Below are 288,358 nucleotides of genomic sequence, written 5' to 3' on the forward strand. Positions count from 1 at the left end.
TCTTGTCACTGAAGAGCATTCATGGAAGCTGAGTGCATGACTCCCCAGCAGAATGAGAGAATACACAGCAGAATCATATTTTTCTTTGAGTGTAAGAAAAGCAGGAATAGCCAAGGCATTACAAATTGCTGACATCTTCCAAGTTATAGCATATAAACGTATTCTTTAGTTTTCCTTTATAAATACAAAGCCTGCACTATTCTTGCTTGTGATCCCTGAGAAGTATGTGGTTTGTGAGATTGTCTCTCAAAAGCACTCACATAAATTCATGATATGAGCAACAGCACCATTGGTGGAGTGGTAGCTCCAACAAGTCTGTTTTGCTGGCATCAGCTTTTCCCTCCCTGAAAGTATAACCTTAAAGGCCAGTACTCCTCCTTGAAGAGGGCTGAGTGTGAGTGGGTGATGCTGCTGCCCCCAGCACCAGCTGCCTGTGCTGCCTTTGCAGCTGGGTTACACTCCCCAAGCAGCACAGCTGCTGCTTCCCTAGCATTCATGATGGAGAGGTGTGGCAATGCTGCTGGAGAGCCTCCCTTCCTGATGTGACACCAGGTGTGGCTGGCTCTCCCTTTCCTCAGGCTGCTCCACAGAGTCACCTCCTTGCTGGACCAGCACAAAAATTCTGTGCTCACACAATGCAAAGAGGCTTTCAGTCTAGCCCCTGTCCTCCTTCACAAGCCAGCCCCAAGGTCAGAGTCTGTACCAGACAGTTCCCAAGGCAGGCCAGTCAATAGAGCCTGTTGGGCTCAGGCCTTCTGCACAAGAGGGTGAAGAAGCTGCCATCCCCAATAGGTGAGGACTGTTGTGCTGGGATGTCTCTCTTCTCTCCCTCCAGCCCGTGTGCAGAGCACAGCCCCTCCTCAGCCAGCCCTTTACAACTGGTTTTTCAAAGGGCCTTTTTCTTGCTGCTGCTCTCACCCAGCAGGCACAGCAGCCTAGTGAGACCTTTCACTGCAATTTCCATGCAATGGTGTATGTTAGAAAAGCCTTAAATAGACTGCACCTACTTCAGTAAGTAGCTTGAAAGTGTAGCATACCACAGAAAAGAAAACCCTTTTTCCCATTAAATTAGATGTGAGGCATAATGCAAGCAGCTTTCTTCTTCATCTACACCCAGATTTCATCATGGAAGTCAATTGGAGCTGCACCTTAATGATTAAGAAAATAATTTGACCCAGTTAGGTGTTACAGAACAGACTTCAGTGGATTGCACAGACTGAAGAGAGAGCAGAATGTTACCCATTGAATTTACTATCATGTTTGTTTTGGGAGCTAAATTATTCTTCCTAATTCTGCTAGCAGTGTAATATGCTGTCTCAGTAATGGAAAGCATATGAAAGCAAGCAGATGGTGAAAGCAGAAAAAAATCCCAGCATGTCCTGATAATGTAGTAAGCAAGTTCATTTTTTTGGCATTAGGCTTTCATAACCAAGGCATGGTGATAACAAGTACAGACACATTTTTAGAGCACAGTTCATCAAAAAATACAGCCAGTTTCATTGCAGGGCAATGGAAGATTACTTTTTGAGACTCCTATATAGATAAAACCTAGATGTGAATGTTGTTGAATTAGACTCATCATCTATTATTGCTAGAAGAAGAGTGACAGAACAGATACTGGTCAGAGTGATTCCATCACAGCTCCTGTGTTCTCTCATATCATTGCAAATGTAGAGTCTTTTGCCCATTGATTTGCAAATATACAGCCATCCTGCATTACAGAAATACCACAGACCCTTCAATATAGGTTGTGATAACAGAAGGCACTATTAAAAATTAAAAATACTTTATTTTCTTTTAAAATTTCAACCTTCCTAGGTTGAAATTTTGAATATGAGGATGTTGCTTCTTGGATATTTGTGTATATCTGCAGTACATGAAGCTCCCAGTCTGACTCCAGCAGCCTCTTGCTTCTCCTACCCACATGTCCCATTCTTTCAGAACAGAAGGCAGAACAGCCTCAGTGGGAAAAACACCCATTTGTTTGGCAAGTCTGAGAGAAAATTGAGACAACCTTGACTCACTGGCTGAGCAAAAGGCCCTGAATGTGCTTTCTGGGAAGGACACTAACAGCCTGATGACCTTCAGACTACATTTTTAAGTCTCAGGACAAAATATGGACAGAAACAACAACAGATTCACCAATTATCATTTTAAGATTTGTCAAAGAAGGGATAAATTAATCTTTGTTATGATTTTTGTTTGAAGCAATGAGGCCACATCTTCATATAGCTGCAACCTGGACCAGTCTTCAGCTTCCAGGAATTTATTTCAGACAGAACAAGCAAGGAGGAGCATGAAAAACACTGCTGAGTTCAAATCCAGATCTGACCTCACTGATCTCTTCTGTTGGGAAAAGGGGTGAAGAGATACAGCCCCACTTCTCATTAAAGTATCTAGTTGGTTACAATCCTTTTTTTTCCCCCACCTTGCACTAGTACAGCGCATTGAGTAATGTGAATATTTAATTCTAAAAAAATATTTCATATGCACTGGTTCATTCTTGAGTTGAAGAAAAAAAGACAAGTGTGTAGTTTTGATTTTTTCATCCATCTGAGGACCCTGTGTTTTCTGCTTCCTGAGGAAAGTTTTCTCCCATTGTAATTCTAGTAATGGCTTGCTGATTTAACCTCCCAGGAGGTTTCTTCCAGATTGCTTTTAGTATCTTTGGGATGTGGTGGTGACACAAGTCAGATTACTTTGATGTCCCTATGTCCCCTTCATTTCATTACCTGGGCAGGACATGGAGCAGGGAAGAAAGTGAAATGACAATCTTGTCCTCAGGTCACAGTTGTTTTCCTGCTCCTTTGCCTGTGGCACCATTTTTCCTGATATCATGTCCCCTTTCCAGGTCTTGGAGGCATGGAAAGCAGGCAGGTGACCTTTGCTGCCAGGGTCAAGTGGCTTTGACAGCCTGAGCTATCAAGCTGAGTGTTTCTCCTGGCAGAGCCTTGGGCAGGGACTGACCTGGGGATGGGCCCAAAGCACCCACTCAGACCCCCATGCCAGGGCAGGGATGGGCTGGGCAGAGCCCCTGGCTGAAATGGCAGCAGGTCATGTCAGAGTTTCACCTTCCTCTGCTGTGCTGCCATTCTGTAATCCTGCATCTCTTACAGGACAAGAGCCTGAGGTCCCTCCTGCAGAGAATTGAGACCTTGATCCCAAATTGCTTAGGCTGAGCTCAGCAAGCCTGTTTTCAAAGCAAAGCCTGCTCTCTGTAAGTAAATTTCCCTTTCAATTTTTCCTCGAAAATCCTGCAGCAAATGGCTTTAAATGCAGTGTCTGTGTGTAACTGCTCTTTTTGGTGCGTTTCCCGTAATGAGCCATAACATATGTGTGTGTCTTTACACACCTCGGAACAATGCTATGCAAGCATTAGGGGATTTTTCTAACAACTACTGAATGTGCTGCTTTTCACAGCTCACCCAAACACTCCTGCCTGATAAGCCTGCCTGCAGAGGGACGTTATCTGTATTTCTAGGATCAGCAGAAAAGAGGAAAAAACAGTGGGAGGCATATCTGAATATTTTAAACTGCTAATTCTGATGCAAGCAAGTCACTTAGAGGACACTTCTTGGATGGGGAAGCCTGAGGAGGTATGCTTGTGGAGCTGTAACACTGTCCAGACAAGGAAGTTCAGTGAAAAGTAGAGAACCTAACTCTCTCTTGTTTCTGATCTCTGTGCATGCTTGAGTGAACTGTTCTGTTTCTCCCTCTGGCAAGCGCAATTCCAGTATATCCTCCAGGGTAGCCATCCCCAGACATTCTAATGCACAGTTAGTGAATTAAAACCACAGCAGCACCAGATGTACCTTGCACATGAGTATAACAGTGCAGGAGCACTGTTTGCCCCAGTGATGTCCTGCCTTCATTAGCACAGGGAAGTGCAGCATGTGGATGGTCAAGAGCCATCATTCACCACAGCACAAGCAGCACCTCCAGGGCTGTGCAGGCAGGGTGCTTTTCTTGAGCCTGACTTCCCTGAGCCCCTGACTCCTGAATTACCATAGTCAGAAATGTTCTAGCCCTGGGGCTCAGAAAACATCCTTCTCAAGAGTAAGAATTTTGCTGCGTTTCTGATTTTTACCTGAAGCAACCCAGCCTGTGCTAGCTAACTGGCATTTTTCAGATAGATCTTTAGGCCAAGTCCTTCATATTTCAGTATAGAGCTGCACTGTTATTCAACACATTGCATTTTTCAGGAACAGACATTTCCAGGAAAATGTAGCTGGATGTTTTTGCCCAGCGGTGGTTCTTCCATCTTTGATTACTGTCAAAAGCAAAAGATCTTGCAGTAATCCACCTTCCCGGTGAGGATGAGCCTCTGAGACAATAGTGTTCCTGCAGGAGAAGTGAGGCAGGAAGCAACACTTGAGAACAGAGGATTGCATGGCTGGAAGGCATACTTGCTGGGCAAAATATCATGTGCATCTTTTTTTTGAAAAATCATCTAAGTCCAATTCTAGCTTCAGCAGGCACACAGCACCAACCTCCTGTCCATGCCCAATGCTAGCACCAATTCCACAGCCCTGCTCCACTCTCACCCAGACCATGTTACTCTCTGGAGAGATTTTTGTCTGCACCAAAGTCAGGAAATTCAGTTATAGTTCCCACAACAACCATAAATCCAGGTATTCTGAACAAGGACTGTAAAACAAGCAGTTAGTAGCATAAGTGTTTCTCAGTAGATGCATGAGGGATCCAGTGGTACAGCAGGCTTGAAGATGCTGTCTGCAACCGCCACACCTGCCCCTGCACAACCTGAGCACAGCCGAAAGAGGGGCTTGGAGGTAAAACCTTTTGACAGCTGATGCCAGGCACCAGATGTTCTGGGGTAGCTGTGAAGTTTCTGGTGACTTGAGGCTATAATCCTGGTATTGGAGCAGGTGGCAACCACACTGAGTGTCAGAGCCAGTGAGCAGCAGGTGTCTGCTGAAATCCACAGCAATGCAGGCTCACCAGCATCCTCACACAACACAGTGTCTTCTGCTCTATATACTGCCCTTAAGTGGACTTCAGTTTGGTAGCTGAGGGTTTCACACTTGTTGACATTTATCTCTGCAGAGGCTCTGTGAAGTAAGGAAGAACTGTTATCCCCATTTCACAGGAGAAGACTGAACCAGCAGAAGCCATACATCCACCCCAGGGTCTCAGAGAGTCTGCAGCAGTCTGTGCCTCCCAAATCTGAGGGTCATAACCTCATTTTCCAGTAGTGACAGAAAAGATACAGAACCAAAATTTCACAAGTTAATAAGTGCCAGGACCTGCTGGCTGGAATCCACAGGATGTGGCCTCCTGTCTCCAGTGGCATTCATATTCTCCTCTGTTATTTCAAATATTTTATTGTAGCATTATCTTGTCTAGTCTAATCAACTGTCCCACTTGCTCTTAAGAGTTGTACTCTGTGAGGGAAAATGTTGAAAATTGTTATTATCCCCAGTGTTTGGGTACAGACACGGGGGTGGATGCTCCACAGTCAGGATCCTACCATCCCCTTGCTACCCCAGCCTCCATTCTTTCTGCAGTTGCACAGTGCAAGAACCACCAGCAGCCCCCCAGTCCCTCCCCACCTGTCCCAAGGCTGTGCTCTTTTCCCAAGCACAGGGACACTCATATCTCTGGAGTGACAAGGACGTGTGTGGCGTCAGTGGCATCAGTCCAGATATATATTAATGGCAGAAGACAGAAAAAACTGTGTCCCACATTCTGAGATGACCCACCATAGAGAAAGATCTGAGCTGTGATGTTCCTGCCTCTGGATATGCTGTCCCTTAAAGCAGGCAGGAGTTCAAATCTCCAACTCTGTTTCAGTCTTATTCAGTAATAAAAACCTCAGGTGTTACTGGAAATACTATTGATGTCTGCTTTGGCATGTGAAGTGTGCATCACTTGCCTCATTGCTTTAAAAGCAGCAAATCTCTATTTATCTTGCTGGTTACTTAGTGATGAAAAGCAGTGGCCAAGTCAGTTATCTGAAAGGGGCTAAATGACAACTTGCTCCACACCCTATGTAAGTGAGGCAGATAGATTCAAAGCCCTTCTTGGTTCCAATGACTGGGTCTATCCAGAGTGCTTGAAACAGGCCAGCACGCAGTGCTCTGCCGTCCTGGCATGTCCAAGCAATCCTGCTGCTGACCAGCCAAGGACACATGGGTATTTCTTAAGTTCCAACTGTGATGAGACACACATCCTGTGACGGTTTATGAACAAACAGCAATTGTGTTTAGTCATGCCTTAAAATTTGGTAAATGTCCTACCCAGCTATCTCAAAGCATTTCTAAACCTGGTCCCTCTCTCGACTCAGGAATTCATTGCAGTGGGTAAGAGGTCTTCATGGGAATTTTTTTGTGTTTTCCATTTTCCACCTGCAAATTGGGGAGAAAGCTATTCAGCCATTTTTGTGAAGGGATTTGGGAACTCTGCAAGGAGAGTGCTATTTAGGTATCAGATATCAGTAGCAGCCTGTCACATTGAATTCAGCAAGGGAATGGCTGGCTCTGCTGTTGCAGCACTCATGGAGGACTCAACTCCCAGATGAATTAAGACTCTCTGTGTGACTGAATCTTTTTGCATATTCCTGCCTCACCTGTAAAATGGAGACAGTAATGTTTCCCTGATTGAATGAATTTTGAGAGATAATACATTAATGGTACTGAGACCATCACCACACAACACCATGCAACAAATAATTCTGCAACAGCCACACATCCAGTATTCTCCTGCATTTGTATTCAGCAGACTATGGAAGGAACTGGACTATTAACACCTCTACTCTAGGGCAAAATGCTTGGAGACCACATCCAGACATCCAGGTATCTGCTGAACTTCATGGGGTTTGGTGTCCAAGTTTGGGCTTGAATATAGATTGCACAGCTAATTCCTACTTAATTTATAATAGCCTGGACCTCAGTGTGAACCCCAACCCCTGACTTATTAGGAACATGAATCAGCTGCCCACTTTGTGCCTTGGGTCTATGTCTTGAAATTACTCTATTGTCTGCTGCAATCTACTCTGAAGCTGGAGATTTGTTTCTACAGGAGGCAGGGAAACATTATGTTGCCAAACTACTTCCAGTCTTTTCCAGGATTACAAGTCAGGGACTGGTGGATAGATCTTGTGATTTCCATCCTACAATTTAAACCAGATGGGCTAGCCTTGCAGCATAAACATTCAAGCAAGAAAAGCAAAAAATTGGCAGAAGTTGTTCTGTTTCCTGAATAACTGTGTTATTATCACTTATATTTTTTAACAAGATGCATATAAAGTTCGTTTACAAGATTGCTTGATCACTGTCTTTGATTCATCCCAATAAAATATGGAGCTTTTGTTTTTGCTGTACAATATTCCAGCCCTACTGCTTGTAACAGGTACAGGGGCTAGTATCTGTCAGCTTTCCCTCTTGAGAAAAAACAAGGTGAAGACACAAAATGCAACAGCTGTTGCATAGCCAGAGCCATTGGGATGTGAGCAGGACAGGAATTATTGCAGGCAATGAGAGAGAGGAAGGATTTAACCTGAATCAAACCTCAAGACAAAGATTATGAACCCACAAGTCCACAGTATTTTATTGTTTGTTGCCACCATGTTTTCTTGCAGTTCCTTCATTTTGATACAGGTATCAATACCTGAAAAGTATTGAATGTGTGGCTGGCATACTGAACTATTAGAATAGTGGTGAAAATATCTTTCCTGTTCATTTACCTTTTACATACATGAAAGACAAGACAGTATCAGAAGCAGAGGCAAAAAAAAAGACCCAGATAATTAGATGCCACTCATCTCAGAACTTGAAAGACAGTGAAATAACTTAGGTGCTGTGAAAAAACATCTGCCATAATTAAAATGTCTGATTGGTGAGAGCTGCAGTGAAGGCCAGTGTATGGGGCCATGCTAAAAACATTGCTGGAAGGAGCCAGATCTACATACCTGGGGAAACTCAAAGCCAGATGAAGTTACATGGGAATTTCAAATCACAGGCTTGCAGGGTGAATGCTTAGCTTCAATGGCACACAGCAAATTAGCACAACACCAGAGCAGACTTGAAGATCCTCCTCCACAGCCCTGGGCACCAGCAGAGCTAAAATTTACATCATTTGCCCAAGCCATGTCTTGGGAAGCTGTCAGGAACAGCCATCATGGCAGGTAAAGCCCCAGGTTTTGACAAATCCCAGAGTAATAGAGATTAAGATGTTAATGGTCTGATTTTCACTCTTTTGACTATAATGCATGTGCTGTTCTACCCAGGGCTGAGGCACTGTGGCGACCCATAGCCTCTGAAGCAGATTTGGGGATGGAGTGGCTGAATTTGCTGAGCTCTGGGAGATCTGTCAGGACAGTTGCAGAAGCCACTTGGAGCAGCATCATAGCATTTTCTGACTGTTCCGCAGCCACAGCAAACTGGGATGCTCTGTATTTTTAATCCATCTCTATGTTAGATATTTGCTTGAACCACCTGAGGAAGCAGGGTTACCTTCTGCTGAAGGAGACTGGTGCTGTCACACAGGCCATGATGGTGATTCAGCAGCGTGGCCTCAGAGGCACAGCTACACCAGGGAGCAAAATCCTGAGCCCTGCCCAAGTCAGAGCCAGGAAAGTGCAGCTGCCTGTGCTCAGCAGCATGGGGCTCCCCATGAGCAGCACAGAGGGTGCCACACTGAGAAGGGTGGCAGAACCACAGGAGGAGTGGGAGAACCACAGAGAAGGGAAAAGGCCTGGGAAGAAGATGCTGATGTGAATGAGTTATAATGATCATCCCTATGTCTCAGGCTAGATCTAGAACAGCCAGAAACACTGATTGAATTTTTGTGGTTGCAACAAAAGTATCAACCTGTAACTGTTGAGTAAATTCCAGGATGACTGATCAAAGAATTGAAGTGAAAAAGTAATTTTACAAAACGTTGGAGACTACCATGCTTCCTAATGATTCCTTCAGAGAGACAGCTAGGGCTAACTTTGGAAGTAGCAGAACAACTTCTTAAATGTCTTCTGGTGGTTTTATATTATTCTAAATTCTGATTCTCAATACTTATCAGGGATTTTTTTTCCCACTAACCATAAAGCATATGCTATCTTGTATCCTGGTTACATGAGATAAACAGATAACCTTATTTTTCACAGTCAGTTTTTCAGCATTTCTGCCATTGAAGATCCTCTTCTACAGCTTCAAGCTGAAAAAATCTTTGTGGCAGATTTGGCATTGCCTGTAATAATTTATGAATGTGATGTGTTGACATGTTTATTGTGTGCATACATTGAGCTACTTCAATAGCTGGATTGTCAAGATGTGTACCCAGGAGAGAGAAGATGGATCCAGGCATACATTTTTGAGGAAACACTTGGGAAACAAAGCAAGTGCTCCTCACTGTGATGTTTTGGCTGGGCCCCTGTTAGGTTCACTGGAGAGATTTCCCTGGGAGAAATGTGGGTGCCTGCAAAGAAAGACATGAAAGACCCTGGAGAATTTACAGAGGACCATTTAAATAGACATTTTTGTGAGCAAGATTCCAAAAGGGGTTGAAAGTGCTCAGATCTGTAGATGTTTAATTTAGTAGACGTTGGCAAGACTACAAGAAAAAGTGCATGTGAAATGTTTTTTAACCAACATACTTTATTTCATGGGTTAAAGTGCTCTTCTGTTTTAAAAATGTTTCAGTCATGCAGGAAGGCTGAAGGTCTCTCTCCTCATGTATGTGCGTGAGCTTGGAAAATGCATGGGGTACATAGGCTGGAGCTTGTGTTTAGTATGGTACAGGGGAATCAGATTATCCCATGCATGGAAAGGTAAAAGCTCAAGGCCTGCTATAAGCAGAAGGCAAGCCAGAAAGATCACTGCCAACTGGGGATATAGCAGTAACCATAAGTGTGGGATCTCAGCACATCGTTCCCGATGTCCAGAGATGCCAGGAGAACCCTTGGGGGTCTCGAAAACCCTGGAATGTTGCCAAGAGTGCTTGGTGGCTTGATTTTGATCCATCCACAGAAGTAACAAGAGTCTGAGGACAAGAGAATCACTTTAGAATACAAGGTGTAAAAGAGACACATTTAGAAGGTGAGATATAGACTTTAAGGTTTTTGGTACAGGGGGGTTATGGAGACAAGATGGAGAGATCGGGGCGTGTCTTGTCCTTCTTCTTTCTTCTTCTTGTCCTCCATCTCCTGTGATGATGTTGGCACTTAGAGATTGGTTTATGGTGAAGGTGCACTTGCCAACATGGGCGAAAAGCATTGGGAAATAAAGGTAAATATTGTATACGTAGGTTTTAGTATAAAAAGACATGACCGCCCCGTGGGTGGTCAGAGAGTGCCTGTGACTGCCTGCAGATCAGACCTCTGTTGGGCAGACAGAAAATTTTTGTAGATAAGAAATAATAAACAACCTGAAGACCGAAAGCTGAAGAGTCCAGACTCGTCCTTTGCATCGCGCCCACCAAAGAACCACTCTACCCGTGTCGGGGCAGAGACAGACAGCCGGACCCGACACATAAGAAGATCATCACCTTTCATATAAGTCCTTACATATAGTTCTACTAATGGCTTTTATTAAACATTTAAGCCTTAGCATTCAAGAGACTGATATTTGTTACAGAAAAGCTGTCCTATTAACACAAAGTACAAGCTGAAACAAAGCTAATGAGCCTTCATACTTGCAGGATAATTCAAAGTTTAAAGGTGGTATTAACAAAAATAAAATAAGGAAGAGTGGAAAACTCCAGTTTCATTGTCCACTAGAGAACCTGCGTTTTTTCCTTTTGGATCATAAAATTAAATCTATTGCTCAACCCTTACACTGTTACTAAAGTAGTGCAAAAACACATATATGTGCATAATTAAGTACCCCTATGTGACCATAAAAGGTCTCACTGGCTGTTCAAGGGGAAGGTGAGTGGGATTTGATTCAGCAGCATGAAAAGGTGAATGGCATTACTGTAATCCCCCTGTATTTCTTTACTTTGATGGGGCCCAGCCTTATGTGGTAGAGTGATGGGCTGTACAGCAGTGGCAACTGTGTTCCAGTGCAGAGTCTGGGCTGTTTGCCCTGTGCATCTGAGACACAACAGCAAACTGTCCTGGAACTGCACAGGTATTTGTCCTAAGGAAATCATACCTCAAATCAGACACACAAAAACCCCGAGGCACTGGGTATATTAGATATACCTGAAAAGTTAGGTGAATTTTTTATTTATTTTTCTTCTGGTTTTGCAATGTCAGATATGAATGGTAAATGGGTAAGTGGAAAAAAGTCACTGAGTCCTGCCCTTGAAAACACAATCTATCTTAAAGCACGGGCACTTCAATCTTTGTGTTCAAATGAAGAGACCAAACAAGTTCAAGAAACAAACAGGGTAAAGAGCACAGCTATAAAATGACATTTTGGAAGTGACAAGTGAGCAGTTGTATAGTGACCAATCTCCTACCACATTTATGCTCAATTTCATGTGGCCCCCATTAGCTACACCACCTGTCCTGGGAGCTCCCCATATGTCTCAGTCTTGGTAAAAAAAATTTGGATATATAAAAAGGGAATGGGTATCAACATAACACAATGGAGTTGTGGGGCAGGGCACACACAGGAGCACTGTTCACATCTCATGCAACACCTAGGTCCACTCCTTGATAAATATTCACATCTTGCTACAGCAGGACCTTGAAGAGGCTCGAGGGGTTTTTAGAGCTACTCAGTAGATGCAGTGCAGCTCCTTTTGAGCTGCCTCCCCTGTGAGACTGGAGCCTTTCCCAGGAGGGATCCCTGTGGCAAAGGGCCTCTCATCTGTTTGACCATGGAGCAAGCACCACATTGTGCTGGCAGCAGAGAGAAGGCAGCAGAGAGATTTTTTCCTGAGGTAGGAGAAGAGTCACCTGTGCCCTGGGGCTGCTCTGGGGGCTGCAAACTTGGCCAAGAGACAGAAATAACCCAGGAGTTGTTAGCTGGAGAGCTTGGATTTACAGACTCTCCAGGAGAACAAGGCTTAATGAAAATCTCCAAGGAAAATTAGATAAAATGGACTGATGTGGACATCAGAAAAGTTCTACAGCATAAATCATAAAATCTCCCCAGTTTGGAGAGAGGTAAGAATTTCATCTCCATTAATTTAATCCGGCAGATAGAGATAACAAAGCAGCCTCTACATGGGAGAGTTAACATGGCTTGGATTGATACAGAGAGACAAGATGCACTTGCAGGCATAGGAAAAATGCATCTCTGAGAAAATTTCCACTATTAATATTTTTCCCTTGCAAATGTGGGTCTTCTAAAACACTCTTTTCTTTTGGAAGGATCTAAATGAGGAGGAGGTGGGAAGTAGAGCTACAAAGCATGTAAGAAAGCCTCAAATACATGAGTGGGAGGAAGGAGGAAGACATTAAAGAATAATGAAGCTTGCATCACTGAGAGCAAACAACAGAAGAAGGGAAATGCACGGCACTTGCGGCTCAGTTCTGAAGGAACTTAGGCTGAGGTTAGCATAGATGCAGGCACAGAGTAATTCAGATGATCTGATCAAAGAACAAAGAAATGTTAAAACTGATTTCATTAGGAAAAATACCTGCCTTAGAGTTAATGGGTAAGCACAGGAGAAGTACTTGTTTGTATTGTTGATATGAAGTAGTCCTGAGAGGATTATCAGCACCTGTAGTATCCAGGTTCATTACAAGACTTGGGCATTGCTTCAGTGGGGCCAGGATTTTACCCTTCATGGAGTCTCTGTGACATGTGTGAGATTTATGGGATGATGTTGCAAACAGGTATCTGTATTTTTAAAAACAATTAATATAAGTCTTGTTATCAACATGGTGCCCGGGGTCCACAGCTCTAGCTGCATCAATAGTTGAGCCCAAATGTTCAGCTACTCTTGGAGTGTTGTCACTAAAACAAAATCAGGCACTTCTACTTTGAGAGCCTCTCCAGTGACCATCACTCCAATAGTTATCCATCTGAACCAAGAAACAAGCCTGGAAGAGGAGCCTGGGATTGGGTTCATTTCACATCTTCCGATTTTTGTCAATGCTTTGCTGTAAGGGCATTCAGCAAGCCAGGCTGATCTATCCCAACACAGTCTTTGAAAATTTTGCAGAGCTTTTGCAGAGCAGTCAGTAGAAAACTTTCAACTGAACTGAACGAGGAACCTCTGTGTCTTACACAGGAATCCTGTGGGATGGGATTGTCTCTGTGTCACCAAAACCACCTACAAAATGAAAACTGTAACTCTTCTCAGGAAACCCCTAGGTTTTATATTCACTTTGGAATAAACTGAGCCCATCCATCCATTGAAGAGTCAAGCATCAGGGAATCAACAGGAGGTTTTGCCATCTGCACAGGTGAGCAATGCTCAGGGACATAACTAGGACCAAGATGGGGGCAGGGAGAAGTTTTATGCCAGAAAGTTTTACGAATGGAAAGGCTACGCTGCTACTCCAACCTATAGCGGCTTTTAAAATCAACTTGGAGACAGCAAGAAAAAAAGGCAGAGGAACAATTTTCCATTTCCTAGTAGAGCTGTATTTGATACAGATAGAAAACCCTATTCCTTCTCTTTTTTCAAATCTTGGCATTAAAATTCAGAGTTGATACTTTTTGTGCATTGTTGTGCAATGTGGTGGTGCAAAATCTGAGTCTCCTTGTATCATGCACACAGCAAAGCATGTTGATCTAAGGTTGGCAATCCTGTAGAGTAGTGGAGTTTGGGTAGGCAGGAAAAAGAATTGGGGGAGGATAACAGCTGTCATTTTTTCCATGTCAAAGCTTTGTGTCCAGGAAAGAATGTATCCAAGAAAGAAAAAAATCTCATCCCATCTTGAAACAGCCACCCCCACATTATGATAAAATAAATCTAAAAGGATAAGCTAGGCATTTCCTGAAATCACTACAGTAATCACATACACCTCCAGTTGTCCTTCTACAGGGCTGGTTAAAGAAAGCTCACTTAAAATTAATAATTAAATGTCCATTACAGGCTTGACAGTCTCCATGTGTGTGGCAGTGCTGATGGCACCAGCTCCCTCTGGGATCCTGCCAGCCTTTGCACTTGCAGCCAGGCCTCCGTTCAGCCCAAAGCTCCCCCTCACCTGCCTTCATGGCAGCAAGGCAGGACAAGCAGCAGGAGGAGGAGGCTGGACGAGGGGTGCAAAGGGCCAGAGGAGCGGGCAGGAGGAGGCAGGTGCACCCTTGGCATTGCAGCCTCTTCTGGCATGGGGAGGTTTCTCTGTTTCAGCCGTAAATACGATGCAAGGAGGTGTCAGGCCTCAGTGAGGTTCCCGGCGGGTAAGACGGTAAAAAATAACAGTTTCAGTTCTGCATGTGTCGTTTTCCAACGCGTAAAAGACGGGCTCCGGTGGCACGAAGGCCGTTCCCAGTCGCAACGCGACGGCCAAGGAAGGCGGCCGAGCCGTGTGGGCACCCGCCGGGGGTTGTGCCGCGACGGGCAGGCCCGGCCCCGGGGGGACAGCGGGTCCGAGAGGGGTCCCCTGAAGGCAAAGGGACAGAACGCGTGGGACCTGCATCCTCCGCTCGAACCTGCTGCATCCCCGCACAGCGGCAGGAAAACACCCCCGAGGGAGCAGCGGCTCTCAACCCGCCCCCGCCAGCTCCCCGCTCCCGAAGTTTTTCCTTCGGGGAGCCCGGCGCGGGCACTAGCCACCGGCTCTGGGGGCCGGCTCGGCGGGGCGGGGCGGGCGGGCGGCGCTAGGGCCCGGCGGGGCGCGGCGCTGCCGCCGGGGGCGGGCTGGGGGCGGCAGCGGCGGCGCGGGCTGCGGCTGCCTCCGGCTGCTCCCGCCGCGGGGCGCGGAGCGGGGCGGCCGCGGGGAGCGCCCACCACCCCGCGGCGGCGCGGGAGCCAGGACGCGGACAGAGGTAACGGCGGGGGCGTTTCGCGGTGTCATCGGGAGCGGGTGCCCGCCCGCCCGGGCTCGCCGCTATCGCCGCGCCCCGTCCCTCCCGGGCTAGGAAGCCGCGGCCAAACTTTTGGGGCCTCTGGGCCGGCGGCTGCCGCGGGCGGACAGCGGCGCCGCCCCGGGGCGTTTGTGAGGGCTGCCCCGCGTGGCTGCCGCCGTCCCGCCGCCGAGCAGCCCCGCCGGCGACGGGCGGCGGGGAAGGGAAGGGAAGGGAAGGGCGCCCTGGGGCGAGCCGGAGCGGCGTGCGGGGCGGCTGCCGGGTCGCATCCCGGGCAGGCTGTGGCCCCGACAGGGCGGCCCGAGGGCTCCGGCCCCGGCTCGGCGGGCGCTGCTGGGGCAGCGGCGCAGCCGGCGGCGGGCAGCCCCCCCACCGCTCCCTTTTGTTCCTGCGTGCCGCCGGCGCTTGGATCCCCGCCCGGGAAGGAGCCGCTCGGTACTTCCCGGGCTCCGTCTGTGCCTGCACACCCGCCTGAAGGGCATCCTCCTCCGGTAGTGTCGGCCTGTCAGAGCCGCCGGGAAAGGGATTTTCCCCTTCTCACAACAGCTCCCCGTTGCTTGTCGGTCTTCAATGCCGGCTCTTCACTTAACTGGACTTACCGTGTGTTAATTCCTTCACAATGTATGCGGGTGTCCCTGCGCCCTGGAGAAGGATTTCCTTATTGACTTGCCGATTGTGATGCGGCCAGGTATTATTTACATCATCAGAAATATGCCAGTGCAAATCTGCTCGCACGGTTACAGTGCGGCTGCTCTTAGAGCCCAGTTTGCCGAAACTTTAATTGCAGCAGGCGATGTTGTACCGTGAATCCATTTCCGTCAGGGCGGGCCGATACTCCGGTGGGATAACGGCCTCGCCGAGGCGATCGCGTGTCACGCAGGGACAGATCCTGCTGTTTCATGGGATGAATCAGAAACAGAAATCAGCCAACAATGACAATGAGTTTGTGTGGTTTCTAAAACAATCTGACATGGTAACGTCTGTTAAGGGTACAGTAAATGGGGCAGCAAGCCCCCAGTTTTCTCTGACACAGCTCATGGATCAGCCGGTAAACAGCGTAAACTGTGATCACTTTGCAGCCGAAAATATAAGGCCTTGCAGCCCTGGCTGCCGGAGCGTTACGTGTCATTAAAGTAGCTCTCTTGGAGGAGAGGGACTGTCCCAGGAGCTACAAAATCTATAAACACTTTTCTGATTGGTTTAAAAATTTAGACACAGGAAGCGGATGGTATCTAATAACAGACAAGTGGAGACACTGTTGTCATGGAAACTGAGAAGACTCCCCCCGCCCTCCCCCTCCCCCCCCCGCCCCCCTCCCCCCCATGTATTTAAAAAAAAAAATAGGCAGAAGAAAAAAGTGTGCATATCATCAGAAATGCCTGCAGACCGCCTTGGCTGCTGTTGCCTTTCCCACAGCATCTGTTGAAACCTGAGAACATGCCTGTCAAATCAAGGTCATTTTACAATAAAACCCTGCACCACCGTCTCCCTCTCTCCTCCCTGGACCTTGTCCCACACTTTCCATCCAAGGAGGAGTTGAGGAGATGCAGCCACCTGTCCCATGCCCACTGGTGTCCTGCCTCAGCCTGGCCTGCTGCTGAGAAAAGGCTCAAAGCAGAAGGATCATGCGGCTTAAAAGGCAAAAGTAACAAGGGTTGAGTTTTTTATAATTGGATGATCAGGCCATGTTTCTTTCCATGGGCATCTATGGACCTGGGAAATAAAGTTGGGATTGATTTCCTTCTGTTCCTTTGTATTATGAAGCTATATTAAGATGTAATGATTTGGACCTGCATATTAAGTCTGTTTCACAGATCTGCATCACCTATTAAAAAAAAAGCGGCGAATGACTTTTGGAAGCCCTTTGCAATGCTTTTAAGAAAAAAAGAAAACACAATTCTGTTACAGCATGCTATGAGGGGAAAAGCAGAGATATGAGAATAAAATATACTTCATTGCTGCTGAATGCAGCATGAGAAAATCAGACTATTATTGTCATAAATTGAAGTTTTACTTTGCTGGACTATTGAAAGTTTATTGTGTGTGAAAGGAGAGGCTATTTTGCTTTTGAAGCAGGAGAGCTATTTCACAGCAAACTCACAAGAAAGGTGTTAATGTTTTTGCTTATTTTCTTGGGCAGCACCCGTTGATTTCAGATGTTTGTGATAGAGAGAGATGCCTTTGAGTATTCAGTGCATTTTGTCTAAAACATTTCCTTTTGTTCCTCTCTTTAATCTTCATTTTGTAGTGACCAAGCTGAGAAATAGCGCTTCAGTGCTTCACCTGCTGTATAAATCATCATCATTTTGAAACCTTAAATGACTGGTTTGCTTGCACATTACACTTTTTGTATTGTTATTTCTTAAGAGAACCAGAGACTGATGATCAAGTCTTGCAGATCAGGAGGAAATCTTGCAGGGGACTGAGGTGAAGATGATCAGTCACCTCTTTACCCACACCCTTGGATCTTCCTGTCCAAAAAACACAAGCAAGACCTGACTTTAAAATTTGGTTGCAGGCAGAGCAGGCCGAAGGGATGATAGAGCCAGAGGGAGCAATGCCTGCTTCTGATTGAGGAGTCCCTGTTGGCAGCTGGGCTGGCACCAGGATGCAAGAGGTGGTGGGCAGAGGCTTAGGGAGTCAGGCAGTTGTTTAATCCAGCTCACTTCTGGTGAGAGAAATGCTGCTTTTAATTGCTGTGGAGTTCAGATGGAGAAAGTTTGGCTTGGTAGCAAGAGTGTGCTTTTGCTTCTAGAGGCGAATTTCCTGTTGTTGGGAGCACCCTTATCGGCAGGAAGGTTCACGGGCAGGAAACGTGTCGGTTACTTGTTTTTACACATTGAAGGAAATGAGCTGGATTAGGTATCTCCTAGGTTGACCCTTCATCACCCTCCATGTCTGTGCTACTTTATTTATCTCTAATGATTTTAGTTTGTGAAAGTTTTATGATGTCGGGCATTCCCAAGGGAAATGCAAGAAGTTAAATGCTTGTGTTGTCCTGTCAATTTTTTTACTGTTATAAGAAACCACCCCATCAGCCTCTCTGGGCTATGTTTTCAGATGTGTCCAATTTGCAACTTTTACCTTTTGAGCCTCATTGCTGATACTCAGCTGGGCTTTTCTTTTTCTTCCCCCATTAAAATGAAAGATCAAAAAATGCACCAGTTATTTTACTAATAGGAGCAGTTCTTACAGTTCTGAACTGCCTTTCATCATGGATCATAAATCACTTTACAGAAATTAATGTTCTAATATCCACAGAAGTTGTGGGAGCTTAGGAAGCTGAAACTTAGCATTTCGCATGGACTGCACAAAGTTGCAAGGCAAATTAGGAGCAGAGCTGGGAGTCAAATTAATTGCCCCTTAATTAGCAATTGCTAATGGATTAAAACTTAGAAAATATGTTCGCGTTTCCCAAGTGTACTCATGCTAATGCACCAGTGTGGTGTGTATGTGTTTGGGATGTGGGGCTGGGGGTGAGAATATAAGCAGTAGTTCCAGAAAATGCCAGTCGTTTTCTGGTCTCTGCCCAGCATGGCTGGGATGCCAGGGTGGAGGCTTGTAAGATTAGACACGGCTTTGGATGAAGGTCCAGAGCAAAGGTGAGGGCTGCAGTTTAGGTCTGTGTGTTCTCATAAGCAGGGAGGCTCAGGGAAATACACATTTCTCTGATGTCAGCTCACACCAGGGTTTTTATGGTGTTAAGCTTTGCAGAGGGTTTTGAGGGGGAAACATGGAAAAGTTATATAAATTTGTGAGAAGCTGCCTGGCATGCTGAATAGATTCAAGTGGTGGGTTTTTGTTGTAGGAGATGTCTTGGTGTGAGGAGCTGTTTCTGGCAGGAGAAGCTGCCAGGGCTGTCTGGAAGCCTAGACTGGAGTGGAATGGGACTGTTGTGGTTGATGCTGGAATTTGCCAGTTCCTGACTTCAGATGTAATACAATGCAGTGTGACTTTGGCCACAATTTTGACATATTTGTAATGAAACTGCATTTGCCTTGTTACCTTCTGTCATGACCAAGCCAAAGTAAAATTGTAACAAAATAATGAAAAAAAAAGTAGTCCAACAGAACAGTGTTTCAGTTAAGTATAAAATTACAGCTGTGTATTTTCAGAAGTGATCAGCTGATTCTGCGAAACCAGCCTGAAGATCTGCAAGGCAGGGCAGTTTTTGGGAAGTGATTCTGTCCTAGAGTTTGGGAAATTCTTCTCCATTTAAAATGCCTCGAGTTGAGCTGCGAAGCATGAGAGCAACTCAAGCCCTCTCTAAACTCACTGTAAGACTTTAGATGCCTTTGACATCCTTGGGACTTAGAGCTGTTCTGAACTGAAGCTGGTTATCTAGCCAGGCGTTTGTACCTTGGGTGTCAGTGTAGCCCAGGAAGGAGTGAGTCTCCCTGTGTCCCGTTTGTTCCCCTTGAGGATGGGTGCAGGACAGGGGGATAGCCCTGCTCTGGAGGTGGCTGGTGAAGGGGCCCTAGGGAGTGGCTGGAACTCACCACAGCTGGACACATGACTTCCAGGTGGGCTGTGTAGGACCACCTGCACATTAGTCCAGGCTCTGGTGGCCACTTGCTGGCTGGGGATCAGTTTCTGCCCACTACTCTTAGGGAGGTACATAGGGGACACTTTATGCTCTTACAAGATTCTCCATAAAATGCATCTATTCTATAATGTCTGCAGAAATTGGACAGGCTAAGTGTACTGGAGGCAAAGCTTCTACTTATGTTGGACAGTATTTTGTTGCTCTTTTATTTCTTTTGTCTGTAGTCTAAGAGTCTCTGCTGGAGATGGTTTTCTTTGTGTCCACACTGACTGCAGGACAGACAGATGGCAAGGCTGTGACCTCTGATCAGGCTTGGTAGGTGCCACTGAATGGAAAGATCTGCCTAGATGTTTGACACTGGGATTTTTTTCGCAACATTAGCAGGAATTTGTATCAATGTTAGCTGATACAATGAAATTTCCAACGCTGAATGTTTTACATTTTACTGGAAATAGATTAAAGCCAAATAAAGACAAGTATTCCAGCAGTGGGATGCATTTGGCCTACACCAGTTTCTTCCTTTGCCCGCCTCCCATGTTCTGAGTTGTGCTGGGACCCTGCACTGAACTGTTTGCTCAGGGAAAGTGTGAAATTCCCTGGTGGGATCCTAATGGCAAACTGCTTACCTGCCACCAGCTTGCTGATAGAGCCTGCTCACCATGTCTGGGCACATTTACTTTTGTTGCAAGGAGAGCACTCCAGATGTCCTAACAGACGGGACTTTATGTACAAGGCAATCCAAGCTAGACCCTGGAAAGCATTTTACAGAATGGCAGCTTTGTTGGAAATTGCTTCTTAATACTACGTGGCAAAGCCCTTGTTCTTTTCAGTGTAGTTCTCTGCCAGACCTTTGCCTGGCTCACTGAAAGCAGTGGCCTCGTGTCTCCTGTGGCCCTGCCTCTGGTTCCAGGGCTCATCAAACCTCCCCTGTCCACCCCCTGGCACCCCTGCAGGACCCTGCTGCAGAGCTGCTTTCTGGTTTAGCTCTTGGGCTTCATAGCAAGGCTGAACTTTTCCCTGGACACAACTTCTGGCATAGCACACAGACATGAACTCCCCAGACCATCCACAGAGAGCCCTGCTCACTCTTGCTTCCCTCAGTGAGATCTTCCTGTGGACAATTTAATTGCTGGCTGGGCTTGCTGTGGAGAGGAGCAGAGGCATTAGAGGGGTTATGAGAGGTTATTAGAGATGGGAGGAAGCTGTAGGTCTGACCCATCTAGATTTAACTGATTTATGTCTCATTTTATCCTCAACTCCAATTTGTTTTGAACTGGGTTTTACAGTAGATCATTTGTAAAAGCTACTCAATTAATATGTTAATTTTAACACCAGATTTTGTAAAGCTTTTATGTTGGAGGTGGTGAAAGGATCCAAATGTTTTGATCCTATTTCTATCATTATCTTCACTGTGTTTTTCTTACTCTGTGCTTTGCAGAGAGGAGTGAAATTTTAATAATTCACTAATATACTTTCACTTCATTAACATTTTATCATTTTGGCATGGTGCATATGGTGAAGTCCTTAGTACTCTCATTAAAGACATGATCTTGCCTCCACGTTCTTGCAGCCCTCCAGGTGTGGAAAACCCTAAATGCAGATATTATTCTAGTTTTTTGAAAAGTGCTTTTCTTTTTTTTTTTTTTTTTAATAGATACTAATCTGAAAAAAAAGTATATAAGGTGGTTTTTGGTGTTGGTTTTTTTTTTCTATTTTGATTTTTTTTTTAATAAACTGGAAACATTTATACAAAGATAGCTACAGTGGCTAGGTCAGATCCACTAAGTGTCAAGTCTCTAGCCATTACAAAACTTCACTGTGTGGTCCAGAGAGTGTGAAGATGCAGGGTGTTATTGTGGTATCCATTGCATCATTTTATACTGTGGCATATTTAGCTTAAGCAGAGATTTATACTGGTGTTAAAATGGTTAGGAAACTTTCAGCTCACCTAGGATAGCACAGTGCTTGGTGTTAGGGGGCACAAATAACATGTAATGCTTCATGTAATCTTGGTGATTCAGTACATACATTTGCAGATGTGCCCACCATATGTTAAACATTGCTTTTTAATTGTGCCTGAATTTGAAATTGTTGTTTAGCTTTCATGGTGGCTCTCCTTCCTTTTTAAAATTCTTTTTTTCCTCTATTTTATTATAACATAAATCTGTGAATTAGTGAATGATTTGTTACTGTTAGTTGAATATTGTGAGCATACCAGATTATTTCAGGTATATTCAGAAGGCTTAAGGAGCCAAGCACTGGCTTAGGAGTGGTCAGTGGGTAGATACACAAGGCTGGAGAGTGGAAGGGAACGTCTGGGTTGGGAACAGTGGAGAGCTAAGGGATGTGTAAGAATTTCAGGAGGAGATGTTTTGAAAAGAATGTGGCTGTTGGGAGTCCAGAGGGCAAGAGATCACAGTAATAAATATGGGAGATGTTGAGGGAACTGGGTGAAGGTTTTTACTTGTCAAATAGAATATATTTGCTTTTAGAGGCACCAGGACAGAAACTCATCTCTTGTAAATTGGTATAATGCCATTTGAGTTAGTGTAATTACACTGACTTACACCACATGATGGTGTGAAAGGTAGTATTGCAAGAAGAGTGAGGCTGTGAAGAATGGTGGAACTGGAAGAGGTTATAGGCCTGGACAACAGGGAGGGTGGAAGTTTGTTCAGGAGGGTTAGAGAGGCTGGGCAAGCAAAGGAAGTTCACAAGGTCCATTACAGCTATATTGGGTTTGATTTGATGATGAGAGGCCCAGCAAGAGATGTCAGCAAGGCAGGCTGAGAGATGGGCTTGGCTGGAGAGGAGAGTCAGTGACAGAAAGTACATTTCACAGTGGCACAGTAGGAACTGGTGTCAGAGTGAATAAGATCATGCCCAGGGTGTGGAGGGTATTCAGAATGGACCAAGACTGAGGCCACAGCAGGAGCTGGGGGAGAGGACCTGGAGGTACAGAACCATCGGCAGACAAGGATGAAGAGGGCCAGAAGACAACATCTCACAAAGCCAAGATTGGACAAATGTCTTTCTGTCTGAAAGGAGAAATAGCAGAACCATAAAATATTACTTAGGGTTAAGAATAGAAAGGGAATGACACTGACTTCTCTAAAGACATGAGCCATGAATAATCTGTACTAGTTAGTAAACTTTGAAAAGCTGAACCATAAATAAGCTACATCTTCACTGGTATGTCTAATTTTTCCCCTCCTCACTTCTGTTATTGCAAAGTAGTCTCCTGTAATGGTGCAGCAGACCTTAATGTCCTGGGGGTGGTCACAGCAGCGTCACTAATGGCGCTGCTGTGCTGTGGCGCTGCCGCAGCTGCGCTGTGCCGAGCTCTGCGCCGAGCTCTCCTGGGGTGATGTGGCCCTGTCAGCCCCACTCACCCTGGGGACCCCCAGCTGGGCACTGTGCCTGCTGCCCCTGGCATCCTAGGGCAGGCTGCAGACACGTTGCTCAGGAAATTCAAAGAGGTGCTGAGAAGTCAGAGTGTCCTGGTTAAATGCACCGGCATTGTAGCTGCAGTTGCTGCGCCCCAGATATTAGACCCCAGGTCAGGGAGTTGTGCAGTGCTGAACCACCTGTGGGTGTAGGAAAGCAGGGGAGGCAGCAGATGGGTTCCTGCTGATCTGCTGTGTCTGGCAAGAGCAGGGCTGGGTTGTGATGAGGAAGGTCTGAGAGCAACATTGCAGCTTCAGTTTGTATTGTGGCTGAACAGGAGATCTCACTCGGGATGTAGTAGCTTTATGCAAGGAGGAAGAAAACACAGACTGGAAGAAATGAAGTAAAATGTGGGGAAAATGAGATTAAAATATAGGAAAAATGTAGAAATTAGGCATATGTATTAGTATGATCACCCTTGTTCACAAGCCCATCTCATTACTGCAGCAGCTGTAAGCCATTCACAGTCCTGGGGCCCAGTGCAACAACTGCAACCAGCCTGACTGGAAATGGGACTGACCTAATTGTACCAAAGCAAGAAAAAAAGACCCAAAACAATCCAGCACGAATTGTAAAAAGTCAAGTGTTTGAAAAATCCTTTGTTTTTGCTAAGCCAGGGTACCATTTCTGACAGGTGAGGAAATCCCCATTTTCTCTTGGTGACTGGTGATCTCCCAGACCAGCACCTCAGAAGCAGCCAGCCTGGGCAGAAAAATCAGTGTCTTTAGAAACAGAAGTCAGTGTCTTTAGAAACAGAAAGCATTTTTGCTTTCCAAGTGGACTGGTTTGTTTCCTAGTTGTATGGAAAGCTGCCATTGCAGCAGTTTGAGAAAATAGGCTGAGCATCTTGAAGCCAAAATAGTTGAGAGGTGTTTCCTGGGGAAGGCAAGGAAAGATGTGGGCCTGGAGGCACAGTAACAGATGTGAAGCCTTTCACTGTGGGTCACTCGTGGGTTCTCTCCAGAAAGCAGTAGCTCCCCGGTTGCAGTGCTGGGGCTGGGAATCCGGGGGCCTGCTCCTGTTGCAGTGCAGTTTCCAGGAGGCAGAGGACTGGTGTGTGCTCCTGCAGCAGCTGTGCTCCTGTTCCTAGAGGGCTGACAAGGAGGCCATGCGCCCTCAGCTGTCACCCAGGCTGATTACAGACTGTGGCTGTAGGATCAGGTTGTCTGGTGCTTTGTGCCTGTTCCATTGAAGGAATGGAGCAGATGAGAGGGCATGAGTATGTAGCCCCCAAGCCCCTTTTTAAGGATATAATTTTACAATGCTAGTGGTAAAGGCATTTTTTTTTTTTTACCAGAAAAGCAGGGTTATCTTTCCTCAAAGAGCTGTGTGAAACAGCCTTTGCTATGCTGATGTTGGGAATAGTATTAGTCTTGCCCACTTGACCTTTCTGCCTTTGAGGGTTAGGTCCCAAGCTCTGGTGGACTCTACCCACTCCCCATAGGGTCTGCACTTGGTTTATTTGATCCAGGCCTCCTCCCATCTTGCCTTTTTTGCTCTCTCTCAAATGAGGATGCTCGATCATGGTGTGATGTGCACAGTTCAGGAAGTGCTTTGAAATCTGGAGCAGAATTTTTTGGTAGTAATTTTTATTCTGAGTTTGTGCTCAATCTTGCTTGCTACTGTTAGCTACTGCTAGTTCTGTGGGAATACCAGGTGGGACCACAGAGCAGCAGGGATTCCAGGCACCCTGCTCCCTCAAAGACACAGTATGGAAAAACAATTTTCTTTCTGACCCCAAAAACTTACAGTCGATATGAGGTATTTGGAGCAAAAAATCTCTCCAGTATAGAAGTTTCTATACCAATATAATTATTTGTCCTGCTTTCATGTTTCACATGCTTTATTTAAGCTCCTGTCACACGCTAATAACTTAGGGACATTGGGGAAATTTGGAAGGTATGCACAGTACTATAGGCATTTCTCAAGCAGCTGCTACTGGCCTGCTTATATTCAGTGGATTTCCTACTGTCAAAACCACTTTTAGCACATGAATGAATGGGCAGGGAACCACCTAAACATTGATTAATGTTGACAGAAACTTCCCTCCCACCTTTCACTCATTCAAAACAACGATGATGAAGGCAGCAGAATTCAGCTCTTGGGCTATTGGAAAGAGATGGTTTATTTCAGAAATAGAGCTCTCCTTTGATGGGGTCTCTTGAGTGCTAGTGCTGGGAATCATAGAACAGTCTGAGTCAGAAGTGAGCCACAAGGATCTTTGGAGTCCAGCTCCTGACACTGCACAGAATTAGCCTCAAGAGTCACACCATGTGCTTGAGTGTGTTGTCCAAACACTTCTTGTACTCTGTCAGGCTTGGGGTTGTGACCATTTCCCTGGGGAGTCTGTTCCAGTTCTCAGTCACCTCTGGGTGAAGAACCTTTTCTATATCCAGCCTAAACCTCCCCTGACACAACTTTGGGCCATTCCCTCAGTCCTGTCACTGTCACGGCAGAGCAGAGGTCAGTGCCAGCCCCTCCTCTTGCCTACAAGGAAGTTGTCACTGCAGGGGGGTCTCCCCTCAGTCTCCTCTTCTCCAGGCTGAACAGACCAAGTGACCTCAACTACTCCTTGTATGGCTTCCCCTCAAGGCCCTGCACCATTTTCATGGCCCTCCTTTGAAGGCTCTCTAACAGCTCTCTGGCTTTTTTACATTGTCAGACAGGAGTCAAGGTGAGGCTGCCCCAGTGCAGAGCAGAGGGGGACAATCCCCTCCCTTGCCTGGCTGGCAGTGCTATGTCTGGTGTCCCCCAGGACACGCCTGGCCCTCCTTGCTCCAGGACACTGCAAACTCAGGCTCAACTTGCCATTGACCAGGACCCCCAGGTCCCTTTTCACAGCACTGTTCTTCAGCCTCTCATTCCTCAGCCTGTCCATGCATCCAGGGTTGCCCCATCCCAGGTGCAGAATCTGACATGGATTGATTGTTTCCAAATGCAAGGGGCAAGAGGTTCAGCCTAGGTGGGACATCTGTAGGTGAGGAAGTAAGCAGGATGGCACTTTGGAAAAGCTTCCATTCTGGTGCCAGTATGGGCATGAACACTGGCAAAAATTGAAGCTTGTCCCTTCTCATGCCAAAATCTATGGTCCTAGCTGATTTCAGTGAAGATTTTGATAGTCCTGATAGTCCTAGCTGATTTCAGTGAAGATTTTGCCTCAGCAAATAGCTTGGCATTTGATCATATAAATAATTTATATTTCAATTCCACCTTTGCATATTCAGGGGGAGCTCCCTAGGGATACAGTGGCAGTGGTGTTATGGATGCAGAATTTGGTGCTCCACTGCTGTCACTGATATAGCGATGGTGATAATGGTTATCACTAACTTGTATCCCAGTGGTAGGTAAAGTGTTAGAATTTGGCTGTTCCTCAGAAATTTTTGGTCTGTCAAGTGCATCTTCCATTGATACCAAAGGTGATTTATGTGACTGTTCCCATTCTGGCAGTGTGAGTGATGCACATATGGCTCTTTGGAGCCAGTGGATGAGATGATCTTGTAATACACAGGTGTGCTGCAACACAGATTGTTGTTGTTGTAACTGTGATATCTTTATTTTGTTCTGAACAACACACAAACCATTGCTTGCACAAAATTCAGCATTTTACTGGCCGATGAAGGGAGGAGCAGAGGGCCACACTTGGGCCCCTGAGAGCATTGTATTTGTCTTTATTGACTTGCAGTCTCTTCAGCCCATGGACTGATCTCAGAGTCCGGTGACACTACAGGAGCAAGTGAAGATGGGCTGTCAACACACTTGTTTTGTGCTGGAGAGCTCTGATGTGCAATGACTGAACCCAGGTAGCAGCCTTTCCCCAGAGGCTGTCATTGAGTTTCTGTCTTGGCCACCATGCTGTACAGAACTGCAAGAACAGTTGTCTTTATATTTGGTTGGCTAAACTTCTTAAGGAGGAAACAGACAGATGTGGACAGCAGGATCACTGAAGACTTTTTTTAACAGCTAGTAAAGCTAGCTAAGCCTAGCTAGCTAGCCTAAAAAAGCCTAAGTATCAGTCTAAAGAACTGCTTTGTCTGTGAGCTTCAGAAGAAGGAAACATGGTTAAGCTATAGAAATGCATCTACAGAGTTTATTACAATATGTTAATTACCACTGCCTTTAGTTATCCATCATTAATAAAGTGATTTACTTCAAGATAATGAAATGTGCATTTTCACATATCTTTGTCAGTCAGAAGCACAATAAGATATTCCTGTTCTACTTCTGTCTTGTGGTATAAAATAATGCAGCTCCATTGAAGTCAGAGGTGGAGAGCTGGGGAGAAGGCAGCTTCCTTTTTTGCTAGAGAGCTTTAATACAGCATTGTTTTATTTCTGCACATTAAAGTTAATAACACAGCCAGTGTATTTTGGAGTTAAGTCTTTCTAGGATCTCTATATGTGAAATATCTGTGAACAAACTTTATAGTTGCTCTATAGGCCCTCACGATATATCATTTTGAGCCACCTTCTATCTATTACATTTTATCTGCCTGCAAAATCCATTTCTAATTCTGGCCATATCTCCTTTGCGATCACTTGCCAGAAATCTATTCCCAGGATTCTCCTTATTTTAGTGAAATATCTCTGCTTCAGCACCTTTCCCAAGGTGGCTGATCTAATCAGGGCACTATCAGTTATCATTTCTCATTTCCTTTGCTAGCTCTGTCAAATGCAATGCACAGTCTAACAGAGTGACATTCAAATACTCTCAGTAACCAAGGCTATTTCCCTTTCTTCTACCCTGCAAAACTTGGTTTGTATTAGGCTTCTTAAGCATATGCCCTTTGCTCTCTGCATGTGACTTATAAAATGCACTCTGGGAAGAGTTAATGTTAAGCAGATGAAATAGCTGCCTCTTTATTCATCACAGTTAAGTTCCATTGATGGTGACCATCTGGATTTAAAATCCCATATCCACAACTTCGCCTTTTCAGGTATGGAAGAGCAATGCTTCATTCCTGCCAGCTGTGTAAGAGAGCCCTGCTTTGCCATCAGAGAAATGAAATTTTTTACCTCCCTGTTGCAGAAATTTGTTACCTTCCTGTTGCTGCCAGCTTCTCTTGTCTTTTTCCATATTCATGTTTCTCTTTTAAATGGGAGTGTGACTGTATGCAAAGGTCAGCATACACCAAACAGGGTGTTTGTGTTTCTCAAATAAAGAGTCACCAGTGTAGCTGGATCCTCTGCTAAGGTTAAATGTGGTTTCTATAGACACAGGTCCAGCAGCAGCATCCAGTTTTGGCCTCTTTTTTTTTTTTTTTTTTACCTTGGGTGACAAACCTCTTAGTGTTATCTTAGATTGCTATCACAGACTAAGGCTTGTTTTAATTAGTGTGTGGCTGACTATTCCATCCACTCTGGAAGATGGAGTTATCCATGTGTGTCCTCACAGCCCTTCCTTCTTTGTACCATTTAACGTTGCTGTCACAAGCTCTGCTTTGCTGCAGACTCATTTCTCCAATGGTTTTTGTGAGGGCCAAAGCCTGAATCCTGCTTTTCAGGAGAAAAGCAGGGAGCAGGCATTCACCAGGCTGGCTGGGAGTGGCAAGGGAACTCTCCATGCATGTGTCCTGTCTGCAAAATAACATGCAGTGCAACACTTACATGATGCTGGGAGCTTACCATGAGTTCAGCTCTTGATTTCTTTTGAAATTCATAGAACCAGGTTTTTTGGGTCATTTTTCCCCACACTGTATGAATGAAACAAACCTTTTTTGAAGTCTGCATCAGACCAACACATGTGTTTCCCCTGTAGCCTGTTCCGGTCAACAGAATTAAATTTATTAGTTTCAGACAGGGAGAGGAAAAATTAGGAAAATGGGTTTTTAGCTGACAAAAATAAAGAGTGTGATTTGTTATTTATGGCTCAAGATACAACACCAACCAGGTGCTCTGCGTTCCAGCTCTTTGGCACATCTTTTGGTGAGCCTTATCCCATGTTATTGAGTTTCTGGGGTAGGGTATTTGCAGTCCCTCCAGGCTGTCCCTTGGTCACTGTCCCTCTGGCTGGCTGGTATGGAGCTGCAGACTGGGGAGCATCTGCCCTAGCAGGGGATGGCAGAGCGAGCATCTGGGTGTCCTTGAATGGTAATTTCCATTGTGGCTAAATAACAAGGATGGTGTCTAATGGCTTAAAAAACTGCTCATAGTGGCATTTTTTCCAGCTATTTCTTCACTGTAGGAAGGTAGAGAAATCTGCGTTAAAATAATAATTAAATGCTGACAGTACTAAATTTCTACCCAGCGTGAGTTGGCAGCAGATGCAAACCAAAACATTAGGTCATTAAAGAGAAAAGAAAAACCTGATTAAATACCTCTGAATGTTTTTCTGATTAGGTATTCTTAAACAGAACATGTGGCTGTAAGAGAGGGGTGTACTTGACAGCAGCAATTGCTTTTGAGGGGAAAGGTAAAATACTCAAGTTTTAATGTGAATATATGTGTATTTCAAAGGATTTCTTGCTGATCTTAGCTACGAGCCACCACAGAATCTCCCTGCCAGCTTCAATAGGCTTCAATATTATGTTTCTGGAAAGAACAGTTAACAGGACTAATGTGCTCAGGGTTTTGTTTTGGTCTCTTTTTCCTCTTCTCTGGCTAGACAGAGTTGATTTTGCACTTGAGAGTCCAACAGCCACGGTGGACCTTGTGTAGTACTGGTAGTATTGAAGCACTGTGAGGCTGCAGTGTGCATCCTGCAGACACAGAGAGAAGGGTTTCTGCCCCAAGGAGCTTGCTGCCATGGGGGAGTGGCGTATGAAATCAGGTGAGGATTCAGAGGGGAGAAAGAGTGATATTGGGTACAGAAACCCCCCTTTACTTCATGGCCACATCATGGCCAAAGGTCCACTGCTCTTAGAGGTGAGCTGAAGGCTTTTTTGTCAAAACACACTTTTTAAAGCACCTTTAGCTGAGGAAACTGAAAAGTAAAACTTGTCAAAAGGTGCATTTATAGGCTGCCACTTTTTACCTCCTGTTTCTTCCTTTGATGCTCTCTATTATATATTTGCTCCCATGTACTCTGTAGAGATGTTTTAGGGGCTGGTACCTACAGCACATGTCTGGTGCTCCTTTCAGGTCTTTAAGGAATGTTGATGGAGATAGCAAGGAGGGGAGTAAGCAGAGTTGCTGGGGAGCTTTGTCACTGCAGCAGAGTTGTGCAGTGGAAAGCCCTGGATCTTGAGAGGAGTGGGTGGGATGCTGCACATCCCCTCTCCAAGTGCCAGGAGCACTTCTGAAAGCTGTATGACCTCTGTGGCCAAAACACACTTCCCAGGCATGTGCCGAGTGTGGAGGATGTTCTGGCTCTTGTGGCTCCTGCTCCCATTGTATCAGAGCAACTCTTTGGTGTGTGTATTAAGGTGCCAGCCCTGTGAGACACCACAGGGTCTTCCCTCTCCCTGCCTCCTACCTTCCCCCTTTTTCTGCATACTTATATTTGAGAAACTCAGGAACATGGGGTAAGAGAGAGGATTCACAGGTTATTTCAAACTGTTCTGTTGTTCAGAGATTTAGCATAGGGTAATGCAACTTTTTCCTGTATTATTATACTCTTGCCTGCACCCAGAATATGCATATGAGCAATGATCTCACAAACATAATTTCTGCTACCTCCAGGAGGTAGGGCAAAGGTTCCTCTGAAGGAGTTTGAAGAAGGCACAGCATATTGTGCTTAAAATTTTGCTCAGCACTTCTACTGGACTTTTTAAAGATCAGCTGACATATTCATTTTTCCTTTGGGAGCTGTATAAGTTACACTTTTTGTTTTTCTTCAATATGCATTCCAGAAAACAATTTCTCAGGAAGAGTGGTTCTAGTTTAATCTCCAGATTATCTGTGGTTTATTTTTTACTCCTAGATAAAGGGGCTAAATAATCTAACTGTAATTAAGGCACAGCTGGGGTCTCTGTATGGGCATATGTGTGTCCAGATTTGAGAACTACCACTTCTAGTTGCAGTGTTGCAGCTGTATGGCCTCAGCACATCAATATTTGGAGGTGAGCACAGCTGCTCCAGTGAGCCTGGCCTCTGCTCAGGAGTCAGGTCCTGAGCCTCCTGGAAATACCCTGGATTTGGAAAGCAGAGCAAAGGGCATATTTCTGCAAATGTTAGAGCAGTGATTTTTTGCAGTTGAATGCAGTGACCAAGGATTTTGGCTGTATTTCTGTCCTGTATGAAAATATGCCAAGCAAAGAACAGATGGGGTCAGGGGACTGCCTGGGGTTGTCTGGGTCTTGGGCTGCCTCCATCCCAGCCCTGGTGACCTGCTCTCATGTCTGCTGCCTTTGCTGCCCTGAAGTTCCTGCCTCAGTCACAGTCCTGCAGAGTGGCACTTGCCAGGGTATCCATCCACAGTGTGCTGTGGGGGAGTTAAACTCCCCCTGCATGAGGACTCTTCCTCATGAGAATTGGCCACCAACAGACCTCAGTGACAGAAAGTGGCTCTGAGAGCTTGGCCCTCGTATCTCCAAGTTCATGGGTCTTTGTAGTGCTAGCACTGCATTGAGACAAACTGTTTCTCTACTGACATTAATGCACTTGATCCTGTAGAGTGCAAGGTAGCCAGGCAGTTACAGGCCATTAATCTCCAATTGCTCTTGTCAAGTATTATATTCATTAATCTGGGCCAAACAGTGGTTTAGCTGTCGGCATGGACCATGATAAGATACTTTATCTCCTGGTTGCTGCTGAGTTAGTATCTAGTTAGCAGCTTTTGCAACCCTTTATACAGGTACCCTCAAATTTCACCTGTGGCTGCACCAAAGCTAAAGCCCAGCATTGGTTCTTCTACTGAATGTGCCTTCAGAACCAGCTCCTTTTCCTGTGCTTGGAGGGCTGGCTCAGGGAAATCTGGCTGATGCACAGGTGCCTGTGGACAGGGGCTGCCTGCTTTTACTTCTACATGGTGCATCACTTAGTCCAAGACACCCAAGAGGCAGCTCCCAGATGGGCTGCTTTTTCACCTGTGACCTCTTTAGGCCCACCTCGAAGGCAGGTGGGTTGTGTTGTTTCTGTAGACATTCACACACTGATTTTATTGCTTCACTTAGCAGAGGAGGAGCACTCCAGGCATCCCACAGCAGAAATTCCCCTTATTCTTGGACACTGCTCAAGGGTTACTTGTCAGAACAATAATTGCTGAAAAATAAGGATGCTGAGCAGCAAGACTTGTGAAGTGCTTTGATAAGGCAGGCTGTGATGATTGTGTATGGAGGGGTGTCCTTGTGTTGCTTGAATGGCTCTAAAAGGCTTCAATAACCTTTCTCTGGCAAACTGCTGGCGCGCGTACTTGGGAGTTTGTCTGAACAAGTTGTGCAAGCTCAGTGCCTCCATACCCATACTGATCTGTGCTCCTACTGAGGTGAAAACTGTTTATGTTTTAATGTATTAGGTTCTGCCTGCACCCTTCTGTATAGAAGTCTTGTTTTGAAAGTATAAGAAAAACAAGAAGGAAGAATGTGGAGATGTTTTAACATAGCAAAAAGCATTTTCTTCCTACACAGTGCCATTTCGGAGAGGAAACAGCTTCTTCTGCAGTTCTGTTTTGGTCTAGGTCTCTCTCTTCAGAGATTTAAACATATGCTTATATCAGTTCCTCAGCTGGTGTGTATCTGTTGACATAGTGTATATACTGACATAAAGCGTGGTCTGCATTTACACCACCTGATGTGTTTGCCATGCGTCTTCAAACTTAGCAGAGTCCTCAGGTTTTAAACACGGTCCTTTAACAAAGCTGTAGCATGAGGGCTTTGGGTTTTTTTGTTTTTGTGAGAGGAACATTGACATTAATTTCAATAGTAAAGGAAAAAGACTGAGAAGTTGCTTTTTATGTTGATATCTGTAGGATTGTTTTGGGTCTCACAAAGCAATTGCCTTTATGCAGCAGATGGGGATCATAATGCTCCAGGTTGAACAGGCTGTGACACACCTGGGGCAAAATCCAGATATGCTGCTTGTTTGTGAAGAGTTGTCAGTGCAAGACTTGTCCTTCTCTCGGGAAGCTGCTTGCAGCTGGATGCAGGTCCATGCTGGTGGGTCACATAGCATGCTCTGTTTTTCAGCTAGTGCTGCTTCAGAGCAGGGATTTCCAGAAGTCCATGAGTAAAGTTGGAGCACAAACCCATAGAAAATCCATGTGTGTCCAGGTAAGCGACTGTGATCACTCACAAGCCATTGCTCTACTCAGAAGAAATGGAAATTTGTGAACTGTTGGGGCTGCTGTGCCTGGCCATGGGAGGTTTTGTATTCAGATTTTATTTGTCTGTGGATTTTTTATTAGCTGAAGTAGCATTTGAGGAGATAGGGTAACAGCTTTAACCTCTGTTCAGGCCATCTGTAAAGAAGATGGTAATTATCAGTGACTGGGATAAAATCCCAGTCCTAATGAAGGATATCAATGACTTTTGGAGATACTGAGATCATCTGTGGTAGGTTGGCCTCATCATCTCTGTTAGATAGTCTGTAAAAGACTCTGTCAGGCCACAGGAATGCAGTTCTCTAATTTTTGTTGTCTTGATTGCTCTTGTTGCCCTGACTTTGTTTCTTGTTTTCTCCCCAAATCTAAGCATTTTAATGTTTTCATCCTATGTATCACACATGCATTCTTTTGCTAATGAAAGAAAGAAAATGATCATACTCAGATTTCAGTCTTTAAAAAACAAGAGCATCAGTTTGATTCTGTTTTATTTTTGTTCAGTTTACAAGGGATAAAGTTGACCTTGTCTGAAGATAAAGAATACTATTATACTTAAAGTTTACTATGTGCAAAGTGATTTGGAAATAAGCTTGGGTTTTTTTCCTGTAAAATTTAAAGGTGTCAAATAAGCTGAAGTGATTTTGGATGTGGTGCTTGGGACTCTTTTTTCCCCTTCAGTTCTTCAAATTTGTGCTACAGAAGAGCAGGTTTTTGAAGCTGTTTAGTGGAAATAAGTAATGCCTAAACTGTGTTGTTTGGGTGTAAGACTTCAAGATAGTTCAGGTGTTAGTAGGATCACTCTTAATAAGTTCTTTAGGCTGATGTAGGTGACTTCCTGCCATAAATAACATGAAGTTTCTATTTTATGTAGTTTGATTTCATTACAAAATTTCCACTCATTCATCTCCTCTGCTATGATTTATTTGTGTATTGTGAAAGCAGCATCCATCACAGAGTTTTTGTGGGCCTGTGTTACCAACTTGCTCCTCAAGACCTGCCCTCCTGCCACAGTTGTTCCCAGTGACAGGATAAGGCAGTGACAAAGTTTTCTCATCCATCCCATGGATGCATCCTCTGCTTCTCCAGCCTGGAGACTGCAGTCAAACAAGGTGATTTTGCCTGCCTGGCTCCATGAGAGTCAATGCATTTTGGTTGCAGCACGGAGGACTCTGGCAGATGTGGTGATGAGACTAAGTGTTCTGCCAAATCTGACGGGGAATTGCCTGCTTGCTTTTTGTTTGGCAATTCATTGGAAAACCACAGCTACAAGAGGATCTTCCTTTTCCTTTATTTTTTTTTTCTTTTTTGCCTCTTCTAGGCAACCTAGGGAGAACTTGTTAGACTGTGCTCCTGTCTGTGGCTCATATCTGTCATCATGCTGTAGACAGACATCCTCTCTTCTACCAAAATATGGAAGATTTCCAGTTAGTTGTGTGGGAACTGTGGAGGGGGGACAGTATTTTTTCCTGGAGTCTTGTTAGTCTCTCACGTAAGTTGTTAATTGTTTTATGTTCACTGTTCATGCTTGAAGATTTTTGAGAGGAGGATTGGTACTTTGAACCCTTAAAGAACAAAATTAGGCAAAGTGGAAATGGCTTTGATTGCCAATTTGGTCTATGATGCTGTGCTCTTTACACTGCACCACAGATGAAAGCAATGTTTATTCCTAAAAAGAAAAAGAATCTGATGCTTACCTGAGTTCAGTTATTTACTTGGAGGAAAAAAGTTTCCTTAGACATGAGAAGGCTATTTGAAAATCTGTGTTGGACATTTTAATTGCAGTGAGTGATGAATCCTTTGAAGTTTTATTACCTATTATATACTTGATTCAAAAGTTACCTTTTGCAATAGCTTAAGGTTTTTTATTTGCCTGAGATTATTAACATTTCTGTTTCAAGCTTTCAAAGAGAAACTTTCTGAGCATGATTATGAACATTAGGTTAATGCATAATCCCCACTCAAAGGTTCTCCTAGATTTTCATGTGCTTGTTTAGAGGCCATTCAAAGGTGCTTAGCTTTAATTGCCATTATGTGAGCACACAGAAATAAGGACCCAAGAGTCTTATCAATTATTCTGTTCACAAATTCATTTTTAGATTGTCTCAGAGCTGTTCTAAGTTAAATTTGCATTGAAGTTACTGGGACTTTTAAAGGTATTTATCCTATTGGGCTGAAGATTCTATTGTCTCCTTATTTAAATGCTTAGTGATTATACCTTTCTTGGTCTTCATGTAATTTCTGAGGATTTATTTTTTGTGACATTGTTTTTGGAGGTATTTTATCTGCTGACATAGAAATAATACAAGCCTGTTTAGAAATGGCAAAAGTGTTTGAGTTTTTGTGGCTTTCAATGAGCTGCAAGATCTTAAATACTTGAGTTGGAAAGGAAAAAGAAACCTTGCCTTTTAATAACCTTCTCAAATATTACTTGGAGGACTATAAATGGGAAATGAAATGGAAAGGTAGCTGGACCTACATCTTCCATCATCCAGGAGAAGCCTTTTCTGTAGTAACAGCTCCTATTTTAGTGTCTTATCTAAAGATCTGTGAAGTTCACAGGGGAATTGAGAGTGAGTTATTGTTAAATAAAAAACTGGAAATGCATTTCTAGAATGCAGGAAAGGACTGGTGTGTGGGGAAGTCTCTTTGGGGCAGCCTGCCCAATGCCAGAAGGTCACAGTGAGGCTGAGAGGAAAAAAACCACAACCATTCATTACACTACAAAACAGAGTAGAAAATATATTTTTATGTGCTTTTACTGTAAAATTGAGAATAGGCTTGTAGAAATCATACAGAAGTACCCTGTACTTCATGCAGTGTGCTACCCAAATTATGAACAGCTTTCGAGCACTGCAGATACTAAGACCAATGCCAGTAGCAGTTCTGAATTCTGAATTCTGTCTCATGAAAAGATTTCAAGCTGCCCCTGACCTTGCTTGTCCCACTCAGGTGCAGCACGAGCACGGACACTCCAGAAGTTGGGCTCTGTGGGTTTGTGGTCTCTGAGCTATCCATCTTCTCGTATGTATATTGAAACCAATAACGTGGGCTGGCGAGGAGAACAGAAATGCTGGTTTGGGCCCTGTCTCAGCCAGATGTTAGGAGCACAAGAAATGTCCCAGTTAATTGGAATTGCTTAGTTGAGCTCAGCACCTTGCTGGCAGGCAGGCAGTGGGAGATGCCACCCAGCAGCCTCCATCCCTGTCCCTCTGGTGGTCCCAGCCTGGGTGGGGGGAGTTGGTGTCCCCCCAGCACAGTCACAGCAATGCTGTCCCTGCTGCTGCCTGGGGGGAGCTTGCACTGCAAGTGATGCTGATCTTGGAGAAATAAGTAATCCATGTGTGGAGGGGTATCTTCATCAGCTTCCTTCACTGGCCTTGCAGGTCTTAAAGCTACTGTGTTGTGCCCATCTCTTTATTTGTACCTGCCCAAAACCTTGTATGTTACTGGGTCCTCAGCACTGCGTTCACCCAATGGCATGGCCTGACACCTTAACCTCTGATTCCCATTGAGCTCATCAGTTGTTTTCCATTTTGCCTTTTCATATTTTTAAAAGAACATTTTTAAACTCAGGGATTACTAAAACATTTTATGTTCTGTCTTTTTAATATTAATAATTTTTTGTTTAGTTAAAATTCTCCTCTTTCTGACCCAACACCCTGTGTGTGTTTGGTGAAAGAAAGTTGATCAGTTTTACAGTAAAAATATTCTCTTAGAATAAAGCTTCTCATTTGCAAAAAATACTGAGGTTACGATTTTTTGGATTTCAAGCCCAGTACACATTTCCAGGTTTTCATGGAAAGCAGTCTCCCCCAAATTTTCTCCAGGAAAAGCAAATGCAGTTTGTCATGAATCCCAGCTAATTTATTCCTTGTTCCATAAATGTTATCCCGTACCAGTCCAAAGGCTGTCATTACGCTGCTGTCATTAACCATCTGTTTAGCATGTAAAACTCCTCGGGGCAGGGATCACATCTTTGCTTTGTACTGTGTAAAGCTGAGCCTGTGGCTAACACTTGAGAAACAATTAATGATAATGCAGCTCAGTAGGGTACTGGGATACCAAGCTAATAAGAGTGGTATAAATGCTTGGCTGGATGGGATTAGAGGGAACTTCTGTGTCCCAGTGGTGTCTCTCCAGCAGGTGAAGGGAAATAATCTTAAAATATCGTATGACTAGGAGCAGTGAAAAAATAAACAGCATTTCTGAAGGATGCAAAAGAGAAAAGAATGAAAGAGAATCACAGTTTGGGTGTCTGTTATGTTTTATTATTATTATTATTTTAATGAGATTTTTACTAAATAAATACATTTTTCTCTACCGTAAAATAAGGGACCACTTCAGAACATTGGTATCATTAGTGTCTGTGTTGTCCTTTGCATGGTCTTCTGCATGCATTATAAGTCGATGCTTTATTGTATTTTCCTTTGTATCTTAATGAACCCTGTGTGTCGGGGAGAGAGAGAGAAGCTCAGTAGATTTTCATCTTATGTTAATCCATCAAAATCAAGTTAGTTGCAGGAGCTGGAGGAGGTGCGTGTGCGTGCAGACGTCAGGGCCCAGCCAAAAGCTTGCCGGTTGCCCAGCAACCTTCCTGGAGGAAGATGGATGTCCTGCCACTGCTCCCTTTTACAGCTACAGTGTATTCACCGTGCTGCACACAGAGGGGACGGCACCAGCTCGGTGCTGGGGGATGTTGCCTCTCTCAGTGGCTGGCTCTTGTGCTGGGGCTGCAGAAAATGCATTTCATGCCATCCTCCTTAGAACGATTAATTTGGTTGACTACATCACGTTAGTTTGGGAGCAGGTGCTGTGAGATCGTTCACGTTGATGGTATTGCTCTTCCCCTCCATCATGGTCTTAAAGCCATATTGCCAGCAGAATCTCTGCCTCCTTTCCAGAAAGGTCCTTATCTGTAGTAACAAATAAAACCACGGGCTGTAGGAGCTCAGGAAATGCTCTGTGTGTAACTGACCTCTCTCTCTTTGGTAGTTTCTTTTGTTCTTGAACTGGGCTCAGCTGGCATGGCCAGCTATGACCTCCACATTGGCTGTGCTTCCCTGTTCTGTCGTTGACCAGCATCAGGATACTTGGGCACACACACAGGGGCACCAGGTGCTTTTGGGTTGCAGCCTAAGAAGCCTTTGGAGGAATCAGAGGGCTCTTGCTGTTGAAGAGTGTTGTGCAAAGCCAACATTTTAATTCCAAATACGACTTTATGATGTCTCCTTAATTTTATGAAATATTTAATTATTATAGGATGCATTTGTTCACTATTTGTTTTCCTTTAGAAGATGTGTTGGTCTTGTTCTCAAGGATAAATTTAAAATCCTTGCACATTTACAACGGTTGGACTAAATCCTGCTGAAAACCTCACACAAAATCCTACCTGTGTAATCGCAGATATCTTTCATGGTCTGCCTCTGGTGCCTTTATTTATGTTGACAAGCTTTTTACTTAGGGTTTGATTCAGGAAAGCAGTTACGAATGTACTTGACTTTAAATCTTTTTATAGGCCTATTGAAAGTAATGAACTTCTCTGCAGTTGAAACCTGAACGTGTGCTCTGCTGGATCTGGTGTGTGTGAGTGATGTTGAGAAAGCAGGACCTGGGAGCCTGAGGAGGCAAAAGGGCTGTGCTGGTGTAGATGCTGTTGTGTCAGGCTCTTTGACCACTGCAAATTATGGTATAGAAACATGAAAGGGTATCAGGGAAAGCACCAATTCTCCTAAAGCAAGAACATTTCACAGCCCCTTAAAGTGAGAAAAATCTGCCCCAACCCAAGAAACATTGCTCTGCTTCATTGGTGTTGCTCCCTCTGGTGGGCCCCCCCGGAGCAGCTGTTTGTGGGCATGCAGCTGCTGTGAAGCTGTTTCTTGCACCTGTGTCCTGGGGTGACTGGCTCCATGTGCCCGTGGCCTTAGGGGGGCAGGGAGTGCCCTGGGACATGGTGTTGGTATGGACAGGCAGAGAAAACTCACAGCAGCACTGAGCTGCATGTGGGAGGGCAATGTGGCTCTTGCTTACTCTGGGCTTGTGTATGTGGCAGTTATGTGTCATTTCAAATGCACTTTCTGGTGGCAAGCTATTTATCAACTGGCTATTGAACTTGTTATTTCCTAAAGCATATAGTGTGTGGCTCTTGATTGAAAAGCTGCTGTTCTGTCTCTTTGTTCTTCCACCTTGCAAGGATTCTTTCTTATTCATTTTGTTCAAGTCCTTCAACTCTAGATTGATAACTTCCATCTCCTGGATGGTGGAGCTTTGTTCAGTGACAGCTGTTGGTTTTCTCTGTGCTGTTTCTAAAATGGCTGTGTACAGGGTGGCAGAGGAAAGCACCTGGAAGTGGGGCACTGGATGGCTGAAGTTCAAAAGAATGAACATTTTCCAAATGCTGGTGTGCTAATTTCTTGGGAAATTAATTGGGAGTATGAAAAACTAATACTGTGTTTACCAGACAGGAGCCTGTATTACAGTAAAATGCTATATATTAAGATTTTAATTGAGTGATTCATGGGTTGTTGGGGAGAAACATTTCTTGCAGTTGAAAGTGTGATCAGGGAACAAGTGGTTCATGTCCCAGTCTGAGCACAACTCTTGTCATATTCATTCCTAATTTTTGTCTTGTCATGTCTTTAGCCAAATTCAGCATGTGTGGGTCCCATTCCTTCTGACAGAGATAGTGGTTTGCTGCTTATGGGTTCCCATTTCAGGACAGGTCAAGGAAAGACTTTCCTTCTCATGGTTTAATCAACTTTCTTTTTCTGCCTTCACTGAGTCAAATGGGAATGTGCTGTAAGCTGCATACTGTAAGGAATGGCAGCTGGGGTCTGGGCAGGGAAGTATGCTCACCCTTACCAGTGCTGGTCCTAAGGAGCACGTCATTAATCTGTACTGTGGAGACTCCTGGTGAACCTGATTATGACCTGTGATCCTGCCTTTACTCCATGTTCTATAAACACAAACCAGAAAGGACTGTTGCCAGACTTAAATAGATTTATATTACAAGAAATTACCTTGTAGTAGGTGCAGGTAGCTTAGAGCCTTTGTTACAGATGTTGGAAGTGTTTCAGCCGGGTTGTCTGTCCTGTGCAGTGGGACTCACCTGGCTGTGGGTGCACACACCCAGGCTTGCAGCACCCCTTCCCAGTCCCCAGAAAGAAATGAGCACGCAGGGCACAGACTGGCTCAGCCAAAGGAGTGCTGCTGGGGAGAGAATTGTCTCTAGGAATGCTGCTCTGCCTCTCCCCTGGAGCCCAGGTGACCAGTGCAGTGATAGGCAGAGGTCAGCACTTCGCAGCATCTTGGATTATGTGATGCAGATCACAAGTGTCACACCGCAGCAGGCTCACAGTGTCATTTTACTTAGCTTGGATGTGTTCAGAGCTTGATTCTGCTTGATGCTGGGTATTTCTACTGCCCCTTAGGATGGAAAGAAGTTGAGAGCACCCAGTACAATCCATTATGTCCTAGAGAAGTGTAAGGGAAGGGTGGAGTAGCAAGGTAGCCAATCACAAAGAGCCACTAAAGCAGCAACAAGAATATCGTCTCTTTTTTGAGACCATTTAATCTTTTCGAATGAGTAATACAATATTTATAATATTATAGTAGCTCTAATAACTTGCTTAAAAATTAAAAATAGTTAATGGGTGAAGTGGAATAAGCGTGGTTAATGCTTCTCACTGATGTGCTACTGTACCTCCTGCTAGAACAGTTTTATTTAAATCCGTCATTTTCTCCCATTGTAACAACACTGACCAGAGCAAACACACTGGCTCTGGATTGCCTTGGATGGTATTTATAAAGCTTCCTCTCAGGTGTGTCTCCCAGCTGTCTGGAGCACCACATCCTTATGTCAGATGAATTATCCTTTAGCAGTGGAGGGCTTTTCAGCAAAATGCATTGAGGTGTAAGGTCCCTTTTCAAGAAGCAGTACTGGGATCTGTTGTGATAGGTGAGTTTTGTGTATTATTTTATGTGTTATTAGATAAGATTCCCTTAATTCCTGGAGGTTAGCCCCAGACTCAGTGCAGCTCTCAGGGAAGTGCTGTTTCCTGCACTGCTTTCCCACCTCAATAGAAAGCTCTACTGTGCTTGAAGACTCAAACTGCTGATCACAGTCCTCAGCTGGACACTGCTGGAGATATTGTCGACAGCTTGGACCTGCTGTGTGTGGACTTGGTGACTTGAAGACACAAGTCTGGATTTCATGCAGTTGGGTGGTACAAAGCTTATAGGAGAGCTGTGTCTTATGTTCCTGAAGATATGCACCAGGGCACTTTGTGGCAATCTCTATAGCACTGAAGGCTTCATGCCTGGTAGATTGCATGGCTCTTGCTAAATGAGAGGTGATAAAACACAAAAAGTTTCAGTAAGGTCACCATCTGTTAGAACAGGGTTGAGATTCCTGCCCAAACTTGATGGCAATATTTTCTTTCTCAGAAAGAATTCAGAAGGATTTCTGTGGGATAGTTTAGTGTTGATGTGAAATGTAAGCCTGGCTGCAGACTGGGTTGATGGACAGGGAAGGGTTGGGAGCAAGATAGAGCATTCCTTAAAATTCCTTAAAATCCTCAGTGTGAGCAGACTCCTTGGAGCACTGTCCATGTTCCACCAGTCTCATCTCAGGCTCTGCTCAGTCTCTGTCCATGGTCTGCCCCTGCTGTGCATGCTGAAGTCCAGGGAGAGGTACGAGTTGTGTCACAGCACCTGCAGTTCAGTCTGTGCAAAACAATGAAGTGAAGTAGTGTTTGAACATTTTCTGGTGAGTGACTATAGATATGGTCAAAAATTCTAAAAGAAGTTGATACAGAAGATCTCTGGTCTGTTCTGTTAACTTCCTAAGCCTCTTGGAAATTCACAAAGAGCAAACGTGTGCAAGAGGAAGATCCCGGGTAACTGCCAGCAGCTTAGCCTGACATCAATCCCAGGCAAAAGAATAGAACTGAGAGAGGATTTAGAGAATTAAAGGTAGGGAATATAATTAATGCCATTCAACATTCTTTTTTGGAGAATATGTCTTGTCAAACAAACCTGATTTATCTGATAAGATTGCAAGTTTGGGGGGATAAGATAACTGTGTAGGTATAATATACTTTAACTTCTGTAAGGCGTTTGATTTTATTCCACATGACATTATTACTAAAATATTAGTACTATATACTTTTACTGAAGCATATCTTAAATGTATTAAGAACAAGGTAACTGACAGAGCTCAAAAAGTAGTTGTCAATAGGGAATCTTTACTGAATGTGAACATTTTTTAATGTAACTCTGCAGGGATCAGTCAGAACCCTCATGCTATTCATCATTTTTGGCAGTGATACGGAAGTAAATATAAAATTATTTCTGATAAAATTTCTGGGTGACACAAAGATTGATGAAGTAGGAATGAGGGCAGTAGGATACAGTGCTCTTGGTTAATTGTCCCAGCTGAAACAAAATTCAAAAATTCCTTTCAATCTAATTAAATAAGGAAGTTTTTGTGCATCCAGAGCTGTTGTGCATCCAACAAAGCTGTTGCCCAGCCTGGAGAGCAGAAGGTTTATGGGAAATGTTTCCTTGTGCTGGCCTCTGGAGAAATGGGGCTTTCCTAGGGAAGAGTTTGCCTGCAGGATCCCATGGTCTCCATCTGATGATGGTGGTGGTCCATGGCTTGGCAGAGCTGCTGTTAGAGGAACCTCTCTGAGGAGGCTGCTGACAGGAGCTGTGGAAGGCCTAAGAGAAATATGGATTGGACACTGGTTGCATTTCTGGTTTTGGTTGTGTATCTGTGAGATCTCCAGTATGTTTTCTCATTAACCTTTGTCCATTGGGAGTTTTTGAAGGTGCCCTGCATTTGTACCACAGGAACCAGACTTGGCAGTAGAGTTTAGCCTGAATATAGAGCAGGGTCCATACTAGTGAGACTGGCTTGCAATTCTCTGTTAGCTCTCCAGACATAAAATAGGCTGCATCAGCAAAGGGCATACAGCACTGGAATGAGAACATAGAGGTGTTGCACACCCATATTATGGCTATGTGACTTTAGAGGCTCTTTTTGACTGGGCAAGCTCCTTGTACTCACATTACTTGCTCACCATAGGAGCACATTGGTGCAATCTATGTCATGCCAAGGCTTTACCTGCTGGTGAGATGAGAAGTTGTGTACTCAGGTGTCATGCAGTGACCCCACTGGCAACAGGAGCATAAGGTACCTGTTAGGAGGGCCTTACCAGTGCCAAGAGCCTTCAGCAGTGGCCTGGTGTAAGTTCACAGGAAAAGATTCTGTAAACATCTTCATGTTTGTTGTAATTTGAAGAGAGAGACTTTGATAAGGCAGAGGAGGTAACTGCTCTTTGGCTACTGTTTTTAGCTTTGCCTCAGCCAGATCTGCTTGTGCATGCAGTGTCAAAACCTTCCTTGTTTCCAAAACCTGACCACAGCATCACAGTGTAATAATTTACACTGGCAAGGACTGCTGGTAGTTGTCTGGTCCAACGGCCTGCTAAAGGCCAACAAAAGCCAGCTGCTCCTAGATGGAGATTTCACAGCTTCTCTGGCTCATCTGCTCAAACACTTCGCTACTCTCATTGTAGTTTTTGTGGATTTTTTTTGTTCATCATCCAACTGGAACTTTCTATGCTCAGCCTGTGTCTGTTGTCTCTTGCCCTGTTCCTGTGATCCTCCAAAGGAAATCCACTCAGCCTCTTACACCCTCCCACACCCCTGTGGTTGCAAACAGCTCTCCCTGGAGCCTTGTCTTATTTTGGCTGCTCTCAGCCTCTCCATACCTGTCCTGTCCTGCAGCTCCCTGACCATAGCAGCACACCACAGGTCTTGCTCCAGTACTTCACTGTCTCTGCACCCAGTGCTCTGAGATTGTTCCACCAGCACTGAGCAGAGGTGAATGGCCATTTCTGTCAGCCTGCTGTCATGCTTTAAAAGGGGAGAAATGAAGGGAAAAAATTTGTTTTATTGCTGTAAAGCTTAGCTTTTCTCAGCAAGATCCCAGCATGTGACTGTTTTGCCACCCATACAGGGAAAGTGGGGGGCCAGTCATACCAGGAGAAGGTGCTCTTGAGGCAAACAAACCAGCAGTGAAGTGTCTGCTGGAAACATCCACCTCAGAGCCAGCTGTGGCTCAGCCAGCCCTGTGGGATCCTCAGCTGTGTGACTGCCTGGTACCAGAGGTGCAGGGAAGATGGAAAACCCTGTGATGAGACTGACAGCAACTTCAGGCCCAGCCAGCAAAGTGCACCAGGCCGTGGTGTGTCCTTCCCTGTGCTGCCCTGCTGCTTGATGTCCAGGGCATGCAAACAGCTTCTCCATCACCCTGTGCAGGACCGGGGCCATTCACAAACAGACCAACTTTCAGCACAGCTTTCCAGCCACAAGTTTGCCTAAGCTAAAAGAAAACAGTGTATCTTACTAAATAAATGATTAGACCTCAATGATTTTCTGCCTTCTAGAGCAGAGTTATTTGGAAGGATGAAAGGAAATAGCTGCAGCAGTATAAAACCGCTGCCCTTTGCACTTGCATCTTTCCCACAGAGTAATCCTTCATTCATTGTTTACTTAATGAGAAAAGAAAGAGGTTAATTTATAAAACCAAATAAAAAACAGACAGAGGACTTTATTTGTGGAACAAAAAACTGAATTAAATGAACAGTCTGTCCATTAATGCTGCTAATTGTGCCATGCTCACAGTGAAAAATGCACAGGTCTGCTAGGATTCTGCTCTTGCTGGTGGAGCCCATAGTATGTCTCCAGTGAGGGTTCAAGCAAGAACTCTGTGGCAAGATTTTCCTAAAAACTTTCCTTACTTGGTGAATTAATGTCATCTCCCAGTCTGTGAAAGGCTCAGCTTCTCAGGGGTTTCTTAAATTTAATAGATAAGTATAGGAATAATTGGCTGAGCTGATCATGATGGTGAATGCTGCTGTCTGAATCATTTGCAGATTCTTATGAACATCTGTAGAGAGCTGCAGCAAGGCAGAGAAAGAGGGACTGCCTAATTCATTTCCCCTGCTCCAGAGAAGTCTGTTGTACCCACGCTAAAATTTAGCAGTTTCTAAGTTATTTCTCTTGGCTGTAGGATGTTGCAGAGGTTGGAATTAAACCCAGGTGGGGGGAAGTTTTGCATTTCATCTGTGTGTTTCCTGGTAGCTGTCCCTCTTTGCTAGTCCGTGCATGTCTGAAATCTCCACCATCCCTCCTGGGGGTGGATGGAAGGAGCTGTGTCCTGATGTAGATGGGAGAGTGTTAAATCTGCGTGGATGGGGGTTACTCGATGCTGAGACTGGCTGGAGGCTGAAGCTGCCCTATCTCACTCTCTTTCCTCACTCAGCCTCCAGAGGAGGGAAGGAATGGGGAGAACTGGAACAGGGTGGGTCTGTGATGGAAAGAGGGATCAGAACGTGAAGGCATCTACAGGTAGTTCATGAAGACTCCTAAGAATAACATTTGATTCTCTTTGGGAAGCTGAGGATTACTGTGAAGTGTGGATGAGGAAAAGCATGTCTGGAAAAAAAAAAGTTGTTTTGCTGGAATTCCCTCTGGTGATTTAAAAGATTTTGTGTTGGAAAAGACACTTTATTCTGGGCTGTAACTGAAATGAAAGGAAATATATAAAGAAGGGTAATCTATCAACTGAACTATACCAGCTGCCCTGTGAATGTTGAGGCTTCATGGAGCTTTGCAGTCTCCACTGCCACCCTGCTGAAAGAAGCTTGGGACAGTTCTTCACTAACTTCTCATTACCTTTGTCAGCCAGCTTGATCTTCAGATTGTGATAGCAAGATTGAAATGCTATTTGTGAAAACAATTAGTGAAAACTTAAACCAAACTGATACCACAGACCATGTGCAGATTTTAATGCAAAAGAAAGGCCTGGAGCAGAAGTTTTTTCCATTCTTACATCAGGCAGATTAATGACTTTTAAATTTCATCTGCAGTTTGTTTTATTTCTGGCACTATAGAATTCTACTTCTTAATTTTAAGTAAGACTTGTTTCTATATCTGTGTATTTTATGTGTATATAAAATACACATATAAAGTATATGCATTTATGAGTATAAATTAATACATACTTATTGTAAGTGTATGTATATAGAAAAATATGTAGTTGTTGCTCCAACATATCTTCCTGGCACACAGAATTATATGGAGTCTTTGGAAAGTGGGTTATTTGAAATGCCGCCATCTCTTTGTTGAGTATTCAAAGAACATTGTAATTATTGCTGTCAATATATTTTAAATGCTCAGTGGAAAAAGTTGCAAACATTTTTGTTAGAACATGTATTTGTTTGTAACCTGTTCAATACATCATGTATTTGTATGCCAGCTGGCTTCTTTTCAAAAATGTACTATTGAGAAGATGCATATGGGTTTTTTATCATATTTTTATGCTATTGTCACACATTAATAGAGATCCAACCCCTTCATAATATCTTCTGGAAATATTTGGGAGACATAAGACATAACTATCCCTGTTCTGGATATATTGGCAAAATTGCTCTTGGCTTCAGTTTGGGAATGCAAGTGATTTTTTTCAGTTCAAAGTAAATGTATTTGTGCTTGCCAATGGTTACATCAACATGGCAGTGTTCATTTTGTCTGGAAGGTGCTAAGCTGTGATGTGTTTGTGTCTGAAACTCTGGCTCTGGAACAGATCTGGGTCCTGGGGATGGACAGCTGGGCAGATGGAGTCCGTGGCTGAGGGCAGCTCACACAGCAGCTTGGTGCCTCCAGGTGCCATGTGCTTGCTGGCTTCTTCTTGTCTTCCAGTGGAGCAACCTGTGGTCATGGTTCTTCATCTGATGATGCCAAAGGCTGCTTGTGCCTTGCTTGAGGTTTTGAGCATTTCAGAGTGTTATTTTCAATATTTGTGTTTCAACACAGGGCTGCAAGTTGGGAGGGAAGAGTAATTTCACAGTATAACCAATCTCTGCATGTGAACATCACCTCAAAGGAAGTCAAGGGTTGAGTTGCTGAAGCTGAGCCTTCCTCCTGGTTGGTGTCAGCTGCAGCTCCTTTAGGCTGCCTCCTGGCTGTGCACAGCCTCTTCCTGCTGGGGCATGAGCCACCACCATGGCTGGGCAAGTCCTTCTTCTGGTGAAGCCCAAATCAAAGTTAGGATCTGTAAGAAATCTCTTCTGGTTCCCCAGCCTGTGGGTGTAAGCAATCAGTGAGTTTGTCCACTCAGTTTTGTGGGTTTTTTCTGCTTCCTTTCTGAGACCAAAGGTGGTACATTTTTTTAGTGGAAGTGGGGGCAATCCAGCACCAGAGGTCATTTAGCTGGTAGATTTTCCCTGTTAATTTAAAAAGTGAAGCTGGCACCTCTTGGAAAGCATCTTTCCTATGTTGAAAATACTTATCTGTGCTTTCATGCTTTTGTCCTTCACAGTTCTTCAGAGCCATGTCTGAACAGGGATGGGACTCCCATCTCTCTGTGGTGGGCTCTTTCTCTCCTAAACTCTCCATGAACTCTGTTGTGGTCTCAAGGGGGAGGCTGTGGTGTTTTATGGATGCATTAAAAAGGCTAATTTTTTGTTGGCTATTCTGCTTAAATCTGGGAGCAAACTGTTGTAGGTTGAGATGGCTAAAACTGGCTGTGTGTAGTTAGCATGGCAAGGGCTCTGGGCTGGGTATCTCCGGCCAGGCTGCGTCATCCTGCCACATCAAGCAGCCAGGGGGAGAACAGAAACCTGAGATGCACAACATGTAAATATCCAGAAATACTAGGAATTTGGCAAGAAGGCCAGCAGTGGCTTCCTCTCTCCCTGAAGATACCACCATATGCTGAGAGATGAATCCAGTTATTTCAGCAGTGTTGGCAAAAGTAGTTTTTGGCTCCCCACTGCTCCCAGGCTGGCACGAGCACTGCCCTGCCTTCTCGGGGCCAGGGGGCTGCAGGGTGAGGAGGAGGTGTGGGACACCAGGGGAAAGCAGTGCCATGGGAGTAGCAGGACCTGCAGGGTATGAGGCAGCTGCCTTGGGCAGAGGGCCTCACTTGGGCAGTGCATCTCTTCATGCACGCCATCCCCCTGGCCTGGGTTTGGGGTGCAGGATTGAGGCTGGCACAGGGGGTGAGCCCTGGAGGCAGGACACACCTCCTGCTTGTGTCCTGTGCTGTCTCCTTTGTGTTTTGAGATCTGATGGGATTGTGCCACAATATGGAATAGCTGCAGGCAGATCACTTTTATGATATATTACTGCAATAAAATTATAAATTTATGGCAGTCAGAGATCTAGGCATGTGCCCATAATTTTTCCTTGCTGCTGTGTATTGTCTGGTTAGTTGGCACATGAACTCAGCTGATCCCTGGGAGAAAGAGATGATGCTGGGTGAGCTGCCCCTCCCTGCTCACTGCCTTGGGCCCTGGCATTCCTCCCTGGAGCCTGGCACTGCCAGGGGTGTGGGGCTGGCAGAACACAGTGGGGCCTTTTTGGTGAGTTTGGACAGTAGAAAACAAAGTACCTCTGCAGCACCTCTTCTGAGATCTCCTTTATCAGCTTGTGGCAAGCCTTGGGCTCCTGCTCATCAGTGGTACCACTTTTTTGGCCTTGTCACTGCTGCAAAATGGAAGGTGCATGGTGGGTTTTGGGCTTTTTGGTGGGTTGTGAGGGTTGGTTTTTTTCCTTTCTTTTTTTTTTCTTTTTTTTTTTCCTTTTTTTTTTCTTGTTTGTTTTCTTGGGGTTTTGTGTTGGTTTTTAAATTTTACTATTTATTTATTTGTTTATTCTTCATTTCTAATGAGAGGGGGAGATACTTTACTGTATAGGAATGCCAGGGTCGAGAATTCACATCCAGCTTCTGGTTCCATTCTTTGTACATAGCCCTTCTCCCTCCATGCCATCTGTCTGTTGAAATTAATGCTTTAATACTCTCTGCAGGGTAGCATTGCTATTTATTTATTCCAATGTTTAAGTTTCTTTTTGACCTTGGGATTAAGTTGGAGTGCCCAGACATCATTATGGACTGTGAAAATCCCAAGATAGCATGTCACAGGCTCTTGAAAAGGGGGGAAATATGTGAAATGTTGGTTTTAGCTGTGTTTTCTTTGGCTTGCTTTCCTAGCTGTGGCTCCTGGGGCAGGGGAGGGGACCAAGGCCCTAGTTCCTGTGGTGTGACCCAAAGCAGAGAACATTTGGTGTTCAATGCCCCAGAGTCCTGATGGATACCACCTTGCTGCTCCTCTGCTCCTGGGAGCCCTTCCCTGCTGGCTGGACCCTGGAATTTAGCACAGTCTCCTTGGTATAGCCTTGGAACTGCAAGACTTCTGACTTGCATGGCTTTTTTTCCTTCAGAGGTAGCCAGAGCCTGAGACCATCCCACAACAGTAGTCCTTAAATAGAAGAAAGATTAGATGTATCATAACCTAATAAGCAATCCTGCATTTCTCATCTTTATCTGCCACCAGGAGCAACTCTCAGGGTGGGCTCAGGGTTGTTTGCATCCCTGAACCTGCAGCACATCCTGAACCTGAATCACATCCTGGGAACCCTGTTCCTTTCTATTGCCTTTCTTTGTTTTATTCTATTTTCAGTCTGTGCTGGGGGGGTGTTGTTTGGGTTCTGTTTGACTCCAGTTTAGTGTGTGACTCAGCATTGCTGTGTGTTTTGTTCTGCTGCTGGTTACAGCATTCCCCAAAACCTCCTGGTGCTTTCACCAAAGTGTCTTACCCTAAATTTGTGGCTGTGATCTCCCTGCCAGCCACCACCCTCCTTTGCCTGCTGAGGTCTTCCCTTGGCCATGCCATCCTATGGTGGAGACCATGTTTACCTGGAGATAGCATGCACATTAGCCAGTAATTGTCACATTAATTGCTTTGTGCTAACTGCATGGTATCAAGCAGGGTCCTGCAGACAGATTGCCCTGCTTACCCCAGTGGCCTGGCTGCCCTGGCCCTCTGTGGGTGCCCACTCAGCTGCTGGGGAGCTCACCTCCTGCCATCAGCATCTGGAGATGGTGCTTTCTTTCCCCTGTGTCTGGATAGGATATGTCCTTTTTATTTTGCATCCTCGAGCCTTTAATTACTCCCAACAAGTCCCTTTCACACTTCAAAAATCCTGTAGCAATTTCAGTTTGAATTGCTTTCTCTGAGGCTTTGGATTAGATGAGTGCACCTGCTCTGGGGTTCCAGTGGTAATTGGGCTGTAATAGTTATGGTCCTTTAAATGCACTTAAGGTACTGTGAGCTTTAAGAACTGATAACGGTGCAATCTGGCATCTCAGCACCAGTTTTGTCTTGTCTCTGAGCATTTTGGTTTAAATTGTATTGTTTTGCCATTTGTGAAGATTACAAATATTCACAGGTTTTGGAACTTGGATGTGTTAAATGAAATGCTGCCCTGTGCTCATGTACCCATCCCACAGGTCTGGGTCCTGGGCTGCTCCTCATTTCCCACTCTGCCAAACCCCTGCTGAGCTCAGTGGGAGTTTTGCCAGAACAAGGCCCTAAAAAAGAAGTATGACTCATTTGAGCAGTTGTGCTCATTTATGCACCAGTCCAGGTTCACGTTAAAAGGATATTAAACAAAAAATACTAAAGAACCTACTTGTCTTGTCCTTGCCTAGAGCAAACATTTATCCTGGGACTGGTCTAGCAGGTTAAAGATGGCTTTTCCTCTGGTTTATATGTTACTTAGGATATTGTGGTGTGGCTAGCATCAGGGCTTTTACAGTTCTCTGCTGCCTTAATTCCCTTCTAAGGAGGCAGAACAGGGAGGAGGGTGAAGAAAAGAGAAATGCATCTCTCTCAGGCACATACCATAGCAAGAGGTGTGCAGCCTGGAGCCCGCTGCTGAACTCAGAATATAACATTTCCAAAATTACCAGTTGTGAGTGTGATAATGAACTGAAAGTAAATATGGCTCAGTTTGCTGTGAATCATTCTTGGGGGGTTTAATTGGACTTGGATGAGCTGGCATTGTTGCAGTGCAAGAATAGAGTTGTTTCTGAATTAGACAGACGTATCTGCTTAGCAGTGCAGAGCTGCTGCATCCCAGTAGTACTGGGGAGACTTTGTCCTCAAAGAGGCTTCCTAGGATGGCTTGAGGAAGTTCTCTGTATGGGGAAGGAGCCAACTGCTCCCACAAGGCCCCAGGACCTGGGAATTCACCTGCTGGTACCAAATGCCCTCAGATGAACACTTGGAATTAAGGTAGTCACTGTAAGATGGAAGATTTTCCCTCACCAGAAAAGGCCTCTAAGCTCTCCTGGCAGGGAATAGGGGCCATGAAATTATGATAATGGTAACTGCTATTATGAGATGTTACTGTAAACAAAACCAAGCATTTTTGTGCTTTTCCTTCCAGCAGGAATTTAAATTCCCAAAGCAGAACAACCTGTTCAGAATGGCTCAGACAATGTTGTACATCCAGGCAAGGAAAATACTTTACTTTCCTTAGGAAAGTGATTGCAGGTTAGCTCCATGAGAGGTACAGGTGTGGGGTGATGCCCTAACCTGGTGTTTGACTGGAGTAGCTTGACTAACCTGTGAAATACAGAGAACTTGAAAATGGAACTACCCTGTCCTGTAGTGGGGAGACCCAGGAATTGCATATTGCCCTCTTTAAAGCCATGATCATGATTATGGGATGAGGCAAAGAGATTTATATAAGCCATTCTCATTAATGCCAGTGGGAATTACCCAGAGCTATACAAGTACATCACAGTAAGAAATGTGCCTTGGCAGTTCACTATTAATATTTGAAGATAGTGCAAGCAAAGTCTCCTTCTCTGAGTCAAGTGGGCAAAAATTAGAGATTTGGTGGGGGAGGGGGAGAAGGGAGGGGAAATTTTGTTATTTTAGTCCTTGGAGAGGTTATAGAAAGGTGAACCATTCATACATACAGATCCTCAGATAGAAGGAGTTGCAGGTGTATGTGTCATATTAGCTGTCCCCATGACTGTAACTGCAGGTATTTAGCTCCTGTTGGCTGGTTACTGATGGGCAAGGGCCCATCTCTGTTTTTAGGAGCTGCTGACCATCTTTGCTGACCCACTCAGTGCTGGTGCTTACCATGGGGCAAGAGAGGCTGCTGCCATTCTGCTTGCAGTTACATGCTGTACTTAAACAAGATGGGGAGACTCCAGGCAGCAGAAGCAGTGCCTAAGCAAAATCAGAATTTGTGATTTTAGCCTAGTGAAGTGTCTCAAAGAGCTTGGTTTGTTTGAAGCAGCCATTGAAGCGGGTAGAAGGGACTGTGTATTTATGTGAGGCACAGTGGAAGGCAGACATTGACCTCTGCTTGATGTTTCTGAGTTAGTCATTATTCCTCTGTTTGGTTTGTATCAGTAACAAGCTTTCAAGTTGGTTTCTTCATATTTTGCCTTTTTGGTTTTTTATTTTTGGCTTGAGTTGGTATGTAGTTTCAGTCATAGAGTGTGAGTTCTAGTAGGAAGTGTTTAATGTATTTATGGGTCCTGTCCTGCAGTTTACCCAGTACAGCCATGCAGCCTTCTTCTCCAATTCACCCTCCTCCCACAGATGGCAGAGCTGGGGCTGCAGCTGGCAGCAGTGTGGTGCTGGGGTTCTTGTCCAGTCCCTGTAAGAACTGTGGCTAATTGCTGCCATGCTGTTTAAACTAATTTTCTTTATTATTCTTAGCATTATTTACATATTTTTTAATGGAAACCCATTCCACTCAAACAAGATAAAATAAAATTTACTATTCCTGACAGATGTTGACAGCTTTGGAGCAATGCAGGACACTCTGATTGCATCTGTGCAGTGCCACTGCCTTGGAAGAAGGTTCACCAGAGCAGACGAGTCTTGCCTCTCACCCTGCGGATGATAAATGCCAGAGGTAACCTTTATAGCAGCACCTTTCAGGTGACAGTCCAGCCCAAAGCCCAGGGTTCCCTACTGAGAGCTCCTTGCTCACAAGGCTAGGCTGCACAAGTTGAAATTCATCCATTTTCACATTCCCAACAAATGAACTGGGGAGGTAGAAGTTGGTGCTGTGGATGCTTGGTGCAAACCACCTTCAGGACCTTTTAGTAAAAAGGGTCTTGGAGATCATCAGCTGCTACACATAACACTCAGGATGGTTGTGTGTACCCTCAAGCTGAAAGCAGAGGATTTAACTAGAGGACAGCCACAGAGAAAGCACATTTCTGTCCTTCAGCTGAGCAGTAACCCAGTGTCTATACCTCTTATCACCTCTATATGGCAGGAGCTCTGATAGAGTTTAGCAGCACAATGGTATGTGCTGTTTTGAGACTTCAACAGAGATAACAGAATGCCTAAATAAATCCTGTTTGATGCTTAAATAAGGATTTCGTCCTGCTATGTCTGTAGGCAGATACCAAACAGAGTTTATAATTCATTATCCAAGAATTTGATCCTTTCTTTCATTTTTTTTTTTTTTTTTTGCATTCCAACTTGGGGTACTTTTACTAGGTAGTAATTATGGAAAGGAAAGAAAGAACATAGTCACATAATACTCATATGGAATAAAATTAGCAGATAATTAGATGTTGGAAACTGTGGACCTAGGAAGCTCCAGTTTCTTCCTTAATACTGATACTTAATTGGACATTAACAAGCAGAAATTCTTGAATGTTCACTTCTTTCCTGTTATTAAAAACCAGTCAGACATGTGAGGATGCATGTCTCCCGTGCCTTGCTATGTGGCAACAGTTACAGGGTAAAACTACTTGAACACCCTGCCCCTGCTACCATATCTGGTGCCTAACAGCTGTTAGTGGGCCCAGCCAGGAGCTCTGCACTTCTAAGGCCAGAGCAGCTTTCAGACTGCAGCTAAAACTTCTGCTACTTTTACTGTTCCTCCTCCTCGCAGTTTGAGTGACTGAAGCTGAGCCTAGCTGCAGGATGGGTAAGGCTGCAGGAGGTTGGCTGAAGTGTGGTTCCCTCCCGAGTGCAGGCATGGGCCAGTGGTGGCAGCTGGGGACAGCTGTGGGCACCAGGGAGAGAACCCAAGTGAGGGCAGCTTGGTGATTGTTGGAAAGGGAAAATGAGATTTTTATTCCAGCAGCTAAAACCCTTTTGTATTTTGGTTTCTTTTAGCAGCTATTTATCCAAAACATTTGGGAGAAAAGCTGTCTCTTTATTAAATATTTAACACCCTTGCCTTCAGCTGTGGGCTGAGAAAGCTCCCAATCCACATGTGAGTCACCAAGAACTCCTCCAACAGAAGCAGAGGAATTCCAGACTGGAGATTGCTAGAGGAAAAAAAAGCTTGCTGATTTGGAAAAAGTCCAAAATGGTTCACATCTCTCATATATCATAAAATGAGCTCTGCAGTCAGTCTGCTGGGTGTGTGGACAAGGAGTCACAGAGTCCCAGATCTGAAGTGGAGAAGCTCTCAAAATGCTAGGGAGCATCACACCCTATATAATACAGATGAGAAGTACACCCAGTAACTGGTCCTTTATTAAATGCTGTCTGCATTTGGATCCTGACATGTCAGAGGTGACAAGGTGTAGATCACTGCTTCCTGTAGTAGTTTGTTCCATTGCTGAATTAGTGCTAGTTTTAATCCATTCAGCTTTCACCTCCAGCCATCCGTTAGCAGGCATCTCTCGGCAAATCCAGGACATCCATGATTTGGAGGTGCCCTGCTCACTCAGAATGACAGTCTGGGATTCGTGTTCAGAGAGCATGAGTGCAAGCTCCTGCAAAAAGAGCATATGGTAACAAATGGTGCAATAAGAATGACTTGTGATAACAAAAAAGGTCACTGCTGTCCCTAGCACTGCTGGTGGTGAGCGCTGTGCTTACCTGTGCTGTGCAGGCGTGGAGTGTGTGATCAACTCTTTTTATTTCTATTAAAATGACAGGAACTGAAGGAATAAAATAAGATGAAACTTTTTTGGCATGTTTCTCCCTTTGGCCAAATTATTTTATCAACATCCCAAAGAATTTTTCAGCTGCAGATGTTGTGTCAATCTCTGTCCCATAGCCAAATAGAGGCATCTCCAGCAGTGGTTTTACACCTCTTTCCTCTGCGGACCACTTAAAAATTTTTACTGGTGATGAGGGTTCCTCGTATAGCAAACTTACACCTCCTGACAAGAGGCTAACTCTTCCTCTTCCTATTTGTAGATACTTAAATGGGGTTCACAGTATATAATAGTATTTTCACTGGTTGAAAACCATTGGTCTTTGACACCGTTAGTTTCTGTGCACTCTGAGATCACTCCTACAGGGAAAACATGGCCGTTAAACATTTTTTAGGCCATGTGCTCTGAGTACTTTAAAGGAACTTGTTGTAGCTAATATGACTGATTCTGATTTCAAGGCAGTGTTTCTATATTGCCTTGTTTTGAGCTTATTCCTGATTTAAAATTATGAAAGAATTTTTTCTTCTGTCTCTTGAGCTTAGAAGTACAAGCCTTACAGCCTCACCACTTAGCCCTACATGGTGCGTGTTGGAAGGTGAGGGGTGACACCAGTAGCACATGTTAATAACACATCCTCAGTGGGGCAGCAATGACTAGCCAACATATTCTGGTACAAGTCACTTGGCTCCCTTGGCCAGGACCTCTGCCTTCTGCAGGTGGGACTTGCACAGCTACCTTTTGTATATGCCTGCCTTTTGGGTGGAAAGCGTTAACAAAGATGACTCTTTCTGGCCTGTGCTGTGTTGCCTTATATGGGAGGAGTGAATGAGGCTGTCAAAAGTCAGTTTGAACATTAAAGACTGAAAGTAGTCAGATCTGATGGGCATTCTGCGCCCATCAGAAAAAAACGGGAGACAAGATGACCAGGAGATGGTTTGTCCCAGAACTGTGGAAAATGTTAGGACCCTTTTTAAAACTCACTGACCAGATGTGCTGCAATGTGTAGCTGGATGAACGTGTGTGTAAGGACTCCTTACCAGGAGGGGCTGGTGTGGCCAGCCACCTGTGCCTGAGCTGGCCAACACGGCTGGCAACCCCATCCCCTAGCCATTGCTCAGATTGCCCAATACTGCAATCACCAGCTCTTTGATGAAAGGCAGGTTCATGTATCAGATTGTTAAGCATTAGGGATAGGGGATTAGATTTGCAGTGTAATCTTTCTGTAACATGCCTCTTGATCCTGAGACTGTGCCTTATGAAAGAGCTCTTTTCTCTCTGACATTGGGGAGGCCTCCTCAGGGACGACTGCCTTCTACCTTCATTTGGAGATAGTAAGGCTGCTACTGACCTGATGTTTGTCAAGGTCACAGCTGCACCAGGCAAAATTAGTTCTGTGCAGGACAGTTAAGTAGATTGGATTTTCTCAGTTGTAGCTGATTTGCTTTCATCTGGCTTCTTCTTGCAAAACCATTTAAAGTCCATTCCCCTTTGCCCCCCACTGCCTATTTATGGGAAAAGACTGGAAGGGGGATATTCCTGCCTGAGGTCCAATTCTGCTTCAAGCCCTATTCTTATATCTTTCCAGGGAAGTGTCTACAGAGGCTGGAGCAGGCTGTGTAATCACTCTGGAGCCTTGGGTTGTATTTCATCCCATCATGAAAGTTGTAGGGCCAGTCGGACTAGTCCTCCCCTGTGCCAGCTGACTGCAGCTTTGCACTGTCTGTTTTGGATCCAAAACCCTTCTGGGACCCTTCTGCAGATTCCTGCTAGTGTCACTGCAATTTTAACCGAGCCCCTTTCCAGTCCAACTTTGTTTCTGGAGCCTGATGAAGCCGGTTAATCTGGGTCAAAATGCATCAAAGCCCATGTCGTCTAATCAAGGAAAAAACTTCTGATTTGAGTAGCAGATTTGGCTGGTTATGTTCTGGCCACTAGGAAAGCTGTCAGCTCCCTGGCTGTGCTGGCAAACCATGCCATATGGTTGTGCGTAGGAAGCCTGTTCCTTGGGAGCACGGGGAGCTACCAGAGGGAGAGTGATTTTCACCCAGCTGCCTTTCACTGCAATGGCTTTGCCAACGGGATATAATTATGGTGGATCTTTGCCTGCTTCCTCAGGTTGAAAAGCAGCCACCAATGGAAAAGACCTCTTGTTTCTAGGCATCCTCCTGTTTTCAATCCCTTTTTATTTTAAGGTGTAGTGAAACCTGCTGTCTGCAGAAATTGTTGCCTGGTGCATTTGGGAAGAGACGACTGGAATTTGTGGCAGACAGCTGACAGAGTGCGGGCTCTGCGACACTGATGATAGACTGTATGATCCCAGTTCATCTCTGTGCTGTGAAGGGGGAAAATTCATAGGTAGGTTTGCTTGAGGGCCTGGGAGGGGCAATGTGGTATATGAAGGGGATGTTTCCTTCTTTGCATAGTCACCTTCAGCCTATCAAAAATCTTTGCTAACTGGGACTATATGGAAAAAGGGAGTATGGAGATAATTGAAGTAAAGGGGAGATATTCTATGGTATGTTCCCACCTCCCCAAAACTGTAGCTGATCAGAGTTTAAAGGAGATGAGCTTTAATTTCTCTCAGAGCTTCATGTCTCTCCTCACTGGATACCAGAACAGTGCTGGCAGCACTTCTAGGTCCTGAGGAGTAGGGTACAGCCAGCCTGAGGGAACCAAAAGGGCCACAGAGAGCAGGTTTGTACCCCAGTCCAGGTGTGCCAAGCAGGTCCCCTTGACCTGGTTGCTCTGATCAGCTGTATTAACACAGAGTCTGTGTAATTCTGGGACTGTGGCATTCTCCAGACTGGCCTGGAACTGATGCTGGAATGCCCTTGTGTAGAAACTGTTGGAAAAGAGAAGAACTAAAACAAGATTTTTATATTTAATTTTCTTTTCTTAAAGCTTTGCCTGTACTGCACTGAAAACATGCAATAATTCCCATTTGTCTTTGGCATTTTCTCTTGCTTTTTATTGGTATCTCCTCTGATGTTGTGACAGTATGTCCTGTGCTGGATTACAGGTATAAATACTGCTTTGGGATTGGGCTTTTTAGTCAACATGCATTTGGGAAAGGTGTTAGCAGCTGTCAAGGGGACAGTGCGCAGCCTGTGAACGTGCAGTAGTTGGAAACATCAGCATCCTTTGTGTCTGTATTTCAGAATAAGTCTGAGGCATGAGGATTTTAGGTTTTCTATTCAGAGAGTATTACACTAGGAATATGAAGTATTTGACAGTTCTCTTATATTTACTCTTTTAATGTCAAAATGTGTCACATCTGGTATTAATTGGTGGAAAATTATGGCTCTAATTTACCAATTTGATTGTCTGGGAAAACTGAAGAGAGTGTAACATAATAAATGAATGCCTATTAATCTTTAAAATTTGTCTGTTTACTGTCTGCTAAAATGCCCTGTTATGTGGTGCTGTAAGCAGCTTTCTGGAAATACTGTTATTCCTGGAGGGGAGTCACTGCCTGGGGGGGCCATGGCCAAAGTGGTTCAGGGTCACTGAGGAGAGGCTGTGGCCTGCAGAATCCTGGGCCAGTGGTGGCTCAGACACCTGGGTGAGGAAGGGTTTCCTCCAGGGAGGAAGGAGGCTGCCATTTGTTAATAGCCCTGAGAGGGTGCAGGCACAGTGTCCCCATTCCCTTGTGCCTGGCAGCCTGTTCCACACTGTCCTGGCTGTGGGGCAGGAGGAGCAGCACGTGGACATGGCCTTCGCTCTTCTCTGTCCTTTCACCTGCGGCTCTTACCTCCCTCTGGGTTTCTTAGTCCAGGGCACAGGCTACTGCTTCATTGATGCCCAACACAAATAAACATATTTGTCCACACTAATTGTTTTAATCATTATTAATGAACATTAATTTCCAACCAGAGCTCTCCTCCAAAAGCCCGTATTTTTTCAAACTTGCCGACACAGGAGCATAGGCAAAAGAAGTCGGGTTGTTCTTCCTGGGGCTGCAAATGGAGCAGTTTGTCTCGCTGGCAGTGTGTGGATCAAGCCCAGAGCACGGATACACTTTGGCAAGGCACTGTCACTCTGTCCTGACAACCCCAGCTCTGAGGAGACAGGCCTCCACTGCCTCTGCAGCCGACAGGCAGGCAGAGCAGAGGAAGCTGATGGCAGCACACTGTTACTTGGGTACTGTGTGTGGATGGTGACAGGCTCAATAGCTTTTCTATCAAAAGACACCCATGTGTTTGTGAAAATACATTTTTGGAGGATCAAATACCAGGTGCTTATTTTAGTAGCAGAAAGCCCTGAAACATGCCAGCTCTGGAATAAGCTGATTCTGAAAGCTGACATATTCTGTATGATTATTCCAGTATACGCCATCTGTCACTAGCATATCCAAATATTTATGTATTTTGATTATTATAACTGTTACGAGGGTACTGAAGCTCATAAATAATTTCATTTTCAGCAATCATTTTATTACTCTTCCATGGTTTGATAATGACATCTTACATGTGCCTGCTCCGACTCCGACACAAGGAAGAGTCACAGCATGGCTATGCAAGTGACAGCCTTCTCACAAAAACCCTGTGGCCAGGGGATGCCTGAGCCCATGTCCTGCCTGGGTCTGTGCCAGTTCACACTCCCTTCGTCTCCTTGGGCTTCAGACTGCGCTGTGCCTTCATTCAGCTCCATCTTGCCTCATCAAGTGACTGCACTTAGATTGGCAAATGATATAATATGACTAATTATGTTTAATGCAGATAATGTCTTATAATCAAAATAAAGAGTGGATTGCAAACAGATCCTTAAAGGGCACCAGGCGTAGAATTGACGCTGTATTTATTACCAATAACGTCGCTGAAGTGCTAACAGCTGCTCGGCTCCAGCAAGTGCGGCCCCTTTGTGGAGTTTTCCAGAAGAAGAGCTAAGTGTATCAGAAGCACATTACTGCTGATAATAGTAATTAGTTCAGTAGAGCTCAAAATGTTTTGTAAAATATTATTATCTTGATTTTGCTACTCTGCAAACCGTGGCAGAGAAACAGCCTCCTTGGCTCAGAGGAGTCACTGCTGTCTGTGGGGATGGCCCTGGCTCTAGTGCAGGGCTGCTGCCCTCTCCTTGGGCGATATTGCTGTCTCCAGCTGAGTCTAGAAATCTAAGGGATGTGCCTTCTCTGTCTCGGCCTTCATTTTCACCAGCGTTAGCAAAGAGGCTTCTCTAGATGGAGGAGTGCACTGATGTGGAAGTAGATTTGGGTGTTAGATTTTTGAAAAGCCATTGTTAAGCTGAAAAAGGAAACCACAAGCTATAAAGGTTGACAAAGCTCCTCTGTAAGGGACTCTTATTTTGCTGTGTACATTCGTTTTCTCTTGCTTACTAAAGGGATAAAGTGCAATCTAGGTTTCAGAGAGAGATGGCTGATTAATCTGTCTGCCAGGTACATATGGAAATAAATTAGCAAATGGTGCATCTGGGATTAGACTACAGCAGAGATGATAAATTATTGCCATCTTCCATGGCTGTATTACTGAAGCTTCACTGGGTTCCCGGTACTCAGTTACTTGCTATTCACATGGTATTACTGTGGCTGTGGGATGGTAAGCCTCTGTATTTGATGCAATTTTCTGTGATATGCTAGTTTAAGAACTGATCTGGTCAGACCCATAAGGATATGCTGTACACTTAGATTAAGTAAAAGCAGAGATTTGATTTGGTTCTTCTGCTCTGCATGAAATTCTGCTGGTTTCTGAGTATGGGAATGCTCAGGAAGGAGAAAGGCAAGGACCTGAAAGAGGTTTTTCCATTAAAAAAACCTCTGTGGTCACCCTCCACCCTTTATCCCAAATAGCAGAGTTATTTATCTATGCTAACACTAAGTTATGCTCTCTGAAGGAAAGCATTCTCTGGCCTAAACCTCTCCCACACTCCCAGCTTGACCCAGATGTAGTTCTACAACAACTTGCACAACTCCCTCTTATCTCTGAGATCAAGAGTGAAACACCACGAGGGCAGGTGGTATTTCCATTGAATGCTGATACAGACTTCTCAGCTGTGTCTCTGCTTCTGCTGCATTTTTCATGTCTGTTTAAACTGATGTGTAGCTGATGGGCTGGCAGCTGAGACATACCAGCAATGCCTACAACAGGACATGCAGGTAGAGTAAATGTGACAGCAGGCATGTGGTGTACTGCCTTTCTGGAGGAAGAAAGGGTCATGCAGAAGTTCTCATCAAGTCTGTGGCACAAAACAGCTGTGGTGCAGAGGTGTCAGATCCTGTGGCACACCAGGGAGCTGTGGGAGTGGTGGCAGCGTTGCTGGAAAAGCTGCAGCTGGGCTTTTAACAGGAGTTTGCAGCCTGATGCAGAGACCTGGTATCTCTAGGTCGACCTGCATGGGCCTTCCAGATCTCACAAAACCAGTGCTTGTGCAGGGGACTGCTCCTGCAGGCTGACTCGGGGCACAGGGTGGAGATGAGCAGGACAGGATTCTTACAGAGCTGCTGGCTGCTGGTTGCTGTTCAGCTCCCACCTGTGGCACTGGTGAGTGGACGTGAGCCTGGGGCACAGGGCATGGACAGCCTGTGCTGCACTGCTCTGCTGCACCTTCCAGCTGGGCAAGGTGAAGTGCTGGCCTTGAGGGGCACATACTGGGTGACTGTGGCCACTGGTTTTCTGTTCCAGTCACTCCTTGTGGTCCGTGAGTCCAGCACAATTAGGACGTGTGTGTTTGTAATTGAGTAAGGCTAACGAGAACGGTGCCTTTCGGTACAAGATGCATGGGTGGGTGCTGTGCTGTAAATCTGAGCTAGTGAGGACTCTGAGAGCTCTGTTCAATTAATCCAAACACAGAAATGTTTACTAGAAATAGATTTATTTTCCAGTGACTTCATTTGCAAATTTTGGATAACAACAACAGTTTACTCCTAATACGATCATGTCAAGCAGCAAGTAGGACTTACTGTTGTTCCTGGCCTTTCCCACAAAGTGTTTTGAGCAGAATGTGGAGTGAGTCAAAGGAAGCACTGGCTGATGGATGAACAGATTGCAGCACAGCCATCTATTCTACTGTGCACTTCCAGGGAAACCCCAGCAAATTAGATGTGCAGTTTTTAACTATACAGAGAAAACAAAAGAAATTACATTATGAATGAAAAATTAGGTGGAAATGTCTACTGTCTCATAAACAATTCAGGAATAACTCCCTCTAAAATATTCTGGTTTATGCATGCATTTAATTCGTGCTCTGAGAGCAAAATAAAGTTCCTAAGATAAAACAGTCTAATAATGATTTATGTAAATTTATTTGAACAAAGCAATGATGTAGTTGCCTATAGTAAATAGTTTGGAATGTGAAATATGAATATATATCTCTATATGAATACAATGGATGATAGGAGAAGCTACATAAAGAAAACAAAATTTTACATTTAAAAGGGACTCTGATGCTGTGTCTAGTGAGCAGGACAGGCAGTCAAACAGATTGCTGAGTGTCTGATAAAATAATCTCTAGCTTGATTCTTCCTAGGCTATTTATAGCACATGTTTAAGATTTAGGTATGTGCTGCAGATGACCCTAACAATCATACCAGGCCCATGTATGATAATACAAATTGTTTGCCTCATATTGTACATATGCCAAAATCTCAAGTTGCTTTGCATGCAGAAAATCAGGCTCTGTATCCTCAAAATATGGCTGAAAATAGGAAAACAATTGTAGTCCCCAGCTGCTACGGGCATATGGGGCCAAATTTATCCCATCTGTTGAAGGTTATGGAGTTCTGCCAGGGATGACTTTGATCCTGTATGTCTAGCAAAGTGGAACCAATATGTCAATATAAGATGTCTTGCTACTTCTGATGTTCTCCCAATAAAACATCATCATTCAAAGTGGCGTGAATTTCCCAAGTGCCCAAGTCACAAACACTATCATGGGGGATGTTTCAGAAGTGCTCTGATTCTTGCTGTGTTGATGTTAAAGCAGTGAACAGCAAATTGGCTTTTTCCTCAATGAGGGCTCGAGCCTAGGGGCTGCTGGTGGAAGTGAGTGTGTATCAGCCCCAGGCACAGAAACCAGGGGCCCTTTGAAACATTTTTAGCAAAACACTGCAGAACAGAAAGCTGTTTCTGCATTCAGGTATTGCAAAGCACATTTCACTTGAAAAGCTTTTTTTGAATCAGGAATGATAGTGCCATGTAGAAATAGTAGGGTTATTTACTGTATTTGCTTTGGCATACCAGGGCATCTCTGTATGCCTGGTGATGGGCAGACCCACAAAGTCTGCATTTGGCTTCAGCCATTTACAAGTTTAAGAGGCATTTGAATCCCTTGATTTGGACAGGGCTAGTTTCCTAGTCCCCAGCAGGGCTTACTCTCTTGGGAGCTAGAAAGATTCAAGTAAAATGATGCTTGTCATCTGGCTAGGGTTCTGCTGACATTTTTTTGCGGTTAAGTTCCTCCTGGTTTATTCTGGACAAGTTCTAAGAGTCACATGTAGGAAAGGTATGTCTTGTGTTCAGGATTTCACTGGTGGCAACAGAATGGTCTTTCTAGCATGAGGCTCATGTATTAAAGGCAGTAATGAACAGAAAGTGACTCTCTTTGGTCTCATGCTTACAGTAAGGCTGTTCTTTTGGGCCCTCCATGCATATCTGAGCAAGGCTAGGAAAATCTTCTAAGTGCTGGCATAAGATACCTGCAAATTAGGAATCTCAACCAAGCTGGTGTTTATTTTCAGCAATGCTTCATTGGACTCTGTGAATGGCAGATTTTGATAAACATTGTTCCTTAGCATAGCTGACAAAATTTTACATATAGTTATCATGGAAGATGATTGTGGAGTTTAAAATGTGACTGCAGACATTTATAATTAAATTACTTTTCCCCCCCATTCTGGATATAGTACCTTATAAAGAGGACTTTGAATGGCTGTGGGCAGAACCACTTCAGTCTCTGTTCAGAAAGCACACAGGCACAGTTATGCTGGACTGAAGAGGTATGAAAATACAGTGGACTTGCCCCACAAGCAGCAAATGGAAGATCATCTATTTTGCTCTATTTATTCCTTTGTGATCACTCTCTTCTCCCTGGGGCTTTCTCATCTGCACACTCTGCATTACTTATGGACTGCTAAGCCAAATCTCCAAAGACATCTGAGAAAACCTGACAGGTTCAGTTTTGAATCTCAATCAATGCTTCATTTCCCTCCAAACCAGCATTAGCCCCTGGAAGCTGGGGTGAAGGCATATCTGCCTTTTGTTTGGCTCGATGGGAAGCCATTCCTTTGCTGCAGCAGATGAAAATCAGGGAGATCACCAGATCATTTGCTGAGATGGCACATCTTCCTCCAGTAATATGTGGTTAATTTTAATAGCTCAACTATTTAATGTGCCAGGTTATAGTTAACACTGTCTATTGCTTGTAATGAGCTAAACTGGGACATCTCTGTCACTTGAGGGTGCTACAGCTGAAAGGAGGGTTTCATAAGAAGCTCTTGATCTGTCAGTGGCGACCACAGCTCTCGCATCTTCAGCTGAGATAAAAGCACTGTTTGCTTAACAGGATTGAATTTTCCTCAAAGAAATAATTGAAACAATAGAAGAATCACCCAAACCTGCGCTGAGCATTAGCAGATGAGCTGGTTTAAAATCGATCCATTTGGAAAGGAAGTAATGTGCAGATTGGTCAAGGTAATGATGGTATCAGATGATAAAATGGACGCAAGGCTGGAGAAAGCTTGTGAGGGATATAGTGTCACCTAAAAGCTTTGCAGAAGTGCTTTTATTACCCTGAATCAGCTTGGTTTTGCACTGACACTTAGCTGTTTGCAAAGAATTATACCTGCTTCTGAGATAAATACATCTGACAGTGAGCTCTTAACCCCTCTTTTTCAGGCCCCTTCTGGGCAGTGGCCATGGAGAAAGAGATGCCTTCAATTTTTCCAAATACAGAGTTAGAGAAAATGGGGTGCAAAACTATGGTACATAATTTACTAGTGAGCAGAACACTTCAGGAAAATTAGAGTCATTATTGAATGTAATGAAACCTGACAAATTAGAGTTTCATAGGCCCTCCCTGAGATTAGCGTGATCCATTAAACATGCTCTCTGACTGCTAAATGGCGTTGTCCCATTTCCCCATAAGAAGTTGAGAAATTCTGAGGTAACTCTGGCTAACAGCTGATTGAAAGCACCCAATCAAGAGCTCCTTAAAGTAAGAGGAGAAATTATCCTGATTAACATTATTTCCAAGAAGGTAGTCTCTAAGTAGGCTGTAAATTGTGTTAGAAGCATTTGGGTATTGCAGGGAAGGCTGAATTTGACACTGAAGTGGCCACAAAGTAATGTACGAAGTGGAGTGATCAAGGGAAGAACATTTTGTTGATTGTGGTGGGAAAATTGAATTACTCTCAGTTGCACAGCTATTCAGAATATGTACATTAAAGTGAGTGATACACAGTTTAGAAAAAGAGCAAGCAAATACAAAGAGCAGAAAAAGCCCCTTTCACAAATCCTTCTTGCCTCATTATTTATATCTTAAGATTGTTTTCACAGGGCTGGTCATGAATGCCTTATCCATTATGCAAAGACATCCCAGCAATGCAAACTAAATCAATACAATAGTATTCCTTAAAATAATTGCTTTTTCCTTGACTGATTCTACATTAAAAGCAACCTTTAAATGACAGCCATTAGCACATGAGGCCTGGTCACTGGTACTGACTGAGCTTCATGAGATAAATGGTGAAGGGTTTGTGTGATAGAGTTGGTACTGAATTTCACAACAAAGCCTTGAAACTGGGAGTTAGTGAGAGAGTGCATAAGCTGCCAGTTTGGGATAAAGGGTCTTTATCTTGTAGAAGAGGTAGCACATGGATGTTCTCTAGTGCCTGGTACTTCAGAGACCACCTTAAGAAGAGATGTGTGGTTGTAGTTGAGCACAGTAATATTCCAGCCCAGATTAGCCTCTCCATTGGTAAAATGTCTCAAAATCCAAATCTCCCATCTAAAAATGTTGTATAGCATATGTGTGCTGGAGTGATGCATCTGCAGTTTAGTTTTGCTTGTTCCATGTCTTGGTCAAACCCATCACCCATCCCACGTCCCAGTTTGGGGGGTCCTGCATACTGCCAGGCACAGTTCATCGTGTCTTTCAGAAGCTTCCAGTGTAATGATGCCTGACACTGAAATGCAATAAAAATTAAAACCTGGAATAATGGCAGGCATAATAGATATTTCTGATATTTCTTCAAATATTTAAGTGACATGCTAAATGACAAGTTAAAAGAGCCACATGACTAACATTTAATGCTAAGAGCTGTCTAGTGTGATGATGTCATCTTGTTTCATAACATCCTCAAAGCTGACCAAAACTGATCTAGAAGACTGATTTGTGGTTTTTTTCCAGAATCACCCATTATAAATGGCTCAGCTAGTGGTGCTTTGGGTGGTGTTTCAGCCAGAGCAATGGGTACTGGCACAATGTTAAAGTGCCATCATGGCATGTAAAGAAGAATTGAAGGAAGCAGCTTTGAAAGGTTGGAAAGGAAAACAATCACTTTAAATACAAATAAGATTCCTGTAATCTTCCCTCAGCCTAGGAGTCTGTCAGCATGGCTCGTGTGGTGCAGAGGAAAGCATGATGAATGTGAGCATAGTCCTTGAGAAGTTAAGTTTATTCCCCCCTAATCTAACTGTTTATAAACATTTATAGTGCCCATCCCTGTAATATCTGATCTCTCCTGACTTTGTTGTTCAGGACTGGCAGCTCATGCCTGCAGTCAAGAGATCTTTAAGGAAGATCTCTTTTAGTTATGATGTAGCTTATACATAAAACTATTTACTGTAGCTGCTTACATGTGTCCTCTTCTAAAAGATAAAGCACTTGAGTGCAGGCTGAATGCCTGCTACCTTCTCATCTCCCTGATGTTCATTATAAACCAAGAAGACAAGTTTTTTAAAAGCTATTCAGATGTTTTGTGCCGTAACTTTCTCTAGTAGATATATTCCTATTGATTGCAATGAAACACACAGGGTAGAAGAGAACAGATCAATTGAAAAGTAAAGTTAAGACAGCAAGCACACTTCTTTTCCACTTACAGTAATGGAAGCAGTTAGGGCTGGATCTATCCCAGGTGTAATGCTGCTGAAGTCAATGAAGTAGTATCAGCGATGAATTTGGCTCCCAGTGTTCTGTTTTGACCTTTTCAGAAGGTTGCTCTGCAGGAGTGAAACTATTAAATACAGCCAGCGATACTTTAAGTTGAAATATAGAAAAGGCAAAGCTAGTGTGCATAGCACCTTTTTCATTAAGGAAGAGGCCTGACTTTTATAGAGTAAGGGGAAAAGAATTGATTCCAGATAAGTGCTGAAGTTAGTCTCAGGTTTCCCTGGTGAATAACAATCCCAAGTTGGCCTGACACTGACACTTGAATATCTCTGCATTTGTGCATGGCTTTCTGGAAGGGGCTGCATTGTCTTTCTGTACACCTGGGCATCAGAGTGGGTTTGAGTTGGATATCAGAGCCTGCAGAGACACTATTCATCTACTCACCAATGATCCATGTAAACCAGCTGAACATACTTCTTCATTCAAGTTCAAGGGTCCTAAGTTGCCTGGCAATGCTCAGTGTGACAATCTTTATTAGCTGGTACGCTTGGATTTCAGTAGACACCACAGCTTCTTCACACACTGCAGTTGTCTCAGGAAGGCAGGGACTGTGAGTTTGGAGTATTTGCAGTTTCAAACCATTGTTTTGCTTTTTTGGGTTCACTAATCTTGGCTAAGAGAGAGCAGCATGTTCTGTGGCAGCTGACAGGCAGCAGTGCAACTGAGAATGGGCCCTCCTACTGCATTGCCCTCCACTGAAATTTCCAGTGGTCTCTGAGAGCAGTGACAGTGAGCACTGTCCACAGGGACAGAGGTTTTGCTAACAAGGATGGAGATGGAAAAGCTCTGATTCCTCCTCAGATGGTTGAATTAGCAAGGATGGCAGAAGTCCACAAAGGGGTACCAGAGGTGTGTTGCAGGAGATCCCTTTGCCTGCAGTGGGATCAGGGCAGCTGGAGCAAACACTGATGCTGCTGCTGTGGAAGGGAGAGGCCAGAGATGTGTCACACTGTCACACTGCCTTGGCCCAGAGGTGATGCTCAAGAGGAGCTCCTGGGGTGGCTGGCTGTGTGCTCCTACCCCTCTTCTCATAGCTCCTTCTCTTTCTCTCTTCTCATGTCCAGACCTCCCCTGCTCTTTCCTTTTATGGCCCCTTCCCTCCTCCTGTCCTTCCCAAAGCTCCTCCCCAGCTTTGCTTGGGACTGATGGCCCTAAACTGCCATGTGCAGCGTGTCAGTCTGCAGCCCTAATGTGGGCTGTGGGCTTTTTAGGGGCAGGGTCTGATCCCACATTGCCTGGCTCAAATGGACCAAGGTGTCCCCTTCCCCTTAGCTACTTGTACAGTAAATGCACTGATTTGCAAGAAGTTCTGATTTTGCTGGTGGGACAGGGAGGAGGAGTGAGTAGATCTAAAGATTCCTTGAGCCACTTGGACCTACCCATCCTGCAGGTGCATGTGAGGTGAGAGGATTTCAACACAGACAACTCTGAATAAGACCATTCATGCTGATGGAAGGTTTTTAGTCAAATACAATCTCAGTATTCTCATTTGCCCTATTTCTTGCACCTTGTAATTCCTCTGCTAGGTGAGGTTTGAGTCCCTGTCCCAGCAGAGGTTCCCAAGCAGGAGACCAGAAGTAGTCTCCTGCAGCAAGGGCTTTCTTACTTTTATAGAGTCTACAGCACTGTGTTTACTAGTTCCTTCTAAAGTGTTATCATAAATAATTAAAGCTAAACTGTGCTTGTTAAATAAATGAGGAATGCACATGTTCAGATGCATTATCTATGTTTTAATTGCACTCATTTGTTGATGCTGTCCTTGGGTAAGGAGGCAGGAGACTTCTGCCTGAATGAAGGGCTTGGGAGCTGCAGGATCTGGGCTGAAGGACTGGACCCTCACTTGTTTGTCCAGGAATTTTTTAAATTAGCATGGTGTTGTTGAACATCATCCAGTGCATGAGATGATGTTCTTGGAGACAGGTGCCATCCTTCCACTATGGGCTTTAAAAGTGTGGAGGAACTACTTCCTGGGGTGAACTCTTTAGAGATGTGGTTTCTTACATCCAGGCTGCTGTTCAGAATGTGCAGGACATCCTGGTGAATCCCAATGTCTGTCATGTTTGCAACCATGTCTGTTCGTGTTGAGGACTCTGCAGTGGGCACTGCCCCCCATGCCTGCCTAGGGCTGGGCTGCCCCCAGGGCTCCCCAAGGTGCTCCCTGTGCTGCTTCCTGCATGGGGGGCTCTGGTTGTTTTATATAATCTATATTTCCTCCTGTGATGTTCTGACGTGCTCTTAGTCCTCTGTGAGAGCCTGCAGGCCAGTCTGCACACACTGAGCCCCACAGGGGTCACTCATCCCTGGGCTTGCAGCATCCCTCCCTTTCAGAAAGCCAGCCAGCTTCATCTTAGAACTGGTTTAAAACTAATTGCTGCACAGAGTCTCACAGATGTCCTGATTAGTGATTTGAAACTTCTGGACTTAGTAACTCCATCTTCATTAGGAAGAACTGTTTTTATAATAATTGTCTCTAAAGAGGGCCTGGGGGATTATTAAGAGATGGCATTCATTATCAGTAAAAATACCATGAAGAAATTTCATAGACAAATGTTGATGTTCTGGATGATGTAGATTCTCTTCCGCAAGGAAACAATTTTATCTAAAAAGCATAATTATCTTAATAATTATCTTGAAAACTAAATAGGATTTTGAGGCTTGGTCAGGGTTGTCTAGGTGGTTGACACCTGCAGTGCTGAGCAGCTGGGAAAGGTAGGGCTGGTTGTGTGGGGAAAAAGCCTGAACACAAACCAACAGAAAAAAGGGTGTGGAAGAAGAGTAAGGAAGGGTTGGGTAGAATCTGACATTTAGAAAGCAGGCTAAGTTGGAGAGGAATGAACTCAGGCTGCAGACACTAACTTTGGAGCTTGAGGGCTAAATGCTAATAGAATATGGCAGGTGTTTTATTTATTTTTTAAATTTTGTTTTATTAATTTATTTTTCAAATTTATTTAACTAGGAGCTTACAAGAAGGGCTAGTAGCTACAAGATCTGCTGGACAGTGTGATGGATCAGTAACCAGCAAGAGGGCTTGCTGGGGGGAGGTGAAGGTGCAGCAAGGCTGCCCTGGATTAGGAAGAGATGGTCAGAACAAGGTGATGAGCAAAAGGAGTGGGTTACTTGCTGAATTTCTGGTGGTTTTTAACTACAGAAAGTAAAGTGAATATCAAAAGCATTTGGTGCATATCAGAAGCAAGAACAATCCAGTGATGAAAGGCAGCTGCAGGGTCAGTCAGATGTCTGTATCTATGGTCACTGAAGGAATGTAGGTGTTCTTAAGATACTTCTCCACAGCATCTCTATGGTGTTTTATTAAAAGATTTTTGTCTTTAGAGAGTGATAATAGAACAAGAGGGAACAAATTGATTTGCTCTTTTTTTCTGTACCTCAGCTTTGCCTTCTTGATGTTTATTTTGGTTATTGTGGCTTCTGAGGCATTTTTAATTAGTATATCTTTCTTAAACAGAGTGGCTGTGAATGGTTCAGAATCTCATGTCCGAGGCTGCAGAAAATATTATTTTCCTGAAAAGGAATGGGAAAGTGAATTTTCTCTGAGGAAATAAGTTTTTGAATGATTGTTTGCATCTGCATCTAGAAGAAAGGAAATTATTATTTCGTATGGCAGCTGAGAGATGGTCATGAGGAAAAGGAAGCCATTATTAATTAATCATCAATTATTATTTTAATATTTATGTAGCACTGTGTGAGTGGTGCCCCACAGGGATGGCGGATCATCTCTCTGCCTGAGGAGCCTACATTCTAAATTTAGCCATGGTGATGGCTGCTCATGGCAGATGATGTGTTTTCATCATTCCCTGCTCTGCCTCAGCTTTTCAGTTGAATTCCATTTCAATTCACCATCCCCAGTAGAGGGGAGCCTGCACTAAGCAGGAATGGCGAGATCAGAGTCTAAAAGAGTACAATCAATGCAGTAAACAGAGAGGCAGGATTAGAGGTCTGATCTCAGAGGTACATCTTGCAATCCTTACCCAGAATTGCAATAATGTAAACAAAATTTTTCCAAGAATAAAGAGTGCAGGATTTGGTGCCAATTTGGAAAGACCTTCCCTTTCTGGGCCCTCAGACTGATGTCCAAGTAAAGTTTTGGTTTTTTTTTTTTTAAAGTCCTTAAATTGACACACTTAATGGTGAGACCTGGCCTCCATGGAATTGCTGGCAGCCATACTGAGATGTTTCTCTTACTGGTGTTTTCCCTGACCTTACCTCTTGCTGAAATCCCATTCCTATTTCTGTGCTTTGAAGCAGGTGTTTGTGGATGCTGTGCCTGTGCCTGATAGTGCACTCCACTGGCAGCAGTCAGTAGGGTAATAAACTCTGATAGATGTATTCCAAAGTACATCTAGATAAAACCCATCTCTAGATAAACCCCATATATTTAGACCCTAAGAATTAGATACATCACAAGGGTTGTATCATATAAGGTGGCAGTTCTGCAAAGTGTCAAATTGGACTCTGGTTCAAAGAATACATTTCTGTGGCAGCCACTTGGAGTGGAGTGGATTTGAAAAAGCAATTGAAAATATTTAGTACTGAGAGAAACCAGCTTTTATGTAAAGTACCTATTGTCAAAGTGTGGTGTAGTGGCTAGAACAGAAAATGAGAGTCGAACAGAAAATGTGAGTCAAACAGTCTAGGGTTTATTTTTGGCTCAAGCATAACTGTACTGAAGTCAAATTAATTGGAGCTAAATTCAGAAGTCTCTCCTAATATAGGATTTTTGATCCACTTTCAGAACTCTGTTAGAGATCCGTGCTGTTTTGTTTTTCTAGAGGATGATCTAAAAGCATTGGAGGAAGTTGCTACATTTTGTATTAATGTATGCAAGTTTTTTTCCATAAGCATGTAAGCTAGCATGAGATGTATGACTTCTCTGCTGAGAGGGATAAATGTGTGGAAATCTATAGCTATTGCCAGGTGCCAGTCTTAATCAGAAATCTGTTGGCTTCACTGAAATTTTGCATAGATATTTTCCCTTGTCAGGTGACCTACTTAAATAGAAGAATACCGTATAACAGTCTTACAGATGTTTCTTGGCAGAGAGTCCCTGTTCTGCAGAGTAGAAGTCCAGGACAAAAAGACAAGTTTTCATTTACTGGTACATTTTCATTCATTTAAATAATTAAATAAAAAAAGAATAAATGAAGTTTAAATATTTAGATGCGACTTTTGCTTGTTAAAAAAGACTCTTTAAAGAACAAAAACCAAAACAATCTGGTGTCTCCAGGGGAATGCCTGCATAGTCCTGTGCCAAAGGTATCCCAGTGAACTCCAGGGGAGGTCTCTTGAAGAAGTTCAGCCTCCTGGACAGTGAGTTTATCTTTGGGATGTTGTTTACAGGACGTGTCATGGTTTGGCTGTCCCTACACTGTACTGTGCTGGGGGTAGCAGATATGTTCTTAGAGATAAACATGAGAGGATGTTGTGGTTCCCTTTTGTTTCAACTTGCTTCCAAGTCAAGACAGTTGCTCAAATGTACTCCCAAAAGTGAGGCAAGAGACAGCCTAAGCCCATGGGCAGTGGATTCTGCAGAGACATGACTTGACAGTGGTTTCATCCCTCTGGGCTGGCTCAGGCCTCTGTTGCACTGAGTGTGCTCTGCCTACACAGAGCTGGGCATGTTCCCTTTGGGGATCAGTACCTCACAGAAGTAGGACCTAATCACCTAACCCAGCAATGCACAGTCCTGAAATAATCCACAGAAAGAAGTGCATAACAGGGTGTGTTACTGTCTTGTTCATCGATTGGAAATAAGAAGCAGAGCTGTCAGAGGAGAGGGAGACACCAGTTAGGTTGCCTGTGTTGCCATCTCCTGCTGGCAGCAGAGCAGGATGGGCACAGCACTAATAAGAGCAGCCACAGCTGGTTTGGCCATTCTGGTTAGTGTAATGGCTGAGGGCCAGATACACCCAGGACCATGTTCATTTCTGGGCAGGATGGTGCCCCTAGGCAAGACAAGCATCTTGTAAGATGAACATTCTGCTGTAATACCCTCCCTTCTCACAAGCATTGTGTCAGCAGGGAGAGAAGCAAACCTTCAGGCAGGGCTATAAGATGGCACTTTGGAAAGTACCTGAAGCAATACTAACTTCACTGAAAGTCATTTTAAAGTCAGTGAGACTTGGGCTTTTAAATCTTTCTAGTGCTTTTCTTACAAGTTACCATCAGTATTTGAAAATCTAATCTATTAGCTGTGCATCCCTTGCACCATCCATCTGAGGATCTCTAATCAAAGCTGTAAATATCTATAAATCTGTAATACCTTATGAATTCTCTATATTGACTTGAATTTTGGGATGTTTACTGTATGATTGTATTGATTTAGGTTAATAGGAAAAATAACCCAGTCAGAAATAAAAGCTGATGGTAGATCAACCCAGTTCAGGTGGGTGACAGGCCAGGATGGAGAGATCCAGCAGGCAAAAGCCAGCAAGTCAGCATGAGCAGGTTGTGTGGCCAGTCCATCTTTTCCTCACTGGAACAAGGGAGAGTGCAAGGAGACCTGCTGAGGGGTGTCTCCTGATAGAGGAATCAGCTGTAATTGTGGTGACACAAGGTGTATCTGTCTGCCTTTCTTTAACTCGCTGTTCAGCAGCGCCTCGGGATTAAAAGGCGCTGACAGGAGTCCAGCAGTCCTCACAGTTTGTTGGGTAAATAGGGTTCATTCTCAGGATCCTGCTTCCCCTCTCAGGGCTGCGTGGCCTGGTAGGAGCAGCTGCAGGATTGTGCCCTGGGAAGGAGAGGGATGCCTCCCAGCCCAGGGAGGTGCAGTCAGAGCAGCAGAGGTGTCACTCAGCACAGCACACTTCAGGGGGAGAACAACCATAGGTTATCCAGTTCAACAGCTGATATGGACCTGTAGCATTTTTTCTGAAGCCATGCTGTAGACTGCAGGCAAAAATATTAGTGATCTGCAGGAAAAGTCAGATTCCCTGACATGGATTAGCAGCAGAATTTGTACCCCAAGTATCTTCTTTTCTGGTTCAAGCTCCTTGGGATATTAACTCCCATTGTTCTAACTCAGTCTTTTATCCTTGTGGTTTATAAAGCAAAAGAGCTTTTTTTCTCTGTTAATTTCCAGTGTATTGCTTTCTTGTTTTAAATAAAGCTCCTGCTCTATTTTTGAATAACATAATGAGTGAAAAATGACTTTATTCATCCTGGTGGCAGGACAGCAATTTGTTACACTGCCAGCTAGAGGACCTGGATCAGAAACAAATTTGGGTTCCCAGGCTCTGTGCCAGAAGAGCTGAGACATATTTTTGAGGTGATGTACTTGGACTCTAGGGGGAGATTGTTGACTGAACTGAGCTGCTTTCACAAACATCCTGCCAGCTGAGCCTTGACACACTGCTGGTCTTTGCCTCAAATGGGCAGGTCTGGTGGCTGGGAACTGCTCCCAGGAGCTGGAAGCACAGGTGAAGAATTGAGGATGCTTGGTGGAAATTAGGTTCATGCATTCACACTTACTTATCACTTACTATTCCATTGATCCAAGCTCAAGGATCATGTATAATGATGACTCTGGGTTGTTGGAGGGGGGGGTTGTTGCCCTTTTCTCGTGGGGCCAGAGCTGAAACTTGAGCAGGAGATGACGCAAGGCCATTGCTTCCCATGTGACCACGCCGGACTTGACCTAGTTCCACATCACCCTTTAAAAGCACTCCCTGTCTCTGTTGCTTCCCTGTAGCCCTTCCCACCATGCTCTATGGTGCTTCCTCATCTCCCAGACCATTTCCACCCTGGCCATGCTCCTGCTGTCTTAGGCAGATGCAAGGTGGAAGCCAGAGGCACAGACTTCTAGTGGAGCAGCCCTGAGAAGTTTGGTAGCTCTGAAGCTGCAGCTTTTTCAAAGGACTGAAGCTGCACAGGGCCTGATCTGTTACAGTTATTGTTTGTGTGAGGCAGCATCTTCCAGCTGCTGTTCTCTTCATGGATAAAGATATTGTCAGCTGGAATGATCTGCTTCCATATTTTGTATAGACATATTAAGTGCTTGGAAAAGCTCCAGGTAATTCAATGAGTCTGTAAAGGGAAAAGCTACAGTCTGAGACTACAAGGGAGAACATGTTGTTAGGACCATTTTATCAAAAAGTAACTCCCTTTTCTTTTATCTGGGTAGATGCAATACTGATAATTATGACTGTATGATTAGATGGTCATGGATAGGTATGTTTATGTATTATTTTCTGATGTTTATGTATACCTGCAGTTATTTCAGAGGGTGAAATGCAGGTCATTAGTAGCACTGTTGGAGCAGTAGGAAGGTACTATAAAATCAAGAAAATTCTGCATAGACCTGAGTCATGTGTCCTAGATATACAATAATTACCATAATAGGCAAAAAATAGGGTTTTCAAGCAAAGCTATGAGGTGACACATTTAAAGCAAAGGAAGAATTTTTTTCATACAGTCAATAGTTAAAGTGTGGAACTTATTGCTACGGGCTGTTGTTGATGCTGAAGCTTACAGGAACCTTTTTGAAAGTTGATAGGAAAAAAATATCTTTGGGTTTACAGCACACCACAACATCTGATTGCATCTTTAGCTTCAGCTTTTAAGCAGCAGGTCTCTGGAAGTACAGGAGAATGCTGCAGTATCACTGTGCATTTGCCCTGTTCTTCCTTAGGACTTGGCTGGAATGGGGACGTGGGCAAGAGAAGCTTTGCTCTGACTGGCTTCTTCAACTCTTACAGTAAACATCAAATGGAGCTATGTACAGGGAGGTAAGGAAGAAATAAAGGTAGAGGGTTGGATGCTGATTAGCACTGGCATAAATCCAAGGATGCAATCAAATAGCTCACAGAGCCACAGAGCACTGGGGTACCTGAGGACAGCTTCAGCCCAGCTCCCTAAGGACTCGGCAGGCGCCGGCATCACGCTTCCCGCTCAGTAAGGCAAGCACAGGCATAAATTTCCACCTGGCCAATTTCAAGATCTTATTCCATCTGCTCAATCTATGAGAGAAGAAATGGCTCAAGGAGAACCCATTAACTTCAGTAAGGACCCCCTTTGGGTACTTGATGACTAAAATCCTACTCTTGAACAGAGCTGAGCACTCACTTGCCATGGTGTTTATTCACACACACAAATGCATGTATTACCAAGGGCCCAGCTGCAAACCCACACTTCACACGTGAGTGCAGCATGTCTCTGGCTCCCTAAATCTGATGGGTGTGTATGGGAATTCTGAGTCAACCCTGGCTCTGTACAAGAAGTGTGCAAGATCAGAGCTGTAGCAGAAAAACAGGTGGAAACTTACTGATGGCAGTGCTTGTTTCAGCCCATTTGTTTTGCCTTCTCCATTTTTGTAGGTTGTGACAATGGACAGAAATACATAAAAGTAAGGGAGATGTGTGTACTCTCTGGCCTCCTCTGGTCAGCACTTACAGATTTCTCACTCGGCAAAGTGACTGCCCTGTAATTACTGGAGCATATAAATCTTGGCTTTTTTTTTTTTGACTGGGACCTGTGCATGGTAATGGATGAGCAGAGAGGCAGTTTCTTTCATAAGGAGGTATTATGCAATTTAAAGTGGTCACAGTTTTTCCTATTTGTTGAATCTATGGGTTTTTTGCTTTGTGAACATCTGAATTTTCTACATGCAGGTAAGAAAGACCTACAGTTTGTTGTAATGATATGATCAAAGTACAGAGTAGCCCAGCATTCCCTACTGACATCCGCTGGGATCTTGGGAGCTGTGAGATTATGTTGTTTGGAGAGCTGTGAGATTATGTTGTTTGGAGAGACAAGAGGAAGGAGGAGTAGCAGGACCAGTTTTCCAGTCGAGGTAACAGCCACACAGTGGCTTTGGATTGAGCTGCACTTGCCCTGGTGCCCAGCATAATCCAGCTGGCCCCAAAGTGTCAGTGCTGGCTGTGCTCCCTACCCATGGCATGGCAGTCTTGCAGGAGTTTGCAGAGACCAGTATCTCATGAACCCTCCCAGGTGACCTCTTAGGTCAAAGCCATCCAGGGCATTCTCAGTAACTGACTGGCATCGACCAGTCAAGAGATTTACTGACATTTGTAGCCAAGTTTAGACTTTGTTGCACGCAGTTAAAAGCTGTCCTGCCAGTTTGTTTGCTGATACTCCCCCAGATCTGGCATTCCTCTGATCATGTAGCCAACTGATGTTTGTTATTATTTAGACCAAATCATGCCTCTGGCAAAACTGACATCACTGCTGGGCCTCATTAGGGAAATGAGGAGCAGGGTGTGGGGAGCTGGCTGCAGGAAGTGCCACTGTTTCCCACCACTGAGCTGGGAGTGAACGCCCCTCGCCAGGCAGGTTAGTGGGGTCTGTGGTTTCAGTGTAGCCCTTTGCCAACACCCTTCAAGTTACAGGAGGGGTAGAAATCTCACTAGATAGAGAGCTTTTGTCCTGGTTTCAGCTGGGATGGAGTTAATTTCTTCCTAGCAGCTGGTAGAGGTCTGTGTTTTGGATTTAATATGAGAGTAATATTGGTAACACACTGATGTTTTAGGTATTGCAGTGCAGTGCTTACCCTAAGTCAAGGACCTTTCAGTTTCTTGTGCTCTGACAGTGAGCAGGTCCAGAAATCAACTGGAAGGGGGCACAGCCAGGACAGGTGACCCAAACTGGCCAAAGGGATATTCCATGCCATTGAACATCAGGGGATGACTTCCAGGGGCTGATCACTGCAGGGGTATGGGCTGGGCATCAGTCAGCAGGTGGTGAGCAATTGTATTGTGCATCACTTGTTCATCTATTATTATTACTGTTGTTGATATTGATATTATGATTACTATTATTATTACCTTTATTTCAGTCATTAAGTTGTATTTAACTCTTGAGCTTTACCTTTTTCAGTTTTCCTTCCCATTCCAGTTGGGGCTGGGGTTGATGAGCAAGTGGCTGTGTGAGACTTATCTGCTGGCTGGGGTTAAAACACAACAGCTTTTGAGAAGTTGGCATGCATGCCATATGACGTAGGCTGCTCCATTGCTGTTTTGTGTTTGCTTTTTTCTAGTCACTGTTTTAAAGAGCAGTACTAACAGGACAACATGGTTTCTGTGCATCTCTGGTAATTTCAGAGTCATGGATTTAGATAAATGAAGACTAATCACATAGTTGTTGGTAGGTGGGAAAGTCTTTGTCTTCAAGTAGTGCAGAATTTCTTAGTCTGCTTGGTTACATTGACAGTTTGGAAGAAAGACAGTGATTAGTGAAATCTGGAATAATTATTTCATTTTCAAACTTCTTTTGGTAGCCATTTTTCTTTTCTTGTGTTAAATATCACCTTGATGTCGCCTTATGTCTCCCATACTTTACCTTACTTTATACCCTACTGGACTTTAGCTATGTAATTCCTGTCTTTCCCTTTTATCTACTTGTTCCCGACCTTTGGAGTTGATTGTGTAACCAGAGGTGCAAGTAATGTTTTCCCACTGAAGATCAGACATGTCACATAAGACATTGTTTTTAATGTCACTCTGCTAGTTCAACCTGCAACGAGTTACTAAAATTAACTTATAAATGGTGTGTGTAATTTATCTTATGAAGAAAAGTACTGTTTAAAGAGAATAAATGCCTGTTCCAACCACCACAGCAGCAAACTCCATCACTCGTACTGCTAACATCCGACCATTATCTGCCTCTTATTTCACACTAAAAAGAATAACAAAAGCATTCTTACAAATGGACTGTTTCTAAACATATCAGAAGCTTTTTTGGACCAGTACCTAAGAAATGAAACTGTGTTTTTTTAAAACCTCATTTTTTATTTTGGTACAAATTACAGATGTTCACAGAAGTATCAGTAAGTGCAGGCTCTGGAGATGGGCTGCTTCTCATTAAACATGCATGTGCTATTGTCTTCTTACTTCTTTAGACCTAGCCTTCATTTTGAGGTCAGACTTTAATTTCTGAAGAATGTAATTTAAAGTTATGTCTAGTGCTTTGTGATTACCTGGAACTACTAAAGAAAAAGTCTTGGCAGTGGCAAAATAAATATGTAGGAGCTGTAGCTGCCTTAACTCTGCTAGAGGTAGTAAAAAAGAAGGTCTAAACATTTGAGTGATTTTAACAAGGGGGCAGAAGCCAGTGAAGTGTCTGTTGCATTGCAAAAAGTTTTACAGGCAGAAGTTGACAACACAGGAGGCTCCTGCTCTCTGTATTTAAAGTTTACTTTGCCATTTGTCTTCAGTGGGTTCAGTGTTGTAGTGAATAATTTATAGGCAGTATGAATGAGCTCATTAGTCACCTTTTCAGAGCTTAAGTGAGGTTTGTGGTTGTCATTACATGGATCTTCTGTTCGAAGGCACGACAAAGGACAGCTCAGCGGCTGCCTGGCACAGCCCCGACTGGCCTGTCTGCTGCTGAAACCCCAGCCCTGCTGCCAATAACCTGCAGGGCTTTTTTTTTTATTCTTACGTGTGGTATTTGGTTTGTTATTGTGCTGTTTTCATGTTGGGGGTGTTTTTTTGTTGTGAAAAAGAATATTGAAGATTATGCGACAGGTGATGTGGAATAAGTAAAACCCTCTACTTGTATACAAGCAATAAAAGTGACTTTTCTTCTCAGATGTTCTTACAAATTTTGTTACAGCATGTCTTGATTTTGGCTGTGATGGAGCTAATTTTCTTCCTAGTAGTTGATACAATGCTGTGGTTTGGATTTATTATGAGAATGACATTGGTAACATGCTGCTGGTTTACTTGTTTCTGTGCAGTGCTTAGCCTTAGTCAAGGGCTTTTCAGTTTCCCATGCTCTGCCAGCCAGCAGGTGCACAAGAAGCTGGGAGAGAGCACAGCCAGGACAGCTGACTGCAACTGGCCAAAGGGATATTCCATATCAAAGAGCATCATGCCCAGTAGATAAACTGGGGGAGTTGGCTGGGAAGGGCTGATCACTGCAGGGGTATGGGCTGGGAATTGCTCAGCAGGTGGTGAGCAATTTATTGTGTATCATTTTTGTGTCCATCTAGGGATTTATTTCTCTCTCTCTCCCCCTCTCATATCTTCCTTTTCACTACTGCTATTAATGTAATATTGTAATTATTTTATTTATTAAGCTGTTCTTAACTCACAGGTTTTACCTTTTTGTGATTCTCCTTCCCATCCCACCAGGGGTGGGAGGAGTGAGTAAGCACATGCATAGTACTTAGTTGCTGGCTGAGATTAAACCACAACATAGCCATAACATTTTTTTGTCCTTGAAATGCTTATGGAAGTGCTAAACTGTGCTGGAACTAGCTGAACCTAAGAAAACGGATTAACTATCAATGTTTACAAGACTGCAGATATAAAGAGAAAAATATTCCCAAGATTATTTCATAGTGCTTCAGCAGCTGAAACCTACCCCATCCTTGTGACATCCCTGTGAGAAACCTGTGGAATGTGAAATTTGCCTGCAAAAAGTCTGTGAGGTGCCAGGTGCACCATAACTCCCAGATCACTGCAGCTGCTCGCTGAAGTTACCTGTTGTCAGAAAGACTGGGGGCAGTGCCAAAAGGCCTGGCAGAAATTAATGTCCCAGGGAATAAGTCAGCCCATTATAATAACACACTCTTGTCACCATGGAGAAGCCAAAAGCTGCTTGCAGGGAAACCCACCTCACAGGACATGAATGTAGCGGCCAGGGGGGTGGTCTCCTGGCCACAGAAGTTGTTGCTGGGATGTGGTACTTGAGCTGTGCTTTTTTTGCTATGCCACTTTTCCTCCTTCCTCCTTTCCTCCCAAAATCTTGGTTACCTGCTCTGCCTGATGGCTGCTCTCTGGTTCAGCCTTGGAGTCTGCCTCACTTGTGGCTGTGGAGGGGAGCACAGGACAAAACAGAACATTTCTGCAAATGGTACTGACTCTTTTTGTCCTTCCACTGCAGTTTTTCATTGCTTTCCATTCCTTGCTCCCTGGCGCTTTCGGTGAGCTGGTCTGTAGCACTAAAAACACACCAAGGACAGACGTCTGCTTGTTCATTTTATGGCACTTTGTGTGTTTCCCACAACTGCACCCTCTCAGCATCTCTTTGCAGACACAGCTGTAGGTCAGCTTGTGCTTCATCCCTGCACCACCTCATGCAGGCTCTCATAGTTGTCTCTGTGTTGTTGCAATACGGGAATCTGCGTTTCACAGGATTTCCTCTGGGAACAGTGTTCAAGAACGGTACAGGAAGAGTAGAGCCAAGTAGTGAGTGGAGGAAAGAACCCTGGAATATCCTGTGCTACAAAATGCTGGAAATCAAGCTGGGACTCACACAAGTCTAGTTGTGGCTAGGAAATGCACCTGGCACAAGCAAATGGTCAGGGGAGAATAATTGCCTTCTTACAGCAGTAGTGATGGTAAACTGCGTTTAGTGTCAGTTGCTGAGAACTTCAGTTGATGAGATGTGAACACACACAAACTTCACTACCTGTGAAGTCTTGTTGCAAACTTATTTTTGCATGCATAGATACACAAAAAAAGGGCAAATTCATAAAATAACTGAGCAAGTAAACAGTTTGTATTCAGGAAAGCTGAGGCAGAATTTGAGAAGTTAACTTGAAATATTTTTGTCTTGGTTTTAGAAATTCCACTTGGCAATGCATTTTGGGAGTTTTATAAAAATAACATGATTTTCAATTGTAGTTTTCCCCAAAACTTCTGATCTTTACTTGTCTGCAGTGTTGGCTGCTGCTTTTCCTCCACACTGCTTTTGAGAACAAAAATACAGTTGATTTCTGGTTCTGCTGATTACTTGTAAGTTTGACTTCAGCTGCCAAGTGTGAATACTGATGTTTAGATAACGCCAGGCCACATCTTGTGGCATTACACTTTTACAACTGATAGCAGAATTTAAGCACCAAACCCAGAACACAGTTCCTTCATTTTTCAGCCTCTTTAAACACTACACCTGTACTAAAAATACTGGCTTGTATTACAGTTAATGTACCAACTGAGTTACTTAGGTGAGTTCAGACCTTTATAGCAGAAGACTCCAGTAAACATATGTTTATCCCAGCAACATTTTGCTTTCCACTGACTAGCCTGGAAAATAAGCTGCACTTGCAGAAGCTTCCCTTTCCCAGTATAAGCTAGGTTTATGCTTTGGGTCCTTGTATGTTGGCTAATTACACTGTGAAAGCATCTCTCATATGGACCCATTTGAACAAATATATGTAGGACAAATGAGCATGCATGATGCTGTCCTCCCACCATACTCATGCACAGAAACACAATTGCTGGTAGCTTCAGCTGCATATAATTTTAGCACTAAGTATACTCATTTTCCTAGAAACTGCAAGCAAGTGTTACTACAATAACATCATAAATGTGCATACATTAATTTATAAAGGAGCTACTTTATAAAAACTGTGGATTTTATTGGAAAAAATTAATTTTATTTTAGCCTGTGAAACAGATATACCATAGATAGTTTTGTTTTCTCAGACTTCTGACAAAGCTTTGTATTGGTGCTCCTTTTCTCACAGATTCAGTTCTGTTTCTGTTGGGTTTTGTCTGCTGGGGAAAATGAGAACTTGAAGACTAATTAAATGTAAGGTTGGGAAAATGCTTTGTAAATCTGATTCCATGTTCTCGATTGAATGAGCAAAAGATAAATCTATTGGTAAGCTGGGCCTTCCCTGCATGTGCAGCTTATAGCTTAGTGCTTGCTGGGTGAAGAAATGGGAGGGCATGCTTGCAAAAGCCATGGGATGGGCAGGCAGGGTACAACTGCACTCAGAGCAGCTGTGAAGCCAGAGTTGCTCTCTTTCAGGGCAGCAGGGCACTGTTTGTCAGCCCATTAGGTGTGTTACCTCTGTACAGGGCAGAGACTCTGGCTGTTCTGGAGCTGTGCCAGGAATTCAGACACTGCTGTTTCTCTGCCCCAAAAGCAGGCATAGTGCAGAAAACAAAACCAGGCTGGTCTGTTGTGGTTAAAAATAAAGAAGTAGTTGATACTGCAGGAGAAGAATGCTGAGAACAGGAGTTGTGAAAGCGGAAATGAATAAACACTGCATTAATGATTTCGTTTTTCTAAGTTCCTGAAGGTGTCCAAAGTGCTTGTGCTCTGTACAAGATTAAATCCAGTGCCTCAGAGAAAACAGAAGATTAGAAATATCAAGACTGATAGGGACACACCAGTCATTCTGCATGGAGGAAGAACTGACACAAAATGAGATGGTCAGTGTACAGGTGCCAGGGCCTGAGCTGTGTCCCACACTGAGGGTCTGATCACAAGAGTCAGCAGCCCTGTCCACGTCACTCTTTGAAAAGTACATCAGGACCCTTAAGAAGTAGGAGGAGTTTTTTTTTTAGCTGTGTAATTCTAAATCCTAATAAGCAAGCTTTGCTGGCAAACTTGCAGCAGACTTCAGGGAAGAAATCTGACTCTGTAGAGAGAATAAACATTGACAAGGACACCAGTCAATAAAGACATGGTAATTGGAGACCAAGTTAGGAAGAGGGGCTTAAAGGTGAGGATAAATAGCGCAGGACTGTTGAAGTGTGGCAGGTGAGGCCAGAAGGCAGAAAGTAGAAGTATTTAATAAGGTTATGTGACATGGTGTCCTGCTTTTGGCTGAGACAGTAGTGCTGTATTTTTGGATTCAGTATGAGAATTAAGTTGATATCACACTGATGTTTCAGTTGTTGCTGTGCAGTGATTGCCCTAAGTGAAAGACTTTTCAGTTTCCTGTGCTCTGACAGTGAGCAGTGCACAAGAAGCCAGGAGGGAGCATGGCCAGGACAGGGGACCTGAACTGACCAAAGGAATTTTCCATACCACAGAGCATCATGCCCAGGATATAAACTGTGGGGGAATTGATCAGGAGGGGCCAGTTACTTCTTAGGGATGAACAGGCATCTGTCAGCAGGTGGTGAGCAATTGTATTGTGCATTATTTGTTTTTCTTGGGTGTTATTCCTCTTTCTGTCTCTTACTATTACTATCATCATCATCTTTTTTTTTTTTTTTTTTGAATTATGAAACTATTCCTATCTTAACCCCTGAGTTAAGGGTTTGTGGTTTTTTGTTTGGTTTTTTTTTAAATTCTGATTCCTCTCCTCACTGTGTGTGTGGCAGGGGGAGCAAGCGACTGTGTGGTATTTAGTTTCTATCTGGGGTTAAACCATGACACATGGTCATAATACTAGCAAAGAGAGATGTTCCCAGCAGACGGAGATTGAGGGGGGAAGATGAGCCCGTAAGCCCATGACCCTTGCTGTGCTTGTGTGCTCTATGGCTTGTGGGAAATTTTCAGGGATTCCAATCTAGAGGAGGATAAGAGATAAAGGAGTATAGAGAGATGGCTGGAAATCCTCATTAAATAAGATACTGCAACATCTGCAGTTGGTATTCTGAAATCTGAGTGGAAAGATTAGACTGTTGTGTATTAGCCCACAAGGCTAAAGTGCAGCTCTGCACTGTTGGAACTTCTAATCAGCCTTCAGGACGGCAAGTACTTTGGTCTTGATGTACAAACAGTTTCATCTGTCAGTGTTGCAAATCTTATGCTAAATGAATTAGTATTATTGCTGTCTCAGAAATGGGGAAATCAACACCCTAATAAATTTGGGGGCTTGCCTGAGATTACAGTGAGTATTTAGTTACTTGATGGCCAGGCATTAGTTGTTCTGCCGCTGCTGTGGTCTCCAAGCCAGCAGTTAATGTTCTTTCATTGGAACCTCATGAGACTGTGTGCTCCTTTCTTAAATTAGTTGTATTAGGTATTCCAGCAAAGAGTCAGAAGTTGGGGAACAGTCATCCTAAGAGGCAAGATAGTAGTGTTTACATTGTTGCTGGTATTCTAGCGCCGTGCAAGTCACCAGCTGCCCTTGCAGTTGAGCTCAGGGGTGAGTGGGAGCCAGCGAGAGGCTGCCCTGCACTGCTGCCTCTCACGGGACACCTCAGCGGGGGGAGCAGCGTCTGGCAGCCTTCCCACCCAGTGGGCAGCCTGCCCCTGCTCTCCCAACCTCCTCTGCCACCTGCTGCTGGCCCCTGTGCTTGATCATGCCGGCTCTGCTGTCCACACAGCAAATGTCTCACAGGGGCCCTTCAGTGCAATCTCTAGAGTGCACTCTGGGGAAATTCCTACCTGCCATGGAAAAAACAGAAAACTGAAACTGATCATATTCCACCAATATTCATGGGGAATTTGGCCACTAATTCTGAACAGAACTGAGCTGAATAGGATGCATACATAATGTATTCAGGGTATAATTTTTTCATACTACCCTGCATCTCATGAGGCTTCCCCCTTCTCACTTCAGAAATACTTCTCATTAGCTGAATTCTTCTTGGTAGTCTTTCAAGACACTTGACTTTTGCAAGTGATAATAAATGCAATAAATCTCCTTGCTTGCCAATAAAGAGGCATGTTGATTCACTCAGAAAAATGTCTGAAGCATTTGGAGTAAGTTCAGGTGGGTGGAGTTATGACTTGATAATTTAGTTTGGGTTTGAAACCAAACGGCCATGAGATAAGAATGGTGTAAACGAATGGTCTTGCTGGCTGTTGGAGTGTGAGGCTGGTGGAGTCACAGGGCAGGACTGCCAGTGGGTAATGATGATACTCTGCTGCCTGATAGGTATTCTTCCCATTCTGCAATTCAGCTGCTGGTGTGTCTTCTTGAAAATATGCAAGAATGTGAAATAGCAGTTCACTGGGTAGGGGAGGGAAAGCTATCGGCAAAAGAAGTCTTAACTAGTTATGACAGGAATTTCTAGTTCCAGAGAATCAATGAAATGCTTCTTATCCCTGCACTTTGAGAATGAGGTGCTTGCCACTCTTATCTAAAACTGGGAATTTGGTGAGTGTTAAATAGATTAAAGGAGGTAACCCATCCATTGGGAAATAATGCAGAATTCCCTAAAGGTCTTGAGGCAGCTGTTCCAACTTTTCCAAATAAAACAGCTAAAATGTTTTCCTTCCTAGCTTAGTGACAATTTCTGTGTCCAGAGGGGACTGCACTGGGAAGGATACCTGTATTTCTGACTTAAGTTTATATTGTGTATACATTTCTGCAGCAGGCATTTTCTATAGTGAAAGGAGAATTTATTTCATAGTATGCTAAATCTTCAAGCGTTGTTTACCCAGAGTGGAAAATGTTTAATTTTTGTGGACCGGCTACGAAACAGTTCCATGTACTTGTTTTGCTGGTAGACAGCCATACTTTAATTTTGTGCTGCAAATCACTGAAGCTACTTGAGATCTGGCACGTAATGTATAGTAGACTGTACGTTCAGCTAGTGCTGTCTAGACTGGGCAACTTCTTTATTTTTAAATCAAGTTAGTTCCCTTCAATTAATTCAACTGATGGCAAGGGATTTTTTACTCAAGTTAATACTAGTTATGTCAGGGTATGACAGCAGAGGAGAAAATGCACCATATTTCCTAATCGAGTCAAGCCTTCTTTTAAAGCAGATTTCCTTCAGGAAATATCCCCCCGCTTCCGTCGGCAGTAACTGCAGATTTCTGCAGCACGGTTCTGTACTGTGCACCGCGCAGCACGGCAGTGGCCGTAGTTTCCCGATGCCCGGAGCCAGCAAGAAGAGCCGCCGGGCGGGATCCGCGCCTGTCGCTGCCCGCGCACCCCGCAGGGCCCGGCTCCGGCTCGCACAGCGGGGCAGGTGCTTGGCTCCGGCCGGGCTCGTGTGCGCCGCCGGGCCGGCAGCTTCGCCCGTGTTCGGCAGGAATTACCTGCCCACTGGGAGGGTGTTCAAAGATGCCTCCTCCGCTCCTCTGGCGGGAGAGGCAGAAGCAGAGCTCCGCTATGCTAAGCCGTGGGCTCCTGGGGCTCGTCGGTGCCTCCGGTGTACACCGCGGTTCAGCCGAGGTCGGCCTGGCCGGGCGGGGGAAAGGAGACTCGCACAAGTGGGAGCGCCGCGGCTGCCGGTTCTCGGCGCACCGGGACTTCCGAGCGCCTCCCGCCCGACCTCGGACACCCGCCCGCCCCCGGCCAGCGCCGCCGGCCCGGCACGACCCGGACGCCGGGCAGGGGCCGCGGTGAGCGAGCGGCCTGCGGGGGGCACGGCCGGGTCCCCGCCGCCGGCCGGCAGGAACCGCCGCCCTCCCCCACCGCCGGCGGCCCTCCCTTCCGCGGCTTCTCCCGTCGCGGCTGGCCCAGCCCACGTTTTCCCTCTCTCCCCTCCCTCCGTGGTCATGTGTCGCCTTTTTTGTTTGCAGTGGAAACAATTTCTCGCTCTCGGGCTCGCACCGAGGCGGACCGCTGCCCGTCGGGAGCGCGGGGCGGGCGTGGGGCAGTCGGGCCCCATGCAAGCGGCGGAGCCCCGTGCGCCGGGACCCCCGCGGCACCCCCGGGGCTCGGGCTGAGGCGGGGGCGCGCCATGCCCGGCTCCGTCAGATGAAACTTTGTGCCACTGCCATGAAGGGACCGCGGTGAAACCGCCGCCCCCCGCCAGGTAAGTTGCTGCTGCTGTTGTTGTTGTTGTTGTTGGCCGGGGTTGCGCGGGGCGTCGCGGGCCGGCCGCGGGCAGCGGCGCGGTGCAGTCCCGCCCGGCTCGGCCCGGCCCCGCGCCACAACTTGGTCGGGAGTTGGTGCGCGGCCCGGCGTGCGCGCCGCCGTGACCCCGCCGTGCCCGGCCGTGCCCGCGCCTCGGGGCCGCGCCCGGCTCGAGCTCGTCCCGCCGGGGGTCCCGGCGGCGCCCGGGCCGGGACCTCGGGGCACGCGCGCGCACGTGCGGCGGGGCGCGCGGGGCCGCGCGGGCCGGTGACACCTGGCCGGCATTGGCGGGGTGCGCGGCGCGCGCCGCCCGGCCCGAGCAGCCCCGGTCGCCTGGCAACGCCATTGATTGGCTGCGGCCGCGGCCAATGGGCGGCCGCCCCCCCTCGCGGCGGGCGCGGTGGGAGCGCGGGCGGGGGGCCCGCCCCGGTGCGCCCCCCTCCGGCCGCGGCGGGCGCGCGTGCGGGGCGCGTCCGCCGGAGCCGCCGCGGGTTAAACGCGTTCGTCCGCCTGAAACGGGGGCTCGCCGTGACCGCCGCTCTTTTGTCTGCCGGTGGGGCGCCGCTGCAGCTGCCACGGGCCTCACTGGCAGGCCCCCCCCGTACCCCCCCTGTTGTGGCCCCAGTCGGGCCCCGCCGTCGCGGGGGCTGCCCCGGGCACCCCGCCCGCGGCGGCAGTCGCTCTTGGGTCGGGCGCTGCCAGACTTCCCTGCCGGCTCTCCGTGCCGGCCCGAGGGGGCTCCGCGGGGCCGCGGCCGCCCGGTCACCCCCGCTGCCTGGAGCGGGGAGAGAGAGAGAGACAGGGGAAAAAAATCATGAAGTGATACGGCCCTTTGGGAGGATACTGGCAAATAAGGAAATTAAACAGAAAGAGAGCAGCGTGTTGTCATAGCAACAGTGCAATTAAATTACTTTACTGTCAGCCATCATATAATTTTCCTGTTTAGAAGCTCATGGGACGGAACTTCCATTTGGAGTCAAAGTTAAGCGTGCGGCTTAGGTAGGCAATGCCAGTGCCCCTGGACGCTGGCGATTCCCTTGTTTACCTCTGGTTGCGCTGGATGCAGTTTAGAAAACTAGGAAGTGGGGCCGACGCAAGTTTGGCCTCCTGGTGTTTACATCTGCATCGGTATTTTTTCCTTTTCCACATACTTACTCATGTAAATCTGCACATTTTCACACATTTTCACTGAAGATGTTGAGTGTATTGATGTGCTTCCCTGCAGAAAAGTTCTGTGTGTTTCATTTTTAGTAAATATCTGCTTTGGTGTAACTTCATTATAGAAAGACACAAAGAACTTAAAAGTTTTCGGTTTTGCCCATTTATGACAGCCAAATTAAAGTCCATTATTTCTCTTTCCCATAATGGCTGCGTTGCTCTGTTTGTCCCTGCAGACAGCTAGTTCATTCTGTTTTTACCTGTAGCTTTTTTTGGCTTTCGCTTACAGTATTGACTGCATGACTTCAGGTAACTGCTGGGGTTATGTTTTATGTACAGGGAATCATTTAATTCTTGTTCACTGTTTGTGCAGAACGTTTTGTCCATTTAAATACTGTTTTTAACTCTGTCCAGGTTTTGTTCCACTTCTGTTCACATCTCCAAGAGCTAATTCCTGGCAGTTTGGCTGTTTGTAGAAGCTAAGGGAGCCTGTCTCCTGCTTCTGAAGTAGAATTGTTGGGCTTGTCTGCTTCTCTCGAATTGGACAAGGGCCCAGCTTCGCTTTGCATCGGAAGTGCTCGGGACATTCCAAGTCTTGGTGTCACAGGTGTCCCCCCAGGGCCTGCTGGTGCAGCACCCTCAGCAGCTGACCCCACCTCTCACAGGCCACTGTTGAGCATCACAGCGGTCTTTCTGACTCTTGTTTTTTTCTATTGTGTTTGAAATAAGTTCAGCTTACGTTAAAATCTACTCTGTTTACATACATTCTTAAAGTGCTCTATTGCTCTGGCACTTGCTTCCCCATTTTTTGGCCCTGGGCCCAAAAATACCAGGTGTTGCTTTCCCTCTTACTTTCTCCTGACCTTGCTGGTTTTTAAGTTACACTCTCATTTCTGAGTTTTGGTGCAGCCAAGTCAGCATGGATGTTTGTCTGCCTATGCCTGTAGCCAGTGTGATTTTAATCATGGTGCTGTTGTATTGTCCTCAAATGTGAAACAGCTGAAATTAATCTGAAGCAACTGGCCATAAGTCACTCTTACTATTTTTTAATTCACATCCTTATTAAAGTGATACAATTGGGGTATTCAGTGGTTTGAAAACACCGCTTCCTCTTTAAAGAGACATGGTTTGGAATTTCCTCTGTAGGGCTTCATGTGCATGCAGAAGTGAGGTGTATCTGGATTATCATCTCATTCCATCAACTGAAAATTCTTCCCTGTACTGACTTTAGATAATTTTATTCCACAGTTGTGGATGAGTGTTATGTGAAACTGTCACATTTAATACAGATGGCAAAAGGCCAAGTGACCAGTTAGGGAAAAGCTGTCAAATTGTTACACAGGAACTTTTTATGAGCTAACTTTTCTCTTTCTCCCTTTTCTTTGGATTCACTCTCCCAGGAGCTGCTGTCTAAATGGGTCCAGTCATGCCTCCCAGTAAGAAGCCAGAGGGCTCAGGAATTAGTGTTCCCAGTGGATTGAGCCAGCGTTATCAAGACAGTGATTTATCAAAGGCGCTTCATGATGACGAGGACCTAGATTTCTCTTTGCCTGCCATCAGATTAGATAAAGGGGCCATGGAAGATGAAGAACTAACTAATTTGAACTGGTTACATGAGAGCAAGAACTTGCTGAAAAGCTTTGGGGACTCGGTGTTAAGGAGCGTTAGCCCTGTCCAGGACATCGGTGATGACACGCCGCCGTCTCCTGCCCATTCTGACATGCCCTACGATGCCAAGCAGAACCCCAACTGCAAACCTCCTTATTCCTTTAGCTGCCTCATATTTATGGCCATTGAGGATTCGCCAACCAAAAGACTGCCTGTAAAGGATATATACAACTGGATTTTGGAACACTTTCCGTATTTTGCAAATGCACCCACTGGATGGAAAAATTCTGTGCGACATAATCTGTCCTTGAATAAGTGTTTTAAGAAAGTGGACAAAGACCGAAGTCAGGTGAGTTTGGAACTATGGGAATCTCTCTGGCTCTGAAAATATTCACCTGCTAATCCCAGAATATGTCCTTAACAACGGAGTATAGAATGTGCAACCCTGTGCCTGGTAATGTAGTTGATAAGGTTCAGAGGGCCAGCATTTCTTTCGCATTGCTCATTCTGATTTTATTAAATTCATTGTCTAGACATCTGTAAGAAAGTGTTCAGAGTGTGTGTGTGTGTGTGTGTTTTTCCCCCCAGCTGGTGTCTTCATGCATAGTGGTTAAATATTGTTTTTAGTTATCATGCTGTGGTAATGGTTTCCAGCTATACTAGATGAATGTAATCATGTTATAAATAGGCTGCTTGCTGTTCTTGGCTTATACAAATGTATAGTGAAAGGGTATGCCTTATGTAAGAGTCCATTGCTATTGCCCTGGTCTGTGTTGTAATCCAAAAAAACATTTCTTTGTTTTATACAAGGAGGGTAATGGTGATGCAGCTTTGTTCCATTTCAGGCGAGTTTTAGAGAAACTCTTCAAAGAGCAGAGGCAGGTCTGGCATCAGAGGTGAAGGTTACCATTCACCAAAATCCCTGGTGCTCTTTGGGCTCATGTAACTTCTGCAGCTGGTGCAGAGCAGAAGCCCTGGGAGCACAGCTTTGCTTTTGGATCTCGGTTGTTGTCTCCCGGCTTCACTGCTGATTCCCCAGCAGCATCTGCAGGAAGAGGCTGTGTGCAAGGGAATGGGAAAGTGAGCAGAGCAGTGTGGGCAGTCCCTTGCATAGCCTTCTACTCTGTCAGTCTGCCTGGGAGCAGGAATCAGTTTCCAAAGGGGACCTTCTCAAGAAGCAGTGGACTGGATGAATCTTTGGCAAAGTATGAGTATACTGATAAAAATACCGGCTTGCAGATTAATTTCAGAGGCCTTCTCACAGGTTACAGAAATAAATAGCAGGTAAAATCACATAACTCATGGTCTGTCTCTAAAATTGGCTGAAGATCAGAAAGTGAACACTTCACCCTGGTAGAAACAATAGATGCACTCAGCTTTTGTATTTCAGTGAGTTAAATTCTGTGATTGTCTTGTAATTTGTTACCCTGAAGCTCGACTTCTCTTGGTGGTGCTGTTCTCCCTGTTTTGTGTGCAATTTAACTTGAAAAGGTCTGGAATAGAAGCTCAAGTAACTCTAGAGGAAGAGTCATACACTATCCCAAACTAGCAACTTTTCATTTTAGATGAGTTAACTTTCTTTTCTACAGAGCTTTCATTTTTAAAGGATTGACATGTCTATCTTTTTTTTCTTTCTTTTTAAAAAGTTACCTAGAATCCACTGTCCCCATATTACTGATCACACACTGTATATTTGTATTTTTTATCAATTAACTGCTGTGAAAGCTCGTGTGTGAGATTAAAAAAATCTGTTCCTGAACTGGATCTTTTTATGTGTAAGCCAAAGTCTTAAATTCTGGTTGGGAAGTGAGACTATAATAACAATGCCACAACAGACTTTTACAGCCCTGTTCCAGACTGTAAGAAATCTTCATACAATGCATTTAAAAAAAACACCAAAATAATGTAACTGGCAAGGCATGTGTTTAACTCAGCCATTTGTGTTTTGTTCTGACCCTCTTCCTCTGTTTACAAGTTGACTATTTAGATTTCAGCTTCCTTCCTATGAGGAACTTGTCTTCATGTCAAATATCTATTTGACAAATAACTTATCTATTCATGTCAAATATCCGGCCATCCACTGAGCTCATCTGAACAATACCACGCTGCACTGCTGCTCTGTGGGGACGTGGTGCAGCACAATGCATGGCTGGTCACCTGCCTCTCAAATTCCTCATTACAGCCATGCTTACATGGCCAGACAGCAAGGTGTGGTGGGAGGCCTTGCCTGTGTGAATCACAAGGTGGAGTTTAATGATTCCAGGAAAATCACAGATTTTGAGAAAGAAGTTCTTCTACTTACTGAAGATGCTAATAACTGTAGGTAGCCAGCTTTAAGGTGAATGAAAAGGGAATTTCAAATGTAAAATGCACCACAGCAGATCATTCAAGTCTCCTGCTGGGTTTTTCTTGGTGTCCTGGCCAAGGGATGTGGCAGACAGAGTCTTGGGTGCAGAACTGGCCCTGGGTCAGAGTTGCTGAATCAGGTGCTTGACAGCTAATTGCGGACTTGGAAAGCAGTAAATGTCAACTGATGGCTTTGAAAATACCTTCATGTGTGTGTGCACACACTTGGGCTTGGTTTGGTACCTTGCAGCAAATATCTCTGCTGTTTAGAAGGAAGGTGTCCATCTAAAGGGTTTTTTGCTTTTGGTATGGGGCTTGGGGCAGGGGAAAGGGGGGCTTTCATCTGTAAGGAATCATTTTATGCTACTTCTTGCAGACAGCTTTTGCAAATTGCAGGGTTGGGGTCTGCCTGTTTTACTGGTTTTACATGGAAAAAAGCAATATTTAGCAAATGGCATGTTATGAAATGCTAACAAGATGGGCTCTGAAACATATACAGTATGGGGAAAAGGAGTTAGTGCTGGGAATTGCAGGCATTTGCTGGTTGATGTGCGTTGACACATTGTGGAAAGCTAGAAGCTTTTCCTCTCATAGTTGTGCTTTCCAGTGTTTGTTTGTGTAGCCTTTCAGTAATCATTTTTCTAAAAAAAGTTCTGCTGAGCACTTAATTCTTTTTTGAACTCCCTCTGCATAGTAGTTTTCTCAGTCTTGAGTTTCACTAGTTTATATTCATGGGGCTAAATATGAATCTAGTCATCTGCAGCTTTTTCTGCCTGCATGTGAATGCTTGAATTTCCTGATGTGAGATCATTGTAATGGAGAGGGGAAAAAAAAGGACAGGATTAATCACTTTTTTTTTTTACTTGCCCTGTCCTGGTGCTTTTAGGTCTGGTGTGGAATGTGGAAGAGAGGATTTGTTTTTACATTGCTGCTATTCCACATCAGCTGCAGTGCCATCAGGCTTACCTGGCAAACCAAAAGCCTGGCTGTTCATGGAACTGCAATGAGGCTGATCTGGATCGAGGCAGAGAGCTGGGCTGAAGAAGGGAAAATGCTGAGCCCTTGATTGTACAAACCTCTTTGCATTGAGCTCAGCAGTTTAATAATAGTTGGCCAGAGTATGAAGTTAGCACATGATGGGGAGTAGATGTGGAGTTCCCTGGCTTTGTTTATACTGCCAGACCTGTGAATTCACTTGTTCAGATTAATCCTATTGTGAACGTACAGATCTAAATGTCCTGTCATCTGTGTCCCACTTAGTAGAGCCCGTTAGTCCATCACTTCCCTACCATCTGGTCCTTGGCTATAGAGAGGAATTTTTCTTGTATATGTGTCTCCATGGCAACGAGTTTGCAGTTGATATGGAAAGTAAGCAGTTGCCCTAGCAACGGAGTTACTGATGTGGCAGCTTCTCTGCTTGCAGGGAAAGGGCTAAGCTAGTTCAGACCCATTATGTAGGTTTGCTGTGATTATAGCTATGCCCACTAGTGCTGCTCGAGCTAAGGGGCGGCTGAAAAATTCTGTTACAAGCCCTATTTCTGCCTCCCTTGAAAATGTGATTTATTCATACAGGGATTCCTGCTTTGAACAAAGGCTGGTAGGATTGTCTTTCCAGGGTGTGTGATGTGTGTGTGCCTTTTATGAATTCAAACTTCCTCAGTCATCGTTATCAGATGAGGAGAAATGATATTTGACCTCGCTGGTTTCGCTGCAGTATTTTTGTCTCAGTGAACAGCCCACGGTTATAAAGGTTGGAGCTTTTGTCCCCATGCTTCTCTCTGCTATTCTGCTGGTTTTTCCCTGGTCTCCACTTCTTTGGGCATCCATCCTATCCTCTTTGTGTCTGCTCTGCATTGTCTGAGATAGGAAAACACACACATGCTGTGTGCATGCTGAAGGAATTCCAGTATCTGAAAGGTTTATTTGGCACTTATGCTGAGGGATGTCTTAATAAAAACGTAATGAGGGTAAAGGATATGTTTATGGGGATGGGAGAAGAAAATTCTCCTGGCTTGATGTGGAAGTTATTCTTAGAAGTACGTGGTCCATAACTGGGTCACGGAGATCCAGCCAGGCTCCTCCTCCGTCTGGAGCAGGCTCTGGGATCTGAGGACTCCTGAGTGGTCCTTGAGCTTTGCAAGAGCTGATGTCCAGCCTGTCCTCATCTAGTGCACTGTCTCTCATAAGTGCTCTGCCAGGGCATCTTGACAGGGGCCGTGGGAAACCCTTTGGGCATGGGAGACTTTTCAGGAGTGCCTCCTGCAAATGTCTTTCCTCTGATGTGATAATATCTGGGCTTTTGACAGTTAAAATCCTGTGCAAAGATCAGTGCTATCTGCAGTGAGAAGAAAAGGACCCTGCTTGTTCTTTGTTAGAATCTCCTGATCCAGTCTGCATATGCACAAAGGTGAGGGAGACAGGACCCTGTCCTCCCTATTCTAATGTTGCCGAGGTTTCCTGTGAAAGTTCAGTTTCACACTGGGGATAGGAAATAATCTCCTCTGTTTTTAATGTTATCACCTAGACTGATCCAAATAACAGAATTGTCAGAATTTCACTGCATTTATAACATCTGGGGAAGCTAAAGTGAAAAAATGCCAAAAATCAAACCCAACAAAACAACCCCTCAGATTCACGTTAAAGGCTTTATGTGACATGGACTCCATTAAAAAATAATTTCCTAAATAAGCTAGTGCAATTGTTAATTTAATTATTAAAAGGATGTTTTCTGGTTTTTAACTGGAATTTATCTAGTTTAACTTGAAATGCATTTTCTTATACTTTTGTCTGTCCTATGAAAAAGCTCTCTAATATCAGAAATTTTCTCCTCAAATTTATGTGTGGAGAAACAAGGGTCATCTCTTTCTAGAAAAATCATAAAAATCTCTAGAACCATACTGTAAATGGAGTTGCAAGATATTAGACAATTTATGGAGAACTTTTCTTGAACCCTTTTGGTTTTATTTTTGAATTGCAAACCCGAGAATTATACAGAATATTTAAATAATAGATTTCCTAAAGCTGTGCATCGAAGTAACACTCTTCATTTCACTGGCTTCCAGCTGCTTGACTTAACATCAGAGCCAACTCTTTCCACAGGAATCTGCCTGAATTAACTGTTTTAGAGCTGTACAAAGCACAAGCAGGAGAGACAGAAGAGCTGGCAATATCCAGGGAATCCTCTGAATCTAAGGTGTTTGTGTTATCTTGCTCTCAGTTGGGAGAGCCTGCAGGCAGGTGCCCTGCTGTGTAACTGAGGTGTTGGATGCGCACTGTCAGGCCATTGACCCACCAGAGGGATTGGCCACTTAGGTTAAATAAACTGGAGTAAGGGGCCCTTTCTGTGCCCCTCACCCACAGCCAAGATGATGCAAAGTGTGTTAAGCAGCACTGAAAAAGTGTAGAAAATCAGGAGTGAGCTGCTCTTTACCCATTGGGCTTGGGTTGTGGTGAGGTTGGTGAGGCCATTACCCAGCTGTGTTTGCACTCCCTCACTTCCAACTGTTTACTCCATCACCTTCCTGGCACATGAACTTTTGTGTTTCTCTGACACACAGCTGATCTGGCTGGATTTGTGTTTCAATCTTCTTTTAATTCTTGTGTTGCTTTTCAGCTTAAGTCCCCAATTCAGGTTACAGTGCAGTCCAGGTGACAGTTGTGCCGACATGACAAGGGGAATAGAGGTGATGAGGAGGCTGGGCATTGCCAGTTGGGATTGCTGAGACAAGCCATTCCTTACAGAAGGGCTGGCAGCTGCATGATGCTTGGTGTGGTAACGGATGTAGTCCCTGCCCCAAGGTAAAGGTAAAACATGGACAGAAGTTTAAATGCAATCGGACACTTTCTTCTGCTGGAGGTGTTTGTTTTGGTTTCCCCTCAAGAGCAGGACTGTGCTGTTTGCTGTTCAAGTGGCCTGGGTTAGTGACTCTTCTTGGTGTTTTACAGCAGATTTGAAGTGATCAGAGTCTGGGCTGCCATTCTCATGCATCAACCCTGCTGAACCTGACTGCCTGTTCCCTTTCCTGGGAGGTGAATTGATCTGGGGCTGTATTGGCTGTATTGCAAGCCCCTCTTCAGCTCAGACTTGGCACATCTATCACTATGTAATGAGCAGGCTGAAGACTCTTTGTATTATTTTTGTTTAGGTTATTTTTCACTGGGCTAGTTTAGCTGGATTCATTTCAGCTCCCTGTTTAGTTCATGGTTACTGTGGTCAGAGGAACACCAGTGTCAGCACAGGCCGTAGGCTCAGCTCTGTTTGATCTGGCATGAAGCTGTGCCTGTGGCTTCCAGCCAGCTCAGAGCTGACCTGGTGACAGCAGGAGAAGATGGGGAGGGGAAGGGGTGAAAGATGCTCTCCCCTTTGAGAGTACAGGCTGCACTTAAACCTCTGGGGCTGCTTCTATGTTCAGTCAGATACACGCTTGGTGCTGGATTGGGTCTGTAAGACACGGGTGAAATGGTTGAACAAAAACTGTACCAGGATGTGTGCACATGTGTGTTTTTTCAAGATTTGTTTCTGTTGCCCAAGGTTCTTCATTTTGGCAGTAGAGGTGGCTCTGTGTGGACCTGTGCTGTGCATCCTCTGAAAAGCTGTTATGGAAGAGGAAAGGATGTCTATAAAATCAATTGTCAGGCTTTTCCCATGCTGCTGTCATTATGTTCTCATCACCTCCTGTGTTTCTTTCCAATTGTCAAGAGATAATGAAGTGCCCTTGTCACTGCCAGCAAAGGAAGCACAGATCTTGGAGCTTCACTCTGGTTTGAGCACAGGAGGCCTCACTGATGATGGGCTGAAGGATGTGGGCACACAGGAGCACTTTGACATGTCCATTAGTGAATGTGGCAAGGCATGCCTCCAAGTACCACACCCACGATGGTGGCTGTACTAACTCCAGCTGTAGCTGAACATCAGAGATGAGCTGGGCTTGCTGGTGTGGCTGAGTGGATGCACTTCTGTCTTGCACTTCAGTTCTTCAGCAAAACATCAGAGGATCCATCTTAATTACTAAATACGTGTCTGTTAGACTTCCCTCTTCCTTTTCTAAAAGGGAGGTGTTTTACATTGTCTGAAAGTGCCCAGGAAATTGTGCTGTGTGGCTCCTTTTCCTGGGTGAAGACCTTGAGAAAAAACATTTGAAAGTCTTGGTCGTAACAGTTGAAGCAGTTGAAAATAATTGAGGAGTTGAGGATACTGTTCAGGCAGCCTGAAGCAGCCTTTGGTTGCTGGAGAAGCCACCTTTCTTTGCTCTGAATTCAGGCAGTTACTGTGTCTCCACTGAACCTTAACTCAGTCCTGCAGCATGATGATATTTCAGGTAGAGTCATTCACACAACTGGCCTGGCAGGGTCTGGGCAGCAATCTGAAAGTTGCTTATACCTGGTCCTTCTGTGTTATTTTCAGCTAATTGCTGTATCTTCCTAAGTCTAGTTAATACAAATGAATGGTATAGAATAAAAAAAGCCAAAAACCTTATGAAGAAGGGGCTGTGTGTGAGTGTTTTTAATTTAGCTGCTTGTCATTTGTATGTTGAGCAGTGGTGGGTTAGCATATAAAAGTCAGTTGACTTGTGTCATTGCAAGACTGGGCAGACTTGCTCGATGAGGTCACGGTGCACGCACTGCATGGAGCTATAACAAAGCAGTATGTCATGAAGCTCAAAAAGTCCAAGTGCAAGGTGCTCCGTCTGGGTCGGGCAATCCCAGTTATGAGCACAGACTGGGAGATGAGGTCATTGGGAGCAGCCCTGTGGAGAAGGACGTGGAGGATGTCATGGCTGAAAAGCTGGACATGCACCAGCAATGAGTGCTTGCAGGCCAGACAGCCAACTCTCTGCTGGGCTGCATCCAAAGCAGCGAGGGCAGCAGGGCAAGGAGGGAATTCTGCCCCTCTGCTCTGCTTTTGTGGGACCCCACCTGCAGTGCTGCATCCAGCTCTGGGGCCCCCAACATAGGAAGGACGTGCACCTGTTGAGGAGGGCCAAAGATGATCAGAGGGTAGAAGCATGTCCCACGAAGACAGGCTGAGAGAGCTGGGGTTGTTCAGCCTGGAGAAGAGAAGGCTGCAGGAAGATCTCATTGCAGCCTTCCATTAATTAATGGGGCTTAGAAAAAAAGAGGGAGAGGGACTTTTTATTCAGACAGAGAGTGACAGGACAAGGGGGGACAGTTTTAAATGAAGAGATTTAGATGAGATGTTTGGAAGAAATTCTTTGCTGTGAGGATGGTGAGGCACTGGTGCAGGTTGCCCAGAGAAGCTGTGGGTACCACATCCCTGGACGTGTTCAAGGCCAGGCTGGATGCAGCTTGAGGCAACCTAGTCTGGTGGATGGCATTGCTGCACATGGTGGCTGAGTTGGAACCAGATGGTCTTTGAGGTCTCTTCCAGACCTGACTCTTCTATGATTCTATTCACTTACTCTTGTGAACACAGATTTGTTTAAGAAAAAGCCCCATGTGGCTGCCTCTGGTTAAGTTTTGCTTAGCAAGCATCTAGGGAAAGATGTGGCCCATGCTTATATGTATTTTTAAGTTAATAAAGCTTTTTATCTCTAAGTAATTTGCTTTTATCTTTTGATACATAGTCTGATATTTTTAATCAGTACAAGTCTGGTAAAGGTCTTCTAAGTAAAGGAAGATACTGAGGAAAGTTCATTTTTATGAGATATATTACAATCTTGCTGGTTTTGTGATACTTTTAGTTTGTCAGTATTTAAGTAGTTTAGAAACAATGAGATTTTGCTTTCTTTAGTAGCAACAACTGGCATGTTATGATTCAGTAGTTAAATTTTGGTCTCAAGGAAAAAGCTATTTAGCTGCCTAACATCTGTCACTTAATCTAACTCCGAGTTAAAGTCCCTTCCCCAACCATTCCTCACCTGTTCCAGTGTCTCAGAGCTGGCTTAAAGCAGGATACCCTCTCAGCTCCAGAGATGAGAAATTATTATGGGTGGGCTGGGGAAGAGAGGAATTGCCAAAATTGATTGTCTGGCAATGCTTCATTGACAAGCAGCAGAGAAACATGGGTGGTTGGTTCAGGTGCAGTGAGTCCCTGTCCTTGACACTTAGCTCTGACATCCTTAAAGTGGATCCCAAATATGTGCTTGGATGACTTTTTCAGTCTTATAGCTTAGTTTTGTTTTACTTAATTCCTCTGTGTCTTTTCTCTGGCTTGGAAGACTTAATTCCTCTGTGTTTTTTCTCTGGCTTGGAAGAATTTAGGCACAGAAGTAACACCATATGCTTTCTTTAATGGTGTGGGCAAAGGCAGATATTCTGGAGGACCGGGCACGTTGCTGTTGGAGAGTGGCCCTGTGGATGGTTTCAGCAGTCTGGCTGCCCTGGGACTAAGTGGCCTCATAGATGAGGGCAAGGAGTACCTTTCTCAGGTGTGCTGCTTTTAGCAAGAGCTTCCTGAGATGTTTTCACCTGGGGCAAAACCAGCGTCCAGGACTGAAGCTCACAGCAATTCTTACCTTTAATTACACAAGAGAGCATAGAGCACTTTGGCTCTGCCATGCCATCGTATCAGTGATTCCTCTTAACCTGCAGCCTTTGGATCTCAGTGATCAGGTGGCTGGAGCTGCTGAGTTCTTTGGTAGCTGAGGTAGTGTGCCCACAGACACTCATCATCGCTGCCGTGTCTGACCATTTATTGCAATGGCAATAAAACAGTGGTTATCCTTTCTGGAGAGTAAGCACATCTACAAGAGTCTTGATGCTGACAAAGTTTATCTACATGCTGGCAACAAAACTGGATTTTAAAGACTCCTGAATTTCTCGTAGCTCTAAGTGGTGTCAAACTCATCACTGATAGAGGTCATGTAAGATAAGCAACAGGGGAGGGAAAGAAAGGGAGTGACCTTCCTGCTTTGGCATACAGCTTTTTTTCCTCCTGAATTTTTTTTGGGTCATTGTTGGCCCTTCTTAGCCTGAAACATTACTTGTTTTTTTTTCTGTTTCACCAGTTTGGACTCCTGAATTCAGAAAAGCTGCTTTTGATTTACTCTTTTGAGTATCAACAACAGAATTGGGACTGAGAGCTGTGGAAAGTAGCTGTTGTGGCCATAAGTGATGCCTCTGGACCCTGCTTAGTTATCCATAATAATAATAATAATTTTGGAGACAGTATGTTTTAATTAATTTTGTTAAATTACTTTATTTCTGTTTAGTTGTTCACTTTCCATTCAGGCTCTTAGGGAAAATTTGGGAACTAGTGTAGGAATTTGTGGGAGGACTCATTCTAGGGATCCTAAATGTGAGTGGGTTTTTCCTTGTTTCAGTAGAAAAGAAGCCAAATTGCTGCCCTTAGCCAGTGACTTAAGGTACCAAAACACTATCTACGGCATGCTGAATTGCTATATTTCATTGCAGCACTGAAGAGTAGCAATTTACCACTAGCTGAGAGCTCTCAGGATTTTGAAGCACTGGTGTAACTTGCTGAAGGATGACTGTTGGTAAGCAGAGGAATGAACAGGCTTCTGTACAGGGAAGTCTCAATGGCATGGAGAATCGTCTGTGGCAGCACGTGGAGCAGAAACTTACTGATGGAATTTTGCATAAGAGAATCCAGTTGAATGGTGAATTCACACTCATTCAAGCTTTGAGCAGAAAATTAGCCTGTGTTCCAGAGCTATGTTTATAAGATCCCACAGCTGCCTGCTTGTGGGAAGGTACTCACTGAGATGAAGCAACTATTATGAATATATTTCTGAGTTTACAGTTGGAAAAAAGTGTCTGCAGTGCAACTTGCAGGGGCTGTGGGGGTTAATGCAAGACTCTAGGGTTAATTGCTGGCATACCTTATCTCAAGCTTTCATTTACATATTTTTATCTCTTTTCCTCACCCTTTCGTGTGGAGAGTGGGAACACACAGTCTCGAAGGTTCTGCATGCTTCAGTAAAAATAGGGAAATCATTCATGAAATGTTTTGGTTTTACATTAGCAGGAGGGATGTTAAACATCACTGTTAAGGTTTAGTGGTTCAGAATGTAATAAATGTAGCACTTTTGCAATTAGTCCTCTTGAAATAGTTGAGAAGAACTAAATAGACCTTGCATGGACAAGATCTTCATCTTCAGGACTAGAGTCCTTGCCATGCAGGAAAAGCTGTATTTGAAAGATTCTCCTTTGTACCATTGCTTTGCAGTACCTGGTTGCAGCCTTCTCAAGCCCCAGAAAAACACAGAATCACTGCACTTCCAGAGATCATCACTGCTCCTGGGAGCACTTGGAAGGCTTTTGGAGAGAATGTTTGACAGGTTGAAGAACTGCTGCTGATGTATATGGAGCTACAATTATACTTAGGCTTTGGAAAGTACTGTGGGTCAAAAGATATTCAGTTCTGCAGGATATTCAGTTCTGCAGGAATTCCTTTCAAACATATATAAATACTTATAAATAAATTTACCTGGAAATAATGATATGATTCTTACATAATTCCACACTTCCTGAAGTACTTGACGACTAAGGGGCTGCACATTAATGGAATGATGGAACACTCTGAGTTAGAAGGGGTCATTGAGCCCAGCTCCTGGCCCTGCACAAGACACCCCAAGAATCACACTGTGTGCCTGAGAGTATTGTCCAGACACTTCTTGAACACTTCAGGCTGGTGCTGTGACCACTTCCCTGGGGAGCCTGTTCCAGTGTCCAGCCATCCTCTGGGTGAAAAATCTTTTTCTGATATAATGGTGTGAGTAGTTTGCTGACTTTCCTGCATAGCTGAAGTAACAAGGAATGCTTGTTGTGCATGGAAAGTGCAGGTTTTCAGTCTTCAATTGGGAGAGATGGGAAGTTGGAGAGTCAGGATGTGGCTGAGATGGCTGAGAGTTAGACAAATGCTGGCATTTGTACTGTTGCATGGTTTGCTTTGAAGGAGTAGGATGAACTTGTCCAGGATGTTTTTTCCTGTTTTGGCAATTAATGTAATGCATTTATTTTTATGTAATTGCTCAGTACACTAATTTATTTGTGTTTTCTCTCTCGTACTCTTCTTCTATACAAATGAAGGTTTTCCCCTTCAATGCTCAGGGTTAAATATACAGACCTTGCTTTTGTAAAAGAGTGTAGGTTTGGTTTACAATTTTATATTGATATGTAATACTTTCTAGACTTGTGGCTGCATGGCAGAGAAAGAGGAAAGACGCTATCACAGAGACAAATTGCACAGAAGATTTAGTCTGGTGATAGCTCCCAGCTCTTGAGGCAAACACAATTTTATTGTTTATGATGTGCCTTCCTTTTCTGCCTAAATTATTTTTTAATCTATCTGTATATGCATGTGTAAATACTATTTATACATAAAAAGCCTTCCTTACAGAATTACACTTCTTTTTAGATCATCCAAACACTTTTAAGGTAAAATGGGAGCAAAAATTGGGTTGTCAGATAGAGCTTTCTCTCTGCTTGTGTCTCTGTGCCAGGAAAACAAGATGTTGTCATAGTGGTACATCTTAAATCACAGAATATTCTGTGTTGGAAGGGGTGCACAAGTACCTTCAAGCCCAGCTCTTAGGTGGATGGCCCAGACAGGGATCAAACCTGCAGAATGGTATTATTAGTGGTACCATGTTCTAACTACCTGAGCTAATATCTGCAGTGTTTCCTTGGAAAGGTGTGTTGCCACAACTGCTTACCAGTTAGTCTAAGCAGATGACTCCAAATTAAGAGTCTTAACTAATCTGAACCATCTCTCTTGTTTTTTCTTAAACAAATCAGCATTTAAAATTAAGTAAAACACCTCCACTTTGTCTAATATTTTGTTGTTTCATGTTTTGCTAAAACACCTGTAATATTTCACTGCCTCTTGGGCAGTGCTGCATTTGTTTTGAGGAATAAAGTTCCTTGTTCTTGGCTTAGCAAGTGTGCTTTGATGTGTTATTTGCTGTTAGGTTTTAGAGCTGACTAATTTTGAATTTGGGAAAGCAGAAATGTAATTATGACCCTTTCCATTAAGAGATAAGGTTTTCAGTCATTCTTGTTTGAAAAAAAATAAAGTTTTAATTTAGAAAGCTTTGATTTTCATTTGTAGCAATGAAATTGTAGGAAAGGTTTTACTTTTTCATCCTTTTCTTCTGTGACTAGGAAAGTGTCTTCCTCCTGCCAGCTGAAATACTTGCATTATTTTAGTTTCAAAGTAAATTTGCTTACCACTATTTTAATTACCTTCTGCTCTTTCACCAGCACTCAAGTTGCACTCAGCCTCCAGCAGTATCTAGTGTGCTGAAAATGCATTTGGCTGGGTTGGACTGATGGGACAAGAGTCCATGCCTTAATTATGGTAGAGTTGTCCACTTGTGTGCCACATTATCTTGTTTTTATTCCCTTTGCTATTTATAAAACAGGGTTTGCAAAGTTGTTGGATTGGCACTTTGAATCTTTAATTTAGACACATATTTAAAAGGGGAAGAATTTGCCTCTTCAGTGAACTTGGCTTTTTTTTGTTTTGACTATATGTTGATTCCTCTTGAATCAGGTGAAAAATTGAAGCAGTTTTAGAGTGGTTTAAACAGCTTTTCAGTCCGTGCCATGTGTATCTTCGGACTTCCTGCAGTGTGTACCAAGACATGCTTTTGTTTGGAAAGGAAGGGAATTTTGCAATTGCTCAAATAAATTTTCTGTTTGTGTTACCTGGCTTTTAAGTTAGACCAAGTAATGTTATCATCTAAGGGTGTGTTTGTGTAATAATATGAATGGATATGATAAGAGTGGTGTGGGAGGCTATTTATACAGAGATTTGTATCTTAAAAATTATGAAATTGGTTTAAAAATCATGTTGTCATTTAAAACAATGAAGGGAGGAGCTGTGTGCTTTATTTTAGAGCCTTTAAGAACTTTTATAAGCTCTTTTATAGAAGCAAAGCTGGAAAAGTTTTTTCATTTGTCCCCCTGCCCCCTTCCATGATTTTGCATCATCTGATGACTTTTTAATAGAAACATCTAGAATACCAACATGCTAAAATGCTATGAATCAGCAACATTAAAGCCAGATTCTGGAGGTTGCAATAAAGCTATGATCTGTCAAGTTTCCTTCAAACTCTTCTGTTAGTGGTGTGTTTAGTATTGCCTGAGAAAGTCTTTTGCAAGAAAAACACAGTAATTACAGAAGTCCTTCACCATACAGTGCAGATGTCAGCACTGGTGGTCATTGGGTGCAGCTCTGAAGAGAGAGGGACCCTTTGGAGCAGCCAGCCCTTTTTATGGTTTGCTGCTTTGGAGCTGGGGTAGCTGGCTTCCTCTTGCAGGGGCAAGCAGTGGTGAGTTTTTACTGCACCAGCATCCACAAAGGCTGGTTACTGGTTTTCAGCAGGGTTTGGTACGTGATGCAGCTCTGAAAGGTAAGATGACTGCTGTTTAAGTGTTTCAGTATTGGTAGGATGAATAGAGTCAATATAAGGCATCCATTCCTTTTTGTTCAGCCTTTAGGTGGGGCCTTCAGCAGTTTGGACTTCATTTTCTAGCTATACATTTTTATCTGTAGGGGTATTTGTATGTTATTTTTGGCTGCTTTTCACCTTCAGCTGTTTAATTCCAATTGCTGTTTTTGTGGTCTCCCCCCTGACACATACACACCTTAGTTCTTTTTTTTTTCCTACCTGCATCATCTCTAAATGTAACTGGTCATAAGTGTCTGTCTGAGGAATGCAGGGACAAGTGCTTTCAGTGTCGTTGCACTGTACTGAAAGCACATTTGCATTTTGAAAAAGAAAAAAAATTGCAGCCCTTTTTGAAGCAGGATTTTCATTTCTACGCTGTATGCTATTTTTGGTGTGTCAGATATGAAGGCTTCCTGTGTGAAACTGATCAAGAAAAAGATCACAGGAGACCTGGAGCAGTGACTCAGGTCACAGCAGGCCTGGTTGCATGACACCTGTGTCATCAAAATAGCCTTGCCTTGGCATCCTTAAATGAGATCTTCTTTTCCCTTAGATGGTAGATCTGTTCAAAGGCATATTTGATCATGAATAATTTGGTGGAAAAGAGCTTTTTAACCTTCTGAGAATATCATATGTCTTCTCTTCCTTGTTACTTCTGAACTCCTCACATCATCATCTGATGTTGGGCAAGTTGTCGATTTTCATCACTGAAGTCTGCTCAGAAATTCTTTCTCCCCGTTTCCTTCCATTCCAAGCATGTTAAGTCAGATAAATTCATACACTGATGTTTAATCACTGATCACTTACCACTCTTGTGCAATATTGATCAGCAGCCCTTTTGTATGCAATGATCAGAATGAGTAATAGCTTCCTAGTAAACACCGAGGAGTCGGAGCTTGAAGGTGGTGACTTAGCCCCATGTAGAAGTTACACGGCTTTTTTCTAGAAGCTTCTAGACTCCATCCAATTTCTTTTCCCCTCCCCTACTCCAAACTCTGTTTCTTTCCTTGTTCTGTTCAAGCCAAGCATCAGTCCTTCTTTCTGTAGATGTTGTGTCTTTCAGCAAGAGCCCCAGTCCTCTTCTCAGGGCTGCTGGTGCTGCTGAGGTTGTCCAGTGTCTCATTTTTCTGAGGCGCCTGTCATTTCTTCTCCAGTACACTACAAACACTCACAGGCTTCCTGTTTCATGGGGGCGTCCTGTGAACATCGCACCTGAAAATGAGAAATGACGGCTTGGGAGATAATTCAGTTAAAAAGAAGCCAGGGAAAACCCAAATAGGCAGGGCTGTGGTGTGTAGGTTGAAAGCTGTTTTTTACCCCCTGCTTCCTCCCACTCTTTCCTTACTGGGTAAAAGACCTGGTCTGTGTCTGAACTTGCTATTCTGAATAACCTCTTATCTGCACACAGTGACTGATGCTCACATCCTGTTTGCTACCAGCTCAGAACGCCCTGAAGAGGGACATTTCTATTTCTGCTGGGTCTGTTTCAGTGAGTTTGTGGGCTGGCTGTCTGCTGCTGCCTCTGTCATAGGCCTTTTGATTCTCTCCTGAGAATTTGAGGAAACTCACTTTCTCTTTACTGTTTCTGTGAAATAGCAAAAATTATTGTGGGATTTGGAATGGCATCTGGAAAAATGAGGTAGACTTTTAAGCAGAGAAATAATTTATATTGAGCCAGAATTTGGTTAAGTATTTAGACTTTGATTAATGCTCTGCTAATGTAGAACTGGTATGCCCAGGAAATAACATGAATAAACCTGTGAATTCTATTCTTGCCAAGATGTAGGTTTTGATTAGGGACTTGCTAGCTTCCTTGGAAAAATTGTAGATTTAAGTACTCCTTTTTTCGCACACCAATGAGTTCAGATATTATTTCACTTATGTAATCACTTTGCTGTGTTTAATAATAAACTATCTGTGCAATTTCAAATCTGTTTTACTGATGATGGTGCTCAGGGAAACTGATTATCCACTCTAAAATACACTTTATTCAGTGGCTCATGCTACAGAAGTTTTCCATGACAAGCTTTGTTGTGTCTGCCACTTACAGTATTTTACCAATTGCAACCTCTGTGTAGCCATGCTTGCAAAAATGCAGTCACCTAAAAAACCCAATTCAAAAAAATCCTGTAGTTGTCTATTTTTGAGATGGCTGTGTGGAGATAAATATTATAGGGAGTGTTCTTACAGTTTTAATGAAGCTTACTGTGAATTAAACTTTAAAGACTAAGCAAGTCCGTCTTCTTGTTCTTTTTACAAGCCTTTAGCTCTGCAGCAAACTTAAAGTGGGAGACAATATATCTGAATGGCTCCCACAATGAAAAGTTCCTGCACTGTTCTTTTTAGCTTACTTCACCTTGAGGATGATTTGGATGAGACCTGATAATGTAGCTTTCTTTCTTACCTGTTCCTCCCTCCCTGACTTGGTGGTAAGGCTGCTCATCTCCTGGGGCTGGGCGCAGGTTCCCCAGCTGTGGCACGGTGGGGGCTGGTGCCCTGCACTTCCAGGGAGGGTGAGGGCACTGTGCTTGCTGCCAGGGTGGAAATGCTGTGTTTAACCCACGTGCCACAGTGGGGATGCCATGGCCCTGGCTATCTCTAGCCTTCCATGGGCTGGAGCTGGTGTGGGAAGAAGCTTTGTGCACTCACACTCTGCTGCCAGAGGAGACCAAAGGTACAGCTAGGACTGGGAGAGGATGCCTGTAGTGACCTGTGACACAGCAGTCAGTGGTGACAGGTAGGTGGCTTAGCAGCCTGCTCTCTGTCTCTGCTTGCATGTGTAATTTCCTGGCCATCTTGAGATTGAAGCCTCCTATGTTGGAAGGCTCCGGTGCACTTGAGGTGTGTTTTTGACTCTCCCTGGAAGACTTCTATGGCCAGCACTCGAGAAGATGCAGGAAGAGGTTATTGCCATAGGTGGTAGTGCTCTGACTCTGCAGATGGTCCCAGTGAGGGCTTGCTGCTCTCTGGCAGTGTGTAGGTTTCAGTGGTGTGCCTCTCAGGTGAGATTTCTTGCTCCGTTTGCATTACAGTAAAAATGAGATGCCAAATCCCAGCAGTTGAGGAAAGCCCTTTCCCGCAGGCACTGCAGTTCTAGTCTCACCAGGGTGCCCAGTGTCTAAGAGTGAGTGTGTGTACTGTAGCTGCTGGGTTTTGACCTCCCCACAGGAGCCTAGTTTGCTCCTAGAGCTAAACTGGTCTTTCCCTGGTTTGTCTTCATTGCAGAGCCATTGATCTTACTGCTTAATTTAGGAGGTATTTCTCCAGAGGCTTGTGGTGGTACCTGGTGTTTGAGTGGAAGGAGGATTTGTGTAGGCTGCTTGCAAAAATGCCAAGTCGTGGTGAAGTCCCTGGTTTTTTTTGAGTCCATGAGGTTTTGGGTTATAACATTTGGGCTGTTGAGGCTCCTGAAGCCGGGCCCTGCCCTGATAAGTTTATGCTGATTTGGGCTGTGTGAACGAGATGAAAACTTCACTGCAGTCACGAGTTGCTTCATTTTGGAGGATGTTTGCAGCATGGGGAGGTGTTTTGTTTTGCTTTCTGGGGTTTCATTCAGCCATGAGAGAGAGTAGGAGGAAAGAGGAAGATAGTAAAAAATAGGTATCTCTGCATCTAGCATAGAAATGGGACACAAACAGAGTGGAATGTGTATGTAAGTAGTCAAAGTAATGTGTGTGTTGATGGATGTGGGTAGCACTGAGGTCTCTGTTGCAGGAGGATGGTTGTTCCTCAGCATGTGCCTCTTGGAGGTGACAGGGATCTGTTGAGGCAGCTGAGTGGGGCTTGGGATGGAGCACAGCTTTGTTTCTGTAAATAACCCAGGAACACTTGGAAACCCCACATCCAGGGAACCTCTCAAATGATTTATCAAAGTGCCTGGTTTTTCTCCTCAATCGTGCAAACCAATATTAAACAGTAAGCAAGGAAAAATCGTACATTAAATAAACAGTTATGAGGGAAATGGTGCAAATCCATTAGCTTTTGTCAGGTCTTGCTTTTTTCTATTTTTATTTGTCACGGATAATGGATTTAGTACAACCTACTCCCTCTCACACGTTTCTGCTAGCTGTTAACCCCTTCCCCTGGAAATTCACTCACTGGCTTGTTTCATCATTAATACAGCAGTAAGCAAAAAGTGACCTGTAAACCTTTAGCACAGATATAAGTGTTGAATAATTTTTTTAATATCTGTTCTGTGAAGGGTTGTGTTTTAAAATTATCCCTAGGTTTTCATATATGATGTAACTATACATTTGTAAGAAAAGACAGTTTCCAGTTGTAGATAATATGAAGGGCATGGATAACCAGTGGGTATTTAAATGAGTGTACCTCTGATACAAAATTAGCCCACCCCACTAAATGGATTATTGGTCTGGAGTCAGGGGAGTTTTTTTCCTTTCTTGCCATGGTTTTTATAGGTGACCTTGAGGACTTCTTTTTATATTCTTTCATTTCTGCGTCTTCTCAATTTTCTTTTCAATAGTGTAGGGTTAATTACACTTTCCATGTATACACAGAAGTTCTATAGGCTGAAACAGCATTATTAATGCTACTTGCTGCCCAATCTCCCTCAAGTATGCCTGTGATGGCCAGTCAGGATGACAGGCTTGTCTTCTGGGCTCTCCTGTTTCCCAGCCCAGTCTCCCTGCTTCTGTTTGATCTTGCACTTCGTTCCTCCCTTGCAGTGTCTCAGCCTGTCTTCTTCAGCTCCTGGGCTTTGCCTAGCCTGGGGAGACTTTGGGCAACGTCTGGGGTTGCTAGGTACTGGCATGAAACAACATCAACTCTGTATAAGAGGCAAGCATTGTTTAGGGGCAGTTAATGACACTGCTTGCTTCAGCTGCTTGCAGGGTTACTGTGTGGCAGCCTAATAGCTTTATAGGGTGGTTCACATATAAACTCAACAAGGCGATATCTAACAAGCTGAATACGACTCTTGGAGGTGGGTGACATAGTGCAACACCTCCTGAGCCTGTTGGAGGAATTGTTTTATGATGAGAGCAGTGGGAAGCTAATGTGTAGGAGATCCACTGCTGGCTGTTAGCAGTCATTTTGTGTGAGCGTGCCTGTACCAGCGGAATGTGCTGGTGTGCTGGAGGAGCAGTGGACCAGCTGTGCCCATGGGCAGTGGGTTACTGTGACTGAAATAATGGTAGAGAATCATTCCAGACCTGGTGTTGACGTGCCCCTTGCAGGATCAGGAGCCTGGACTCTGGAGACATGCTTTGGGTTGGCAGTCTTGGCTGCAGCTCAGACTTGCTGAGTGTCTAGGCCATGCAATAGAAGACATTCCTAACTTCTCTGTTCACAGGAGGGAAAGTGCTGAGGAAAGAAACAGCTTAAAAGCCCATGAATGCCTTCATTTGTGTAAAACCCAAAAGCAGTCAGTCCCGTGCTGCTGTTTCTTTGCTCTGCCTGTGGCAGATAGACAAGGCCACAGGCTCTGTGCCTGTGACACAACTACTGGGGCTCCCTGCAGGTTTGCGGGGGAGTGGGCAGCCTTGGAAGGCACTGCTGCAGAGGGCAGGGCCTTTCACTCTTATAACACATACAAGCCCAGAGCTACAGAGCAAACTTCTGATATGTCTTGTGCTGGTGAGACTTGAGCTCCTTTAATATTGGAAGACCACTGGACAGTCAGTGTGTGTTTTGGTAGACACGTTATTGTGTTTCAGGATGTTGTGCTGCATCTTGCCTCTGGAATAGGTTGAGTATTTTTGACTATGGAATACCACAGCCTTCCTTTTCTCAGCTGTTACTTCTCAGTGCTGATCTGGCCTCTTTATTCCTTTATCATTGCTTATTTATATGCTTGGCTTCCTTTTTGTTTTATTTCATTTTGAGACAAAATAGTCCTTTTCCTCTCTAACCATACTTCCATTCTTAGGGAAGTAATATACCCACCCAACCTCTCCAGTCAGAAAGACAGTTCCCATTTTGTGACTGGAAGAACAGCAGAGATGTGGAGGTGGTTCATGTGGCTGTATCACTTGGGGAAGAACCAAACCACTTTCATAAAGTCAAATAAGAATAAAGGGTTGATGGCTGGGTTGGTGTCTGGAGTAGCTCACTGAGCAAGTGAGCTAAAATACCAACAGTTGAGTATGAAAACAAAGACTTGGACTTGCATGATTTGGAGTAATGGATGTTTTTACTTGGAGCAAAATAAGATTTTAAAAGCCCCAGCACAGAAATGCTGATGATTTTTTGATGCAACTGGCTTACTTGGGTTGAACACTGTACTCCAGCAAGCTTTCGAATCAAAACTTTAATTTCATGCATTAGATGAGCATATGTTTATGGTCATGTAATTGTGTTTTAGCTACTCTCTTCTTGTCACACTTCTTCACCTTTGTGCTTGAGCTCAGCTGTGACTGCTGCTTTACTGAGGAAAGGTTGAAAACATGCAGAAGTGTTTGTGAGGGTTTTGTTATGCTGCATGCAGATACTACTTCAGATTTACTTCAGCTTGGTGTCAAGCTCTCGCCTAACATTACCAAACTTTCCTTGGAAGAGCAGGGGAAATCTCTACTACTCTTAAGTTTGTAGGTCAGGGGATTTTTATGAAAATTAAAAGCTTAGTAAGCAGTTGTCACTGTCATTAAAATGCAGTCAAGGTGTATAGTGCAATTCTTTAAAGCTGGACATAGATGATTTCACTGGTCTGTGCTAGAAATGTTAAAAGAGAATGAAGAAAATCTGCCCTTAAACTGCATGAATAGTTATTTGTAATTTTTATGTAAGATTGCAGTGAATCTGAGGAATGCATTTTGTAATAATAGGAATCGCTGGCAGTGGCTTTGTTTTTCTTTCTTTCAGAATTCCTTCGCTGTTGTACTTCTTAATTAAAAAAAACAAACAAAAAACCCCAAAAAACCCAAACAAACAGACAAAAACCAAACCAAACAAAAAACCAAACAAAACCCCCAAAAAAATCCCAGAAAAAAAAAACCTAGCTGACCTCAGATGATAGAATGCTTTGTTTGTGTATTTCTGCAAATAAGTTCAATTGTTTATAAAAAGGAGTAACTAGAGAACCCCCAGACTCATATGCAAGGTGTAGGCAAGCTGTTAGAGAGGATAAAGTTTTAGTATTGTCTGTGACCACCCATAAAAAACTACTTAAAATGGGAGAATCTGTGTAGGACAGCAGAGCAAGCAACATTATGACTTTCTTGATAACTTGAAATACCAATGAGTAAAGCTAAGCAATGGAGTTTTAAACAGACCAGCAGACCAACTTAAGCATCTGATCTTAAATCTTCCTGAGTGCTTGCCAGGCAAATAGTTTAAAATTTGTTATGTAATATATTTTCCAAGTTTTGATACTAGTATGCTAATTCTGCCTCATGTAAATGAAGGAACTAGTTCTGAGTTGGTTTTGTTTTAGTAGTGATACCCTTCATTTGGAGGAGCATGATACTAACATGAGGGATGAGTAGCTGAACTAAAAAAGTAAGGTGAGTTCTTGTCAGCACTGTCTGCAAGTGAACGGCATAGAGCTGGCTTTGAGCAGTGTTCCTGGTCGCCTAGGTTCTCTCTCCTTGGATATTGAAAAACATCTCTGCCCATGCCATCATAGTGTTGATTCAACACAGCATCAGGGGTCACAACAGGCTTGCATTTTCTAGTCTTGGTGAATTTTGCTGTCATGAACCACTTCTTTCCCATAGTGCCAGCACAACGTTTGCAAACCTTCAAGGGTAGAGGTATATTTAGTGAAGTATGTGTAATCTGTGTTGTATTGTGGGATGGCTTTGAAGTCACTTGGCAGGTTTCTTTGCTTAGTACAGGAAAGTTATTTAAGCAAGTCATTCTCTCCTGAGGTGGATTTTAGAGTGATTATTGTGTTCTCTCAGTGCACTTCAGAGCTGAAGACAGGGTGTCATAAGGTGCAACTTGGAAAGTATTTTACTTGCCTTCTTTCTTCTCAATTGCTTCTCAATTTCCTCATGAAAATACCTCACATTTCTTGTTAAATATATTTTTTCATAGGATGAGAAAAGGGGAATTTGTATTTAGGAGGAATTCCTGATGATAGTTTGCTGTTCCTGGGAACCAGCCAGAAACTTGTTTTAGTCAGAGTTTCCAGAATTGCTCTGCCTTCTGTATGACTGCAGTGTCAGGTGGCGAGTGAAGTACCCTGCTCTTTTTATGGATAGACTCTTCCATCATGCCTTGTTCTCTTAGGTGCTTTTGCAGGTCCTTGCTTCCTGACAGCCTTGGGTGTGCTCTCACCACCCCCAGAGGCTTCCTGCACAGGTGTGAGCAGTCAACAGTGACAGCAGTGTCAGCAAGGTGCCTGATGGCTTTGTGCTGCTACATTAGATGTGGTGCAGTCATAGAAGTTGAGAAATATGCTTCTGCAATTCTGATCTAAAACAATTATCTTTTTCAGATTCTGGTCTTGGATGTAGTTACTCAAGCTGTTGTTTTAAATTCTGTGGTGAGATGTATAGTTCTATCCTACAATTCTTTTTGTTCCTGTAGAAGCCCTTCTGTGATCGTACTGAACAGCTGGACCTGTAGAAGCTGTTGGGCATTCTCATGGATAAGCAGAGTGGCAAATCTTTATGAAAGGTTTGCTTGAAGCCTGCCTGTTGCAACATATCTGGACACAATGAGCTCAGGATAAATATTTCTTTAAAGTAAGAACCTTTAATACCCAGTAATCTCTCTACTATTACTTGCAAAGAGATCACCTGTTGTAACAACAGTAGGTTTCATCCACAAGAGAAAACCTTTTGATGGTGAGTTACTGACAACAAAAGTTTCCTAATCATTGAAGAAGGTGATATTAATGATATTCACAGGTCCTGTGTTAACAACTGCAGCAACCTCCACTGGGTTAGGCAGGGACAGATGTCACAGTGACGTGACTTCAGTATTTGATAGCTTGGGGCTGCAGATGTTAGTTGCTAATACCCGTTTTTGAGTAATAGGAAATTTCTGCTTTTTCTCTTTGCTTTTATGGTTACTGAAGCCAATGTGACATACTTTTCAGATGGTGTACATCTGCACCCCTTCAGTCTGTGTAGCTGCCTGGTTCATAGCGCTGATCATTTTGGTTCAAGAAAGCCTAGCATGGCCACTCATCCCCTCCTGATCTGATAGTGGAGAAGTAAGTACCGATCTGCTCAGTGGGCAGCTGTTGTTTATGAGTAGCAAGGTCCTTAACTCAGAGCTGTGTTAAAATTCTCAGCCTGCTGGCAGAGTTTAGGTGTGTGAGCAGAGCTCTGGAGTCACTTGTGGGCATCTTGTTTTGGTTCCTCTCCTCCCAGCCTCCAGGCACCTGTGTTGGTGCCCAGGCTCTGGGTGTCCCTGGTTTCCCATGCACAGCCTGGCCTTTCCCTGAGGGCTGTCTGCCAGCCTTGCTGCCCAGCTCACCCCAGCCCCTGTACCCCTGCTCTGTGTCATACTGCTTTTGCCATTTGTCTTACAAGCTGCTTTCTGTCCAGCCAGAGTCCTGGTTTTCCTTTTTCAGTGTGCTGTTTCACAAGGTGCATCAGGGTGTCACCAGGGCTCCTGCTGCAGAAGGGAACAGTTCCCATAACCCTCCCTGTGTCCCCACATTCCTCCTCTGCTTTGCCACAGCTCTCTGGATGCTTGTCACACCCTTCATGTGAGCCAGCTTAATGAATGTAACTTATATCAAATTGTGTGAGAAAAACAGTTTTCTTTGAGGAAAATGACTGAAATGGGCTTATGGAAGAAGGCCCAGGCACATGCAAGGCATCACAGAGGAAAAAAAAAATCTCCCTTTTGGCAGATTTCCCTTAAGGTTCTGTTCCCTTGGGGACCATCTTGGTGGTGATGCTGCTGCAAGAGATATGGGTACCTGGGGCTGCTCCTCCAGGCAGATTCAAAGTGAAGATGTTACCAGAGCTTCAGAAGGGAAAATTTGGAAATGCCAACATCTCCCTGAGCCCGTGCTTTGTGGTTTCTGTATCTGCTTTCTTCCCAAAGCTTTGTTTTGGCCAGACTTGTTTTTATGGCAGTGAAAAGAACAGCTCTGTGAAAAAGGTTGTGTTCCTAACACATTTCAAGTCCGTGCTAAAATAACCAGGGAACAAAATTCTTCAAATAAACACTATCTGGAATTTTTATGTAGATGGATGTAGCCCCTGCAGTACCAAAATCTGACCATGCAAACCCAATACAATGGGTTGTGTACTTTTTCCCAGCCACTGGTCTCAGAAAGAGCTCAACACACGGTTCTTTTAATTGAGCTTTGGGCAGGCAGTAGCTGATGTGTGAAGCCAGGTAGTTGTGAGGTATATGCTGGCAAAACCTTGACAATGAGGAGTTTTACTAGTGGATAATGCTATTAATTCCCAACTATAGCAATTGAAAGTGCTGACAAGCAGGATTTTAATTATTTTAAAATTTCAATGCTACTAAAAATTGACCAAACATAATATTAATAGGTTGTGTAAAGTTGTATTTAAAAACTTCTATGTGCAGTCCATTGGAAGGAAAAACAAGTGAACACTGAGTGTATAATGTACCTTTCTTTTCATGGCAATGCACTGACTTTAGTTGCTGGGAGGGAATCAGAATTGGATGTTTGATTTATGAGAGAGCAAATTTGTTAACAAATTGCGAGTTAGTACACAGTATTGTGCACAATCTACATGTATTTGTTAAGTGATGTTAAAAGGAGTAGCAATTTCTCCATGTGAAAAATAACCAGGATTGTTTTTAAACAAAGTATTCAATCAGACTTTCGCTGGGTAACTCTGTATGTTTCTCTCTCTCCCCATTAGCACCTCTGAAGTAGTTTACCCTCAAGTATAGTTTACCCTTGGACCACATGAAGAGGACTTGTAATAACATTCCCCAGTTTTTAATCACCTTAACCAGGAATCAGTGCAGAAGCTGCAACCTGTGTTCGGCAGGAGGGAGGTGGCTGTGCCTGGCCCTGGGAGGAGGTGGCATGTGGGGCTGAGGATATCAGGGGGCTGTTATCCACTCCTCAGTCACTTGTTGCCTGGGAGACAAATGTAATCCAGAGATTTTTTTTTGACCCTTCCTTGCTGGTTTTTGATTGGAGTCACTATTGACTTTTGGCTTGGAGGAGGTAGTGAAGCAGCACGCCAAGTGTCATAAGATGGAAATTAATCACTAGCGACGGGTCTGAGCTCCAGTGATTTCCTTTCCCTGTGATTGCTCTGTACATGGGAAGACTAATGACACATCTGAACAGACAGTTAACAAAGCTCTTCACACCTCCTAACAGTCAAGAAGGTTTCTCAACCAGATGTCACTTCAGTTTTCCTTTTTATTCATGCTCTGTTATGTGATTGTGGAAAAACAAAAGTAACTGTCTTAAAAGAGAACATTGCAAAGTTGGCAAGCTTTGCCTTAAATTACATTTGTTTTTGCTAGTAAATTATAAGTCAGTTCAGTTGCAGTGAAAATATAGCAAATCTGCCTTCCCAGTGGTTTTTTTACCGAGGAGTGTACTTCTCAATATTTTTTGTCAGAGTTCCTGTTTTTCAGTGAGATTATTTCTGGCTTTTGCAAGAATATGGGCAAACCACACAAACTTATCTTAACAGTGATGAAAGGTTTTGAAGTCACTCTTCAGTAGTAACTTCATATTGTAAGGCCCTCAGCTTAAACTAACTGATGGGTTTTGGGGAGTAATATCTTCCAGGTAGATGACAAGGCTGTCTTAGAAGTAAATGAAAAAACAGAGAAGTTTGGAAACAATATGTTGTGTTCCAGTAAGTACAAATAAGGTAGATGGTATTTAAGTGTAGCTTTTTTTATAAGCTTATCCCATGCTGTAAGAAGTAAGGAATCCAGCAAAGGTTTTCTCCTGAAAAATTTTCCTAGTTTTGCTCATTGCTTGCTTAAAAGGAAATTTTATGTTCTTAGTCTAGGTCTTGGATAGAGTGTGGAAGTGGAATTTGGGATGTTTGAATTCTATTTTTGACTCTGTCCTTTGCCTAAGAATCACTTACTGGCCTTGTCATGTGTCTGGCTCATTGTCCCATATTTTAGGAGGGCTAAGTGTAACAATCTCCTCCTTGCAGACTGGTGTGAGGACTGTGGTGCACAGCTTCCTCAGCTGACAGTAGCACAGGATCTCTCAGCTGCTGACTGTAGTGCTTTGCTTAAATCAGAGCCACAGAGGCTTGCTGGCTTCTCTCTACCCCTTTAGTTTTGGGCTTTTTTCACCATATCAGGACCTTGCTTCATTTCAAGTGCTGGAAGAGATCTCCCCTTAGACTCTCTGTGGCCTCCTAGTAGGGCACTTTTGGGCAGTAAAAGGATGGATGGGCTTGAACCCTGCAAGCCATCCTGAAGAGTCTTGACCCCATGCTCCTGTTCCACCAGAGCAGCATGCAGCCCTGCTTCTTTCTGACAGAAGACTGTCACAGCTCCTGTGGGTTGTGCTGGCTGCTCTCCTTTTCCTTCAAGCCAAGTCTCACATGGTGCTGGAAACTTTCTAGGTGCACACACAGCCATCCAGGGACATTGCAGAAGACTTTTGTTGTTCATTTATTTTTGGGGAGGAGAACTTGGTGCACATTTGCTCTCTGTAAGCACTTTGCATGTTGCACTGTGTATCCTAAAGCTGTCCATGGGGCAGAGGAGCACTTAGAAAGTGGTAGGGCAAAGATACAAGTTTTCAAAAGGAAACAGGTGGCTAGTTTTGGTCTTCTATACGGTTTAAGAAAATAATGTCCTTCTTCTGATGTGATTCTGTGTGCGTGTCTGTGTGTGCTTGTTCTTTAACTGAGAGCTTTGTTTCACTGATAGAAGTTGAAGCAGAGGAAAGGCATGGTCCTGGGTTGAAAAGCAGCTAGAGGCAGTAATACAGCCTCCCCCACCTGTTCCAGAAACCATCAACATTTACCAAAAAATCTTAGCATAATGCCTTGAATGCCTGTCAGTTGAGTTCAGTCAACAGTTAGGATTTGTGTTTGCTTTTGTGTATGATCAAGCACAGCAACACTGCTCCTGAACTATCATTCCATATGCTTTCATAGTGAAGCTGAGGCAAAGTTTTCATATTTGTTTGAGAACTCACACAAAACAATCCAAAATCCTCAGCTTGACCTCTGATGGGATTGAGACAAGAAATGAAATTGCACTGCTTGTAACTGCAGAATAAACACTGAATTTAGTGTAATCTTTACTTTACAGATTAACTGCTGGTGTTGTTCCTTGAGTCCAGAAAGGGTAATTACAGTAACCGTTGTTTTAGCTGATCACAATTTCACAACACACTTAAATGGTTATACTCTGATTATACTGTGGGCTTTTTTTTTTTTTTAGTATTAGTTCGTTGGTTTGTTTGGGGTTTTTTTGGTATTTTTTTTCCCCTCTGGGGAGAAAAGATGATTAATTTCCTCTTGTAGTATAATGGTATTGATGTCATGTGGGTTGGAGGATTAAGTCCTTATATTTTTAAAACAGTTGCTAGGGTGTTTAACCCTCTCCTTTTTAGCCTTGTTTCTGTTTGTATAACAGCAAAAGGAAAAGAAAACTACTTCAAAAAACAAGATACTTCTTTTCAAAGTTTCTGTTTAACGGTTAACTGTAGCTTCTTATTTTTCCAATATGAGGTGATTGGAAAATTGCCAGATATTATTAAATCCTATTAACTAGTAACAAGAGAGAGGGGGAGAAAGAGCAACCAAACATTCATTCTTTTTTTCCCTCAGAATTGTGATTTAAATCATATAGTCATAATACATTATTAATGGGGCAATAATCTCTGGCAAGCAAGTTATATTCGCTTCTGTCAGACAAAAAACCCAAACCCACTGCTTTTCCTGACAAAAACTGCTAAATAAATACGGCTGTGCCATTAGATCAAATATTTGATTTTTTTAAAAATTTTTTTCTCTTTGCAGAGTATTGGAAAGGGGTCCTTGTGGTGTATAGACCCAGAATATAGACAAAATCTTATTCAGGCTTTGAAAAAGACACCCTATCACCCATATTCGCATGTGTTCAATACACCTCCCACATCTCCTCAGGCATATCAAAGGTAAGAACTAGATGCATTTTACAATTCTAAATGTTTTCCTGCCGTGTTGGGTATGATTCTTTGGTAAGACACCAAATGTAATCAAGGGATACAGTTTGGAATGTGCGAGTGTGGAAAGCCCCGGAGCGCGGGTCTGGCCTGGCCTTTTCCACTGTGTCCAGGGCACCTTTTACCTGTGCATGGCCCTGCTGGCATCAGCGTTCCTGAGCAGAGCCTGCAGGCTTCCTGCAACAGCCCTTTGGCAGAGGAGCGCCTGAAATAAAAATGCAGATGAGCAAATGGAGAGCTCTGAAGTGCCCACTTATCCCTTTTGGTGAAGGCACGATTCCCTCCCTCGCTCAGAGGAGATGGGCTCATTCTTCTCTTGGGAGAGCTGAGGGCCGATGTTGCCTGTGCAGCTTCAGGATGTCCACCAGGGGCTTGACCAGCCCTTGGTGGTGGATGGGTGTCCTTTAGGATTAGCCTGGATTTTCTCCTTTGCTTCAGTGAAACAGACATGGGGTGGTGTTCTTCTGTTCATTTTGCATTTTTTTGATCTGGCATTCATTTATGACCAGTGTTAGCAAAGAGATATAATCTATGGCTGCCATCCGCAAGGCAGGAAAGCAGGCGCTGAGGTTTGGCAGACCTGCGTTCTCCTCGATGCCGGTAAGGGCCGGGAATGCGGTTCGTGGCCCGTGCTTCCCCCTCAGGACGGGGAAGGTGTGCTGAGCCAGCCGCAGCAGGGCCCGCAGCAGCACCGGGACTGAGCGGTGGGGTGGTTCTTGTTATTTTTCCGCGTTAGTGTTGAGGCTGGCGGGAGGGAGGGAGGGAGGGCAGCGGCCGGCAGGGCAGCGTGATGGTCGCTGTGGTGACGGCGCGTCTCCCGGCAACGCGCGGGCCGGGCCGGGCCGGAGCTGCCGCCTCACGGGGCCCCGGGCTCGGCCGCGCCGTTGCCGCGGTAACGGCGATCCCGGCACGGCGCTGGCAATGGAGACCCTGCGCCCGCTGTTGTGTCGGGGGATCGCCCCGGTGGCCGGGGATGCCCCTGGTCCCTGGATTGTATTCTGGAACCAGGGCGTGACCAGGGGTGCGGGGTGCCGAGGCGGTGCAGCTTGGCTGTCCCGGTGTTCCATGGGGTGCTGGGCAAACCCTAGCACCACCTGTGGAAGTACCCCTCACTACTGTGCTCGGCAGAAGGACAGATAAATAATTTAGGTAATGGATTAAAACTGTAATTTGTGCATTTGAACAAAGCATGTTTCCTGGCCCTTGCTTTATTGTTACTGCTGCCTTTTAAAGAATACTTTTAATTACGCTCATACAGATTTATTGGTAAATTCTCATATTGAGTAGAAGTGTAATGTACATCTGACATAGAAATTGAGAGATTTTGATCCCTTCTAATCCCCACAAACAGAAAAATCTAGCATACACATGTAGTTAAAAGCCCAAGGACTCCCATTTTTCTAAGGGTGAAGTGACTGTTGACTCAATGGGCTGGGTTTGCCAGAACCGCTGTGGAATTTGGTGGCAGATGTTGGCAGCAGGACAATGACTTGGGCAGCTCTTCGAGCCTAGGCTGAAGGAGGCAATGCAGCAGCACTGCTGTGGGCAGTCCTTGCAGGGATGAATCCTTAGAGACACCCTGTCTGGGTGTCAGGGAGCACTCAGGGGCACAGCTACCCTGTGTCCTGCACAGCCCTGTGCCCGCTGCTCCCCTGTCCTCATCCTGCAGGACCCTGTGCCCGCTGCTCCCCTGTCCTCATCCTGCAGAGCCCTGTGCCTGCTGCTCCCCTGTCCTCATCCTGCAGAGCCCTGTGCCCACTGCTGCTCTGTCCTCATCCTGCAGAGCCCTGTGCCCACTGCTCCCCTGTCCTCATCCTGCAGAGCCCTGTGCCTGCTGCTCCCCTGTCCTCATCCTGCAGAGCCCTGTGCCCACTGCTCCCCTGTCCTCATCCTGCAGAGCCCTGTGCCTGCTGCTCCCCTGTCCTCATCCTGCAGAGCCCTGTGCCCGCTGCTCCCCTGTCCTCATCCTGCAGAGCCCTGTGCCTGCTGCTCCCCTGTCCTCATCCTGCAGAGCCCTGTGCCTGCTGCTCCCCTGTCCTCATCCTGCAGAGCCCTGTGCCTGCTGCTCCCCTGTCCTCATCCTGCAGAGCCCTGTGCCCACTGCTGCTCTGTCCTCATCCTGCAGAGCCCTGTGCCCGCTGCTGCTCTGTGCTTGCTGTATGTGGCAAAGGATGCCTGCAGTGTCACAGACCTTGGGCAGAGGTTGTGCTGCCCTCTTCCAGTGGGGTCTGTGTCCAGAACCTCACAGCCTGTTTTCATGAGTGGGAGAAGAGAGGACTACTGGCAGGTGCCAGACAGTATGGGATTTAAGAAGTGGGTTTCAATCGCTGCCTGCTTTCAGCACTGCCCAGTCTAGCTGAGCAAGGGAGAAGGAGGAGTCTGCTGAAACACTGAGAAGCAAGTCCCAAAACTGAAAGGGAAGGTTTTTCTCCTTGGAGCCCATGGGATGTCTGAGCTGCTGCTACATTGCTTGTGCTGCCAAGTGCTTTGGAGTCTTCCTTGTAATGACTGCATCATAAAACAAAGAGCTTGTGTGGTTGAAGGAGCAAATGCCTTGCAAATACAGCAAAGGCCAGGTTTTATATGAAGAAATTGTGGTCTCACTGTTACTTTTACTTGGCTATCTTTCAGCATTTCCACTGTTAAATAAAACTTAATATCCCCATAGTATTCTAAAATATTTATTCATTCTGCTGCTAATGACTGGTGAAACGTCAACATGAAGCTGGTCTAGCCTATCAGTGACTTTTGAATTAATTCTGGATTGGCAGTTACATGGTAATTTTCTGAATAAATTTCCAATATATTCTCAACGAGTTGAATATTCCCTGTGCATTTGGAAAAAACCAGTAATCCCATGTGTAAGTGATTGCTTTCTCATGTGTACAAAGACTTCAGGAGGGGTAGAAAATGTAAATCCACTCCACCATAGTCAGATCTCCAGAGCAATGCATCGTCATAGTAACAAATTCCAAGGGGAATTTTTCTTATGGTGAAGACAGTACATCTAGAAAAAAATCCTTGGGTGGCAGAGGTTTTGCTGTCCATCTTATGAAATGGAAGTCCACAACTAAGAGAAGCTATGTCGCTTAATATTAATTAAATATATCTGGAACCAGATAATTTGCCAATATTATTCCAGGCTCTAGGAATAAGGGTCAGCTGGTGAAATTCCACGGGGGCAAATTGACCTATTCCTTGTCTTTATCAGATGTTTTAAAAGAATAAGGATGCACAAATGAATCACATGTTCTGTTTAGTATCTGCATAAGCAGCTTAGGGTAGAATTGAGCACAGAGTGGAGGAATGCATTGTAAAAATATCCCAAGCACGATGATTACTGAATACATAAATTCCCCTTTTCCTGAACATAGTTAAATTAATTGCATCAGATAATTCAGTTTTGTGACTTCAGTAGAGCATCCTGCATAAATGTGACAGGGGTGGACCTTTTATGAAGGAGTTTCATGATGCGAACCCATTCATTTGGATGGCTGAGTGAGTGTTATACCAGTGTCATTTGAGATTAAAATGACTCAAGCCATGACATTTGGACTACACTGGGTTCCATGTATAGGAGACATTTTGGGGAAAAGGCAACCTTGCTGTGTTTATACATAAGAAGGAACTTCAGACTGCAGTTGTCTGAATTTGCTCCTTCAATTCAGGGCAAAGATTACCTGTAAGCTGTTAGAAGAGAAGAAGTAGAATATCACAAGGTGAATTATTTAATTTTAATTGGCTTGGATGTGTGTTCTTAAAAATCAATACTCGCAACAAACAAAACCCCTTGGGTTTTTATCTGGTTCTTCTAATTGAAGCATGTGTCATAAAGCACGTCGTTTATGATGAATTTAAAGAGCAAACTAACACTGATACACATCATTACAAAGGAAGAGCTCTCCTTGGTGTCAAAAAATAGGTGTGTTAGACTAATGTGTATCTTCTTAAATTTTACAATTATTTTGGCAATAGCAACTTTGAAATATATTTATAGATACATACTTGGTTAAGTAAAAGTACAAGCCATGAGCTCCTTAAACATTCATCACTTCTCCATTGTCTTGTCTTTAGATACCTCTTTCTGATAAAAATATTCTTTATCTCAAGGTTGAGATTAGAAAAAGCAACTTTGTGGTTATGAACCCTTGTCTAACTTCTGAAATTTATTTGTAGAGACACAGAGAAAGATTTGTGAAACCTGGTGGCTAAAGCATTGTTCCTGAAAATCCAAGTTTTACAAATCACTGTGAGAAAGTGATGGCCATCACTGTGAGCTCTGTGGTAAATGGCAGGAGAGGTGACCTGGGCATGCTTTCATTTGCATTTGTCTATTTTAAGGCTGAAAGCACACAGTCTTATCACTCAGTCCTGCCCTTCTACTCCCACTTCACCAGTGGGAGCAGTGCAGCCCTGCAGTGGGAGCACTGCAGCTCTGCTGGAGGAACAATTTCAAATATTTACAGGTTTTGACTTTACTATCACAGCTTCCACCTTTTGCAGTTCTTTATTGAAGCTACATCAAAGTTGTAGGTTATCACATTTGACAAATTATAAGCACCCTTCCTGTCTGTACACTGCATTGAGATCAGATATGATCTGTGACCATTTGGGGAAGTTGGTGAAACAACCTTTTCCTATTCACTAAAAGACTTTTAGGGTGTCTCCTATAGAAAAGACATGATTTGGTTGTCCTTTGCAGTCTGGAAACATGTGTTTAATTCTGTGTTACTGTTTTTGCTTTTGATAGGGAATGAAGCTGATCATAGGGATGTCTAATACTAATTTCTGTGCATGTTACAACCACTTTCTCAAGAAAGATCTAAGTATTTTACTTCCTATGCAGAGTCAGAATGAGTTTTCTTCTCTTGGTGTGGTGTTAAGGTGGAGTCTTCTGGGAATTTTTGTTTTGTTATTTTCATAATTTTGTAGTTTGTGAGATCATAGAGAATACAAGTTCTTCTGAAGTGTGCCCTCTGCCACCATCACATGCCTTAATTTGAAGACCATCTATACTTCAGGATTATGTTGCTTTATTTCTGTTTTCTGGCAAGTTAGATGATATTGGTTTAGTTTGGTGTCAGGTATGAACAGCAAAGAGAACTTCTGCTGGAGTGAATGCACTGATAAGTGCATAAATATTTGAGGATTTCTCAATCCAGAACTTGGTTTCTAACAAATGCTTATCAGTTCTCTAACCATTAGATTTCTGTGATCCCACTGAACACAGTTTCAGGAAACAAAACAGATCAACTCTTCTTACTTTTAAAAAGGCTTTTTTCTTTTTCTTTTTTTTTCTTTTCTTTTTTACACCTTACAGCATGAAGGATGTGTAGGGAGGAAAGATTAATTCAGAAAGGTGACCATAGATCCTGGACAGAAAAAGAGGAGCAGAAAGTCTGAATCTGATCTCTCTAACATATAGTTTCATGCAGGAATGGCTGGTAGAAATACAAATGACCCTCTAATCACATCTTCATTCCTCTCAAAATTAGTCACATGCTTCTGAGCCTTCTCAACTGAAATGTTTTCAATTCTTTCTCATTCATACCTCCAGAAAGAAGAAATATCATTTTTTTCCATTTACATGTCAAATACATGAAGATTTGGTTGAGTCTTTGTTTTGTTTGCATGTATTTAGACTTTTGGTAAAGTCCTGTAAAGCAGAGTCCTTAGTCTGTCATCTTTCTATAGATGTCAGGCAAACACCAGCTCATTGCTTTATTGTGTTATTTTTCATGGTTCCATTTGTGAACAGTCTTTCCAGTTACTTGGCTTCTTAGGCTCTTTTTCCCCTCCTCTGTGCCTTCTGTAGATAAATATAGCCTTATTCCAAAGATAACTTGGAATGGTACCGTAGATATTTCCACTAAGTTCATGGGAAAAAGAAAGTGTAGGGATGTGTTTTGAAATTTTTGTTACTTTGTTTGTAAAACCCTCTGTAGGCCTGGGTGTTCCCTTATGAAAGTTCTTAGAGTGGCCTCATTGACAGAGCTGTGAGTTGCTGGCTGCAGGAACTTGAAGCACGTGGGTGCTGTGCTTCTGTTTCTCTGCAGCTCCTCATCCCTCTTCCTTGCTGCCCTGGAGCGTGTGCTGGTGCAGGTAGGGCAGGCTTGCACAGTGCATGAGCTGTGGGGTGGAGCAGAAAGCAGAGGGTGTGAGGGACATCTCACCTTTGGTCCCTGGGCAGTGAGTGGATGTGTCCCCCTTCCTGCCATTAACAGCCCTTGTGTCACTGTGACAGCTGCAGCCGTCGTGTGGATGGGGAGGCCTGTGCAGCGTTCAGGAGCAGTTCACTGAAGTTTTAGGAGTTGAAAATTCAGACTCAGGAAGGAGTGTTAGTGCAATGAACAGTGGTCACCATGAGCATCACATTTGTTAATCATATAATATTACAGCCATGTAAATTATCTGACTTCTGAATTTGAAAACAGACTCGTGAAGCTTGGGAAGCCACAAATAGTATCATAGTGTGTCACATCTTGCTGCTCTTGGATTATGAAAAGGTTTTTTTGTATTTCAATAACTCAAGTTAAATTTTTAATTTAGTTTTAATCATGCTCTTGTATTTTCTTTTAGATTTTCTTCACTTCTCTATTAGTTATTGGGCTTTACTTTGATGCTTGTATAAAGAAAAATTGACAGGGAAAGTCACATTATTTGTAGTTCTGTTGTAAAAGTGATGTTCATAGAACAATTCTTAATGTTATGCTAATAGTGATGAACTACTAGTAAAAAATACTGAGATAACTTGAATCTTTCAAACAATGGGTAAGGGATGGCTTTATGTGTAATGGTTATGATTTTAAGGCATGCTACAATTTAACTCTTTATTGTATATTTAATAATTGTTTAAACTCAAAGTTAAGGGGCATTGACTATTTCCAAGAATTGCAGCGCTGTCTTAAACAAAAGCCTGTGTGGACCTTTCATCATTTCACCTAGCATTTTAATATATTTTAGGGAATAGAGAACATGTTTAAAATGTGAGGCAGCTGTTGTAGTTTATGCAAAACTCTGAATATTTGTGTAACCAATTTGTTCCATATGCAATCTTTCTTTGATAATATCAGTTTTGCACACAGGTTCAAAGGCCCTGCAGACTTGGAGTAGTCCACTTGAGTCAAAGAGCTGTAGGAACTGATTGCAGGTGACCCATCTTCTCCCCAGGTCATAAGGGAAGGTGACAGATCTACTGAAAATCCTGGTTGTCCATAGAGGAATGTCCCAGGAGGGGAGCATGGCCAGTGAGAACCATTTCCTCTTCTCTGCATGGTGTTAGTGGGAAGCAGAGCATAAGAGGGACACATTTCATTGCTGCTCACAGTATGACTGTGGAGAATGTTAACAAGGTGGTGTCCAGGTGATCAAGGTAGCCCATCAGGCCTTGTGTTAGCCAGCAGAGGTACAAAACTGAGCTACATGATGCACCATCAGCTTGGGCCCTGGGCCATTGGACCTTGCAGAACAGCTGGTCCTTGTTCTGAGCAAAATCCTCTGATTCCCTCATCTCCCATTTATAAGGGTCACCCATGTGCTAAGCCAGGCTTGCTCCAACAGTGTTTCCAGTTATCTTATGATGCGTACAGTTAAAAGAAAGTGCAGTTTCATTTCATACCTGTGTGTATTAAACCCAGTATTTCTCAAAGTATCAATCAGTCTTTCTGTGAATTATTTCTTTTAAAGCACAGATGTCCTATTTCTTCAGTATCTATATTTTTTTTAGATAAAAAGCTCAAAAGATGCTTTAGTGGGTTAGTTCTTTTGAACCTTTATTGACCAATTCACTTTTTCTGGGTTGTGTTGTATGCATATGTGTATATACAGGGTGCTGTATGGTGGTGGTGTAGTATCTCTGTATCATTTGATACCCTTTCTGGAGAAGGCAGGTTTATTAATTTGTTTAAAGAAAGTACATTTTGGCATAATTTCTTTTGTTATAGTATTGTTATAGTATTTGAATGCTTGAATCATAATTTTTGTCATTGTCAGGTATGACTTAACTTCTGATGTCAGAAAGCCTCAGCTCAAGTCTGGAGTTGTCTCATGCAGGTTGTGATTACTGACCATGTTTTTTCTGGCTTTTATAACTCTATCACCTGGGTTCCTGTTGTACGCAGTTTTCAGTGTGTGTGGATCTGCCCTCTGTATGATTATAAGTAAAAGTGATATTCCTCCTATTTTGATGGAACTGGCTTTTGTAGGAATAAAACTTGCAGGTTTTGCTAGAGTTTAATTTCTCAGCAGTCTCCAGGGTTCAGATGAGTAAAACCAGAAAGGGCTTAAATGGTATTAAAATGCCTTTTTCTGAACTTTTGGAACAAAAAGCATAGAGTCTTTCTTAATACAAAAACTTCTTTACACTTGAGTTTTGAATTTTGACTTGGAAAAATCAAGCTGCTTGTTTCATCAGAATAAAGTACTTATATAAAAACTGGGTTTTGGAGGTGTTGGAGGATCTTTAGCAGAGAAATTTCTATTCTCCTCAAAGTTCTCTGTGCCGGGGAACTGAGATTGTTTTCCTTACCACCTCATTGTCCTGGAGTAAAAGAATGGAGGGTGAGAGGTATGTCTCTTTGCCTGTCCAGTGCAACAGTGACTTGATAAAACAGTTGTTCCTCTTTCCCCTTGCTAAACAGAAGTACTCAGCACTTGCACTTCTTGTTCTTTTTCAGTAAAGCTCTGTTGAAACTCTGGAGGTTATATTTGATTTTCTGTAGTGTGTTTTTTTACAGATGTTTTGACTTTATTATGGAAACCCCATAGTTCTGTCAGGCAGTTTTGTTGCAGCCATACACAAGTGAGAAATCAGAGGCCATGTTTTAGATAGATTTCGAGAAATTGAATTCAATTGAATTTTTTTTGTTGGCTTTCTTTCCATTCCAGGTGTCCCTGAGACCAGTCTGTAGGCATGCGGTACTCATTGATGGTATCTGTGCTGTTTCTGAATTGTGAACCTGTTTGTAAAATGCAGCATTTTCCTCTTTGATTTTGGGGATTTTTGTTTGTTTGTTTGTTTGCTTGCTTGCTTGTTTGCTTGTTTTGCTACTGGTTGAAAGAGTGGGGATGGGAGGCTTAGGGGCAGGCTGTAAATTACTTAGTGGAACCTTAGTCTCCGACCACAGGAGAATGTTGAGGCTAATGATTAAGTGATAATCCCACAAAAGGTGGAATTTTGTTTGATTACTATGTTCACAGCTAATACAAATGCATCTGGGAGAAGATTCTAGTCCTTGTGGGATTTTTACATTTAAATCAATCTCTCCAGTACTTCAAGTCCACATGGACTGTAGAAGCAAGCACAAATTTACTGTGCTATATTATGTTGCTCTTCCACTTTCTGTGAAAAATTCATCTTTGTCATTAGGTCATATAAATGGACTAAACAGGCTGTGGGTTTCATCCGGGTGGGTTTTGTGTTGTTCTTCTTTTGATAAGATTCCCCATTTTGTCTGAGGCTTTTTTCCCTATGACTGCATATGGTTTTAGTAATAAATGTGCAGATCTCTGGGGTTTCAGTGCACAGATATGTCTATATACTGCAGTGTACTTTTTATGTCAAAAGACAGCCTGGCTGCCAGGGAAGCTGTTCTCTCTTGCACTTAAAACAAAAATGTACTGTTTTAGGGCAGGTGACCTATTTTCATTACAAAAGAGCAAATACTCAGAGAACAGCGATGGGAGAATTGTTTGAGACAACTGGTCTGAAGAGGGTTTGTGCCATTGGTGTGACTGGCAAACTCGTTAGGGAGGTTCGTGTTGTTGGTGAATAACTTGGGGATACCAGAAGAGGAACGTGGGTGGGGCTGCAGCCCAGCTCTCTCTGTGGGGTGAAGTTGTTTGGATTGTCACATACAGCTGTGTATCTGTTTACAAGGGAGCATGGTTTCCACCTCCATGCATTCAGATCCTTTATTCCTTTGTGAAAGGCAAATGGCTGAAGAGGTTGGCCAGCTCAGATATGAGTGTGGATCAGTGCTTTATAAAAGATCTTTCCTTTCTTTACATCCTGACTCATTCCTGCTTTGTTGACAATCCCCTCCTGTTAATTGCCAGTACTCACTCTGCCAGCTCATATGAACAGTGCAGTTATGTATGGTAATTTTTTATTGCTCTGCCCTTAAAGCATCCAAGATAGCACAGCCAGTGGGTCTTGCTAATACAATTGTAAATGTATTTCTTTCCTGGCTGGCTGCAGCATGCGTGCACTTGTTCAATTTTTCTTTCATTAGCTTGTATGACATATTTTTGGTATTAGAATCAGGACTACATGGACTTTATTTGTAAAAGTAGAATAACTGTAATTTATTATTCTGCTCACTTTTAAAGGTAGTAGTCAGTGTCCAATTTTATGCAGCTAGAGGGGTTTTGCATTTGTTTCTTATGGCCCCTTATACCTGACTGCTGTTGTCAGTTGTTCTGTGTGCTGCAGTTTTTAACCTCACTGATGGGTTCTCTGTGTTGTCTGCCTGGGTGGTATAAATATTGCAGAGCTCTACGCCTCTCACTGCTTTTTTTTCTGTAACTATTTTTATCACAATTCCATTATATATGCTTCCAAAAGAAATTCTGTTGAAACAGTGGTTATAGGCTTGGTAGAGACTTTCCTAAGGTTAGTTTGAAAAGCTAAAGATGCTTAGAACAGACTCTCTTTTTGGCACTTCCACTTAGTTTAGAAGTGTGTTGAATCCTGTGGTTTATTCTATTGTGATGGTGGTGAGGGTGTTGTTTTTTAAGACAGAATACATGGAATTTGGAAAAATGAATTGCATAGTAATGCAGATACTGAAAGTTGGGTTATTAAAAATGTAACAGCGCTTTCAAATGTCCTTGGAGCATTGGAAATTCATAACTGATGGACGAGCAGGATGCAGGTCCAGTAAAAGTATATGAAAGAGAAATGTAAATTTAGCAAATTTGACATCATTTGGGTTTCATTAATTTTTATGTTTAATCTGGATAAGCAGATGGAGAAAAAAATACAAACAAAAAGGAATTGGGTTACTTTTAATTATGTAACTTTCCTGAAAAGGCATTTTTTTTTCAGGCAGCTGTCTGATCAATGGCAAAATTCATAACAGCTCCCCACGTATTTAAGATCTCTATTAATTGGAGTTCCTTCTCTATATAAAAAATTGTTCTCTCTTTAGCTGTTTTGCATATGAAAGATGAAGAAGACCATTTTTCTCATGAGATTAAAAAAATAAATAAAACAATTAATTAGAATGAAATAATTTCTAAACTTAAGGGAATTAATAACAAACAAAGCTTCTGGAGTACCCAGCTTTTATTTTGCAACTTGCAAGTATAATATAATGTAAAAGGAAGGCTTTATACAAACACATTTATTCCATGACAGTTTAAGAGCCACAGACAGCTATATTGCTAAAGCAGTGTAGATATTTTGATTATTAAGTACATTTTGCTGCTTTTGTCTTCATGTGTAGAAGTAGACTTGGTCGGATTTGGGGGGGAAAAGAAACTAGAAATTTCTCCTGGAAGTGTTAGAGCTGGTCCTTTTCTGTCACCCTGGGGATATCACTATCAAAACTCTGCTTTGAAAATAGGGCAGTTTGCATTGATGAGCCCTATATTTTGTAATTACATGGAACAAGAGCTTTAGGAGTTTGGTTTGTGTTGAGCTTTGAAGACCCTTGGAGCAGAATCACCCGGTTGTTCAGTAGAGGGTTGCTTTTGGGCTTTTGGAGGTTTGTTGGGGGATTTTTGGTGTGTTTTCTTGTTTTTTCTTTGCAAAGTCATTTTAAGATGCTTTTGCTGCCCTTGTAGAATAGCAAACTGTCCTCTTAGTTGTGCTGGTGAAGACGCTTGTGTAGTTGTGCTTTAAGTGTGATCCTGGTGATTTGTTGTGGGGCTTTTTTGAAGTATTGGGGCTTGTCAAGGACAAGGGCCTTCTTAAAGCATTTCTACCAGTGAGAACCCATCACTGAGCCATAATCTTATTGAGGTGGCACAGTGCTGTGCTAGTAAATTTATGGTATGCTTGGGTCCCAGAGGAGATTCTCTCCAGAAGAGCATGGAGGCATCATTGTGCTTCATATTGACTGTTACGGTCTGGTGAGTGTGTGCTACAAACCTGCCTTAAAGGTTTCCTGACTTGCAAACCTGATTTTTCAAGTCACTTCAATGCTATAGGAAAGTCTTCCAGTGCCGGGAAAAAGAGGGGAAAAATGCTTTACCTCAGCTTCATGATTCCTCGGAGTTCACAAGCTTGGTGAAAAAGGGTCATTTGCTAGGCACAGCTTGGCATTCTGCTGCATCTCTCAGCCTGGTGTTCTAATGCAGCAGCAGTGCAGCAGCCTGGGCTGCCACAGGCATTTGGAGTGCTTTGGAGCAGGCAAACACTACCCAGGGACTCTGACCTGAGGAGAGGGGACTGGCAATAGGAACTGGTCTTTACTTGCTATCTTCTGATTACCAGGTTTCAAACTGCAGTGTAGAAAAGGGAGGTTGCTTTGATGCCATGAACAAGTTAATAATATCTCTCTGTAGACACAATTACTTGATTTTCAGGCAGATGTCTCTCTGCTGCTGTTGTATTGCTGCTGTGAACAGATTTTGACAGTAGGATGGAAAACTTCCCATTTTAGTAGCATACGAGAAGGAGCCAAGTACACAGACCTGGATTATCTTCCCTTGGTCATTGACCAGGTGCAAATAATGAACTTACTAGACTGAATTAGTTCCTTAAAGGAGATTTGTCTGAAATCCATCTGGTAGAGTGCTGAAAATCAGACTCAATAAAATTCTAGAAAATTGCCTGTAGAAAAGAGTTTTCTGCTGGCAGGAAGCTGAATTGGATGACCTGAGGAGAGCCCTTAGTCTGAAATTTGTGACACGAAGGCAAACAGAAATAAGTGATGGATCCCGAGCACATTTGCAAACTGCGTTTTCAAGACATGGAAAATTTAAATGCCTTTATTCAGCTGATCTATAATATGAATTCCTCAGCAAAGTCTTGCATTGTGGATGGCTTTAGTGTGGTGGGAAAATCTAGCATTCCAAGGATGGTAATATGTGCAGAATTTCCTTATTACCCATCTTAACTGAGCCACTGAGACACCACCTGACCTCAAGCTATGGTGCAAACGAAGAAAAATCATCACTAAGTTTAGGTCTGTGTTCATACTTGCTATCAATTTCTATGACCAGACATAAATGCTGTGTCCTTACTGTGTATAAGTTACCCACCCACACCATTCCCGAAGGTTCTTGCAGTGACAAACTGCTTTTTTCTCCAGTGGTAGTGAGATGCTGGCTGAGCATTCCTTTCTACACACGTATATTTATTGCTGTCTCTTTGCAGTTATGGTAGATTCCCTAAATCTAGTGAGACTCGAGTGTCTTGTGTGTTGACTTCTGCAGGAGTCTCAGCATCTGACAGCTTGTCTCTCACTGATGCTCCACAAGAAGTGTTTATCTTTCAGGAGAGTGAAGCAGGTTGTATAATTTTCCTGTTTTGATGTTAATCTGTTCTTCATGACATGCCTCCTCGTAGATGTCTGAAGACAGCAGTGAACAGGAGTGTGGATTTAGTCCCAGTGGTGGTTAAACTGCAGAGCACTGCTGGGGGCATGATGGAAGCAGCGTGTATCTCAGATGGAGTTTCTTGTGTTGACCTTCAGCTTCAGGACAGTAGAATGCACTATACAATATCAAAATGTCAAAACTTAATGTGTACATTTGGTGATGTAAAAACCAAAGCAAGCTTCTGAAGCTTTGAAAACTTCAGAAGCTTTTGGCTTCTTTTGCTTGAATCAAAACTCAGGGTTAAGCCTTAGGTTTGCTGGAAATGAACATCCATTGGAAACAGCTTTTTTATGGTTTTGTTTTAATGCACTTACTAGATTGAAGTTTCCAAATACAGAAAAACTAATTTTGCTTCCAAGTCTTTTGCAAGTCTGAGAAAATTTCAGAAAATGGAAAACGGTCAACACTGCTATTCCCTTGGTAAGAGAAGTAATTGTTCCTTTTTGGCACTACCTGCAAATACAGTCATGAGCTGAAAAGTAGCAGACTTTCTTAAATCTCCTTGTTATTCTTCAGGGAATTGTGTTCTGGAATATTTCTTAAACTCAGACTGTCCTTTCACCACACCAATTCAGTCCCATCACGTTGATGCTTTCCTTGGCAGCTGCTGTAGGTGATGTGTGCAGCGTGCTCCTCATTTCCCTCCTTCCTGCCACAGGTAGCTCTGGAGGGGCTGGCACTGCCTGTGCCACCCTGTGTGCCCAGCTGGGAGGCTTGGCCCCCTGCACGCTGCCCTCCAGCCTGCACATCACCCACAAACTTGGGGAGCTTCATCAGCCACAGTGAAGCATTCTCTGGCTCAGTGAAATTGTGCTGCTCATGCTGTGCAATTTAAAGACAAAATGCTTCCTGCTAATTATTAACAGTTAGTCTGTAGGAACAGACTCATTACAGGGGCACTGAACCCTGGCCTGCTGTCCTTTTCGGCACCTGAACAATGCGGTAGGGAGGGGACAAAATGGCAAGAGAAACTGGAGTGCTGGCACCAATTAGTCCTGAGATTAGTCCTGAAAGAGGATTGCAATTTCAAGGCCAAAAAGAGAAGGGAGTGGGTAAAAGGATTTGAAATGAGATTATGGGACCTAAAAGCGCCTTTCTTTTGTTAGGGAAATAATTCAGCAGTTTTGCTCGAGCCAGTGAGACAATCCAGTTTAGTGGCTGAAGCAAGAGATGTGTGTCCTGTTGATTTTTAAAGTTCTTTAACGAAGTTGATCCCCAGTTGTGTTTGTTACTTCTTCCTGTGAAATCCAAGTGTTTTCAACAAACAAACAAAAACATGGAGGAAAACTATTACCTCATCAAAAGGCCTGTTGTTTTTCAGGAAGCTTATTTGTATTCTTTAAAAGGGAAGCCAAGAAAAGGAGGCAGATTGAACTCTCTCTTTTCCTTTGGGGAAACTTTTTTCCCTGGTGGTTACTATGAAACTGGCACTGAAGTCACTCTTTCACGACCCATCCTACAGATGAATTTCAGTGCCAGTTTTTGTTTGTTGGCTACTCAAAGATGCAGATCAGGCAGTTCCTACTTCAATTAAAAGCACCGTCTCCGGTCAGTGCCATAGTGGTGAGCATCGTTCTCTTCCTTGGAGAGGGAAGTAGGCACTAAGCCTTGCTGCCCTGTTGAAGAGACCACAATACACACTCATGTATAACACCAGAATGGTCTGGGATTGAAGACTGGAGCTTGCTTGGAGACAGCAGAAAGAGAGGTCTTCCCTCTTCCTCTCCCTCAGAAGGAGAATTACAAAAGGGGGAATTCCCAAAAAGAATTGCACATGTTGTGAACTTAATAGGAAATGTTTTGATGCAGTCTGTTCATGCAAGACTGTGTGAAATAGTGACACTTCTGCCATTCCCAAGAAGCTTTTCTCTTGGGGTGGCTTAGAGTCAACAGTTGTGTAGGGATCACTTGGCTGTTATGCATTACCAGCTTTTTTCTTTCTTTACTTTTTCAGTGGAACTTAGTGTGAAATACCTATGCAGGCAGGTTTGAAACCTTTGCTTTCAGTTCACTGTGCTTGCAAGTACAGGGAAATTTCTCATCATGAAGGTGTAATGAGTTCTGCCATGTTCTTGATTTCCCTTCTGCATTTCACATAAGCCTTTGTTAAAGCTACTTTCATAGGCAAGTAATAGAATCATTAAGGTTTGAAAAGACCTCTAAGTTCAGTGCTTAAAGCTGTTTTCCAGTGTGGCACTGAGAGGTTAGCAAGCATCATCTTCCCACTCAGGCTACTGTAGCCTGAATAATGGGGAACACACAGAGAATAGCTTTTCCTTCAAAAGAGGGGACCCTTTATCTCTAAACAAAGCCATTAAAATAGTGCATTCTGTATCTTTCTTTGAGCTGACTTGTCATCTTTGGACTTGTTTATAACCAAGTATCTTAGTTCCCATCAAGAGCCCTTGTTGAATGCTAAATTTTTTGTCCATTTTGATTTTATTCCATTTTACTTCTCTCACATAACCTAGTGAATCTCACTTGCTGCTTTCTAGTCTTCACAAGTCTAGCTAGAGTCCCTCCAAGAAAAGAGGGAGAGACGAGAGACAAATCTGTCAGCTGAGTTTCCACACAAGTTAATGAAGAAACACAGACCCTTGTCTTGTCCATAGGAATTGTGTGAATAGCTTTAATAAGATTTAGTTGTGAAGTTATCCCATGCTGAGATGCTAAGAGCTGTACAAATGAGCTGTAAAATTTCTGAAATAGAATGAAGACAATAATAAAACCCAAAAACAGATTCAGCAGAGGGGCTAATGTGGAGGAGGAGATGGTTTATGAACAGGGATTGATCATGACAACAGAGTGGCAGGTCCTCTTAGGAATAGGACAGAAAAATGGTTTCAAAAGAGCTAAGAATGGAATGAGATGACAGCAATTTCTGCTTAAGGTATCTAAGGCTGCTTTGCTTCAAGTCATGTTTGTCTGTAATCTGAAATTTAGGTGCGTGGATTTCTAAAAAGGAGCTGTTGCTTGAGCATGTTCCAGTTGACCTGAGAATTGCAGGTGTATTGGCCACTCCCAGCAGAGGCAGCTCTCTGGGTGGTTCAGCCCTGCAAATGGCTGAGCTTGCTGCTTTCTAGTTCATGAGTATTTACTATCAGCCCTTTGTGTGTTGGCTGGAAAGTTCAGTGATGTTCTGTACATGGCATTATAAAAAAGACTTAACTATCAATGAAACCACCAACATGAGAATTAACTGGAGTGGTTTGGCAAAGTAATTTGTTCCATTTTTCCTTCCGTGATTTGTCAGAATTTACAATTGACACATGAAGAAAATATTTCTGCTTAATTGGTTGTAGTAAACAGATACTTTATAAATTATTGCCTCTTGAATGTTTAAAAGATTGTGTCCCATTCATTTTATGACTGATCAGTATCATTTCACTAGAATGAACAAGCTTGCATCATCTGATGTTTGAAAAGCATAGTTTGATACTTTCTGTGATCTGCAGCTTTAGAGGGCTCAAATGCTGTCTGGGGATGTCAGGGTGTCACTGTCTCTTTCTAAACACCAGTGTACCATAAGTAATTGTTTCCTGTAATCTAGCTCACTGATTTTCTATACTTGAAATAATCCAAGGAACAGCTTTACTCCAGAGATTAATTACACAGAGAGAGAGTGCATATACATTCTTGAACATATTTTTTCTAGTTAATATTAATAAGGGTATTTTGCAACTGCATGGCAGATACCAATTCAACTGAAAGGAGAATTACACAGTGTCTTATAGGTAACCAAGCCCATCTTAGCAGCTCCTTTTGGTGCCTCCAAAGATTGTGCTCTTCATTAGTGAAATACCTCTGGTTTTGGGGTTGCTCACCAGCTGATGGATCTCCCAGAACCTCTTGGTTTGTTGAGGACTTGTGGTCTCCTCCACTGGCTGCTAAACCAGAGCTGTTCAGGGAGGGCACTGAGGATTGCTGAATTGCCATATTTGGGTATGTATTTTTTCTGTAACTTTCCTGGGCTTTGTCAGGAAAGAGTGGATGATCCCTCTACAATTTGGTGTTTTGGCACAAAGTTGCTAACAAACTGCTGTAAAGATACACTATGCAGAAAAAAGAAACTCTGATATTTGTGACTTTCTGTGACTTTTTTCATGTTCATAATGATTTTTTTTTCAACCTTCACCACATGGAGTCACAGCTGATAAAACAGAAATGTAGAAACAAGTATCTCATTGCAAAAGCAATTGTAAAACTTCACCTTCTTCATATATCTTTTATTCCTACACCTCTGCTTTCTACTGCAAATCCCCAAGTGAAGAGCCATGTTAAAGCCTTGTCTTACCGAGTCCATTCAACTTCTGTACAAACAGCTGAGAAAAAGCAGGAGAGGGAAACAGACCACATCATGGATTCCACTGGGGAAGCCGAGATTTGTTGAAATGACAGTGTTTTAAGACAATTTTGAGAAAAGTAGTCTCCTTTTTAGCAATACAGCTTCATCAGTCATATGAGAAATCACTGGCCTAAAGGTAGAAGAGAGACTTCTCACTATAAATTCTGTGAAGGTCAGCTTTTCTTTTCCTCACTGAGTTCCTTCATTCATGTAGATAATATTGTAACTTGAGAGAATTATTAGAATATTATTAAGTACAATTTTGGTATTCTCAGCAGGCTGAATAGCTGTTGATAGAGGTAAGGATTAGGGATAAAGATGCACACTGAATTTTATTTCCCATTACCGGTGGGAGGTTTATTTTTCTGTTAAATGAAAGTGGCTAAAATGAGTCAAAATTAAGTCCTCTGAGTATTTGTCTGCAGTTAGGTGTGCAGAATGTATGAAATTCTTTATTTCATACCTCTGATTTGAAAATTTTAAGTAGAAGATACTGGAAGTTGGGTGCTGTGGTTATTGCTCCTGTAAAATTAGCTAGGAGTGCTCTTGTTTCAGAGACCAGAGAAGTCGAAATCACACACACTCCCCAGCCATAGTTCAGTGGGGTTCTTCATTTTGGCAGAGGCTGTAGAGAGGGAAGGGACTTGTGTAGTGTAGATATCTGTGAGATCTCATCTGTTCTGCCCCTTGAATTTGAGGCCTTGTTGAGTTGAAGAGTTATCAAGAATAAGTGGAAAAATTTAACCTTTTCCTGACTGGACTGAGCTGATAGGATAGAATTTGGTCAAGCTTGTGCCATTTGCTTTAAATTTATTGTAAAGTGGAGGGCATATTAGAATTTGGCTTTTAATTTCCTCTGCAGCCAGCTGGAAACATTTGGGATAACTTTAGGAGAAAAGCTGAGCTGTTGTTAGGTGCAGCTGATGTCAGTCAGTGATGAGGAGCCCTGGCAACAGCGGTGTGAGTTGTGGGTTGTCAGGAGGGGCCCAGACCTGAGGGGCATGTCTGGGGGCTGGTCCTGCTCTCCCACTGTTTACTGGGTGTTTTTGGAGGTGCCTTTTTACCTCTGTGTGTATGGTTTCCTTTCTCTGAATGGAAATTATTTCTCTATAGCTCTGTGGGTGGGAGAATTGATATAGATGGTGTCTCTACAATGCTTCTGAGTACAAAAAAATGCTATATTTTGTTGAGTCTGTAGACCCAGACCCCGAGGTGAAACAGCCCATTGTTGGATGCTGTAGGATTTTTTGTGTATGTTTTGGGATGTCTCTCCCCATCCCTAAAATACAGCTCTCAGTTCTTCAAAAGGAATAATCTTGGGAGTATGAATGAGTGAAAACTGACATATTTTGATACTAAATTTTTAATGCCTTAGCAGTTTATTTCTAAAAATGTATCTCTAAGGATAACACATTATTTATGCATTGAACTTTTGTGTTGATGATAGCATCCACAAACTATCTGTCATTTATCTTTTGAGCACCTTGCATGCTGTGCAGTATGGTCTCAGCTCAGGTCTTCTGGGGGTTACCATGAATGCTAGACTCATGTAGTAGATATGCATGAAGAGTTAGAATTGAGATGATGAAATACGTAATTGAGGCTTTTCAAATATGGGAGTACTTCTGTTTTGATGCTCTTGTTGTCATCATCATCATCATCATCATCATCATCATCATTGTATTTTCTTTTACATAACTTTCTGACATGTGCATCAAACACTTTTGTGTATGGCCCAGTGAGTACAAATCTGTGCAACCTCCTCTGCAGCAGTGTTGCAGATCCTGTAAGCACATTAAGCTTCCCAAGGAAAAGTACCCTTAGCATCTGGGAGAGGTTGAGTGTTCCAGGGGAGCGGTTAAACATTCGTTTGTTCTCTGCTGCTCTAATTCCAGAAGCCAGATTAGTTCTGAATCATCTGAACCACATTCATTCAAGATTAATGAGAAAGACCAAGTGTGGAAAATTTCAGCTGGTAAGCGTCTTGGCCTTGAGCAAGTGGTGGAGGGGGAGTTCATACTGGCAGCAGCCTGCGGGTCATGCTTAGTTTTAAGTTCCCCTTAGTTCTTAAATTGATGAAATGGGGAATCACAACATTCCAGATAAACAAGAATTTCAGCAAGCAACATGAAGCAGTTGGCAGAGCACACACACACTCCCACACACCCCACACACCACTTTACGGCCTCACCTCCTTTTTCCCATCTATTTCTGTTTCATTGGACATCAGATTTGCCCTTCTGCATATGCACATTTATAACTTCATGCACGTTCAAGGTACGTTGGTGTCATTAAAGTGGCCAAGTTCTCGGGAGTGGGTGACACGCCACTCAGCAGAGGTGTGCTTCTTGTCACTCTCCAGTCCAGTTAACTGACAGGCCATGGTTAAGCCATGGTTGGGGATGTGACTGGGAGCCTTATGTAGGAAATATTTCAGAAATCCACTCAGGTCTATCAGCAAAGCTGTTTGAAATTCTGCAAGATAATAAATGGAAACTTCAGGACTGGAGTAACAGAAGTCAATTGTGTGACCCTGGGCTTTTAAAAAAATTAATCAGTTTTGATTTGGGAGAGTCCTTCTTTTAGGAGAAAATTACAGTATTGTGCCTGGTTAATAGCTCTGCAGTTTCACTGCAGTTCAGTTCTTCAGGTGGTCAGTGTGGAGTCTAGAGCCTGTACTGTAGCATTAACTATCCAACCAGACTCTTATACATTAAGTTTAAAGTAAAGGTAGGCCTCAGGTATAGACAGTGTCTAGGACTCATTTGTTTTCCAGAACCTGAGATTCAGGAATTTTTTCCAGTGCAATTTTAAGCAAGTGAAACCAAAGCAGAAATGAAGCTCTTCTTTCCCACTTGTTTTGCAGCAAATGGAAGCAGAAAACTGAAGTGCTCTATTTCTGGTTTTGTAGAATAGAGGAGAATCAAACTCTTCTCCCTGTTGGCCAGGTCATTGTTTGATGCTGGTGTAGCCCAAAAAAGGCCACAGTCCTCTGTAGTCTCAGAGGCCAGTGGCTGTCTGAAAAAGGAATATTCTATTCATCTGGGCTTCAGGGCACTGACTTCTGCTTCCTGCTTGAGCTGGCACAGACATGCTCTGTAGCTCAGGAGAGAGTTTAGGTAACTCAAAAGTTTACCCTGCATGACAACTACCAGTTATTCATCCAGTGGTAGTCTAGGAACCATTTAATAGCAGTTGTGAGAAAAACAGCACTTCAGCAAGTGAAGTAACCTTGTATTTTTCCTTACTTCGAAATAAGGGAAATAAGTGGGAACAAATAACAGCTATGCTCTAGAAGTGAGCTGTGTTGGTCCTTCCTTAACTACATGCACTTCAAAAGACTATTCCCTCATCTATTGTGTTGTTAACCGTTCTTTATTCTTTCCAGAGATATATAGTCTTGTGTCAGTAAGCCTGTTTTTAGTACAAAAGAAGAAAAATAAAACTCAGGCAGAAAGGATGAAATTACTTGCCTGGAGTCACTGTGTGATTTCAGCAGTAGAGGCAGAATTAGAACTGGAGGCTGATAAGCAGCCTCTCCCAATTCCCAATGGAGACAAATCTTTTTTAATTAAAAGTAACATGGGACTGTTGCCTCACCATGAATTTTCAAATATATCTGGACTTTCTCTTGTTTTAGTATTCAGCCTAGAATTATCTCGTGTTCACAAAATACATCTTAAAATATTTAAACACAGATTAATGAAAGATTTTCATTTTGCACTATGAGGCTGGTGTACCTCAAATAGCCATCTCTCTTTAAACAAGTACTCTGTAGAAATTATGATAGTGTCATTTATTTAAACAAATTTTGTATTGTTGTCCATAAATATATAATATTTGTCTCTCAGCAGAGACCAACATTCTGGCCAAGGGCTAGAGAGTCTCACATGGGGAGAAGAAGGCTTCATGTATCACATCAGCAGTGACAGGGACCTTTTGAGCACTGTAGCAGAGTCATTGATGGGCTTCAAAGGACACATGACCATGTTTTTCTTGAAATTAGGAATTACCATTTTTATGCCTGATTCTGGAAATTTGAGTTTTCTTTTAACTTTTTTTTAATCTGCCCTGCCCCCTACTTCCCCTGCCTTGTTCTTGCTTAATTACTTAAATGAAGACCTGAAGACCATGGCAGGACAATGGCTTTGGCTATTTGGAGAACATAAAGAATTTGACCAACTTTTCACTTCATCCTTCAAAAAGCATTAAATTGTATTTTCAGGCATTTTGTTCATGAGTAGCTTTCATGAGCAACTTTTCTTTAGCCTTTAATGAAATTTAGATTTAGAAAATCCCTCTGGCAGTTGTGTCATATAGAAAACTCATTTAAAGTTCACAAGGGATCAAAATGTTATTGTTCACTTGAAAATGTGTTAGACACCCTAGAGAAACCAGGAAAGACTCCAGCTTGGAGCTTAAGTCTTGATCTTACATGTTGCAGTAAGTGAGAGATACTGAGAGACAGTAAAAGAGGGAATTGCAGAGAAAAGAGAAGCATTGCCAGAATATTAGATTAGCAGTCATAAATTAAAAACCTGTATTGTGAATTCATAAATCTCTTTAACAGTAATGTTTTGTCAGTTATGGAAAATTTGAGAAGATGGAGTAATGGGTTTGTATATTTAAAATCTCTAAAGTATTAATCAGTTTTCATTGAAGTGAGGAAATACCTTATCACCAGCCTTTGAGGGTTTTTTATGTATTGGCCCAGGTTAGTAGAGGGTTTTTTGCTTTGCTTGGAGAGGAAACTTGTTTTGTTGCTGTGTGATGGCTAGTTGTGGTATTAACTGCCAGCAACTGCTGGCAAGGATTAGACTTTTTCTTTTCCTCATTAGCAAAACACAAGTATTACAGGTCCAGCAGTATATGAACACTTCTGTATTGCTCAATAGGTAAAATGGCAGTGATCAATTCATTAAAACAACTATGGTTATATACCCAGATGGACTGTGCAGTAGTGTTGTTCGCCCCCATGCAGTAATGGCATTAAAATTGACTGTAGAAAAGAAAGCTGATAAAACAGTGAAAGGATGTGAGGTCTCCAGTGCAAGCAGTGAAGAGCTGGCAGGTGTTAGAAGAGTCATCAGTCAGAAGGAGCTGCTGTCTGTCTTGTGTTCACTCTACAAGCTCATGGCACTGTGGTTTAGACCAAGTGACCTCCTCCTGTGCCATTCAGCACTGCTCTGCAGACCATGTTTGTTCAGCACAGGAGCCAAGAAAGCTGCTCACCACTGTAGTTGGGAACATTTCCCATGCCTTACACAGGGTGATTGCCATAAGGAAATACTATTCATCTTCCAGCATCAAGGAATGCTGTATTCCCACAAAAACATACTTAACCCTTTTTCCTCAGTTACAGCAGCATCCTAAATTAATTCTCAAGTAATGGTAAAAGCCATACCAGCTTAGGTGGGCAACCATTTATATACCTTAGAGTCACAGTCTGCACCTTGCTGGCATTGGGAGCTGGTTGGGCTTGTCAAGAGCATCATTCCCTGCTGCCTCCAGATACAGGGTTTAATGGGCTCCATCCAGATAAGGCATCTACAGCTATTGTTATCAGCAACTTGAACATAAGACAGTGACTAACTGAGATTTAGTTGCTTCTCAGGAACTTTTGGAAGTGAGTTTCTAAGCCTGCTGCAAGATGCTTCATTGGTTGCTCTTTGACAAAATGATTTATTGCTTCTAGGTTTGGTGTTCTTGACATTTCCTTCAGTTCACTCTTTGTCAGAGGTGTTGGTCAGACTTGGAAGAGAAGCATTTTGCACTGTGGATGGTTGGTATTGGAATACTTACAGCATGGGTACAGCAGTGTCTTCTTTCCCTTCAGCTGGTAGTGGCAGCTTCTGTTCCCAGAAATTTTCAATGATATAGCTGTCCTCAGAGCTGGTATTGCCCTCAGGGCAAAGAGGGGTAGTTGCAGTGTATTGGGTTGAGCTGGAGAGGCAGTTCAATCATCTTTTCTTGTTCCCATCATTTTTCCAACTGGTGAGGGCTAGAGAGGACATCCTCTGTTTCCTTGCTGCCTGTTCATGGTCTGGCAGCTGCTTGCTTACTGCAGACTGTGTTGGGTATTTTGTGTGCCACAGCTTGTTAGCTTACAGCTGACACTGTTCATATTTCTGTCCTTTACTGAGCTGTCCTGCCCAGTAGTCCAGGCTTTCCTGAAAGCCAGGAATTAGCTAATTCCACCTCCTCTTGGCCATGGTGGGCTGCAGTGTGTGTGTGCAGCACTTTCCCTTCCTCACCAATGAGCTGTCCTTCATTGGGCTAATAAATATCAGCTTCAAAGGCCTTTGAAATGTGTGTTCAGGGGCTGGTGTTGGCCTGTATGTTTGCTTTCTCCTCTTTCTGTGTCTTCCATTGCTTTACCATCACTCAGTAGACGTATTTGGTAACACAGTCATTGGCCTGTATTTATTGCCTGGCTTCTGTGTTTTCATAATCCCTTAATTGTGGTGTGTTGTGCCACACAATTGAATTTGGTTTGAATTTTTAGTTGTTTGGGTTCTTTAAATCTATTAATCAAGCCTCTCTGACAAAGAGGCCTGTGAGAGCTTTTGGCATAGTTGGGAAATACTGCAACTGTGCAAGAGAATTCTTACTCTTGCTTTTTTTAGTGCTTGGCTTCGAGACTCTAGTCTCCTTGCTCTAATGTGAATTCCAGAAGACAAAGGATTTATGTTTCCTTTTTTAAAGTTTCTTGAAGCATATGCACCTTTTGAAGATTTTTGTAAAAGTCCACCATACATTTTGATAGAAATAAGTAATCTGGGGGCTCACACATATTATTGCTTCTGTATGCCCTGGGAGCTCTGGGTTGGGCTGGCCACCTGCCAAGAACCCTTACTGGCTGGACAGTCTTCATATTGGCCTGGTTTCCAGCAGAAACAGTATTCAAATCAACACATTCCTGTAGAATGTTTTAGATTTCAGCAAAGCAACATTTTCCTATGGAAAGCCTTTCCTCAGAAAAATCCCTGAAGTCAAGAAGCTTCCCATGCCTGGGGCCCAGTGGCACAACAAAGTTTCCTGCTGATTGTGTCTTCAGAGAAAGAACGGTTCATTGCTTGCTTTGAGTGGAAATCAAGTCCCATTTGCCATTAAAAATTGCTGGCACATCCATGGGAATGGTGGGCTTTGATCAGAGGTGTCTCCCTATTCTTCAGGGGTTAAACACCATCCTCCATCAGTTCTCTCAGATACAGGTTCAGCAGGCTGAATACTGAAGTGAATACTTCATTTGCTCCCTGTGGTGGTGCACAGATGCCACAGTGCCAATGACTGTGCTTTGGAGGGAGGTGGATTGTGCACTGGATGCCTCTGGACTTGTACCCCTGGATCATCCTGGATATCTTGTTGGCTTCAAACAATAGTATTTTCTGAAAATCAAACCTGTGGTCCTTGGCAGGTAGCTGCTGATATTTCACATGTTGTCTGAATTGTTCTTTCAAGATGTTTGCTTGAAATCTCAGCTTACTATGGTTAATCAAGGTCCATCTTCCACCCACTTCTGAAAGTGCCCTGTGCTCATCTGCTTCTCAGAGTTAGGCCAGTCCAAACATGTCCAAAACAAAAATGTATTAGGCCCCAAGTTTCTTCATAGTGAGATAAGAGTTCAGACTACTTACTGCTTTTCTTCCAAGAGATATTACTTTAGTCAGTGTGTTTAGTTGGTAAATTTGGGGAAAAACCCTTCCACCAATAATGCTAATGGAATAAATATTAATTTTATACCAGGTATTGATTACAAAAGAAAATCATAGACCCAGATTTTGCAGTTTTATTTTGCCTAAATGCAGAATATGCTGTTACTTCTGTAGGAGAATTGGCCATTCTTCTCTTGTAGCTTACAGGCTACACTGAAGAAACAACTTGTTTGAAAAAATACCTGAGACGAACCAAGTTATTTGGGTTTTTATTGATGGTCTTTAGAAGAATGAACTTCTTCAAATGGTTTCTTAATCTGGAACAGAGAGAAAGCAGCTTTTGAACACTTTAAAGTGATAGTTCAAGTCTATCATTTGTCAACTTGAAATATGTCTTAATTATTAATACCCTCTGAGACTTCACATACAAAAGTTTGGTAACAAAAAAAAATTTACCCAATGCAGTTCAGACATAGGTAAACTTCTACAAAGCCATGCAAACACAAAAGTTTGTTGTTTCAAAAGGCTTGATAGTTGCTGCAGTACATTATGTACATGCTTTAACTCTTTAGCTTCCTTCCCTGGGAAGACTCGGTTGATTTTCTCAGCTCATGTGGGTTTGTGCTGAATCAGATGGTTTTTATGAGAACACTGGGCCTTTTTTCAAATTGGAAAAAAAAAATCACTATGGCTTTGTTTCTTTAGTGGAGATATTTTGTCTATTCAAATATATACGTTTTTTCCACTCCTTTCTTTAACCCTCTTCCAACCCACTTAGGACAGCTTGGGAGTGAATTTCTTTTGCAGTATCATTTCAGAATTTCACTCTTTTTTTTTCTCTTGGGCTTTTGAAAGGCATATAGTTGCCATACTGTGATTTCTGATTGGTAAATCTTTACAGTATCAGGACAATGCTGTGGCTTTCTATTTGTGGCCTGATGGGTCCTGTTGCAGAGTTTATGCAGGACTCTGATACACCGTAACATATGTGACAGGAGTGAATCCTACAGGAGTGTGAATGCCCTCAACAGCTCTTGACCTTCCTATGAGTTGAGGAGCTACACTGAAGAGCGGGCGCTTATTACAAGGAAGGCAAACAATTGGTTGCTTAAGCACTATGAAGTGAGTGTGTGTTCAGACAAGTGTGTGCCCCGTGCTCTCCAGCACTTAAAATGGAGACCTACTTAACTTCTTTTTGGTCATTTTGTTTTCTTTCTCTCTCTCAGTTACCCCTTTTGTTAAGGAGTATTGAAGGTTTTTATTACTTATGTAATTGGTTTGGATGTATATGCAGTCCTTATTTTAACACAGTGAATTTTTTATATATTAGCACAAGACTATCTGCAGAATAGTTGTGCTTATATTCATAGAGCAGTGTTAAATACAATTTCCATTGTATGGACAATATATACAGAAGCTCTATGACTGCACTTTTGATAGCTGAAATTTTTCAGTCTACTTTACCAGACTTCTTAAAGTAGTTTTTCACTGCTGTGTCTGCTTATATTTCAGCCATTGAGTACATCACTCTTAAAAGAGGTGTCTTAGGAACACAGAAGTGTGTATCCCCAGACTGCAAGTATTTGTCTATGGTGCAAAGTAACTTACACCACTGAGGATGATTTTATGGTCTTTGCAAGGATTTATCCATGAGTTGTCTCAGAAGCAGAAGAGGGGCCTGGCCCTGTGTGAGTTCAGGGCAGGGCCTTGGTTCAGGCAGGCAGTGCCACCTGCCAGGCACCCGATGGCCCCTGTGGCCACTGCCCTGGCAGGGTCTCCCAGGAGGCACCGTGGTCACCAAGCACAGGGCAAAGGCTGAGATTTGTCACTGCTGCTGGGGATGATGTGTCGAGCTGTTCCCGCTGCAGTGAGGGGCTGTGCCTGCCGGGGCTCGGTGGGTGAGGCACGGGAGCTGCCCGATGCCCGGCCATGGCTGTCCTGGGCAGACAAATAGCTGGGGCAGCATGTTGTCACAGCTGAGTGAAACATTTGAATTGTTGGCAGGTATCTCTGGAGAAGGGCATGTATTTTTCTGTACTGAGAATTCAGTAAATAATTTTGACATTGATTTGAGGTTTTCTATTATTCATTCAAAATTGCTTTTTTCTCTTTTCCTCCAAGAGGTTGTGGGTGTGTGCTCTGCTGAGGAGATTTTTCCTCGTGAAGAAAATGTCAATCTTGAATCAAATTAACCTATTTTTAACATGAAATATTAGACCCTCTCTTGAAGGCAAAAGTGTCATGATGTTAGCTTTAAGAACAAAACAGAATAGTATGTTTTATATATTTTTTATACTACATGCAAATAGTAACTTATAATTGCAACTTCTAATGCAAATGTGATTTTCTTTACACTTGTTTCTTATTCCCTTTAGCACATCAGGTCCACCCATTTGGACAGGAAGCACCTTTTTCAAGAGAAATGGAGCCCTTCTACAAGGTAGGTGATAGATACTGCATCTTGGAGTAACTGTTCTACTTGAGAAATAACTTCTGCAAATTGCACAGCTTTTTTGATACTCACCTGGCAAGAAATAACCAAATTTTTTTTGTCTCCTTTACCCTTTCTCCTTTATTGCGCATCTGGTGCCTTGAAAATGACGGTTTACCACGTACAGTGAGTGTAGTCTGTGAAAGTTGCTGCTTTTTTTCTTTCCTCAGATCATTAAATTGCTTGCTGTAATATATGGTGAAGGGTGGCTTTTTGGTTTTTTCCCTTTGTGTGGATAAAGAGTGCCCAGAAGGAAATGTTCCAGAAACATCACTTTTAGCTCTGTGGATGAAACAAGGTTGTTTTTGAGAGAGATTCTTTTTTATACTCCTTAATTGTGCTGATAGCAAAAGGTACCAGAAGGTAGGTAGCCATGATGTAATGGGGAAAACAGTGTCAGAGTGTTTGTCTCAAGAAAGCTACTATGGTTAATAGTGCTTATATTCACAGAACAGTGTTAAATACAATTTCCATTGTATGGACAATATATACAGAAGCTCTATGACTGCACTTTTGATAGCTGAAATTTTTCAGTCTACTTTACCAGACTTCTTAAAGTAGTTTTTCACTGCTGTGTCTGCTTATATTTCTGTCATTGAGTACATCACTCTTAAAAGAGGGGCCTTAGGAACACAGAAGTGTGTATCCCCAGACTGCAAGTGTTTGTCTGTGGTGCAAAGTAACTTACACCACTGAGGATCATTTTATGGTCTTTGCACGGATTTATCCATGAGTTGTCTCAGTTTCCTTTTCATTCTCCTGGTGCCAAGACTTTTCTGGTCTTTCTTCTGACAGAAGATGCTATATAATGTTCTCCGGAGCATTTATCCAAATCACCTACGATGGAGCTTTACTCACAATGAGACACAGAAGCAAATAATTCATTGTCAGGCAATATTACCTTTTACAGACCAAAGGAATCCAGCATCTGAGGTTTACCTGAAGATATTTTTCAAGTTAATTCCTTGCACATATCTAAGAATTTGCATAACTCTATTTACTATCTATGCTGAGATTTGTTCAAGTGAATTTTAAATACATTAAAACATTGAGATTATTTCTTACCACTAGGAGATGGTATAAATTCTAGAGTTTATCTGCTTTTGGCTTTAGTCTGATCAGATAGCTCTGCTACATTTAGAGTCCTTCCTAATGAGAATAACTAGTTTGTTTGTTTTTTTTTTTTGGTAAGGAAAAAGAGCTATTGTGAAATAGCTTGATTTGTTTAACTTTTTCAATAATTCCGATTTTAAATGGGTATCTGCACATACGTAGTCTTGGTAATCTGAGTTGATAAAATATAAACTTGCTCTGTCGAGTCTGTACAGCAGAAATGTTTTACCTTTTCTTAAGATGCAAGATACCAGGAATTAATAACAGCTGGTTTTGTAGTCCTCCCCATCTCAGTTGTTGCTTAAAGCCTTCTCACAACAAAGAAGAATACACTGTTCTCTATCCTTTTCTCCTCTGCCCTCTTCTGCCTTCCATATTGGGGTGGAAAATCTAAAAGCCCAAAACTTTTAAAGAAATAGAGAAAAGAGATGACTGCCTTTTCAAGCAACTGGCAAAACCTAACAGACCTTTAACTGAATTGGCATTCTGTGTTGCCATTTCAAGTGGAAAATCCAGCCAAGTTGCACTGTAATATGCATGATACAACTGAGGTTGGAAGGATGAGAGAGTATGAAGAAAAACCTCATTGAAGTAATCTTTTAACACTTCCTGGTTATAATTTTAAAGCAAGAAGATAAATCAATGAAGCCTTCCTTTCTGTCCTTTTTCTGTCTTTGGATTTTTCCCTGCAATAGGCTCTTTACTATGTAGGCTTTAGCAGGTTGCACAGAAATAGTGCATCCACCTCTTCGCTGCTTCTCTGAGCACCTTTTTCCAGAAGACCCGTGCAAGAAAAGGTGGCAGTGCAGGGAGATGTGAAATGAGGTGTAGGTATTTGTCATGATGCCTTGAGAGGCTCCCTGGAACAGAGGCTAGACAGTGTCAAAGGAATAAAGTAGATATTTGTTGAAAGGCCTTCAAAGGATACACCTTGGGCAGTACAAGAGCCTGGCCATGGCTCCACCCAAGATGGATGATGCATCATCACAAGTTTTCACACTTTGATAAGTTTTGGTCCATTTAATACTGGGGTTAATTGTCTAACTACGGCTTCAGGTTATGAAGTCCCATCTTCCCAGGTTGCTCTACTCAATTCGCCATTGTTTATACTTTTTGGACCTGCAATGGTATCCTTGGTTCTTGGGCTGGAAAAGGATTGTTTTGTCTAACTGAACTGTGAGAACTTGCTAACACTTCATATGAAATTCAGAGTTATATAATACAAATGCAATACAAAATCTGGAAAATACGAAAGCTGAAACTTTAGGCATCAGTCAGTACCTATGTTACATGACCATCTGAAGTATTTTTCCAGTGCTTATAGTCAGCTTAATGCAATCAGGAGAGTGAAAAATTGACTCAATTATTGGTTTTAAGTTGTAGTCCTGCCTTTGGATTGGCAAAAATTGAGGTAACAAAGGGATTTTAAACTATTTTTACTTGGTAATTGTTCTACTGTGTTTGAAAAGAATGTTCACTGTGTTATAGACAATAATACAGAATACTTCTGTAATTATAGTAAATGTGATATTCATGTGTACTTGTCACACCTCATTTCTTCTGAGTTCTTAAGAAAAATGTTCTTTTTCTGGTCTGAGGAATGAAGAGAAAAAATTCCACAATGTAAGTAGTGCTTTCTTTAGCCAAGAAGACTTGTAGATGCTTCTGGTTTCCATTCATTTTATATCAGAACTATTTGGCAAAATAATCTTAACCATTGTAAAGAGTTTAACATATTTCTTCTGCTAAAGTAGCTCAGAGAACAGTTATCTGTGTACCTCAAAATAGCAAAGGAAGAGAAAGGGAAGCTAAAATTCGTTTTAGCTATTCTCTGTCCTTAATATTTTTGACGTGAGCGGGAGTAATTATCTGTTACTTTCTGGCTTTGTATTTTTTTAAGAATTTTGAAATATATTTACGCCGTTCTCTTTTGTGTATGTTTTTATTAGATACGAGATGGCTGCCATAGGTTTTTGGGGTTGTTTGTTTGTTTGTTTGAGTTTTTGGGTTTTTTGTTTTGTTTTGGGTTTTTTTGTTGTTGTTGTTTTTGTGGGTTTTTTTTTTTTTTTTTTTTTTTTGTTGGTTGGTTGGTTTTTGGGGTTTTTTTGTGAGGATCATGGTTCTGTTGTTCTTGGCATTAACTCTAACCAGTTCCTCTGTATTGAGTCAGTCACCTGCCTAGGTACTTCTTGTAGTCTTGAACTCCTTCTGCTGGGTGATGGTTGATCCCTATAGCCTTGTGCTACATGGTCTTCTTGAGAAGAGTCCCATGCAGAGCTTAATTTAGGTAGGACCTTCAGTCCTACCAGACTCTAATGTCTTCTCTCAAAACTTACCTGTGTGTCCATGGAAATTGCTGTATTCTAGCTTTCGGGATTCCCATATAAAACAGGTCTTTGCTCTTGCTGATTTTCTTTTTCTGTTGTTTTGTTTGTAACTTGTTACTGTACATATTGTGTGTTTGTTTCAAATCATAGATTTTTTTTTTAATCTGCTGTATGGAGAGCCTTTGTTCCCACTGTCTTTTTTTGTTCTGATCTGTCGTAACACATTCATTTTTATGTAATAAAATATATGTGAGGAAAGAGTCCTTGTGGTGGAAAATAACTAGACACAGTCTAAACTCTTAAGGAACTTACACTGTGGAAGATATGTGGGGCCATAGTCACATTAACTTCAAGATCTTAAAACTAATATATGGTGTCCTGAAAAGGGAGGTTTTGTTGCCTCTGCTCTGACCTTGGGTGTGAAGCTCGCATTACAGACTGAGCATGCAGTTGCTCACAGATCAGCGGTAATAATAAAACATTTTTGCTGTTAGTATGTCTGATATTCTTCTTGAATGAACTAAAAATACATCTTCAAATTACCTTTTAGCAGCAGTCATATAAATTCCAGTGGCTGTGTGCCACCTATAAGATGTAACTGGACTGTGGAGGGGTTTGGTTTATTTTCTTAAAGATGTAACTTATCTTTCGAGGGAAAAAAACCCAAAACAACAAAGTTACTACTCTTTTTTAATCTTAGTTGCCCTCACACTTTAATAAATTAAATGCTGCATATTACAGTGCCTTTTTGTATCAAATTTGTTCTATCTTGATTTGTCTTCGTTGTCTGGGGAGGGAAAGTAAACCTGGGTCATCCAGTCCCTATTGCTGTTTTAAAAAAAAAAATGAGATGGGTCTCCTCCCTGAGACTTGATGGTCCACCTTCCAGTTGTGCCTGACCTATTGTAAGTAGAGCCATGATCCTTGCAAAGTTGTCTGTGTTCACTTCCTCTTCTGACAGCACAATTTAAATCTGCTGCCTGCAGATGTTACATCAAAGATAGGAACTTTTTCCTCAAAGATCCTGCCAACCTGGATTCACACCTGCAAACTGGATTGCAGCAGTCAGTGAACTGAATTCAGACAGCATGGCTTTCCTTGGAAGCCATAATTCTCTTTTAATGAGGATGGAAAGAAAGACTGGAAAAATCCATCCCCTTGAGAATGCAGAACGGGAGCAATGAGGAGTTGCATGTGGCCTCTAGTCCATCTTGGCTGAGGGAGCCTGAGAAAGGAGGGATTACCCTTTCTCTACCAGCAGCTGCAGAGAATCGGCATCCTCATGCTCCAGAGCAGAGCAAGGGATAAGATGTTTACCTGGGGATGACTTGCCCTCTTCTCCTATCTGCCTTGGTCCTGCTGCCATGGCTGTGGCTGGCACCACCTGTGAGAAGCTTTGATGGGAAAGAATTGGAAGACACTGTCTTCACAGGGTCAGGTGTCACCAAAACCAGTGTGAGATAGAGACTCCATGGTTTGTTGCAGAGTAGAAATGGAAACTCTGGGCACTGCTACTCCATTGACCCTTATTACCCTCAGTCCAGGTTGGTGGCTTTCATGTTTTATTGTGCTGACATTGACACCTGGCCATAATGTGAAACTTTAAGGAGGGTACCAAAGCCCATGGATCGCTTTATTCTTAGTTGAGAATGGTGAGTTATTCAAGCCAGAAAATTGCATTCCTAATAAGAAAGTTTATTTTGCATGAGCAGACCAGAAATGACATGTCCTTCATAAAAAGATGAGGAACCAGTTTGTTTTAAACATGTGCATACAATTGTACAGAGATCTTTTTCTTCTCTAATAAGCTTGAGAATCCTTGAAATATCCAAATAAGCCATTTAATCTCTTCCCCATTAAGTATTTGTAAGAAATACGAGAGGAGATTTGGGACTTCACCTTTCCAAGCATTAGCTATTAGTAGAAGCAGTTGCTGAGGTGGAAATAAACCAACCTGGAGGAGGCAAAAAGGAGGCATTTGTTACTTATTTCCCTTGAAAACACTAAATTAGAAACTTTCACTCTTATAAACTAAGACATCCAGCCTATGTTTTTATGTTAATAGTGGCATTAGGACAAGAATGTAACAATAGCAGGGCCTGGTTTCTTTGGACAAGTATTGCCCACACCAACTACTCAGCCTACTCTAGAGAAGCCGGGAGGAGTTGGTTTTTTACTTTCAAGAGTAAAGCCTTTCAAAAGGGAGCTTGATAACAAAATCACTAAGAGAAGATGCCTGTGTGCATGCAGCCACATGTATTTTCTGTCTAATTATGGGAAAAATTTGAATGTTTTTGTCAACACCACCAACAAATACCCAGGAGCCCCTGGCAGCGCAGTGGGCTTCTTTCTCCTGGTTGAAGTTCAGTTCATCTGCTCTTTCCACTGGGCAAGCAGGGCAGGTGCAATCCTGGGCATGTAGGGGAGAGGTACAGCCCATCCTGGAGCACAGGGTGCCTGTACCTTCTGTGCTAATGGGGCTGACGAGAAGCAGGAACAGGGGAGAGCTGAAAGACAAGAAACTTCAGCAAGTCTTATGTGCTTTTAACCTTCAGAACTGCATGTCACACCTCAAAAGAAAACTAACCTTGGAGAGAAATGCTCTCATTTCTTCTACTTCCTAGAGGTGCAAAGAAAAAGAACTTGTCAAGGTACCGTATGTATTACAGATAATTTAATATTATATAATACTTAAATGTCATGATGACCATAAGAAAAAGGCCAAAAGCAATACAAAATAATCCAGCCTTAGGATTGGTAGATTTAGGTGCTGTGATCTATAACACAGTCTTTTGCAAAATTCTAAGGCCCAAATCCAACTAAACCTTTATTTTTTGATGGATATTTGGGCATCTCCTGTTCCCAAGAATCTAAATACATTTTCTTGCTTTGGGGTTATAATTTCTTGATTTTGTGCTCTGTGAAATGAGTATAATAATGGTGCTTTTCACTGCCCAGACCTGTCAGTCTGCAAAATATTGGCTCTGCATCATATTCTGATGCTTCACAAATGGAAGAACTTTAAACAGGAGGAACGTAACTGTAAAAATCAACAGAGCTGTCCATTAGCTTTTGCAGGGTAGTGAATTTTGGTTTACTTTTCTTTCCCCCCACTTGAACTCTGTACTCTGGGTGATACACTTGGAAAATTACTGTTTTCTGTAGAGACCTGAGGGGGGTTGAGAGTCTAGTTCCAATGTAGTTACTTTCATCAGCAGAGCATTAAACCTTTTGACTTCATTATGTTTTCTCTTCAGCTTTTGCTTCTCTGAGCTGCCATTCCACTGTCTTTAAAAAAATGGTGACAGTCATGCTTTGCTGGTGAGTTGGTTTAGGTCAACATACTGAATTAACAGCAAAGCTGCTATCTGTCCTTGTTAAAATAAATCACTTTTCATTCACATAGCATAATTATTTAAATCAGCTTTTTTTTCCCCTGTTTTTTTCCTCTTTTTTTTTTCCTTTCTGTTTTTTTTTTCTTTTTCCCCCACACACATGAAGGATACCTGACAATCTCTTCAGGAGTTTCTTTTCAGGAAGATGATTCACATGGTGCTTCCGTAGAGACTGAATATTTGAATAATTTATTTATTATTAGCATTCAGTATGTTTGCAGTGGTATTATTGAAGAAGTAAAATTAAGTCAGAGGGGTTGTGCAGTGTGTCCCTAAGGGAGTAATTTGAACAGCAGAGCTCTCCTTTGTTTGGGAAAGTGGGTAAACTCCTAGAGGGGCTTCTAGGGTCCTGAGGGTGCTGGTAAGGGCTCCTGTTTGTGAGAGGATTTTGTAATGGCCTTAGCACTGTACAGTCAATTAAAAAATCCCAATGAGTGGCTGAATTTTGCAGTGATTCCTACAGAAATGGTGACTTTGGGATGATGTTTTTAGCTCTGCATTCTGTGTAGTGTGTGTATGTAGCTGTGCAGTTTGTGTAATCTTTTTATTCCTATTTTTCTAGTTGAGTGTGTAAAATATGGCAAAAGCTGTTATTTATTAAGTGCCTGAAGTGTGGTCCTGCTAACATTAGTGTTAGAGCCATTAGTATGGAAATGGGACCCCTAGCTGTTTATATTCCCTGTGACCAAAAGGTCTGAGCTATCTTTGGTCTCTGAAGTTGAGGAAGAAGAAAACTGAACTCCATCAGCCAGGTCTTGGTAATGGTAGATCACCTTGCAGAGTACACAAAGATAAGTTGAACTCCTGATGTGTTTAAACTCAGTGACTTATGTTTCATATCTGCATGGGTGTCTTTACAGATAACTCTGCTTGTTTTGTAACAGTCCTGTGTAGTGACTTTTGAAATTATTACAAATGAGTGACTCAAGATGAAGTTTACTGACTTTGTTTACTTCCCTTGACAACTGGAGAGTGTGGATGAGTGCTGCAAGGCAAGTTCTACCACAGTATTAAGCTTGGGGAGAGGTTGTGGCCACAGGTCTGCTCACCTGTTCTGCCTTCAGTCAGCTGCTGTGTGAGTGGTGGCAGTAAAACAGCACTTTGCAGAACACACCCAGAGAGAGGAGTAACTGCTGCAAGTCCCTGCAGTTCTGGCCTGGCTGCCTCAGTAACTGCTGTAGTGTAGGAAAGAAAAGGTACAGGAGGTTACCCCCAAAGCATGAAGGAGGTAAGGAGCTGAATGGTCCTTGCCCTGGCAGGTCAGTGATGAGGTAACCTACAGATACTGTTTTTCCAAGGATGCTGTTAAATGGCTTCATATCTGTTCTTAGTTAATTTTCAGGTTGGTCCTGCAAGTGATGTCACTATGACTTTCTGAACACTGGAATCTACTTCCTTTAAACTGGCAGTAGCTGATCTCATCTTTTTTAGGAAAATAATTTTCTGTGGCTGACCCTTCTGTAGGCATCAGCGCAGGTGGTTTTGTCTGGAGACATGTTCCAATGTTCCTCCCACAGACACCCATACAGGACTGACTTAAAAATGGAAAACTGACCCTGGTGCTCTCGGGTTTCAGTTGGGTAAAGGAAGATGGAGACCAGATAGAGTAAAAGAAACTACAAATTCCTGTTCAGTGGCTTTTTCCTTTACTAGGACTGTCAAACATCTCCAATGTTTTCCTTTCCATGCCAGGAGTTGTAGTCTGCTCAAAGAGTGAGGGCTGTTTGCCTGTTGTGATTGCTTGCATCCAGGATTACTGGTACCTGCTGGCACAGTGAGAGCAGGTGAGGGGCTAAGGGGCTCTGGTGTGGCTGGGAGGTCAACTGGCTGTGATCACTGCAGATATGGAGACAAGCCTGGCAGCATCTGGTGTCAAACCTTTCCTCTAGGTGAAGTTTGGGGCTAGGCTACTTCTGCCTAGTCTGGGGCTTAGAGCAATAAATTTCAGTGGCCTGTGACAGGAATATAGCACACTACCAGTTAGATCCCAGATTACAGGAGGTGTTCTCTGAAAAAGTCACAGTTAAAAATTAGTGGTGAAATTTGTATAGTATCTTGGAAAATGGTTGAGTATGGAAAGATTTATTTTCTGTAACTGTGAAATTATTGTGACTATTGCCATCAAAATCTCTGGGCTGATGAGCTGGAACATATGCTCTGTGCTGAGAGCTTGTGAATGTTTGGCATTCCTAAAATGTGAAGGTGGCTGATATTAGAAGCAATCTTGGCTTTCAGAATTCTAGAGTCTGAGAGCACAGCTAGAAGAGAGGCATATGCCTGTGCTTTACATGGAGATTACTAAAATAAGAATGTTATTGCAGTTGTGTTGCTATGAGCAGTTTTGGTGATGTGCAGATTGCTATGAGCAAGGGAATGCTGTTGTCAAGTCGGGCTGTGCCTTGACTATTCCAGATTTTTTGAGCCAGACCTGTAAGAAAATTATAACAGAAAGTCTAGGAATTTTTAAGATGCTCTCTTGCTATAACCTGCTTGTGTGGTGGGCAGTCGCCTTTCTTGGATCTCCAGGGAAGCCAAAGCTTCCTAATTAGTGAAAAGAGGAAAGTTATGGGACAGACAGTGATGGTGATCAAGTCTAGGCAAAGGTTGTGTATTGTGAGTTTCCTTGTATGCTGTCTGTTTTAATGATGGCCATGGTTAACATTGGCAGTAATTTTTCCCCTCTAACATGCTAGAAATTTCTTCCTGTCAATCAGAGCAGATCTCTTTTCTGCTGGTAAGTTCTTGATTATATAGAAGGCATTTCTTAAACATCCAAAAATGGCAAATTAAGAGAAATGGAATATTACTAGGAGAGCTTAATTTTGTTTGAAATGTTGAGAAAAGTAGAAGCTATCTTAAATTGATTGGGTGGTCAGTGGCTTGCACATTTCACTGCTATGCCTTAGTTAAGCTAAATGTGAAAAAATCCATTGGTTTCAGATATTGGAATAAATCTTGCTGCTAGAAATGCTTGAGCTGCACACTTGAGAGTATGAAGAGCTCTGGGATGGCACAGTTTGTTCTTACAACTATGAATTCATAATTTGATTTTCCTGAAATTGATAACAGACTAGTGAATGAATTGGGGCTGCAAGAGGAAAGGAGGCAGGATATTTTTTCTTTTTCAGGAGAAGTACAGTGTGTTCAGAAAACCAAAGCCAGGGCATCTTTTGGGGTAAGTAGTGCTTTACATTACAGGTTTCAAACTATTAGAAGTACTATTAGCCAAGATAGTACCTGTGAACATGAACCCGCTCTACACAGCACTTCTTCCTCACATCCTTTGTAAAAAAAAAAAACAAAGTTGCACCTGGATCTCCACAGACAAACTTTTACAAAACAGTCGTCTCCAATCAGCAGAGTGGGATAAACTCATTTTCTTACAAGTGTAAGAGTCTGTAAGACTTTTAGACTATAAAAGATTTTATATTTTATCCTCTGTTGAATGCATTTAATACCACAAGTTAGCATAGAAAATGTAACTTTCCTTTAAATTGTTTTAGGACAACTTTTGTCAACTTGGATATAAGATTATAGGATATTTGGCTTCATCTATTTGGCTTCAATAACCTCATTCAGAGGTTATTTCTCTTAGTTTCCTTTTTTTTCCAGGTCAGAATGTCATAGTGCTTGGGATTGGATACAATAAAAATAATAAATTCTGTTTGTTTCTGATAATATTTATTTCTGGTGTCTAGCCCGTCATTTTGCTCTCTAGTGCACAAGAAGGATAAGGTGAAATTGAAATTAAAATTACACATATAGTGATGGGTAATTCCAGTCCTGATTTTTACATACACTCATATTTTGAATCAAGATACTAACAACATTTCCTGCTTATCTTTCATTTTAATATTTCAACATCCATGCTTTGCATCTTTTAAACACAGTTTATTTCTTTTGTATGAATACATGCATTGTTTTTTGTTACAATAAAATAGGAAATCTGCTTTGGGTACCAGAAATTGAGTTTCAACACTCAGTTTCTGATATTAATACATTAAGTAACTTGTTTGTCCAGTTTCTTGAAACAAGAACAATGCATGATTTTTCTTGGAGATGAAAAAGTAGCTAAGGCCAGACCCGTTTGATCAGCTGTGTGTGTACAAATACTTCTGTGCCTGTGTGTATATTTAAATGCCTTTAAATATCAGTATAGGTAGTTATCTAATGTGTTGAACATGTACAAAGAAGTACACAGTTATGTAGAAAATATTCCCTTTTTTTGCTGCATCTGCCCCGTTCTGATTGTCGTAAATGAGTGGCTTGGCTGCTTAAAGAAACATTGTCAAAGGTATTGGCAAAAGTAGGGTTTAACGTGAATTTGTGAAAATACAACTTTACAGAGCTGGATGGCAACATTCACTCCATTACCTTCTACACAGGTTAAAGCAAACAAAGGAGAGGCTCAAATTAGAAGCAACTTAGAATGATTTACATGGAAGCCAGGAATGCAAAAGGGGGTAAGGGTGCAGAAGATACGGATGCGAAGATAAAGATGCAAAGGGGTTTGGCACCATTTAATGATTGACTGAGTACTTCAGCATGAACAAAGTGATTCAGTAGGGTTCACTACTTAACAGTATGACTTAACAGTAGGTTTGGGTTAGTAATATTCATACCATAATCAATTCACGCACACAGAGGTAAAATGATTGGTATTTACACACACCTATTTCTGTGTGTGTAAAGGTGCCTATCAAAGATTCCTCTCAAATACATCAAATCCCTTTGAGTTTCCTAGCAGGCAAGGTGCAATCATTGGGGAGCACTGACATGTCAGTGGAGGGTGACTTTCAGCCTAGGCCTCATCATCCATGAGGGTGCTTCAAGTATCTCAAGCTTAAGGTTTGTGAGCTCTATAAACATTTTATTCTCCTTATTATTTGTGTTTCTGTCAGTTCTTGCTTTCAGTCCTGTGGAGCAAAAACGAAGTTGTTCCCCTCATGAGTTTTCTTCCCCACTTCCCTTCAAACAGTTAAGCTTTTGATTACTATAGTTGACATTGCTAATGCTTGAGGCAGTTTGGAGTTAAATAAACAAGGTATATTATAAAATCATTTTGTTTTTAAAGAAAATTGTTTAATCTTACGTGACCATGAATTTGTGTTTACATTCTGCCTGTACAAGCTTGTTTTATTACCGAAGATAGGTTTCTATCTGTGTCTCAGGTAGCAGACACCTTATTTGCTACATTCTGTCTCTATAGGGAAGTCAAGGTATGCTTCTGGATTTGTCTCTTGCAAATTTTGTGGAGAATTATTTTGTTTTGGGGTTTTTTTAATAATAATGACACAACTTGCCTTAGTCATTGAAAACCACAAGATAGATCTGCATTTTCAAACTTCTTATAGAAATGAATTAGTGGCTTAAAAACAGAAATTAGCAAGTGCTGGCCAAGATGCATGATTGATTAAGAAATTGAAAAATTTAATATGTTTATTGGTTTTATTGGGTTGTAGTCAGTCTGTGAGGTGTTTTGGCTATTTGGGTTTGCTTTTTGGCTTTCCAAGATAGTTCTTTTTACTGTGTCTGTAACTTAGTTGCTGCTTAAATGGTTTACAGTGTCTTGCACAAATACAGCTCTTTCTACTCTTCCTGTGCAAATGAAGCTGCTGTATTATTTGTAAAAATATGAGACTTTAAACATGTGAGTTGTTGTCTGAGTAAATGCTTTGACACAACTGGTGCAGAATACAGCACTGACACTTGTTCTTAGTACTTTGGACAGTATTAATCACTGACAAGGGAACCTGCGTACAACACGGGTGCTCAGCAGACAGTTTCATACAGAAGCACACTGCTACTCAAATTTATTCTCAAAATATCCAGCAAACCCTTTAATTTCCCCATACCATCTGTTGAGCAGCTTAATGCTTGGAGGCAGAAATGAGGGCAGAACTGGATGGGGACAGACCTGAGTGAACACACAGTACTGCAAGGTCATGACTCCCTGGCTTTTCGGGTCAGTCACGATGGGGCTAGCAGGGCTCCAATTACTTCTGAAGGATAGGATCCAAATTTACTGGAAGATTTCTGAAATTAATCCTTCTGAAATTTTGTTCCTAGGATCAGCAGTTACTCTTTTGCCAGACTTGCAAGTGCATATAGGTCCATGGCATCATGATTTATTTTGTAAACATTCCATGATTTGACTGCTATCTTTAGAGATGCCCCTCTGTCTACATGGGAGATGTTTTTCTTGAAGAGTGACACATATTAAACTCCTCCAGGTAGCTCTTAGTTTTCACTCTTAGAGGATGACCAGCAAAGATTATAAAGCAAACATTCCTGATTTTTTCGCTGATATTTTACTTTCCTGTGATTAACTGGAGTAAGAAATCATTTTATTTAGCAGAGGAGGAAAATGAAATACAGAGGTCCAGAATGAGACTTGCTAGTACACAGGACCACTGAACAGCTGTTCAGCAATCTACAGATTGAGTAAAATAGCTTAAGATGATGCTAGTGAACTACTAGTCTACTAAAGGCATCTGTCATTTTTTTTCTCAGGGTTTTGTTTTCTGGGGGTTTTGGAGGGTTGGTTTTTTTGTAGTTTATCTAAATTAAAAAAAATATGTAGGCAGTACTTTGAGTGGAATAATAATCTTTACCACTGAATTAGGTAAAAATAATAACAAGGAAAAACTTAGAAACAGATCTTCACAGTTACATAAAAACAGTTTACAGTTCTTCTAGATGTTTTATTCAGCTGGTAACCCTGTTTTATAAGCTGAAATTCTTTTCCACATTATATCCTATGGGAGTGTACTCTGTAAGCCTGACAGGAGGAGAGACAGCTTTATAGACACAAGACAATACACAAAGAATCTTAAAACTGCTTTTTTGAGCAGCTCATAACTTGCAGTTCAGGCCACACCCAAGCATTGCAGCCCGTCATCAAGGGTCCTGAGAGTGGAGCTTCTCTGCTGCTTTAGAAAACTGGTGTTTGAAACAGCTAGCTCTGGTTTCATTTTGTACTCTGGACTCATGTGAGCACCCATGTCTGTAAATGTGTAATCCCTCCACCATGCTTTTCACATGTATTTATTATACATGTGTTACTTTACAAGTAACTTGATGAAGGTTGGACTATTGTTAATGAAGCATATGAAGGGTTTGAATCACTCACTGTGGCTGCTGTAGTTGGCATTGTGAGCCTCCACTTCTGTGTGTGTGCTGGTTAAAACAGCCATCTACACTGCTTTTAGAGACTACCTGATGTGCTCAAGTGCAGAACCCTACAGACCTGAGGCATTGTCGTATTACAGGTATCTCTGTATCTCTTCCAACCTCAGCTCACCTGGATTCTTCATTTAGGTTATTTCTCCAGTATTTATTAACAAAAAATCAGGAAGAGAAATGCTGTTGACTTTACATAGGAAGCCTGCAAGCTGAAGCCTGTAGTTCTTCCCTTCAGGCATGACATTTGGTCATTCAGAAGCCAATAAAAAACCTGTATCATAAGTACCTTCAGGTATGCAGACCACATGCAAAATAATAAACACGAGTTTCTTGCTGCCCTTGCTGGCTGGAAGGCAGCAGTTGCCTTTGGCCAGAGACTGTCTGCCTAGGGAAATCAGTCCTTGGGGAAGGTGGTGATCTCAGCTGGCCAGTGCCAGGAGGCCCCTTTGAGGGGCAGAGCAAGGTGGCCTCTGTAAAAGGAAACTGTCTGTCAGTATGTTCCCACAGTTCCTGTGAGCAGCTACTGTTTTGAAAAGAGGCAATTTAAAAAGCAACATTGGAGACCTGTGAAAGGAGAAACTAGGCTGATTGCTAGTTGGAGTAAACCATGGATGTCTTTACAAGTACATCTGAGACACCTTTCTGAGAATATGGATGTACTTTGTCTTCTGTGCTTGGATTCCCTGAACTGACTGGCAGGGAACAGTTTTACATCAAGTGCTAAGTTTCTTAAATGACTCAAGATTTAGTTAATGCTCATGAATCCAGTGCAAATGCTGAAGTTTGTGAAGATTTTGCCATGCTGTTCTTGTTATACTAACACAAAGATTCATCCCAGCTTTCACTGCAACTGCTTTGTGATGGTGGTTTCACAAGTCATAATTCTTCTCCACTTGCTGAACCCTGCCAGGCTGCTGTTCTGCCATAATGCATTCTACTGACAAAGCTGACTGTCAGCTACGTTAATTGGCTATTGGTAGCGATTTGTCTCCTACGAGTCAAATATAGGCTGGAAAAAAATAAGCTTAAATCTTTCCATACAATTTTAATTCAGCTCTCCTGTTATGTGTACTTTAAGATACAGATCCTTTTATTATATAATTGCTTAACCTGTGGGGTTTTTTTTTTCCATTAGTCTCCTGCTTTTTTCAGTGCATTAACTGTGGAAGTGGTGATTTGGAGGACTACTTCAATCTGCTGAAATGCAGCATTTTCTAGCTTTTAAGTGTATCACCTTTTGATGGGTGGAGTTGGTTTGGGGTTTTTTGGTTCTGCCACCCTAATGACTTCCATTTAGGTTTGTTACTTGTATATGGAAGGAATTCTGGACCCAATTCTATTGCACTTCTGCATCCTGCTTGTTAGTTCTGTATGAGATGGAATGATATATTGGATTATCTGAGGGGCTCAAAAATAATAAAAATTGAACTCTTGAGCACCCATTCTGAAAGTTTAAAGCCACTCAAATCGTACTGAGGTATTCATTTAACAAAAAAGAATTCTTAGTTGTTTAGTTAGGTGTTGTTCCCTTTGCCTTTGCCCATGCAAGTGTTACTACTCAGTATTTCGTTCATTAAAATTGAAGCTCTGGGTCAGTTATCAAGGAAAACCATTTCCATTTTTTAGGACTTCATAAGCTTGTTACTGTAATAGAAATACATAATATCTAAGTTTTTTCAGGCAGGGCTTTTCTGTAATTGTAATGGCACATGACAAATTCAGAATGAACGACCTTGGCCCTGTGATACCCAGTGTCTAAATTAACAAATTGATTATTTTTTATTATTATTTTGATTATATTTGATTTTTTTTTTAATTTTCAAAAACTCTGAAATTTTTTCAAGAATGATAAATTACTTGGATTGTGATAATAACTCAGAGCCACATACAGCACCTCTCACTCTCAAAATACTTTCAAGCAGTGTCTAATGTCTAATTATATCACAAAGCATCCCTTCTGGTGGGTTTGGGTGAGCACCAGTACCCCTGGCTTAAATGGAGAGTTTGAGCAACTTCTTCAGAGTGAGCTCATGCCTGTCAGGTGTGGCAGGAGCCACAGGATTACAGAGCCCTCCTTGGTTCCTGCATACCTTTTTAAAATTCACCTTGAGAAAGATTCCCATCATAGTCTAGAAATGTGCCCCAAAATTGTTAATTGTAAATTATCTGCGTGTACATTTTGGACATGGAGTCTCCAATGAATGAAGAATTGCATGGTCTCTCGGTTGGGTAGGAAACTTGCCATAGGTTTTCTCTGCTGGTAGTGCATGCTTACTGCAGGATTGCTTTACAGAAGGCCAGAAATAGGCAGGTGTTAGAGGGAGTGAGGGACCTTCTGCACTTGTCCAAATGAGAAGATGCACATCATGGCCAAGGAGAATAACAGGGGAATAACAGGTTATCTGTGAGAAGTGGTTGTAAATCTCATTAGCACTTCCATGACTAGAGAGTGTATCTTTTTATTTCCAATAATCTGTATGAGTCTTTACTGCAGCCATGGCTGCTGTGTAAGAGCTGGGCTAGCTTTCATATTTCAAACCCCAGTGACACCTTCTGCTGTGGGTTCCCAAACTTTGGCACGTGAACTCTGAAATTTCTGCCAGGACACGAGGAATATCTCAGGTGTCGTCCCTTGGGTGTCTGTACTGGCAGCTGGGGCTGCACATACATGTGCAGATCCCTCTGTCTGTACAGCTGCTGGAGCAGTCACGTAAGCAAGTATGAGGTCTTTAATTTCCTGCAGTATTTTCTCTATTTAAAGTACTTGAATCACAGAGCACTCAAATTAAGTAGTTCGTGCACTTTGGAATTGAAGAGACTGCCTTGGAGAAACTCTCCAACTGCAGCAGAATTAACGCTAACCAGGCCTGAGGATTGCTAGAAATAAATAATGAGTGGATGAGGGGCTGAGAAACCTGGCAGAGTTTCAGAATGCAAAGGTGGGGTGGCTGGGGAGCATTATCTTATCTAAATGGTAATTTCTATTCTGTACGTTAATTAAAACACATAGTGTACAAAGTAGCATTTAGGAAGTCTTTTGGAGGATCTTTTCCTAAGGGGATGTTTTGCAAGTAAATTGTGAGCAGTACATGCCTGCTCAGTGCAGCCTGCAAGAACTGCACTGAAGCAAAAAGTCCAAATTATATGCCCTCTTTAAGCAATGGCATCTTATGTATGTTGTTATTTTGGGAGAATTGCTTTTATTTTGTTCATAATAATGCATTGTGATATCATTATGTCAGAGAAAGAGCAAAGCCATATTCATGAATCAGTAGAGATTACCAGTGTGATATTGAGGAATATGGTTCAAGAATACAGAAAGGAGTCATCAGTTTCAAAAGAACATTTTCTGTAGGAATTAAGACATTTTACATATTTCTTTATTTATATCTTAATGATTTTTTTCTCATGAAGACTGCTTAAACAAACTGATTCATGCACCAATTTGGATTAATTGACCTTAAATATTACTGTCTATTTATTGTAGGTGTAGAAACAAGGTTCCCATCTAGTAATCAGAAATTATTTACATGACAGGCATGTTTTTTGTTACCTTGTCAGTTGTGTTTTCTTTGCTGTCTTACTGTACATTCATGATTGATTTGTATTCATTCTTGCTTCTGTGTATTATCCCTTTTTCTGCATCTTTGGTGGAATGATCTCCTGCCCTGGAAGAGATAGCTTCTACTGATACTATATTGGTTGCTCTGCCTTGTTATGGAACATAGGCACATACCACATCAAAAAAAACCCTCAAAAAACCAACCAAACAAATGCAACAAATCCCCCTACAAAATGTTTCTCACTTGAAAAATGGTAGAATTTCTCAGCTTTGTAGTAATTGCAATGACCTCAGGTGCAGCAAGTGAATAACAGCAAGAGCCTAATAACAGTCTTCCACTAGGTTTAGAGGCAAGGGTTTAGGTTTTTAAACTTTTGCAAAAGGACAAATATTTCCTGTCATGGGAAGAAGAAGTTACAAATGCCTGTGTGGAATTAATAGGGATTTGGAAATGAAATGCAACCCTGTGCCCCAAATATGAAATTGCGTGTGGCTTGCCTGGGCATTTCAGGAAAATCCACTGTCCTAATCTAATCCAAATAATTAGATTTTGGATTAAGGTAGGTATAGTCATCAAAACCAGAACAGGTAGAGATAATTTTTGTCCAGTCTGAGCCCTCTCTTATTATGCGTAGAGGTTTTTTCCTACTTATAAACCTCTATATCTTTCACTTCAATGATTAATCTACAGGCAGAGAGCAAAAGTTATTAAGGCTAGAAACAGACAAAAAGATAAATGCTGACCTTTCTAATTGGCTCTTGAAACCTGAAATATTTACCGATCAAAGGATTTATGTTTGTGGAATGATTTGTCATCCAAACTAAGTATTTCTTGCTTCTTCATGAAGCCATGCTGACCTCAGATAAATAAATATCTGTTGGTGCCTCCACATAATGGATTTTTTTGGCATCATAGCAGAAAGAAATCTAACTTCCAACCAATTCACAATAAACTTCAGTAGCCAAGTATACTTTACTGTTGGTTCCCTCACTTGCTTTGCTAAGTGCAGTCGTGGCTGGAAATGAATGGTTTGCTTCTTTATCTGAAGTCTTTGGCACCAGGAGTCGAGACTTAATCATTCTCTGCATTGATGGGTAGCAGAGCATAATGGATCTCTCAAAGCTGACAGGGTGGTGTTTTTGTTGCTTGCACATGTTCTCTGGAGTTACTGGAGAGGGCTATAAAACCTGTGATTCTGTGCTCCACTGTGGGTTTGGGATTTTCAGGTCTGCCTCCGGGATGGGTGGAGGTTGTTCCCTGCTGGTTCTGAAGCTGAGATATCTGATAGATGTCTGATAGTACACTAGAAAGCATGACTGTCACCACTGAGAACATGCTTGTTTTAGCTGTGTTCTGCAGAGGAGCTAGGATTAACTATATGCATTGCACTGTATTGCAGCACATTTTATTAACAGAGAATAGTAAGTTCAGCATTTCACTGACAAATCTGTAGTCTCTCCTCACAATAAGGACTCAGTAAAGGTGATGGAATGGATTGCCTTTGTTGGAGTGTTGGTCTGTGAAAACTGGCTGTGAAAAGAATGCCAGAAAGTACTGTACTTTTACAAAGAGGAGGAAAATAGACAAGCATAAAAAAACCCAAAAACGACCTTTCCTGTGGCTTTGTTGCTGTGATAAATGCAGTGCATTCCAGGGACTCAGGAAAGTGAGTCTTTAAAACTGGCCTAACACACAAAAGTGCAAATGCACTGAGCTAATCTTGAAAAGTAAGTAAAATCACTTTGACTTTAAAAGAGAGTGGTAAGCTATCCTACTGGGCCCCTGATGGATAAATCAACATTGATGTTTCAGGATCAAAGTATCCCATGTAAACCCATTCTTAAGTATTATGTAACAGCCACGGATTTTAGGAGAATTATGACGTAAAAGCCTGATGCCTATTTGATAAACTGATCATTAATTACACTTAAACAATTTACTTCTGGGGTGAGATGAATAGTAGCTTTGCAACTCTTTTCATTTTAATTGCAGCATCTGTTGCAAGCCTGGGCTTCTCTTCCCTGCTGCATTGATGCTGTATGTATATTTTTGGCAGTACTTTTTGGCATAGCTTGATTGTATTTTGGAGGGGTGATGTATGCCCGTGCCATGTGGCACTGACTGGTTTGCTCAGGAGAAAGACCGGGAGCAAATTCTTGAGCCACTCTAGCTGTTTTGGTCATGGTTTCCTAGCTATGGGTTTCCCCTTTTCCCCTATCTCTTCTACCACTTCCAGTTAAATCATGTAGAGGAAGGCACCAGTCATTGTACCAGCCTTATAAAAAGATGTGTTGCTAGGTAAATTAGGATTAAATTTGCTCTGAACCTCTGCTATGGCTCATGAAGGAATACATCAGTACCTAGCAAGTTCTGCAAAAAGGTGCCAGCTACTTAAAGTTTGGGACCAGCTGTCAGCTGTGTATTTGAATCCACCATGTTCTGTGACAGCAAATTCAACTTTTAACTTTTTGCTCTGAAGTGAGAAGTAGGCTCACACTCAAAATATTTGAACTTCAACATTGCTTCAATTTCCATAGCAACTGCTGTCTGAATCAGAAGAAGAATGGGCATTTTATAGTTATGCTTTCCAAGGCATGGATGTCCTGACCTCGAAGGACAACGGTGCAAGTGTTGGTAGAGCAGGGAGAGTTAGTACCTTACCTGCTGTCAGGTCAGCAGTGACCCAAAGCACTACATGGACATTCAATTAAAAAGGAAAGAAAGTCAGTACCATCTTGTTGAATTAAAACCAGAACATCTTACCAGCTCATTTCTTCCTGAAAAATCTGGTTTTTCCAAGAAAAATTAATCCCAAACTTTGCTGTGAAGACCTGAGTTTTTTGTTATTCAGAGGTAAGTATAAAATTTTCATTTCCTGAGAGAGTAAACAATTTCAAGATACTGATACTCCAGGTTTGATCGTAATTCCTGCAGTTTTTTCTCCTGTGGCCATAAGTGGAACAAAAACAAATATGTTGCTCTTACTCGAGCCAGTGGTGTGAGGCAGTGTGCTCAGCAAACGTTGCTGGATATTGGGAAAAGCAGTTGGGGAGAAATTTTGATCAGTTCTTTTTAGGCAGAAAACATTATATTTCTTCCCCCACCAACCCTTTGAATAGTGTTGGTTTGCTTATTATTTTTTTGAGAAGTCCTGATTTCCCACAAAGACATTAATTAGGAAAAAGCGCATGCACAAGTTCTGCACTGTGTCTGATGGATATAGAGAACAGTGCTCAGGTGTTGCCTTGTCTAAATACAAGTTTTAATTGTTTTCTTTCTTATGTAATGGGCCTTCAGGATGGATACATCAGCTGACAGAGCAGAATGAACGCTTCATGTACACAGCGTGTGAATCTGGTACTGAAGCCACTTCTTTGTTACCCATGGGCTGAGTCCTGATTCCAGCCTGCATGTCTGGTACACACAGAGCAGTGACCACCTGTGGGCTAATCCATGGGAACACCAGCAGTGGTGTTGCTCTGTGTCAGTGAGGATCTAGCTGTTCTGCCCCTGCATGTCTGTGGAGTTACAGGAGCTTTCACCAAAGCATTTAAGACTGTGTGTGTTCTCAGTGAAAGAAATATTAAGAAAACTTTCCCATAAGGACCGAGGGTTTGCTCTGGTAGTGCTGACACGTGTCCTTCATGTAGCTGTAGTTTCAACAGGCAAAAAGGAGCTTGTTTCATAATACTGGCATTACCTGGGGGCTTCAAGCTTAATTAGAGCATGAATGTTGTAGTATGAATTGCAGGAGGGGAAAAGTCCAATATTTAATCATATTTGTACAACTTTTAATACAATAATTATGTGTTTTACTCTGAACATCAAGTTATATTGGGAAGTAAATGGTATAGGCTGTCTGAATTTTAAGTGTGAGCCATGTTTTAAAAGCAATTAACGCAGAGAGGTGTACTGAGTGATAAATGGGGGAGGAGGCAAGCAATTGAAAATGAAATTATCTTGCTGTAACAGTTTCATGTTCAAAAGATGCAATAGGCAAGCAACTCATGCATTGCCTGAATTTCTGCTGGGCTTTTGCACAAAACAAATCTTGGGGCAGCACAGTGTATGCAGGGCTTCAGCTGGCAGCTTTGATTTTTCCTGGTGGCTTTCCTCTGCCCACAGTAAGGATGAGTGTTTAATTACATAAACATCATTTACTGAATATAACATAATCAATTATAAAAAGTTCAGGTGTTACTGTGAGTTTGGAAGACATTAAAGAAGTGAGATTCTTATGGGTCTAACTTATTCTCCTCAGAGACCCATGGACCTGTATGCAGCACTCTGACAGTTGTCCAATTTACAGCTGAAAATAAATAGTGTGAAACTCAGAAAAGGTGGCAGCAGCACTGTCAGGTTATCTAAGGGGCCTTTTGATTACTAATCAACTGAAATATTTTCTTTGTATGCAATTCTGTCGCTGGTGCAGGTGTGTCTGACTGCCAGTCAAGTTACAGGGGGCAACACGTGTACAGGAGCAGAAGAGCCCCCTGTGGTTTTTGTTTAGTTGGATCTTTAAATCAAGCATTTCCCTTCCCTCCAGAACTGACAGAGCTTGACGTAATAGAACTTGTGAAATAAATTTAGAGAGATGCAGTGGGTGATGAGTCACTACTTCAGTTAATTCAGTAAATCCTTTCTATATTTAAAAATGTTTATTTTGTCTGTAACCTAAAAACTCTTCCAAAATGTTGGGCTGGTTTTAATCCTTTATGGTGTTCAGGAAAGAGAATGATTTACTGAAGATAGGGAGAGTAAATTATGATTCAGTTTGCCAAAAGAAAGAAAACTAAGTTTCTGTACTGTATCAAAAACTAAGTTCTTTAAAGACCTTCCAGATTTTAAGGCTTCTAATTCTTGCAAAGGCAGTTGAAATGATTTAATATGTGAAGCACCAGTGTTTTGAAATATGAGTCACTTTTAAAAGCATTGCTGCAATTACTATATTTAAAAGTATTTATTTGGAAATAATTCAGAGCTTTTTTATTTTGCTTTATGGGTTTTGCTGTGTTTTATTCTGCAAGAAATGCAGAATTGTAGCTGTACCTCCTGACACTAGGCTTGGGCAGATTTTGCTGTGGTGTTTATTAATGTGGTTTTACAGGTAAATTCTCCTTGCAGATACACTGTATACCACCAAAAAGCATTTTACTGGCACAGCTGCATTTACTAAGTAGAGTAACTTACTTAACAAGCATCATCAAATACAAATTGGCATGTGGTAACTCTGTGTTGCACTGTTCCTCACCAAGCCTTGGTAGTTGCTGTGATATGGTTTCTTGGGAGTGTGAGACTGTGCCTGCCAGGATCATGCCCTGCCCTGGCTGCATTTTGGCTTGGCCTTTGGCTTCATCCAAAGGTGACATGGATGTGTCCCTGTGACATGGATGGCGTTGGGGCAGGATCATGGTGACCTTGGGAACCCATCAGCAATATACCAGCTATAACTGAGGAAGTTGGAATTGGCAAGTATGTCAATGTCTTATTTATCCTTATTAAAACTGGAAAATATTTTAATGTTGTTACTGCTGAACAGCTTCTTGGCTGTGCAGGTAAGACTGCCTTTTGGTGAAGAGCTGCCACTATTTACAGCATTTGAGAGCAAAGTGGGATGTATATGCAGGAGGCAAAACTCCATAGCTATAGATTAGTTCTGTGATCTTCTGACACAGTGCTGCACACCTTGGCTTTGCTTGTGTGGTTTGTTGCTCTTTGCTGTCTTGCTCCAGACCACTGTTACTGTTGCTGAAAATGGAGCACAAGTTTGAATCCAGAAGCCTTTCTGAACTTGAAGTTCCAGCAGTCACGAAGGAGGGCAGAAAATCAATGCTGCTTGTGGCAATGTAACAGGAAACAGAGGGAATAAATTGGACTTAAAGTGTCAGAAAAGGAGGTTACAGGGGTTGGCTATGCCTTTAGTTGTGGTGGAGATTATTTAGGACCAAAAACACCATATACATTTGCAATCCATTGCTTATATAGTTGAGAAGTACATTTTAAGTTGGCATTTCTTTGCCATAATTAGTTTAGAATACAGGTGTAAAGAAATAGGGCTTGGATGGTTTTTTCAAGGCTTTGTTTGTTAATATGTTTTTAAGTGTTTTGTTTTGTATTGCCAGTCTGAAGTGCAGATCAAGTTAACGTTGCAGCAGCTACCCTGTATGGGTATATGATGATTTCCCATTTTATAAATACCAGTCAGGGATCTTCGAGTGTTTTATGGAACATAACGTAAAAGACACATTCCTTGCCAAAACTTCCTTTGTGCTGAGCTTCTCTCTAATGCAATTTCCATCAGTAAAAGAATAAAGAGAGCATGGTTTTGGGCCCATTTTGCTTGGCAATGCACAAAGGAAAAGAAGGTTGGGATGGGAGGGTTGAGAGTATTATTTCTCAGCTACTTCACACAAAGAAATACTGTAGTGCTTTCAGAAATCTCTTGGTACAAATGCCTGCTGTCACAGGCAATCATTGTTATGCCATTTTGACACAGCTGTATGGAATACTGTGGTATGTTACAAGATTGTCCTGGACTTAGTACAGGAGGTCTGGAATTGGGCAAGAGACGTGAATCTGATTTTTCATACTCACATGGTTGCTAATTGTGGAGTGGGAATGGTTTCAGTGAGCAGCTCTTTGGAAACAATATTGTCTAACACAGTACACTTAACTCACCTAGTGCAGAGCTGCTTGGCGATAGGCTGGCTTAGAAGGACTGAGGGTGTCTGTCTGTCTCTGGGTCTGTGCAGTCATGGTGTGCTGTCGTACAGGAGGGGGTAAGAGGCAAACAACCTCTGCCACTTGCAGAGCACCCAGCTTGGCTTGGCCTTCTGATTTTGTCAGTGTGTCTTATCATAGTCCTGATAGTTTAAAATTGGGTTGGTTGGTCTTTCCCTAGTTTGAATTTAAACAGAGCAGCTTGGTTGAATGCTCCATCTTAAAAGGGATGCAAACAGTGTAGGAGAGCTGGACATTTTGGGAGCTTGTTGTTCCCAGCCTTTATGTCCATAACAGTAGATGTCTGTCCTACCAGTGCATCATCCCAATGCAGTAAGTTTGACTGTAGAACATGGAGTGCATGGCTCTGTGTGGTGCTGGCAGAAGTGTTTTCTGCCAGTTCTCTTAGCAGTAGTCAAGGTTTTACTGTGTAGAAGGGCTGAACCCTCACTTTGGAGGGGTGGGGAGGGAAGAAGCCAGAGAGCCAGAAGCTCTGCCTAGAGCAGGCAGTGCTGCTGCCAAAGAGAGAACAGCCATGACCACGAGCAATTATCCTGGTTCAGCAGCTGCCTAAAGAGGTTGGGAGGAGAGACTGAGCTGTGTGCTTGGCATGCACTGAAGCTGTTCTGCTGTTGTAGCCCCACACAGGAAAAAAGCAGAAGGTAAAGAGCTGAAGTTCCCCATGGCTGTTAGCATAAACATATGCACATGGACATGCTTCATGCTTAGTGACTTATATCCCTGTTGCCCTCTTTCAAATGATCTGTGTAATACTGAAAATGAGATAACAGTAAATAAAATACTCAGCCTATTTTGCAACTGTCAATAAACAAATGTTTCCATTTTATGTTATCTGCACACGTTTGGTAATCAGATGTTTCCTGCAGTCCTGCTGCTTGATGCTTTGTACACCTCTCCTTTTGGGATGAGTACATACGAATTTTCTTTCCTAATTACAAAATGCATTGCTTAAGCTAGTTTAGTCATTGTAAGAGTGGCCATTACTTCATTAATGTGTGAAAAGAAAGAAAGATTCAACTCACTGTACTTCTGGTCACAAGTATGTCAAGGCCAGGCGACTGTATTCCCATACATAAAATTTGAATTTACTGTCTCCTTTACGCTCAAAACCTAACACTTCTTCTTTAGTTGACTTACTGTGAGAACAACCTCTAGATCTGTCTCTTTGGCATAAAAGAGAAACTGAAAATTTTATCCAACTTATTTGTGTTATATTGAATTCCATCAGATTTTATTGGCGTTCTTTCATTTTTCAGTTTTCAGGAAAGTGGTTCATTTAAAATTTAATTTTAAGATATGTTTTCTTGATGTTGGTTCAGTATTGCAGCCTGTTCTATTTGAAGTATGCCTCAAGTACATGGCCCAATACATCATGCTGTCGGGCTGAGAGCGGGGAGGATGTTTGGAAATTCAAGAGGAAGTACAGGCCCGTCTGTACATTTTCATATTTGTTGGGGCTTTTGTTCTTATCAGCCATTCAATTTCCAATGCCAGTTTTGTTTTTTCCATTTTTTCAGTTTTGAAGTTGAGCAAACACATCAATATGTGTGATTCTAACGTATTTTGAAACAGAATTGGCGTATTTGTTTGCTAGTATATTCTAGGAAAATTGCATAGGCATTGCATGATGAAAACAACTGATTTTGCCTCTGGGCATCTCATTTTATTTACAGCAAGAAGGGGAATTGTGATGTGTGAATGAAGGGCACTCTATTTGTGTGAACTGTTTCCTTTTTTAGTCTTTCGGTCTGGTGTTTCCCTATTTTCTTTCTCTCAGGCATTTATGTATGGTCAGTTTAACAGTTTCCTTCAATAGCATGTGAGGTTTTGCACGTTCTTTTTTGAGCTTGTTCTTGTATTTCCCATTAAAAGAAGCTTCTCTCTGTTTATAGATAGTTTTGCAGCTTTGCTGGAACTGTGAGGTCACAAATTCTGTACTTTGAGGTGAACTGTAACTTTGTGTTTAACCTGGGTCCAGGCTTTACTTTGTTTGCTTTTAATCATGGTTCGTGCTTTACTTTCATAGTAAAATCTTGCTGGCTGTTTCTCTGCAAGAACACCATGTTCCTTTATGTTTGCTGTTGGTGTGGATGTAGGCTACAACTAACACAGTAAGAAGAAAGGTTTTTATCAATATTTATGTAAGGTATGTAGTTTATTTTTCCACACTGGATGTATTGTTAAATAATAACTGCTATAGCTCACTGCTGCTTCTAGGTACATTCATAGAAGAACACACATCACTTGAAGGACCAGGTGGGGTTTTTTTTCCCTAAACTGTTGCACGGAGAGTATTGTTCAGTGTATCATGTGTTAGACTGCAGTGTGTTCTCTAGATGGAAAGAGAGATATGTATGATACTCTGGTGACATGTATATAATCAGTTCTGGGGGTGCAAGAGTGAGTTATGGTTTGTGGTAATCTGTGTATTAAAAGATGTTTGTGTTACTTTCTTAAACAGATGTAGAATGGTTTAATCAAATTGAAATAGTTCTGGAAATGCATTTTTCCTCCTCTTGGGTAGAACAGCCTGCACTTGAGGGCAGAAGGGAGCAGGTACAAGTTACCTTAGCATGGCACAAGAAACACTGATTGCTCCTGCATATTATCTATAGCTTAGGTTTTGTTTTGCCTCATACTTGGCTTGTTTTGGGGGCTTTGGGACTGCCTTCCCGCTTTGGTGACTAGCTCCTCCACAAAGGATGGGTCTGCTTTGCTACCAGCTGGAAATTCAGTGAGGAGGAGGGATGTGCAATTCCAAGTTGGTTCACAACTGCTTAAAAGGAGAGATAAATGCTGAAAAAAGCAGGGCTGCCTCCTGTCTGGCTGAGCAAAATGAGGCCAGATGGGTATTTCAGTCAAATAGAACACGTCCCTGAGAGTGATTTAAAGCACAGTCTGAAGCTGAGTGTGCGGGGTAGAGAAGAGGTTTGTGATGAGCAGATTATTTCATCCAGCATCCGCGAGAGTCAGTGTCTCACTAACCTCTGTGTTATTTTGTTTTGTCTTTGAAGAAGGTGACTTTAAAGCATGGCACTGTGCTTGCTGTCCTGCCGGGGTGAGGGCTGCTGTCCTCTATGGTGGCGGAGGCTGCTGGTTGCCATGGTAATGAGAGACCGGCCCAGCCAGGCACCGCTCCATTGCTCCATGGCTGTGCCTTCTCTGGGAATCGCCTCTCCCTGCTGGGGAGCTGAGCTGCCTTTGCCTTTCTCTCACGGCTGGTTGAAATGTACTGGCCCTACCTGATGTGATTGGGGATTATAGGATGAGGGTGTTTATTTTTAACCTGAAAGGGTATCATGGCATATTGAAATACATCTCTGCTCTCACGTGGAAAAACATACATTCCTGGAGTAGTGTGTTTCTTCTGTTTATCAGGGTTGCTTTCCCCTCACCTGTTCCCATGTCAGAGCACAAGTACCACACTGGACTTTCTTAGCTGGATCAATCAAATCCTATATTTATCATTCTCACACTTTTTAACTTACATTTCAGTACTCCATGAGCAAGTATAAGGGCAGTTCCTACATAAGCCACTTTAATTGAGCTTATCCACTTCAGTATTCCTTTCTGAACTCATCTGCTGCTCTTCAACACCAGTGACTTCAGCAGCATTTCTGATGCACAGCATGGTGAGGGAAGTTCACATCTGAATGCCCAAGTTCTGCCGTGAGGGGTGGCAGCCAGGAGCACTCCCTTGCATGTTGCTGTTTCTGTGATGTGGCCTTTCCATCAGAGGATAATCTTGGTTGGCACATGATTCACACATCCATTGGCTAGAAGGGAAACTGATAGCTCCTTCTGTCTACTTTCTCTTACTCTCTGTGCACATAGGAATGTTATACCATGAAGTTTGTAGACCATGGCCCATATTTTTATAAATTTTTTACCTCATTTCATCTGCTCTGGGGGTTACCACAATATATAAATCAAAGCATGAACAGAATCTTCAGTAAGGTGTGTTTGAAAAGCCTTTATAGTAGTTTATTAAAAATCTTTGTCTCTGTGTGGATAAAAAGTAATTAAAGCAAGAGATACATAGTAAATGACACTAATTCAGAAAATACATTAGGTACATATCATCAAAGTTTTTATTTCTAAAAGTTCTAATTCTGTAAAAATATGGGAAAGCAATGGAACTAGAAGCCTGGTTGCATTGTTAAGTAGTGCAGAAGTATTTTAGTAACTGTAGTACTAATGAGCAGAACGTATTTTTTTTTCTTCTATTTTTTTCAAATGGCATTAGTATTCCAAACAGCAAAATCCCTGGCTGGAGAATTGTAGAAATGATGATTGCTCATTAGCAAATAGAATACAGATGTTCTGTTCAGTTTGCCTGAGTGCTTCACATAAACACCTTGGGGAGTGACTGGCACAGAGTACAAAACTTGATAGCTTAACAGTGTGCTAAACACTTTGGGGCTGGCAATAGAAGCAGAAGCATACCATGTAATTTTGTAAAATTTCATGTATTTTTTAATTATTTGTGGTGCTTGTGTAACGCGACAACCTTCGTGAGGGAAGTGCGGGGAGAGAGGTGTTTCTACAGGCCTGTGGTAAACACCAGAAACTAGAGTTGGGTCAGCTCTTTGGAGGGCTGCTCATGGGTGTTTGGTTGGCTCTCTACCTTCAGCTTACAGAGGAGCAAATTTCTATCCTCCCTTGATGTCTGTGAATCTCATATCAGTTGTACATTTTTGTATTTGCCTGACCAGTTGCTCAGAATTTCTTGGGCCTCTGAGACAGCATTGTTTTGGTTTTTTCTCATACTCTCCATGTCTCTACTCTGTTTCTTTTGTACCACAACAATAATCCCAACAATGGTCTTTTTTAATTGTAATTAATTTTTAATTGTGTACGTGCAGCAACTGTTTTTTGAGGCTATATTAAATAAAGACTGGATTAATAAGGCACCATTAAGAGCTTATTGACAGTTGTGTGTTAGTGGCTCTGGGGTTTTGCATCCCATCGTGATATTACTAAATTCAGTTTTCTGCCAATGCCAGTGGTGCTTAGGGAGCAGCTGAAAGGGGAGGTGCCCCATCTCTGCTGAAGGAGCCAAGTGAGTTAAGCTTCGCTGTGTCCCTTGCCCTTGGACTCTGCTCCTTGCAGGATTTTTTAAGAGAGAGTTCCCCTTGAGTGAAGATGCAGGAAATGTTTGGGGTTTAAAGCCCATTTTAGGAATTATGAATCTTATTCATGCAGTTGGGTGGACTTCTAAAGAAAAGGAATTCCTAGCTGTGATGTTACTTTGGCCTCTTGGCATAATGTGCATTTCTGTTGCACTTATTTAGTTGCCAGAGCCAGCCTGAAGGAAGCTGAATGAATTTTGAAAGTTTCAAAATGCATTTATTTTATTAAAGAACATGTTGATTCCAGTGGGTTCTTTTGGATTGTTTTGATTGGTTGGTTGGTTTGGGTCAGGGTTGTTTTTCTGGTTTTGTTGGGAATTTTTTGTGTTAGTTTTGTTTGGTTTTTTTGCATTGGGTACAAAGTCTTCAAATTGCTGTCATGAAGGCGTGGAGCAGCAAAATTAGCTTGAAAGCGTTACCTATTTCAGACTGGAGCTGAACTACCATAAGCCAGATTGCCTGCTGCAGCTATGCTGCAAAATTATTATGCATTAGTACATCCTTGCAAGCAGGTATTAAATAATTATTTTGTGGGGGCTTATTAGACCATTTAAAGTAGCTTTTCCACCTTAGTGGAAAAGTCCTCAAAGTATTGAACAATGTCAGCACTGGGAATTGATCACATGGTACAAATGAGACGATGGCATTGGGTACCCAGAGAGCTGGTTACAGCCTCATGGTTTGTTCTTGTGAGCTTCCATCTCTCCTTTTAAGAAAATACTCTAAACTTACTTTTGTTGGATTGTCCTGCTGAGTTGAAAACAATCTGTCTGAATGTAAAAAACCATGGTAGGTAGCAAAGTTATACCAATTCTAGAGGCAGAATCAAATTAAAGTGAATTGAGACAAGTGGCATCAGCATGAAGTGATGCTGTCTGTAAAGAGTACTTTGCACTTCTATTTCTTTTTACAGCCATAATTGAGAGAAGAATATTGGGCAACTTCACTTACAAAGCTCTTGTTTGCTTCCTCTTGCCCTAAAGCAAACAAAATAGTCAGGCTCATAGTTTGGAGTTTATTGAATGAACCCAAATCACTTATGTGCTGTTTACTTGTAGTGGCAACAAGGCAAATAGATGTAAAAATATTAGCCACACAAAAAGACAAAAACCTTGGCCCAGTGGTAAGCATTTGGAAACTCAGTTAAAAAGTTCATCAGTGATTTGGGCTGCAGGATAAAGGCACATAGGAAGAAGCAAGCTGAAAGTAAAATGCCTCAGCAGGGAGGTGTGTAAGAATACTTGTGATAAAAATTTCAATTTTAGTGTTATCTCTTCCTTTCTGTTTCTGTTTCAGTGCACCTTCAATAAGTATTGAAAATCACATTAACAAACAGCAAGGGTGTGAAGGAAAGCATGTTAAAGAAGGAAATTAATGATTGTGTTAGCTTGATGACCGAGGCACTGTCCTGTGTTGCAAAGAAGGTGTATCCAAGGCAGATGTAAGTGGGGACATAAGGTTTCATATTCAATCACATTTTAAAAATCTGAGAAATTGTAGATTACAGGCCAGCTATAGCAGTTGTTGTCAGCCAAGACACATGTAGTAAGAAGCAGTCTTTACCTTAAAAAGCTTGCAGAGTGAGTACACCAGCCAGGCAGCCTGTTCAAAGGAGGAGAATTAAGCTTCATCCATTGGGAAGAGAGGATGAAACACATTGCCTGAAACCACAGTGTCTGCTTGGAAATAGGATGTGAATTTGAAGCTGTACTACTTCCAAGTTTTTTTTCTGGCACAGGTTTACATCTAGTCCCATTGGTCTTTGATAGACCTAGATACTGGTGAGGAATAATTGTTCCCATATATCTTACTATAGGGTTCATCCTTCAGGAGGGATACAAGGTTTAACAGAGTGTCCAGATGGATTGAGCCTTCCCATTGCTGCTTGGAGGGCTAATGTACCTTACTTTGAAATTGATAAATGGAGTGGTAGAGAATTGTTGCTGTGATATGAATTATTCCCACTGTTATTAAATAATAAACATGACCACAGCGACCTACTCACTCTCTAAACTGGATTCCTTCTGTGCTTTAATCTTTGTAATGGCTTCATTTTTGAACTACAAAATGTCATGGGTGAGCTGTGGGCTTCTGAAGACAGGGGCAGCAGAAGGAAGTTGGTAGATTGATACCATATCATGTGTATCATAAAATAAGGTAGTAAAAAACCTCAGGAAATTATATTTCTTAAGTAATGCAATCAGAATTGCTCTTAGACAGAGAAGATTGTTTTGTATTTACAAGCTGTGTTTACTGCGTTTTCTAATGTGCCTAAGGAAACTTCAGGAAGTGGAAAATGGAGTTCTAGACCTGAATCCCTATAGTTACTTTTGGGAATAACAGCAAAAATGAGTGAGCTTGATTTGCTACACAGCAGATGCCAGGATTATATGATGTGGAAGGAATGTTTTACTTTTAAACCCTTTCAGTGTGATGACATGCAGGGGAGAGGAAGGAGGGGCTGACATAAGTGCCCTTATGTATTTTTAACCTCTTCAGTGCTCTGAATCCAGAGATAGCAGTTGATTCATGTAAGCACAGCCTGTCTGCATAGGTGGACTCTACCAAAACAATAATTAAATATAGTGTATGTTTCTGGATTAGAGCTAAATGGGAACAGAAAATAATGCTAATTATTCTGTGGTTTAAAGCCACACTGCTATAAACAGAAAATGCAACTAGCAGAGAAAAATGAGTTTGCATGAAAAGAGATGAAAAGTACAGTGTGTCTTTTTTGGTATTTATGTATTATTTAAAACAAGTTTAGCAGACTATAAAGCTTTTGATTATAGTCAGCTTGTAAGTGTGTTCTGCTACATTGTGCAGCATCTCAAAATAAAATGGACCAGCAGTTGTTTACAAAGGCTAAAGACTTTCCTAGACAAAGCTCATAGGAGGAGCAGATGGTATTTGGGCATTGTGTTGTGGTCTTGCAATCCACTCACTGCCATGTTGGGCTGATTCATAGAGTTCCATTTGCAGAGGCATCCTAGTGAGCAGCTTCACCAAGAGAAGAAACATTTGAATGAACTTTTTCATCTTTTGTGCTGTCTTCAGTAAATGCCATTGACTGCTGCTATATTTAAAGAAAGTGACAAGAGTGTATCATAGCCTTGATAGAAATGAATCGGTGTCCTTTGCAAGCAGTGATCCTGCTGTTCAGGAGAGCTTTCCCATGTTGGCTGTGGTAAGGTGAGCAAGCCATTGCAGGTAAGGTCCAGCCCCAGGAGTTTGGGGTGGGATCACTCACAGAGGATTGCCAGTGGCCTGTGGGGTGCAGACAGCCCAGGTGTGTGCTCCTCAAGGGCAGCGTCCTGCCCTGGCACCATGTCACTCTGGGATCTGCTTAACTGTGCAGCTGAAACTCCTGCAGAGGGGAAGGGCTCCCACTGCCCTGCAGGCAGGTGCTGCCCCCCACCGCCCCTTCCCACACGGTGTGTTCGGGAGCTCGACACTTTCAGTTGGACAGGAGGGGAATGTGTTCTTCACTAATTAAAAGGGGGTGAAAATACATTCTAGCCAAGGGGAGAGAAAGGGGAGGAGGGTGGTGGGATGCAGGAAAGGGGGGGGACAATGTGAAATCTCAGGTGACAAGATCTTTGTGGCATTTCCCTTTTAGGCGCTAATAAATCTAAGGATGACTTAATATGCAAAACCTGTTGAACCTGTTGGCAAGAACAGAGCCCCAGATCCTCATTGCAGAGGGTTTGTTTGTTGCTACCAACTGCATTTCAATTGCCTAGTGATAGTGTTTGCTTTCTTGGAATTTGCTTTCTGGTGCAATGTTCCAGCAGTCCTGACAGCAGCCCTGCAGAGGTGGAGCTGTTGTGGGCCAAGGTACAGTGGGGCTGCAGGCACCCCAGGAGCCCAGCCCTGCTGCCAGGAGGGTAACAGCAGAGGAGTGTCATGGCTTCAGAGGGGCTGAATGTGAGACACAGGGGGAAACTGCAGTCTCTTCCTACTCGCACTGGCAGGCACGGTTGGCGTTAAACCCATTGCTTTTATAGGAACAGGCTGACCTACTTATTAAGGCATTGTGTTTCAGTGTTCAGCAATGGCTGTCTGCCCCAGAAGGGTTGTGTTTCCAACCCTGCTGAAACTCAGCCCCCAGCCATGGCAAGTCTTGGACAAGGCATGTAGATGTGTCTGTCCGGTGTGAGGAGCTCTGGTACCATAGCAAGGGGCACCACATCTTATCCCTGTGGAAAAAGGGAAAAAGCCTGCTGAAGGAACTGATATATGCCCAAGAGGAACAGGAAAATAGAAAGAAAATTGGAGAGGATGATTTTTAAATGCTATGAAAGGTTTTGACCAGAAACGTGGTTTTGATTGCATTCCGTGGGGTAGAATAATGGCAAGCCAATTGTGGCCATAGCTGTGGGTGTGCTTGGGGTATCTTAAAGGAACACTGCTTTGCCAGCTTGTGAAATTCAGAGGTGATGGTAATCAGCTGCCCTTCCCTAGCCACATTGGGAAAGCACAGGGAAGGGTTGGCTTGAGAAGAACAGATGCAAATGAGCAAGGTGGGAGACCACCAAACATCTCTGTGGAGTCAGGGAGGAGCTCCCTCTGCATTTGGTCAGCTGGTTGCTCTGTGCTGATGTCAGATTTGTGCATCTCATGTCAAGGAAATGGTGGCATCAGCCATCATGGGAAGCAGTCCTGCAGCTCTTTCCAGCCATGGGCTTTGGACTATTATAGCAAATCCAGATTTCTGTGAGCAGGTGTCAAAATGTGGTGGTGGATAAGTTGAGACAGAACTGAGAAATGTCCTTTCTGTGTCAGGCCATTCCTTCTGCCTCTGCTCTGGGGGCTTTTCATTTTTTCAGAGCTGCTGGGTGTCATGTTGCTACAACAGCAAGAAGTATCTGCTCCATCCATCTGTAACAGTGAACTTAGACTGTGTTTGCTGCTCTGACTGGAATATATACACTTACATGGCTTTAAAATGAAAAACAGATTTGTTGCTCTGACAGGACATCCCCAGCTGATTTAAAAGAAAATTTTCTGCTGTTTTTATAGAGGCTCTTATGAATATATCTGTTAAATTGGCATCCTGGAAAATTGAAATATTTGTCCAAATAGTCAAAGCTTTCTGAGAGATTTCCTCCAGTTGTGCCCCTGAAAAGCTATGTCCTCCAGTATTTGCCATGTAGGCTTGGCTTTAAGGACCAGGAAGAAGGAGTTCATGTAGACATGCTCAGCCAGAGTGTTATCACAGATTTTGCAAAATTCACTTTTCTGCCTTTTGTGGTTTTTCTCCAGTGCCTTGAACTTACATGCATTCTCTTTTTTTTATTTGATGTACACATATACCCTTGTCAAACTACTTAATGTAAAAGTTTGGGGGGAAAAAAAGAGAATTTCTGTGTTTAAATTCTTGAGAGGCAGTCTGCTATCATAATGATAGAGCTGTAGGATTATTACCCAGAGATACAAAATGACAGACATCATAGTTAATACTCATCAGCATCCTTTCTAGAAATCTCAAACAGTCCCATCAGTAAAAAGCCTAAGCAAGCTGTGCTGCATTATCCTGATTGAGGGCCAGATCGTATTTGATGTTGCTGGCTGACATAAGTAGAAAATAAAGTTTTCCTACTTCTAAAACTAACTTTATAAATAAGCTCTTTGTTACATTGCAAATACATCCTCACACTTCTGTTAGAATACCCAGTAGTGACACGAAAACCAACCTCAAATGTGTTCCCAGGCACTTTGCCTTGAAACTAAAAGGATCTCTGGTAAAGGAAGATGTAGCTCAGCACATACACAGCACTAAGGAGTTTGTGGGTTTGTGAATTCCAGGTCTTTTCCAACTAGTATCAGGCTTAGCAACATTGATTTTTAATCAGGCATAATTACTACTCTTAGTCTTCTTTGAAACAAGTGACTAATGGCTTCTCCCCAGCCATTTTAAGGCTTTTCACTATTTTCCATAACTGTATTATAGTTGTACAATGTACCACTTGGTTTTTTTACTCTAAGGAATCCTGTAACTATCAGATCTGTAACTCTGCTAATATTTCAGTGACAATTTTGCATAAAAAAGAAACATCTTTTGTATATTCCCAAAGAAATAATATTTGTGGCTTTTATAACAAAAGCCTTACAATTCTAGAGAATATGCCATGTTTGTTATACTGGATGAGATATTGTTCCAGATTTATGAATAATTGTCTTGAAATCAGGGCATCAGGTATTTTTAAGTGGAAGAGGATTGCTATGATGTTTTCAGTTCTGTTCCTGATTATGTGCAGGGCAGCTGTTTGCTGTAAATGATGGCACTAAAATGAAAAATAAATCAAAGGTTTTTTCTTTTTGCATTTGCTTTTTTGGAGGTTTGCAGCCCTTATCCTTTGAGATTTCCCTGCACTCTGCTGGAGACGGGAAGGAGAGAAGCAGGGAGATATGGACTAGGGAGGGAACTCTTCAACAGGCACACTGGGAAGCTCAACAACTGCTCACCATGTGGCCATGCCAGGGAGGAGATGTGTGCACTTGGAGGGCCTCTGTACAGAGGGGTGGTGGGGTACTGGCTCCATTGGCATGCCCAGGAGAGGGCAGGCACTCACTAAAGATGAGCAAGGCAAACATTTTCTCTCTGGGTTGGTTTGTTGTAATCGATCCGATTACCCAACATTATTAAGATGCATTTGCCCAGACAGCCCGTGTTTTGCTCTCAACAGACACTCAGATCTGATGCACAGATCATGGTAGTAAATTGATTTTGCACTAGCAGAGGTAGTACAAACTGTGTGCCATACGTATATGAAGTAGAACCTCTGAAAGGCCAGAGAGGTGCCTTTGTGTTGCACTGAAAAAGTTTGCAGAAACTGCTGCTTAAAATCAGTAAAACAGCTCTCTCTAGAGTTCGTTGAAATTTTGGAATACCAAAGGAAATGTGGGGCTTTTTCTCTGTTTGGTTGTAAGCACAAAGTTGACAAGATGACTAAATACTTAATAACAGCAAGCTCCATGTTTCTTCATGGCAGCTTTTGCCTTGCCACCCACTTGGCAGGAGCAAGGACTGTTCCTTCCCACCAGAGCCACGGCTGCCTCGTATCAGGAGCTGCCTTTGGTGGGCTGCAAAGAGATGAGATCTAGCACCATTTGAAAGGGATTTTCTTCTGCAGCCTCATTGTATGCCCATGAGAATTGTGCTTATGATTGTTGTTAATGAAAGCACTAGTCCTTTTTGAAACTGTCCTGAGCTATAGCTAAGTTGCCCAGCTGTTTTAGCCTGGGGCTGAGCCCTGCAGGATGCTGGTACCCTGATCCTCTTCCATGGATGCTGCTCATCCTCTGACATATATATACATATAAGTGTTTTCCTGGATTACAAAGCCAGCTCTCACTGTTTTCTGGATAAAGCTTCATTTCATTTATTCTTAAAATTTTTTGGTGTCCCACTGCAATACTTGAGACAGAGAGAATACAAAACAGCACATTCCATTTTCAGCAGGCTTCAAAACCATTTTTATTCTAGTATGCACACTTTTTATACATTCTTACAAAACTCATAAGTTTACTCTTTACTCATTGGTCACAAGAGACAAACAAAGTGCTTATTGGAATAAGCAGTTGCAGGTTTCTCTTATTTATCCTTCTTTCTTTTCTGGTTTCTCTGTCATCGACATTGGTTGAGAATTCTTTCAGGGGTAGATATGGATCCTCTTATCAAACTTCTCTCTGGCTCACAGAAATTGCTGTAAAACCTCTTCCACATCCCACAGCTTATTTTAGGCATGACCTGTACATGTGATCAGTGCTTATTCAGCATAAAGAGAAGGGTATGAGAGCTCCTTAGCTTACCCACTCTGTTTTGTGGAGTAAATACACTTTACACCTTTCAGCTGATGAGCTGAAAGAGTCTGCAAAAGAGTTCTGATTGTGTGCTGCCCATTTCTTACTCCTTTGGTAACTTCACCTGTCAGCTAGTGGCCATTCAGAATTCAAGGAGTTGGAACAGGGTCATTCATAGCAAATCAGAGGTTGGCAGAAGTGGAATCCTGTGTGTCTCCTTCATTTTAATTAAATTAATTTTAATTAAATTAATCAAATTATAATGGATAATAGTAAAAAGTTGTTTCAACCATTTTAGCTAGAAAGAAGCTGCATGATAGCAGTTTGGCAAGTTAGAAGCGTCAAAGGGGGCCTGAAAATGTGACTTAGCAGCAAAGTCTTGTCTTAGTGCTTGCTCTTTAGACTCTCAAATGAATTACTCTCTTGCCACATTTCAGTTCATAACATTTCATATTTCCTCTGCTTTTGAAATGTGTAAGTAAAAATTCCAGTGATGTCAATATTGAATTTACATGTTTGCTAGTATATAGTGTAGATGGTGCCAAATTAGCAAAATGCTTAGTGGAATTCAACTGAATTCAAGGAAATGAAAACAAGAGAAGTTTTGAGAAGTTTTTTCAGGTTTGCAGCATATCTTCCACAAAATCTCTTTTGTGAAGTATGGAAGTAAGAAACAAAACAACTTTGATAATTAGGAAGCAGTATTTAGTCTAAACAAATGGTGTTGCAGTTCTTTTAAATAATTCCTGTTCTTATGTGTGCTGTTTAAGCTAAGTTAAAGCCCCAGCCTAAGGCTGACTAATTTCACTGTAAGGTCTCTTCAGTGTTCAGCCTGTGTTCACCATGTTGCTTTAACCAGAAGTTTTCACCAGAACTGGCCAGTGTGGTTTCACAATATTAACTGTTGTAATTTGAAAGTAATTCTACTACTCCATGGGTTATCTTGAAGACATCTGCAGTGAGACTTCCAAGATCTTCAAAGCCTATTTTTGTTTTCATACTTAATGATAATAATCCTTCAAAAATGGCATTGGTATTTTTTGCACTGCCTTACCATTGGCTTGAGCCTCATTCCTCAGCCCGCTTGAGAAGCTCTCTGGCAAAAAAAAATCAAAAGGCCTTAAATACTAGATTCTTGCTCTTCTGTCATTTCCTTTATTTGAAAATTAAAGAGGTTTAAAAGGAGTAGTGCAGGAAGAGTGGAACGAGTTTTTCAGATGATGGCAGTGTTACTGTCTTGCTCCATTGATTTCCTTCAGAAGAGCAGAAGAACACCTTGTTCCAGCCATGCTGGACATCACTCCCTGTGCTCAGTCATCATCCACAGAGCTGGAGAAGTCCTTAGCATCTCCATGTACTTGTCAGACATCATCCTGGTCCTTCTGCAGGTTTATGTAGTTAAGCCTTTGTGCTAATAGGCTTTCACTGCCATAGTTTCTTCACTACTGTGTTTTGTGCTCTTCCCCTCTCTGTCATAGCTTTGCAGAGAGCTTACCTGCCCTAGAGAAGCAGTTTGGAAGGCAGCTTCCAAAGGGTCCCTTCCCTTGGGTCACCTTGTGAGCAGCAGCACACTATAAATACTTCTGAAACTTCACATGCAGACTTTTTGCTTTGTTTCAGCTCCTGTTAGAAGACTTTACTAGAAGTGTTCTGATTGCCAGTCTTGTCTTCAGCCAGTGTTGCTTCACTGAAATTATCTTTCAACTTAATAGTCCTTCTACCTTGCTTTTTACCCCTGCATCCCCAGATTACCTCATATTGAAAGTCTTAGTTCCTCTGTCTTTGTTTTGCTTAACTGAGCAGGCCAAGCTCTCTGCTTTCTGTCGTAAAGTCAGTTTCCATGTTGGTTTGGTTGTCTAGCTGGTTTTTTTTTTAGGTTTTTGTGGTTTTATTTTCAAAGAGTGCATCTTCCCTGCTTTTCTTCAGATACAGATTTGATCTAGGTCTTGGTGCAGTGACTTGCAGAAACTGCAGCTTTCCCCAGGGTGAGGTATAGAGTTCCTCAGTCCAGTCTGTTTTCCAGAGTTCCACAGGAAGTATTTAGTTCATCAGAAGTTGCTCTTTCAAAATAATAGATCTTAAACAAAATTAGGCTTCCTGTTATCCTTCCCTGCTAATCTAAACTGAATTGCTTCATGGTCTCCTGTTCCAAAGTCATCCTCATTATTTAACATAAAGAGCAGAATAGAATCTATTCTTGATCATTCAGCAACATGGATAAAGAAACTTGTCAGCTGTCACATCCAGGAATAACTGGTCTTACCATGGTTAATAGCATTTGTTCTCCAGTCTGCACTGTGAAGTTAGTCTCCCTTGTTGACGTAATTCCCATTTCTTTAATGATGCAGAACTCTATCCAGATCTATATCTAGTGTAAGAAGTCAAGAGCAGACCCAGAGTCTCTTTCTTAGAAATCTTCTTTGACCATCTGTCCACAGCATTGCCAAACATTTTCTTTTTTATTCTGTTTCCGAAATCTGCTCTTTCTTTATGGCATAACAGTATCCTACCATATAAAATCTGTATTTTCTTTGAAAAGCGCAGACCTTTTGACACCTGTTTCACTAATAATTCTGTTCCACCCTGTTTGTGAATTTTCCTGTAATAGCACTAGTGCTTTGAGTTCCTCTTCCATTATGGCAGTCTGCCTGTGTTATTAGCACACAGCTATTTTAGCTGATGGATTTTTTGTTCATCCTTTCTGCTCGTATGTTGGTTTTAGACTGCATTTGGCTCTTATGCTATATACACTGCTCTCATTGGCTCTCACATGCCTGACCTTTTTCTCATCATTACCAGCAACTTTTTTTTCTTCAAATCCCTGAAATACCGCTCTCAGTTTTGTTTTCATGTTTATGTGATGTTTGCCCCTTTGCTGTCTGGATCCTGAAACCAGTGGGGAATTTATGTTCACCTCCCCAGGTCTTTCCTCACTTTGTTCTTGGTGTGGATTGTGGCGTGGTCATTCCAACAGTTGGGACATTTGGGTGAAGCCCTCCTGAAGACTCACCTTGTGGTGAAAGTACCCAGAAGTCACCTTTTCCTGCAGAACTTCAGGAAACTGTAGTGGTTGAGGGAGGCAGGGGGACTGAAAACATTTCCTCAAGGGTCACTCAGGCTAAGGGAAATGCATTGGGTCTTTTCCAGCTGGCATGTCCTGTGCTTGCTGGACTGAAAGAGGTACTTGGTTCTCAAGGCCTGGTGCACACAAATATATTTTAAAATAGCAGTGAAAAGGAAATGAGTGCTTAGAAAAACACTGGTATGGGATAATATAGGGTATGGTTTATTTGGTCTTAAATGGTCAGAGTTTTATAGAGGACTGCTTCCTGGTCACAGTTTTATAGAGGACTTCCTCTGCTGGCCATCCTCCCACTTTGCTGAAAGAGAAGCCTATTGTTAGCAGCAGGGACATGATGAAAGCTTGAGCAATGATGACCTCGATGTCCCAGAGATAACACACATCTGCATAAATGGGTACAAAGAGCATGTGTGTTTATGTGTATGTGTATTCTTCAGTCAAAAAAAAAAAATGTTTGCAACCTGTAAGGCTGCAAGGAGTTACAGCCTTCATAATCACGTCTTCCACTGTAGAAGCTGAGGCTGCAGCAATCAGTCAAGAAGATGATTGAAATTCCTGATCAAAAATTAGGTAAGTACACGATGGAACAGCAAATTGTTTCCTTCTTCTGTGCTAGCTCACTGGCCAGCGTTTTCTCTAGCTGGTGTTCTCTGTTCAGTACTCCAAGCCACACAGGCTGGATGGAGTCAAAAAACTTTACTGTCGCCTTTGTGATTGGTAGATTTTTTTTCTCCACGTCCTTCTGCACTGAAAGTTAGCCTTGCCAGTAATGTGCATCAAAATGAAAAAAAAATTAAAATAAAGGAACAAAACTAAAGCAAAAATCTCCAACCTGCTTTTAAGCTATATATGCTATAATGCATCATCTTTATGTGTAAGATGTTGTCTCATCTCTCTTTAGTCAGGTGTCTCTTAAAATATTTTTTATTTTGCACTGGTAAAATGACTATCAGTATTGTGAGTCTGTCTTTTAACAGTTAAATGATCTCAGTCTTTACTCCTGAGATGAAAAGTTAGGATGCTTTGTTTTCTCACAGCTTTCTGAATGATAAATGAACCTCTTTGAGTTAGTGCATGCATAAGACCTACTGTAACTCTTTCTACTATCATTCTTTTTATTAAAGCTAGCATTCTTAACAAGAATACATTGTAACTGTATGTTTGGTTTACAGGTTTTCAGCTGATAAAATGGTATTATTAGAAAATGGAAATTGTATGTGTTGCTTCATGACAATACAAATGTAACAAAATAGAGAAGCAGGAAGAAGCTTTCTGGGAGAAATGTTCTGTATTTTTTAAAATTAGACCTCTTACAATACTTGTGCCATAGCTTACTTGGCAGTGCCGGAAATGAACCTAAATAGGAAAAGTTATTAGTTCATTTAGACCTGTGCCTTTCTTCTTCTGTGTCTCATACTAGATCTATTTAAAGGAGTGTGAGATGCTCCACTGTGACTTGGCATTACTAATGAAGTTGCTTCCTCCTGACCTCTGTTGTATAGCTTCCAGAATTCTCATGCTTGGTCTTTCGTGCACTGTTGTTGAGATATGAATATAACTTCTTGTTTCTTCCCAAGATCTTGGTTCTGAATCCTACTGGTTTATTGTACTCTTCCACAAGTATTCTGTTTATTTTAAGAGAACTTCTCAACCTTATTTAAATATTTCAGAAGTGGACTCAGTGGCATCCCACATGAAGGAGTTTGACAGAGTTACAGTACTTAAAATTCTCTTCAGGTATTTCTTTCTGTCTTGCACATTGCAACTTTATTTTAACAGCTATATTCTTATTCCATCATTAGGCAAAATAAATTAAAAATAGAAAAGAAAAAAAAGCAAATGGGGGGGAAAAAAGCCTTCCTTCTGTTCATTATTCTCTATGGTTTTGACCTGACATATACCAAGGTTAACCATCATGATATGGGAAGGGAAAAGGCACATCTGTTAACAGAGAAGTTAAACAGGGGCAAGCTGCTCTTTGCTCCGTTGCAGTTTAATAAGCCTGAAGGTAAAGATGGAAGAAAGTGTTGCTTTTGCACCATTTTACTACTGATGAAAATTGAAAATATCAAAGAATCAAATAACAAAAAAAAGCGTAGGAATGGTCTGTGCTAGAAAGTGAGGCAGGAAGGGGGTTAAAAGACTGATTTGTAGACAAGGAATAATCTGAGCTTCTGCCTTTTGAGTACATTGGCACTAGGTTTTAGGCATTCCATCTACAGTAGGAATATATAAATGGGAAAAAGCAGTGGAGGATGCTGAGGCAGAAGTAGAATGGGCCAAAAACTAGCATACTGAATGGTAAAGTGAAGTACTTCACAAAAATAGTTCTATTTTAGATGTAGTAACTTTAAATTAAAAGAAGATCTTATAAATTCCTTCCTGATGAGATACCACAGCAATGGTTGTAGTGTACAGATGGTGCAGTTTATTTACTAACTACATTTTTTACGTCAGTTGGCTGTAACATTTTCTTAATACCTAAATATGCATCTTAAGTGCCTCTCTCTAGGCATCTGTGCTGGAAAATTCAGGCCATGGTTGCTTTGAACTGCTTTAGCTGCTATTTTCTTTAAAACCTTATGGTATGGCTGTAAAGACAAATTTCCTTTTGCACAGCCAAAAAGGCACTATGTTACCCTAATTTTTATTTAATTGGAAGGGGATGGATTTGAAGGGTTTGATCAAAGTTTAAAATAGTATCAAAATAATACAAATTACTGTAAATCACTTTCTCTCTCTATAAAATGAACTCTGATCAGAGATCACAACATAAAAAAGAACAGCTGTCACATCTGGCTTTCTCAGGTACATGACTGATTTTAATTATTTTTTGTGAATTCTAGAATAAAGAGTCTGCTACCTGAGGGCTATCCTCTGCATTGCTTGTATGTAATCTCATGCTAAATATTTCATGCCTACCATTTTGACACTTCACATGTCTGTGCAAGACAGATTCTGATCTATACAGGTAACATGCAAAGCAAAGTTTGGCTCCAAGTACGTCTTGACGATATCATAGAAGATGTAATTCCACAGTGATACTGTAGGTTATTTTTCACTGAAAGAACTAGAGATTAGTTCTTTCAGTGAAAAAATGTTTAGAGATTTGGTGTTCACTGTTGAAGACTCTGCTGACAAGGGGCATGAATCTAAACTGCAGCAAACAGAACTGCCAGGAGGTTCATACCACCGCTGGTATCATCTTTGTGAAAACAAGTTTTGTGTTTAAGAGCAATGCTGGCCAGAGCAGTGCAAGGGGAGGTACTGCAGCTGTAGTAGAAATCCAGCCTCTTGATGCCTTTCTTGCCTTACAAGATCTTCTAAGTGCTTAAGGCTTCTTCCAGGTCCTTTCTGGTACCTTGCAATGGATCCTTGGTGCGTGAGGGACCAAGCACCAGACTTGGTCAAGCACTTCAGACTGCAGCATGAAGTACCAAATGTACAGCTAGAGTGCAGTTGTTAGGGAGAATTGTGGCTGCTGGCAATTTTTGTCATTATTTTCTTAACACTCTCCAGTGTTGCCTGTTTGAGACTTTGACACACTCTTACTTCTTTGTACAACACCCGCAATCCTTCCTTTTCTTCATTGCTCCTTACTTCACTCTTTCACAGGGAAGGCTGGACATCTGCTTTTCACTGACAAAAAATTAACAGTTCATGTATGCAGTCAGTTCACCATTTACTTGAATTAGCAAAAAAGAAGCCAGAATGCATTCATTTAAATACTTATTTTTTTATATTCCAAAACTTTATATGTAGTTATTTTTAACCTGGTTTCCTAGGGAAAGATGTTCCTGCAATCATGTTTCACTAACCACCCACTGTTAATAACTTCAGGAACCTTTGTGTTGATCACAGACTTCAGGTAGGGCAGAGATCTCAGTTCTGAAATCCACAGCTGCACGAACACAGGCCAGGTAGAAGGGACAGGATCCAGTTAGCAACTGGTGGGAATACAGCAGTGAGCAAGGTCAGGCCTTACAGCTACAAATGGGAGCATCCACGTGGAAGAGACTACAGAAGAATGGCAGTGGGGAAAGGGCCATCAGCATGGTGGCACTGGTGGGGACCAGCAGCCAAAGCCAGAAGTGCCAGTCCCAGCAAAGGTGCCTTTCAGTCCCATGCCTTTGGTGCTGCTCCTCGTGGCTAATTCTTGGCTCTTCTTGACACACTGCTCATGAGAACGCCTCCAGATTGTGGACGAAAGTGATGCAAAAGAATGTGCCAGCTTTTCAATCTGCCTCTTTTTGCAGGCTCAGACAGCTGGCCCTCAGCCCTTGTCTCACTTGTGCACCAGTCCCTCCTTTTTCTTTCTTCCTTGCAGTAGGAAAACCAAAAGCACATTTTCCTGGATGCTACTGACACCACCATTCATGCATGCCTCTGAGCTCTCTTACCTCTGCCAAGGCATTATGGAATAGCTGTCTAGTTTCTTCAAGAATATACCAGCAGAAACAGAAACATCGCAGGCGTGGATGGGCTGAGACGTGGCTGTGCTGTGGGAGACAGCTGATAGCAGGTGTGGATGGGCTTTGAGACATGGCTGTGCTGTGGGAGACAGCTGATGCAGGTGTGGATGGGCTTTGAGACATGGCTGTGCTGTGGGAGACAGCTGTGCAGATGCAGTCCTTGTTGTGAGCAGCTCGGGTTCGCGTCTTACGTCATTGCAGAAACACTGTGGTACCGTTAGTGGTCCAAAGGCTAAGAATGCACCTTTCAACAGAAACTGGTTGCATCAATTTTATCTCAGATCACAGAGTTTATTACACAAACAAAACCCAAAGTCATCAGGAAACGTGCTTTTCCTGGTAGTGTCCTTTTATTCTTTCAGCAACAAAATTCGCGTTATGTTACAGTGTCATCCACTGAACTAAAACAAAGCAAAATTTAGGAACAGCCAATAAATAAATGCTGAAGTTGGCTGTAGGAATTATGCTAAATTCAACTTTTAAGAATCTCTTAATTTTATGGTATGAAAAAGAGGGAAGAATTCTGATGAATTTGGTTTGTCTTTCTCAGGCTTCTTTTGTCTTGCTTTTTAACATTAGATGGATTATTCCTCTTTAATTGGAAAGCACACACTTGCTGTGTGGTGTGTGCATCCAGTCTTGCAACATGGCACGTATTTGAGAATGATGCTGTTGGGAAATGGCACTTTCAGCATAGATAATTGCAGCAGGAATTCTGCTTTTGAGGTATCTTCAGACTTGAACATAAGTTGATAATGCTGCTTTTTCTTTGGAAAATGTTGACCTGTCCAGAAGACACAGGCACCTTTTATACTAAGCTTCCTGCTGCTGCTGCTACTTCAGTTTCAGTTTGACACCCACTACACTGTTTCCTTGTTTTAGCAATTAAATAATAGAGCAGTCGCCTTTAGAAGAGTGCTTGCAGCTATTCACAGAAAGGTAGTACATACTTAAACAAATGAAAAGTCCCTTTTTTAAATTCTGCAGTCAAGTGAATTTTTGTTTGGCTTAAGCAGATTTTGAAATCCTGTCTACGTCATTTGTATTGTTAATATATTACAGGGCTTTATACCACATCACATTACTGGGAATAGATTTGAAATATATAAAGATCAAAAATACAGATATTTTTAACAGTGGTAAGTAATTTTCTGTCATAATAGCCGAAAGAAAGTGCCATGAAACTATTAGTAGTAAATTAATTTTTTTTTTGTATGTAATTTGGTATAAATACTGACAAGCTGAAAAAACCCCCAACCCCAACCAACAAATGCATACTCATTAGTCATTCAGTTTAGCAGCACAGAGGCAGCAGTCAGCTAGGGTGTGCGTTTTTATGTCTGCTTCAATTGCACACTTCATTTATTTGGACATGGCATAGGCGGCTTTCTCTGTCACACGGCATCACTGCACGATTAGCAAGTTGTGCCCCAGGGCAGCTGGGACGCTTTGCTGGGGCAGATGTTCTTTTCAGCTTATTCAGTGGCCGTTGTGGGGTTGTTTACTGTTGTCATAGATACCTGCATTTCCATAGCAGCCGAGCTGTTGTGTGTGAAGCAAGTGAATATAGTTATAAAAGGATCATATTTTGTTCTGTCTCTATAACTTACCATCTGTCAGCTGACTTTTCATGATGGATTCAGAAACCAATTTAAGAATAACAGCAGCCAGCTGATTATTTTTGCTTATATTAAAGTGACAATGGACAGGAATGCAAATAAATTGATGCTTCGATGAAATGCTAGTTTCTTTTTTTTTTTTCTTAATTGCAGCAGTTTGTCTTCCAACACTTTCTCAAACTTTGCTGAAATCTTTCTTGACAAATAGAAATGACCAAGTGTCATCTTCTGTACTTGCTCAGGTATTCCTTGTGCTTTCCCACTCCTCAGCTGTCAGCTCATCCCTGTCTGTTGCTTCCAAATTGTGATGTTGCTCCTGCTTTCTCAGATCCTTTGTAATGAAATCTAAATACTCTCCACAGAATTAAACAGGGAATTGGTGAGGCTAACAGCAAAGGTATCATACACACACAAGCATAAGTATGGCTAAGTGACATAGATCACCACTCTGTTTAATGGTAACAAGGGGATCACATGCAAGTCTGGGGATAAATTTAATGTGTAGCCAGTGAGCCCTCTGAGTGCTGAACTCTCATACCTTTTCACTCAGAGACGTGGTCAAACCTGTAGTTTAGCAATGGGGGTAAGAAGATTAGCCCAGTTGTAAATAATGTATTTATTGGTTGATTTTTCCAGATCCTGACATTGATGCTGCCACTGCCATGATGCTTTTGAATACTCCCCCTGAGATACAAGCAGGTTGTGAGTAGATATTTCTATAGCATATAGCAACATAGACGTATAAAATTAATATTCTCTTTTATAAGTATACAGCATACCAGATAAAAAGGATGTAATAAAGAAATATAACTTCCCTTGTAGACCCTTGCACTTCCTTGACCCTTACATGAGTATAATTTTGTGGTTCATATTACATTTGTTACATGAATAATATTAATCCGTGATCTCTTATGTAAAAGAGAGGTTATTGTTATTCATGACATACACTTAAATGAGTAACATACTATTATCCATACTGATAGAAAGACCTGGGGCAACAGCCAGGAGAAAGGCAGGGAGATAGAGAAAGAGCAAGAGAGTGAAGGATACATGGCATATGGTTCTGTTTTCATTTTGTTTTGATTTGACTCCTATCGTGTAAGTTACCACAGCCATCTGGATACTTTCCATTCACTTGGGCACTGTTTCAGCTCCTTCCTTGCACACATCCTGCCTGTTTTGGGGTTTTTTTCTCTGACTGATGCAAGGTGGTAAGCAGGTGACAAGGAGCAAAGAGAGGTCTCACTTCCTGCCAATACTCTCCTCCCTGTTCTGTGACCAGACCTGAGGTTTTAATGCTGTGCATTAACAGAGCACTGAAGAGGCCTGGACCCCCACTGGACTGGGCTGTGCAAATACTGCAGGAACCATCCTGCCCCACAGAGCTTGCAGTGAAGGTATTACAGGAATCCATAGTGAAATACAGCTACACAAAAACAGGGAATACAAGAAAACAAACGTATCGCTGGTCAGCAAGCATGGTAGTAATGCCAAGTGACAGGCAACTCGAAAAAATAAAGGCAGAAGTTAAAATAGAAACCATTACCAAGACTGTCTAGCATCACTGCTATTGTTCTAGCCTGGGCAACCAACTCCAAATTCCCGGGGAAGCCTTGATTTGCACTTTGATACTCTGCCTGGGGAAGAGAGTCAATTACCATCAAAGCATTTCCCATGCAGCTGAGGAAAGCTATTGTCAGCCTGCTTTGTGACCCTGCCAGAGGAATGCTTCTTGAGAAGCTGCTCTCAGGAGAGCAGGATTTACCAAGAAACTGCTCTGGAAGGAGAAGAGTGGTCCTTGTCCTCCTCTCCTAAGCAGCTTTCAGGAACTGTGCATGGTAAAAGGGCAAGCAATACCTGCTGTGTGTAGGTAGGAAAAAGGAAAGATTTTGTTGGGAAGAGGAGGTTACACTTTGTATCTGATTAATTAGCTTTATGGTTTTAAATGACCATTTAAAATTCCACACCCATGCGTGAAACACTGCTAACAATCACAAATGAATTCTAAAATCAGCTTCTGCTTTTATATGAAATCTTGAAATGGTATCTGACAAACATTGGTTACCATTTATTCCAATTCCACTATCCCTTAGTTTTCATTCAGAAAAACAAAAGGCATAGTAAAAGAGTAAAATACTGTTATTAGGATTATTTTGTGTTTGTGTAGGTTTTACTGTATAGACTTATAAAACTGATTCTTCACATTGCTACTAAAGGTTAGGAATATGCAATTATAGTTAGAGTGTTAATGTCAGAAATCAGTTTCTCAATTACTAACACCTTGCAGTATATTCACAGACCAAATAAAGGCAGAAGTTCAAAGTAGCCAGCTGTGTGCAAGTTTCTACTGAAACCTGCAATCCAGCTGGCACCAGGAGTTAAAGCATGAAAGATACTGTGATATGCTAAGAGAGGGCATGTAGGAACGTAGATTTAATACTTTTTGCTTCAGTTTATTGAAGTCGTGTTTCATCAGGTTTTGTAGGTTTGTGTTTGAAAAGAAACAGCAATTAAAGCACCTGCTTCCTTTAGAAGCAGCTATCACAAGTTACAAATACTTGGTATTTTTATTAGTAGTCAGTTCATGAATATTAATTCCAAAATATTTGACTTGCACTGAAAACTCTATCTTGACCTGCAAGGCACTGAGTACTGTCTGGGCCATCTTGGGCAAGTTGCATCAAATTTATGGGCCTGTTTTCCTCTTGTGAATCTAATTTGGAGAGAGGACAGAAGAAAACAGGATGGTGAACAAATGGTAGAGCTCCATTTAGAACTCATGGTTACTAAACCAGTGAACTTTAGAACTCATGGGTACTAAATCAGTGAAGTCCCTGAGTTAGTTTTGTACAGTTGCTTTTTTGTACAAAAGATTTTCAGCACGTCAGTTGTTACCAACATCTTGAAAGTGAATATTGCTAGCTGTCATTCTAAGAGTGTGGCATCCTGGGCATGTCATTGAGTCTTACCAAACCATGATGTTTTGCCATGATTAAAAGGGGAGGTAGATTTTGGTGCTTTTGCAGTGTGTTGGAGTTCCTGAGATTCAAGTCACTGGAAGCATGTAGGTAGCAACACCTTCTTAATTGGTGAGGTCATTTTGAACTTTGAGCCACTTGCTTTTCTGGAGGGATGAGTAAAGAAGGGACAGTGTTAGTGTATGGCTGCTACTGCTCGTGAACAGTGCTGTGGTCAGAGGGATTATCCTAGAAATACTGATTTAATCCAAGAAGCTTCTCAGTGCTGTTACACATAGCTCCAAGTTCATGCATAGTCCTTTGCCTGTTGCTATATAATTTGTGAATTGCACACAAATGCAAGTACATTGCTCAATCTAAAGTTTAATGCTGCAAACAGCTATTAAACAGTGCCCACAGAAAGGATTTGGGTAGAAACCAGGAAACTGAGAGTCTTCCCAGCTCTGACATCCACCTTCCGGTTTCAGTACTCTCATCACTTCTTGGTTGGGTTGGCTAGAAACTGGTGGCCTTCAGAGAACTTAGCAACACTGGTTTTGTGAGTGGTTCCTTATAGGAGACTGAAGTGCTGTGTAAAGATATTTTTAAAATAGGTTTTCTATGATTTAAACCAGTGTCTCTCTGATTTGGAAGTCTTTATTAATTCTCCTCTCAAAACATATAAAACCCAGACTAGATACACATATTGTAAGTTTGGTGGGGGGACAAGTAATTCCTTAAAGAGATCTACTTTACCTCTACACTTCTAACATTGTACCCTAATGAAATTTGCTTTTTAAACTAATGCAAGTGGATTGTATATGAGCAAGATACATATACAGGAATGAAGACCAAAAAAATTGCCTTAATGACAGTCAGAAATTCTCTAAATAGGATAAAATAGAACGTGCTGGTTTGTTGGGACATTTTTATTGTACATGAAACTTGATAGATGTAATGTTCTATTTGTACTGCTTATGGACAAGTCACTTAGTATAACTGAGACAGCTTCCAGCCTAACTTTGAGTATCACAAAATGATAAATCATTGAGAGTAAAATGTTTCGTAAAACTATTTTTACTGGCAATTTTGTCTTAAAGCAAAAACTAGGAAAATACATTTTCATAATGTTCAAACTTTCTGTTGCTGGATTTTGGTTAGGATTTTGTTTTGGTTTGTTTTACTTTGGTGTTTAATATTAAGCCATTAAAGGGATGAAATAAATTTGGAAAGAAAGCTTACTTTTATTAAGTACTTTCTACTTCTTCCTCTGTACTCACAATATTTTTAGAAAAAGTACGAGTGTGATAGAATTATCAGGATACATTTGTCTCCCCCATCTCAATTTTTGTTTAGAATAAATGGCTTGTTGGATGCATCCTAGATTCACAGTTTGTAAGGACTACAGAGTATGGAATTTAAAAGCTTTGAAATTGTCCTTGAGCTGTAAAATACAAGTTGGGCAGATGTCATCAAATTTGTGCCTGGGTTAAGATAGCTGAATAAAGTTTCACATCTGGCAGAAAACATTTGCTTTTGGCAACTTCTGATGTCCCATCCACTATAGATCATCAGCAATTTCCTACTTTCAGTTCTTGTAGCCTGATCTAAAGAATTCTACTAAACACTGTACTGAAAGAAAGCTTGGCAGAAAAGAGCTGAAGCTGACAGATATTAGCCAAAACTCAGTACCTCTTGTCTATAATGATTTCTTCTACAGAAGCTGGGTCAGGGCAGAGGGCCTTGAGATCCGTGCATGTGCTGTATGATGACAGAAGAGGCAAAGAACCAGTCTGTCCCTACAGGATACACTCACACATTCCACTTCTTTAAAATTCATTTCTCAGTAAATACTATTCATTCTTCCTTGCTAAGTGTTGGCCACCTTGAGCTAGACAGTTTAATGAAGTGTATGTTTGTTTCCTAAATCACACAAAGAACATGTTTTTTACCAGTTCATTGTCTTGATTGACAACAAGTCTCACTCCTTGCTTATGCTTCATTTCACTTTCACATGCCAACATTTACCCAAGAAGTTAGTTTCCTTTTCTAGTGAGCTTTTAAAGTGTCAGTGTGTCAGGTGACTATCCATTACTTCCTCCTCCTTTTGCATTTCAATTTTACCAAATTGCTACATTGTTTGTTTGACAATCAGATCTTCAGGGAAGGACACAGTCTGACATGGTTTTTCTGACACTGTTGCGAAGATCTCGGATGAGGTGGTTATCTCAGCCAGAACTGGGCTTGCTTCACCTGCACACCCCTGCAAGTAAGAGATCAGGGATGCAGTCTGCTGAGAGATGTGATGAAAGAAGTCCATAGTTGGACTAATCTACTCAGCTAATGTGCACACAAGAGCATGCTCTGGATTAAAGTAGTCCTGCACTGGCTGTGGAGTGATCATGTAGCCCTCAACTTACTTCCCACCTACAGACCCTGAGTACAGGCTACAAAACAACCCTGGACTTTTGAAGGGCTTCTGCTGGATCCTTTTAACACTGTGAACATAGTGCCTTGATGGATTCAGATTATGGTATGTTCTCCCACATGTCATTCACTTTATTGTCTGTTAAACTATAGCATGAAAGTTCTCTACAAAAGGGAGACTTTTTTTCCCCTTGGAGAATTTCAGAGATGTAGTCTTGATTTTTGACATTGGATGCATTGCTTCACTCCAGAGTTAGCCAGTGGAGACTCAGCTGGCTGAGTCTACTCAGGTTGTGAAATTCCACCAGAGCAGCATAAGATCCAAAAATAATTTCCCCATTCATGCAGCATATGAGGGGCAGATTCTCAGTACACACTTTGACTCTACTCTAATGAAAGTGTTTCCTGGGCTTAAGTTTCCTGAGAGCAGAGTAGACCCTTGAAAACATAGCAGTGATGAAAGTTGAAAGGTGAATAATGATTTTGTCATTTCAGACTCTTTGTGTTTCACTGGGAACATTTTGTGAAAAAGGAAACCTTCATCAAAGAGATGCACAGGTCTTGTTCCATTGTTTCTTGAGCTGAGTTTCTCAGACATAAACGGCTTTGGGCACTTGCTCAGAAAAGGTGTAAATTACATTTCACACTTCTGCCTAGGAATTGGGAACCTGGAACCTGCCTGTACTGTTGGTTAAAGAAGCATTACAAGAGAGGGGTCAGGACTGTAAGGTGTTCATCCAGATTGGCACTGATTGATGATATGGCTTGGAGTAAATTATCTTACCTCCACACCTTGAATCTTCAATCTCTAAAATATAAATATCTCACCTCAAAGTATGGGTTTGAAACGTAATTAAAGCTTGTAAGGCGTAAATGTATCTTTGGAATAAAAGCACCACATAATTTCAGTAAATAATCCACAACCCTTCAAAAGCACCAAGATGTAGGAATAATTCCTTGAATATAAGTAGCTGTCATACTGCCTGCACAAAGGCTGGAAGACTCTGTGGGTACCAGGGACAGTGTAATAGCAGTTTATCCATAATCTTTTTAAAATTAAGTAATTAATGTTATTTTCTGCAAGGATCAGTTTTGATGCTTTAAATGTTGTAAGTAGAGATGAATGAGCAAGAAAGATCAATCTTATGGTGGCACATTGGTAATGTGGATAACTAGAAATTAATACCTTTTACTACTGAAATATTTTAATCCTGCTTTTCATTTTAGGTTTAGAGTGCTACAGAAGCTGATTTACCAGAAAGTTGGGATGTTGTGGGTTTTTTTTGTTTATGGTTCCATGTATTTCCTGAAAGGATACACTACATAGTCCAGTGTCCTTCTCCAGTGATCCCTTGCGTACAACGTTTCTGTTTGTCTGAGTGATTTAGTGGTTGTGCTGAATCATAATTCAGACAGTCTGAGGAAACAAAACCAAAAATCAGTAGCAATAACACTGCTGTTGCAAGCTGAAATAGTTATTGAATTCTGAGTGATGATTTCATTATCCAGAGCTGTGATGTACTTTAGAGAAAAGTTAGAATCACAGAATCATGGTTAAGACCTCTTCTGGCGTGAATAGTCTTATTGAGCCTTTCAGTGAGTGGTGGCACAAGGCACAGACTGGCCATGATTGAAGAGAATTTCATAGGAGGACAAGAGACCAAGTTGTCTCTTAGGGGATAACTTCTGTGGTTTGTTTTTTTTTTTACAAACCTTTGTTCATTTGTTACTTCTTGAAGGGAATATGGGGAGAGAGAGAGAGAGAGTGTGTGTGTGTGTGTGTGTGTTGACGTGGGAATGTTTTAAATGTGAAGCTTTTGAAGAGAATGTTTCCTGGATGGCACTCCGTGACTTACAAACCTGCAAAGGGTCAAGGAAAATGAAAGATGGATTCCAGCGAGGGTGTTGTCAAGGTATAGAAATCTGAAGTTGTGAGACTTGGCAGTGTATTTGATATAGGTATAGATACATACATAGGAGTGCAGGGAAAAAAGGAAACTCAGAAGAGATAAAGAAGGAAAGGCAGGAAGTTAATTTTTGAAAATTGTGAGGAAGCAAACAGGATATTCTAAAGAAGCAATGGGAGTTGTCAATAAAGGATAGAGGAGAAGAAAAATCATAGAATAAGCATCAGTTAACTCTGCCAGCAGACCAAGATAATTAGGTAATCTGAGCAAAGAAGAGTTTGGGCATCAATGAGCCTGTTGCTCTCTTTTTGTAGTAGCACTTTCAGTATGTTTGAAGTTTTACAGTGTATATTTAGACAGTATCCATAGCTAACTGACATTCTGTGCATATGCATAAATGTTTCATTTCAGTATAAAACTATGGTTTATATCATAGTGAAGAGAAAATTCCCAGATCTTTCTCAGTCAAAACTTCTGGTTCCTTTCTTTTGATGGGACTTTGTAAACATAGAGAAACCATACCATGTAGTGCAGTATAAAATCTGTCCTTCTTAAAAGTTTGTTGGAATAACCATGCCCATTTGAAATTATGTCTTTTTATTTATCTTTCAGTGTTGAGCATATTTATCTGTGGCTTTGAATTCACCAGTTACCTTCATGTTTTAGGTTAGCCATATCTTTGAGCAGACTGCTTTTTCTTTCATGATACTGGTGTTTTGACCATCGCAAGGTTACGCTGTTGGAACAAATAGAATAAGAAATTCAGCCTTTTGAGTTTTAACATGATAATATTGCTCTACAGTATCTAAAAACCAGAACACTGGAGCAGAGAAAACCTTACATTGTCCCCTGTGTGAAAGAAGTTTGATCGATTCCTCATAAGCTAGCAGTGAAGGGAAAAGTATACAGAGTAGGGAGGTATAAATAGCAAAATGCTATTGAAAATTATTCTGGTCATTGAAAGCTGACCCAAGTTGTTATAAACTAAGTTCTATAATTTTAGCCATTTGAGGTTGTACTTAAGTACCTAAATATAACTGACCTATTCTTCAAAGGTGCTCAAAAGTAAGAGTGGGTGTTACACAGTGACAGGATTTGATCGGGAGTGTGATGCTCTCACAAGCAGGAGAAAGAAGATTATTTTCCCAGAACTAATCTGTGCGGTCTGGAGTGAAACAAGGTGAGCACCAGGACAGCAGGAGGGGAGGTGTCGATCTGGCTTGATGTTTATGGGAAGTTGAAGTGTACCTCAGCATACTTCTGAGCATATGCTGCTCTGCCTCAGAATACACTAGTATTTTGGGGTGTGAGTATTTGAAGTTGGGCATGTGAAGTGTATGTGTTGATTCTGAATAATTTCTCTAGTCTCTGTGTAATTTGTTTAAAAATAAATTCTGTGGGTGAATATAAAGTAATACAGTTTACATTTATCTTACAAGTGTTTATGTAATATCCATATATTTAAAAATAATATTAAAAGAGTAATGATCATCATTCTCTTTTTGGACATTCCCCATGGGGGGAAGTTATGGTGTGAATGATGACTTCTAGTAAATAGAATGTGTGTCAGCTGGCTGGCTGTGGATGTTAAAGAAGTGAGTTCAGGTGGAGGCTGTGGTGAGGTGACTGTCCCAGCCTGAAGGGACGTAATAGCAGTGCAAACAAATGCCAGTACATGCAGGTAGGGCCCTGCTGAGGGCCTAGACTAAGAACTCTGTTTGGTAGAACTCTGTTTGGTAGTCTTGCATCTCGTAGCGGAGGAGGAAAATCCTGAGACTTGCTAAGGACACTCTTGCTGTGGTGGTGCCTGACTTGTGCTTCTCTACTCCTTGTTCAGCTGTCTGCCTGGGCTGAGCAGTGTACAGAAACATACCTGGGTAGAAAGCAAGTACTTGGGTGTAACCTAAAATCCTGTTGGCCAGAGCTGCAGTTTTTGATGTAGAGCCAAGTTGAAGAGCCCAGTGAAATGTCTTGCCTGTAGTGGTCAGTTCCTAGGAGTTGGTGTCAGTGGCATCAGCACATGTTGGGTGAGGGAGGCTGGGCTGTGACCCGGCCATGTGCAGGGGGCACGGGACTGCTGCCAGGCTGCATGGCAGGGTCATCCATGGCCAGGGGCAGGGCCTGATTACTGCTATGGACATAATGTCCTCTAAGCCTCTTCTCTATCTCTTCCTGCTAAATACATACTTGTAGTTAATATTTTGTTTTGCAGGGATGGGGGCCCAAGATATTGCTGCTCAGAAAGTAAACTGGGATGATAAAAAGCCGTCAACTGTGATCTTGCAGTGAAATACTTGTGTTCTATTTATCTGTAAGGGGTCATTGTTTCTTTTTGTAGACAAAATAGTTACACCTGTGCTCATAGCTGGTTTTGACTCTAAGCACATTCATTCGCAGTAGAACAGCAATTGCAAAAGAAAAGTGATTCGTTTGTACAAGGAATGATCTGCAGCAACTAGGTCAGGCAGTGGCTTTGGTAAGCCATGTAATCATTGTTTATATGAAAATAGCATTGGAAATAGAATGGCTCAGAAGACTCAAGGCTGAGATGTCCAAGGTAAGCAGTGTACTGCACGAGCCTCTCTAATGGTTTTCCAGTACATTGAAAAGCCACATTTTGCTCCTGTACTTTTCCACATTTTGCTCCTGTACTTTTCTAACTTTTCCTTTAGAAGAAAAAACATTGTATGTTTTGTTTTGTTTTTAGTTCCTTCGGGAGTGATACAAAATGGAGCTCGAGTACTGAGTAGAGGAATATTTCCTGGAGCCAGGCCATTGCCAATCAACCCTATAGGGAGCATGGCTGTCGCAGTAAGGTAAGAGTGCATCATTGTGGCATCTGTATGAAATAAATCAGCATTTTGCAAAAAATGTAAAAGTACGTGTGAGCTCCGGGTATTTTGCTGCTTGCCAGTGCTTCTGAGGTTCTAAATGAAATAAAATTCTCCCACCTAAAATTCTTGGGATATCATCCTTAGCAGGATAGTCATGGCATATCTGTCTGTTGCATGGTGGTTTGTGGAAAACACTTGTATTTTCACTAGCAAATTGCAGGCAGTTTGTGGTGAGAACCTTCTGTAGTGGCCTGTTTTACTAAGTGCAAATGTTTTCTCCTCCCCTCTCTCCCTTTTCTTAAGGACTTTTTCCTGGATTAAATACCAGAGAGAAGAGTATCAATAATATTAAAGCAAATCCTGAAAGCTATTTGAACATATAGCTGTCATTTTGTTATTAACTTAGATCTTTGTGAGGCAGTTTCTTTCACTATGGTTTTATTTCAAGGTTATACTGAAACATGCAAGGGTAAAATGTTGTTTAAGATACTCAACTATCAGGAAGCAGGGCAGTAAGAGACATCTAGTGATGGCAGTAGGAACTGTGGTTCAGTGGTTTGTTTTGCTCAGAGCAGTGCTGGTTTATTGGTGGAAGAACAATTTGCCCCGGGTGTAGCTGCATTTTCAGTCAGTCACAACAGAGATTAATTTGGTCAAGTGCACTGCCAGTGCCCTTGTCTTTCAGAACTCTCAGTATCTGCAAAAGCTATTTCAGCTCGGGCAGTTGGGTATTCTGGGTGGGGTTTCATAATTAGTGCTGACCTCACTTCACAGTGCTGTTGCAATTACACTCTCTTTTCTCAGGCAAGGGCTGCAAGGCATTGAAATAAAGTATCTAGGTAGGTCTAATTCTATCACTATTTACATGGGGTTTTTTATTTTTTATACCTTTTCAGAATCAGGGTCTAGCCCCTTGGGTCCAGTATTTCCATCCAGTAAATGGAGAGAAAGACAGAGAGAGCCTATGACATTCATGTGGTCTTGATGCTTAAAATGCATAGAGGGGAAGACACTAATTGGAATAAAATCCATATTTTTTGATGAGCGAGTTCTTCAGCTGTTTCTCCCATTTGCTTCACTGAAGGGATGCAACCCCAAGGGTCATCCTCCAGAATTCTGCAGAGTTCCTCTCCATCTCTCTTTACCACAGCTTGGCCTTGCTAGCAGCAGGGGTCAGCTCTCTTCATCAGCTTTGCCACTGGCTTCACCCAGGACTTGTATTCTGCTCCAGTGGGGATTGCAGAGCCATAGGACTACAGGGTCATTCATTATATATAATTTTTATGAGGTTTTCAAGCTAAATGGAGGACATAGTGGTCTCAATATTCTCTCTGGAGTTTATCTGTATTTCCTGCTTAGACTCTGTTTCATAATCAGAATTGACTCATGGAGGAGATAGAACTGTTTTACTTCCAGGCCACTTGAAAACTTCTGTGTAGGCATCCTCAAATTGTTGTGCTGTAAAGCTGTATCTAGTTAAATTTTATACATTTTCAAAGGACTGTTTCTCATGGTTTTTTTCCCATCAGGTAGAGAATGGGATCTTTACCAGCTACCTGTTAATGTAGAGATGGGAAATTAGGGATTTTACCCCTCCCTTACTTACGTTCTTTTTGCTCTGTCTCACAGAAAAGCATTTATCATTAGTTAATGCAGACATTTCTAATTCTTTTTGTTCTCTTCTCCAGCCTTAGGCAGTATTAGAAATAGCTTGCTATGAATATATTCCTGGTGTGCATAATGTCTGCTCATATTTAAAATCTCCTGCAATATCCCCTCTTTTAATTCTTGAAAGGCAGAGGGAGACACAGACAAGAGGCTTTGAAAGCCTTTGAGAAGTTCGGGGACTCTCTTCAACAGAGCGAGTTCAGCAGGCAGTTTTGTCTTGTTTCCCTCAGGGATAATGCTATTCAGAATTTCTTTGGGAAGAACATCAATCTGGATTCACAATGCCTCCTGGAACATCATCTGGTCCTCTCAAAACTGGACACCTCTGTTATCAGTTCTGTGAGAATTACACTGTTTCTTGGTGCCAACCCCTCTCCTCAGATACACCAGACTAAATAGGAGCTGTCATGTTCAGCTTTCATGGTGTCTCCTGAGAATAACTTCTGCTTAGAATGTGCAGCAGGGGAAATTTACCACAGCATCCATACAGCCTTCTTTTGCAATTTAAGAGTAGGTGGACTGCTCAGATTGAGCTGTCATTCCTGCACAGAGGACAGTGGTCCAGTCAGGCTGTCAGGGGATGTTTTCAGACCTGTTCAGGTGCAGGAAGGTTGATTTTCCCCACTAGCTTTTACCAGGAAGGAGGTCTGGGCAGCCATTGTAGGTGGTGCAATCTCCTGTTAATTTTTCTGCTGAAATTGTGTGCCTCTGCCTATGTATTGAGAAGCCAGACAGCTTCTTTCTAAGATTTTTTTAAAATCAAATGTCTTTTTTTGAGAAGTGTTCCTGTGGTGCTATAAATGAAAGGCCTGAAGCCACCTGAAGAAGGTAGTTTTCATCATTCTCATAAGGGACCATTAGCATTTTCTTTATTATGCAGACCGTTGCATAATAAATTAAACCTCATAACTTTTTCTTTAGTTACCATATGTAGGAATCACAGGTTCCTATATAAGATGCTGGTCTTCTCTTGGCACTTCTTGCTGTCTGAGCTGTTTATTTCATTTTGTGTTTTATTTCCTCAATATCTTAATGGTCTTTGGTTTAGTTGTCCCCCAAGCTGGTACAAATAGCTTGTTGTATGTTGTCCTGTTGTGCAGTGCCATTAGTGCCAAAACACAGTAAGAAAAAGTTTGGTCTTGGGTTAAATTTGCAGTTATGTGGGTGTTTTAACTAATTTGTTGTTCAGAAAGGAGGCCAAAACTATAGCATTGGACTGAGAAGCTGAAGTCTGTGATTTCTGATGTGTTAACTCCCATCAATAGAAAAGTTTACTGTGCTGTTCATTCAGTGTGACTGAATGCATTGGCATATTATGTTCCTGTACAAGGTATCAATGTGTTGCTCTTCCCTTGTAATTACATATAATTACTTTATATTTTATATATAAAATAAGGTACAATTGAATTAAGTCCTTTGGGTTAAAAAACCCTCCTGGGGTTTATTTAACAAAGATGACTTTCCACGAATAAAGAATTACAGTTGTGATCATCATTATTTTGTAGTGCATTTGGCTTAAATTGCACAAATAGGCCTTTCATTCCAAACTAATCTACAAATGGAAAGGCATCCCACACTATTTTTACTTTGAAAATCATCCTCTGGTGTTAAATCTCCACAGCAGAGCATAATTGGATGTGTTTTGACAGTAGCTTTTTATTTACTTTATTCACACCACTTTTAGCTTGTTTACCATCCATATTTTCCATGTTGTGGCTGACAAGTCTAAGACCCACCCAAAAACAGCAGGGGAAAATAACGCTTCAAAGCTGCACAGCGTGTAGCATGTCTCTAGCATGAGATCCATCGTATTTTGGGGATATTTTTGGCAGACCATGTCCCTATATAGTTCCCTGAGAGAATCTAAAAGCAGATGCAGTGACAGTCTGGATATGTAGAAGATACTGACTGACAGAGGTATTCACTGAAAGCAGGCAAAGCCAGTAGTTCCTTACATACAGCCAGGAGTTGGTTGTGAAAGTGAGCTCTTGCTCTTCCTATCATCATCCATTGGAAAATACCTTTGAAATGTTTTTCTAGGTGGACTTCTGTGTTGCTTTGGTAGGGATGGTATCTGTCAAAGTGGCCAGTGCATATGACATTCACATGTCTTGGCAAGGTACACAAAGCTCTTACCATATGTAATCACCTTCCACAGGAGTCAGGTATGACCTGTTACATCAACCCTTGGGAAGAGCACAAGCTTGGAAGTTGATCTAACATTTGACATTGTGTAGCATCAATTTCATCACAATATTTGTTATTTTCTGCAGTTATCCATAGTGGGTGGGTGGTTTATGACTGTGTCCAAGTCCTGCTGCTGTGCAGTAGAACTACTGAGCCTAAGCCTCTCACATGCCTAATGTGGACAGATCCACTGAGGTGAGGTTGATGGAAATTCACCCCACAGAGAATCTTAGCAGCTGTTTAGCATAGGCCTTGTAATTTGATTCAGGCTGTTTTGCAGATGATATTTTACAAAATATCCTTGGTAATTTTTTTTAAAAACTTACTTATATGCTACATATGCCTAGGTAATAGGTTAGATTACTTTTTGTACTATTTGTTAGAAATACCTTGGGTTTTAAATTACTGCAGGCTAAAAATAAAAATTAATAGGAAATTCCATGGGCTTTTCCCCATTTTATCCAATTCTTCTTCACCAAATTCTTCTCTGTCCTGGTTTTGGCTTGCATGCAGTTCATTTTCTTCCTAGTAGCCAGTACAGAGCTGTGTGTTGGCTGTAGCAGGAGAATAATGTTGATAACATGCTAATGGTTTAGTTACTGAGCAGAACTTGTCCCGAGTCAAGGACTTTTCAGTTTCCCATGCTCTGCCAGTGAGCAGGTGCACAAGAAGGGAGCAGGGGCAGGGCAGGTGACCTGAACTGGCCAAAGGGCAGTTCCATACCGTAGAGCATAAACTGGGAGAGTTGGCAGGGAGGAGCTGATCACTCCTGAGGGATGGGTTGAGTTGGGAGCCATTGTGTTGTGCATCCCTTATCTTTCCTGTGTTTTATTCCCCTTTTTGTTACCTATCTCTTTTCATCACCTTCGTCATCGTTGTTGTTACTAGTTTTGTTGTTATTTACTTTATTTCAAAGTGTTTGTATCTCAACTCATGTTTACCTTTTTCCAATTCTTCTCCCAATCCATCTGGAGCAGGGAAGAGCAAGCAGCTGCATGTGACACAGTTGCTGGCTGGAATTAAACACAGACATTCTCAAGGAATTTCACAGTTACCTGGAAATTGCAAACAGGTTTCCTGAAGAACTTCCTTCAGTAAAAAAAATATTTCTATTCAAGTTTCCAAGATAAAATTTTTCATATTCATAGGGAAAACAAGTGCACCTGTACAGGCAGAGCTACAGCTCTTCTTTGATTTTGAGGAATTTAAAGAAAACAGCAACAACAACAACAAAACAAAAACAAAAAACCAAACCAAGCAGAAAGACAACAAAAAGTAGGTAAGGTTTGCTAGTGTTGCATTTTGGCACCCCAAAATTTTGGCAACCTTACCTACTTCATCATGAGTAGATTTTAAAATGCCTGTTCTTCTGCTGTTAATGCCACAGTTCCTTATGCAGCTCCTGATCACTGGGGCATGACAAGAATGAGTTTTGTGCTTAACCTTATCTGAAGATGGAAAATGGTTATTTAGGATTATTTGCACTTCAAAATTATAGGGCAATTACTAGATTATTCCTTGGACATAGCTTTTATTATTGTGACTTTATTTCTCATGCTGTCTTTATTTTTGCTTCTATTTTCCTCCCTTGAAGCAGCCATTCAAGCAATGATTAAATAAAACAAACTTTGCATGTGCAGAGTAGATGCCAAAGCATAAACAGAATTATTATAATTCACTTACATTATCTGTGAATTACTATTTTTGCTTAGATAAAGGAATTGGTAGGTGTTTACTTTCATAAATTCTTAATTGTATCTTCGTAGTGCTTACCCACTGGTGTGATCAGCTTAACAAAGCCCAGATCATCCCAGATGCACTGCATTCCCCTGCCCACCTGTAACGGGCAGGATGAGTTATCCTTGGGAGCCAAAGGAATCCTTTAGTAACTAAAGGACAGCAATGCTGACTGACTTGATTATTTTTTCTTTGCAAAATGCACAGGGCTCCATTTGGTTTAATTTCAGATCTGCTGATACTGCTGGCAGTTCATGACGTGTATTTACTGTGGTCCTTTGCATACAGTTTTTCTCTGAAGTACCTTTGTAAGAGCTTCTGTCACTATTGTGAGCCCTTTGTAAGAGCTTCTGTCACTATTGTGAGCAGCTCACTGTTGACTTTTAACTCAGTAACCCCTGACAAAATCTCATTGTAGAGCAAGTGAACACCACTTACTTTTCATACACTTGCTCATTCTTCTGTCTGCTGGTTTGTAGTGGTTTTAAGAAGCAGTTCAACCAGCTGTAGCCAAAAGTTCTGACTGTTCTGAATTTCCCTTTGAAATAAAAAAAGTGATTTTTCTTTTTCTTTTTTTTTTCTTTTGCGAACTGGGAATGTGTCAAAATCTACAAACCCAGCTTACCTTTACTGTTTTCATTGTGTCTTCTAACTGTGTGCTTCCAGTTACATCCAAAAACTGTCATCTATGGGTACACAGTATCTGTCATCCAGAAGGATCAGAGGTAGATTAAGGTGATATTTAAACTCCACATAGGTTTTCTTTGTTCATCAAAGGAATATACCTGTCTCAAGTGTGAAATGCAGTAAGTTTTTTTTCAGCAAAACCTTTGCCATTTTGCAAACAGAATGTGATTACCTATCTTTCTTTCAAGCTAGCAGAGAAATTTAAGGAAGATATGCCTGTACTTGGTAAAATGACAGACTCACTTTTGTCTCCTCCTGAGGAAGACCTCTCTGAAAGGCAGAGTCACTACCACTGTGCAAAGGACATTATTTCCTCTAACTTGAGACCCAGCTGCCATGAGTTCTGTCTGGCTTCTGGTGACATTGGTAGTAGAATTCATATCCATTAACAATGGGAATGAAGTCAGACTTTCAGAAGTCCAAACTTACATTTGCACTGCTTGAGGATTGTGTCATTGTGCTACAAACTAATGGAAATATTCTGAAAAGAATCTGTGCACATTGCTTTAGGCTGAGATCCCTCAAGCAAATAAGATAGTCCATGAGAGTAGGATGAAAAGCTCTGGAGACTGTCCCAGCAACTTTCCTGAAAGGGCAAGCCACTACTTTAAAACATGAAAATACGTCAGTTTCTGGAAATTTTGAAATGAAGTTCTGAACAAAAAAGGGGGAAACAAAGTGAGAGTTACAACCAGAACTGTGAGCAAAAATAGATGGAGCTAGCCAAAATCTGTGTCCTGAAACCCAAGGGAGTTCTGTCCACTGACAGTCTAGATTGAACTACATAAATCACAAATTCATTTCATAGTGAATATATGATTGTCTAAGAGCAGTGTAGAGCTTGAGAATGTCTCAGAAGCATGTGTGGAATATTAATTGTTTAGATATTAGTTCGTTCAGCTCTTACTAATCTACTAATATCAGTTATAAGTAATTTATCTAATGTTTGAGCTATTGCTTATTAAGATACAGATCAGATTTACTTTCAGGGTACGTGACTTTTGATGTTGTGAATATCCTAAAGCACTCTTCCTGTATAACTTTTTACTTTTCTGCAAATATCCTTTGCTAATTCTCTCCTTGACCTGCTTTCTCTTCCTTTTGTATTTCCTCAAGCAGAACTGGTTGGAAATCTTTCAAAATGTAAGTGAAACCCAAAGATTTTTCTGAGATGCAAATGCTGTCCATTTCCTGACCAGTTCCACTTTCTTCTGAAGTGTATTGGTATTTTCTTTTCTCCCTTTTTTTTTTTTTTAAGCAATTCTTTTTTTGCACCTCTTTGTAAACTTGTATTTTTCTTTACCAGCATCTCTGCTTGTACTCCCTGTGGGATGCCAACAACACAGTACCCCCTCCCCTGGGACATCCCTCTGTACTCCCCGGGCATTTCATCAGTTTTTATGCTGATTTGGAGGAATTGGGATTTGGAGTAAGTCCCATGGGCATAGCTTTTGAATCCAAATTATAGCCCCTTTACATAAAAGGCAACACTAGAGACTCCAGAGCAGGGTAAATCGGAGATGTCTCTTTGGCACGTGGTTGCTGTGCTGCTCGATGGAGCTGTGGCTTTCCTTTTATTGACAGGCTCTTGGTACAAACTCACAGGAGTAGATTTAAATAGCATAAAAATGGGTCTCTTGGTTTAAATCACATCCATTAGAAGCCTTGTTCACTTGCAGTCAGTAGGAATTTCATTTGAGTTCCCACCTATTCTGTCCTGTATTTGTTTCCTTGGAGCAAGAATTGGTTGTTATTTTTTAATGGAAAATTAGTAGTGTGTGATTTTTAGTAAGCCATATTGCTCTGACTTTTAGCTGCCTTGTAAAATCAAGTAAGTTTAATTTTATGCTAATTTATGATAATTTTTAACATCTTTAAATGTAAATTTACCCTAAAAATGAAGAATCTGTCACTTAAAATGCATCACATACTTCCTTGTAACGGCTGATCTTAAGGAGTTGGTTATAAATTCACCTTATAACTAGCTTAGTATGGATGATTTCTTATTCTAAGCATTTGGCATCCTCTAATGACAACCCCTGCAGTTGCAAGCCATCACAGAGTAAATGCAGCTGGCTTGCTGCACAATCATGAATGACATTGCACTTAGTTATTAATAATTGAAGGAGCTTTGTGTATTCCTTCTGGGTTCTATATGGAATTTATGGATCATACATCTACTCAGAAAGCTAGGCAAAAGTAATTTTGTTGAGCAAAAGAGGTTGGCAAGAGGCTTTCTTTGCTAATAAGTGTACCTTCTATTCTATACATTTCTTTGAAAGCACTGTAAATAACATTTGGAATGACTGATGAATTTGCTGCCTCCTAGCATTGTCCTGTCACTGGTTCATAAATGCAAGGGGCTTTCTTATCTCAGTGAGCTCTTGCAGACAAGGGCATTTAGATGAATAGGAACTGTGGAATTACATACCACTCTTCTTTTACCCACCTTTCAACCTTACCTTTCAGAAATGGGTTATACTCTGCTGTTTCTTGTGTAAGGAAACCATACATGAGGTCCATGGCCTGAAACCTAAAGTACTTTCCCATTTTTAAAAGTGGAAGAGCAGTAATACTCTGGACTTGCCACTGTGCCATTCCTCTTAAGAAAACATCTATGTTCAGTGTGTGCATTTAAGAAAGGGGCTTTAATCCAACACTGCCCCAAGTGTGCAAAAGCATCCAATGGTAACACAAAGATGGCAAGTTTAAATCAATTTATCATGTGAGGGTTTAAACAGCCTTGCTTATTTGTTGGATTTTTTTTAACTGACAGAGAGGTTCAAGGCTGGTAAACTGGCAGGTGGCAGTGATGATGGCTTTACTCAATGAGGAGCATCCTGCTCTCCTTTTCAGTAGGAGTTAAGCATTGCACAGAATCAGTGCCTTCTTTAATAGTATTTTAAGTATTGTATTCTGTTTTTTAAAGTCAGTGACAATACTCTAATATTTTTCACTACAGAAAAAAAACCAGTTCATTTTTAAACATATCATGCTGCAGTAGTTCCCACTGCACAGGGTGCCATAAAACCAAAGGAGAAAATGACAGCTTCTAGAGCAAATCCAGATTTATTTTTTCTACTGCTTGTTTTTGAACACGTTCTAATATTTCCTTGACAGCTAGTGGCTTAAGATTGTATTGCTTTTAAGGTTATTTATTAACTGATCAGAATCAGAACTGTGACTGGACATAGTTGTTCATTCTCTTGCAAAGAGTCCTAAATAGAAGTTGTGCTACTTCCCAGGTGAACCATGAAATACAAGTTGGAATTAGAACTGGAAAGTGTCTTTCAGAGCAGGCAAGGAATTGCCCCAGAAATCTAGTGTCTCTTCCCCACGTTTTTGGTAGTACCACTTTATATGCAAAAGATGAGGGGCTAATTTATGCAATTTATTTACCCAGTAGTTAAAATAATATTGGGGAGTTTGCTTCTTAATTTTTGAAAGTGTAAACTATTAATTGAAATTTAAATCAATACTGTTTACACATCATTTATTTGTAACCATCCCCTTCTTGTTCCTGCTTCTTGTGCTATTTTGCATCTTTTGGCTTATTTTGTATGTTAAGTCCATCCAATCCACGAGCAATTAGGCTTTGAAACCAGCTTGCATGGACATTACTTTGATAGTCATAATTTCAGATTGTAATTTCAATTTATCTGTCAGTTGGATTTATCATCTTCTGCTTCGAAGCTGGATCACATCTCTGTGGCTAAGAGTGCTTGGATTTGTTTTTGCAGGAACGGAATAACAAACTGCCGGATGCGGACGGAAAGCGAACAGTCCTGCGGCTCTCCAGTTGTTAGCGGTGACCCAAAGGAGGATCACAACTACAGCAGTGCCAAATCTTCCAACCACAGGAGCACATCACCTGCCAGTGACTCCGTTTCCTCTTCCTCTGCTGACGACCAGTATGAATTTGCAACTAAAGGTAGCCAAGACAGCAGTGAAGGAAGTGAGGTGAGCTTCCAGAGCCACGAGAGCCATAGCGAAACAGAAGAGGAGGACAAAAAGCAAAGTCGGAAGGAGACCAAGGATTCTTTAGCTGACAGTGGATATGCATCCCAGCACAAGAAAAGGCAACATTTAATGAAGGCGAAAAAAGTACCAAGTGACACACTGCCTCTTAAAAAGAGACGTACAGAAAAGCCCCCTGAGAGTGACGATGAGGAGATGAAAGAAGCAGCAGGATCACTCCTGCATTTAGCAGGAATTCGATCCTGTTTGAACAACATCACCAATCGGACGGCAAAGGGGCAGAAAGAGCAAAAGGAAACCACAAAAAATTAGAACAAATCAATGATTTGTTTGAACTTACAAAGTTTTGTTTCAGCACGTCAGGTGAATTCTAATGATTTGTGGCAATATCAGCAATTTTTTCCTTTTTTGTTTTTCTTCAATTTCTTTTTGTTTTGTTTATTTGGGTTTTTTGTTTGGTTTTTTTTTTTTGACCCTTAAGATTTTTATTTTTAAAGGAGATTGAAGCCATAGAACTCATACTGACACTCAGCTAATTTACAAAAGCTTTTCATTACCTGAAGACAAAAAGTTAACAAAAAAAGAAAGCCAAAATCGCCATTGCTTTCTCCAGCTTGTCAAAAATGCATGGTTGAATACGCAGTGATATCAACATTAATGTGATGGGAGTAAAATTGGGCACTTGGAAATCCCTCTTAGAGTAGAAGAGCTGTGCATAATTTAGTATTCATTCAGGCCTGGCCCTTAAGAATTTTTTTAATGGCCTTACAATTGGGTTAGAAGCGAATGTGAATAAAGAGATTTGTGGGAAAGAGGAGGCACGTACTTCTCAACCAAGAACTGTTTAGTGGCACTTGGAGATGTGCCACACAAGTCTTCGGACGGCCACTGGTGGCAACTGTGCAAGCAGCAATGCACTTCTAGTGTGTCACGTATCCTATGTGGCTCATAATGTGAAGACTGATAACTCTAAGTTAGAGGAAATTTAAATTATGTATGCAATGGGTTTCAGTGAAATAATGAAATGGGAGGGGTGTGACTGTTAGTAGCATCGTTAACCATTGAATTCTATCTTCTATATTAAATTGAAAGAATGTTCAAAAAAGCCATAAGCCTGAAGATTGGCACTGCGTGCAAAAAATAATAGTAATAGGGGAAAACAATCTATGTCTTCTAAACTGCCTGAGTGAAAAGTAATCAAGTCTAAGAAATTACAGTAGATACAATGTACATCAGAATCTTTTTCTGTGGATCACATCCTTGATCTAACAGGGGAAACAAAGCTACAAAACCTGCCATTAGTGGTATTCTGTATTTAAAAATAGAAGGAAAGCATATTGGTGAACAGTAAAATTCAGAAATTCAACAAAAGAGCTCCTACACTGCCCTCAGAACTGAGTGTGCAGTGACCATCAGTCAGGATTCATCTGTGCAAAAATGACAACAAATTTCCAGATTCAACCAGCATAGCCAGCAGAAGAAATTTGATCCACATTGCATGGATTCTTTAGGGAAAGGGGGAAAACAAAAAGCAAACAATTTTTTTTATTCAAAGATGACAAAGTTCTTGTAAGGTAAATAATGTATTTAGCATGAAGCATGAATTATTTTCATATAAATATAGAAAATAGAGAAAAAGGCTATGCCTCTAATTTTTAAGCCCTTAGGCTTAGAGTTTGTTTTTTGGGGGTTTTATTTTTTTTGTTTTGTTTTGTTTTTTGTTTTGGTTCTTTTTTGTTGTCGTTGGGGTTTTTTTGAAGCAGGTGTTTAAGGTTTAACCTTCTTCAGGGACAAACACTGACTGTTGGGGAACTTACTCTGCAATATTAAAAAATAAAATCTTCATGCTCTGGTAGGGCTTGGATGGTTGAATTATACTGCCTTGTCTGCACATTCAGCCCCCTCTCCCTACTTCTGTTAAAAAAAAGAAAAAAAAAAGAAAAAAGTAAAAGTGTGTCTTTTCTTCGTCTGTACATGTGTAACATGACGCAATAATCTGAGGGCAAATTTAGTAGTGAGTGTGTATGACAGAATCAAGAAAATAATGGGAGGTTAATTGAGGAAAACTTTCTGATTTGATTCAGGAATAAGTAGACAAGAAAATAGCTTTGCTAATTTGCCATGAAAAATTGAAGTTAGTTAAGAGCCTTATGGAGGTGTCCGAATAAAAACCAGTGTTACAGAGAGTGTGATTCAGGTACAGTGCTACTCTGGTAAGGATGGCTATGAGACTGAAAATCACTACAGCACAGAGAAGCTGTGAAATAAACTAAACAGTCTCTCTCACTTGGATTCTTGCATTTGGCATGAAAAATTCTACACTTAGAATATCCTAGAGGCAAAAAGAAAATCCCAGAAACCAACCACTTAAGAGAACAAAATGGTTGGTTTCTTAAAGAGTATAGGTTTAGATTTGTCACTAACAGCTGTTTCAGGCAGCAGTTTCACCAAGATGGATCTAGTTTATGAAGAGTGAGTTAGAGAAGGGTTTGACTTCCTATTCAGTGCAGTGAGCTAAAAGTTGTATTTGGAGATGCCTGTGGTGTGTGCTCAGTTAGGAGGTGGAAGGACTGAAGGACAGGCTGGTCTGGACCTGGTTCTGTACCCCACAAGCATTTTGTAAAGAACAGGGCAGCACACCAAAAGTGTGCCTCTCCTCCCATCTCAGCCAGCATGTCCTGGGATCCAGGAGCAGCTTGATAGCTGCCAGAGCTCAGCACAACTGCCAGCTTAGGAGATAAGGAAGGAGAGAGACATGGATAGTGCCAGAAACAGCCTTGTTCCTCTCAGTTTGCAGGGGCCAATGCGTGCAGCGTTGATTCCCAGCATTAGTTAAGTCAGGAGTACATAGAGACTAACTTCTGTTGGCTGCCTGCAACATAGATAACGTTGGGGAAAACAGGAAGGACCAGTCCCTTGGCCAGGTAGCACAGAGATGAATGAGCCATAACATTTCCCTTGTCTGATCAGACTGGGATAATCTGCTTCTTCCCAGGGCCATGCTCTCTACAGCCAAAGTCTGCAGGTGGTGAAGCACACAACCCTGTACAGGAGAACTTGGTCTTCATCTTTTACAGACTTTTGGGAGAGTCATTTGAAATAGAAGATACTACAGTATCACTTTGCTACCACCTTTGCTAATTGATGCATTGTTGTATCAGCTTGGGAGTGGCTTAATATTTACCAAAAACAGCACTGAAAAATCTAGTGGCAGAAAATACAAACCATGGCTCAGCCATCTCTGTCCTCCAGGGAAAGCTACGTGTTTGTGTGCCAGTGGCCAGATTCTGTCCACAACACTAATTCCAGAGCAACTTCTCTGATTGCAGTGTGTCAGTGCAAATGAGATCAGTATCTGCTGAAAAACAAGTGCCATTCATTAATGTGGACTCTTGGTGGCTAAATATATAATTACCACTAGTATTACTCATCTTAGAAAACAGTCATTTTGCATAAATATCTAATTAGGCAGGTTAACTTTATACAGATATATATATAGATATATATGTACAACACCTATCTAAGACTTCAACAAGTTCTCTATATACTTCCTGATAAACCTAAAATGTTGGCAAGCATCTATTTTCATATAAAATTTGTTTCTCCTAGTCTGATCTGCCTGGAAGGTATTCTTTGGTAGGATTTTACAAAGTTATGTTTGGGCTGCCATCAATGGATTATTTCTGGTGTTTAAAAACAACTTGTCCTTATTGATGCTTACTCTGACTGTTGATGAGAAGTACATAATTTGGATTGTATAAAGTATTTAGGAGTCACCTTTTAAACCATATTTGTGCCTGGCTGACAATGGCAACTTTGTCAGAACTGGTTCTACTCCATCAGAGAAGTTCTCTTTTTTTGTGTAAGAACTGAAATTGATATGTTTTCCAAGAAATACGATGTCAGCTTTTAATCGAATTGTCTTTACTTCAACTGAATGATGTCAAAACGGACTGGTAATTGCACTGTATTACAAACTCTCTCACTTGCCAGATAGGAGGTGGTGTGGTTTTGCTTGTTTGCTTTCCTTCTAAGCCATTTTGGGGTGAGAAGTTGTCAAATCTCGAACTTCCCCTTCTTCTCACTCTAAGTATTGCCAAATAAGCGTTTCTCCAAGACAGGTGGGGGCGAGGTCAGCAGGTGTTCAGTGGTGAGTTTCACATGGGCATGAATTGTAAGGGTTGCTGGACTTCATGGCGAGTTCCTTTGGAATATGCCTTCTGCAGCAAGAAGCTCTTGCAGGCCAGAGCTAATGCCATAAGCAGATTTCACCAGCATCTCCAGGGAGGTGAAATCTGCTGATCGTGCTTGCATTCTGCAAGCAGTTGGATGTCCTACTGCATTTTGGTGCAGATTCTGCTTGCATTTAAAAATGCAAGCACAGGTCTTGAACAGCTTAAATGTATCACCCCATAGCTGTTTCTGAAAGCAGTCTGCTTCTGATCTTCTCCTGACAAAATTGGCAGTAGTTCTACAGAGATCACAGGGCTTTACAGCTGAAAAGCCAAATGTGGGAGTGAGGTGAGCCCTGTAGGACTGGAGAACTGTCCTGAGACTGTTCTCTCCAGCAATTGAGGTTCATCTTCTGGTTCCTCTCCTACCTTAATGGGAGAAGGGAATCCCAAAGGAGATGCATTGGCTCCCAGTGTAGAGCTGAATTACTGTCTACTTGTGGAAAAGATACAGAAAAAAGCTGGAGGCTGCATTCTTCACTGGAGTGAGGTAGAGATACATCGACATACTTTACCAGACAATGAAATCCTAAATTGTACACCAAATGGCACCACGGATAAAATTACCAAAACAACACTTTGTCATGGTTTCTTAGTAGTGGTAATTTATTTTCACTGAGATTTTGGCTCCCATCCCAATCCATCTAAAGATGTAGATCATAGAATCATAAAATATGTTGAGTTGGAAGGGACCCATCTGACTCTTGGCCCTGCACAGGACACACTAAGAATCCCACTGTGGGTCTGAGAGTGCACAATCTGAGGTCTTCTAGAACTTGAAGGTGTCTGGTCTCCTTTGCAGTTAGTGAAGCTATAGACACCCAAGTGCTCCTGGAAGCCTTTACCATTTCACTATTATTGTTACTACAATTTTTGCTTTAATCTGGCCCTAGGCATTTTTTGAAACATTACTCTCCTGTGCTCCAGGATCAGAATAAAACTACTGAGAAAATGCATTTCCAATGCAATTTACTTCACTTCCTGGAGAATGCAAACCCAGCTCCTTCAGGCACATCACTACTGCCTGAACAGCTCATTGGCATATTTTATAGGAAATACTTTGAAACATTTTCTTAACTTTGCCACCAAAAGAGCATTTGAACCATACATCCTCCTGATTGTAACAGAGTATCAGTGTTGACCGTCTGACCAGTTAAGTTTTAGTAGTGTTCTTCACAGCCCTCCAGTAATATATCAAACACTGTTATGCACATAATGCAGCACTGTGATCTAATTTAAATAATACTTTTTTATTATTTATACTACTCTATGTAATATACATCAACACTTTGCTATATAACCTAAGTGATAACCCTCTTAGTTACCTGCCAAACTCTGAATTTCTGTTTGATTTATATTGCAATTAGCACAGTTACCAAGTTGTAATGATGTCTCTTTTCCTTTGAAATGGGATGTGTAAGTCAAACTATACATTTTGTGTGTTTCTGTTTTGAGATGAAGTTTATAAGGATTTACACACAACATTCAGTGTTCTGTATAAATCTGCATACATTTGTAAATTCATCTGTTAATCCCCTTTTCTTTAGAAAGTATTAATTGATGGTGGTTTATTAGGGATTTTTATTTTTGCATTTTTATTTTTAGTACTGGTTATTCTTGAATTAAGCAGAGACTTGTCAGCTGGGTTGCTTTATCTTTGATCATGTACATGACCTTATAATTCTTCCACAGTTCAGCAAACAAGTACTAGCTTCACTGACCAAAAAACAGTCTCAACCTAATGTGTCTATGGTGCTGTATTTTGCTGGTATACATTTAAACCAGAAATGATTTAAAGGTCACTTCTGAGTTGTTCTAATAAGTAGCCTTTCCTGGTTTGGGAAGTTTGGGTTTTGTTTTAGCATTGAAAACAAGATATATTTATCTGAAGCTATATAATGATTTTTCTACTGTATCACATTTCCTTTTGCAAAGAGGGGAATATCAGCCTGATGCAACATCCTTTCACAATCAGTGGGAGGGGGTTTTGTTTCACTTTTTTATTTTCAGTGGATTTCGTGAGGCTTTGGATCAGGCCAGCAGTTACAGGAGCTCATCATCCGAGGGTTTAAGGGATAAATGACAACTTGTGCTGGCCTTTAGTGCTAGAAGGGATTTCACCGAATACTAAAACTACATGCTGGACTCTGGAATGGCTGACAATCTAAAATGGGAATCTTTTTCATTTGTTTACTCTGGCCTGAAATCCCAAGATCTTCTTTTTTTGTTTGGATGACATTGAACTTGAGTACATTTTTAAGTTACTAGAGCATTGTACATTTCCTGAGTATGTGTGTGGGACAGCAATTGAAAGTCATACCTGTTATCTGATAACCAGTTCCATGCCTGCATCATTCACACTCACTACTTAAAACTGCCATGATGTAAAATGTTGGGGGGAATGATTTGTGTGTGTATGAAAAGCATTATGAACTTGTACATTTTTTTATACTCTGATCTGTAATTTCTGAAGTATTTTGTTTTACAGAAAAAGTGATAAAGCAATCAAAAGACCAAGAGATTTAGTATCAATGCTTAAGGGTCACAGGACCTTAACTGGCCAATAAGTTAATTTAGTACAGTGATAAGCCAATTTTTTTTCCTGTACTTGGCGTCTGAAACTGCCAATTTCATCAATATTAAAATACGAACTGTGACGGGGAATGAACAGTGATGTTAAGTTGTATTTGTGTTTACCTAAATGAGCAGTCCGAAGGCAAGTGCAATCAGCTGATCTTTAGGAAATATGAAATTGTTGATTTAGAGGCATACTTGCATTTTACATTTTCTTGATGTGTAATCATATTGCCAAAGACAAACTATTTCATCAATTATTATTGTAAATAACACTTTCCCAAAACCTACCATAAAGTTTCTGTGATGTATTGTCTTCCAGTTGCAATAAAAATTACTGAGTTGCATCAATTGAACAATTGCATTTGTGTGAATATTAGTTTCAGAATATGCTCACATATTAACACAGAACAACAGTGGTTGTTTTGTTTGGGTTTTTTTTAACAAATTAATTCTTTCATTATTAAGTAGTTCTGGCCCTTGTGGGATGTTACCTGGATCTTTACTGCTGTAGATACCAGCTCATGTTAATTTCCTGTAAATGGCTAGACATACTAAACTGATATTAAGTTAGGATCTGATTTTCCTCTTTCATCAGTTTTGCAGCCCAGAAACAAAGCTGATTTCATTGGGAATTGATTTTTGTTTTGGTTTTTGGCTTTGTGGGTTTTTTTGTTTGTTTTTTATCCTTAGTTAGCAACAATCAGAAGAGATCCAGTAATAAAATGTCTAATGGCATATATATAACTTCTGACAAACATACCTTTGTAATCTGTGCATTAATCCTTTCACCGAAGTCTAGAGTTGAAGAAAACAGTGCAAAAGGATTCTCTTTAGAGAATGAATAATAAGGAGTATAAAAAATGAATAATAAGGAGTATAAAAAAATTGTAATGGTCTCATAGCTTTCTCCAATTAAAATTAAACTGAATAGTACAATCTTATAAGTCACAGAATTCCTCAGACCCTGTGTTTTTGAAAGTGTTCTGTTAACAGTCATAAATATCTATAGGTTAACTTTGAAAAGGACTGAGAAGAAAGAAAGCCCCTCAGTTCTTCCATCAAACTTTCTCACAGCTGGTTTGAAGCACTGCTGAGGCAGAGAGGGTGGTTTCTCAGCCATGTAATGAGAATGTATGGCTGCTGGGGCTGGAACTCAGCTGACCTAACAGTGTCCCCCTCTCTTGTCTTGATGCCATCCAGAGTGGCTGGTATGGGAGACTACTGCACCAGGCTTCTGAGGGACAAGATGGATGTGGACATCCTGGGAGAAAATGGAGCAGAAGAAGCAAATGTCTGAGATGCACAGAAAAGAGCATAAAAGTGCCCAAGCTCAATATCTGTCCAGGCAATTGCTACTTCCATGCATTGCCTGGAAAAGTTTGTTGTAACCAATCCTCGGTGCCCACTGCTGCTGCAGTTGAACAAGGAGAGAAAAAACTTCGCCAAGGAGGGAGACAAGATGAGAGTTGACTGATGAGAAGGCAGAACCTCTTAGCTGTGCTCTGAACCATTTCCTCTAATGGATTCCCCCTCCCATCTGCAGCCAGTTAGGCAGGGATCACGTAGCAGTCAGTGGATGGATCCGTAGTGATGTGTGTAGAGAAGCAAGGAGACCTGCAGCCTCCACAGAACATGTTTTAGCCTTTATGTACAAGCCAGCAAGCTTGCGAAGAGCCTGGTCGTGGACTTGGTTCAGGACAGAGCATTGCAAAAGGGTCCTAAGCCATTTAGCTCAGCATGCTATAAGAGATGTGCTGAATGCCAGCTGTGCTACCAACTTCCTGTGCAACTGCAATTTCAACAATCAAACACTGTATAAACACCTGTCCTACCTCCTCTCCAGACTCAACACCTTTATTTGCACCATGTGTTGTGCTCGATTTGTCAAAATGCCTCTGGCAAGCCCTTGGGCAGCACGGGCAGGCAAGGTGATTTATGTAGCAGGCCTTCCTGCTGCTCTTTCTTCAGGGCTGTCCCTGCTCCAGCATGCGCTGCCTGCAGCCACTCCAGGAATTCCTCCCCTGGTGTGGGTTCCTCAGGAGCGCTGAGACCCCTTCTGATCTCAAGTGGGTCTCCAGCAGCCCCGTGTGTGCTGGTTCCTTTGTAAAATACATCCGAGGAGGAGCACTCCCCGCCCCTCTGACTGCCTGCAGCACTGGCACCCACGGGCTTGGTCTTCCCTATTTTTGCTGACCTTCACCTTCAGTGGGCTAAAACCATCTGTGACTGCTCCTGGCCAGCTGCCCCATGGCTGATGTTGAAAGCTCATCTCCCCTGGCCACTGCAGGTCCCTCAGCACCTCAGCCATTGTGGTGTTCAGCCTGCTGAACAGGCCCAGAGGAACGCAGAGGGGCAGGTGCCATGGCCGCGCTCTGGGAGAGCCCTCGGGGCTGTGTGGGCAGAAGAACCGCCATGGCTAAGGTGCCCAGCCTTGGTATGGGCTCCCAGCTGCCTCTGTCCTCCCAACCCTTACACGTCCTCCCTTCAGCAGTCCCTAGGCAGAATGGCATGGCAGGGCATTCAGAATGCAGAAACAGAAGGGGCTGTGTAAGTGTGAGATGTGAGCCCTAAGAGGCCTATGAGCTTTTACACTGCACGTTTTGGCTACAGGGGTCCGAGGAGCCCGGGCAGCGCAGGCCGGGCCCGGCCCATGGCGGCGGGGCTGTGGATGTCAGGCCGGGCCCGGGAAGACACCCCCGGCCGCGGCAGCGCCGGGCCCCGGGCACGAGCGGACACGGAACTCGGAGCTCAGGGCACTTGAGGGAGAGAAAACACCGCCCCGGGGCTCAGCCGCCTTGCCTGCCAGGGCAGGTACTCGATGGGTGTGTCACACAAAATGGTTATACACAAAATGCCCACGCCGCTGTTGCCTCCATGCTAAATTCCTGTCCTCACACAACAGCATCGGGTACTACAGACTGCCTGTCCTGTGGCATTGGACCCTTCTGTAGCCGGCTGGGGAAGCTGCCTAGAAAGAAAGAAGAGAATGTAAATAACAACAAAAGGCTTTGTTCTGGGTGCTCAGATCTTGTGTTATGCCAGGAATGAAGTAACAGTTGATTCTGTGATGTCTGCTTCTTAAAGAAATATTATAAAGGAATAAATCTTCAACGCAGGGCAATACTTTGAGTGGACACATTCAATCCAAGTAAGATAATTAAAGGGGTTTTTAAACTTCATCATAAAGTACAGATGATTAACAATGGTGAGAAACTTCATGGAAAACACTCTACAGCAAACATCTGTCAGACTTAATAACAAGCATACACTCTGCTTTTCATCATATACTATTTGACATAATTTTTATTGTCTATAAATCTACAGGGTTTGTTTATATTTCTATTTGCATTAGGATTGGTTGCCACTTTATATTTGATCAGCAGAGCTGCTGCTATTCATTGTGGTGTAAGGAATAAAATAATGATTGTGTATATAGAGCAATCTGAGCATTACAGCGCAGGAGACGGTAAACAAATTTTTTTAAATCTCTGCTTATCATCATAAGCAATGTTCTCTCCAGGTCTTTAATGACAATCAGTTTCTAGAGGATTTTCCCAAATAACTGTCATTGAAAAAAAACAACATATTTTTTGGTAGCTTGCTCCTGAAATGCAGCATCTTCCTGCTGCTGAGATACAACTTCTCCTTATCTGTCTGTTTTCAATCTGTTAGACAATACACAAAGGTAGTGCCCAGATTTTACTTTTCCTGCTTTTTTTTATGAGTGGTAGTACATCAGCAAATAGGAGGAAAACACTCCTGGTAGGTGCACCACAGGAGGCAAAAGCTGTGCATCAGGGACACCCTGCAAAATGGCCATTTATTGTGGGATGATGCAGCAGATCCCTCCTGAGCTAACATTTCCATATGTACAAACCCAGTCGTAAAAAATAAATGGCTTATTGGCAAAGTATGATAGGAAAAGCAGGATGAGTTAGAATGACAATGAAAGTATTGATAACATGGCTCCTTTGCCCTTAATTAGGGCAGGCAGAGAACCTTTTAAAATAGTACAGTCTTCTCTCATTCCTTTGCAGCTTTGGTTTTTCATCTCTAAAACACGGATCAGTCTGTGATGCAGGGACCTGGTTTTAATCATCTTCTTACATAATCTCTGCAATCATAGTAAAGTGCAGTGCTGTTCAGTGATTTTAAAAATAGCTTTATTCAGCTATCAGCATACTAATTAATACATTCGCTTATTCCAACCTGGTTCATTCACCATGTCAGTCACAGAAGCCACACTACCTGGGGTGTAATCAAATACAGCTGGCTTTGCCTGACACACCACTGTGAGAAGCAGATCATCCATCAGGAGGAGAGCCACAGCTCCTGCTCCTTGTGGCCAGTGCTGCTGTCTGCTTCTAGCACAGCAGTCAGGAGCCACGCTGCAGTGAGACCTAATGGGTGATCCACAATGCCAGAACAAATGGATTTGGGGAATATTGCCTGCAAGGCTGCAAACAGCATTCAGTCAGCCATTTTGGGCTTTGCAAGCAGGGTAGGGAGACAGGGGAAAATAGGCAAAGGAAAGCAAAGCTGCTGCAAGAAAAGGAATGCTCCTTCTCTCTGCTGAGAAGGAAGAGATGACAGCAGGGGAGATTTCTGGTGCTACCTGAGGCATAAAGGAGTTGTACATAGGGAAAGGGCTGGGAGAATCCCTGTGAGAAGCAAGTGCTCAGTATCTGATATAGGAAGTAAATGTGGCTTTGTCTCTGTTAACACCTTTTCCTTTATGAGGAACTTCTCTCTCGGCACCTTTTAAAGTGTTTTGCCCACTCCAGAGCATTGTGGCTGCCTGTTCTGTGCCGCAGCTCCTGGTGTCCCAGCTCTGTGTCTGCGCCTCACTGTGTGCCCAGCTGCCCTGTGTGACTTCTGCACCCAGGTACCAAGCTGAAATGACACTAAAAAGCTGACTGGAGGGCTTTGCTGAATCTCACTCTAAAGGCCTTTACCTCTGTGGGATGGATGGAGGGCTTGAATGGCTTGTGAGAGAATTGTCAAGCAGTTCCCAGGTACCATATTAGGATACACCTCTCCTGCTGAGAAGTCATATCTCCATCCTCCTTTCTTCTTCCTCACTATCCTGCTTTGCTTTGTTTTGGGCAGTCCTAGGTGTTGGCAGACTGGCTGCCCACATCACAAAATCTGGGCACTAAGGGCCTTTCACCATTTTTATTATCTCTGTTTTAAAAACAGCTATTTGCAAACAGACCCTGTGACTTAACCAGCAGCATCTGACCTCTGAAACAGCTCTCACCTTACACAGGCATTGTCTTTGCTTTAGTAAACTGGAGAGTAAACAAATGTGAGGTCAGGGGGCTGCTGAGATGTGGTGAACTAGAAGCCTAATTGTTTGGGCATTTAGTGCTCCCACACTGACAAGAGCTGTTTGCTTGCACTGCTGCTTTACCACTCCCTTCCAATGAGGCTGCAGTAAAATTAATAGTCTGTGACAATGTGTCTTACTGGAAGCAAATCAGTCACTCCATTGCACTGGCAATATCATCTCCACCGACAGGGCTGCTGCCATGGCCACAGGGAGCGTGGGGACCCCACTCTGTGGGACAGCTCACTGCTGAGTCTCAGGGTTGGGCATGGCCAAGGAGCCATGGGCAGCCAGGTGCTGCAGCCTCTTTGGGTGGCCTGTGTGAGGGCTAAGTACCAGTGGCCACAAAAAAAGAATTAATAGTTTCAAAAGGTGTGAGATTTTTAATTTTTTTTTTAACAATTCATCTTGAAACAACTAAGTAATAACTTGTGCCTGGCTGTGTTTGCAAGGTAGAATTACAATAATTTCTTGTTCAGGGTTCAGGGAGAGAAGAAAAGACTATTTGGCAGACAGAGGCAGACAGAGCTTGTATCCCTTCAAGTGCCTCCAGTTGTTTATTCATGCAGACTGTGAATGGCACTAAAATACATGAGATCTCGCTATGAAGAGAACTGTCTGATGTGTGTAAAAATAAAAAGACAAACATATTTCATTTTAGACAGAAGACATGTTACTTTAACGTACAGATTTTGAGACAAAATGAGAAGTGGCTGCTGAAAGTGGCTGCCATGGGAAAGGGTGTATTGCCAGAAAGATTAGCCCCTCAGAAGTTTTGCTCTCTGGGGCACGGCCAGGGTTTGCCAGAGAAGACTTAGCCCACTCCTAATGTTGAGGTTTGGGTTAGGAGGGAGAAAAAGCCTCAGCACAACTCAGGCTGCCAAAGGGAAGGGGTTTGTCACCAAGACAGAAATTCTTCTTGCAAGCAAGCACCAGAATTCTGGGGCAAAGCTCAGTCCACACCTGCACAGGGAGTTAAACAGAGCTGGAGCTGCAGCATGAACAGGGATGCAAAGAGGCTGCCAAGGGACAGGATAATAAGCTGAAAGGGTCCTGCACTGACAACTTTTTTATCTCAGCCAGAGTGTTTTGTTTGCATCTCCTTGCCACTGAATCTTACCAGATTGCTGTGTTATATCTCCTCAGTCTGCTGCTGATGTAAGAACTCATGAAAAAGACCCATTCCCAATCCCTAAATTATCCAAGACATCTCACTGCCCCTCTGTCTTTCAATTTGAACTTTCAAACTGCAAATTTTGGTCTTGCTCTCTGGCTGTCACAAAAGCAAATACTGTGTGGATTTATCGCAAAAAATAACTTCTTTAAAAAATACACTGCTCATCTGGCAGAGTTTTGGTCACCTCTGGCAATAAAGGCTTGTGTTTTCTCTTGCACTGGAACTCTGTAACCTGGAGTCTGGATGTAGAAGTTAGTTTCACGTCAGAGGAGCGTGGGCAGAGGAGTGTGGGCAGATGGTGCAACTGATGAGGAAAACCTTCAGCCTGTCAGAGCTAATGCCACTCAGGCTGTGGGGAGGGCAAGAGACTGCTTGGTGGGCCCCCTGCTGCAGGTCCCCAAGGTGGCTGGTGCCAAAGGAACTACGGCGGACACAGCAGCACATCCCAGCTGTGCAGGGGTGGGTACTTCAGGGCAAAATCCTTTTCAAACATAAAAGTCTCCTGGCATACTCATTTCATTCTCTTTGTAGCTTTTCTGGCACATGTTTATTTCCATGACATGGACGAACACCAGCTCCAAACCAAGGTTCTTGCTGAAATAAAAATGCAAATGTTTGTCTTGCACAATCAGATTAATGTCAGGGCACTTTAATGGGCCTGACCAGCCTCGTCTGGGGTCTCTACCTACACCTGCCTGTGGACTCAGGAGCCCCATTTCAGCTGAGCCCTGGGCTGTCAGTCTGTGTCTGAGTGATGCTACAGAAGGATCAGGCTCTAGCTCAGGCAGAGCTGTGCCTGTGCCAAGGATCCTGTTGATCCAGACCCTGAGCAGCAGACTGTCTTTCTAGCTTGACCACAGACCTGCCTTACCACTGGGTATCCAGCCCTGGTTACCTCACTGAACTTGGCTCTGATTGACTGACTGACTTCCCAGCAAGACTTTGGAGCTGCCTTACAAGCACAGTGTTGCCTGATACGATCTGAATTCTGAGTATAATCTGGCTACTGTCTGCAGGTTTGCCTTGCTCACCTTGCTGTGGGGCTGGGCCCTTGCTGGAGAGCTCCCTGACTCTTGGGGAGCAGCTTGGCTTCATGGCACAGAGCTGGGGCTCCTTAGGGAGCTACAGGACTTGGGCACTGCAGATGGGGCACACTGTGCTGTGAAGGTGGCACACAATTTGCTTGTCTGATCTGTTCAGTAGGCTGGAAAATATAACTAAACCATTTAAATTGCTACTGCAAAAAAGTTGCTTAAATGTCCAATCAAGTTCAACTAGAAATCTAAATGGATTATGTTTTCCATTGGGATACAAACAACAGCCTGTTCCCAGTCCCTCTCCAGGGCTGGTCTGGAAGCTGTGGTTTGGCACCCAGTAGCCCTGGAGGTGTGTGTGACTAACCTGGGAGGTGAAGCAAGAGGAGCAGAACTGAACCTGTGCTCTTCCACATTACCTGTTTTACCTGTTGCATGTTCATATTCTCAGGTGAGGAAAAAATCTAAGCTGATTGTATTTTTGGTTTTTGTCAACCATGACCTACTGGTCAGGCTTAAGTTTTCCTAATTTTAGTACAAGTAATTGTCATTTTGTCAATATTGGCCCACAGATGCAATGCTGGTCATCTTGCCAGAAATGATGCCATCCAGATAACCAGATTAATGGTTGTGGTGCCACTGGAGAATGCAGGACAAATTAAAATGGCCAAAGAGCAGGGCTGTCCCTTTAATAATGCATGGCTGCAGGTATGTCTATTTACATTTGGTCATTCTTTACAATTTTAAATTAATGGAAGGTTCAGTTACTTCTTTTCCAAGCCTGTAATTTTATTGTCAATTCTCCTCTCCCCTTTTCTTTATTCAGGCTATTCTGTACCACAGCTGCAAATAATCTTCACAGGCACTCACAGACACAGTGCAGTGATTTTGCCTCTCTCCACCCATGCACGTTTTCTCATTTTGCTCTAATGAGGCATCTTCTGGGTGGGGTACTGCAGATCCCATTAAATATGCTTCTGTATCAAGACTGCTCCTAAGCAAAATATATTGATTGGTGAAGCTTTGGACCTACTTTAATCAAGGAATCTAAATAGGGCTTAAGCTTCAAAACCCTGGTGATGCTCCTAGCTTCAAAGCTTTTACTTACACTGAATTAATTTATCCTGGATGTTCTAATGCTCTCAGCAGCCCTATAGATTATAATGCTAGAGGTTACAATCATGGCTCTGATAAAATTCCCTAAACTTGAACTCTATTGATCATAAGGTAAAGTCAGAAGTGGGAGTAGAGAACAGAAGGAGTAAACCAAAGGATTTGATTTGAAGTAGGGGTGACTGTGTGCACTCCTCTAAGCAGACTGCTGGGAAGGAGAAGTTAACAACCTCAGAAGGTGCTAACACTTGGGGGTTTTTGACTGAAGATACATTTTGATATGGACTGAGTGTCAAGTGATCATTTCCAGATTCCTTGCACAATATTGTAGATGTATTATATCACAAATATAATTCTTAGTCAAAGGGAAGGTTAGTTGGATTTCACATGTTGAACATCAATACAAGTTACAGTATTAGTCTCAGCTATGCCATGGGAAGAGGAAGAATGTTCTTCCCAATCCAAGCACGAGCTAGAAACCATGAAGTGCAGCTACCTGAGGCTGAATTATGGGCACTGATGGCACAAGGGGTATGTGCTGAAGGCCTGATAGTGTTAGGTTAACAGTTGCCCCAGTGATCTTAAGGGTCTTTTCCAAACTAAATGATCCTGTGATGGTAAGAACATTCTCATCTTTACCAATCAACATGTTCATATTTGTAAGAACCAGCAGGGCTCTTGCATGCATGCTAGTGATGCACTGAACACCCCAGGGAAGTGTCTGATCTGGTGTGTGCAGCAGTCCAAAGATGCCATTAAATCACACTGGGTTTGATTTGTGTTAGTCAGAAATGAAACATGCCTAAACAAACACAACTGCACCTACTCCAGTGCTGATGCAGGGTCCCTCGGGGGGGCAGGCATATAAACCAGTGGCATTTTATTGGAAATAACAGGGCTGGCATCCTGTGCTGCTGTTGCCCATGGCAGAGGCCTGGCACAGTCTGTGGGTAGCTCTGCCCTGGCAGAGCTCTGCCTGGTGCAGGGAGGCTCAGCCACAGGGCAGAGTTAGTGTCCATCAGTGGAGGGGGGCAGACAGCCCTCTCTAGATAACTCCCAAAATTTCCTCAGATTCTGGGCACTGGGCCCTGCCTGTTTTCCAGAGAGTATAATGAAAACAGCATATTGGAGAATAAATTAAAAGATTATTTAAAGCAATGATAACTTTTATGTTTTCATTAGATAGGTAAAGGCTCATAGTATTTTGAATAAAGACTATCTCCTGCTTTGTGAATCTCAAAGACTATGAAGCGATTTCACACAGAGCTCTGATTACTACAGTAATAATTTCTTCTACCACTCTTTCAAACACTTATTAATAGAAAAAATATCAGTTCAAACTGTCTTCACTTCACACAGAAAATATCAGTGTTCACAGTACGAACTTTAAAATTCTTATCTGATTAGTTAATGTCAACAATTATTAGTGTACTGTCAATTTAACTTTCTACTGTCCTCCATTGATCTCAGTCTCCATGTACCATGCAGTGCACATCACTAAAAAAGTAACATTACTGACTGGCTAGGGATGACTTTCTGTCCTGCTGTCAACTGGCAGTAAGTAAAACAGGAAAATTCAGCAAATCTTCCTGTGCATATTTCCTTGTGATAGGCTCTCACCTTGCTGCTCAGCATCAGTTGGACAGCATCTTTAAGGATACAGAAAGTCATTCAACAGGGGAGCTGGGAAGTGAGAGCAAGGAGAGCCACCTGGTTTAGTTTCTTCTTCTCTCATTTCATAAACCTTTAGGCACACACAGATGGCACTTTTCTATTTTTATCATGACAGCAAGGACTGGTGCCTCCTATGAGAAAAGAAAGAAAAAAAGAAAAGAAGTTAAAAGGTCAATTGTAGTCTAGGTAAGATGGTGCTGCACTGATAATGCTGCACCTGGTGTTTGGAAGGCATCAGGGCTTCTAAACTACTTATTTCTTTTAGTCTGCTAGTGTCAGGAATCATAGTCCTCTGAGGGAAAAGGTAAGGCAGCCTCTGGCATTTTGGCATTCCTTGGCTCAGCCCTCATTAAGCCTGAATACTATTTACAATACTATTTAAATTCTGATTGACTATATTGTGACCAATCTAAGCTTGCTTGGTTTTGCACCTAGGGTCCAGAATGGGCTGAATTACTCCATGGCCACTGTTTTCTGAGCAGGGTTAATATAAAATGTAGCTGCCAAAGCCATGAATGAGTGGATCACACCAGCCCCTGTTCCCTTACAGTTCTCCCACCTATATTCTCAGATCTCTTAGGAGGCACCAAGACATTTAGACAGCTGCATCCCAGTGGAAGGGAGGGACTGACTTTTAGCTCTGCAAAATCCATTCTCTCAGGTCCATGCTGGAGAAGACAGAGGAGATTCACTCCAGCTGATTAGTTTTGCTTAAGGTCACACAACACAACCCCAGGCTTGAGTAAATGTGGATTCCTTGCACACGTATCTGAATTTATGGTATGGATTATTTCTATTTTATTTCTGAAACCCTTGGGAACTCTATATACAGAATAGACATCTGGACTCCTAATTTCTCTCTCCCTGTTCCTGCCTGCCTCCCCCCTCAGCAGTAATCCCTTTCATTGCTGCACACAGTAGAAAATGAGTGTGCCTGTCCCTCCTGTGCACTGCTGCCAGGCCATTTTACATAAGCATCCTTCTCTGCTCCCCATTTCAGGACAGCACATCCCCTTGGAGCCAGTTGTCTGTAATCTCTGAACAGAAACACACAGATTACATTCCACTCTGTCACCAGTGTGCAGTGCATGACAGGGAAGCTGTCACATCTGTGCTGCTTTCCCTGGGCTGGGCTGATCACTCTCCTGCTGGCACCAGGTCATTTGCCATCCATGATATACAGGCTGGGAAAATCTTCCTTTCCCCCCTCTTCCCAATGCTTTGGCACATGAGGCTGCTCCATTCCTGTACCCTCTACAGGAAGCCTTGGTATCATCCTCCTACTCATTCAGGGACAAGAGGACATCACAATGGATGAGCTGGGCTCTCTGTGGCTTAGGTCACATTGAGAGTCTCTCCACCACCCTTAGAGTTTTCCAGTGTGTGACCTTCATGGTAGCTCCTCCAGAGTTACCAAAGGGTGGAGAAGGACTTTAAAATGAAACCCAGCTGTCACTAAAGTAGTGCCTGGCCTGATTGCTCTGAATAGCTTAATTACAAAGAAACCAAAATTCCAGAAATGTCTCTCTTGGGCAGTTTGTCCCTCCACCCTTGTTCTCTTCTAGCAGAGCTGTTTTTAAGACAGGAGATGGAACTATGGTAGCTTTAGATTAGTCAAACAGCCAGGCTCTATGCAATGTTTTCACTGCCGAGGGTGGGTGTGGGTGTGTATCCACATGGATATAGGTGGAGAATACAGGCTACAACCTGCTCAGTTGCTGCATGTTCCACTTGCCTGTGTCTATCATGCTGTGGCTGCAAACTCAAAGTTGGAGCTGCAGCAAGATCTCAGTCTGGGATAGGTCAAGAGAGTGTGTTAACAGCAGAGTGGGTGGATTACCATGGTGATCAAACTGGATCTGCATGTGACTCCTCACTGGTGGAGAGCGGCAGGCAACAGGATTTTTTGAAGTGCAGGGTGTTTCCTTCTACCTGAGGCTTTCAGCTCTCACCATGTTTGGCTGAGAAAGACTCACACCTTGCACAGCCATTGAAACTTGCTGCTGGTTTCTGGACTGGGGGATTAGCAGCTGCCTGCACAGGACCTTGTTAGCTGATGTTCATGGTGCCATCAAGTATCCTAATATTGAGGAGGGAATGGGAATTTACTGAGAAGTTGCAGAGTCTCCCAGATATGATCTCTCATTTTGTGTTTATGTGCCACTTGCAAGCAGAGGGTAGCAAGAGTGGGGAGAAACACCATGGTTCATTCAGTCATCAAATTAATAAATACAGAGAAAAGGTGAACAAAATGGGCTGATTCCCTCACTGAATGTCTCATCATTTGAGAGTCTTCTCAAGTTACCTATGCTGAGGCAAAGAGCAGTAATATTGTACTTCAGCTGTGTTGGCCACTCTGAACAAACTGAATCTAGAGGGCTCTAATTTAGGAACTTAGGTACCACCTCAAGCTGAGGCACAGGCAATCAAAATATTTCTGCAAGGAACAAGGCCACAAATGGAACTTGATACCCAGCTCTTCCTCACGTCATCATTGCACAAGGCTGAACAATTGGTTGGTTTTCTACATGAGAGGATCCAACAGTCCACTTTATTTAGTACCAAAACAAATCTCTAACACAGATTTACTGCTGTGAAGACATTTACCAGAGTTGAGGAGGTTGAAATAATGGGCAGCTTACAACCAATTAGCTACATTTATTGTAAGGGATCTATTTTATTGTGTTGCTAATTTATGTTGGTCACACCAGATAAAATTTCCTCATAACCAAAGCCCAAGCAACAGAGCAGGCTGCATCCCAGGCTGTCTACTAAACTGCTGTTTGCTTTCTTTCCATGTCTTTTGTCTTTCTCTCATTTTCTCTCACTCTCATTCCTTTTTTCCTTTCTTCGTGCAGAGAAGAGAAATGATTGCTAATGAATTGCAAGCATGGGGTATGGAAAGATCAGTTAATATGGCCCAAGTATTCAGTAAAACAAATACATTAAAGTGATCAAGTAATAAATGAAAATAGACCCAAAGAGCAGGTTCCACTGAGAAAACATGTGAGAATGTAAATTAATGTGACTTGATGAAACTTGAAATGTCATAACACAGCAGGGCATATAACACATCAGAGGAAATGTGAAAATTATACTTTTTCCTGAAATCACAGTTTTCAAAAATAAGTGGCTTTTAAATTCTTCTAAAAATATAATAAAGGAATTAGTGTCAAGAAAAAGGTTATTGTTGTTTATCAGACTGCTGGCTCATGGTGGCTTTTCACAAAATTTGAAACTTTTATTTGAGCCCTTTTATTTCTCTGACTGTAAAGTGGGAAAATAAAAATCCAAAAGTCTTTTTACTTGTCTGGTTCCCTCTTCTTAATTTTGCACAAGGGATTTTTTAAAGTTGTTTGGAGTAAGTGAGTAAATGGCATGATAAGCCCATGTGTTGGGAAAGTCTTTCCTCTCTTTCCATAATGAGAGATTTCAGACTTTTCTGCTGGAGTGTAGTCCTCACTGGGATCTGAGAAATTAATTAGAAGGGAAAGGATTCCTCCCCTGTACAACACCACAGAGGCAGGAGGCTGTACAAGAACAGGTCCCTTTTCTTCTGGCACAGAGCAGATTTTGCAGGAAGAACACCAAGAGTGCAGGTCTGCAGAGAGAAAAAAGTTGCCAAACAGCACAGAATTGTTAATTTCCTGCTCTGACTGCAGTGTGTGGAAAAGGCAGCCTTGGTCTCTTTCTCTGAGTGCTCCGTGGGGAGACTGCACTGGACTCTGGCTGAAGATGGGAATCCTCTATGGCAGGTGTCCTCACTGTCCCTGTGCCACCAGCACCTCTCTCCAGCTCAGGTGCTTTCCCCAGACTTTCTTGATTTTTTAATTTCCTAGTTTCTCTAATCCTCTTAAAAAACCCTCAATGAATTTACTTTTATTCCACAGAAGAGAGTGTCTATAAGCAGGACAGTTTGGGTTATTAGGGGATAAAGGGGTGGGATTGCATCAGGATACCCATCTCTTTCCCTGCAGAACTGCAGGAAGGTGGGATGGGACTGTCCAAAGAGACAAGGCTGGCAGCCTCCTGTGTGACAAAGCCTGCTCATAGCAGGTAAATGTGGGGAGGCCTGGTCCCTGGGTAGGCAGAAACTGCAGTGGGGAGGAAGGGAAACTTCTCCAAAAGAGATGTCCTTTGAAGAAGAGGGTTTCTAATTCCATAAGAATTGGTAGCAGAATATGAAGCAAAACCACAGAAGCAGAGCCCCATCTATTTGCTTGGCTACTTAAGCTAAAGAAACCAGCTTGGTTTTGCAGTTCTTAGCTTGTGCGACCTCTCCAATATCCCTTTTATTTGCCTATTTATATATATCATTGCTGAGGAAGATGATTCAACTTCCCTGTTATGACCCACATTTGACTCAATAGATTATAGTATTACTTTCTACATCCTTCACTACATGTATTTAGACAGGACTTCTGAAATATTTTGCTCGTGTTTCCCACAGGAAGAGTTGATGGCCTGAGGAAAAACTCTTCTGTCTCAAAAAACCAGGGGAATGCAAACAGTGTTTACTCTTGCTCAGGTAATATTTTGTGGTGTTTGATGCTTGCTGTTATTAGCATGTTTAGTTGCCTTCCTTCTTAGTGAGTCTCTAAGCCACTTGCACTAATCACTGAGGTCGTGTAGTATGGTATTGGAGCATCTTTGTCTAAATTCAACATAAATCCCAATCCTTAAAACCAACACAATTAAAGGAGATCTCATTTAAAAACTACTTCAGAAAGTGTCATCCACCTTCATTTTGCTGTGAGCTGCCTGGAAAGTAATGAAGAGAATGGATACAAGGAATAGGACTTGTAGGAACAAACACAACAGGAAGGTCAGCCTGAGGTTTTTCCTCAGATGTGTGGGCTGGTGTCCATCAGCCCAGGTTGTTCAGTACTGGCTTATATCATCAGAAAACACCATGCTCCCACTGCAATCTGTACAAAATGGGATGGAATTAAACCTCTTATTTCTCTTTCTCCAGCCATATCTCATTCCCCACCACTGCTTCATTTCCTTATACCATGTCCCCCTCAGCCTCCTTGATTTGCTAACCTCTGCTATCAGCAGCAACAGGACAAGCAGCTCCCTGTCACTGCCAGGCTGTGTTCCTCTCTGGAGCAGATTTTGTAGTGGTAGTTTTACACATACCAGAAAGGGAACATCTGCCTCATGCTATTCCTTCCTCCCCCAAGCCAGCTCTCTTATTTCCTCCTACTCCCAGTCTTCATTTTTTCAACTTAAATATTTCTTCTAGATATAATTTCCACCACTCCTGTTTGCTTTTGCTGCTTCTGAGCACTCAGGAACACTCTTCTTTCTTTTGCATGAGAGGTCAGCAGTGGGGTTTGGGTTTACAGTAGCAGCTATTGAGCGCTGCTGTAGTTAAATGAGCTGAGACCTTTCCTTCCTTCCTTTGCATCCTTTCCAAAAGGATACAGATCACCTGAGTCATATTGATCATTATCTTGTGAAATCCTAAGGGATTCTAAAGTGGCACCAGATATGTTTAAATACCTAAATGATTTCCCAGTTGTTGTTGACAGCCAGCTTCTTACTCCAACATTCTTCATTATCATTTGTTATTGGATCTCATAACTTGGCTGTACCCAGCACTGGTCACAAACAGGCAGTGGAGAGTGTCTTAGCAGTAGAAAATATCATTGCTCACACAAAGTTTTAGAAGCTTCCTGGAAGCTGCCAAAGGAACTATTCCATTTATTATGCTGCTTCATAACATGACCTGCTGTTGTAGTCTGTGCACCTTCTTATGCTTACAGATTTCTTGTACATGTCTTAAGAGCAAAAGCTTGCAATAAGAATGGTTTTCTTAGCACAGAGCTGTACTTCAAGTTATGAGTAACAAAAAATCTGAAACAAAACGCCCAAAGGACTGTCCAGTTACATGACTCAATTTTCAGCTCACCTATTTGTCTCTGTCACCATTCCATAAGATTCTGTTTGCAGGTTGTATTACCCATTTTTAACTGAATGACAGTGTTCACATTGCTGGGAATGGCAGGTGGCCTGGATTTTCACTGGATGTATAAATTAAATGAAACAGTTTAGACAGCCTTCCAAATTCTTCCATTCTTTCAAGAGTAGATTCTGATGTACCTTGTCAGGAGGAAAGTACCAAATTGCATCAGATTTGACCCACCTTTCCAAATAAAGTGTTGAAATTAAGAATCAATATTACATCCTTATGTTAACTGGTCAATGCAAATGTTACACAGATATATATTTTTGTAACAGTTGTTGGCATAACCTAGTAACAATTTATTTTAAAAGAATGACTTCTACTCCAACACCTACTCATATATTGTATATTCCCTCCTGTATCTCTCTACACATTTACCAGCAGGAACTTGGAGATTAAACTATTGATAAAGTGATAAAGAGAGACAGGAGGAAAAAAAGTTTTCCTGAATGAAGGCCAGCAAAGCTGTACTGCTGTGCCACCAAAATCTGTTTTCCACACATACCACAGGAAAACTGCTTTTGCCTATTTCCAGATTCCTCCAGTGGTCTCCACTGTATCCTTCCTGTGTCTCATGAACATAGACTTCTTTATTCATCCTCTGCCTAGGGCATTATTGAAATTGTCCTCCTTCTGCTCCTCCAGCCCATCTGTGGCTACAAGTGTCATGCAAACAAAATCTGCTGCTCCTCTGTTAGAAGAAGGGGGACCTCTGATCAGTAGGAATCTCTTCTCTCTAGCTCATAAGGTCTTTGAAGAATGGCCTGTCACTCAATAGATGTGTACAGCATTTAGCACACGGGGCTGCCCCACTGGGGGCCTGGAGGTGGGACTGCAGTACAAGTGGGAGCAGTGCAGGTTTGTTGTAAAATGATGAATGACACAGCCACATGGCATCATTTATCACCAGCCCTCACTACAACAAACAAAGCATGGAATATAATAATTCCTGAAGATGTATATCACTTTTTCTTCCTCTCTTTTTTGTCTTCTTTAGAGGGGAAATTTATACACCACTATGCTAAGTTGAGACTAAGAGTGGGTACCATTTGAAAACAGGGCTGCAGAAAAAGATTTGTTTCAAAATAATAAAATGCTTAAGAAAGCTTCACTAGAGAAGACTGAAAATTACTTGATAATAATCTGCTCTCAGTCTAGGAAGAGTCAGATGATGCTGATAAAGAAACATTTGAAACTTGAGCAGTTGTCAGTGGTTTTAGGGTTTTTTAATTAATCAGCTTTCCAAGTGCACTACAATTTATATCTGCATTTGGCATTTAGTCATTGCAGATAGTAAACTGTACTTAGTAATCTTGCCTGTTCCTCATGAATCTTCTTGACAAACAGATGGGAGCTGTACATCTGCCTGAAGCCAAAGAGGTCTTCTCACACATGAGAAAACTTACAATCAAAGCCTGACCGATAAAGTGATCCCCCAAAGCCAGTAGCCCCATCATAATAATACACAGGAGAGCTGGGAGGGGTGGGAGAGAAAGCAGGAGAGCTTGATGGGAAAGAGTATGCAGGGAGGACCAGAACCCACAAGGGATGGGGAATGCAGGTCTGAGACCACAGAAAGGCACAGGGATAAACAAGGCAGTCTCCCACAGACCTGAACATGCAAATGGCCTTTGTCTCTCACCTCATCTGTCTCCCACAGGGAATAGTCTGGCATCTCATCTCCTGGGTTACTGGGAAGGAAGAGGGCTTGCCAGTGCATGTGTGACTGGGAGCTCCCAGCTACTGCTCACGCCTACCACTTGCTCTGCCACTAAATGCAATATGCTTTGCCATTACCTAGCTGTAATTTGTTAAATCGGTATAAAGAACTTTATCACTATAAAGGAAGGCTTCAGCTGCAGAGTTGAAAGGCTTGTTTCAAATGTGAATATTCCACATGAAAGAATTTCTCTTGTTTCAATCCATTTGCATTTTCCTTGCATGTTATTGATCTGATTGAACAGTTCCCAGATCAAAGGCATGCTGGTAAATGAGCAGCCGAGGTGGCAGTATGAGAAGTGGACAGCTGTTAAGAGAGCAGCTTAAATAATTGCCCAGGGATTTATTGGGTAACATGATTAATGATTATGGAAATATGATGACATGATACCAAAGAGTAGTGTGCAGTGATTGATGGGGAAGTTGGATAAGGCCAAGCTTGGATGTCAGAGTATGGGAAACAGTATTATAGCTTGTAATCATATGGTGCTTGGTTGTTAAGAAATTTTGATGTTTAGTTTTGCCTTCTGATAAGAACTTAAGCTCCAAAGTTGTATGCAATATTTGTCTTGTAATGAGGTAAGAAAAACCCCTCCTGCTAACAATGCATAGTAACAGCAGAATAGATGCAAAGAGACAACCTCATCTTTTTAAAAAATCCCCATAAAACTTACTGGAAGCTCATGCTGCTGTTTTAATTAACACCTGAGCAAAGTACACATAACACAGTAAAGGAGAAAAAGAGCTGTTAGCAGAATGACAGTAGTTTGCCTATAGACAGTTTTTTTCTCCTGTTTTTTGTGTTTGGTTTTATTTTTAAACCTCAAATCCCAGCAGCCAATGGTACCATAACACAGGAGATGGGCCCAAATTGCAGGCTAGAGCTACACCATGGCAAAAATATTGCAAACCCCTGCAGTTCATTCTCTGTTGAAAGTTACATGAGATTTCTCTTCACTCTGTGCTGGTGAGTGATGCAAACCCCTCCTCCTTCAGAAATTTTTGTTTAAGGCTCATGAAAAAGAAGGTAATATTTAAAAAAATAATAAAAGCTATTATAAAATATGAAACATTAGCAGAAAATTTTAGAGGTGAGAATAGGCAGCATAATCCTCAGGGTGAAATCCCAGTCCAGGAAAATGGAGTGCAAAATTGACCTCAGCTTGGGAAGGATTCCATGCTGGGTTTTTTTGGTTTGGTTTTAAATTCTATTTCCTATATTGAGCATACATGAATAGGATTCTACTCTGGATCTGAGACACAATTTCTGTGTGCCAGAAACTTGGCTGCTGTAAGTGATGGGACCTTACTGAAATTTTCAGTTGGGTGGCAGCAGGTGACAGCTATTAGGCCCAGACCTCCAGCTCCTGCCATTAGATAGTTGTGGTATGACAACAATTGTCATGGCTTTAAAGACAGAGTGATGTGGGTAGAATTGTTTAAATGAAAGCAGCATTGTTCATGCTAGACAGTTCTGGAAAGAAATATCCATATTTGAAGCCTTGGAAATGCTGTTAATCTCTTCAGGGATGTGAAACAACAACAGAGATGATGTAGGATTTGAGAGAGATAGCAGGAAGCCTGGTGCTTTAAAGCCATAATCTAGTTTGCAAGCCTCAAGAGTGAGTATTAGTGAGATTACAGTTCTGGTGAAGATTTTTCACAACAGAAGGCGAGAGGTAGACTTGAATCATCTGTTGGCATTTAGGGACAGATTTATTTGTAGCCTTAGGTAGGAGACCTGGCAATATTCACATGCAAGATTATGTGATGGGTCAGAGCCCCAGTGTTTAGTTATGGTCATGTTCAAACATCCTGAAATATCATGTCTTTATTGAATCCATCACAAATACCATCTGCCCCATCACTCTTTACTGTGAAGGCCACACCTCATTTTATGGCACACACAGACTTCCTCATGAGAGAAAACTGGGATCTCTCTGCAGCACTTCCACATCAGCTAGACTCTACCTGGCCTGTCTAAGAGCTGTTTTCAGGCAGTCACAAAGAGTGGCTTGCTACAGGGTTCACATACCAGATCTGTCATTTCAGTATTTCCAAAGTGTAGCCTGTAACTACTGTGTGGCAAGGACTGTGTCTGCCCAAGCATCTCTTTAGGCTGCAGTCATGATGTTAGAACCAGAGAAGTATAATTTACAGCCTTGTGTACACCTGAACCCAAATATGTAATGTCTTTTTATCTTGTTCCAGAGACTTGGAACAAGAAAAACCTCTTGAGTTTTTCGTGAACATAAGACTGCTGGCACTGAATTGTTTTTTTTTTTTTAAATTATATTTATAACCATGACCAAACCTGGTCTAGCCCCACCTGGCCTCTGCAACGCACCATCGCAAATTCTGTGGTACACTGGGATTCCTGCAGTAGCATTACTTTAAAACAGAAGAACACCAAAACAAAACCCCAAACAAACACATCATTAAAAAACTTGTTCCTGATTTAAATGTGATTGGGACAATCCTGTTTACCTACAATCCCATAGCATTAAAAAAATATTGTGGTGACTGTTCTCCTGATCATTTCAGTTCTCAGCATTTTCCCAACTCCAGGCTGGGAAAGCCTACACCCTAGAAGTTCGGAAATCATATGAATACCACTGAACCTGTGCAGGGGTGAGCCAAGGGTTTGTGCATCAAGCTGGGGTGGAAATGCTTACGATGCCCTTGTTTCAAGAAGGCCTGACTGGCAGGTGCTCCCTCCCTTCTTACCCTGCACCAAGTCCACAGCTCATTTCTGGCCAGCTCAGCTTTCACACTGAGTGGCAACCTCACTGGCATTCCAGGTCCCTGGGGCCTCCCCCACATACCCAAACAGGCATTCCTGCTTTAGGATTCCCCCTCAACACCAGGAGAGGTAGGGAGATGACTCCACCCTTGGACTGCTCCCCCTGGTCTCTAGTTGCTTGCTGACTTGGCAGACCAAGCCATTTTTCAGCCTGCCCCTGTTCCTGGCTGAGGTTCTCCCATGAGGAGTCCTTTACACCTCAATAGGAAAGCTTGCTGTCACAGTTGAGACAGCTACAATACACAGAGCATCACCATACAATTTCAGAAGGCTTCAACCCATCCAGAGTGACACCATACCTCATCAGAAGGCTTCAGGTATCTACCCATACAGAGTAACATCCTCTCACTTCAGAACGCTGCAAGTATCTGCCCTTCTTGTTCTTCAGCCCAACGTTTTATCCCCTCCTGTTGATGCATTGCACCTGTGTGCCTCTGTTCCCTTTGTGGTTGGTCAGTGCCCCTGGGCACTCCAGGGCTCATTGCTGTCAATGCTGCTCACCTGCTGCTCACAGCTGTGCCCATTGGGGATGAGGCTCAGCCACAGCCCCACTCCCAGTTACCACAAACTGTGTGCCTACAATTCCCCTTTTTATTTCTTTTAAATAAATGCTACGTCTACTGTATCTCTACAGGGCCTTTGCAGAAGAAATAGTAAAAATGGTACAAGTATCTCTTTTGTAGGTTCCACTAACTCTGGAATGTGTCTGTGCACTGACTTTGATTCACTCCTGCAGGACAGGAATTCAGGTAAGAATGAGTGATCAAACCTTTCATCCCTGACTCCAGCTTTAACCTCAGGCTAACCTGCTCTTGCTGTGTCTGGTTATAATAATCAAATTATTAGTAAAAATATTAACTGGGCTAATTTGAATCAGTGTAAATGATTAATACTATAAGCATTATAAGAATCCAGTAGCTCCAGCAAGAAATTAATAGGGGTTTTCACCATAAAGTACACAGGAAATTTACATAGATTATCAGTAAAACAGAAAGCATTTGGCACCTTTCAGAAGGTAGTGAGACTGGTAACAAAGCTCCTTTGGCAGAACACGAGATTGATTTGCATTGCAGGAATCAGATTATGAATGTTTTTTTGGCATAACGAACCTGATAGCTTCACACCTACTTCTGATGGAAAGGTGTGCAAAAGTTGCACTTTGCACACTTGCTGGAAGCTGTACCAAGGGACTGAGGATTGAAAAAATAAATGAGTGTGAAAGTTCAGATCTGGAGAGGAAGTAGATTTACCTGCATGATGTGTTCAGAATTGTGCCCAGTTCTGGGCTCCTGTGTACACAACAGACATGAACTTACCATGAGCCCAGCCAAAGGCCATGAAGATGATTCAGGGATTGGAGCACCTTCCATATGAAGGAAGGCTGGGACAGCTTGAACTGCTAAAAGAGAAGCTCAGGGGAATCCATCTGGAAAGAATCCTGTGCAATATGCTCTAGGGTAACCCTGCTTGAGCAGGGAGCTGGACCAGATGACCCACTGTAATCTCTTCAACCTGACCCTTTCTGTGATTCTGTGATGTTACCAGTGCATATAAACACCTGATGGGAAGGAATGAAGACAAGGGAGCTAGACTCTTCTCAATAGTGCTCAGTGACAGAACAGGAGACCATGGGCATGAGTTAAGCCACATCAAATTCAAACTGAACATAGGACTTATTTTTTTTTTATTGTAAGGGTGGTCAAACAGTAGTAAAGGTTGCCCAGAGAGGTCATGAGACTCCATTTATGGAGATCTTTGAAACCCAGCTGGACACAGTCCTGGGTAACTGGTTCCAAATGACCTTGCTTGAGCAGAGGGGTTGGACTAGATGATATCAAGAGGCTGCTCCAAACTTCAACCATTCTGTGATTCAAAATCTGTATTCAGCTGCTCTTTAAATTCAGCTGTACATGCCCTGTCATCCTGTGTACATTTGCATCCAACAATCACTTTGCCTCTTGTGTCCTTGCAGTGCTGCCAGTGGAGTGCCAGCAGCCCTAAGTGTGTTGCTCCACCCTATGCACGGCATCTCAAAGGTCCCAAATTCCTACCTCTGCTGGTGCACGGAAGTGCTTCAGTGCTGACAACTTCAGAACCTGGGTACAGAAGATCACAAACACAGGGTTTACTCTGTGTTACACTCAGGTTTTAGAAACAGGGATTATTTTGTTAGCCTGTCCTGATTAAACCTGGTAAGTGACCTGAGAACCACTGTAGGGACCAGCTATGTGGGTTTAACACCAGCTGCTGCTGCTTTCTATGAAATGCAGCTGGAAAAAGAGTAAGCAGTGGCATGTTATCTCTGCAGTAGTTTAGTGGTTCTCTCTGTCAGGGAATCCAAAAGTTAAATTATTTTCTCAGACAGAAATATTCAAACCCAAACCTTTTGCTGCCCCAAAGCACCACCTACGAAACTAGTCTATTGCAAAGTAGAAGCATTCTTCAATTTTCCTGTTGAAATTACTCAAGGCACTTAAAATAATTCATACTTCATTGCATCAGACCTGGAGGATGACAAGCTGGCCTAAAATCAGAAATTTTTGCTTGGAGGCACAGCCCTTATCTAAGAGTTAGTCTTGTAAAGCATCTACCTCAAAGTAGACTACAGCCATGTTATTGGGGTATTCCTGTGGGAGGCAGGAGCTGTGAGCATAAATCCTAACTATAAAGATATAATTAAGATCTTGCAGCACCAAAACTGAACCATACTGCTCTGCTAAGTCTCCCCTGTTGTGGTGACCATGAACTCTGCATGCAAGGTGTGAATGTTGCTGCAGGTGTTGAATTCTGCAGCTGCAGGGACTCCACTGTGGAAGGTGCACACTTAAAAGACACAAGTTGCAACAGTAAATGACAAGTGCCTAAAGCACTGGATCATTTTGGATCTTGGCTTTGGTAGCTTTACCTGCAGTATGTTTCCCCAGATCAGAGCTGAGGAACTTCATCAGAGACGCCCATGTAGGAATGAGGGAGGAAATGATATTGCAGGTATTGCTATATTTGCTTTTTCAATAGGCTCTAGTCATTAGTGTTGTCACAACCTTGGAAATTCACTCAAAAAAGATATCTGAAGGAAAACCTTCCTGTGCACACAAACATACACAAGTAGAGTTTTTTGGATGATGCCTTCAGATAAACTGCCATCACAAAGCCTCAGTTTCATTTTATCTCCATTTCAGCTCCAGGAAAAAAAATTGCTGCTTCTGCCTGCAGCCTAAACAATTCACTTTGCTGCCAAGTGCCATCTCAAAAAGAGGAACAGTATAAACTAATTTCATACCTATTCAGTTCAATAATAGGTATTGTTCTAACTATACTGCTAGTGATAAGAGACAGAACAGCTTATTTGCCATTGCTAAGCAACTGTTAAAACAGTGTGGAAAATTCAGGCAGCTCTAATGGGCTGATAGAAATCAGTGTCTGAAGTTCTTGTTTGCATTAGGAAGTCAACAATAATTGTCCTTCTCTATTAACATGCATTTAATCTGGTTGCATCAGATTCAATCAGGATTCTGTCTTAATGGCTTTTGGAATGGTCTGCTCTCCCTTAGAAAAAAATATTTAACCATAATGCATTGACCTGCTTAAATCTTCTTGTTTTGTTTTGATGCAGTGATGAAGGCAACACAGGAAAAATAAGGTAATATGAAACACTCTGCAGAAATAAAAGCTGATGGTGTGAATGGTACCAAGTAGTAAGGCAGAGTCCTGAGGTATTTAGATATGGTTCCATCAATCACAAGATGGCATCTGAGTCTGAGATGCAAAGGCAAAACAGATATGCATAAAAACATGGGGTTTTTTTTCCAAGTTTAATTTATGAGTTCAGATTTTAGTAATTTCTGTATCATTTAGGAGAAGGGACTTTGGGGGCTCTGATCATGCCTTACTGAGATAAGGAATGGGCAAATGAATAAATGCAAAGGCAGAAACGTTGCACAAGAGGCTCCTGCATTCATAAGCACTGCTTTGTAGCTGCAGAATTATTTCTGTGACCTAAAAGGAGAATGAGAGACCTAAAAGGAGAATGAGTTATTATGAGAGGCTGATACCTCCTCAGATGCTCTGTTCCCTGTGTGAAAGTAAAGATGCATGGGTAAGTAACGATGCATAAGCAGAGGGTCTGAAGACTGACTGATGCTGGAGCTGGAAATCTGTACTGGTACTCAGCACAGCTCCATTGCTTTTACTGGTATATAAACATATGATTAACACTTATGCCTGTCAGCAATCCTATCACATTCATCAGAACCACCACTGTTTCCTGTTAAGTAGAAGCTTAAATGCTCTGTTGTCACAAGCTGAGAAAATCAGAACTTTGTTCCATGCAGGTGAAACAACGTTGCCTTGCTCAGCCCACTGCGCCTCACACCATGACTTGCAAGAGACAGATCTTGGTGTAACAAGAGAAGAATAAGTGCTTTGAAAGACAGACTTCAGCCAGTGCCTGAGTCAGAAAACTAACTTGTCACATAATATATGAAAATGTGGGGTAAAAAGTTGAGAGTGTCCCTGTGTGAAGCTTACGGCAGTGTCTGAGTCACCACAGGACATGAGCGAGCTGCCGGCAATGGCATGCAAAGCAGGCTGGAGCTGAATCCTCCTCTTATGTAACTCCTACGTTAGCATCTTCCCTGTTCCATATATAAACCCAGAAAACATTAAAAAGCTGTTGCTGAAAGCACTGCTTTTATTTATTCATTTGTATGAGCCAAATGTGACTTAAAACATTAGATATTTTCCACACAAGCTTTAGTACAGGACCAGACACTTTCTTTGCTGGAATTGATGAGACCGTTTATCTCTGGACTCATTAAAAGGATGTTTGCACCCCCTAGTGTATAAGAATTTGCAAGAAATCAGGTTCTTCTAATAGCATTAGCTAAATGAGGATGTTTAATATTAAGCCATAATAAAATCCCCCTGCTACAATCTTAAGTAATTTCAAGGGAGAGAATCATAAACTAAAGATCATTTTAGGTGCAATCTCTCATGTTCCTGACCTCAACAACTGTAGGACCTGAAAATGAGTTCTACTAAGTTGGATTTTTATCTCACTAGAAGATATCAGGGGCTTACAGTTCAAAAATGAGACTATACTGAAACCAGAGAATCAAACCCAGACCTTCCTGAGACTCAGGGATGTTGCATCCAGCATCAGCCCATTAGTGAGATAATGTCTGTAGCTCTGTTTCACTAAAGGACAGATTTCTTCAGATTGAACTTTACTCCATTTAACAGAAACTGTGAAAATGAGAGGCAGGCACTTAACTGTTCTCCAAGAACTACTGCCCAAATTGTCACAAGAATGCAGACCTCTCAATTCTGACAGTGGCCCACATCCTGCTGTTTGGAGCTAGGTCTTAAAACACTTTGGAAAAAGCTTCTAACAGCTGTGGGTTCTTTTGTCATTCTTCAGATGTGACTTCACTTATGGTGCTAAACAAGGCAGACACGGTCCCTGAGATGAACCAAATGAACATCCCTCACTGGGACCCAAAGTGCCAGTTCAGCCCCCTGTGTCCAGTGTGAGTCTGGAACCTGAGAAACGCCCAGGTGCTCCTGGAACCAAACCTAACCCAAGTGCTGGCTCCTGGCTGTTGAGTGTGGAAGGGGAATGGTTTATGGGGGCACTTTCTGGTGGGACTTGCACTGACTTTTGAAGATTCACTGTGTGACCCAGACCTCTGCAGCATAGCCTGGTAAGTGCTGTTTGCTGCCTGTCACTCGTGGGCAGGCTCTGATCTGACCAAACTACACACATGTGTTCTCAAGAATTCCCCTGCTCAGCCCTTTGCTGAAAACAGGATTTCACCATTTCCCCTGAGGTGTCCAAAACCCAATCACTGCAGCCTTGGCAAATGTCTGACAATCAGAAATATGATACTGCCAAGGAAAAAAAGCAGACTGTTTTCATTATCCAAGCAAAATGAAATGTAAAAAGCAAACAAACTGCATAAATGATGAAAATTACATTAGATTTTTAGATTTACTTTCATTATCTAAGTAGTTTCTTATAATAAATGTATTCCAAAATATGACTTTCAGCCAGTGGTATTTACTATATTAAAACCAGACTGATTTTATTTACTGTACTATGCTTGTTAGCTCCTCCAAGCCACTTTAATTCTGTAATTTTAAATTAATTCTTTGGGCTTTATTTCAAAGAAAAGAAACTTGGCTTTTTGACAGAATAGTCCTTAATAAGTCACAACCAAGAAACTGCCAGGAGCTGTGATGATGACTTCTGTCAGGTATTCTTTTCTTCAGAGAGTGGAGTCATCGTGACATTAATGAAGAGATCTTTGTGTCATTTGTATAAATAACAGTAATAATGTAATATATTTAAAAACCCAGCATATCACTGCTAAGGATTATATTTCAAAGAATTATATTTCAAGGTTCAGTAGTACCAGTGTGATATAAAGCAGGAAAATGGTATAATGAGAACAAGTTTGAAAAATTACATGAACAAAAAGAAAATTGTACTGGCATGTGCAGGTGTCAATTTTAGGAGCAAATCTCCACCCATATTTTGAAAATTAAATTTATCTGCTTTAGAACCTGGACTAGTTACTTGCAGATGCCTTTCTTTTTTGTTTAACTAAAAGCCCAGATCTTTCCATATAAATTAATTCCTTGTTGGAGCCTTTCTTTTTTACTATCATTACCAGATACTCAGTACTGTGATTTTTGTGGGACAAAATTCCAACTGGAAAACTACTGAAGTTCACAAGCTCTTCATTGTAATTAAGAAAATGCTTGCACCATGTGTTTCATTTCTAGAACAGAAAGAAAAAATATTTCCTTCTGCAGATTTCACTGAAGTTGGGCTGCAATTTTACTTCTTGGTCCTGCTTGATTCTTCCAGTGGCTCATGAAGATAAGACTGGGGTTCCTGGTCACAGGCTGCAGAAATGTTGAGAGTCAAGCTGAGTTTCAGATGCAGCTTGACTTGGAGATGATGGTCATCACTGTCACAGCTTGTCTGAAATGAGTTGGTGCAGAAGACACTGCAGTTTTGATACTGTTAGCAATGCAAGAGATGCTGCTCAATTGACAGTGAGCAAGCAGGAGCAGGAGATTGCTTGAAGTTTCAGCGACTGGCCCCAGTGAACACTTGAATTCTTCTCCCACCTGAAATTGAGATGTTTTAGTAGGACAATATGGTGGTATTGGTACAGAGTCTGTTACTGGGATGTAGAGCTCCTAGATTTTTACTAGAATAGTCCCAGGTCTCTAAATTAGCCACATAGAAGCAGTGCAGAGAGGAATCAAGAAAAACTTTTATTACATATAAAAAGAAATCTTGTTCAAGCCAGCAGAATCTACCCATCACACCTGTCATTTTTCACAGGAGGATGTCAACATAAAATGTAGGTAGAGAAGTGTGACACACAGCTTTCCAGGGATTCAGCTGAAATCAAACAAAGGAATGGAAGATGTGATAATTCCCCTGCTCCAAATAGTGAAAATAACTGAAGAATTTGTAGTTAGGACATGGTTTGCCACAAAATATACTGGCTACATTGAAATTCCATATAAACTGAAATGGGCCTTTGTTCTTGGGGCTCTGAAAGAGACTGTTACACTTTTCTGGTCTTCCAATAATGCCCAATGTTGTTTACATAGGAATGTCAAAGTGAGTGGTTTCTACTCCTTACTGTGTAAAATTAAAGTATAGATGAGACAGATCTCTGCATTGATTATACACCCAAGACTGTCTGAGATCATACTCAAAATTTTGATGGTTTTTTCATTTTTAGGAAACCTCAATCCTGCTTTTTGTTGGCGAGATGCTGAATTCAATTAATAACCTCTTCTTGTCCCTTTTGAATATCTAATATGGTATTTTATATTAATATTAGTGTGTGTATGAATATTGTTTGTATTTCCTGCTTCAAGAGGCTGAAGGATTCAAACTTTTGCAAAGATGCAAATACTTGGTCATATTTCCCAAAAGCCTCATGCAGCTCTTATTCCAAGAAGCATCACCTTAAAGTCTTAGAGAGAAAGCACTGTGGTTAATGCAGTTTGGCAAGTCAGTGTAATATTCACTGCATTACCTTGACATGGTTTAATGGAATGAGAAGCATGCACTGTGTGTCAAGGAAAATTACCTGGTGACCCTTGCTGTAGCTTGATGCCTGCTCTTAACTGGATAGCTATGAAATGGTGTGGAAAATCTTATATGAACTCCACTCCTCCCAGCTCTGTCCCATAGGAAACTCATTTCCTATCAGCTTGTCTATTGAAAAAAAAAAAAAAGCTTGCTTTGTTGTTTTCATTTGCTACAGTATTATTTCAAACACACAACAGAAGTCTCTGTTCAGCCTTCCTCCTAGCATACCCCCTGATGGAAAGATAAACCAATAATGGAAGTGAATACAGAAAAAATTAAATGTAGGGTAATGCAAAAGATACTTATTTTTATTGTGATGAGAAGCTAAGAGACTGTTGCAGTCCCTTTTTGCAGGAAGCAGTCTTGGTCTGCTCTCAGGAAATTCCTTCTTTCCTAAGAAAACAGATTTGCAGAGTGAACTTTTTAGCTGTGTAATGTAAGGGAACTAAATTTTACCCCCCTGCATGAATAAATAGATTAATTGTGAGTGACAGCTGGAAAATTAATTTAATGTTCTTGAAAGACAGTGGATAATGTCAAAGTCCTCTGTTGACTCAGAAGAGGCATGTCCTCTTCCAAGGACCTCACCCCTGACCAAGGGATCAAATTGGTAAGCAGTGTGCAGGGCAGATCATTTTCTTCTTTGGTTCATCTGTTCTGATTGCCAGGAAGATTCCCAGCCACTGACAGCCTCAGTAAGTGCACACAGAGATGCAACCACCCAACTTACCACTTAAGAGCTGGTTCTTCCCTTGCTTCGGTTGAGAATGTTGGCAACTCGTTGGGGCAGATCTCTGGAGCCTCACATGCTGATCCTGCAAATGCATCCCTTTGGATTTGTGCCAGGAAACTTCCTGGTCAGACATCTGCAGCAGGGCTCCAGCAGGACCCTTCTGCTTTGGTACCTCACTTTCTCTGGGAAAGAGGCAGCTGGGTGCCAGGTACTGGGAGAATGCAGTGCCAGGTACTGGGAGAATGCAGTGCCAGGTACTGGGAGAATGCAGGACCAGGTACTGGGAGAGTGCAGTGCCAGGTACTGGGAGAGTGCAGTGTCACTCACTGGGAGAATGCAGTGCCAGGTACTGGGAGAATGCAGTGCCAGGTACTGGGAGAATGCAGTGCCCGGTACAGGGAGAGTGCAGTGTCACTCACTGGGAGAGTGCAGTGCCAGGTACTGGGAGAGTGCAGTGTCACTCACTGGGAGAATGCAGTGCCAGGTATGGGGAGAATGCAGTGCCCGGTACAGGGAGAATGCAGTGCCAGGTACTGGGAGAGTGCAGTGCCATGCACTGGGAGAATGCAGTGCCAGGTACTGGGAGAATGCAGTGCCAGGCACTGGGAGAGTGCAGTGCCATGCACTGGGAGAATGCAGTGCCATGCACTGGGAGAATGCAGTGCCAGGCACTGGGAGAGTGCAGTGTCACTCACTGGGAGAGTGCAGTGCCATGCACTGGGAGAGTGCAGTGCCAGGTACTGGGAGAGTGCAGTGTCACTCACTGGGAGAGTGCAGTGCCATGCACTGGGAGAGTGCAGTGCCATGCACTGGGAGAATGCAGTGCCATGCACTGGGAGAGTGCAGTGCCATGCACTGGGAGAATGCAGGGCCAGGTACTGGGAGAGTGCAGTGTCACTCACTGGGACGGTGCAGTGCCAGGCACTGGGAGAGTGCAGTGCCATGCACTGGGAGAGTGCAGTGTCACTCACTGGGAGAGTGCAGTGCCAGGCACTGGGAGAGTGCAGTGCCATGCACTGGGAGAGTGCAGTGCCTTGCACTGCTGCCCCCACCCACGGCCTGTGCTGGGTTCCCAGGCCAAGCCATGCTGAGGAGCAGGAGCAGTCTGTGCTCCATGGCACAGGCAGGGCTGGTTAGGTGTCACTAGACCTGGGCTCAAAGCTTCCAAGAGCTGGAAAGCTGCACACTGGCACCTCTGACACAATAAGGGCTAGCACACTGCTCCAGCACAGGGATGCTATTTTGGCAGCGTGTTGGACTCATTAGGTGGGAGTGCCAGTGCCTGAAAAAGGTGGAAATCAGTAAAGAGACAGGTCCTCAGTACCTCCCTTTGATGTCTCCAATAACATGAAAGGCAGCCTGTGCCACTGTTCTGGTACAGTGACTAAAAAAATCAAAAAAGAAATGGAAATCATTGAAAATAGAGGAGATCCCTGCAATTTGGCTGTGCTCCTGATCAACAAAGCTACTTTTCTGGTTTCTCCCATTAGCCCAGCTGCAATATGTGCAGAGGCAGATTATGCATCAGGCCAAAATATTAACGTTCACAGCATTAATGCTTTGGAGCCTTTAAAATGAAGAGCACTAACTGAAAAATCTTTTCAATCCTTTCATATAAAATCCCATCATTCTGAACTGACAAAAATAAATGCAGTGAACTTTCAGTGATATTGCACCATATAAAAAGGTTATTAAAAATGTATTTGAAGGACTAGCTTTGTCAATACTAATGCACTGAAGAAAGGGGAGGCTTCCACTTCAGGCACTGATGTACAGACTTAGGGAGGGAGTGATTACTGCAATAACAGATTCTGGTAGCTTTAAGTTGGACAGCATTTTTAGACTTCATATGCAAAGAATCACCTTCAGTTATAAAAAGATGAGCTACTTAGTAATATGGAGATGAAATAAGAATATGTGTTTAAAGAAATTCTGCCAAGTAGATATTGGTTTGGCTCTGAAAATGTGTTTGAAAGATGGGGTGGGAGAGATAAAAGATAGTGGTGTAGAGAAATAGGAGAGAACTGGTAGGAATGTAAATGATTTATTGGTTTATTTGTTGATTCTTATTTCCATAGTAATCAGAAGGGTTTTTAGAGATGATCTGTACATTCCCTAAAGTGATATGAACATAGCAACGAAGTGCCAGTGCATGAAAGTTTTAAAGCACAATTGCCTCCACTTTGAGAACTGGGTCCACTCTCTTATCTTGAATTCAGACACCTCTGATCTTGCCATTCATTTTGGAGTAAATAACTATTTGATCAAGATTCAGTATTACTACAATGGGGTTTTGGTCCCTGTCTTCCAAGACCAAATGAAAAGCAGTCAATCTTGTTTCATGGATGTAAATGAGCCTAGAACAAAACTATAACAGACAGAAAAGCCAGTATTTCAACCCTTTACATTCAGTCATTTATATAAGAGGAGTAGGAATTTATTTTAAATTATAATTGTGGGGTTTTTTGATAATGCCCCCTCTGAAAAATACAGAAAACACTCTACTCCTCCTATTGGTACGTGCTGCCACTTCCAATTTTGTTCTCCTCAAGTATCACAACTGGTGCATTTCTTTTGGTGTTCAGGGAAGATGAACATCTGTGACTCCAGGAGTCAGTGCCTGATGAAGTGAGAAGGTAAGTGCCAACTGCCTCACCTGTGCTGACAGCTCTCACACAGCTTTGGTACAATCCTGTCTTTCTGAGCCTCAACTCCTAAGGGACCTGTGTTCTGTATTGCTTTCTTTTCAGTGCACAGTAGTCTCCTTTTCCCAGGTTAATTGAATTAATGGAATGCCCATTAGCTCTTGAGGCCTGTGTGTCTTAAGGATGCAAGGCTTTTAAATAATAAACCCAGTACAACTGTTCTTGTTCAAAGAGGGTCCCTTTGAACTACAGCTGGAATGTCTGGCAGCCCTAGTGGTGGGTGAAAGGTCCATCCCCATCAGGCCTTAAAAAACCTTTCTGAAATCTTTTCTGGCTGTTCTGCCTTAGTAGTGATATGAGGTAGCAGAAGAAAACAACAAATGTTGAAGAGAACTTATGGTAACATGTAACAAGTTTTCATAAATTATATTTTTGGTTTGGTTTTGGGCTTTTTGCGTGTTTGGGGCTTTTTAAAAATAATGTTTAAATATGTTCTGGACTTCTGTGCAGTGATGCACTTGCATGACAGTCTCCAGCAGGGATTTCATTGACTTTTCCAAGTTCATAGATAGGCATGTGGCAACTCAGGCTGAGCATGAAAAGTGGCATGGGGGAAAAAACTTCATAGTCTTTTGCAAGGCAATGACATTTTTCTGTTTTCCAGGGTGTGACAACTAATCATGACAATATTATCTTAACAACAAATAATCTGTAGGCCTATAGTTTGCTACAATGCAGTGCTCTTGAACTTCCACTGCATTACACATGTGCAGATAGGACACACACACACCATCTAGAAAAGCTTTAAAGCTGCCACTGGCAGTCAGCACAGTTTTGAAGACTGACAAGTCTGGAACCTGGCTTAGTATCTTAGTATGTCAGAGGAGACATGTCCTTAAAATAACACAGCAAATAATGTATGATTAATACATACATATCTAATTTTAACACTAATATCTTGGTCATGATGACTAGAAATACAACTCACACTTTCTTGTTATTTCCAGAATAGAGATTTGAGATGAAGTGCTCAGTGGATCCAAACACTTAATCTTCACTGAATATTTTCACAATACTTCAAATATACATGCATGTAATGAGTATCATTCAATGAAGAAAATGGACTTGCCCCCTGTTATTCTGTTGACTGTATCTACTATCCAGCTGCTGCATGGAGCTTTGTTTTATGAGTCAGCAATAATTTTTCAGTGTTTATTTCAAATTTCACTGACATCATTTATTAAAATCTATCAGGGGGTTAAAGTGAGAAGATACTTTGAAGGAAAAAGTCTTTGGGGAGAAATCACATATTAACACATCTATTGTCCAGGATACTGCAGACCCTGATGCTGCTGCGGACTTTTGAGGTTTAATTCCATAATGTAACATTCTTTGTTTCAGGATTTTGTTAAGCCAAGCCAGGTTTACGAGCTCCCCCATTGCATCCCTTTCCCATCCGCTGATCCAAGTCTGAATTCTATATAAAGAGATATTAGTACAGAATGAAGACAGGGCCCTGAATAGAGCTTTCTGAAAGGCATATGGCTGCAATAATTTTATCTGCCATGAAGTTTAAAAAAATGTTCAGGCCGTTCATAAGTGATCACAGACCCCTCGCTAACGTGTGCTGTTAGCAGTGACGATACCCAGCACCAGTAGTGCACATCAGCAGTACACCTAGATGGGTCCAACAGCGTGGCTGCCTTCCACCTTTTAGCTGTCAGCTGACGCTTCTGAGCTCTGTAACCTCTGTTAAAGTTGATCTGTAGGCACCAGGTGAGAGAATTACCTAGAAATCCTCTCTAGGGTCCATGCTCAGCGCTGCAAGGCGTCACTCAACAAGTGATGCTCAGAAGCCCCGGGCAGCAGCTCTGCCCGCAGCAGCCTTGCTCACACTTCCTAAGAACACCCAACCTCTGTTGTAGCAACCCTTTGTTACGACAGGGTTTTTTTACTCCTAGCCGGTACAGATCAGGCTGTACGTCAGACATTCGCCCACCCACCCCGTATTTCTCCTCCGGTGCCTTTGCTGGCTCGGCCGGACGTGCTCATTCCAGCAGCTTTATTTGCCGCTATTGCAGCGGGCCCAGGGACCCTCCTGCAGCCCGGGCTCTCCCACGCAACCGCGGCGGCCGCCTGGGAGCGCCGGGAGCGGCGCCCCGGGGCTGGCGGGCGAGAAGCGGGGCAGGGCAGCGGGTGGGATCCCCCGGGGAAAGGGGACAAACAGAGCGGCGGGCGGGGTGCCCCGAGGAGAGGGCACAAACGGCGGCCGACGGGGTGCCCCGGGGAGAGGGCACAAACAGGGCAGGGGGCGGGATCCCCCGGGGAGAGGGCACAAGCGGGGCGGCGGGAGGCTGCCGGCGAGTTCCGGCAGTTCCTCGGCGGGCAGGAGCGGCTCCGGGCGGGCCGCGGGCTCCCCCCGGTGGCGGCGGCGGGCAGGCCGCTGTGCAGGGCGGGCCCTCAGGGGCCAGCGGAGGGCGGGGCCGGCGGCGCGGGGCCCGGGGCGCCCGGCAGGGGGCAGCGGAGAGGCCCGGGACCAGTCTTAGACACAGCCGGCATAATTACAAAGTGGCGGCTCCATAGCTCAGTGGTTAGAGCACTGGTCTTGTAAACCAGGGGTCGCGAGTTCGATCCTCGCTGGGGCCTTGCTGTTTTCATATTTTTCCAGTCGTGCACCCACGACTAACCAACCTGATTTTGGGCATTTTGGTGGTGGCGGACTAGAGCATGCGTACAGGCCCCGGGGGCTTCCTGTTAAAGGAAACGCTTTGGAAACAAACGCGTTCTGTAAAACCTGAATGTTAACATTACCAGCGGCCGCCAAATTAACTCATGGCTGTGCTTCGTGCCGGCAGGGGAGTGAGGGGGAACAATATCCTCTTTGGGAGGCAGCGTGGCAATGGCTAAGTAAATATTTGCACAGCTCGTGTCACAATTTTCCTGATGGCAGCTTTGGCAAAATACTGTTAGGGGTTTAAAAGGAACAAATTGCCCCTGAGTGGAGAATAAACTGGACAGGATTATCTGAATCTTCACAGCTTGTCAGGCAAGCCAGGCTGTTGGGTTTATTTCTGTGCTGGAGACTGGACAGCGGAAATGTAACGATTCTTTGCTCCTTCCCCGCCCCCTCTTTTTAGGTTATAGAAAGAGCTAGAAAGCCCCACACAAATCTCCTTGAGCACAACACTTCAAAGATACACATTTGGGGTTTTTTTTTCAGATACCTTGTCAGCGGGGCGTTTGGTTTCCAGCACTGCAAGCACGGGAGCAATCATTAACGCCATCAAAGAGGGCAATTAATACACGCGCTCCGCTGAGGGGGAAGGCGCAGGCCCGCAGCCCATGCGGGGCTCGGCCCAGGCGGGGCCCGGCCCGTGCGGGGCTGCCGAGCCCGGGCAGCCGCCGCAGGCTGCGCCTCAGCGCGCCGCAGGTGTGGCGAAGAGGCGTGGGCTGCCTCGTAGCACTGCAGCCCGTATTATACCCTCACAGCTCCTATCACAGCTTCTCTCCAGCCTCCTTCCTCTGCTGAGCGGAGATCAAAGCTGTGAGGAGAGGATGCTTGCGGCTGGGTAAATCGCCACTGCCGTGGTGAGAGGAGTAAGGGGCTATTTCCCCTTATGACTGGAGTTGTGCTATGCCACGAGGCATACATTTGAATTTGTAGTGCTTTGGGGTACTTACACATAAGAGTTTGCATGGAATTACTCCTTGTTTGTTACTGCCTCCCCACCCCATCTGGGAAAACAGTGCTCGATCCTAATCTCGGTTTTGCCACCTGACTGCCATCCTACACGATTCCTTGGTTCAGCAGTCTTCCCAGAGTCCTTGTGACAGATCCATGGAGGTGGTGCTAAAACCCATTCCTTGGGAGGATGTGTTCTCTCCGGGGGCTCTGGTCGGGGCTGGGTACAGCGTTCCTGCGTTGGCACGGAGCCTGGTCTCGCCAGGACCAGCCAGGGCACCAGCGGATCCCTGGGATGGTACAGATGGCCTGCAGAAGTCACACGTGTATTCAGGAGGCTGCGTGGGCTGCTTCGTCTCTTGCAGGATCCTCTAGAACGAACATGCCGGAGCTCCTCAAGCGCTGGTGCCGGCACATCCCAGGGCGTCAGTCAGTGTCCGGCTGCAGGGCTGCAGCCGCGGCAGGGAAGAGCGTGCACCAAGGCTCGGCTGCAGAGCTCCCCACGTACGGACAGGGCTCAGCTATTCCCGTTCGCTGGAGCTACACGTGTGAGCTGCCACGGGTGCTTTCCGGGATGCTCGCTGTGCCCTGCGGGGTGGGGCCGAGCCCCGTGCCAGCACTCGAGCGGCGCTGCCCCCGCCGGGCTGCCCCGTGGAGCCCCGGGGCTCCGGGCGCCGCGTTACGTAAGCGGCGGAGCGCGGCCGATGCCGCCGGAGGCCTCCAGGGGGAGAGCCAGCCCCTAGGAACGGGAGGGCGGGAGGAAGGGAGCGGAGCCGGCTCCTCCGCGCGGGAGGGCGCCCCCGGCCCGGGCCGTGGCACCGGGCGCGGCTGCGGCGGGAGCGCCCTGCCCGCAGCGCTGGGCGAGCCCCGGGGCTCGGGCGCAGCCTGGCGCGGCTGCTGTCAATGCCGAGTTTTCATTTCCAAAGATGCTTCTTCGCAATTAACCAGGCCCTATTTTAACGCAGCGGATTTAAGAGTCCTGGCGCTAGTTCCGCTGCCCCATGCGCAGCGCAGAGCCGCAGCCGCGCTCCTGGCCGCAGCCCCGCGGCGGACCGGGCTGCAGCCTTCCCCTGGGACCCGGCACTGCTGCCCATGGCAGGAGCCATCGGTGCCACCTCTCCTGCCTCCAGAGCATCCACGCACAGGCATGAGTGGAAAGCAGGAGATACACCCAGGCCTTCCTCCGAGCTGGTCTTCCCTGCCTTCGCCATCCTCCAAGGGACACCTATATACCATTTCCTGATCCCACCCAAGGAGTGAGCCCAAAATTTCCTTTATCCTCTACATGTGGTGGCATCTGCATTTCATTTCTAGCTATGAAGGAAGCTTTATTAGTAGCTCTTGCTACTGAAGGTGAGAAATGTGTCAAAGCCTTGCTCAAAAACAATGAGGTGACCTTCATTGTTCATTGACCATCACTAGGTCCAGTGATGCAGTCATTACTGATGTCATTAGGAAATATCTGTATGGTTTGTTTCTCCAAGCTGTGGTGAGGAGCCTGGATAGTATTAATTGTGTTTCCATTTTGGACTGCTAGCTGAGCCCCTGAGAATTACCACGGTGTCTGGAAAGACAGATACCTTGTCATCGCTGCAAGGCCTTCTGAACTCAACGGAGATATTTCTCCTTGTTGTGTTTTTCCAGGAAATTTATACCCATCTGCTCAGTTCAACAGCAGGAGGCCTTAGACAAGAAGAGACTGTTTGCTTGATGAGTCTACTATTTTTCTTTCCAGATATGTGAAAAAAAAGGATACATCATTTTACTGCAGTGTGATATAATTTTTGACAATGAGAATAGGGAATCAGAGTCAATGGCCAGTGAAACTGGTTTTGTCAAAATGGCATATAATGAAATATAAACACATTCAATATTCTACATGCTTTGATATTGTGCAGATGCTGCCAGAACAACATGAATTTCTAAAGACCTCAAACAACCTCTCTCATACCCAACTTCAAGCACTTTCTAAACCCAAGATTAGTAAAGAATGTTTCTGTTTGTTTTGTCAGAAAAGAACTAAAGAAATTCCCACTAATGTTTCTGTATTTTCTGCAAGTGCTTTAGTTTGATATCAGAATTTGGATTTATGCCACTGAGGTAGAGCCAAAAATGAAAGTTCATGGGTTTTTTTCTGACCTAATGCAAATACAACCATGAAGAAAGTCTTCAATGAGCAGCAAAAATGTTTATTTCTACTAACCTAAGGTGTTAACAGTAACACCAAAAGGAAAAATGTGTTTGTCTTCTAAAACTACTATGTTTAGTTAGACATTTCTCTTTTGCTTGTCTTCTAGTTGCTAAATGAACACAAGCTGTGCTGCTCCTGGTCAGGTTCTTCCATGATGTTCCACACTGATGCCTAACCTCCCATCTCTACAAATTTAACAGCCCTGTTACTTTGTGTAGAGCTCCTTTCATAGGGTGTCAACAAATTTGCAGGAGTTGTTTGAAGATCAGTAGAAAGAAGTCTGCACACCACAATCACCAAGTACAATATTGATCCAGAATGGTATATCCTTACCTCCAGACTGAGCTGTTTCCTTGAGCCTTTTCCTCCTTGTGTGCCAAGGAATTTCTCCCTTTTAAAAGGAAGTAACTAAAATAGTTCCTTAGTTGTTCAAAATGAGACTCAGGCCAAATTCATCCCCAGATGAAGAGAGCTAAATGCAGTAGGACTTTGAATGATGATGCAAGACCATCTTCACAGGGGAGTAACATTAAGTAAATCTGTGCTTACTGGTGTTCTTGACAAGAGGCTGTATTTCTGTGCCAGTGAGCTGTGGATGGAGAGACAACTAATGAACCCACCTGGCTTCTAGTACAGACATTATTTACTGCCATCTTAGCACATGAAGAAGGATGCTTAAAAATAATGGGAGCCTCTCTTGTAATGAAAAAATGCAGGTGAATTAAATCATTCACTCTTTGCCAGGGCAGTGACTGTTGGGTTTTAAAGAAAAACAGTGTTTTCTGTATTTTCAGGAAGTCTTTCCTAACACTTGAAGAACAGAAGAAGAGGAAACAGAAATGTCTTATTGCAACTCCCCAAAATATTTAACTGACTGCACAAGGTGTGATACTAACCTTGCTTATACTTTAATATTGGTGTTTGTCTTTAGATTTTCATGGTGCACTTCACCAGAGAGATGTTGTCTTAAGATAAAACATGGCCTTTTTCTGTGCAGTTTATAATCTAATGATGGAAACACTGGGTTCTGGCAGCACAGAATATAGGCATGATACAATAGGTTTGAATATAAAGAAATGCATACAGCAGTAGAGGGGATGGTCCTTTAAAAATCTAGGGGGTGTGTGTAATTTATTATGACTTGAGAATATCTGAAAAAGAGCTTGAGTTTAGAAAGGATGAAGCACTGTTGATTTAGAATCTATGTGTGTTATGTATAGGCAAAAAAAAGTCTCTCCTGACCTCAGTAAACTTAATGGGCTCTTCAGATTATTACAATACTTCTGGCTTTTAGGTGACAAAAAAATTAGCATGCAAGTAGAATTACTCTTAGGGACAAGTTGAAGTTTAAATAAAATTTAGCAGGTTCTCTTGCCTGCTTCTCTTGGACTGGTTCTCTAAATGTATTCTGTGCCAGCTTACCTTAGTATGAACATAAATTAATTCAGAGATTGTAAATGAAGAACCTTTACTGTAAAATAAATAACTTCAACTTCTGTTTGAAGCAGAGAGGCTGCTCTGCTGACAACAGAGCTGTCAGAACAGTACCTAATGCCCCATGTATCTGACTGCCAATCTGCATATATCTGATTACCTCTCAGACAGTACATAGGCTTCTCATAAGTAAAGCATATTTGTTCCTTCTGAAGATAAGCACAGGACTTGTTCCTGCTGGCCACCAAGTTACAGACTATTTTTGGACAAGAGTGCTGTTGCTTGCAATCCCCTGCTGTGTTTGTAAGACTTGTTAATGACCATGGTGCCTGCACATGTAAACAGGCACAAATTGCAATATGTTTGTTCCCTCCTGACAAGAGGTTATGAACACATCTGCTCATTCCTGCCACAGAAAGAACCTTAATCCATTTCTAATAGAAATTAGTACAGAGCAAAACCACCAGGATGAGTATTTCTCACTGCATGTAGCAGCTGTATAGAGATATGTCTCTACCAATACACTAATATTTTGTTTGATTGAAAAAACACATAATTGAAAAGTCATACACTTGAACTATGCAATTATATGACTATAAATATGACCACATTTTTCTAAAGAGTCCTCAAGGCAAGAAGATTAAGGTTTTTTAAAAGTATTTGATTTGCAAATAAACAATAGCATTTGCATCCAGCTATCCTGAGTGTTATTTGTAGTATAGCTTCTTCACTGCTTTTTGATAATTACTCAGTTAAATGGTAAATGTTTTTAGTGAGTTAAGAAAGAGTTTTGCTTTCTGGTACAGAGAACCTTTAGTAACAAACCCTTCAGCCAGCAGGCTCCTAAGAAGAAATTGAGAAAGCTCTCCCTGCTTCTTTTATGTGTTGAACATATAGGAGTTTTCCTATTATTTATATAATTTCCCTTTAATGAGTTTTCTGTGCTCTCCGCAGACACATTGTCCTGTGAAGCTGATAGAAATGCTGGTATATTTTTGTTCTCTTTCAATGAATAATAGCCCTTATTCAGTGTTAAACTTTATAAATGGCAGTCACAGTGCACATGCAGCACATCTCCAGGGCAATCAGATGTGTGTGGACAGTGTGAAAGCAGACTGTTCACTTCACCTTGCAAAAAAGGGCTGTTTGAGTCTACTAGATTTTTTTAAACTCCTAGTCTGGATTTACTGGGGGAAATAAAAAGCTTGTTCAGATGTTATAATTAGCTGCTTAATAACTGCAGGCTTCTTACCAGCAGGACAGCAGGAACAGAACTGGAAAATGCTGTCACGACTGTTCTAAAATCATTTGGTTGTCCCTGGAAGACTTTTCTGTTGAGTGCTGGTCTGAGCAGTGTGTCTTTGCTGCCTTCTCTGTGTAGTTAGAGGGAAAACATGTCTGCTTTTTTTTTTTTTTTTAAGGACTTTTCTGTTGCTATCCACGTGATTCTCAGAAACGGTGAAATACCTGAGTGAGCTTTAACTTGTTCACACCAGGTACCAATATCTGGGAAATGCAGCAATCTGGAGTTCGGGGGCTTGACACCCCACTCAGTGTCCAGCACCATGGACTGCTTTTTTTTTCAGCTAAGCTGAGCCTCTCAGCTGTGTTCCAGCTGTAACTTGTGGCTACTTTATGGAAGTTTGAGCTCACTGAATCCAATCTGCAGCCTCTGAGCCCTGGCTGGTCCTTCTGCACTCATGCTTCCCACTTGTTGAAGTGGTTTATTTGTTCCAGATTTGAGCCATGGAGAAACCCAAAATGTGGACCTTGTGGATGATGAAGGAGTTGATGTTTGATAGAAGGCTTGAGTTCTGAGCAATCACAGCAACAGAGATGTAACTGGAGACAGTTTGGTAGCTGGGACATGCTGGAATACCACTGTTGCTTGTTTACCTTAAGAATGTCACTCAGCTACTTAGTTCAGTGAATCATAGAATTGTAGAATGGCTTGGATTGGAGGGGCCATTAAAGATCATCTAATTCCAACCCTCTTCTCAGGGGCAGAGACACCTTTCACTCGACCAGGTTGCTCTCAGCCTCATCAAACCTTGCCTTGAACACTTCCAGTATGGGGCATCCACAGCTTCTCTGTGGATCTCTGGACAATCTTTGTCAGTGTCTTGCCATTCTCACAGGAAAGAATTTCTTCCTCATATTTAATCTAAACACAACCCTCTTTTAGCTTCAAGCCATTAACCCTTATCCTGTAAAAAGTCTCCCTTCAGCCTTCTTGTAAGACCATTTAGGTACTGAAAGGTACAATAAGGTGTCCCCAGGCTGAACAATCCCATCTCAGCTTGTGAAGCTTTTCAAAATGTTATCCTTGTGAAGCTTTACAAAATGTGAGATTATTATCCTTACAGTGCTAACACAAATAGCCCACATTCCAAGTTCTGAGCAGCAGAGAAGAAATCTCAACATGGGGCCAAGTCTGGACCTGATAGAAACAGTGGAGATAAACCCTTGACCTTAGAATCAGGGATTTTTAATACCTAGTTTGCAATGTGATTGTCATCTCTCTGCCCCATTCTGCATAGCTTGCTTGGCATGCTCAATTCCCCTCCAGGCACTTGGTGGAAAAGCAGACAGCTGAACATTACAGGTGCCCCTCATAAACTGGGGGTGTTACAGTGCAGAGCCTCATAAAGCAGGGACAGGCTGTGTTCCAGCTGTGCTTCAGGGCTGGGGGAACCTTGCTGTGCAGCTGTGAAGAGGAATTAGTGACTGCATTCAAGCACAGTAGCATCAATCATGAAGAATCAATCCTTGCTCCTCCCCTCAGAACTGCAAAGTGCCAGGGGCCAGCTGCCCTCAGAGAGAGTTGATAAACACATCTGAGGAAATGTCAGGCTGGTTCAGGCAAACCTAATACTCCTAAACCACTACTGACAGAAGCCTGTATCTCATCCAGCCCTCAGTGATGCTGCTGTAACAGCTGAAAACCTCTGATCCAGCATCTCTTTTATCCATTCTTCCATCCTGCCCTGGGCTTTCCACACATTCTTGCTCTCTTGGCTTCATGCTGCTTTGACCCTTCATTTGCATTCATCTCTTACTGTTCTAATCTGCTATTTAAAAGTCAGGCTTTAATTTGTGCCTCTTGTTTGCTTTATCCCACCACAATAGCCATTAGATATGCTTTTTCAGCGCACTCTCACAGACAATTACAATTTTTTTTAAGTGCCCCCCCAAAAGTAGATAGATTTTCCTGTGATGATTTTTCAGTTTCCTTTTTTCTTCAAGACATCTATATTCCACTATTCCAGCATTTTCAATGCCATTTAATATTCAGCTTGGCTTTTCTGCTTCTTCAGGGTTTCAATTTCCTGTTGGCTAAGAAAGAGAAACTAGGTGAAGATGTAATGCAGCTGGACAATTAGCCACTAAAAATAGCTTGCTGAAGGTCTGGGCAATACAGACACAACTATAAATATCAGATTTGCAGATGATGTGGATTCAGGCTGAGTAGTGTGCTTAATCCTCAGTGCTCTGCTGAATGATTCACTAAGGCTGCATTTTAATAAACACTCCTAAACCAGATATAGTCTCCTGCTATCTGCAATCCCCAAAATTTCAGTTGCCCACTACAGCCTACAGAATTTAAATCAGAAATAAAATCCTAAAATAAGATTATTTTCTCTATTTTTCTGTCTCATAAAAATGATGTAATATTTTCTTAAGTCAAAACGACATCAGCATCAGTTATGTAATGGTAGTTGAATTAGAGTGTAGTAAAATTAAAGTCCAGCCCTTAGTAACTAGGATCAGAGATCTGTTTTGTTCGGCCATGCCTCTTGGGTTAATTTCACTCAAATGAAGGCCATGACAATTCTCTTACCCTTGGTGCTCTGTGGCAGCATGCTCAGTCAGCATTTTACTCACACACACCTCAGAACTCCACCAACATCACCCTGAGGAAAGGCTGGCTGTGTGCTGGGTCAGGGCTTCAGCATTCAGCTCACAGTGGTGACAAGTCCATCAGTGCATGTGTAAACGTTGTATGGATAGAACTGCACTGACACCAAACGTCAGTGAAGTGCAAGACTAAGAGCAGGAACAAGACTAAGAGCAGGAATTACACTGCCATTCTACTGTAGTTCTACACAAGCTTGATCTTTAAGGGTAAGTTAAAAGTTACTGCCTTTTAGCTTGTGACATCAGGGTGGAAAGTGACAAATTTCTGTTCTACACACAGTGCTCATCTTTGGTTATCACATGCCCTGAATTTCTAACATATGGTTTTGTCAAAGATGCAGATGATTTCTAAAATTGTTTGGATTCCTAAAGATCTCTAATAAAAATAATTTATTTAGTGAAACTGTTGGTTGGGGTTTTTTTCTAAAGCAAGGTTATTTTATGTTTCTTAATTAATTAATTACCTTGTCATGCACAATCATTCCTGCTTCACTTAATATTGCATCTCAAATTCCTCTAATGTTTAGGTGTGCCCAAAAAAACCCCACCCCAATATCCCTTAGAACATTTATTTGCCTCCACTTTCTGATCCTACAGTGTGAAATCATGTTTTCTAATCCTAGCCAAGAGATTTTGTCCTGAAAGAAGCATGAAGTTTCTGATATATCAGAGTTAGCACCAAAGAATTCTGTGATAGGAATGAGTGATAGTAAGAAAAGAGGGAAAACAGAACCTTGCAGTGTGTTTGCCCAAACCATTTTTTTTTCCCTTGAGGCTTCTAAAGCCCCATAACAATGCAAGATGCCTCCTATTGCAAAGATCAGACCTATTATCTTGATAAGGCTTACCTAATGAAAAATTACTGAAGGATTTAATTACAGTGATTGTTAGCTGCATTCCAGATTATTATCTGTGACAATAAAATTATTATCAGATAGTCTTTAAAAAAGTCAGTCAATTAATTAGTTCAGGAGAACTATTCAAAACACTGTCCTTGATGTTATTAGAATTAAATTCCTAACATACATAGCCTGCATTTCAAACTTAAATTCTAGAGTAGCTTACGCCACAGAAATTGGCAAATGCCGGGACCTTGCAGGGTTGTAAAAAGTAGACCAGAGCCCTCTTGCCCTAAAGTTGGTGAAAGAGTTCATTGTAGTTTTTGCCAGTCACAGGAGGCAACTGAGGTTGGGTGGACAAAGAGAAAGTGCTAGAAAGCAATGACTGATGAATCTCTTGCATCCAGACATCAGACACACATTCACACTTATACATTTCTGAGCTGCATGTCTTCCCTAATGAGGTCTCAGCAGTGGTGTCATCAACAGTGAGCTCTGTGGTGCCTCAGGGGCTGCGTCTCTCTATTGCCTTGACATCCAGTCAGGACATAGCACAGTGGAAAAAAGCTACCTGTCACCTTTATCAGCTTAGCCTGTGGTACAAGCACTCACAAGCTGTTTATACATCAGCACTTCTGTCTGTCATTGCTATCAACAAATGAGGGAGAAGACACCAGAGAAGATTTCTTCAAAATTCTAGACACGGACAAAAGCAGAGTCTAATTTTTTTCTTTCCCCCTGACCTCTTGACTGCTTTCTACTGTCTTTCTGCTGACCTACTGCCTCTTCTGATGCAGTTCCATTCTACCTAAGAACCACTTTGGCTGGACAATAACCTGGCATAGAAATTTTAGACTCCTGTCATTATTATTCTTCCCCTCTGAGCCCCACAGAACCAATTCTATTCTGTAAAGTTGTTTTGGTAATGTAGGTGGTACTGCTTCAGTGAGGGATGCAGAAGCAAGATTGGTACAACACCTTGCTGTTGACTCAAATGTAATGAGTATTGGCTGTAGTTTGAACCCATGATGAAGATTCCTCTTTTCCCTGCTTTTCACCCTCATCAAGCTGAGAGCAGGAATCTAAGAAGCCAAAGGTGTCAGAATACTTATTCTTTGGCATGGGACCTTGGAATCTTAGAATCATAGAATATGCTGAGTTGGAAGAGACCGATCAGGGCCATCAAGTCCAACTCCTGGCCCTGCACAGGACACCCCAAGAGTCACACCATGTGTCTGAGAGCATTATCCAAATGTTTCTTGAACTCTGTCAGGCTGGTGCTGTGACCACTTCTCTATGGATCCTGTTCCTGTGCCCAACTATGCTCTGGATGAAACACTTCTTCCTGATATCCAACCTAAACTTCCCCCAGCTCAGGTTCATGCTGTTTCCTTGAGTCCTTCACTGGTCACCACCACAGAGATCCATATCTGCCCCTGTTTTTGCCTCATGAGGAAGTTCTAGGCTGCATTGGGGTCTCCCCTCAGTCTCCTCCAGGCTGAACAGACCAAGTGACCTCAACTGCTCTTCACATGGCTTCCCCTCAAGGTCCTTCACCATCCTCATGGCCCTCCTTTGGATGCTCTCCAATAACTTAATGTCTTCTTATATTGTGGTGTCCAAAATTGCACAGAAGACTTGAGGAAAGTATCTGCCATGACACTTTTGTCTTAACTCATTGTTAATTGCAGGCACACTTCCTTTGTTGTTTGCTTTAGGATGAAATCTTGTCCCTTTTTTTGGAATGTCCCTTGTAGACAAGCCCTTTGGTGACTCTTGTTAATAACCTAATTTCTGTGACTCCACAAAAGCCCCAAGCAGAACCTGCAGATCAGGTTCTACTTGAAGTTAGAACTGATAAGGTAAATTATAATTTAAAACCCTCCTGAGGGAGAGATGACTCTTGCATAGTCAAGTAGCTGTCTCTGACCTTGCTTATTGAAAGAAAATGACCCATATGAAAGCTGATAGAAAATGAAGTGTTTTAGTTACAGAATATTTATTTTTAAAGATGTAGTTTTATTTCATGGTAAGAATAGAACCTACAATTTGATCTCTTGCTTTTAAAGAAGAGAAAAGAAACAGTCTTAACTGCTTTTGTTATTAAAATACTATTATTAGTATAATAATAAAAAAGCTTAGAAAAGTCTAAGAAAAATACATAAAAATATAGTGAACTATATCCAGATGTAATACAGGGCTTAGGCACATGTGAGCCAATCCAATGTGATCCAATTGACTATGGCAGCCTGTCAGCTGAAGTTACTATAGAGGACTGCATGTATGCCTCAATTGCTCAGATAATTGCTCAGTTCATGTATGTCTGTTGATAAAGATCACTTACCTAGGAATATAATAAGTAACTTACTGATATTCTGTGTAAACAAATGTACATCTATTTTTAAACAAATATACATGTGCAAAATAATGCATGTTGTGTATTCCAAAAATCCTTCCTTCATTCTTACCAAGCTATTTATTTTATTGTAATTTCATATATATATATCAAAATTTTGGACTTGTAGGTAATGACCTGAAAGTATCAACTCACTGCGGGTTTGTATAAATATATTATTGTACAATCTGTCAATTGGTGAATATTTTGATAAAATTGCAGCTACTTCAAATTCTGAACTGCAAAGACCAGCTGGGTGAACTTACATCAGCATGTGCCTCTGCCATCTGGGACTGAGTGTTACCAGACATTCGTCACAGGGCTGGTACAACCTGATTGAATTTGTCTGCTGTGCCTCAAGGACATGAGGCAGGTGTTTGTGTCCTTCCTCTCTACTGAAGAAATGTTGCAAAAGATGCTTTTGAGAGAGGCATTTTTTTCCACCTGTCGGAGTCATAGGATCTTCAGGCCAAAGGGTACCAGGAAAGAGAAGCACAGCCAGATGCCACAGTGATGTGGCACAATCCCCATCACTCTTTCCTAGGAACAGTTTGGTTTACAGATGGGATAAAACTGCTAATTGCATTGACAGTCACTGACAAGCAGGGTCACTGGAAGACAGTCGTGGCTGCTTCACTCTGCCCTGACAGCACCAGTCCCATGCACAGGCAGAGAGCTGGAACTGGCTTGGTGGCTGCTCTCTGAAGAGATGTCTCATTGCTTCCAGATGAGCCCTCTGCCTCGAGTTTCCCCAGCTCGTCCGGTGATAAGCACAGATAAGGTCTGGCACATTTCCTCTGCACAGGGCTGCTCTGGCTGCCTGCAGGAAATCAGCCCTTCCCATTACAGGTGTGCTGAGAGCAAGAAGGATTTCAGTATTTCAAACTGGAATTGAGAATAATATTGACTATTCTTGAAGCAGGTATTTTCCACAGCTGGCAGGGTTATTTTATGGTGATATAATAAAAGCCATATTCCCTGTGTGTGTTTGTGGAGGAGGTTGTCTGAGACTGCCACAACTTCAATAAACTGAACATCCATTTTCTCTACTTACCTTCTTCCACCCAAAAAGGCAAATTATTCTGAAAAGCCAAGTTATTCACTTGGAAAGAACTTACCTTGGTTTATCACACTTTATTTTGATAAATACAAGCTGGCTGTTTCTTACCATGTTTGTGTCCCTAGATGCTTATACACAGAATGTTTCACATTTTGTTGTGGTATCATTCCAGGTATTAAACATGGACTGACTAGCCTACGATTTTCCATGTTTTCTTTTGCTTTTTCTGTAGGAGAGCACTATAATCATTCTGATCAGCCATCTGTGTGTCCTCAAAGCAGTTCAGATTGTTTCAATTATTTCTTAATCTTCCAAGGTGGATTTCAGCAGGGTCCATTATCATGCACACATGTTGCAACTAAATATCTGCTATCTGTTCTCTCTAGCTGGTGTTCCACACCACTGAAATGTGTTAAGAATCTCATCACAAATACTCTTTTTATGAAGGCTCAGACACTGAACACTTTGTTCTTTTACATTGCTTCATAAATTTTTCACTATTCCTGCTTAAGACCAGTGAAATGTTCTCGGTCTTTTATCCTGACTGTATTTATAAAAGTTTTCTCACTTTCTTTTATGTCCTTTGCTGGTTACATCTCATTTTATGCCTCAGATTTTCTGATGTTATCTGCAAATCACTTTATGTTCAGTGAGCATTTGTGTTTCCATTTTTAAACGGTTAATTTCTGATTTTGAGGTCATTAGTAAGCTATTGATATTCTGGAAATAGAGCATTTACAATATATCTTATCTCTCCTCTGCAGAGGAATAACCTGTGATTCTTTCAATATAGAACACTGCTATATTCTATTCCAAAAATGGCAAAAGAGTTCTTCAACATCATCTGAACCCTTTTTCCAATTTTATTTTATGAAACAGAAATTGTAGCAAATCTTTCCAGTTTCAGAAGAATGTGGATTTTGACAGACTGCATACAAGACTAAAATAAGATTTCATCAAACTTTTTGCAGCCAACTGCTATTTTAATACTAGTGCTTCAAAAATGTACAACATCCGCAGGAACAGGGGAAAGAGGAAATAAAAACAGTCTGAATATATCTAACATGAGCAGAACATCAGATAATGCTCCATTACAATAATGCTACTGAAGACTTACTGACAATAGATATCTGGCAGAGAAAGCCCTTCTTGCCTTCTGCTGGATAAAATTGCATGTGGGAGATCCATATCAAGGAAGAATCACTCTGCCCTAAGGCATTTCCATGGGGAATGCAGATCATTAGGACTGTGGTACCAGATGGCAGAACTGTAAAACCTCTTCTAAATGCCCCAGTTATCCCTGAGAGTCTGCCAGGCCAGGTTTATACCTGAACTGCGTACCGTTTTTTTGGACAAAAAGGGGTTTTTGTTTCTAGCTAAGGTGGTGAATTTTCTTATGTGAGAAAGTCCAACTAAATCAGCAAATCAGACAATGAGAACTGTCAAAATAGTGGTAGAGGCTTTTTTTGGAAAGAGTAGAGCTTAGGCCCAGTAGAAGCATATCTGATCTTTACATATTCATTATCTGCGCCATTCTTTCCTGATATTCTTTATTTTTTAATTTGGATAGAGTGTAACGTTATAATTTGTGTTAGATTGTTATTCTGGAGGTTTGCTCTACTTCTGAACTCAAGCACAGTGATGAAGCAGTCACAGACTCTGACCTACAATGAAGCCTGTGTTTTAATTTGGCGTGGCAGAGTGTTGGATCATTTGCATTTCCTTGGATATGTGGGGCCCCACAGTCCAGCTGTCCTCAGCCCTGAGAGCTGTGCTGACTCCCCAGCTAGGCTAAGGCCATCCTCACACAGAACAGCTCTACCCTCACCTTCATAGATACTCTGATTAATAATCATATCTTTAAAAGGCTGGAAGTTTTGTTAGGTTTTGGACATCTATATAAAAGCTCCTTTAAATTCAAATTATTTTGCCAATAGATATAGTACATGAGATGGACAGCTCTAAAGACATCCCATGGCCAAAACCTGCAAAATTACCTCTAAGTTTTGCTGTTTCATTTAAGACAACTTTTAACTCTAATAATAGTCTTCAACAAATTAGAGCCCTACTACTCCTTTGGCTAATTCCAGAAGTTTTTGTGAGACTGATTTCCCTGAGGATTTTCTCACCACTCTGCCACTTCCAATTCTTTGGATGGTTACAGCTGATAAGCATCATTAGCAAATCAGTAGAGTTTGGCAGTCTGTCTTCATTTTCCTGCTAGGGCAGCATTATGCTGTCACCAATAGTCCATCAGTTTTCTCAGATTTCACAGCAGACACCGAGGCACAGCTCTCATCTCTTCTAAATGAATTATGTGATCCAGCTGGATCCATTCTTCTTGGAGGAGCAGATCCTATGGCACATTTTGGTAACTGGGGGGAGGTGAACACCACCAACTCTGCTGATGCTCTGTCAGTCCTGGCACTGACAGAAGAAAATAAAATATATGTGGGCACTTTTGCCGTGCAGCTTGGCAGGGCAGGATGGGGTTAAGAGCCCAGGGCAGTGCACTCTGGAAAGCTCTGGCAATGGAGAGCAGGACAGTCTGAGCAGGCTCCAATGGCTCAGTTCTCCTTTCAGGCTGTACACAGTACGTGAGCCAAATGCTGAGCTCTTCTGGTGTAATCAGAAGTATAGAGTAACAAACCTAAGTAAGCTTATAGCCATATGGAGAGTTGATAAAGTCAGACCAAGTATATTGGTTTATACAGATGGCTCAGACTGTCAGGAGAACACTGCATGACTGACAGAAAGCAAATTATATTCTTCTCACAGAGAATCAGTTGTTTGATAAAAAAATAAATACTTCAAAACCACACAACACTCCCCACAGTGAATATGTTATGTGTCTATCATTAGCTAAAAGGAACCTAATTTAACAACTGAAAATACTCGTACAAGTGAGATGTGAGCAGTAAGTGTTAATGTTACTGATGTTCTATTCTGCTAATTCTCAGATTAGTTATATACTGTGGCTTGTATCTCTAAAAATACTGAAGAGATGTTCTCAGTCAGCTTGATGAGATGATGGTACATAGCTTCCTGTAATTCCAACAGGCATTCCAGGACAGGATGTGTTTGAGATGTGCTTTGCTGAGACACTGGATGAGCTGGAGGAACCTGCGATTCCTGCCTCTTCTCCCGTGGTGCTCCTGCCTCCCATCAAGGTGCCCAGCCTTCATCCAGCACCAGCAGCAGGGACAGCTCCTCTGATAACGACGGCTCATCGGACAGCTCCGAGGAGGAGGAAGGAGCTCAGCAGGTCCTGAGCTCCAGGAGCACGTCCTGCATCTGGCACGGTGAGCTGGGGATGGCCAGTGGGTCCTTCTGGAGCTTGGTGGCCTCGGGGTTGTGGCTCAAAGCCATGGACTTTCCAGCTGTGTAAGAGTGACTGTCAGCTGCCAAGCACTCCAAAATTATTTTGTTTCCAGAAAAACACAAAGAAATTTTGTGGTGCTGTTCAGGCTGGTCCTTCCTGCTAGGACACAGGAGTTGGTTCCCAATGGCAGAAATTTTCTGCCTGCACTTGGGTGGTGTCTTAACAGCTGGACCTGGGGACACGGCTTGGGTATGATGATGGTGGTGTTGGGTTGATGTTGGACTCCGTGGTCTTGAAGGTCTCTTCCAACCCAGATGATTCTTTGATTCTGTGACTCATGTTAGAATAGATACAGTCATTTCTGAGGGCATTTGGTTTTTATTCAGGCACTCAGCTCTGCGGATGCATGTGAGGCAGACTGACATGCCACACAGATCATGATGTGGTGTGTTTTAACTTTAAACCAGCTGTGTCAGCCCACTGCTCAAAGCAGCTGAAAATATCAGGCTGCCTAATAGTTTAGTCCAGATGGGACTCAGACAAGTTTCTTAGAACCGTTGGCATCTCAGTTAAAAAAAACCTTGCAGATAATCAGAAAAAGATTGAAAGATCAAATTAAAAAATAAATACAGGAAGAAATTTGAAGCCTTTTGCATTTCTATGACTGTAGTGTATTTACTTCTCTGAGCTACCTCAGATTGGTTGGTCTTTTTTTTTATTTTACTGCACCCCAACCCTACTATGTGTTAAAATACTTAGCTACAACATATATATAGATAGATATGAAAGTTATGACTCTGTAAGTGCATAAGAAAAATACTAAGGTGGCATGCAGAAAGATTCTGTCTGATTGCCAGGGTTACATATTGTGGAAGCAAAGCTAAATTGGGAATTAACATGAGAGAAATGTGAGCATAGAGAGTAAGGTATTGAATGAAATGAAAAGGACAATTACATGGAAGATACTACATTACTGAAAACATTCATTATGCCTGAGTTTTGTTCTAGGTCAGTATCTTCAGCTTATGCTGAAGCTGGTCAGAGTCATCTGATTCTGTGAGTATTGCTCAGTCTTGATTTAAGTAGTACAAGGTTTCACTGCCCTTGATAAATTTCTGATTTTGTAGATTTTTGACTTTGCTCTTAGTTATGCTTGATTATTTTCTTGGAGAGATTAGCTATGGCTGTGAATACAGTTTAGTGCAATGCTGTCAAATTTTTGTGTGCCTCTGCCAAAAGCTGCACAGTGCCTATACTAAAATGCTCTTCCCTGGCTCCAGACAGTCTCCACTCTCTGAGTGGCAATTTGAGCTAATTGTGATGGTACCCTGATATTCCTGCACTGGAACTGGGGATTAGCAAAGTGAAGGCAAAGGGTTTAGGCATGGGTAAATACAATGTGCAGAATATGCCACATTACAATATTTCTAATAAAAATGTTGGAGTGTGGGTCTCCACTGGCTATTGAAAATCAGCTGCAGAAAACATGAACAGAGTGCATTCTGGCTCTTCCTGACTGGAGCCATCAGCTCTCCACAGATCTGTATTACTCATCATGGATAGAGCTCCTGAAAACGAGGTCCCCCAGGCTGTGCAAGTGGTACATAGTGAAACCATAACAATTCTGTTAAACCTACAGGCACTTAATTGTATGACTGAGATGTACTCAGTATTGTATGTACTTCTTCCTTGTTCACAAATTTCAAAGTCTACTTGTACTTGTAAAGGTCCATATAATGAGTTTTAAATCTGATGCCCTTTGCTGCTATTCAACTTGATTCATTGCTGTCGTGTACAAAGGGAAAGAAACAAGAAATAGTGACTGGCCTCAAAAATATCCTTCGTGATTTGTATATAAACCCTGTACCTCCTTAGTTATCACTAAATTTCACAGGGAAAGAAATAAGAATACTTCAAATGGATTTTGTTACTTGAAAGAACCAAACCTCTTAGGATTATCTGACTGGGTTGGCTGTCCCTCACTTTAGAATCTCTAGAGCTGATTTTTTTTTCAGTTTGTAGCTGTTAGATGATTAGCCTTGATCACTTTAGAAAGCAGCGTGAGACTTTTCACCACAAAGCCTGTCTCCAAGTTTTTAGTTCATTTTTATTTATAATAAAAGCTGGTAAGAACTGCAGTTGAAAGGAAGGAAGAAGAATGATGAGAGTATAAATAAAATAAAAATTGATTCTTTAGATTTTCTTTGCAACACAAGTTCAAAACAATTTTGACAGAGCATTTAAAGACATAGGAAATAAGAAAGTGGAAAATATTGAAAATATTTTTTCCTCCAGTTACTTTTGACACAAATGCAATGACAAGGAATAAATCTTGTTTATAGGTTAGAAATTAATTTTTCACTCTACTATGCATTGCATGATTTTTAATAAAAAATACTGAGGAAATTATGCTGAGCAAGTGAAAGGACTTGCTTTTTTTGTTTTAAAACACTTCAGTATTTTTTGTTGTCTGTTTTCAGCATGTCACAGAATGGTTTGGGTTGAAAGGACTGGTCCTACCTGCCCAGGGTGATCCCAGAGCTCCTAGCGCAGGATTGCATCCAGGCTGCTCTGGAATATCTCCAGGGATGGAGACTCCACAGCCTCTCTGGGCAATCTGCTCCAGTGCTGGGTCACCTGCACAGCAAAGTTCTTCCTCAGGTTCAGGTGGAACATCTTGTGCATCAGTTTCTGCTGCTGCCTTTTGTCCTACTACTTGGCACCACAAGAAGACCTTGACTCTTCTTAAACAAAAACATAAAGCTGGGGGAAAAGGTTCCAATCATTGTTTTCACTGTTAAAGGCCCAACACTCCACCCCATAAAGGAAATGCTAAAAAATCTCCTCCAGAAGGGACAGTTAGTACCTGACATCTTGATATGTTCAGGGTAACAATAATATCTATTACCTTTGTTTTATTTGTTGTGGGAAAATATTACTTCCCAGTATTTTATCTTTCACACTTTAATATTTGAAAATGGAATCAAATATTTTTTTTGTCTTTTGCAAATCAGAATAAAAAGCCTACGCTATCCACATTAAAATTACAACTGTTTACTTGGCTTTTCCTACCCCCTTCAGCATGAATTAGGTGAAACATGCTTGCTGGGTCTGGATTCTTGTCAGATATCCCTAGATAAACAAGGTCAGGTATGATTAGCTTTTGATTAAGATGCAGTTAAAATGTAGGATACTGCTGAAACTTTGCTTATTGTTGGGGCTTTTTTCTCTTATCAGCTAGTATCAACTTTCCAGAATACTGGAGAATATACTCCACAAGCCACCAGAATATTAAGGTCATTAATGGCAGGCTCCAGATGAGCACAAAGACTTCCCTAAGAGCAGAGCATTCATTTGATGCATTGGCCCATTTCTAATTTGTGTAATTCTGTCCTGCTTGTCTGCACTTACCACTATTTCAATGGATCACAGTGCTGTTTTCCCTACCATGTAACACCTTGTGGAAGGGCAATGTGAGCTCTTATATGGGCTGCTGCTTTTCATCTCTGTGGGAGCATCATACTAGTTAGATGAATTTACTTGTGAATTTATGGACTGCACTGGAATCCTTTGGGAGTGTAAAGATCTCAAACATTATAAACATTTTTGTAACTTACTGGAGTCTGGCATCTCTGTTGCAGTTGTGATTATTTACAAGAAATATCTACAAAATAATATTTCTCTGAATTAGTCTTTGCTCTTAGTTTGAGCTTATTAAAATAGTACTTTTCCACAAAATTTTATTTATAGAATTTCTAGGCTTTGTAGATATCCTAGGGTGATATCAGTTTGCACCTCTGCAGTTTCTAACACTGTTGTTGTTCCTCCTCTTGAATTCCCCTACTTCTCCAGCCTCTGCTAAAACTGCATGCAGGAAACCTTCAAACAAATTACTGATCAGACATGTTGAGGCAATGTGTCTGGGTTTTGGGGGGTTTAAGATGATATTTTTTTCCTTAGGTTTATCCCAAAAGATTAATGACTCTCTTAATTTTTATTTTTTCTAGAGACCGATTATAGTCTGTATTGTATCCTGGTGGGATGGAGTGGTGGGAGAAATGTGCAGTAAAGTGCAAGATACCAGTATTTTCTCTGCTGTTTTTTTAGATATACCTAAGCTGATGGAAGCAAACAATATTTATCCCTTTCAGTCACCTCCATCCCCTATCCCCTTACTAGCAGTAGGTAAGCTGAGCTGCTCAGTGGCTGTGAGCAGCTCCAGGCACTCGGGCAGTGAGAGCACTGTATGGCCTCCCAAAGAGCCTGCACATATCCTGGACAATCCAGCTGATGTGGAGCTGTTATTTTCAATATTGTCAGCAAATGGTGGGAAGTACTTATTGACTGAGAGAGTTAAATGTTCCAAAGCTCTACAAGCTGTTCAAAACCAACTTCTGACCTGCTACTGCTTGGAGTGTGGAAGTCTTACCAACATGAGTGAAGTGCATGAGCCTATGAAACAGCACTAAGCCTTATAAGGGAACTTGTGTATTTCTATGTAGACCAAAGTAGCCTAGACTATTTTCTGGAGATGTATCCATAGCCCATTGTCCCATCTGTATTAATGTGCACCAGGAGCTGAAGCCATTTTCCTGTGCACTTTGTGCAGTGCATTAAGGAAGCTCAGCCAGTGCAAGCAGCTGGGCTGGAGTGAACTACTGGCCATCAAAAAGATTTAAGTTGCTCTAAATAGACTAGTGGGAATCTGAAATACATTAATTGCCTAGCTTGAAGCAAAGTTTTTGCTGTGTCTGGATTATTTAAATTCTCCTCACATCCTCTGGAGCAAAACAAAATGATAACATTTCCTTCTACCCCACTAACTTTATGTAATTATTGAACAAAGGTTTTTGCACATGTGCCCAGGCTTGAAGCATGGTGACAGGACTGCCTGTGCAGCACAGAGGATCTGGTCACTAGAGTAAATAGGAAATGAAGAGTCAGGATTAGATACATAGTTTATGAATAACCAATATGTGGAAAACAATTACTCTTGTGAAAGAGTAGGTGGTTCATTAAATTTTAAAGATGAAGAATTTGAAACTATCCATTAGCTACATAATGGTAGGTTTGTCCTGCCCTTGGACAAGGGTAATGATGAGGTGGAAATCTCCTTGCTGTGAGGAAGGCACCAATGTATTTGATAGACATTATGTAGCAACTCTCTCCACCCCAACCTTGTTTTGGTTATTTCAGTGACCTTGTTGAGATCCCAACTCAGTTGCTTTTGTCCTTACCATGATTTGAACTGGAGCTGCCTGATGTTTGCCTGATACAGGAAAGGGTTGGATGGGGCTCTCGTTGAGCCAGATTCAGGCTCCCAATGTCTGAACTCTCAGTAAGGCACACACTGCCCTGCATTTCCTGCTCCCAAATGTGGGCTGCTGAATTTAGCAGCAGGCAAACATGTGTGAGGAGCTCTTTATCTGGGCATTAATAGGTCTTACAGGCCCTAATCTACCCAATTTGGGGTCTCATCCCACCAAGAGCCCACGCCAGCCCCTGTCCCAGTGATGGCACAGCCCTGCTCTGCTCAGCCACGGGTCCTGCTGGGCCAGGGCTGCTCCTGGTGTCCCCATGTCCTGCCCTCTGTCTGGGGCAGTGGGATCAGCCCTGGCTGCCAGGCTCTGCCCTGCTGCCCCAGGACACCCCACAGCACAGGGAGATGTCAGCTGTGGCTGCACCCCTCTATCTGCTGTCAGCCCCACCTCCAGCTCACACTGCGTTTTCTTAAAAAAATGTGAAATGCAACTGGGTATTTCTGTTTACCAGAAAGGTCAGCATAGAGCACATTTGGGAATACTCTTTCCCTCATTACATGCAGAGAGATCTCCCTCTAGGATGGAAAAACTTCTTGTCCTGTGGGGCTGGTCCCAGTCTTAATTTGTGTATCTGTATAAAATATGTCAATGTCTTATTTCAAAATCCCCAACCCAGATCATTCCTCCATATATTTTTACTTCAGTGATCTTTAATTTAAGTTTTTACTAAGTTTATGACATCTGCAAAAGTTTGAACTTCTAATCCCCAAGGGGCATCCTGGAGTGAGACATGTCAGGCTCCTGCTGAAAGTGAGGGAACAGCTGGAGTTACTGATTGTCTTGGTCTTTTTGCAGCTTTTTTAGTGGCATTTTATCCCATTTTATCAGTAATTGAGACCTAGCTATTTCCTAGAATTTTTCTCAATGTCCCAGAGTTATGTTAGGTTAACAGAATTTAAAAAATATAGCAGCTAACTGCTTTTCATACAGCTATAAAACCAAATGTAGTGTTAGAAAGGATGAATAGGAATCACATTCAGCTGCTGCTTGCATATTAATTGGCCATAAAGAAATAAAATTTTATATGCACTTGCAACAACAGGCAAGCATGAAAGAAGGCTTCTTAGATTTCCTATGTTTATTACCCTTCAGCCAAGATTTTTAGAATATGCAGCTCCTATGTGCAAGATACAGCAAGTGGGCTTTGTGATTATCATTAATCCTCTTGAAAGCTGGACATTTGGAGTGTCCATGATTAAAAACTCTCAGTGTTGTTCTGTCTATTATGTTCTGTTTCTCAAAATGACAGAGGTTCACAGAATTAATATAAAGAAAGCAGTCTAACATCTGCTGGTCTGATACAAACTGGGACCAATAAGTCATTCCCACACAGAAGCAGCCATCCCCATTTCTCACAGTTCTGCACAAAATTCAGAGTTGGGTCTTTCAGTGGCAAGGGGAGCTAGAACCAGCAGCAGTCACTCACCTGCCTGACCCATCCATTTGGTTCACCTTTCAGTGGGAAAAAAAATTCAAATGGCATTGTAAAGACCAGGTTAATGTATTTATTGATGTCAGATACCTGAAAGCATCCAGGGCACGTGCAGCTTCTCTGTGAGTGTGAGTTCATCAAGGTGCTGGTTGTTCATCTGGATCTCAGCTTTGTGTCTGTGTGTGCACACGTGTGCACGTTGCATCTGCACTGTTGTACGTGCAGCTGATTAAGCATTTGCCAATGTTTCTCAATACTGAGATTATTAATTTGGGACCATGGAGAAGAAAGAGGTAAATTATGGCTTAAAAGCCTCACAGCATGGTGTGCACTGCTTAAAATGGCCCTCTCACTGTCTGTTCATTTGACATAACACTGAGAGAAATTCTCAAATATGATCTGACACAGAGAGCAATATTAGGTATATCACTATAAAAGGTAGATTTCTTATGCTACATTTTTATTCAAATTTATTTATAAGGCCTGAAAATTTCAATGCTTCTACATATGTATTAATTTTAAGTGTCAGATCAGAATTCTGTCTGGCTGTTCTGACTTAGTGCATTGAATGACTAATGGGATAAAAATCAGGAAATCTGGGCTTTCATCCACATTTTGCTGTTTGTTTGTCTGATTTTTTTAAATCTCTGTGTGCCTTAGTTTCTCCATGTCTAAAAAGAGGAACATTTCACTTGTCCAGATTTGTAAAGTATTTTATTACATCAACTAAATTTGGTCCATCGATGGAAAGTTTTATTTAACATCTCTTGTTTGCTGCCTGCTGCTCATGGACATTTGGGAAATGGATTAATCAGATGCAGATGCACTGGTGCATTTGTGAGATTATTTCTGTGCAAGAACTAATTAAAAACCCTCAAAATATTTCTGAATATGTTTATGTTGTAAAATTTAACAAAGGACCAAAGTCTCAAGAATATTAATAGCAAATCTTGAGGAATTTTAAAAGTTAAATATGCATGATAAAGTTGACTGGCTTTGCACCTCAGTTTCTTTGTCTGCAGAATGGGATTAAAGAAAGGAATGGATTCCCTATTAAGGAATGAGAATTCAATTATAGCTACCCTGTATATCAAAGATGTAAAAAAATTGATAATCATCTATTTGGTTTTTTTAAAGTCACAATAAGATGGCAGTAAGGAACTGAGACTTCCTTTAAAAAAAGTGGCTTCAAATGCATGCATATTTACAAAAGTATTATTGGCTTCTCCAGGTGATTTGTTCCCCTTGATATCCATGACAGAAATTAGATGGACTGTTCTGGAAATAGGATCAGATTATTCTTCTGATGAATCTAAATCTAGTGATGTTGGTTTTTGGAATTCATATGGGTAACAGTTGGCAGCACTCAGACAGATTTATGGACCCTGACAACGCCCAGATGTATACCAGGAACAGCAGACAAGCAGCAAAGGCTGCAAGTGAATATATAATGAAAGTCAGAGGATACAGTTCATGAAAGCAATTGAAGATATTTGGATGAAAATCCATTGACCTTCCTGCCATTGTTTCCTTTAGACAGTGGCAGACATCTGTCCATGCCTCCTGCCACCTTGCTGCATGTCTCACAAACTCATGTTGGGCTGTAGAAATGGAAGTGTCTGGGAATTTCAGCCCAATCCATCTAGGAGTTAACTCATGGGGCATGTGCATTTTATTACAGCTAGTTTCATGTAGTGATAATGAGCATTAGGCATTGCAAGAGTAGGCATTGCAACCTACTCTTTATTTAGAGCATAAAACAGCTTTATTCCTGCAAGGACAGAGCCAAATGTTTTACAGGGAAACAGTCTGCACATTTAAAATGAGTTGTTTCTATAATTCTAGCACTTTATAGTAAGAACTGAATAGCATAATTATAGGTAAGGAAGTGGTGGTGTTGGGAGGAGATGGTGGAAGTGGTTTTCAGTAAACAAGCAGAGCTGAGAGCTTGCATCCTCCTGCTGCTGGAGCACCACAATGTCCCCCAAAGCCATTGAAAGAAACCTTCAAAACTTACACAATGAACATATCCTGGACAAAAGCATGTAACATAAAATGGAGTTTGAGTGTGCCTGGCCCATAATTAGCTGAAGAGATATGGACGGGAGTCCTCTGACTGGAGCTCATGGCTGGCAGATGGCTGCAGCCCTCTGCAGAGTAAGTAGCTCTGAATAGATTACTTTGGAAAATGAAATAAAAATCAGTAAGAAGTACAGAGAGACAGGGTTTTCCTTTTTTTAAATTTTTTTTTTTTTTTTTTTTTTTTTTTTTTTTTTTTGCCACAGCAGTTCTTGTTTAAATTGATAAGATAGCTACTGAGCTGTTTTCTTCTCACACTAAGGAAAATTTGAGGAAGGCTGTTCTGTGGGCCTGCACAGGGGCTATGGGGTCTTGTCTTGTGTCCAGTAAGAAATATTTTAACAATCACTAGCTCCTGAACAATGTATAGAAGGGGTTTTTGTTTTTTTGATAGTACATATTCATATGGAGACCATGAAACTAGAAACTGTTATTTGCATGCATCTCAAGATATGTATGTAAACAGATAATGTAATATATTGCATAAAATGTTGCACCAGTTGCACTGCAATCCATGGTACTCCTCTCTGAAATTATTTTTTCTTGTCACTATCTCCTGTCTCATTAGTAAGAAGTTAATATGGATATGTTTATACTGTGCAGAAGGGCTTTTCAGTGGTGTGAAGCAATTATGTATAATCCACATTGCACTGGGCATTTAGCCAGCCAGGGTTGCAGGCAAGTGCCATATGTCATTTCTCAAGTACATGATACATCATTGCTTGAGACCCAGGCATATTTCACCACACACATTGCCCATCCATTTCTTGTTTTTATCTGTGTTTTCTGCATGTTTCTCTTTGCAGGCTCTCTGCCTTCTGTTCTCTTTGGGAATCACTTTGCTGATTATGGATGGATGCTATCAGCACAACCAAGAGTGGAAATCATGCCATATCTTCATTTAATGTAAAATTGAAGGTTATGTTTCTGAGATTGATCTGTTATTATGATACCCAGAAGAATTCTGCAAACCCGAGGAACAATACAGCTCCTTCATTAGCAGATTAGAAAGAATATCCTTCAAAGCAGTTGCTGAAAAGGGTAATTTTCTTCCTCTGGTCTACATTTTCAGGTGTCTGGTATATTCTATAAGATAAAGACATAACAGTTCTGGTTTATCTGCCTATTTATTTCTCCTGCAAAACTCCTCTTTAAGAAAGCTTTGCAGTTCATTTGAAGGTTTATTACATTATGAATGATCAAGTGATTATTTACTTCTCAATCACCAAATAAATCCATGAAAATTGACCAAAAAATAGGACTACAACATTTTGAAATGATATTGTTTCACACTGAAATCACAGTTGTATTTCTGCATGGGGTGTTCCACTGAATCTTCTCTAAAATACTCTTTGTGGAAATGCTTGACTGGAAAAGGTGATGAATTACTGTTGCAATCTTGGAGACAGAAGCCTATAAGCCAGTAACTATGTGGTGAGTATTTTCTGCCAAGATACTGGAAACTCAGATTCAGATCTACCCTTTTCAGCAGGATCTTATAATTAGTACCATAGTTTCAAAGCAGTTGAAAGAGGCTATATTTTTGATCTGGAAATTCCATATAATACAAATACAACTCACTTTTAGTAGAAAGATAATTGATAGACCTCTGTCTCTCTCCTTTTTAAGTCACTGTTCCATGCTTTGCAGTTGGAACTAGATATTTGCTGAAACTTTAAAACTGCCCCCACTCCTGGTTTTGCCAGAGGCTAAATATGTTCACTTTAGGGCACACTTTGGAGCAGCACTTTTCCTTGCCAGGGTGTCCTTAGCTGTAGTTTGAGAATGATAGCTTTCCTTTATTTCAGTATTACAAAAATAAATTCCTTAACATTTATTGCATTTGGCTGAAGGTGCTATAGAAATGCCACCCTTGCCACAGTGATGCTCAGGGATGGATGGTATTTGGTACTGTGCATGATGGGTTTGTGCATTCTTAGGCAGGATGTGGTTCCAGATGTGTCCTCTCAGCTGGACTTGGCTGTTCTTCCTCATCATCCTTCCCCTTCAGGAGTGCTTGGTTGTGAATCCCAGTCTTCACTCCCACTCTGTATCCCCATTTGCAGCAGAGGAAATGCAGCCCACTGAACTCAGTTCTTGCAGGCATCTGTCTAAACTACTTCACTGGGTGTGCCCTTACATTCCCTGCTAATTTACTGGTTACCATCAGCTCCTTTTCTGGTGCAGTGTACCACTGCTAGGGAGGGGAGGGAAGTAGCAAATCTGAGACAGTATCAGCCAAAGGCTCCAAATTTTATATTGCTACTTGACTGCACAGGAACAAGACCAAGCCTTGTTTTAGTCACTAAAGGTATCTTGCAGATGGAAATTCAGTGCTGGTGATATGCTGTGTTCTTATCCTTAGCTGAATTTTAAATACATAAACTGGCATGTCAAAATGTAAGTGTAAGCATGATATGAGACTGCTATTATTAGGTTTTTAAGTCTATCTCCCAAGTTTGAGTTCAGTGCAGGACAAAAGATATCCAAATCTAAATATATTATATATTAAATATAAATATCTGTCAAGTGTTTTACTTGTCATCGATGTAAACTTCAGACATTTTCTTTTCAGAATATGGGACTGTGTCTCAGTACAAGTCATTAGCTCTAAACTCCTTTACTTTATGCAGTGTCATTTGCTGCTGGATTTGCATACATTTTCCTAATGACTCTACCTGTCAGCTGCCATGGTTTCTGCAGTATTTTCATACTTCACCGTTCAAAGTTAAGAAGGCTTATGAGATCTTGGATCATTTATCAGTATTCAGTGTGGAATTGCATTATTCCAGGATGGATTATGGAGGCACAAAATGTTATTCTAATGGCTCCATTGGAAGTGACTAACAATGTCTTATCAGGGACATTTTGTGTAGCCCTACAGTATGTTTAAAAAATATGATATAGGGTGTGCAGGGGACAAGATACCAACATTTGTTTTATTTGTATTCTAGGACACAAGGGTATTAAGGAGAAGTGAAATGGCAGCTGCAGCTGTTGTAGGCATTCCCCAAAGGGATAGAGCTAATAGGATATGTCTTCATCCACAGCTGAGTTAATTTTAAAAGCGGAGGATGAAAAATGAAACTAAATACACACAACAAAATCTTGGATAACGGGGGTGGGAGGAAGTAGCCACCCTCACTAATCTGTGACATCATTGTGTTAAAAAAGGAAATCTTTCCACTAGAAATCCTAGAAGAGAAGATTTTGTGAGGCAGCTGAAGTATTAGTCTGTCTGAAAAAAAGAACATTTTGTGGAACTGTATGTCTAATGGACAGTGTTTCAAATCTGCAGATATTGTAATATAGATTGCTGGAAAAGCATTGCTCAAAAACTTTAAATCTTTTTTAGGCCTGGCATCAAAGGTTGTATTTTCTCTGTTAATGCTGAAGATGAAATGTGGTGATAGAAGTACAAAGCCACAAAATCTACAAGAGAAATTTATCCTTTAGTCAGGCCCTAAGTTCATTCTGACTAGATATATATTCTGCCTTTCTTCAAATATGGTGTCATTTTTTTAAAGGAGCAGAATGTAACTTTTCATTTTTGTCTTTGAGAAGCCTTCATTCTGTCTCCTAGATCTCATGGTTTATTTTTCTCTGGAAATTTGCCAGGTGCAATACTGTAGAGAAAAATGCCTCAAACCTTTCTTTAATCTTTACCTATCTCTCCCACACAAAGAGCATGATTCACAGCAAAATGTCCTCATGTGCAATGATTTCTCCCCTGCACACTGATGGACTTTATTGTCTTGAAGGTGCTTCTTTGCTGGGAATTCTGAAAAAAAAATCTCCTAGAGGAGCAAATTCACAGGCAGTGATGATGTCATGGGTATAACATAGGCAAGACTCTGGTTTACCACTTGGTACACTAATACTACACAGAAGAGGTCTAGAAAGAAGCATGTCCATCTTGTCCATCTACAGCCTGGCTCTCTGAGGCACAGTCAGCCTAATGCACCACTCAGTTCCTTAAGTTTCTTTTTTAAACATACTGATACTTGAGGAGCACAGCAACCTTGTCCTCTAAGGTTTCTTACTAGAGGATTTCCTTTTTATCTCCATGGTCTGTCTCCATAAACCTATGGAAATGCCATGTTCTGCAACATCCAGGTCTTTACAGGGAGCTGCCCAAGTAATCTTGGGCAGAATAAAAGCTATGGATGTGTTTCCTGAATCAAATGGTAGTTGATTTTATGAAGTATTCAATTTTTTTGCTATGGTGAACAAAAAATATTTGCTCATGCTCATTTGATCAGACTATGGGGTTTTGGTCTTAATTTCATTTTTCTGTAATATAAAAAATTTGTTGCACTGATTCAGTGGCATTTTGGGTAAGTTTTCTTCGTCTGTTTGGTTCCTGAGGAAATAGTGCAGAAACTGGTGCTAAGAGCTTTTGGAAAAAGAGGTCATACTGGACAAAGAAACTCATATTTTCCTTTGTTTCCCCTCCAGTCTTGGGAACATGTCATTTTGGCTAACAGGAATGTTTTCCATTTATATAAACATTTTCCATTAATTTTTTCCTCATCGTCACTTTCTCCATCAGCATAATTCACTGTACTAATTACAGTATACTTATCCTAAGTTCTGTGTTAAACCCACATCCCTCTGTTCTGCAGGAAAAAAAATGAAATAGGAATAAGATATGCACCTTAAAAGTAATCTCTGAAGATCTGAGGCAATATTCTAATGGATCAGCAGGTACATCTGCAGAGTGGGACTTACCCAACAGGGAAAAGAGGGGGTGTTTCTGATTTCACTGAGGCATGCGCAGAGCTGCTCTGCACCATGGAAACTCTTATCTCAGTCCCTGCAGTGTAAGCAGTGAAGGATGAGGTTGTTTAAATGACACAAATCATCTCTCCATTGGAGTGTGAGGTTGAGTTTTGCAAGCCCAGTGATCAGAGGTTGCAGTGGCTTGGTGTCAGCAGCAGCTCCTGCAGCAGAACTTGACACTGGATGGGCAAAACCCTCCCAAGGGTACACACTTCCCAAGGTATCCACTTGTCTTTCTGCAGCTGGATCAAAGCTCTTTGCAGGGCAAGAAGACAAGGGAGAGAAACAACAAAGCAAGGAAAGAGAAAGCAATCAGTAATCCTGAAATACTTTCCTTGTATTCTGGTAAATTGCCTCTTGAGTTTAATGGGGCCAAATCTGGCTTTTGGGTAGCATGAGAATTATTCCCAGGTATCAGAATGTAAAAGTCAGTGTCATGTGATACTAAATTGACAGCAACATTTCTCATCATGCTGCAATCCCTGTTCTTAAACATTCTTGTTTGAAAGAAGGATGTGTCAAGACCAGTTACTGATATAGCACCCTGCTTAGTTCAAGTTACAGTTTTATTAATTCACTGTAATGAGCTAATGGGAGATCATAACAAACCTATCCACTTTTGGCACCTCAGGCACTTCTCCTGTCCTAGTGGAGCTTCACAGGTAATTGATAGTGACACAGCAGTGTCTTCAAACTGTGGCTTTGAACTTGTTAAGGCTACAAAGCACTTTCAAAGAGAAGGAGCCCTTTGATAAAACCTACTAAAATTAAGATTTTTTTTTGCTTGGGAAAATGAAGGAACTCACCCACCTTGCTTCATTCCCAGTGCTACACTGTCTGTGCTGTGGAGGCCAGGAACTCTGTCAAACAATATATGCTACAAGTCTGCAGCCAGAGCAGCCTCTGGAATGAAGGTGTAGTGCTGTCAGAGAGGAGGGTGAATCCTACTAGATACTCATCAATTCTGTAGAATATGGGAAGAAAAACAATAGGGCAGAGAGTAATTTGAGCCTGAATGTGATCAGTTCTCTTCTTTCCCACACTAATTGCTGAATAATTTTAGCAAAGGTTTTAAAGCATGAGGGGTTTAGAGGTTTTTGTTGGGTTTTTGGTTTTCTTTTCATTAGCTAGTGACTTTAAAAAATAATATTTATGGTCAAAGCAATAAAGAACTCTTGTCAAAATTGCCCTGCTCTGCTACTGGTTCAGCCACTGGCTTCATGTGTGATGTTGAGCAACAAAACCCTCTGAATACTGCAGGTTATTCTTAATAATTATCATCCTGTGAATAAAGGCATAATACAGTACAGCTTCTTGGAAATCATTATGACCAGGCTTTACTCAGAATGAGAACTGATTATTTACTCAAACAGCATGCCTGGTGAAGTAATCTATATGAACCTTTTGTTTTAAAATAGCCTTCATTTTATGTTCTGTTTAATATCTTGGCTCTTCCTTTAGGGAAAATACAAGGGAAAAATGTTTTAAAACTGATAAACTCCCTCTAGTATATTTGGGAACTGATAAATTCCCTCTATTAAAGTCTAGCTTAGACTTTTATAGCTAGAAATTATCTTTGTGCTCATGGCAGAAGGAATCAGGTGTAGGTAAGCACATCAGCTGCCAGATTTATTTTGTGCTTTTTCTGTTAATGTTTCTTCAAATGACAGTAACCTAGCATTTTAGAGAATGACTGCCTTAGCAAATAGTGCAGCATGATGAGAATGGAAGTCAAGAAGAAAACTGCTGAAGCCATGGATCAGCTGCCCACACTACCCAGCTTTCAGGGCATTTCACTCCAGTCTGTTTCTAGATCAGTCTTGAGAAGTGAGTTGGTGTTGGAGGCTCATCCACTGATCTTCCAGATTCCAGGTTGTGTGTGCCAAGACATATTTCTGGTGTGACCAAAACCACAGTAAAGTGAGCATTACAAAGAATTCCCTTCCAAAGTGCCCTCCTGATCTGAACTTAAAGACTAGTGTAGATACACCTTTCAGTTGATACTGAATTAGCAACAAATATTTGTGGAGTGTACCCATTAGAGGACTGTGCCTTCTCTGCTAAGTGTAGAGGAAGTATCTCCAAAAACAGCCTCTGCACCCTAAACCTGCCCTAGGGCCTCAGAATCAGAGGAAATCTGCATTTATCTGTCATCTCAGTTAATCCAAACAGCAGTTATTTGGAACAAATGGTAATCACTCCTTCCCGTAATAAATACAGATATTCAGATTGCCAGATGGATCTCAATGAGTGACAGCCTAATTATGCCTTACCAAAATAATAATAAAAAGCTTAAGTGGAAATATTTCTGCCCCTCACCTACAGTTAGAGTTAAAAAAGAACAACATATGAGAATATGAGGAATGAGACCTCAGACCACTGTGTAGCACCTGAGCCATGGATTGCACCACATGGTGCAGCAGAGAAGTGTGATATTTGCATAGCAGGTGTATGCTACAGAATTATCTATCATGTCCATGTATGTTCAGTGTTTATACAATTTCCCCAAAAGACCTTTGATTTGGTAGCCTTAATTAGGAGTACTTGCTCATTGACTAATTGCTGAGATTTATATTTAAAACTCATCAATTCTCATAGTGATAAATAACCAAGACCATTGAACCAAGAGTATTTATGGAGTATGAAACATGACCCTTTCTTAAGTGGAGCTACAACTGCAGTAAGCAAAACGTCTTGGGGTTAGCTAGAAATCTGCACAAAATCCAGTATTGCTAATGGCCTTGCATCTTCTGCTTTATTTGTCTGATTTGACAGAGGGTTTATTTTCATTGCAATGATGCAGTTTCTCAGCAGCTTCTGTTTCTGTGTCTGCTTTAGATAAAAAATATCTGGTTTCACTGGAAATTCTTTGTCTTCTGTGAGAATTACCACGCTCTGAGATGCACCAAGAATGAGGGAAACATTCATGATCACTATGGAAGACCATTTGTGATGAAGTATGCAGA

The 288,358-nt window shown here is 42.3% G+C and overlaps 1 protein-coding gene and 1 non-coding gene across 9 annotated transcripts; both read left to right on the forward strand.

Annotated features, from left to right (window-relative positions):
* The first annotated feature begins 14,710 nt into the window (after nucleotides 1-14,710).
* FOXN3 (forkhead box N3) lies at nucleotides 14,711-220,973 on the forward strand. 8 transcript variants are annotated; one of them, XM_071426639.1, is made up of 9 exons: nucleotides 14,711-14,846; nucleotides 52,742-52,866; nucleotides 89,966-90,522; nucleotides 118,768-118,904; nucleotides 146,876-146,940; nucleotides 194,063-194,128; nucleotides 203,425-203,533; nucleotides 210,950-210,973; nucleotides 213,571-220,973. In XM_071426639.1, the coding sequence occupies exons 3-9, from the start codon at nucleotides 89,980-89,982 to the stop codon at nucleotides 214,118-214,120; spliced, it is 1,494 nt and encodes a 497-aa protein (XP_071282740.1). In that variant the 5' UTR covers nucleotides 14,711-14,846; nucleotides 52,742-52,866; nucleotides 89,966-89,979; the 3' UTR covers nucleotides 214,121-220,973. The 8 variants fall into 8 exon arrangements, with proteins under 8 accessions (XP_071282740.1, XP_071282742.1, XP_071282744.1 ...); XM_071426641.1 differs by lacking the exon at nucleotides 52,742-52,866; XM_071426638.1 differs by lacking the exons at nucleotides 14,711-14,846; nucleotides 52,742-52,866 and adding an exon at nucleotides 87,101-87,366.
* A 34,537-nt stretch (nucleotides 220,974-255,510) lies between these two features.
* On the forward strand, nucleotides 255,511-255,583 carry TRNAT-UGU (transfer RNA threonine (anticodon UGU)). Its single transcript has one exon. It is a non-coding gene; the product is annotated as a tRNA-Thr (tRNA).
* Nucleotides 255,584-288,358: the final 32,775 nt, after the last annotated feature.

This window comes from Agelaius tricolor, unplaced genomic scaffold, assembly GCF_023055355.1.
Source record: "Agelaius tricolor isolate 1412-34295 unplaced genomic scaffold, bAgeTri1.0.p SCAF_5, whole genome shotgun sequence".
NCBI classification, from domain to species: Eukaryota; Metazoa; Chordata; class Aves; order Passeriformes; family Icteridae; genus Agelaius; species Agelaius tricolor.

What these genes read in the sequence shown, in the direction of transcription:
- FOXN3 (XM_071426639.1), top strand. Translation starts at nt 89,980, where the DNA reads ATGGGTCCAGTCATGCCTCCCAGTAAGAAGCCAGAGGGCTCAGGAATT. An exon ending in AAATGGAGCCCTTCTACAAG is followed by an intron (nt 146,941 to 194,062) that starts GTAGGTGATAGA and finishes TGATTTTTCCAG; the next exon opens with ATCCTGACATTGATGCTGCC. An exon ending in GGTTGGAAATCTTTCAAAAT is followed by an intron (nt 210,974 to 213,570) that starts GTAAGTGAAACC and finishes TTGTTTTTGCAG; the next exon opens with GAACGGAATAACAAACTGCC.